This window comes from Astatotilapia calliptera, chromosome 20 (genome assembly GCF_900246225.1).
Source record: "Astatotilapia calliptera chromosome 20, fAstCal1.2, whole genome shotgun sequence".
NCBI lineage: Eukaryota > Metazoa > Chordata > Actinopteri > Cichliformes > Cichlidae > Astatotilapia > Astatotilapia calliptera.
In genome coordinates, this window is record NC_039321.1 from 18,003,927 (window position 1) to 18,292,284 (window position 288,358).

At 40.5% G+C, this 288,358-nt stretch overlaps 5 protein-coding genes and 1 pseudogene across 12 annotated transcripts in view; 4 read left to right on the top strand and 2 right to left on the bottom strand.

Annotated features, from left to right (window-relative positions):
- Positions 1–1,687: 1,687 nt before the first annotated feature.
- Positions 1,688–5,688, bottom strand: LOC113012984 (uncharacterized protein K02A2.6-like; annotated as a pseudogene).
- A 4,181-nt stretch (positions 5,689–9,869) lies between these two features.
- Positions 9,870–123,677, top strand: LOC113013066 (copine-9-like). The gene is made up of 20 exons (XM_026153657.1): positions 9,870–10,562; positions 13,583–13,623; positions 40,204–40,250; positions 47,765–47,868; positions 49,638–49,677; positions 55,895–55,974; positions 80,842–80,905; positions 90,081–90,184; positions 92,640–92,744; positions 95,243–95,284; positions 95,605–95,680; positions 97,902–97,955; positions 98,181–98,242; positions 98,676–98,722; positions 102,075–102,256; positions 103,903–104,030; positions 106,697–106,799; positions 107,375–107,432; positions 113,383–113,456; positions 120,717–123,677. The coding sequence occupies exons 1-20, from the start codon at positions 10,483–10,485 to the stop codon at positions 120,897–120,899; spliced, it is 1,674 nt and encodes a 557-aa protein (XP_026009442.1). The 5' UTR covers positions 9,870–10,482; the 3' UTR covers positions 120,900–123,677.
- A 5,035-nt stretch (positions 123,678–128,712) lies between these two features.
- LOC113012985 (protein ANTAGONIST OF LIKE HETEROCHROMATIN PROTEIN 1-like) lies at positions 128,713–130,689 on the top strand. Its single transcript, XM_026153477.1, has 3 exons — positions 128,713–128,721; positions 128,821–129,026; positions 129,565–130,689. Exons 1-3 carry the CDS (start codon positions 128,713–128,715, stop codon positions 130,460–130,462), a joined length of 1,113 nt encoding a protein of 370 aa, XP_026009262.1. The 3' UTR covers positions 130,463–130,689.
- Positions 130,690–143,056: 12,367 nt separating this feature from the next.
- Positions 143,057–155,366, top strand: LOC113013197 (Krueppel-like factor 15). The gene is made up of 3 exons (XM_026153913.1): positions 143,057–143,452; positions 145,223–146,792; positions 153,596–155,366. Exons 2-3 carry the CDS (start codon positions 145,309–145,311, stop codon positions 153,771–153,773), a joined length of 1,662 nt encoding a protein of 553 aa, XP_026009698.1. The 5' UTR covers positions 143,057–143,452; positions 145,223–145,308; the 3' UTR covers positions 153,774–155,366.
- Positions 155,367–241,897: 86,531 nt separating this feature from the next.
- LOC113013215 (solute carrier family 41 member 3) lies at positions 241,898–277,695 on the top strand. 5 transcript variants are annotated; one of them, XM_026153937.1, is made up of 11 exons: positions 241,898–242,080; positions 244,376–244,731; positions 259,046–259,153; positions 263,226–263,297; positions 263,614–263,758; positions 265,017–265,163; positions 266,956–267,100; positions 268,621–268,700; positions 273,252–273,386; positions 273,982–274,130; positions 277,399–277,695. In XM_026153937.1, exons 2-11 carry the CDS (start codon positions 244,420–244,422, stop codon positions 277,570–277,572), a joined length of 1,467 nt encoding a protein of 488 aa, XP_026009722.1. In that variant the 5' UTR covers positions 241,898–242,080; positions 244,376–244,419; the 3' UTR covers positions 277,573–277,695. The 5 variants fall into 5 exon arrangements, with proteins under 5 accessions (XP_026009722.1, XP_026009723.1, XP_026009720.1 ...); XM_026153938.1 differs by having other exon boundaries at positions 244,406–244,731; XM_026153935.1 differs by lacking the exon at positions 241,898–242,080 and adding an exon at positions 242,765–242,924.
- Positions 277,696–281,608: 3,913 nt separating this feature from the next.
- The window catches only part of LOC113013308 (carbohydrate sulfotransferase 11-like), a 20,370-nt gene continuing 13,620 nt past the window's right edge, over positions 281,609–288,358 (bottom strand). The window contains exons 2-4 of one of the 4 annotated variants that reach the window (XM_026154116.1): positions 285,746–285,822; positions 285,191–285,352; positions 281,609–285,069 (exon numbers count right to left, since the gene is read on the bottom strand). In XM_026154116.1, the coding sequence (XP_026009901.1) occupies positions 284,389–285,069; positions 285,191–285,352; positions 285,746–285,822 (920 nt within the window). In that variant the 3' untranslated portion in view covers positions 281,609–284,388. Of the gene's footprint in view, positions 285,070–285,190; positions 285,356–285,745; positions 285,826–288,358 lie in introns of all 4 variants that reach the window. The other 3 variants (XM_026154114.1, XM_026154115.1, XM_026154113.1) reach the window with 3 other exon arrangements.

The following is a 288,358-nucleotide window of genomic DNA, read 5'->3' on the forward strand; positions in this document are numbered from 1 at the left end:
AAATATGGCTCTTTGTTTTGCAAAAGAGGGGATGATGAGGTCACAGTAGGAAGCTTCAAAGAGTGTGTCATATTGCTTTCAGGAGAACTGAAATGGATAAATGATTAAGAAGCCCCTCTAGATTTAGAAGTGCAGAGATCTCATTAGAAGACGGTAGCTTGTTTCTTCTGTTACCCTAATTGGGCACGGGTGTATGTGCTCAACTTTTACCGGCTCCAGTGAATGCATGCTTTATATGATGCAACTGTACCCGTGAGTGCAGTTGTGAGAGAGGGACCCATACATTACATTAGATTAGTGCCCTTTATGCATCTCAGTCTTACTGAAGTGTAGCTTTTAATTTATTCATTCAATGGTGGCCTTGCTGATGTGTCTTGGGTCATTGTTTTGCTGCATAACCCAGGTACACTGGAGCATCAGGACATGAACTGATGGCCGGTCCAGTCTTTGTACCTGACCATTTTCAGAGGAATGTTTGTTCAGCCATTTAAGTCACAGTAATGTTTTGTCTTAGCTACAATTAATTATTAAAGCAAAGAAAGATGCCTAACTTGAGGGACCAGTTGTGTCTACACATAATAGACAACTTTGCAAAGAATTTCAAGTTGCTTCCGTAGGCATTCTATTACTAGCAGCGTGTTTCAAGAAGACATTTGTTCCCATTTCTTTAGTTGAAGATTCTTCAGTGAGATTCTGAAAGCTCTATTAGCTTAAAACTATATTTTACCACAGTGTGCAGTGTGTCCTTAGAAATTTGGGTTAACTGAACAAGTAGAGGACAAATGAAGACGTGTCAGACCTAAAAGACTGTAATAGATAAACAATATCTGAAAGTGATGTCAGCCAATGTCTGACACAAGACCTGAGAGATGCTTTTAGCCCTTCAGTTGATCCGTCTGCTCTTTGCCTGCTTCATCAGAAATGGTCTCAGTGGAAGAGTGGATGCTTTTACATTATATCTGTTGGGACAGAAGTTTCCTCTAACAGAGCCTGCTTATAAAGATTATTTACTCAAACTAATCACAAAAAAATTTAATTCCATCAACTTGACCTACTATTCCATAAATGCAGTTTTAAAAGTTACAGATTAATTACAAGTCATGAAAATCCAGCAAATATTTCATCTTTCTCAGGGTCTAGTGTTTGAAAAATAATTAAAGTTTGGGAATTATTTTTTTAATAAAGTGTTTCTTTTTTGTTTTCTTTTTTTTTTTACATTTTACAGGGCATATAGTCATAGAAATCTGTGTATGTAGAGTGAATGTTGGCACCATCACAACCAATTCAGAACTAAGAAAGCTGCTAACGAGTAGCACATGAGCGTTTGTTCTCTTTTTTTGCAAAAATGTTGTGCTTCATAACAGAGGTTCCAGCTGGGTCACCAATGGAAATTGTTATAACCTCAGGATAAAAATGCTCGGAAACTCAAGTGCCAGTTTTAGGACGTTTACTGACCACTTTTAGAAACAACCACAGCTAGTCGCACACATACAGGAAACTGTCCCACACATAACATTCTGGCAGGGAGAACCCTGAAAAACCTCTGAAGGTTCCGGGGTGCAACGCCCCCAAACATACATTAACAACAACACTGTCTGTAACACTTCCCCCCCCTTAAGCAAAAACCCACAACATAGCAATTATGCATAAGTACGAAAAGAGAGGGAGAATTCAACACCACATTATTTTAACAATTCAGTCTATCAGGAGGCTTGTGCTGCCTCTTTGACCTTCTCAGTCCTGCTGCTGGGTTCTCCAGGCTAGGAGCCTGCTGAGCTCCTGTGGTCGGGTTCGGCTCAGGTGACTTAGATTGCTCCACCAGCCCTTCTAGTGATACTGAAGAACCAATCCCGATCTCAGGGGCTGCTGACACAACTTCCCCTTCGGGTGAACCACTCTGAGGCCCCACAATGTCCACAGCCCTGTCTCCACCATGTGCGTGCGAACCACTCTGAGCCCTCTTCTCAGCTCCATCCGTGCGGGCTCTCACATGATCCTTGTGCCTGCGAACTTGTCTGCCATCCAACAACTCCCCCACAAAAGATACTGGCCCTGAACTGTGGTGAATGACGCCAGGCAGCCACCGTGAGCCACCCATAAAGTTTTTGATATACATACAGTCTCCCTGCTTGAAAACACAGCCTCTGCCATGTAGATCATGTCTCACCTTCTGCCCACCCTGTGACTGGGTGACTCTGGCTCCCACATCTGGGCGAAGAAGGTCCAGATGAGATCTGGGCTTCCTCCCCATCAGCAACTCCGCTGGGGACAAGCTTGTGGTTGTATGAGGCGTGATGCGATACTGAAACAGGAAAAGGCAGAGCCTCTTTTCTATGGAATGACCTGCCATTTTTTTAGACCGTTTTTCAGTGTCTCCACGGCGCGCTCCGCTAAGCCATTGGAGGCAGGGTGGTAGGGTGCTTTGCAGATATGTCGGATCCCATTTCTCTCCATAAATTCTTGGAAAACCCCACTTGTGAACGTGGGCCCATTGTCCGTGACCACTGCCTCAGGTAATCCACGTGTTGCAAAGATTCTCCGGAGTGTGTCTGTGACGACTGGGGCTGTGATGGTCGGCATTATGTGGGCATCCAGCCATTTTGAATGCGCATCCACCAACACCAGGAACATGTGGCCGAAAAAGGGGCCGGCAAAATCTAGATGAAGCCTGGACCATGGACGGCCAGGCCACTCCCATGGGTGGAGTGGGGCAGGTGGTGGCATTTTTTGGTTTGACTGACATTGAGAACAGGCTTTTACATTTTCTTTCAAGGCACTGTCCATTCCCGGCACCCACACGAATGACCTTGCCAGACTTTTCATTCGAGAAATCCCTGGATGAGCCTCATGCAACACTTCAATGATCTGTGACCGACCTGGAGGCGGAACAATGACTCGGGAGCCCCACAGGATGCAGCCATCTTGAACACTGAGCTCCTGCTGATGCTTGGCATACGGTTTGAGCTGATCCTGCTCCACTGTTGCTGGCCAGCCCTGCAACAGCCACTGTTTAACCTGAGATAACTCTGGATCCCATTCAGTCCATGCGTTGATGTTTTTAGCAGAGACTGGAGAGTTCACCAACCTGTCCAGCAAAAACACAGTTTCTGGGGGAAATTTCGACTGGTCGGGGACCTCCAGGAGGGGGAGGCGGCTGAAAGCATCTGCATTCGCATTTTCAGGTCCCGCCTTATAAACAATGCGATACTGGTATGCCGACAGTGTTAATGCCCAGCGCTGAACCCGGGCTGAAGCCATGGGTGGGATGCCTTTTGTTTCACTAAAGAGACTCAGGAGGGGCTTATGGTCTGTAACAACAGTAAATGGGCGGCCATACAGGTACTGATGAAATTGTTTCACAGCAAAAACTATTGCTAAGCCTTCCTTCTCAAGCTGTGAATAGCCCTTTTCTGCTGCTGTGAGTGTGCGTGACGCATATCCGACCGGTTTCTCTTCCCCCTCTTCCATGCGATGGGAAAGAACAGCTCCTATGCTATACGGGGAGGCATCACAGGACAGGACCACCTCCTTCTCCGGATCAAAATGCACCAGGAGCGGTGCCGATTGTAACAGTTCTTTTACCTGTCTGAAGGCCTTCTCCTGTGCTTGGGACCACCTCCACTGACTGTCTTTGTGCAGTAGCCCATACAGGGGAGCAAGCATGCTGGAGAGGTCAGGCAAAAACTTCCCATAATAGTTCACTAAGCCCAAGAATGATCTTAGTTCAGCTATATTCTTTGGACTCGGGGCTTCTTTTACTGCCCTCACTTTCTCTTCCAGTGGGGGCAGGCCCTGTGCAGAGATGCGATGACCCAGGTATGTCACACTGGGGGCTTGGAAAACACACTTACTGCGCTTCAAATGCAACCCAGCTTCTGAGAGCTTCTTCAAAACCTGCTCAAGGTTACACAGATGCTCCTCTTCTGTTTTACCTGTAACTAAAATGTCATCCAAGTAAACAGCACCAGGAACAACACCAGGAATGTTTTGCAGAAGATTGTCCATGGTGCGCTGAAAGATAGCCGGACTGGATGCAACGCCAAACACCAGGCGGTTGTACTTGAACAGCCCCTTGTGTGTGTTTATTGTCACATATTTCTTTGATTCCTCATCCAGCAGCAACTGCTGGTAAGCATGACTCATATCCAACTTTGTGAATGTCCGACCACCCGCCAGTGTGACAAACAGGTCATCCACTCGAGGCAGAGGGTAGGCGTTGAGCTGAGAGGCTTGGTTTACTGTCAGTTTGTAATCACCGCATATATGCACCCCTTTCAACACTGGTACAATCGGGGCTGCCCAGTCCGAGAACTCTATTGGCTCAATGACCCCTATCTGTTCTAGTCTCTCCAACTCTGCTTCCACCTTGGCCTTCATGGCGTATGGTACAGTGCGTGGTTTGAAAAAGCGTGGCCGGGCAAAAGGGTCCACACACAGCTTCACAGTGGTGCCCCGGAGAGTGCCCAATTCATTCTTGAACACATCTGCATACTTTCCCAGTAACTCTGCTATTACCGTTACATACCTGATTTCCCTCCAGTTCAGGCGGATCTTCTGCAGAAGGTCACGACCCAGCAGACTAGGCCCCTCCCCTTTCACGACCAGTAGTGTTGCTGCAGCTTCTTGACCCTGATATGCTGCATGCACCTCTATAGCACCAAGCAGGGGAATGCATTTACCCGTGTACTGTCTAAGGCTTATCTCAGTCGCTTGGAGAGCTGGTGCCCCGCCCAAGTGCCACAAGCTGTGGTAGGTGGCTTGGCTGATCACCGAAGCTGAAGCCCCTGTATTCACCTCCATTTGTAGCTCCTTCCCATTTACCTGGATAGTGGCATAGATGGGCTCCGCACAGCACTTATTAAAGCCAACCAGATTAAACATGTTGAAAACACACTCATCCTCCTCAGGCGCCATGCCCTGCAGGTGATGCGTGTTTAGTTTGTGTTTTGTCTTCCATTCCTTCTTTGATTTCTCCTTAGTGCCCCTGCATTTCTTGGCTAAGTGCCCCTTTTTCTTGCAGTTAAGGCAGGTACTGTCTTTGAAAACACAGTCCTTGGCAAAGTGTGCTCCCCCACACCGGTAACACTCCAAAAGCTCCCTCGGTTTGCCCCTCACACTCCGAGATACATGATGCACCTCGGTTGAGTGCATATTGTTGTTAGCTTTCCGAATGTCTTTAGTGTTATTAGCTGCCGTTTCTATTGCCTGAGCAATTTCCAAAGCTTTCTTAAAGTCCAGTGTGGGCTCCCCCAACAACTGACGCGTCATGCCATCATCATTTATACCACACACCAACCTGTCGCGGAGCATGTCATCCAGCACGCCTCCAAACTCACAGTGCTCCGATAGCTGTCTCAGCTCCGTCACATACGCAACCACCGAAACTCCCGGCTAGCGTGAATGAGTGTGGAATTTGAACCGCTGAACAATCACGGAGGGTTTCGGGCAGTGATGATTTTGCACCAATGTCACCAGTTCTTTGAAACTGAAGTCCCCGGGTTTCTGAGGCGTCGTCAGGTTACGTATCAACTTGTAGGTCCTCGCTCCACACGCACTGAGAAGAACTGACCTTTTTTTCTCTTTGTCCGAAATGTCGTTTGCCAAGAAAAAGTGTTCCAGCCTCTCGACATATTCAATCCAGTCGCCGTCTCCCTCGGCGAACTCCGTGAGCAATCCGATCGTAGCCATAGATGCGAAGTGGTAGTCCGACTGCAAAATCCGTAGCAAAAACTCAAAACTGTCCGCGTTCGGCTTTTATCCTCGTCGCCAAAAAGGTGTTATAACCTCAGGATAAAAATGCTCGGAAACTCAAGTGCCAGTTTTAGGATGTTTACTGACCACTTTTAGAAACAACCACAGCTAGTCGCACACATACAGCAAACTGTCCCACACATAACATTCCGGCAGGGAGAACCCTGAAAAACCTCTGAAGGTTCCGGGGTGCAACGCCCCCAAACATACATTAACAACAACACTGTCTATAACAGAAATCATCATTAAGATTGGCCCATCTACAGTAGACTTTTTGGCATCACACTTGGAAAATAACATCAATCTTTCAACCAACTTTCCTGGTAACTTTCTTTGAGAGCAGCAGGGTCTAATTTAAACCTTTACCATTTAAACCAGGGGTCCCCAATCCCAGTCCACGAGGGCCAGTGTCCCTGCAGGTTTTAGATGTTTCCTTGATCCATCACAGCTGATTTAAATGGCTAAATGACCTCCTCAACATGTCTTGAAGTTCTCCAGAGGCCTGGTAATGAACTAATCATGTGATTCAGGTGTGTTGACCCAGAGTGAGATCTAAAACCTGCAGGGACACTGGCCCTCATGGACTGGGATTGGGGACCCCTGATCGAAACTCTCATGTTCTTTTTGCTATTAAAGTGTGTGGAGTAATTAAGCCAAGATGTTAAGAACCATTTACAGGCTTTAGAAATTTCTTATGTATATGATTCCAAAGAGTCTGGCAAGGAATTTAAAAAAGAGATCTCTAAATTATTTGAAATACATCATACATAACAGTCAGCCCAGGAGCAGACTGTTTGATGTGAAAGAAGTCTCCAATAAACCCCAAATTTCATTACATCATCTGCAGGCAACTCTTGCAACAGCTGGTGTCAAAGGAGAGTGATTTCATGAATCTGAATAGCATGGGATCCGTATCCAAAAGTAGAAGAAAAAAAATCTCACATTCACTGCAGCTCTTGTTGGTGGAAATATTTCAGTTTGGGGTTACTTTGCTCCTTCGGGAACTGAGAAGCCTAAAGTCACTGATTTAACTATGGATTCCACATCATGCGCTTAGAAGGTAATGTAAGGCCATCTTTCTAAAATTTCATTTTGAACTAGGATAGGACTTTTCAGTAGGGTAACAAAATAAGTTAGCTTGCAAATCCACTAAGGAATGGCCTAGAAAGAAGAAATGGAGGATTATGGCGTGCTCTGGTGAAAAAAAAAAGCCTAGATTTTAAACCTTCTGAATTAATATTTTTCAGCAGAGGAAATTTTATATGGAACAAATTTAGGTCAAACATTTAGGCAAACCCAATGGCAGACTCTGGCACAGTTATACAAAATGCTTCCAAGAAGGATTTTCTGCTAAAGGGTAAGGGGTATCAGTTCCTGATGGTAAGACTATATTAGCTATAAGAGTTTGTATGTTCTCCCTGTGTCATGAATTCTGGATGAGAACCCCAAATGCAGACTATAATATAGGCAGGTGAAATGACACTTACAGCATACCTTAAATGAATAGCAGCTGTAACAGTCCAACTGAAAACAAGTTGAAAAGGGGAATAAAATTCAAGGAAGACATAACAGAACTGTCACAAAAGACTCTGTAAGGAAAAACTAAAACCAAAAATGACAAGAAACACTACAAACAGACAGTAAACAGTAAAAGCAGACTGGAAGCAGTTCAGGAGGACAAACAAATGCACTGACAAAGGACTGAGTGGGCTAATATGCACACTCACTGACGGATAATGGGAATCAGACACAGGTGGAAGGAATGACACAGCTTCACACAATCAGCAGAAGAGTGGAGGAACACAGGAAACACCTAACTACCAAAATAAAACAGGAAATGAAGAACAGTGACTGACAAAAACTGACAATGACTAAACTGAAAAGTAAATAAAACTAACTGAACCTCAGAATATAAACAAGGCAAAGACAAACAGAAAAAAAAATTAAACTGGAAAACACAGCTCAAACACCATGGCTATGAGCAAACTACGATTCATATAGAATTAGATAATTTGTGATAAGATAATTGGTGTTTAACCAGATAATTACTCTGGATGGCATTTCCTTGGCCTCAGGTAACACTGTGAGGAATCTTGGGGTCATTTCTAAACAGGATTTGTGCTTATTAAACTAATATGTCAGGCTACGTTCTTGGATTTGTGCTATATTTCTAAAATTAGATACATTGTGTCTAAATTATTAACAGCCTGTAGTTGATCCAAAATGCTGCAGTAAGAGTATTGACAGGGGCTAGAAAGAGCGACCATATTTCTCTCGCTTGGCTTCTCTTCATTGCCTCCCTGTTAAATCCAGAATTAATTCTACATTTTCACGCACAAACTCTTGAATAATCAGGCCCCATCTTATCTTAAAGACCTCATGTATACCTCGTATAACTCCATTAGAGCACTTCACTCACAGACTGCAGGCTTGTTGTGGTTCCTAGGATATTTGAAAGTAGAACGGGAGGCAGAGCCTTCAGCCTCCAGGCCCCTCCTCTGTTGAACCAGCTCCCAGTTTGGATTCAGGAGACAGACACTCTCTCTTAAAATTAGGTTAAAACTTTTCTTTTTGATAAAGCTTATAGTTAGGGTTGGATCAGGTGACCCTGAATTCTCCCTTAGTTCTGCTTCAGTAGGCCCAGGCTGCTGGGGACTTCCCATTAATGCTTCTTCACTCGCTTTTTTTCCACTCACTGTGTGTTTGCACACCACTTTGCATTTAATCGTTAGTGATTATTAATCTCTAGCTCTTGTCCACAGTGTCCTGTTTTGTCCTGTCTCCCACGCTTTATTCCCAACTGATCATGACAAATGGCTGCCCGTCCCTGAACCTGGTTGTGCTGGAGCTTTCTTCCTGTTAAAGCTGAGTTTTTTCTTCCCACTGTCCCAAGTGCTTGCTCATAGGGTGTTGTCTGATTAATGGGGTTTTCTCTGTATTATAATAGGGTCCTTACCATTCCATTATAAAGCACCTTATTGTGGATTTGGCACTATATAGATGAAACTGAATAGACTACATTGCATAATATGGCGAACTTGAACTTGAACTCTGAGTCGAAAACCCAGGACCACAATGCCCTGTACATTGCTTCGGGTGCTGTCACTTCCTTCCACCGTTCAAAGACAAAGAAATACCTGTAAATGGAAACTACTACTGGATGCTTTGAGTCATCGGGAAGACTATAATGCTATAAAAACACAAGCTACACTTTTTCCAAAGAAATATTAACCCACTACTGCACAGTGATGTCCTCAGCAAATGGAAAACTGTGTTTGTGTCTGTATGTGTCACTGCAGCCAAAAGGAAATGGTCAAAAAAGTACCAAAGAACAGCCCGATAAGGTGTGGGAGTCACTATTCACTGTGTGGAGTCACTTTTTTGTGACTTTGAATGTTATCACATATCGTATTTATGTGAACAACATAGACTTTAAATAATATCTGATAATGATGGTAAAAAAAAGATAGACACTTAGGCCTACTGTACCTGCACTCAGTAGATACACTGCTTCTGCCAACCAAAACATGCCTGTCCATTCTCTCACTACACTACAACAACCTAATATTCTCCTGTTACATCCCCCAGATTGGAAAGGCGAGGAGACGAACACAGGGTCACTCAGTAATATTCAAGATGACTAATACATGACCTTTTAACCAATCTCATAAATCATGAGTTGATCATTTATATAACAGGAATTCATGATACATTAATTCACATATTTAATCACCATGCAGTTGTTATTCTTACCTACATAAATAGCCCTAAAAAAAAGCATTTATGCATTCTATTTTTAGTGTACAGCTGACCCAAGAAAGACAAAAACGGAGCTTGCATCACCCTCTTGTTGCATAACATTTAATACAAACCATACACTTGTGTGGAAGAGGATTAGGGCCACTGGTTAAAAGCAAAAACAAACATACACACAGAAAAAGAAAAATAGAGGCATCTTGGATTTTTATAAATGAATTTTGAGGTATAAATTCAGACTTCAATCTCTTGAATCTTTTTTTTTTTTTTTTTTTTTTTTTTTTTTACAAAAGACGCTGCCCCCTCACCACCAACACACACACACACACACACACAGACACAGACACACATGCTTTCCTCAGTGGTCCAAGTCCTCGTCCATTGTTACATGTCGTCTTACACAACTTAAACGGATAATTTGGGTGCGTCTCTGGCGCCACAGAACAGAAAAGGCGTTACATTTTGTCACACGTGGAAATATTCTGCCCGCTGGTGACAGACAGGCAAAGGACGAGAGGAAAAGATCTGAGGAATTTTACTCACTTTAATTTATTTTAAAAGCATGTAAGCTCCAGAAAATATTTCACAAAGGAAGAGGACGATGAAAAGAGAGAGAGGGAGATAGAGAGGTGGAGACAGCACCTTGCTGTTGCCGGTGCCTCCGGTTGGCTGCGCTCTCCTCCCTCCTCTCTTCCTCAGCACCGGACAGATACCGGGAGCGCACGGTGAACGCACGAAGGATGAATGAACTTTAAATTTGCCTCACAACTTTCCCCCCCTCTCTCTCTCTCTCTACCTGACAGTTTCTCCCCCCTCCCCCGCCGCTCGCTGTTCCAGGAACGAAACCCCTAGAGAGGAATATCTCTACAATGGATTTACCGCAATCACGATCCAGTAGTGATTAAATAGATTTTTTCCCCTCTCACCCTCTTTTCCTTATTTCTTTGCGGATGCTCATTAGCTTCGTGAGTCGAGATGATGGCATCAATAGGGGAATTCGATCCTCTCAACACCAGAGTCCCCGCAACTAAAATAGAAGTTACCGTGTCCTGCAGGTAAGGGCAAACTCCCGTACACGTACTGTAGATGCTTTTCAGTTTAAACCCTGATCTAGAGTCTGTTATTTCACCCACTGTGGGTAAAATATGCTGAAAAATTAGTTCATCAGATGTGCGTGAGGAATGTTTTGTTCTTTCATGTAACACTGATGTTTTCTATCTATCTATCTATCTATCTATCTATCTATCTATCTATCTATCTATCTATCTATCTATCTATCTATCTATCTATCTATCTATCTATCTATCTATCGATGACCTTATGCTTTCAGATGCCCTTTGCTCTCATGGTTGCCTCCATATGTATTAAAGCGGTTTAAAAATCGTGGAAAATATTTTCATATGGCATCAAGTCTGGCCAGTGCCCTAGCGTGCCACTGATATTCATAGACATGCCTTGATGGTGAGCTGTGTGTTAGGCACAGTGCAATAGCACGTGCAGTTACAGAGTGTTAAAATGCTGCAAATAAATACACTGATAACAGCCGTTTAATTTGTCCTGTTTAATTTGTAACCCTGCAAGAGAACTTCTACAGCTGGATTTACAGTTTTACAGATGCCTTAGCTGAACAGTTGACTGAGTGACTAACAGACCAAGCGGAGAAGCTCATCCAGGGCTTTTCCAGACTGTCAGTCACCCTGCCTACCTGGGTCTGCTGACGGTCTTTCCAATTCACTCCTGAATAATGAATAGCTGTTGCTCCTGTGCTGTCCCTTCTAAGATCAGACAGATTTGAAGTGGCTAGACACCTGACAGCAGTGTGAGCTAAAGGTGAGCTCAGATGAAGAGATAAATGATAAAGTTCTTTGTGTTTTTTTGTTTGATTGTTTGTTTGTTTTTTACCTTGGGTTTGCACACTGAATGCATGACCTTATCTATGCCTTGAATTACTGAATTTCTGTTTGATACAATGACAAATGGAACAGCTGACCACTTAATATAAAGACTGGAAGCAGGAGGAAACAGTATGTCTAGCTCTGTTTAAAAGTTTAAAAACCAGCATAATGTGAGTTTCTGGGCACTGTGTGCAGGACAAAACATGAAGTAATACATCAGGGTATTAACCAGACTGAACAGACCTCTATATAACTCTCTTTAATGATGTTGGAGGTTCTGGTAAGCATGTAGAGACGGGCAACTGATTTTCTTTAGATGGGCAAAATTGCACTATTGCATTTCATTTTTATGATCCCTCTTCTCCCAAAGATAGAGTTATCCTGCACACTGTTTCTGGATTTTTTTTGAGCAACAGCTTGATATACTGATACATTTCAGTGAGAAATACTTTTTCTTTTTTTCAGACTGACACGAGACAACCCTTGGGGCTTTAAAGCATGTGAAATCTGAAGCCAAATCATGGCCTTAACCAAATAGTTTTGTTGACTAAACCTAACAAAAGTAGGGTTGAAATGATACAGTAGAAAGATCCATGTACACAAACCAAGGGAAATCTTTGGGATTACATCACACATAAGGCTTCTCTGAATATTAGTTTACTTGTGAATTAACCAGTGGAGTAATTAAATCAGTACTTTACAAATGTATGAATGTCATGACATGAACTTTTGTTAGAAATGATTATAAAGACTTTTACAGCTAATCTATGGAGTGTTTTACCCTCATAGAAGAAATACGAATGCACTATTTCACTCACTGTTTCTGCATTTTGGCTTAATTTCTGTTATTAAATAATAACATGGTGTAAAATGTCATGTTTTGTGGTTATTTGTCTAGTTTCAAGACTTGCTAAGGACCACATGATTTGCATTATTTGCTGATATGTGAGCAAAGGTGTGTGCTTTCCTTTTTTTTGGCTTTACACTTCATGGCTCAGAGTGGTTTTACATGATATACAATCACGCTGTTTGTGGATGTTGAAATGCAACCAAATCATAAATTCTGTGGACATACAATGAAAAGGCAGAATCATGTTACATAATGTTTTGGACTAGATTATGTGATAATATATGATTTGTCTGTTACTTTGGTTCATTTCTCAGGTGACAGTTGTCCAAATAAATATGTGAAGTCTTTCACTTGATTTTGTAATATGTGGACAACAGGAAGTACCTTCTTCATTCTGTTTGGTAACTTGTCATTACTGCCTACAAGTTGCACAACTGTTATTTTTATATACATCTTTCAGGTGTGACGCTAATGACAACCTGTCGCTAAAGAAAGCAGAAGGATTACCACAACAGACTCCCAGTATTAGTTTGTTCTTTTAGAGTACAACTGCACACAGTAGAAATATTCCGTTTCTGTATGTACTAGCACTTGTGTGAAGATTGAAGAAAAATACAGTTATTTTTCCTCACATTAGATGCAAATGTAAGCGCTCTTATTCCACAAAGTAACTGCAAAACCTTGTGCTCTTGAAATCATCATCTCAAGCGTATTCACTGTGATGCATAATAGCAGGTACCTTCAGAAAACTAACAGTCTGACACATCAAGTCATCACTGGCAGAGAAATATGTATGTATGACAAGACAGGAAAATTTAGAAGTCATTGTGGAAATGACTGGAAATCACCAGCCTGTTTCACACAGTACCAAAGGGTTTGAGTTTTTCATTTTTGTAGGACTCATTAATTGACATTAAAACTTTTTGACACATTAATGTAAAAACCTTTGGCGAGCTAGAGTCATGTAGTGTTTCTCTGCTCATGTTTTGGGAAATTAATCTTTGGTTCTGAAAGATATTTCACAAAATGTGCCAGAGTAACTGAGTCACCAGCTACCTATTTATCTTGCTGATCAGTCCTTCACTAATCATTCAGTGCTTTGTTTTTTAATTTTTTCTTTCATTTTGGCTTAGCGTTACTCAGAAAGGCTTCTCGTGATGTTTGTTTTCACAGAATAACTTGGGGAGCAGTTTAAATTTGCCCATGACCTAACTTTCAGGGTTTAGATGAAAACCTTTGTAAACATGCAGGAGAGTTAAGAACAAAAGAGATAAAAATAGGATGGAGCGAATGTTAATGAATGAATACATCTTTTTTATTGTTTCCACAGGAGTCTACTGGATGTGGACACATTCTCCAAGTCAGATCCTGGTATGTATGAACCATTTAGAGTCTGAAGTGCTGGTACTGATGATTAAGTTTAAATAAAACTGTTTGCTGGGGATGGATTTGGGTTATTTTTTTGTTAGTTTGTGTTACCTAAAATGAAGTTAAATACATTAAAAATAATAAAACAAATAAGGCACACCACAGATAAATGACTCATATTTAACTTATTTATTAGTACACAATACTGCAAGATGTAGTATTGATCTGAAACAAAGTAAATACAAGATCAGTATTGATAATACCAAGTACTGAAAGTACAGCTACCGGTACATTGTGTGCAGTGTAATGATTTATGAAGTGAATACATCTTCCGAATGCTAAATGTGAATACATTTTAATGAGCACCAAATGACTTTTTTACGTTCCACTGTTAATTAGTTTACACAACAAAACATAACTTTCACAGTTTTTCAACTTTTTAGTTTTTTTGAGACCTAAAACACATTTGCATGGAAAACAAATATCCATCTGTGCAGGGATCTTTATTTAAACAGTTTTTTCCATGAATTCATTTAAAAAAAAGATCTCATTTTATATAAAATACCTCATATTCAGAAAAAAACACTGCTGACATGAGGATAAAATGTTTATCAAGTTTACAGAATGACCCGTGTACGTGTGGACACAACCATGTTCTCAGTCACATTCAGGGTGACAGTCTGATTAAGGTGTTAGGCTTGTTAGTTTTGCTAGCAGTGTGCATGTGTCAGGTTCTTATTAGACCGGTGTGTGGATGCACATGTCTCTGTGTATGTAAACATGATCAGTCAGATCCAGCAGCTTTGACAGATCATACATTTTATATGGTACAAAATAGCCTCAGAGTTGTTAGACAGCTGGGGAAAATTGTGACAGAAAGTTTTGATAAAGGAGTTCATGCACTTACTTTCTCCTACTGTTCTCCCCATAATGCCATTGGCACGATAGCTGTTGGCCACAGTGGATTTGAATGCACCAGCCGGAGCTAAAAAGTTCAGAGAATACAAGTGTTGCATACAGATGTACCTTCAAACACTATTTTTGAGTGGTTTCCATCAAACCGCTACATTTCTAAACACCAAAATTGTCCATAATTACGCCTCCATGGCAGGATGTTTTCCACCCCCACTGCTGCACTCACACATCTTGATTTTACAAACCCATGTAGAAATTTAGGTGATATCTCAATTTTTTCCCTTTTTTGGGGAGTGGGGTGGGGGGTGGGGGATTGATTCTGAGCTGTCAATAGCCAAGCCATACTGAGAACATTTCACAGCCACTCACCTCCACAGCAGCAAGTCTGGCTGTCTCTCCACCACCTCGTGTTCATTTTATTTTCAAAGCACAAGTGATTAAAAAAAGGACTAAGACATGCTGGCCAAAAAATGGCAGTTAAAAGAAAACATGATTTTCAGAAAAGGAGAAATTAGCAATCTTCAGAGTGAAAGGAAGTCAACAGAAAAAGAGCATAACAGCTTGAGTTCAACAGGTTCACGTGTTGTAGTCAGTGAAATTAAATGCAATTGGTGAATTTAGATATCAGTTATCTCCACTAGAATAGACTAGAGAATACAATCATAGCAAAAAAAGTGTGAGCCATTGCATCTGATAATCTGACTGCTCTGTAATAGTTTTTTGGTGTTTCCCCTCATTTGCCCTCCTGGCACCAAAGCTTTTTGCAGTCTAAGTAGAGCAGTGTGGTAAGCTTGAGAGGCCACAGGGCTTAACTATCTCAGACAAGAAATGATACCTTAAGAAAGCCTAACAGTTGAGCTTTAAATGAGTTACTCAAATCACAGCTTGAGAGCACAGCTGTCCAACCACCGGTCTTCAGGCTTGGGCGATGATGACTGATCACAGATGTGAGGGCTGCCTGAGGAGCGACTGGGCTCCAACCAGTACAGACAGGGTGAAGTAGTGCGTGAGGTTCGTCTTCAGTCCAGCACACACAAGCAGATGTTGGAGAAGAGCTCTGAGCCGCCTGTTGCTACATGCACTGCAGCTGGAAGATGTAATTAGCGGAGATGCTATTATTAATCAACAAACAGAGGCAACAGGGAAGATTCAAGATTTAAAACTATTTAAAAAATAATATTTCAAGCAAAGAGTAGAGGTTGGATTTTATCATTAAGTCGCTTATTTTTTGTGCTCTCTCTCGGATCCACAGAAAATTGAACTTGCACAATAAACGTTTAACGTGCAGCATTAACAAAAAGTGCAAAGCTTATGTTAAAGACTTCCATAACTCTGATGTGCATCAGTAGTACAGTCTTTAGGAGGAGCTATTAGATGTGCAGAGTGTGCAAGATTAAAAGTCATGTTAAAGAGGATTAAAACTTTTGTTAACAAGGCAAATGTTCTTGATTCACTTCAGAAGAAATGCAAATCTTATGATGTACATCAATAGTAATTCTAAGAAGATTCAGTGCACTAATTAGGGGTATATGTAAACAGTATTGCATTTACTGCACTTATTGCTGATGTGAAAAGCAGCAGCTTGCTGTACATCAGCCCTTTAACCAAAATACCAATCAAAAACTGAGATACAGCTTGACATGAAAAAATGAAAAAAGGCCATTTAATATACAGTCAGTTATCATTATGAAATCAGATGATTCAATGTTGTTATGAACTGTTAATAATCATCTTTTAGATTACCTTAATATTATAAAATAACTATTGCTGTCAGAGTTAATCTTGTTAAAATGACGTTAACGCCATAACCGCATTAATGCAGCAAATCTCTGTTAGCGAGTTAGTGCAGATCGCCCCTTGCATGACCTGCATGGCGTCAACGCGTTAGTTCGTTTAGCTCTTAATGCGTTAGCGCCGTGCAGCCCCAGGCACAGGGCGATCCACGCTAACTCGCTAACGGAGATTTGCCGTGTTAATGCGGTTATGGCGTTAACGTCATTTTAACAAGATTAACTCTGACAGTACTAAAAATAACCTTTTTGTTTTGCAGGGACACATTTTCTTTTAGGTATTTTGATAAGGACATTTTATTTCACAATGTCAACTTTTATACTTCTTTTAAGCTAGCAAGCCCAATATGTGCTACCAAACTTAGCTTTTATGTTTACGGCTACTTAGCTAGTCAGCTAACTGTCTAAGCCAGTGTGTGGGTTAGTGTTATAAGCATTAGAGTTAGTGGTCTTTGCTTGATTTCTTTTTCTCCAATTATAAAGTTTAGGTGTAATATATGTAGATACCACAGTGGTTCCATACAGCTTCCAACCATGACATTCTTCTAAAATTACGCATACTTGCATGATAGAAAACCCACATGAATTTTCAGTTCATTTTCTAGCTCGAAGGTTTGTGACAAACAAATTTATTATTTTGATGTAAGAGATGGTAAATGCACTACCTGAAGAGCTTTACACAACATGACTCATTCACCCATTTACTTTTTTTCTGTGCTCAAGTGGATTTTACTTAATATTCACACACAGAGAAAAATACATCACATCTGTAAAATCAGTTTTCTTTAACTGAATAAAAACACATCAGCTAAATGTTTGATTGAAATTTAAAGCTTTTTTTTTTTTTTTTTTTTGCTTTCTCTTCACTGAAAGTTGGCCTAACTTAATATATCAGCTTTATCAGGACTCTCAGTCATCAGTTAGTTTTAGCTTGAAAGAAGAATTACTTAGTGTGATGCATCAGCAGCAACATATTCACCTCAATAATGCCACAGTCACATTAGGGAAAGCAGTGGTCAGAGACCATGACATGAACAAAATAATTTCAAACGTGTGGAATAAATTTGGGATTTCATTGCCTTTGAAATGGCTGCTTCACAGACAGGAACTTTGTCTGCAGCTTGTAGCAGTTTCTATCTTTAAAGTGACTTTGGTGTCAAGACGTTGATAAAACGGCCATAAGACGAATTAGTCTGCTATCGGGTTGCAATTGAATGGTGTCAAGGTAGCAATTACATGCATTCTGTTTGTGATAATAGGTCATTGAATGTGATAAATTTGCTAAAATTGCCTAATTACATTCAGAGTCGAGCCAGAACCTCATAGATTCCGCAAGTAGTGATGTAGTTTTTGCTGGACCGAGATTTGACTGCACAATGAATGAGGTGCTTCAAAGCCTCTTTTTTGTATAGGAAGATAACCAGAACACAAACAGTTGGCAACCATTTAAGTTGAGTCTTGTAGTGCAAAGAGATGCGTTTCAGAAAAGTTGTACTTGTACACATTGACTCAGATTAATTGTAATGTATTAGAAACCATATATAAATTAGACAGCAGTTATTTGCAAACCTTAATCAAGTCTGTCTGAGTGTGACTGCAAGCAGTGTAAGTCACACTGCAATTGTTTGGAGACAGGTTGCCTCCAATCACGTGACCTTAATATAGGTTGCCTTAATATGGTCGCCCAGTAGTTGCTGATGTGCACAGTCGACCTCTGAGTGAGAAGTTCGTTAGTACAACTGCTTGCATTTACGTAATACAAAAAATATAATCAATGCAATCACCAGGCATTTTTACTAGTCCCTTTTTTTCTTTATGTAACCATAAAATATTCTTGGCTCTTGACATTTTAGGTTTCATTTGAACATTTCCACATTTAGCTCTGAAACTAGATGAAATGTGTGGGTGCCCATATCCATAGTCTCTAAGAAGTGCATTATATCTTTAAAACACACATGCATGTTCAAATGATTAATAAGAATACCATTTTTAAAATATTTTTAAGGAAGCATTTCCCTCTGGCAACATAGACATCCACAGCTGCCAATTAGCACCTCCACATCTGGCTAAAGTCAAATGTATTTTTACTGCAGCAAGATTTTATCAGTCCTCAGCAGCTGAAATACCTTTCTTATTCTGTAATTATCAAGAGTGCCTGTGTTCCTTATGAATTTCTGTGATATAGTATATGTACTGTCTTAGTGGTCTTTCTGTGTTTATAGTGGCAGGAAGGTTTAGCATGGCTCACAGGAACTACATACTTTGATCTGTAATAGGAACCAATCATCTGGATATGTCTGCCATCCAGGAAATTCTGCTGGATAATCTTGCACGCCCAAGAATTTTGTGTGAATGGTGCACTTTTACAGTTCAATTCACAATTGTCAGAAGAAACGATAAAACGATTCCTGCTGTGTTAGCTAAGTTGTGAAATTGCTTGACTAAAAAGCTGCCTGTGAGTTCTGGCATCAGATAAGCCTGCAAATGCACAGTTTTCCTAGGTAATATTTCACTGGTACCTGGAAAAACACAGAACACCAGCGCCAACCTTTGCAACGCTAGAGTGCTGTGGTCTGAATGCTCTGTAACTCCCCCTCATCTAACAAGGTAGAAAAACAACTCCTCACTGCTTGCCAATCAATCCTACTTGGAGGAGATCATTGTCAAAGGAAGCAAAAATGACTGACAGGCTTAATAACCTCTTATTTGAAAACATGTTCTGTGATCTCCAGGAAATTGCAGCTACTGAACTGATCACAATCTAACAATACCTCCACCCTGTCATTCTCAATCCATTTTAATATGCAGAGAGCTGTTATACAGGCATGCATCTGTATACACTTGTCTACAGGTATTTTCGTAAGTCAGACCAGTTCACTGATTTAGTTTCTGTTGACAGATGCTCCCTGATGCATGCATCCGGGCTTTAAGACTGTAGAGAGTTAGCTGTTGGATGTTGGGCAGTTACAGGAATAAATGCTATGGCAGTAATAAGGCTGCAGCGTATGACAGGAAGGAAGCTTAAAAAAAGGACTAAAGAACGTGGCTGTGTAACAAGAGGATACCGGCCCGTTCAATCAATCAGACGTTCTTTTTCCACTTCACATGTGAATGTTTTAATCAAAGTATATTCACCCAATCAGGGCTGCGTGCACTGCATCATTGAAGCTTCTGTGATTGCTAAATATAGGAACTTTAGATGAGATAGCAAAAATAACACAATATGCAATCGGGTCAAAAAGAGCATCTTGGCCTCATAAAACTGCAGGCGATTTAATTACTTTTAATATCGTTCAGAGATAATTTAGTAGGTGGTACTCATTAAATGGGTCACTTCCACTTTCACGGAGGTGTGTGAGGAGTCAGGAAGATGTTTTTTAATACTGTTGTCCATTTTTCACCGCATAGCTTAACTTATTACAGTCATTTCACAGAAGATGAGACTGACTAAAGCAGGGCATACATTTACACAGACATCATAAACTGCTGTCTTCATCAAAAATGCATTAAAGTGCCTAAATTACTCAATTCAAGTAAGGCAATGATCAGTGAAAATTTAAATTGTTTGATCACTATAGCCCTCTTGGGTTTCATTAACATAATGGATGGATGAGGGAGAGATGCTTTCTGTTCCCCGGTGATTCAGCTCTGTGTTTCAGATCAGATTTTAAACCTTGCACAATTACAGGACTTATTTGAAGGTTGTGAAACTGACATAAATCCACTTAGAATTACCCCAGACTCACGAAAACCTGTTTTTAGTATCAAAGTAATCCAGTGTTAGTTCACTATGCTTCCAGACAGAGATCGATCATGTATCCATGTATCTGTATACACGCCACGTCTCATATTTTTACAAACAAGTCATCTGTATTTAAAAGATGGGCAGTCATAAACTTTGTGTTTTACTCAGTGTGACCTCAAATTAGTAAATACTTTCATAGTGAGACCATAACATCACTAGGGAAGTGTTTTCTCAGGTCATAGAACAAAACAGCTGAGGGCTGTTTCCCCACAGACACAATATAACTGTAAGCTTTGCAATCAGACGAGTCGCCCTCTACTGGCCATTAAAAAGGATATAGATTTAGCGACACTTCCACAGTATAGACAAGTTAAATACTGTTAGCTAGATAAACAATAATAATGCCAAAGGATTGTGCGACTGTTAGAAATCGTACGTACCATCTGTGTTCAAAATCAAATCCTAGCTATGTGTTAGGCAATGACTGCCTCTGTGTTTTGGAGCACTCTGTTTTTTATACAATTGTAAACTGAGTATTTTGCTAATTAATATTTATATAGAGATCTATATATTATGTATACTGTAAATACCATATATTCCATACCACTGGTTTTTTTGCACTATGACAGAAAGACAAGCCTCCTCCTCCTCATTTATGTACAAACTTGGAAACAAATGTAATAAAAAATGTTTCTAATAATATCAGTCACAACTTAGTCATTTATTTACATTCCACAATACCACAATAGTTTTGTTTAACTTACAGAGTGGCTTAAAAAGAACTAAAAGAGTTCTATAGTCTGGATTTTCAGGTTCATGGTTATTCACAGAAATGTTTGGGAACTGATGACATCCCTCATGATTTCAGTATTGAATTATTGTTGCAGCATAGGAAGGGTCTTTAGGATAAAATAAAATATGATACAAAAACTTGTCTGTTGAGGGAGATGTAATGATTCAATTTGATTACATTCAAATTCATTTCAAATACATTTAATTCATATGTGCCTGTTTAGGCTCATTTATCTGCTTTTTTAGTGTTTCTGTTTTCTCTTCATGCTCTCCTAAATGCATGCTCTGTCCTTTACATTAGATATTGTGATTGAGTTGTTTTTGAAAATGCAGCCCTATTAGATATGACTCAGTTTCACTGAAAAGTAGAAAGAGATTAAAATGGCAGGTAAAATTACGTTGTGACAGACCAGTTCACTTTTTACAGCTTTGTCTGTCAAAATGATGGACAATGAAATGCTACCTCTGGTGTTACCTTGTGTTAAAAGCTCTGTATTTGCTCACTTCTCTTCTCTCAGTGATTGACTTGGATAATGATATCCCTGCATCCTGGTCTGTGCTGGTCTTGGCTGAATGTAGTGACAAGGGGTTTCTGTTCAATGCCAGGGATACTGACATTGTACAGACCACCAGCCACTGTTGTCTTCTGTGTAAATACAGGCCTTTTGATGTTGCCGAGCTCACCGCAATAAACCAAGCTAGTGATGTGGTCTCTGCCAATATTCCCCCTACATTACTATGCAAAGGTCATGAGCCATGACTGGATCCCATTTCTTTAATTAACTCATTAGAAAAAGACAAAGATAACACAATTTGACTGGCATATGATGGTATTTTTGCATCAACAAGGTGATTCCCAAAGAGCTATTAGCTGAAAACTCAGGAAATCTTAGCATGGTGTGTGGTGTGTGCTCGAAGAAATTGAAGGAAACTGGACAAGTGAAAGACAACAGGAAGAAGTGGCATGTCTAAAAAATCTACACCGGATGAGCAAATTCTGAAAGTCATGTCCTCAAAAAAAAGAAATGATGTCACACTATTAAGCTATTAATAAGGTATTAGAAGGTGCTTAATTCATCATTTATGTATCTTTACATCATTACTGCTCCTTGGTATGCCATTTATAAATGCAAATATACTGTTATGACTATGATTCTGATTATTACTAGCAGTGATAGCTGTACATAGATAAACCATGTACAGCAGTGATGCACATGCACATGCTCATTATATTAATGCTGCTATCCTGTATATATTGTACATACTATTGTTTGAGTACTTACGATTGTTTTTTTTTGTACTTTTTATATTTTACATTTATATTTATTATTGAAACTTGCACCAAGGGAGTGGCACTCCAATTTCGTTGTACTCTGTACAATGACAATAAAGGCTATTCTATTCTATTGGTGTAACAGTAACAGATGGATAAACATATCTGTATTTATAAATGACATACTAAGGAAGAATAATGATGTATAAATGCTGAATTAAGCACTTGCTAATAGCTTACTAATGTTGAATAGTGTGACAGTATCATAAAGTTGAGTTGAGTTGATCTGCTTGAATTGATTCATCTACTATTTGACGAAGCCTCATCAGAAATGGTGTCAGTGGAAAGATGTCTCTCAAGACAGCATTCTTAAAACAAAAGAGTAAGAAAGGAAAGAAGGCTGAGGTATGACAAATTACACAAAAACAAAATATAAAGAAATTGGTGTCGTTTGAGACTTTTGTACGCTACAGTATTTTGGTAATAGATTTGTTATTTTGTCATAATGACCTCCAGATTTGACAAATTTAGTTAACCTCCTAGGGCCTGATGTCCACATATGTGGATGTCATATTTTGGGTTGTCTAGACCAAAATACTTAATTTTGCTCTACAAGGGCCTGATATCCACTTACAAGGACATTATACTGACACTGTTCTATCGACATTTAAAACAACTGTCCTCATATGTGGATCTCATTCTTCTCAGTAACAAAAATCCGGTAAAAAAAAAAAAAAAATCACGTAATTCTTTGTTTTTACATTCATCAGGTCCCAGTCAGCCCAAATAGCAAAGAGAAATTAAAAATGCATGCCATTGAAGAGTTTGGGTCTTAGGAGGTTAAAGATAATAGCCAGACTGGTCTGTGAAACCGTTTTTGAATGAATTGACTACAGTTACAGTCTGCAAAACAGTTTTTCAAAAAACATATTTTTCAAATTCGGGGATCAGTGATCAAAACAAATACGAAAGCACATGTCTGCATCTTTGGTTTAAAAATAGGCAGACCAAATTACAGATAGACCCCAGTGCTTCTGAACTTTGATGGCACTTCATATCAAGTGGTACTCGACGAAACCCAGTGATCCGGTTGTTGATATTCGCTATTTCAGTGCTGTAGTGAGTCTCTTTTTTCATACCTAGGTAGCTACAGCTTTGGACTTTGGTAATGATTGGATTTTTTTCTCAAGAACACAACAATAAATATGTGATCTCTTTTCTCCTGCATTCACATTCTGAGAATTTCAGCTGTTCTTGTCAACAGCTTTGAGCTAAGAGGTTGTGCTTGTTTGCGTCTGTCTGTCTGCGTATCTGTCTCCTGCTCATGAACTTGTCTGTCACAGCTTTCTACAAGAATGTGTTAGATGCCAAACACTCATCTCTTCAGGCACTTCTTCTTATCTAATTTATTGATGACTCAGCGTTTGTCCTTGGAGATGTTGTGTCACGTTGCCTGGTCGTTGTGTAAATTTAATTTGAGTTTCTCTTACTCCACCATCAAATTAGCTGATGCCTCTCTCTCACCGCCCACACAGGGATGGAGGATGTACTGTATACCTGCACTGTTCATGTGCTCATCTGTGTAAAGTACAGGACTGTTAAGTTGGCTTGCAAATAGCTTTTTTTCCCATTTAGATGGACATGAATAAACATGATGCTTTGAAACCAGTAGGCTAACCAGTAGGTTTTTACAAAGAATATATTGAAGATTTTGTTGTTCTTTTACTTTTGTGCTTAAATGTAAAGCGATTTAGGAAGACCAGGTGTTTGAATGTTTGCTTTCGGCCAAATGTGACACTGTGCACTATGATTATGCATCTTCAACCCTTCCAAAAAGGCCATACTTGTACAGTCTTTCTCTAATTGTACTGGTGTGAGCTTGTGTGTAGCTCTTTGGTTTTGTTGCAGTTTCCCTGATTGCATGGTCTGACCTTGAGGTGACTTTGCTGGGCATAGAGTGCTGTGAAGACTGTGGCACTGTGTTAACACACCTGAATGCTCCAGACTACAAATTGGCAAAGATTCAGTTTTTATGGAGGTGCTCACACATGCTGGTGATCAATTAATGAAGTGCATTTGACTAGCGGCACCTGGCTTCTACACTTTGCTCATCCTGACATGCTTTACACCACTGATGCCTGACCTTCGTTTTTGCATTTCATTAATGTGTTTACTTTCATATTTGTTGCAGGTCTTGAGCTGAGTCTATAGCAACCATTAAACCATTAAAAACTAATTTAGGTCAGAAAAAAAAATTGCAGGTATACATTTTGATTTGAAGGTTATCTTTAAGGTATCTTTAAGGTTTCTCTATTTTTCACCTATTCTAGTTCTATTGATCAATCATCTTTGAAAGGTTTTCATTTCCTAGAGGTAACCACTCCATTTCTTATTAAATCTATATCTATATACACGATGTTGCTGAAAGTATTTTCACATCTGTCTATACACTCATATAAACCTGAGTGACATCCCATTTTTAGGGTTTAATATGGTGTCTGCCCACCTTTTGCAGCTATAGCAGCCTCTTCTGGGAAGACCTTTCATAAGATTTAGGAGTGTATTTCACTTTCTTTTTTTTTCTTTTCTACCATTCTGTCAGATGTCATGTATGAGGTCAGACACTAATTTTGGAGCTTGCAGTCTCCACTCTAATTCATTCCAAATATGTTTGGAATGAATTGGTGATGTGGTGTAGAAGAACTTGACTGGCCTGCTCAGAGTCCTGACCTCAAACCCACACCACGATTCCCCCTCCGCCAATCTTTACACCTGGCACAATGCAGTAACACAACTACCGTTTTTCTGGTAACTGCCAAACCCAGACTCGTCCATCGGATTGCCGGATCGAGAAGCATGAGAACATGTTCTCTAGCGTCCACCACTGTTCTAGAGTCCAGTGGTGGTATGCTTTCCATCACTGCATCAGATGCTTTGCATTGTGCTTGGTGATGTGAGGCTTGGACACAGCTGTTCAGACATCCAAACCCATTCCAAGAAGCTCTGTGCACTGTTTTTTTTTTTTTTTTTTTTTGCCTGTCCCATTTGGTTCTTTAGCCATCAGAATTGTTGTCTGAAGACCAACAAGGATACCCAATGGATTTACTTTGCCAAATGGATCATCGTGGCATTACTGTATTGGTCCATTTGATCGACCTTTGTTTTTATTATTTATTATATTTTATTTTCAGATGTTACAGACGGGACAGACATGAGTGAGGGATAGGAAAGGGAGAGAGAAAAAGGAAGGAAAAGAAAAACAGAAGGAGAGAGGGACAGTGAGAAAGGGGGGGAGAAAAAAAAATCTCCTGGATCACCTGTTGAGAGAAGAAGAATAGAAAACAAGCAAAAAAACAAAACAAAGCAACATACTAAACATAACACCATCGCATTAATCTAGCTAAGTGTAAACAGCAGTAAATACTAAATATTCAATGTTGTTGTGCAGCACGCAGGACAGACAGCGCACAATGTGCTTTGAAGTAGCAGCCAAGAAAGGTGTAAGTCTACGAGCAGTGAACACCCGTGTGCATACCTGTGTGGATCAGCGCGCTTGTATTTAAATGGTTTCCATATGTAATGGTCTGCAAGATGATGTAGCAAGCCATAGCCCCGTCCCCCAGGGCATGAAGCAGGCATGGAGGAGATCCAGGCCCCAGACATCCAGAGGCCTCAGGGTGCGAGAGCCCAAGGAGGACCACTGGAGGGGCATCCGTGCCACCCTCATGGGAAGGGCTGAGATTCCCCAGACGAGGCGTCACCCAGGAGCCACTGAGCAGAAGCTAGAGGGGGCTGCACCGGCGTGCCCGCTGGCTCTGCCGGCAGCCAGCTGAGCCAGAGTGAACCGAGCCGCAGGCCCAGAGGCCAGAGGCCCGAGGGCCCACCACACCCCGGAGGAGGCCTGACCGAGCAACAGGCGCCAGGCCCCGCCAGGCCCCGCCAGGCCCCGCCAGGCCCCGCCAGGTAGGCTAACCAGTAGGTAGCCGCCAGGTAGCCACCGGGAGTGAACCGGTACATACCTGGGCGCCCAGCCCCGGACACCAAGAACCACCACCGACCCCTGAGGGCATCAGTCACCGGCAGGGAGTGTGGTGAGGGGAGATAGGCCTTGGAGGGCCTGGGAGTTCCCAGAGAGGTGGAGTCTAAGACCCGACCTGACATATAGACACAGAGAAACAGGCACACACAGACACAAACATGCATTCCCACCCTCATGCACACATATACAAACACTCAGAACTCACCCAACGTAAGGATTGACATAAATGGACATGTATACACAATCACACTCCCCAAACATACTCTATACCCCAGGTCCAGGTACCCTCGCCCCCAGAGGGGGAAACAGAACCCATACCCAAGAGATGTTACCCTTCCCCCCGGGGTGGAGGCAAGCAGACCATCCCAGGCTCCGCAGCAGCAGGGAGGCCAATCGGACAGCTAACATCTCCTCCCAGCCCCCCCGCCCCAATGGCTAGCAGAGAACGGGGGTGTGTGAAGACCCCATACCTCCCTCCTCCCGCTCATGTGTAGTGTTGCTGCGTGTTGTTCTAAAGTGCATTTAAAACAAGGGAGAGCATGGACGCCGTTAACGTGCCCACCCTCAAGGCCCTATATATATATGTGTGTGTTATGAGATTGTAAGTAATGTGGATGTCTAAGTTGTGAGATAAAATTGAGGCACAGGTCGCCGGAAGGGGAAAGAGGGGGGGGGGGGGGGGGATGTCTCCCCTGCACCCTTGTGACAAGGCCCTACCTGTGTGGGTGAATGTGGTGGAGCGGGAAGAGGGAGGTAGCCGGGGATGGGGAGGAAAAGGAGGGAGGGGAGGATGCCCCTCCCTAGGGCCAGCTCCCCTGCTGACCCCAGTAGGCACCCCCCGTCCTCTGGTACCCACCAAGGCAAGGGAGCCCAGGTCCATCCAGACCGGGGCCTACGGTAGCACTGCCAAGCCCCACAGGACCCGGGGCAGCCCACCCTACCCCACCGCAGAGGAAACTGTACCCACCCCAACATTCAATCGTCTCCCAGACTACACAAGACAACAGACACCCAGGTTAAGTTTATTCTCCACCTCTCCTATGTCTCTCCCCCACCTGCAGAGTGGACTCCTGCAACGATGGAACAATCTCCCTGCCAGTTGAAGAGCCCCCCAGTTAGGCCGATGCACAAGAGGCCCCCTGCGCCAGGGCTGAGCCCCCATGCACCCACCCGCTCACAACCTCGGTGACACACCGACGAGGACCGAAGCCCCCAAGGCCCAGCCAGAGCCCCAGCACGGAGGCAAAGCACCCCCGAACCCCAAACCCCCACGCCTGCCCCGGATCCACTCAGGGGCAGCCAGGCCACCAGGCCAGTAACCTACGTCCACCAGTACAGACCATCCTCCAGCCCCGCTGCATGCAGCCACGAGGAGAACAACCTCTAAGAGCGACCAGAGCCACTAACCAGGTTATGAACACAACCCCCGGGTTAAGCCCTCCAGGGATAACGTCTCTAGGGGTCCTCCAGGCGCCCTAAGCCCATCCCAACTCCATATGAACCACAGTAGCTAAGGCGGGACCAAACCACGACCCACTACCCCCGCTAGGTGATGGAGCCGATCAAAGGAGCCCAGAGGGATTGATCTAATGTGGTGGCAGAGGCTATATCGAGACTAATGTGCTCTATTAGAAGGTTTCTATATTGGCTAGAATTAAGATTATTTTTATTTTTCCAGTTCATGAGGACCGTTTTCTTGGCGATGCATAGGGCAGTAAAAACCATGTGGACTGTATTAGTTTCTGTAGTGACCTCATCCAGTTTTCCTAACAAGCATACTAAAGGGGAGGTTGGAATTTTACATTACATTCTCTGTGCACTGTTAATGAACTAATCTGAAGGCCACATGATGTTTGGAGATCTGTAGTGATTGACACTGCAGAAAGTTGACCCATTAACTCTGCTGTGATTTTATTTGGCTTATGACTTTCTTGGCTGAGATGCTGTTGATCCCAATCACTTCCACAATGTTATAATACTTCTAACAGTTCACTGTGGGATATTTAGTAGTCAGGAAAATTCACAACTGGATGGGTTGCACAGGTGGCATCCTATCACTGGAATTCACTGAGCTCCCATTCTTTCTAAAATGTTTGTAAAGCAGTCTGCATCCCTAGGTACTTGTTTGTATACACTAGGGCTGGGCCATATTATACCGTTCACGGTAATACCAGTGTAATTTTGGGCAACGATAGAAAAATGAAATATCGCGATAGAATATGAGTAAAACGCGCATGCGCAGTGCCTTTGGTTTCATATGCACACGTCGGAAAAAGCATGGCGGCGAAAGCAAATCGTTGAATGAATCGGATGAACCAGAATTGGTTTGTAAAAATGCTGCAACTTCAGTGGTGTGGAACTGGTTTAGCTTTTGTCCGTCAGACACACAACAAAGCACTATTTTTGGTAGAGCATGCTAGCGGGCCGTCATTATTACCATGTTTTTTTGGAAAATACGGCACACTTAAAATCAACCCTTTGATTTTTCTGAAAATCGACAGTGCCCCTTATAACCCCGTGTGCCTTATGTATGAATTCTGGTTGTGTTTACTGACCTCGAAACGATTTTATGTCGTACACGGCGCTCGAAAATCTGTCAAATGTTTTAGTACTACTTTGCTAAGCTACGAACCTGGACTGCTTGATGGATTGTCGGAGCATTACGGCTACCGTAGTCAGGAGCCTGGCGGAGTGATACGTACTGTGCTTCAACATAATATTACCGTATTGTGTGTGTATAACCTCTTTTTTAAGTGTTGTGGATATTATACATGGTTATGCTGAGGATATGTCGGCCAATTTCCACTGGAAATCCTGAAAAGATGAATTATGCAACGAATCTATGAATTATAAAACAAACATGAACTTAATTGTAAATTAAAATTTAAAGCAGACCTCTGGCACCTACAATACTTTTGACAATAAATCATATCAATGGCCATTGGATGGGTCAGGAAGTGTCGAGCTGGCTAGACCAGAAGACTCTTTGAGGGTCTTCTGATCTAGCCAGCTCCCCACTGGCTCTAGCCTCCTTTTAATCTCCAACTGGCTACTCCCAGTAATTCTTATTATAGAAAGCATCCACACATGCGGGTTTATGTACAAGTCTGTCTGTTAATAGATGTTAGTTTGCTTGCTAGATTGTACCATATTATGCTAAGTCACAGTAACAAAATTACAGATTTTTTTTTTTTACATGAAAACAGACAGACCAGTATAAAAAATGTAACCCTTTTTTTGTTTAAATCCCTCACTCATATTACTTGGTGTGAAAGCAGGTTGCACAGTCATGGAAACTGTTTGAGTTTGGGCCATATGCAAAAATCAAATCCGTCACTCAGCAGTATACTACACTACTATTTTCTCCACCAAGGAATGAAGTTATGTAAGTTCCTTTGAAAAGAACTCTGGCGTGCTGTGTACCAACCTGTCAGCCAGCGTTTTAAAGGAGGTGTCACTTTTTTAAAATGATGATAGATGTTTAATTTTGAAACATAACTCCTTTCATTATTAATATTACATGCTCTGCAATGCTGTTAGGCAGCTGGATATGCATTTTTTCAGCCTTGTCTCAACCAGATTTCAATGAATTCCAGGCATGCGTGACCCCGACCACACAGACTTTGCCCTTGGACAGATGCAAACAGGTCTTGTGCGTTTCAGAGAAAAATTTCTCTCCAAGTACGGCTCCCTGAAGAGATTAGGGGCTGGGAGAAATAGAAGAAATTTCAGTCTTTTAGTGAAATAGACAAATATATCTGTCTGATAGATTGCTGTGGTCCCGGATACAAAATAATGAAATTCATGAGATATTTTTCTTCTCATTCCCAATAACTTTGACTGTACCGCTTTGCTCTTTTGGGCACAGCACTGAAGTGACCTTTTAAACTTCAAAGAGCATAATTTACAACCTTAATTCCTATCCAGATGGGATATTTCACTGGTGGTGGAGCTCTATTACACAGAAAATTACTGATGACATCGGATTGCTACAACTTTGAAAGTTTACGAGAAGACACTTTAAAAGTAGAAGCAATCTCATTCAGCTGCTTCATGCTGTCATCCAGCAGCTCCCAAAGCTACTAGCTCAGGAATTATCTGACTCTTTTATTTCTATCCACCACCATCTAAACTGCTCTCAGGCTCCCATATGAAAACATCCCACTTCTCTTATGTAACATCATTTGCTGGTGGAGTACTGACAGTTTCCATCCACATGCATGGGTGTTTCGCTCCATTAAAATCTGTAGGAGAGGCAACCCCCCAGCTGACCGTCGGTCCAGGAGTATATAAAAGTAAAATCAATTATTGTATCAATTATGATTACTCTTTGTAGTCTCTCATTGCAAGTTGGTGAGTCATGTTTATCAAATTCATCACATTATATGGTATTTCTTTTGCATTCATTTAGCTGTAGCTGCTCGAGGATTGTGACTCATCAGCAGGTAGGAGTTAATGTTTTGTTGTAACACAGAAGGTGTGGTTATAGTTTGGAGAGCTTGTCCACGTCTCCTAAAGATCTCACCATTATATTCATTGTATATGGATGAGTTTATATATATATATATATATATATATATATATATATATATATATATATATATATATAAACACCCAGCACGCCCCTGCGGGCGGTTTATCCTTCAAGCTCGGGTCCTCTACCAGAGGCCTGGGAGCTTGAGGGTCCTGCGCAGTATCTTAGCTGTTCCCAGGACTGCGCTCTTCTGGACAGAGATCTCCGATGTTGTTCCCGGGATCTGCTGGAGCCACTCGCCTAGCTTGGGAGTCACCGCACCTAGTGCTCCGATTACCACGGGGACCACCGTTACCTTCACCCTCCACATCCTCTCGAGCTCTTCTCTGAGCCCTTGGTATTTCTCCAGCTTCTCGTGTTCCTTCTTCCTGATATTGCTGTCATTCGGAACCGCTACATCGATCACTACGGCCGTCTTCTTCTGTTTGTCTACCACCACTATGTCCGGTTGGTTAGCCACCACCATTTTGTCCGTCTGTATCTGGAAGTCCCACAGGATCTTAGCTCGGTCATTCTCCACCACCCTTGGGGGCATCTCCCATTTTGACCTCGGGACTTCCAGGTTATACTCGGCACAGATGTTCCTGTACACTATGCCGGCCACTTGGTTATGGCGTTCCATGTATGCCTTGCCTGCTAGCATCTTGCACCCTGCTGTTATGTGCTGGATTGTCTCTGGGGCATCTTTACACAGCCTGCACCTGGGGTCTTGCCTGGTGTGATAGACCCCAGCCTCTATGGATCTTGTGCTCAGAGCTTGTTCTTGTGCTGCCATGATTAGTGCCTCTGTGCTGTCTTTCAGTCCAGCTTTGTCCAGCCACTGGTAGGATTTCTGGATATCAGCCACCTCCTCTATCTGCCGGTGGTACATACCGTGCAGGGGCCTGTCCTTCCATGTATATATATATATATATATATATATATATTTTTTTTTTTAATATATATATATATATATATATATATATAAATATATTAAAAAAAAATATATATATATATATATATATTTTTATATATATATATATATATATATATATATATATAGAGAGAGAGAGAGAGAGAGAGAGAATGATATATATGTAAAATAAAACACCCAGCACGCCCCTGCGGGCGGTTTAACCTTCAAGCTCGGGTCCTCTACCAGAGGCCTGAGAGCTTGAGGGTCCTGCGCAGTATCTTAGCTGTTCCCAGGACTATGCTCTTCTGGACAGAGATCTCCGATGTTATTCCCGGGATCTGCTGGAGCCACTCGCCTATCTTGGGAGTCACCGCACCTAGTGCTCCGATTACCACAGGGACCACCGTTACCTTCACCCTCCACATCCTCTCGAGCTCTTCTCTGAGCCCTTGGTATTTCTCCAGCTTCTCGTTCACACAAGTACACACACACACACACACACACACACACACACACACACACACACACACACACACACACACATATATATATATATATATATATATATATATATATATATATATATATATATATATATATATATATTGTTTACACATTAACATGGGAAGTTTTCTTTCCTTCACTTGGTCAATTATATTTCAATAAAGGCTCAGTGGGGTGAGTAAATGCAAGGCCTGAGTCATACCTTGAAACTAAAGGTCACTGGTCTCTAATTACCCCCAAGGTCTCCTAATGAGTTCTGAGGAAAGAGTGAGCAGCCCCTGTTGATTCAGACATCGAGGGTCGTCCATTCCACACCCACAACATCCATTAACCACGACCTACCTGAAAAGAGCACTTTAAAAAAAAAAATCAGGAAGTATAAACAGAGCATTAGGCATGCTATTATTACAGGGTTTAGCTTTAGCTTTCCTAGTGAGTCTGGACATTCTTCATCTTCCAGGTCACTATAGCACATGGATCCATATATTTGATTTGATACTATTTCACGTGCAACACTCTCAGGGTTTTGTGTTTTGAACTGGAGACCTTTTGCATGTTATTTGAATTTGTTCAGCACTACACTATGAATATGTCCTTCATATTTATTATACACTGAGTGATAACTGAATGCTAAATAAATGACCATGATGCCTGATTCCAATAATCAGATGCTGTATGTAGCCATTCACTGAGCATCTAAACCTCACGCGTACACCAAGGGGACCTGTTATGCTTCTCCCTGTTACATGGCCAAAGTTCGAAATAATTAGGTCAGTGTATGTATAAGTAATTTCTTGTGTAAATGAAAACCTCAGGGATTAGACTAAATAATAATTTTAACTGTATTTTTTTCCGTTGTAAAATACATCAGTCAAAGAAGCTAAGGCTCACTGATGCATATGGAGAGCGAAGGCTGGCATGTGTGGTCCAATCAAATGGGCAACTACTGTAGGTGGATTTAGTGCAGTGGTGTCGAACTCCAGGCCTCGAGGGCCGGTGTCCTGCAGGTTTTTGATATCACCCTGGGTCAACACACCTTAATCAAATGATTAGTTCATTACCAGGCCTCTGGTGAACTACAAGACATGTTGAGGGGGTCATTTAGCCATTTAAATAGGCTGACACGTCTAAAACCTGCAGGACACTGGCCCTCGAAGCCTGGAGTTTGACACCTGTGATTTAGTGGATTGTAGTGGATGGGTTCAAGCTACAAACCTATCACGTAGTTTATCGGCCAGTTCTGATGAATCACATTTTCTTTTACAACATGTAAATGACCGGGTTTTTGTGTGTGGCTTAGCTGGAGAACACCTGGCACTGGGATGCAGTATGGGAAGAATGCAAGGCAGGGAAGGCAGTGTGATATTTTGGTCAGTGTTCTTTTGGGAAATGTAAGAAATGTTTACAAGCTACAGCCAGTCAGAAGAAAGCTGGTGTAAAGCTACATAAGAGGGAAGTAAAATGACTGATTTTAAGGCTCAGTAAAAGTTGTTCATAGGGATTATTAATTTGCAAATCATACAAAGCTACTCTATTAGAGTCCAAGAACAATGGCAAGGAACTTAACATCAGCACAATAAGTCCGGAAATGTAGCTAGAATGTGGTCACCTTAGCTGAACATAAAGTTTGTAAGGCTTAGTCTTATAAAATTTTTAAAAAAAAACAACACTTCCAACTGGACTGGAATCATGATGATAGACTTGATAAACTGGCAGCTTGTGCCACCGGCATCTGCCCATCTTTCTAATAATGACTTTGCATGTTGTCCTCAGTGGTTGATATTGATGAATGAAAGAATCAATGAGGTTCGAGAATTTAGTCTCCAAACATTAGCAGATCAGCAGATTTGTGAGGAAGTGCTGCTAACCTAGCTAACTCATATGACAGTCTTATAGGACAGTTTGTGTATCAGTGAAGGATTTTTGACAGCTGAGGTCTTAAACCTACTCCTTCTTTTCCTAGCTAAAATCTTACACTGCCTCACTGTGCTGGAATCAAATTTGCACTCCACTTCTCTTTGCCAAACAATCATCTATCCATCTCATCTCTCTGTCTTTATCTCCTCTGTTTTCCTACTCCCACCCAGCCTGTCTAATATTCTTACTCCACATTCCCTCCCTGTCCTCACCTTTTAGCTAGATTTCTATCAGTCACCCCTTTCTAGCGCCATCCCCCCACAGCCCTACATTCCATCTACCTGACCACTTTTCTCTTTCACCTCACAGTAAGCAGCTTGTATCCTCAGCCCGTAACTAAGTCTGTGGAATCTTATTTGTGTCTGCCTTCACTCTTATGAAATTCTCCTTCAGTGCAAATCTTGGAGGCAGGCAGCAAGAAATCCCCAGCAGACAAATAAAACCTTCACACAGGTGACTGTTGATGTAACTGTTGCTCAACCGAGAGTATGCTCTGGCATTTTCAGCTACTCTCAACATACTTGTGGGACAGACATGTTGATATTGAAGGGCAGGGTGTCCTGGAAGTTATCTGATGGGTATCTCTTTAAGAAATCTGTAGACAAAATAAAATGCACAGCAGTTTAGATGTGATGAAAATCAGTGCTGGAGGGTGCAGGACACATAGTGTAAATAGTTCAAGCCACTTCCCCTCATTCCCTTTGCTAAACATAATATTTGTAGCAGTTGTTAATAATACATCTACTGTTCCTGCTTCTGCTGATTTCTGCTGTTTTATTTAGAACTGTTCATTACATCAAAACAAAGGCCGAAACATGATTTCCCTCAAAGAAAGTAGCAAAGCTACTCATCATATAACAATGTGTAGTGCTGTAGGACTGTTGCACAAGTATCCTGTGTTTCCATATTTAGTGACAGTTTAGATAAGAAGACACTGAAATTGAAATGCAGACTGGGAATTGTTATCAGAGGGGAACAAGGAGCCACCTCACAAATTTGCTCTCATCTAGCTTGAAACCTGAGCTCTCCAAGTGAGCTCAAATGCACCTTTGATGTGCTGCAGAAAATATTCATGGAGGAAGAACCTAAGAAAATGACATGTAGGGTGTGCAGTGTGAGTGCCAAGCTCTAAATATTAAATCAGTCATATTAGTGTGCACTGCATCCTTTGCAGGTGCACAAAGTTTTTGGGATATTAAACATGTTAAGGCTCACAATAGCAATTGAATCATGATGAAAATTCTGGCAATATACTGTTAATATGACTTCAATGGCTAAAATTCAGTCACCTTGTTTTGTGTGAAATAGATGCGTGTTTGTTTAGGTAAATATGAGGCGTTTCTTTCAAAGTTCTCTGTGACATTCTCTGTTTTAGTGGTCTAAGTTTTCTCTGATCGTCCGACTCACATGGCAAATATATCCATAAATACATGCTGGTGCACCTGCACTGGCCATCAGTGTTTAAGATGTTGTTGTATTATCTTGTATAGCTGGAACCATATGATTTCTATGGTACATACAGCAGTAAAAAACTCTCAAACCCGGGTCTAGAATATGGAGTGAAATCTTCAGGATGAATTTCCCTACACGCTAAAAAAAAACAACAATCACATGATAAATAGCATTCTTCTTTATCCTCCTTTTTGACATAAACTTTTTTATATTCAGTATGATTCAAAACTGACTGAGTCCGTGAGGAAAGGCAGTCTGCAGCTTTTTTCCTATATATTTCTATGTAACTGGATACTGTAACTGTATCTGGAAATTTTTACAACCCTGCTGGCCGAGAAGGCCTGCAGTGCAGCAATATCTGAAAATGTTTTTGTCAGTGCTAGCTAGTAAACTGTGTTTATGTGGATGTGGATCTGTATGATCTGGCTCGTGTGGCTGAGCTATTTGATATTTACCTGAAAAAAAAAACTGGTAGTGAAGTAAAATGCTCTTTTCTCTTTTATCTGATTGGCTCTTTGTCTCTCCGTGACAGACACAAGGAGCCAAGATAAAAGCAAAGCAACATTGTTCTTTGGAAACCAGACTTCAAAACATCAAGTGGCCAAATGATCTGAAATCCTGGATTCATTTGCTTTAGAAGAATAGTAATGGTATAATAATCATTTGTGTGTTTGGACAAAAGATTCTGGTATGAATGTGTTAACATCCTAATATGCAGATTCCTGTTTGCTGGAGATATTCTATTTCTGTAGGATGACCTGTACACTGCTAAAATGTCCATTCAGATTAGAACTTGATATGATTTGTGCTCAATTCTGAATCATTCATGTTTAGTGTCCCCTGTGTGGCCAGCCTGCAGCCAGACTGTTGTCAGGAGTCATGGGAGGAGGGATATGGAATTGCCTTGTGATTTGGCCGCTGTGCAGTTGACCAGATGGGCTCCTTCCTTTGTCAGTCACTTTCCATAAAGCAGGCAATCAGTCAGGTTCTTCCGAGACGGACGACACTCAAATGGCTTTACCGGGGATTAGTATTTAGTATTTATTTATTTATTGTCATTGTCAAGAACAATGAAATTGCGTTTGGGGCTTCCATACAACCCAAAAAAAAGAAGAAAATAATAAATACCCCTTAAAACCCAAGTGTACATATTTAACCCAGTGTGACTCCAATGCAATAAGACAATCCTTAGCAATAATGTTCGTAGAAATTCAGACAAAGACCTGAGAAACATGACAAAATACAACAATGCAACCCATTCAATATTATTGTACTGTGAGATATGATATCAGATATGATAGTTATCTATTTAAGAAAGAGGGGGGGGGGGGGGGGGCAGGAGGGGGAAGAGAAAAAAGATATGATGCACCAATGCAGACCAGTTCATTGCTATTAAGAAGTTGGATATGGTTATTGTCCGTGAGAGGGGGGCAGAGAGTTCAGGAGCCTCACAGCCTGTGGATACAGGCTGTTGGCCAGTCTGGATGTTCTGGCCTGTATAGACCTGTACCTTCTCCCTGAGGGCAGCAGATGGAAAAGGTGGCGCGCAGGGTGATGTTGGTCCCGCAGGATACTGTGCACCCTCCTCAGACAGCGAGTGGGGAAGATATTACTGATCTCTGGCAGACTTGTTCCAATAATTCTGCCAGCTTCTTTCACCACCCGCTGGAGTGCTTGCTGATCGGCCTTGGTGCAGCTGGGGAACCACACTAGAAATCCATACGTCAGAACGCTGCTGATGGCACAGTTGTAGAAGTTCAACATCAGAGATCTGGGAATGTGTGCGCTCCGCAGTCTCCTCAGGTAGTAGAGGCGCTGTTGGGCCTTCCGTACAACTGAGTCTGTGCTGCTCTAACTCTGCAACCTTCGGGGAACATTAAGGTCCCAAGACTCTGATCTCGGTCAAAGCACCGTGCTCTCTCTCAAACATCATTATTGCAGTTAAGAGGTATGACTTTGAGACAAACAGATTGAACCCCTGATGTTCATTTGCCTTCAATTTTTTATTTTCTGTTATTCAATTGAGGGCTAATTCACTAACTGATTAACTTGGATTAATCAGATTTATAAACCTCATTTAAGCAGCAATATTCCTGCTAATAGTCAGACAAAGAAAAGATTGTTTTATTTTAAACCCTCTGCCCAAAACGCTTGCTGTCTGCTCTTCTTTCTGTCTTATCTCGCCTCTCTTAATTGCTCATTAGGAGGGAAAATGTGGTTTTAATCGTCTGTCGGTCCAGACAGTCTGAAGTTCATTAGAGCTAATGTCCAAACTTCACAGAGGCACAAAGTGGCTGATGGTTCCTGTCTAGACACAAACAGCAACACTTGGCCAATTATTAATACACCTCATAAGGGCCTTTCGTGAGTGTTACTTGTTAGCTTAGGCATGAACATGTTTGTGTTTGAGCTTAACATGATAAACATAATAAATCTGTGGGTTATAATTGGTCTGGCTCTGTGTTTTTGCATATTTATGCTGTTTTAAAGTAACTTTTGCCCTCAAAAGACAGACATAATGTTAAACAAAGCACCGCAGGACACGGTAAACATTACAGTAAAAATTGTAACCAGTTGGAGAACTTACTTAGGCCCATTTTATTTTAACAATTCAAGAATTTATACCGTAGTCACGAAAAAGCTAATTTGTAAAGGCTGTAATGCTCGTCTGTGAAGGAAAACAATTTGACTAATCAAGACATTTTTTTGAGACTTAATGAGTTACTGTAAAAATAAGCCAGATTACAGTGGCATTGCTATTTATTATTAAGTAAAGGTAAATTCTTTGCTTACAACAAAAAGTGTCATATTAAGTCTTTTAAAATAAACCCTTTCTGCCTTAGCCTTTCTAGGCTAAAACGCTTTAGCCATGCTAAGTTTAAAAAGGCGGTCTCTAAGGCTTTTGGTAAATGAACTATCCCAGCAATTACTGAATGCTGTGAAATTCTGGGTCCCCATAGAATGGATCAAAAAAACGTTGGTCATAGCATCACTGGGCGGCTGATATTTTTGTACTTTGTCCAATGAAAATAGCAGATACACAATCCACTTATAAATTGGAATATGCTTGGTGACTTAACACTTCCTCTATGAGATCAGCAAACTGTTTTGAGTGAAATATAACTCAACAACCTGTTGGTGAATTATAATCAAAATGTAATAAATCTGATGCATTTTTGTTCAAATCTTTATCAGAAATATTGTGGAAGAACTAAGTCAAGTATTAAACTGAAGTTAAACCTTTGTTGGTTTGGTCATTTGCGTTTGTAGACATGTAAAGACAAATACGCTGCTAATCAGTTTGGTCATTGCACTGTCCTCTGCTCAGAATGACTGTCTTTCTGTAATGTGTTTTATGAACAAACACAATGACAAATCTAATGACATCATGGTTATTATTATTATTATTATCCAAAGAAATACTAGGAAGCTAGACTGAGTAGACTGTGGTAACAGTTAGACCTTCATACCTGCTAAATGTCAGCATGTTAGTACTGTAATTGCGAGGCTTTCATAATTTAGCTCAGAGCACTGCATGGCAGGAGCAATGCATTAACAGAGCCAGTGCAGCTGTGGTGCTTCAGGTGCACTGTCACAGACTGTATATATAAAACATTTTAAACATTTTAAAGCCTAAATCTGTGTTTGCTGGTGCTTTACATTTTTCATGAAGCAAAGATTTGGCTTGAAGGAAAACAGGGGACAGGCTACTATGAACACTATGTGAAATATACGACTCACAATAAGTGATTATAAATGAGGGGTCATTTCCCCATACACTTTTGTTTACTTCTTTTTTTCAACTAAAAGAACTTCAGGATTGCAGTTGTTCATCTGATATTTATAGTTTCTGTTCATTATTAGATGTGAGCTTTGGAAGCGCTCACTGCTCACTACATAACCACTCCAGTTACATGCATATAAGTATCTTGCAGGGTTATAGCAAGAGGTAACATTTTCAGTTATGTCAGTAAAGACATAAAGATCAGAAAGATTTTAAAAACATGGATGAAAGGTTTCCGTGGAAACCTTTTTTGTTTACATGGAAGAATAGTATTTTTCATGTAATACATTACAGTATTTTAGCCAAGCCTGTTTGAACAAGGATATGCTAACATGCAACACTGAACACTAAGTACAGTTGAGGCTGATGAGATATCATTAAATTTGTATGTGTTTGCTCACAACTGATTCTGTTATTTTCTCTGAGAGGGGAGTTTGCAATGGCACTCTACCTATTTGGTCTTTAGATCCATGCCTTGTAGCACTTCTGCATTTTTTTTTGTAATATTCATGCATATTAATAGCCAGAGAGAGGCCTGGCTGAAGGTGGTGACAGCATATCTGTGAGGCAGAAAATGTAGAGAATGATTACTCCCTCACAGTTACGCAGCGAGATCAGGATGAAAAGTGTGAAAATGAGAGAAATGTACAATGAGTTGTTATTGTTCTAATGGACAGCTGTTTTATTAATAGAGTGTAAATATCACCACTGGATATTGAAAATTCCACATTTTTTAAATGGTCTTTCATTGTGTTTAAGAAGAAATTGTTTACTCTGCTTGCGGCTACATCAGATCTAACTGAAATATATGTGGATGTGAGTGTGTTGATATGTAGGTGGCAACATGCAGAAACCATTACACTAGTGACTGAGATTAAAAAGTGTGTTTTTTCTTTTCTTCATGCTTCCTTTTTGGCCTCTACTCCTCCACTTTCCCTTCCAGTTGTTGTGTTGTATCTGCAGGCTGTGGGAACCAAAGAATGGAGGGAGGTAAGTTAAGCAACCTTTCTATTGCCAATGACAATATCCAATATTTTTGTCTACATATCTGCCAGATTTTTTTATTTTTATTTTTTTTATAGGGAATGAAATAAATGAGTTGTCTTCAGTGTTAATGATTTTCAATCAGAACTTAAAATGGGGGTTATTAAGCTGAAGTCCAGAGGCAACTCACAAAAACCCCTGAGAACATTTTGTAGAAAATTGGAAGTGTGAGCCTCTTCACTTGCCCAGAAAGTGAAACCACATCTTGAACACCCGGGGGGGGGGGGGAAGCCCCACATATCAGACCCAAACTGGTGAATTTATGTTGGAGGTGATGGAATAAATAAATTAAAAGACTCATAATTTTATGATGTTGAATGAAATGGATTCTTGTCATGACTCAGGGCAGTGAGAGAAAGAAGGTCAGTTCTTTTTCCACCTCATCAAAAATGCACCATCTGCTCCCCTTGACATCTTGCTGTCTCATCCACTGTCACTGTTTTAAAGGCAAGGTCACGTGACATTCCATTGCTCATTAACATTTTGAATACATTTTGATCTGTTAGGTCCCTCACACAGTTCATGTCTCACATCTTGGCGCTACATTCCCTCATCTAGTTTGCCTACACGTTGCCTCTAGTCACTTTGTGTACTTTAGTCACACTATTTGGCTACCGTTGATCCCCTCATTTTAACGCACCTCACACCTTTGCTTTCCATGTGGTGGGGCTTAATCAAAAAGCACTGCATGAATTGCAGCACAATCAGCAGAGTAAATATCTCTCTGCCAGCCTTACATATTGACACCTCGAGGAGATAATTGCACATGGATGGAAACCTGGAAATCCTTTGTGTGCTTTTGACATCATTATGCATTATGTAAATAATCTATATGTCATTTGTAAGTGCAATTCATGCAGAAATTATTCATTAACGTTCAGTTACACTTACATGCAAACGTCCTGTGAGCATGATGGGTTTTTTTGTATTGTGTGACTGTTTTGTTTATTATGTGTGCGCAGTATAGAAACCTTGTCCATCAAAATAAGGTGCAATAAATTTGTATAATATTTCAAATGCACGCAGTAACCATGTGATGGGAAGGACTCAGCAAATGAAGAATCATCTTGACACTGTATCATCTTACTTATAGGCCATATTTGTTATGCAAAACAAAGCAATCAGAATCAGAATCAGAAAGGGTTTTATTGCCAAATGTTGAGCAGGTTTACAACATTAGAAAATTGCTGCGGTACTTAGTGCAAAACATTCTGTAAATAAACATAAAAATAAAAATTAAAAGTGCTAAGTAGATAGGTATATACATGAGTGCAGGTGGTGATCAGTGCCAAACATGGAATGATGCAGTGAACACAGCGTAGGGTCATGTGTTAGTGGTGGGAACAGTTATACGGTTATTGTTCATGTGTCCAACAGCAGAGGGGAAGAAACTGTTCTTATGGCGAGAGGTTCTGGTGCGAATGGACCGGAGCCTCCTGCCTGAGGGGAGCAGGTCAAACAGACTGTGTCCAGGGTGAGAAGGGTCAGCTGAGATCCGAGCTGCACGCCCCAGTGTCCTGGGGGTGTACAGGTCCTGCAGAGATGGGAGTCTGCAGCCAATCACCTTCTCAGCAGAGCGCACAACACGCTGCAGTCTCTGTTTGTCCCTGATAGTGGCTCCAGCGTACCACACGGTGATGGAGGAGGTGAGGATGGACTCGATGATTGCAGTGTAGAATTGCATCATCGTCCGTGTTGGCAGGTTGAATTTCTTCAGCTGCCTCAGGAAGAAACATCCTCTGCTGGGCTTTCTTTATGACAGAGATGATGGTGGGCTCCCACTTCAGGTCCTGGGTGATGGTGGTACCCAGGAAGCGGAATGAGTCCACAAAGATGATGAGGGTGTCAGTCAGGATGATGGGGGGCAGTGGGGCTGTGCGCTTCCTGAAGTCCACAGTAATCTCCACTGTCTTCTGGGCATTCAGCACCAGGTTGTTGTGGCTGCACCAGGACACCAGACGTTCAACCTCCCTCCTGTAGGCAGACTCATCCCCGTCCGAGATGAGTCCAATAACGGTGGTGTCATCTGCAAACTTGATTAGCTTGACAGACTGGTGGGTGGAGGTGCAGCAGTTGGTGTACAGGGAGAAGAGCAGAGGAGAAAGAACACAGCCCTGAGGTGCTGATGGTCCGGGAGTCCGAGACCGAGTCTGAGACATTCTTTCCCAGCCTCACATGTTGCTTCCTGTCCGTCAGGAAGTCAGTGATCCACCGGCAGATGGGATCAGGCACATTTATCTGGGAAAGCTTGCCTTGGAGATGGTCTGGAAGGATGGTGTTGAAGGCAGAGCTGAAGTCCACAAACAGGATCCTGGCATAGGTTCCTGGGGAGTCCAGATGCTGCAGGATGAAGTGTAGAGCCATGTTTATAGCATCGACGGAGGACGGAGGGCCAGAACCAAAACAAGCAAAAACAACGAAGTAACAAACCCTCACAGGTCACAGTCCCAAAGTCAAACCGTGCATCCCGCAGCGGTGCAAAAAAAAGAAAAAACCCCACAAAACAGTCTCAGGCGGACCATCACTACAACAAAAGAGTTCAAGTGGCCTACCTCTTGTCCCGTGATAGGAAAATATAAATATAAACATACACTAAAATACATGAGCCCTGGGTCCCTAGACCCAGGCCATGACAGTTTACTCATTTGTTTTATGATCACAAGCGGTTCAGTTTTCCTCTGTGAACAGCTATGATCCTCCACTTAAAGGTCAACAAATCAGCAGTAGTACCCCATAGATGACTGCAGACTACTCCGTCTCAGCTCTTTCTGTGTGATTACATGCCCTTAAGCCAGAAATGAAGGTAGAGCTACACTGGCAATGGAATTTTGTGGTGATACAAACTGTATTTCATCAAATCAGTGTTATAATTGCATTCACTGAGCAGACTAAACTCTAGGAAGCTATAGTAGGTTATTAAGCTGGTACTTTTATTTATCATCCTCCCCACAACAAAGGAATCTTATTGTCTTGTTAACGGACAGAAAGCATGTGGATTTTTTTTCTGTCTCTAATGAAAGTCTTTATAGAATTAAACCAAGGAAAATCACCAGAAAACAATCCTAAGAGTTAAACAAGTCCCAGATTGTGTTTCTGCAACTGTAATCATCTATATGTTCTCTTCCCATAAACCTTGTACAAGTTAATCTGTGTTTCATGTGTCCAAAGAACTTTTATTAGAACTGTGCAGATTCTTTTAGACGTTTCCTGCCGAGGTTTAATTTTGTCTTCTTGTTCTTGAGTGTAACCAGTGGTTTGCACCTTCTTGTAAACCTATATGTCCACTGATGATGTTGCCACCTGATGGTAGACTTTGACAGTGATACACCTGCCTCCTCAAAAGTTTTATGGATATGTCATGGACATTCATGGGTATGTCTAGATTTTGTGAATTAATTTTTTCTCACCATGGAAATAATTCTGGCATCATGCACTTCAATATTCTGTGTTTTTTACTATCATAGATTGATTTTGTTTTCTCAGCCTATCCCAAAAGGTTGATTCTGTTCATCTGGATGTTGCGTTTTCAGTGGGAGAAATGTTTCGTTACTGATCCAAGTGATTTCTTCAGTCTCAGCTGACTGCAGGCTTCCCCAACCTTATAAACAGTACATTTGCAGTAAATGTGGTTACCCCAGCTGGACATTTGTCAAAGCTGGGAAGGCACCTAAAGACAGCTCCAGCCGATCCAGGAGAGAAGGACAGCTGCTGCCTAAATGAAAACCTGTAGTGATCCTTTATGTGTCAGGAATATCGGAACGGTTGAATCGCATTCTCTCTAAACACCGCATATCTGTGGCTTTTAAACCATAAAACATGCTGCTCCAAAAATTGGTCCACCCCAAGGATCACACCACAAACAGAGTAACATAGTATACGCTGTTAAGTGCCAGGAGGATTGCCAGGATTTATACATCGGGGAAACCAAACAACCTCTGGCGAAGCGGATGACACAACACAGAAGAGCTACCACGTCAGGTCAGGACTCTGCAGTCTATTTACACCTACAGGGCAGTGGACACTCTTTCAATGATGAGGATGTACACATCCTGGACAGGGAGGAACGCTGGTTTGAGCGCGGAGTCAAGGAGGCCATTTACGTGAAAAGGGAAAGACCATCTCTGAATCGAGGAGGTGGCAGCACGGTGGTTAGCATTGTTGCCGCACAGCAAGAAGGTCCTGAGTTCAATTCCACCATCAGGCCGGGGTCTTTCAGTGTGGAGTTTGCATGTTCTCCCCGTGTTTGCGTGGGTTCTCTCCGGGTACTCCGGCTTCCTCCCACCGTCCAAAGACATGCAGCTTGTGGGGATAGGTTAATTGGATAATCCAAATTGCCACTAGGTGTGAATGTGAGTGTGAATGGTTGTCTGTCCCTATGTGTTAGCCCTGCGACAGACTGGCGACCTGTCCAGGGTGTACCCTGCCTCTCGCCCTATGACAGCTGGGATAGGCTCCAGCGCCCCCCGCGACCCTGAAAAGGATAAGCGGAAGCGAATGGATGGATGGATGAATCGAGGAGGGGGCCTAAGGGTACATCTTTCGCCATCTTGCAATCCTGTGATTGCAGCCCTTCCCCAGCTCTCTGTGAATGGTACTCATGGACATTGATCAGTGGGCTTTGATCAGTGGTCAAGATAATTTGCATAATTATGATGAGGGTGACCTCCCAGGCCATTGTTCCTTCAGTGGTGCTAGTTTCAGCTATTGCGCAAATGTACTGTTTATAAGGTTGGGGAAGCCTGGAGTCAGCTGAGACTGAAGAAATCACTCGGATGAGTGAGGAAACATTTCTCCGACTGAAAACGCAACGTCCAGATGAACAGAATCAACCTTTTGGGATTTACTTACCTGGATGATTGAGCATGCATCAGGGCACTTTTCTCAGCCTAATGATGGCCTCCTTCACTTCTACCAATGTCTTTGAGCCTCATATTATGAATTCCAGTGTACAGATACCAAATACAAACATTTTTATCTTCCATCTACGCTCATCTTTTTCAGATCTTTCTTCAGGCCTTTTTATCTTCTTTTTTTTTTTTTTGTAATACAACAAAAATTTAAGAAGTGAACTTCTAAAAGTGACTACAGTTAACAGGGGTTAACTAATTAATGGTTAATTAATGGTGAACATTTGCATTTTAATCCCATCTTGACTGTTTGATTTAAAATCCACGGTGGTGGCGTGCAGAGGCAAAAACAAAAAAAACAAAAAAAACAAAAAACTGCCACTGTCCAAAAACTTATGGACTGTGCTGGGCCAGGAGAGGTCTTCACTGTTTATTGTATATTAGCTAAACTTGGCAGCCACTGTGAAAATGAGTGCTAAACCCTAATTCATTTTCCACGTTTCATCGTTTGAAATATAATTGTTTCAGTGGTGATCAGTTGAAAAGTGTTTGCAGATGAGTCGGCATCTTGAAAATGAAAACATGGGTTCCCATGAAGTAATCATCTAGTTTGTCTGCAGTCTGCCCCCATTAAAATTACTAAACTCCATGAATTTTACCCACTTTTCAAGTTTCACTTTTTTTATTTGGCATTTCTGATTGAAATTAAACCAAACAAACAAAAACAAACATGGACACACTCTGTAGCCTGCTGTCAGCAATGCTACTGTACACTTTGACTAAATTCACTTGGTTGTTTGCATTAAAGGACACAGACACAGCAAGATTGCTATCCTACTACGGATTTCGGGGCGTTACTTCTGTTGATTCACTTGAAACATTTCTGTGTTCGTCTTTAATGAGAGTTTTTCTCACTTGCTTGAAGTGGGTGGGAGTTCATTCCCTGCAGCAATCAGGATTTTGCAACCTTTGAATCAAGATATGATGACAATTATGGGGTTGTTTTCTTAAGATGTCAAGCCTCTGCTCATTAAATTTGTTCAAAACACACCCACACAGTCCTGGTGAAGCAGATTAGCTTGATAGCTAGTTGAACTCCTACCTTTAAATCTGATTTCGGGTTATTTAATCATGACTATTCAATGCTACAGAAAAAGAACACTTTAAGTTGAAAGAACTTTTGGATTTGAAAGGCTTTAAGATCACATTTAAGATGGCAATTATCGCCTCTTCCTATAAGCTGTTTGAATTGTTGCTTGTATACATGTTAATTTGGGTTCTGAGTGCTAAATCCAAGATCAGTTTACTCTCGGGCAAATATGCATCCATGTTGTGCTAAGGAAGATACTATTGAATTACACCAATTACAATATATGTGGTAGTGCTGAATTCTTATTCTAATACCTGTCAAATATGCTTTCAGACATGTCTACTTACCAGGCTGAGAACTGCAGATTTCCAAGGAAACAAATCTCTTTAAACCCTCTGCAACAAATGGTTCAAAGATCCCTTATGCAGCTTTTGTATTACAGTCTCTATGAACTCCATTTAGCTTACCCAATAAACGTAAAAAACGCTCCCATAACAACATACACGGAAAACAAATTGAAGAGCAGGTCTTTCTTCTGTGCACCAATGTTGTTGTTATTTAACAGTTTTTTAGCCTTGAGTCAGTTTTTCTGTGACCCAGTGTATTTCTGACAGTGAATAAATGTTCCCTGGCAGTACTTTAGTGAAAAACAATAGATGAAAGGAGTGGAATGTTGATAAAAAGCATGTATGTGTAATAGGATTACATCTGTAACCAACTCATTTTACAGTCTTAGCTCCTATGCCGACGCTGCCTTTAAAACTCCTTACTTACCCAAGAATAAGAAAAAAAAATCACTGACAAAGCCATTCCTAACCTTTGCCCACAATGCTCTAACATCTATTAACCAATCATGTCAGAGTCAGATTATAAACCAAAGGCCTCCATCCCTGGAAATAGTAACACCGCAAGAAAATATCACGGGCTTTTCCCTGCGGGTCGATACGGCGGGTCAGTTCTGAGGTCTAATATAGTAACCTGCGAGCCCTTGGTAATGGATAGGCTGGGGACACGGTTGATAGCGCGGATTATGTGCGCTGGGCACTAAGGACATGAGTCGAGGTATTGTGGCTGTGGTGAGGCAGTGCTAAGATCAATAGCTCATTACACGGTGCTGTCAGGCCATGCCACAGCCCCGCGGCCGGCAGTCCACCGGGGGATTACTGGCGTGATTGTCAGTATGATGGAGAGACAGTCTGGCCCAGGAGAGAGGCTGGGACTGAGTCTCTGTGGGCTCGCAATGTGGAGAGCCTCCTCCAGAGTAACATTCTGATTTCTCTAGGGAAACGAGGTTCAGCAAAACACAATGCAGCTCAGTGTCATACTGAGTTTTGCAAAGGTGAATTTGTGTCTATGGATTCCAGTTCTGTGTATAAATTTATTAATGACTTGTTGCTAAACCTCATGAATTTTACTTGGTTGTATCTCTGGTGTATTTTTTCTTAAAACAAGTTTTATAGCATATATTAAAAAAAAAATCGATGCTACTGTTACCGCCAATTATCACTTCTTTTTTTCTGTAGTTTGGCAGGACAGAGGTTATCGATAACACTCGGAATCCTGATTTCGTCAGGAAGTTTGTCCTGGATTTCTTCTTTGAAGAGAAACAGAATCTAAGGTTTGATGTGTAAGTAGCCTGACTTTGCTTGCTCTTAATAAATCTAAAGTAATTTAAACATGAGCACACTGTGGAAAAACTGAAATGTGGAGGCAGAGATAATTAACCTAGTAATGCCTTTGATTACACTTCAATAATTTATTTTCTCTGTAGATCCTCAGTTTATTGACTTTACTAAGTAACAGACCAAAGTCAAACACTCGACTGTTCACAGAATAGTGAAGTGGTTAGCACTGTCACCTCACAGCAAGAACGTTATTGGTTTGAATCTGCTGGCCAGTCTTTCTGTGGTGAGGTCACATGGTCTCCCTGTACGTGTGGGTTTCAGTTTAACTGGTGGTTCAAAATTAGCTGTAGGTGTGAATGATTGTCAGGCCTCTGATGAACTGGCGGCCCAGCGACAGCTGGAATAGGCTACTTCCTCTTCCCCCAGCACTTTTCAGTATCATATACATGTACATATACCCATACTTAAGGGGCATCCACATGGAAAGAGACTAGCATTAACATAGAAACCAGAGACTATGAGATGCTAGCAGAAACAAAGTGGGTGCACATGTGGTCCCACTGTAAAGTTTTTTTTTTTTACTTTTAGGCAGGCAACTGAGTGGCAGCAAAGGATACTCAATGTTTGATCTGCCAGGGGGATGTAAATATGTTAAACTACTCTAATGCGTTTAAGCAGTGTATATTACTGCATTTCCATAGTTTATTAATTTATACTGCTTATTATTTACTTAAAAACAAATTGTTTGCTGATAAATACAATCACATTGATGTGATGCATTTCAGAGGAAAGATCCTAAAATATCATTAATGTTGTTATTCATTAATTTTGAAAAAATAAAAAAATGTGAGAATTCTTAAGAATTATTATTATTATTATTATTATTATTATTATTATTATTATTATTATTATTATTATTATTATTATTATTTATTTTGGTTTATTAAATATAATTTAGGTTATTGGAGATTATAAAATCATAGACTGTGTATAAAAGATGGATGTAGATGACATCAACTGGTTAGTGAAGTCCTGCTGTGAAGCTGAGGATATTTTAGTGTTGCCAGTGTTTAAGACCACATTTCACACTTTCACACTATGCAAACAAAAGCCTATTTTACCAAAGCGTCGCCCCCTGCTGGTAGCGATAAATAATGTTCGTTTAGGGTACATTCAGACCTGGAAGCATTATTCACATGCTTAAAAATGTCTTCCTGCTAGATAACCCAGAAGATAAAACTCTGCAATTGGTCCTATAATCAGACTTTTCTGCTGAGTTGCAAAGTCATGGCATCACAGTAATGTGGCTCATCACTACTGTGAAGAAAACAAGTAACAGAAAAATCATGCTTCTCTCCTCTGACCAGAGTTACTCTACTACACTTTTCAAAACTGTAATAAGCAGGGCAGTTGTGGAAGGTTTTGGACTAATTTGAAACAAATATTCAAGACCTATGTGTGGCTTTTTATCCAACTTTTGGACTATACTCTAACATTAAGTAAGCAGACTCTTTTTTTGTTATCACACCTGTTGGTTCCCATGTGAAAAGAAAAATCAGTTTAAGAGCTTATTACTCTGACTGTTCAAACCTGTGTGTTTCAACTCCAGGGTTAACATAATTTCTCTAAGTTAGAACTGCTGCTTTCTGAATAAACACCCTCATTGTTCCCAGACTAATAACAAGGAAGCCCATTTATGCACTTGTCCAAAATCTCCTCCAATATAAACTCACAAGTTCTTCCTCTTGTGCCATCTATTTGTTTCTCACAGGTACAATGTGGACTCCAGAAGCTGTAACATATCCAAACACGTAAGTACAGTATGTCAACCTCAAACGACAGTTTTGACTCAGAGCTGAAGGCTCCTGGCAGCATTCAAATGTATCATGTTATTCAGCATTACTCACGCTGTAAATGCTAATTTACAGTCAATGAGTGCAGCAGCTGACAATGAATCAGCATGAAGAAAATTCCTGTTTAATAAGTGGAATTCCATCTCATGACAATGTCTTTTATTCTTCTTCTTCCCCACTAAAATAAATCACACTGGAGAACAGAAGGTGAGTGGTTTCAGCTGAAGAGTGTTGGTCCCATGAGTCCTTGTATTATTATGTCCTTTATTCATTTTATTTTTTTTATGTTCCAGTATATTTCAGCATCCCCAGAAGAATCTTGTGATTTTTCTGTGTGTGTGTGTGTGTGTGTGTGTGTGTGTGTGTGTGTGTGTGTGTGTGAGTGTGATTCACTCCCTTTAATTTCATCATATTTTTTCTCCCATTCTTTCATCTCATTTCATCAAGGACAAACAGCAGCAGCTCCCACCTGGAAAGCCCCCCTCCCCGTAGTGTTGTTCCTCATTTTGTCTGTCTGCATTTTATCATTAACTCAGGTAAAAGCAACTTTCACAACTCCACTTCAAAGTGAAAGCAGCTGTCGTTGTTGTTCCAGGCACTATACTACAGCAGATTGTGCATGTCAGGGCATTTACAGGAGCTACACGCATACCCGCTTTGCAGGACTTGCACCTACACCTGCTCGCGCCCACACACCGCAAACATCAACGCTCTGCCCTCGTTGCTGTGCAGGAGTTTCATTATGTTGTGACATCGCCTCTTTTTTTAATGTTGCCATATGGTTTTCTCTGTAGTGGTTGGGAAGGTTGTAAACTTCCAAATCTGTTGTTGTCAATAAAAATGCTGAACGAAGGGGAAACCTTTATTTCTACTAATAGGACATTTGCCCCACACACAGTGTCGGCCCTTTTAAGAATAATCAATCGGTCAACAAGCAGCTGAATAATGCAGTCCTCCAGGACTTCCTGGGCTTGACCTAGTTGGAATAATGAATGCTTATGTAAATCATGGACTCAAACTCGGAAGTTAATGTTTAATTTAAAATGGCACTTCAGTAAGATGAGATTAAACTTTAATGGAACTTTAATAACTTTAATATCTTTGATAATATCCCTATTGATTTTATAGTCTTTCTCAACTGTTATAGAGCCCATTATCTTTAGTGTTAACCCTTTAACGTTAAAACACTGAAGAGCCAGAGGTGTCTAGTCAGATGTTTCATAGAGTTTAATGGGCTGGTTCCCTCGTTGCCAACTTTTATAACTCTAGTGGATAAAGTTGAGGAGCTGCAAAATGAAACGAGCATGTGCTGTCACAACCCAGGCCTACAGGACAGGGCAAGACTCGCAGTGATCCACATCATGAGTCCAAGCAAACGCCAAAATAAGTGATACCAGAGCAAAGGTGAAGCTAAAAGGGAGGCATGGGGTGGCGCTGATCCCCCAACATTGTGTTGTCACATATTGCAATGAGTACTGCCCTCCATTTAACAAAAATTATTCCAAAGGTGACAACAGCTTGTCCATCAGGGCCCCTCAGCTTTGGATTACAAATAGACGAGTCTCAGGAAATCTGTGACTTCATTGAAATCACTTGGACAAACCCATTTTTATAAATTTGCTTTTATCTAATGTCTATCTCGTTTGTCACTCTCATTTTAGACCTTAAATGCTATTGTGTGTATATGTTTTAACTGTTTTGTGTATGTTTGAATTTAATATCAATATATCCTATATCCCAATGTCTCTTTAACTTGGCTCCATTTTATTTCTAGAATAGAATAGAATAGAATAGAATACTTTTTATTTGTCAATTTCTTCAAATGTACTTGCCATACAAAGGAATTGAAATTACGTTTCACACTGTCCCATGCGTAGACATTGACAACAATAAGGTGCAGATGCACAACAAAAACAGCCCTAACAGTAAGGTAATAAATAGTAATATAATAATATAAATAGTGCTAAAAGAAATACTAAAAAAAAATATATAGCAGCAGGTGTGTGCAATTGCAATGCAAGTCAGGAATGTTTTCAGTTCTTGGTTCAGAGAGTGTTTCCTTGTTGGAGAGTGTGCGTGGGTGGGGGGGTGGGGGGGTGGGGGTAGAGTCCAATCTGTCTTCCTATACTTCTGCCAATCTGGTGATTCTGCTGGCTGGGAGCCGGGAGGGAAGAGAGTTCAGCAGTCTCACAGCCTGGTGGATGAAGCTGTTGGTGAGCCTGGTAGTGCGGGAGCGGAGACTTCTGTATCTCTTTCCAGAGGGCAGGAGGCTGAACAGACAGTGCGCGGGGTGGGTTGCATCGTTGACAATTGTGATGGCTTTGCGGGTGAGGCGAGTGGTGTAAATGTCTTGCAGGGAGGGGAGTGGTGCACCAACTATCCTCTCAGCTGTTCTCACAATGCGTTGTAGAGCTTTTCTGTTATAGTCAGTGCAGCTACCGCCCCACACAGTGATGCAGCTGGAGAGGATACTTTCAATAGTGCCTCTGTAGAATGTAGTCAGGATGGGTGGTGGAGCACTTGCCCGCTTGAGTTTGCGCAGGAAGTAGAGGCGCTGTTGTGCTTTCTTGGCCAGTGATTCTGTGTTGGTGGTCCAAGAGAGGTCCTCACTGATGTGCACCCCCAGGAACTTGGTGCTGCTCACCCTCTCCACCGCAGCGCCGTCGATGGTCAATGGGGGGTGACAGGTGTGGCCTCTCTGGAAGTTGACAATAATCTCCTTGGTCTTACTGACATTTAGCAGGAGGTTGTTGTCTCTGCACCACGTGGTCAGGAGCTCAACCTCTTTCCTGTAGTGGGTCTCATCGCCCTTGGTGATGAGCCCCACCAGCGTTGTGTCGTCCGCAAACTTCACAAGGTGGTTGGAGCTGTAGGTTGGTGTGCAGTCATGTGTCAACAGGGTGAAGAGCAGAGGACTGAGCACACAGCCTTGTGGAGCCCCCGTGCTCAGGGTGATGCTGTTTGAGACCTTGTTGCCCACACGCACCGCTTGAGGCCTCTGGCTGAGGAAATCCAGCAGCCAGTTGCAGAGGGAGGTGCTGAGGCCCAGTCTGTCCAGTTTACAGATGAGTTGTTGTGGTATTATGGTGTTGAATGCTGAGCTAAAGTCTATGAACAGCATTCTCACATATGAGTCTTTCTTGTCCAGATGAGTTAGGGCTGGGTGGAGGGCAGAGCAGATTGCATCCTCTGTGGATCGTTTCGCTCTGTATGCGAACTGGTGTGGGTCCAGGGTGGGAGGTAGGGTGGATTTGATGTGTGACATGACTAGTCGTTCAAAGCACTTCATAATAATGGGTGTCAGTGCCACGGGGCGGTAGTCATTGAAACAGGCTGGGGATGGTTTCTTTGGCACAGGTATGATGGTGGCAGTCTTGAAGCATGATGGGACAGTGGCTTGCCTCAGGGAGGTGTTAAAGATGTCTGTGAAGACATTCTTCAGCTCCTCTGCGCAGTCTTTCAGCACACTACCAGGGATGTTATCTGGTTTTTGTTTCTGGTTTCTGGTTATCTGGTTTTTGTTTCTGTCCTGGTTTTTGTATTTTACTCATACTTGCATGTCAAAACACCCCGTACTCTGTTTTTAAAGGCGTTTAAATGTCATATTGTGAGGAGGGAACCTGTGACCACCAGGACTGTTAGGAGGTGGTCAGAGGAGGCAATAGCGGAACTACAGGGCTGTTTCGAGGTGACCGACTGGGAAACACTCTGTGAGCCTCACGCCGAGGACATCAATGGGCTTACTGAGTGTATCACAGGCTACATAACTTTCTGCACCAACTCCATTGTTCCAGCTCAGACTGTTCATTGTTACCCAAATAACAAGCCGTGGGTGACTAAGGACATCAAAGCCCTCCTCAACAATAAGAAGAGGGCTTTCAGAGGGGGCAACAAAGAGGAGGTGAGGTCCAGGTGTTACTAAAGGACAAGATCAGAGAGGCTAAGGACAATTACAGGAGGAAGCTGGAGTGGAAACTCCAGCAGAACAGCATGAGAGAGGTGTGGAGGGGCATGAAGACCATCACTGGATTCAGGCCAACCAACAGCAGGGGAGCTGAGGGAGGTGAGAATAGAGCCGACGAGTTGAATCTGTTTTTCAATAGATTCGACACCACAGTGTCTGCTCCCACCCCCACAACCTCACCTGCAGTCAGCCTGGAATCCAGAGCCACACCACTGTGCCAGCCTCTCTCTTCACATGTTGCCTCCTGTGAGATTCCTGACACCCCTCCCCCACCCATCACCTTCACTCAATACCAGGTTGAGATGCAAATGAGGAGACTTCACTCAGGCAAGTCTGCTGGACCAGACGGAGTGAGTCCCCTTGTCCTCAAGGCCTGTGCCCCCCAGCTGTGTGGAGTCTTTCATAAACTGTTTATGCTGAGTCTGAGTCTGCAGAGGGTCCCGGTGATGTGGAAGACATCATGCCTCGTCCCTGTACCAAAGACGCCACGTCCCAGTGGCCCCCAGGATTACAGGCCCGTGGCACTGACCTCCCACATCATGAAGACCCTGGAAAGGCTCATCCTGGACCAGCTGCGACCCATAGTAAGACCACATCTGGATCCCCTTCAGTTCGCTTATCAGCCTCGTCTCGGAACAGAGGACGCCATCATCTACCTGCTCAATCGTGTCTACACCCATCTGGACCAGCTGGCGAGCACTGTGAGGGTCATGTTTTTTGACTTTTCCAGTGCTTTCAACACCATTAGGCCGACCCTCCTGGGTGATAAGTTAGCAGCGATGCAGGTGGATGCTTCTCTGGTGTCCTGGATTGTTGATTACCTGACAGGAAGACCACAATATGTACGTCTCCCACAGTGTGTGTCTGACAAGGTGATTAGCAACACAGGGGCACCACAGGGGACTGTCCTCTCCCCTTCCTCTTCACCCTCTACACCACAGACTTCAGCCACTGCACAGAGACCTGCCATCTTCAGAAGTTTTCTGATGACTCTGCGGTGGTTGGATGCATCAGCAGGGATGATGAGACAGAGTACCAGGCTGTGGTCGACTCCTTTGTCACGTGGTGTGAGCAGAATCATCTGCAGCTCAACGTGGCAAAGACCAAGGAACTGATCGTGGACTTCAGGAAGACCAGGAAACACTTGACCCCTGTTTCAATCCAGGGGGTCAGTGTTGACATTGTGGAGGACTATAAATACCTTGGAGTACACATTGACAATAAACTGGACTGGGCTAAAAACACCACAGCACTTTACAGGAAGGGCCAGAGTCGTCTCTATTTTTTGAGGCGACTGAGGTCCTTCAACATCTGCCAGAAAATGCTGAGGATTTTCTATGAGTCTGTGGTGGCCAGTGCGATCCTCTATGCTGTTGCATGCTGGGGGAGCAGGCTGAGGGTCGCAGATGCCAACAGACTTAATAAACTGATCCGTAAGGCCAGCAATGTTGTGGGGATGGAGCTGGACTCCCTCAAGGTGGTGTCGGAGAGGCGGATGCTGTCCAAGATAAAGACAATGTTGGATAACACCTCCCACCCACTCCATGACATGTTGGTCAGTCACAGGAGCTCGTTCAGTGAGAGACTGAGATTACCGAAAAGCACCACTGAACGACACAGGAAATCATTCCTGCCTGTGGCCATCTCCCTGTACAACGCATCCACTTAACACACTGTTTGCTGCTACAACTACACATGTTTCTTTTCCAACTATTTATCTATGAGTGACTTATGTATGTATGTATGTATATATATGTATATATTGTACTATTCTTAGTTAGTGTATTGTCTGTCTTGTCTTAATGTTGGTTTAAAATGGAGCACTGTAACAAAAAATAATTTCCCCCAGGGATCAATAAAGTATTCTGATTCTGATTCTGATTCTGATTCTGATATGAGTAATAGCAGTAGTATTAGTTTATCAAAAAACTATGTGTGAACGATTTCAGGGGAAAAAGAATCACAATACCCTTTTGGTGGGAAAAAGCCATTGTTGCACACAGTGCATCCCTGTATATGTAACTATGTTATTTAAAATAACATAATAATAACTATCCTGTAGGGTCTAAAGTTAACAATGGCTCCATTATAATTATCTGCAGGCATATATTTATATTTCTACTGTAGTGTATTTGAGCCTGTTTTGAGGCCTGGGTTATTGATTAGTACTGTCTTGCAATTAATTGTCTTCTTTCTACCCTTTCCCCCTCGAAGGACTTTCTGGGCCAGACCTTCTGCACACTCGGAGAAATTATCGGCTCCACAGGAGGAAGGCTGGAGAGGACCCTCTCGTAAGTCCCTCACACCCTTTCTATTGTCTCATTGTGAAATGACTTCCCTCCTTTTCTGTTTATTTATTTATTTTCTTTAAGCGGTGAATCATAAATAGAAATTATGCACATAAATAATTTCTTCAGCTGGGCAGAATGAAACGAGTCCCCCCTCCATCTTTTGTTTCATTTTTATCGATGGCTGCTGGGGAAAACAACATCTCACTGATGCAGTGTGCACAGACTCGCCTGGCTAAATAGCCTCATCTATTACAGCGTTAGATCAGAGTAAGCGAGACCAGGCAAGCCTGCTGTATCACTGCACTCTGAGCTGTTGCTCCTGAAGTAGTATTGAGTTTTACTGTGTTGAACGAAAGTGGGATGTGCAGTAGAAGTCAATATAACGTTGGATACAGATATACAGAATGCGCTCATATTTTCTGCCAGGCAGCATGTTGATAGTAGAAACCAATGCTTTTTTTTTCAGATAATAAAAGGTGGATTAGTGTGCACTCTTTGTGAGCTCAACCCCCCCTATTTTTTTCACACTGCATCCCTGCAGTGTTAGATAACACCCAGTGTTCTGAGGAGTGAACAAACTGCTGGGAGACAGAGAGAAATGTGAGGTCAGAGCAGTAACCGGCCAGATTTGAACCCATTTTATTGCAAGGACGAGGCATCTCGCTTTTTCTCTGCCTATACAGTTCAGAGTTCATCTTAAAGGGTGCAAGGAAACAATTCTTCTTCTCAGTGGCCCTCACAATAGCCCTTTGTGGAGCAGCACATAAATTAGAAGCTGGATTATATGAGCTCTGTGAGTGTCACTGCTGCTTTATTGTCTTAAATTTTGACTTAAATTTCCTTGATGTAAATGATCAGTGGACTCACTTTATGATAAACTGTCACTGACTGGGAATGATATACACGTGACTGGAGGTTAAATCCTGTGATGAAGGTAGTCACACTTGTCGAAGTTTGACAAAAGAAAATAACATTTTTAGACTCCACATTTCTCGCTCATTTTTCTCTGATCTACTACAGACTATAGATAAAAAAGTAGCCTTTTGGCTATCTCTGGCATGTTTATATTGATCTGTCCCTTTAAAATAGATACATTCAAAACTCAAAAACTTTGCTTTTCTTCAAAACATTGTAAGGTACTGACATGTACGCCACCAGGTAATAACCGCAATTTAAACCCATGCAATGAAACTAATCTGAGTTCAAAAAGTATCTGACTCAGAACTGTGCGATTCTGACTACACCTCACCTTGTAGCACTGATTCTAATGTGTTTAAAGTGTTTAAAGTGTGTTAAAAAATGGGACAGTTGCCCAGTCTCCAGAATCCAAAGGGATGTACTTAAGCCTTGTTTTATTCAACCAATAGTCCAAAGCTGGATTTAGTTTATGATAACATCAAACAGAAAAAAACATTGGAGGTTGGTACCACAGACTGTATATAACAGATGGATGCAGACATTGTGATATCAATCAAAAACTCAAGTTTGTCATTTTAACCAACAATTTATGAGATTTTTTTTTTTACCAAACATTACAATATTTGGGCAAGAGTGCAGAGGTGGGGAGTTGTCATCTAATGCTAGTGTTGGTTAGGGTTGGTTTCCCTAAACCATGAAATACTTTCTAGAAAAAGTGTTTATTGAACCTGCTGACAAATTTTAAAACAACAAATCTAAAACTGTTTTGTATCTATGAGTTTTAATTTGTATTATTTTTGCTATATCCACTATTGTTATGCATTATATAACAAAGTTTTACTTAAAAAATTATTAAATATTAATAATACATTTTGTTTTACAATTTTTGTGTGTGAAAACAATCACATGATGATGTAGAGCGCTTAAAAGTTCACAATAACTCATGAATCAGCCGAGAGATATAATCTCTCCAGCGTGTCCCCGGTCTGCCCCGGGGCCTCCTCCCGGTGGGGCATGCCCGGAACACCTCACTCAGGAGGCGCCCAGGAGGCATCCTTGTCAGATGCCCGAACTACGTCAGCTGGCTCCTTTCGATGTGGAGGAACAGTGGCTCTACTCTGAGCCCCTCCCAGATGGCTGAACTTCTCACCCTATCTCTAAGGGAGAGGCCAGGCACCCTTTGGAGGAAGCTCATTTCTGCTGCTTGTATCCGCGATTTTGTTCTTTCGGTCACTACCCACAGTTTGCGGCCATAGGTGAGGGTAGAGACGTAGATCGACCGGTAAATTGAGAGTTTCGCTTTTACACTCAGCGAAACTCTTCACCACGATGGACCGGTGCAGTGTCCGCATCACCAATCCGTCTGTCGATCTCCGGCTCCCTTCTCCCATCACTCACAAACAAGACCCCGAGATACTTGAACTCCTCCACTTGGGGCAGGAACTCATCCCTGACCCGGAGTGGGCACTCCACCCTTTTCCGGCTGAGAACCATGGCCTCAAATTTGGAGGTGCTGATCCTCATTCCGCTGCTTCACACTCGGCTGTGAACCGTTCCAGAACACAAAATGTTTAAAGGATAAATATTACACCAAAGAAACACTGAGATAATTCATAGGACCAATAAAAAAAAAAACTGTCTAGTGGTGGTACAAAAATCAGGGGCTTGTCATAATAAACAGAATCCACATTTTGGGACCATGAAACTTTCAAAAAAATGATGTTATGCTATCTAATTAATTATTAATGAAACGTAGATCAAAGATGACCAGACTAACGGTGGCCAGACTAACCTAACATTTTGACTAATTAGTGGTCTCTGTTTTTTAGCATGACAGATACAGAGACCACTGGAAGAAAGTGGACCTTTAATTAAGGAAAGGAAAGTAAACAATACCTACAAGTCAAATTCAAACATTTTTCATCTTCTCTGTAGAATTTCTTGTTGTTGTCTACGCTTGCCAGTTAGTTCTTTTGCACTCCCAAATGCCTCTTTGACGTTGCTCATGGTGGTTTAGCTCAACAAACAGCAACAGTTCAGCTTCTAAACAAATACAATTTCCAGTCTATTGATAGCAAGTCTGTGTGGGTTTGTCCTGACTGGAATGGTAGTACAGTGTGTGAATCACTGCTTCTGACTTTGGCTTGATGTGGTGAGTCAAGTCGGATAGAGGCTAGCTTATGTCCCCCTCAGCTGTCCCTTGCCAGAAGCCTTATTGACATGTTTTAGAAAGCTTATCATGCTCAGACAGACCAAACAATGCGCCTGCTATTGTCCACTTTCTGCCCAAATGCCATGGTACTGTGTGAGTGAGGGATGAAGAGGAAAAACAAAGAAAGTGGTGAAAGATATCTATATTTTCATTTTTGCTTCTTTGGAATGTAAAGTCGATGTGCTGCCAGTGCTTGAATAGCAGGCACGAATACAAAAAGGAGCCATTAGATGCGAGATTATAATAAAATACATTTAATTTTACTGCTTTTGATTTGTCTTCTCTTAACTATGGAACACGCACTCACCACCCCCTACTTTTCTTTTAAATGAAATTGGCTTTTAACGATGGGGACAATTACTCAAACTCATCACAAACCTGTCGGAAGTGCCATGCCATTAATCATCTTTTCACTGTATCCATTATTGCAATTCACCTTGAGGAGAGAAATTACAAAAGTGACATAAGTGAAAGGTTACATGCAATAAGACCCCTGACAGAGGAATTTTTATTAATGACTGATTCTGTGATTGATGGGGGATAACAGCACTTGGAGACAATCACTGGGGGATTTTCCAACACTATCCGACAACCGAAGGTATGATTGTGGAAGAATTCCTTTTTGTTCTCATGCCTTCAATGGGGTATATATTTTATAGCTTAGATTTTAATTGAATTGTATTAAATGTTCAGTAAAACTTGTAAATGTCAGCAAAGGAAAATCTTAAGACTGGATAAACATTTTAAACGATATAAGATCATCCCTCCACCCATCTATCCACTATGGCAACAAGCAGGAAAAGTCCAAACCTCATTTTCCTGGGCCACCTCCTCCAACTGTTCCAGAGAGGAAGCCTAGATCTTCTCAAGCCAGGCGAGAGATCATACCCCAGGGCCTGGTCCCATTAGGACCGCCTGAAACTGCGTTAACCATGTGAACTGGGCAGTCAAGGGCAGAGGCCCAAGAATCACTTGAGCGTGCTTCTGAAATTATGTTTCTTTTCTATTTAGTCTCTATAAGAGACTGCTGTTGTTTTTAAGAACTTGTGGCTTAAAGTGGAATACAGTGGTATGCCTTTGCCATGGTTATTGCATCTGTATTCACTACAGTACTGTATAGTATACTGTATTCACTTAGTGTTCTTTTTGCATCTTTGGGACGTTTTTTCTTCTTTTACCTTCTAGTTATTTCCATCAGATATAGGCGAGGGAGGGATTTGAAATTGCAGGTTCTTCCATTTTCATGGAGCAAAGGTTTCAGACTGGCTAAGATACAGAGCAGAATGCACTCTCTGCCACTGGAAAGACAAGTGTGTGAGCAATTTTTACAAAGGTTGTGGGGAAAACATATCTCTAGGGTTTGCATGGACTCCCCAGTTATGTATATATATTTCTCATAACTTGACATAATTTTTTTAATTTTCTTTAATTAATGCTTTTTAAAATTATAAATGTTTTGGGCTCCCAGCGGACCCCAATTAAATGCACCCAATTCTGCCTATTGCATGTTTAAGAACTGGAACTGTTTATTCAGTTAATGTTAACTATAGGCTCTAAATTAAAGTGTCATACAGCATCAATGGGATTAGGGGCACTCTGGCAGTCACTTTAAATTAGAAATACTTCATTCTACATTCATTCAGTCTACGTGGGGAACTTATCAGATGTCACTGAATCTACTTGTGACAGCTGGGCCATACCCTGGCCATGCCACACATGAAAAGGAGTGGTGCTACACTTCAAGCTCTAATCCAAGCAGCAGTAACCCTCCTGGGAGTGAGGGAAAACTCCACCTGCTGACTGTCTAATGCACAGCTGGAAATCTGCTTGAAAAAGGTGTTACCTTTGCTCCTAAATCACCGACAGGAATATTGAAACTTTTTGGCAGCATGCCCTGAGCACAGCATGAGGCAATATAATAATAATAATATAATAATAATGGATTGCATTTATATAGCGCTTTTCGAGACCCTCAAAGTGCTTTACAATTCCACTATTCATTCACTCTCACATTCACACACTGGTGGAGGCAGTAGGTGAAGTGTCTTGCCCAAGGACACAACGACCGAGACTATCTGAGCCGAGGCTCGAACCGGCAACTTTCCGATTACAAGATGAACTGCCAGTTCTTGAGCCACGATCTCCCTCAAATTGTGTGCTACAGTGTTATGTAGTGTGTGTTTAGCATTAGCCATTTTTAATTATTTCTTGTCCCTGAAGAGCTTGGTTCATATTGCCGGCAATAAATCAGAAGCGTTCCTGTGGGCGTGGGGTCTCTACCACCTTTGTCAAAAATTCTGTTAACATCTATGGACAGAATTTACAGACGCAGCTGAGGGGTGATCTCAGGATCTCATCTCTGCTTTTTGCAGATGATGTGGTTGTCTCTCGTTCTCACTCTCTCTTGTTAAAGTGTGATTTATGGTTCTGCAAATGATTGCATACAATATTTGGATTTTTCCGCTCAAAGAGGGCATGAAAGGGGTTTTCACCCACCCCACACACGCTCCCATGCAGTTCTCCAACATCCTGTCTCCTGGAAGCAGATGACATATGCAACATAACTGTTTTTAACACTTTTATTGTTTTTAGCACACAGTTTCACTTCAGCCCTTTGTATGTTATTACTCAGTCTTCTCTGTGGCTGGCTAACTGACCAACAACAATACAAGCAAGAGTGACCTACAGATTGATTTTACTGCATAAACTTTGCAAGCATAACTCTGTAAGCAGACAGACCATACTTGGACTCCCAGCGGACAATGAATGTGGTGCCTCTGCTGTACCATAATTCTGCTTAACCCTTCATCAGGCAGTAACCTCCAGCATGCCCGGAGGTGGTTTGCAGCTGAGCATGAAGCATCAGGAATGAGTATGGGCACCTCCAAGTCTGTCACCCTGCTTCTCAGCCAGAAAAGGTTGGAGTGCTCACTCTGGTTTTGTTCATAAGTAAGGTGAGAGCAGAGGCCAATGGCAGGTAGATTGGTGCCATGTCTTCTGTACAGATGTTATACCTGTATATTGCACTGAATAGAGACCTGGGTGTGAAAGTGAAGGTGGCAATTGACAGGTCACTCTAAGTTCCTGCCCTCACTTATTCCGAGCTATGGGTAGTGACTGAAAGAACAAGATTGCTAAAACAAGTGGCAGAAATAAGCTTCCTAGTTGCTTCCTGTGTGGATGCCCCTTAACACTAGAACTGCTGACATTCCAAACATAACACAATTAAAAACATACAAAACTCCCGAGTGCCTCAGGAATTGTTGTATGCCATCAACAATAGAGAAAAAGCTTGGTCCAATGGTACATCTGGTGCCACTCCAGGGGACTGCATGTCCTTTCTGCAATAAAGAAACATCTGCACCCACTTGATTAAGAAGGCTAAATCAAATTACTACCAGTCATTACGGTCCTCATGTGATTATGGAAATATCATCTTGTGAGAATATGAAAGGTCACGTCTCCTGCTGCAACTTATAGTAGAATGTGGTTACAATTCTAACAGCCTGACCAGCGCTCAGTGTTTCAACTGTCAGTTCTTAACCATTGTTTTTTATTTAGTAGAGAGAGTCACTAAAGCCTTGATCTTCTTCTATTTTCTTTGAGTTTGGTGACTGGTGTAAATTTCCATGGAACCTTAGAATAATTTTCCGCTAGTATTTACTTGGTTTGACTCGACTAACCTTGGGTTCTGTCATTTTACATTACAATCGAGTACCGCCTAATGTGCCTAGTACTGGTTATAGTGATGTGGAGGTCCAGCAATGTCATTTGCATGTGACACAAATGCCACAAAAACGGAGGATGTCAAGGCGATGATATACTGGCTCCTTGCTGTATGGCTTTTTTGCCATGTCCACACTAATATGTTTTCATATGAAAACACATCTTTTTCTCTGTGTTTTGGCCTTAAGTCTACACTGAGACTGTGTTTTCGATCAAGGAAAAGCGGATACATTTGAAAACACCGTTTTCACGTCGCAGTGTGGACAGCGTAACTGCAGGCTTTCGTAAATTGTGCTATACAAATAAATAAAATAAATGATGACGAAAATTATATGATGCAGTTCAGTGACCGATTGAACTAAGATAGCGGAGGGCATTATACTGCAGTTGTTTTGTTTGCTATCAATTTTGACAGCCCTATTAAAGATTAATATCGGTTTGTACATGCTTTAGATAGCTTCTCTTTAAATTCTTTAATTCTCACTCACTTTTGCAACTTTGTACTTTTGTGTTACTCGCAGCAACAACTTCACCTCATTGTTAGTCCATTTAAAAAACCTGGTGCTTTTCCTCAACATTTTGTTGCGACGTTTCAAAGAGCCGGACAGTAAATAAATGGCAGACAGAAATGACGCAGGTCGAATCATCTAACATTTCACGTACAGGAACGTAAGCGTTTTCAGTCGTTTCAGTTTGGATGAACAACTGTTCTGAAATGATTGAAAATGACAGCCAATCGATGGCATGCAGTCTGCTGACGTCACATTTTCAGGTTGCATCACATTGCTTGGAACCCTGGCCCGAGTAGGTACTAAAAAGGTACCTGGTATCAGATACTACTACCTAATGGAAAACTCTAAAAACCACCTTGAGCCATGCTGAGCCGACCCGAGTAGATACTAGTGTAAAAGAACCCTAAGTGTAACATTTAGATGAGACCTTTAATAGTAATTTAATTTCCAGCATAAACCTTTTCATCCTTGGACTCTGAGCTCCTCGGTTCATCTTCTGTCTTTAAGACTACCTCCTTTTTAAACCATCTTCCTTCAGATTGGTTGCTTTTTGTAAACATAATCCCAGCTGGATTATGTTGCCAATAGTAGAAATACAGTCTGAAGCCTAAGCTTCTAATCAGGGATTATTTGTACATACACTTAGCCACAGTTTTAAATATTAGGCTATGTTTAATATGAGCATCCACCACTGTAATATACAGTATATGTATATGTGTATGACAGCAAATAAGGAAAAGCATAATAGGTCCACTTTGAACAACTCACTAAATGTGGAGCCACAACAGTCTGGTTTTCCCCTGGGTCACAGCACAATAACAACTGCATTTTCACTAATTGGTAACATTTTTCCTCCACTGTGGATAAAAACAGTTCAGTGCTCCTTTTTTCAATGACCTCTCATAGGCATGTCATACCGTTGATCACTCAAGCCCTCTTAGCATCAGTAATGGATTTCCACAGGTCTTTATTTCTGGTCCATTACTGATTTCATTAAACAACTTTATTCATCTTGCTCAGTTCTTCGGTGCCCATTTCTTTGCAGATGGCACAATTTTATGTGCGCCACGCTCCAACTCATCTTCAGTTTGCTTTGATTGTTTTTCCTATTAAACACTAATTAAAGACAGGATTTCTTTCTTATTCAGAAAAGGCTAAGTACATGACATTCTCAACCTGCTCCAGTGACTGACTTTCAACATTCATATTTAGCAGTTAAATGATTATTAAAATTAAATAAGTAGTGGATTAGCAAAATTCCCACAATAACAGTGGTGTTACAGTATAGCACTCCTGCAATATCTGATACAACAGCATGATAATACCACTATAATGGTTACAAACAAGAATAATGCACATAATTGCTTCATGTCAGTGTTACTATGTGCACATTACAGCAATTCATCTTCAATTAGTTTTTCTGTGTTTCGGATTTGCATTCCCCCCAGCGTTTGCCAGTTTGTTTTTTACTACAATTTATTGTATACTTTACCCTTAGTCATTTGATAAATGCCAGTATTATGAGCCTTAAACTTTCAGAAGTTTGAGTAAAATTCATCTTTAGTGTCAGCATATTTTACTAAAAGTGTGGATATTTCATGCTAACATTGCTAATTCTATCACAGGAGGAAGCGTTATGATATATTGCTGGGGGAAATATTTTGTCACGCTCCATACTTCATATTTTCTTTGCTCTTTGTGTCTAATTTCAGCTTTCTTATTCAACATTATTATCCACACCATGAGATTGATTGGGTTTATGCTCTGTGAGGTATCCTATAACCTTAAACCCGAAACCCTGAAATCCTACACCAGTGGTGTCCAAACCCAGGCCTCGAGGGCTGGTGTCCTGCAGGTTTTAGATGTGTCCTTGATCATCATAGCAGATTTAAATGGCTAAATTCCCTCCTCAACATGTCTTGAAGTTCTCCAGAGGCCTGGTAATGAACTAATCATCTGATTCCGGTGTGTTGACCCAGCGTGATATCTAAAACCTGCAGGACACCGGCCCTCAAGGCCTGGAGTTGGCCAGGCCTGTCCTACACCATAGTATATGGTAGCATCTTCCTATGAATGTAACAACACTTTGCATCAACATTGTCCACAAAGACTGTGATTGTTTTGTTCACTATCAAAAGAGTTTAAATGGTTGTAAATGGTGGCAATGCATTTATACAGCTATGCCAAAGGTCCTACATAGTTCATCTATGTTTAACTTTAACTGTTTGTACTTGTGCTACGCTTTGCTTGGTGCAGCTGAAAACCACAAGCCACAGGAAATAATGGGCTTCAGGTGGCACCATTTAGGATGTTTTGCTAACTTTTGTATTAAAACCTTAATATTTTGAGTTGAAATATATCAGTACTAGCTAATTATTCATTAATAATAGTTTATAATGGGAAATGAATACCACATACAGTGGCTGACTTCTGCCCTTGTCATGTTTTAGTTGATTCTTAGTAATTAGGTTTTGTAATGCAGTTGAGATCTTGCATTTTAGAGCTTCTGTGGTCTCTACCACCCTCTCTAATAAAAATTATTACTTTTGGCTGCTAAGTTAACTAAAATTAGTTGCATACTGCAGAGTTAATCAAAACTTTTCTGTGCTGAGGGCAACTACAAAGCAGGTGGATAATGTGGGTTCATCACTATGCGTGACCCATTTTGCATTGTGCAAAGTTTTCAGTAACAGCAATCATAATATATTGTGACATGCATCGTATCAGTGTTGAACTATGCTTAACTGGACAGTGACAAATATCTAACCAAGGTTGGCATTTTATTTCCCATAATCCCAACAAATACTTTTAGTCTTTTTTATCTCGGTTGTTTTATGCCATGAATACAAAATCCTAAAATACCTGAGACAAAAATACCCGGTGGCCTCAATTCCCTTCAAAGACGAATGTTTTGAATTTTAAAAACTGCTTAAAACAACTAAAGCAACACAGCAAACATCCACACCTGTCAAATTATTCCCTAATGATCCCTTGAAACACCTCTTGTCCAATGCCTGCTCTACCTCAACACCACTCCCACACTACACCACAAGCCAGTCTTGACAGCGTGAAAGATTTAGTGAGAAAAAAATCTGAAAGGAACCAAAGGGAAATGGCAATACGAGAAGCATTTTGGGAAGAAAAGACTACCCTGGAAAAGGGGATATAAAACAGAAAGAGACCAGAGGAGCGCAATCACAATTCCTCCCATATGGTCAGTGTCTCTGATGGCTGCCTGCAGGGAATAGACAGGTGTCTGGAGCTTCTGATAGATCAGACACCACTAAAGCCCAGGGGGTGAAACGGGAAAGATGAAGGGGGAGAGGGAGTTGAAGAGGTGATAGAAAAGAGGTATGTGAAGGGTGACAGACAACTCAGTAGAGCGGGGAGACAGGTGGAAGGGAGGGAGAGAAGGGAATACAGCGAAAGGTAAAAAACAAATAAAATGGGTAGAGGCGACTGAAAAGGTGCAAGAGACAGAAAAGAAGAAATGAAGAGAGGGAAGAAATAATAAAGCTGGGATGGAGGAGTTGGGCTGGTAGAAAGAGCAAGATAGATGTAGGGCAGTGTAAATTTCCTTCGAGAGGCAGAAAGAGACAGAGTTGTGTTTACTTTCCAAACTGCAGAGTCCTCTCTATATGTGCTGTCATTTAGGAGATTCGCTGCACTTGTGGAGCAGGCTGGGAAACTACACACACACTAAGCTTGGACAAAGACAAATGCACAGTTGCTGTATATGAAAAGCATCAAATTGTACATAGGTTATTGATTTTTATTTTTGCTTTTTCTCCAATCGCTGTCATCAAACGCTCACGCAAATCCAGAACAACTCCAGGACATATATATGATTGTGGGAGCCTCCTTGTGTTGGTGGGTGTACATTTTTATAGGTCAACAGTTTTAGAAATGGGCTTCACGCTGCGTGGCGAACTAAGCACTCCTTTCCACTTACCTGTTTGTTGCCATGGTAACCGAGGGGGCTATTAGCCGAGGCGGTAAAAGTATAACAATGATCCAAAATACACCCTTTTGAACAAATAAATGGGGAGCTCAGCAGCATGTGTTATATGGACACCCATACAGCATGACCACATACTAGAGGTATTTTAAAACTGGAACTGATGTTAGTCAAGACCAGCATAACCCCACACACCCACATGCAATAACTAACATATGAATTCATCCGTATACGAAGCAGAAAAGTTATTTTTTTTTTTTACCATATCATCACCCTTCCTGGCTGACGAGCAAGAAAGCAAGCAGACAAATTACCCATTTGTGAACAAAATCAGAAAAAATGAGGTGGATCTATTAACAATCCCACACGCTGTCACCTGCCCAGATGTAGATTGATGAGGTGGATAGTGGACTAAATAAGCTGTCCAGAGGGACGGTTTAGCAGATGTGTTTAGGACAGCAAAACAGCCAGTGTCATGAAATTTCACCTTTTTTTTTTCTTTCTGCGAGACAGTGGTCAGTCTGTCGCTGCAGTGTGTCAGAGTTCATGGTGGGTAATTGGGGGCAGTTGGTGGGACGCCTTCTGCTCTGTGGCTGATGTCACGCAGGCAAAAGCCAACACATACACACATATACACGCAGTGCCACAAAGTTTTGGCAAAAAATACATTGTCAGGCAGACAAAATAACACATTTTCTGCTCTGTGTGTGGTAGCAAACAGTGACAGATTGCAGGCAGTATTATGTGATTGTTACTGAAATGCTGCTGGTGGAGAAGACATCTGCAGATTTCCTAATACTGCTGCACCACAGTGGAATACAGACAGGTGGGGATACATTGTTGGAAATTACTGAGAGTAAGGACAGGGCCCAGATTTGCTGATTAACACAGACTAGGTGTCTATTCCATTATTATTAATATGTACTAATCAGAGATTTGGTTGCATGCTGATGTCACCAGTCTATAGGCAAAATGCTTCTTAAACTTTACTACCTCGGGTAATTGAAAGTGAAAATTATTGGTTGGTTACTTGGTCAGTTCTAACACCAGAAACTCTTAACTGAAACCAGAAATCACTAAAATAAATTTTGTACCCTGATTTTGAACTAGACTGACCCAAATGGGGGTAGCAGATCATTTTCATCAGGTCATCTAATTCTCCTGGAGTTCTGCACATATGAATAGGAAGTCTGAAATACAATTGTCTAATCTGACCTCAGATTTGACCCTCCTTATAGGAGGAACTCTGTAATGCTACAAAGTAAAATAGACTTTTTAAAGTTTTTTAACAATATGCAGTTGAAGGAAATGTGACTCACAGAATTTGCAACATTGAGATGCATATATCCTTTAAAACCAGCATACATGATACTGGGTGATTAATAAAACTGACTTTTCTCCATGTGACTTCCCACCTATACCAAACAGCTTGACCTGGCCTGGTAGGCTGGGCTCTAAATAATGTAAATTCAAAGCAGTTTTACTATGCTACTATTCTTTTTATGTAATACTTCAAACTGATAAACTGATAAATGTATAAATATACAAGGTGGGCCATTTATATGGATACACCGTAATAACATGGGAATGGTTGGTGATATTAAAGTCCTGTTTGTGGCACATTAGTATATGTGAGGGGGCAAACTCCTCAAGATGGGTGGTGACCATGGTGGCCATTTAGAAGTCAGCCATCTTGGATACAACTTTTGTTTTTTCAATAGGAAGAGGGCCATGTGACACATCAAAGTTATTGGTAATTACACAAAACAATGGTGTGCTTGGTTTCAACGTAACTTTATTCTTTCATGAGTTATTTACAAGTTTCTGACCACTTATAAAATGTGTTTAGTGTGCTGCCCATTGTGTTGGATTGTCAATGCAACCCTCTTCTCCCACTCTTCACACACTGATAGCAACACCACAGGAGAAATGTCAGCACAGGCATCCAGTATCAGTAGTTTCAGGTGCTGCACATCTCGTATCTGCACACCATAGACAATTGCCTTCAGATGACCCCAAAGACAAAAGTCTAAGGGGGTCAGATCGAGAGACCAACTGGCCCACGATGACCAATCCACTTTCCAGGAAACTGTTCATCCAGTCCGTTCTCACTCCCGAGGCGTAACATGTCGACGTTTTGTCACGTCCCACGGCGTTCCTGAGGAACGCGAAAGGAGACCTTTGGCGTTCTTATGGTACGCGGCGGGTTATGGCTGGAATCCAGTGCAATGACGCTCCCACGGTAATAGACGTGCCAGCCCTGTATTCCAGCCCTAAACCTAACCTTATCCCTAGCCCTAACCATAAGCTTATTCCTGATGTTAACCAGGACTATAATGATGTTAAATAGTGTGTTTCTAAGCGATTTGAAGAAAAAGAGCGAACATGTGTAGATGGAGTCCAGACGGTTCTCATATTTCCTCTTTTTCCGAGGTCGTCATTTAGGAATGTGGTTGGTAGCCGAAAACGTAATATGTTGACGATTTGTCACCTAGCGTAAAATGTTACGCTTTGGGAGTGAGAACGTGTTGGTTCATCTAGGAATGCTCGGACCTGGCACCCATAATGTGGTGGTGCACCATCTTGCTTGAAAAACTCAGGGAACGTGCCAGCTTCAGAGCATAAAGAGGGAAACACATCATCATGTAGCAACATCATGTAGCAATTTCAAATATCCAGTGGCCTTGAGGTTTCCATTGATGAAGAATGGACCCACTATCGTTGTACCCCATATACCACACCAAACCATCACTTTTGTTGTTCCAACAGTCTTGGAGGGATCCATCCAATGGGGGTTAGTGTCAGACCAATAGCAGTGATATTGTTTGTTAACTTCACCATTCACATAAAAGTTTGCCTCATCACTGAACAAAATCTTCTGCGTCCTGTTCCAATTTTTGTTTTGCCCATTCTGCAAATTCTGTGCGCCAATCTGGGTCATCCTCATTGAGTGTCATGAACCGAAGTTCAGCGCACAAGCTGGACCCAGAAGCAGAGTCAACACACACAGGAGTACGAGAAAATAAACTTTATTTTAACTGAAGGTGTCCCGGGAGGGTAGAAGGAAAACACGCGTGAAACTAGAGATACCAAGGGACCGGGAGATGAGTCGCGCAGGAACGCCAAAAACGAGACTGTGGGAGGCTGCAACAGAAAAAGGAAAAGAATTATTGGGGCGCGGGGAAATAGCAGCATACGTGGGGGAAGAGTATGAGTCTTACGATGACAGCGGGGCTGTGGGAGCTGGAGGGAGGGGTGAGGGTCCGCAGGGGAGCTCCAGGAAAGTCGAGGTGGCGAGTACTGAAGGCGATTCCAGACGGGCAGGTGGACAGGCAGGTGGCTCAAAAAAACACGCCGAGTTGTTATCTGAGTGCACAGGACAGAATTAGCGCTAGTTCAGACAGATGAGTTTTCACAATCGCTTTCCCGCAGGTGTACGTTACCGCTGTGAGACGACTACGGACTGGTGTGGAGCAGCAGGCTGGGCTGGATCAAATAGTCCACCTGATGATCGCCTGGGATGGGGTGCAGGTGTGGAGTTAACAGCCACGCCCGTGGGCGTGGGCATCCCATCAGCACCTCGGACGCCGGGCCGCAGACCATGACATTGAGATGCTGCAGTAGCTGGAGTTTGTAAGGGTGCCATTTGTGAGTAGCTAATATCGAAGGGATGTTCGACTAATGCCACTCTCCAGTGACATGCGGAGAGTGCTACGCTCTGGGCTCTTGTTTCTTCATTAGTGACAATTTTTTTTGCGTCCACATTTTGGCAAATCCAACACTGAACCAGTTTCACGAAACTTAGCAAGCAGTTTGCTAACTGTAGCATGGGAGATGGGTGGTCTCGTAGGGTGTCTTGCATTGAAATCTGCTGCAATGACCCGGTTACTGCGTTCACCAGATATCAACACAATTTCGATCCGCTCCTCACGTGTTAACCTCTTCGACATGTCAATGGCTGTGAACTAAGAGAAACTTGTAAATAACTCATGAAAGAATAAAGTTACGTTGAAATCAAGCCCACCATTGTTTTTCTTGTGACATTACTAATAAGTTTGATGTGTCACATGGCCCTCTTCCTATTGAAAAAACAAAAGTTGGATCCAAAATGTCCGACTTCTGATTGGCCACCATGGTCACCACCCATCTTGAGGAGTTTGCCCCCTCACATATACTAATGTGCCACAAACAGGACTTTAATATCACCAACCATTCCCATGTTATTACGGTGTATCCATATAAATGGCCCACCCTGTATAATAAAAGATCATTTGAAAAAAAAATCTTAGAAGGCCAAAAGGCCAGGTTAACCTTAGCATGTTAGCATTATCAATGTCAGGATGCTAACATATGTAACTGTAGTTTAACAGACCCTAAAGTCATACAAAATGTGTTAAGTGCCTCCTAAAACATGTAGAAATGATGGGAATTCTATCAAAACTCATAAGCCTTGTTACCAGTTATATCGTGTAGGAAATACCTGTGACACAATTATGTAATGTGTAATGGTATCAACAGACCAATCCAAATTTAGTCTTAATTCAAGTGTGTCACAGGTCGAATATACATATTTTAACCTGTTAATATAAGTGTTAAGATGCTATAGTTTTAGTCCAGTTTTTATTTGCTAAACATTTGCCATGTACCCAGCAAAAGAGTCTACTTAAAATATCAATCTGAGCAACACTTCCCATTTTAATCTCTGTTTTGTATTTCTCTCTGTCTTCCTCATACACATAAACAAACACACACATCACCACCACCCCGTGGTTCTCATTCTACAGCGCCGTCACCTGCCATCTGGCATGGCGGTTCAGGCCTCATCTGGCCTCCTCTCCTGTGACAAGACAAAACACTTCAGCTGCTGCTCTTCTTCTCTAGACAATATTAACTTTATTAGGCTTGAAATGAAATGAATTCTCCCTACGCTCCAGATGTGACGGGGAAAAAAAACAGTGCCGACATCCGTTTTTGGTGTCGAAGTTGAAGCTCAGCAAACCAAATATCACCTATCACCTGTGACACATGCTGTGCGATTAGACATGTGGCAGAATTGTTTTTATAAGCTCTGACTTCTCATTGAAAAAAAAGAAATCTGCCGCACCATCACCGACAGATGAATCAACACAGATTTACAACCGTGTTATCTTCCAACTGGCAAGAATTAGTTGCTATTTTATCTTGTAAACCAGAGACATGTTTGTACATGGCTGTGTTTGAGCAGGCATAAATTCGTTCTGAGATAGTTTTATGCTTGCCAGCTTTGAGCATCTTGGCAAATAATGTGACAGTGTGCGATACGGACAACATGTCTAATCTGTTAGCAGCACCACTTGTTGAAACAACAAACAATTCCATGTAGGAATATGCAGCTTCCTACATGGAAGAGGCAGAGGTACACAAACTTAACGTTTGGCTCTTGTATTTAAACGTTTGTTTTTTATGTTTGTAATTCTTTGCTGAGGTTTGAAAGTCATACTAGAGCAAAAAAAAAAAGGAATAAAACCTATTTGCTTTTATTTTTTGAATGTAAATCCGTTAATGATGTTTGTACCTGTCCTCAGGAACCCTCCTGCTCTGTATCATTATTGCTGTAACTTTGCCGAGCAGCAGAGCAAAACGAACAGTAACAAATGAAACTCATAGAATAAGTTTAAACAGCACATTATTAACAACTCACAACATGTGGGTACATTGGAAATGTCTTGCCGGTCCTTATATGTAAACCCTCTGCTTTCCAATGTCTATTTTTGAAAACGCAACTGTTGTAAGCACAATGTAACTTCATCTCTGTGAAGCTTATCAGCCCCCCCCTTCACACTCTCGCTAGCAATAAGAACAATATACTTTGATAAGATTTTAAGATGTTTTTCAGCCTCATTAAGTTATTATTATTATTTGTTTTTTAGATTAAGCTCTCTACAACAGGCTGACTTCTTCAAAATCACCTTACTCTCTAATACACACAGCTGACCAATCAAATTAAAATTTGGATTCTCTGTTATGTAACTCTGTTACGCCCACTACACATGATATAGACTGACTTTAATCCATGCCAATTTGTATGGTGCTGTTTATTATTAATGATATGGAAATAAGGTGCAAAAGTACACAGACTGTATGATTCTGTATGCAGCTATAGAGTATATTATGGCAAAGCAAACACTGAAGTATGTGTTAAATGGGTTTGCTTCCATTACCATGACTGACTAGAGTCTCTGTGATGTAAATTCCATCAGTAAATTCAAGCATCCATGTGTCCTGGACATTTTTTGTGAGTCTTCAGCTGATAAGTTAAATTGCAAGGCACCAACTATCCGTACACTCAGTCAATGCACTTTAAGCACACTTCAGAGATGTACAGTGGCTTGCAAAAGTATTCGGCCCCCTTGAACTTTTCCACATTACAGCCACAAACATGAATCAATTTTATTGGAATTCCACGTGAAAGGCCAATACAAAGTGGTGTACACGTGAGAAGTGGAATGAAAATCATACATGATTCCAAACATTTTTTACAAATAAATAACTGCAAAGTAGGGTGTGCGTAATTATTCAGCCCCCTGAGTCAATACTTTGTAGAACCACCTTTTGCTGCAATTCCAGCTGCCAGTCTTTTAGGGTCTGTCTCTACCAGCTTTGCACATCTAGAGACTGAAATTCTTGCCCATTCTTCTTTGCAAAACAGCTCCAGCTCAGTCAGATTAGATGGACAGCGTTTGTGAACAGCAGTTTTCAGATCTTGCCACAGATTCTCGATTGGATTTAGAGCTGACTGGGCCGTTCTAACACATGGATATGTTTTGTTTTAAACCATTCCATTGTTGCCCTGGCTTTATGTTTAGGGTCGTTGTCCTGCTGGAAGTTGAACCTCTGCCCCAGTCTCAAGTCTTTTGCAGACTCCAAGGGTTTTCTTCCAAGATTGCCCTGTATTTGGCTCCATCCATCTTCCCATCAACTCTGACCAGCTTCCCTGTCCCTGCTGAAGAGAAGCACCCCCAGAGCATGATGCTGCCACCACCATATTTGACAGTGGGGATGGTGTGTTCAGAGTGATGTGCAGTGTTAGTTTTCTGCCACACAGCGTTTTGCATTTTGGCCAAAAAGTTCCATTTTGGTCTCATCTGACCAGAGCACCTTCTTCCACATGTTTGCTGTGTGCCCCACATGGCTTGTGGCAAACTGCAAACGGGACTTTTTATGGTTTGCTGTTAACAATGGCTTTCTTCTTGCCACTCTTCCATAAAGGCCAACTTTGTGCAGTGCACGACTAATAGTTGTCCTATGGACAGATTCCCCCACCTGAGCTGTAGATCTCTGCAGCTCGTCCAGAGTCACCATGGGCCTCTTGGCTGCATTTCTGATCAGCGCTCTCCTTGTTCGGCCTGTGAGTTTAGGTGGACGGCCTTGTCTTAGTAGGTTCACAGTTGTGCCATACTCCTTCCATTTCTGAATGATGGCTTGAACAGTGCTCCGTGGGATGTTCAAGGCTTGGGAAATCTTGTAGCCTAAGCCTGCTTTAAATTTCTCAATAACTTTATCCCTGACCTGTCTGGTGTGTTCTTTGGACTTCATGGTGTTGTTGCTCCCAATATTCTCTTAGACAACCTCTGAGGCCATCACAGAGCAGCTGTATTTGTACTGATATTAGATTACACACAGGTGCACTCTATTTAGTCATTAGCACTCATCAGGCAATGTCTATGGGCAACTGACTGCACTCAGACCAAGACCCTTTGCTCACACACCCCACTTTTCAGTTATTTATATGTAAAAAATGTTCGGAATCATGTATGATTTTCGTTCCACTTCTCACGTGTACACCACTTTGTGTTGGCCTTTCACGTGGAATTCCAATAAAATTGATTCATGTTTGTGGCTGTAATGTGACAAAATGTGGAAAAGTTCAAGGGGGCTGAATACTTCTGCAAGCCGCTGTAGGCCCATTATGGCTGCCTGTGTCGCAGGTGTTACGAGACGATTTTGAAATCACATGTTGTATCAATGAACATACAGTATATAGTATGATTCAAAAGTTGGAGACATGCTGCAACAAGCAAATCAGTAAAATCAACACAATCTGGTAATATTTAAGTAGAACGGAGGTTTTCTACACTAAGGCGTCCATGTTTGAAAATTCTATCTGGCCTGAATTATTGTAGGAAATTCTGTTTCAAAGAATAATGAAAAAACAAAAACCAAACCCACTCCTCTTTGCATGCCACTCTGTGTACTCTTAAATGGGCAAACATGATCCAGAGGTTAAAGGCGCTTCGTCAAGATCTATACTTGACATCTCTATATTAACAGCAGATGGGAACCTAGCCTGTTTTGTTGCCTTTGAGCTGTGCACTTCTTATGAAATAGCTCACAGCTGACTTACTCTGAGTGGGTGCCGTGGAAAACTGTAGAAATTCTAAATCAATACACATAAACTGGGGGTTGTTGTTATTTTGCAATCATGCACCTCAAGCTCGCAGCACTCCACACCATGCTGACGTCTTGCAAGTCTCTGTGGTATTGAATGCATCTCATGAAGAGAAACAAATCAGGTGAACACGTGTATAATCTCAGACAGATACGGAGAGCAGCACTGTTATTCTGGAGTTAGAGAGCTATTAAGGCTTGGACAGATACTCTAGAGTCCAGGCAGCTCTTGCATCTGGCGGGCTAGCTGGCGGGCGTACAGTTCGACACACTGCGTAGATAAATTCATAAATAATTCTCTCATTGTATAGCTGCTCACTACAGCTGGCAGGCAGAACAAGCTAGAGAATCCACCGACTTGAAAACTATGTCAGAACAGGCTCTGGGTTTACGAGCCAAGGCGAGAGCTTTCATCTATAAATCTTTAAATGAACTTGTGTCATATGATCACGTATTTTTCTCTTCTCACTTATCATCTCAGAGCGTTTTCTTTCAATAAGTCTGTGTCATCTGTGTCTCGATGTGGCTGTTATTCCACATTCTGCTTTATCGTCACACTGAACTGGGACACAACTGAAATATTCAGGGTGTCATGACCCTGTGCCTTCTCGGCTGACTCTGTATGGCTACAAGTGTTTTTGTTGTGCTGCATCTCCCTCTCTCCCCTTCCGCACACTGCGCTCTACCGGGGCGGAGTCTTGACGGCTCCAGCCCCTGGCTCGGACACCTGCAAACAATCATCTCACTCACTTCTTAAGGCAGCTGCTGGGAGTGCTTCCTCGCTGGATTATTGTGTAACACTCATTTCTCGCCAGCCTGAGGACCGCCGTTCGGTGACCTAAAGACCGGAGCCCGAGCTACCTGAGCTTCAGTGGATTGTGTATATAGCCGTTCCCTTCCCGTGCCTGTGTTCCCCGGAGACCCTCTTCCTGTGCCCCCTCACTTGTATATACCCGCACCTGGTGTCTACGTGTAATTAAATTGTGAACCTTAGTGACGGTCTGCCTCCGAGTCCCTCCTGAGCCTGACACAGGGTCAGTGGACAGCAGCTCATGGCTTTGGATTCAGGCCCTCGGTTTCCAACAAGTTGGATTTGGGCTCCAGTTTGGCACATGGCAGCAGATGAAAATGCATTAAAATCACAGTCCCGCCAAAAATAAATAAATAAATTGATACATAAATAAATGAAAGGCATCTAAAAATGGGATAATGACTTTTGATGAATATTGCAGAGACTGAGCACATTCATTCTTACTTTCACAACAAAACCATGATTCAAATTGAGCTGAAATGAATCACAAATCAAGGTTATAGCTGCGTCTTTAGCACCATTTATATTATTATGTAATGTTTTCTACACACATGAATAACATTTGTATGTCTCACAAAAGTGTGAATTGTGTGTGTGTGTGGAAAGGAAAAGGATTTGAAAAGGGTGTCTCGATATCAATGCAAACACCTTGTGACTGTGCCACCCAATTTAAATTCTCAAATTTTTCTAGTTCATTGTTTTTTCTTTTCTGCTTCAAGCTACACTCGACCACTGAATGAAACCAGGGCTGATGGAAAGTGAGAAAGTTCAGTCACAGAAACTACAAACTTACAACATAAAGTACTGAAAGCACTTGAAAGGCTGAAAAGTAAATGAAATATATGAAATATATGCAACCAGAAAAATCATTGTAGACTTGTGGGAAAAGATGGTTTGTAGAACTGGAACTTGCATGGCTACAGATATGTAGACGTTACATCCCAGTCCTCAAATTACAGTGTTTTTTGTCTCTTTGGTACAAAGTATAAACAAAACCAGGCCGTTCTTCTGTGCTTTGTTGCACAGATATTCTTTCTCCAAAAATATGTAATTTGCTCAAATGTACCTATTACCTACAACTACATATATACACTCACAGAGCATCTGTGCACCTGTTAATGTGTTCAGTTATTCAATCAACCAATCAAAGTGAAATCTAGAGCTTTCACTTAATGCTCAGATCAAATATCAGTGATTCTGACAGCAGCATTTACGGTGCTGCACAGAGTTTTTCTGAATCTTTGGAAAACCTTCTGCTAAGTTGCAGCTACCTTCACACTAAGGCTACATAAGGCTTTGCACAAACGTCATCTGTAACATATCCAAAGTTGGCTGAGTTTTCCTGCTCTGGGCCAAAATAAATAGAGCTCTGATGCAGTAGTGCAGTAGGTTTTCCATTATCATGAAGGTGCACACTGGAAAAGAATGTAGCCTGGTCTGATGAGTCTTTGTTTCTGCTGAGCGTGCAGATGGTCAGACTTTGGGCTAAACAGAATGAATCCATAAAACCTTCTTTGTCCAGGCCAGTCTCCCTGTGGTGGTGTGGAGAAATGTCATTTTGGTGCTCTCTGGGTCTCTATAATCAGACCGCCATAGTTTGACTGCTACTGTCGGTACTGACTGTGCACCAAAGTCTACCCAGAACAACATTTTAAAAGTGATTGTAATGATGTCCCTTTAGATTCTAACCCTAAGCATACATTTTGGTGAAAAGTCAAAGAGACAAACAATGAGGGAACACTTAATCAGAGTATAGCATCGAGTCAGTTAAACTTGATATTGATCTGCTCAGTTAAGTAGCAGAGGGGGTTGTTAATCAGTTTCAGCTGCTTTAGTGTTAATGAAATTAACAACTGCTGCACTGGAGGGACAACAATGAGACAAACCCCCAAAACAGTATTTCTTGATGCATGCTCAAGCATCCAGTTAAGTAAATCCCAAAAGGTTGATTCTGTTCATCTGGATGTAACGTTTTCAGTGGGAGAAACGTTTCGTCACACATCCAAGTGACTTCATCAGTCTCAGCTGACTGCAGGTTTCCCCAATCTTATAAACAGTGTAATTGCATAATGAATGAAACCAGGAACAATGGGCTGGGAGGGAAACATTTCAGTCGTTTTCAGTCGGAGAAACATTTCTCCGACTGAAAACGCTACATCCAGATGAACAGAATCAAACTTTTGGGGCCCCAAAACAGGAACGCTGTTACAGCTGGAGGTCTCACACATTTTTCCCTCCTTATCGTTCATGACAGTTTTTACTACACTACACGAGCTCAGTGATGCCCTGGTCCAGATCTATCCCAAGGACACCATCTATTGCCTCATTAGCAGCATGCCCCAATATTGCCAGGCACGCATAGAAGCATGTGGGGGCTAAGTGCTATTTTGAGTTGCAATGACATTTTGGCAAAATGGACTAGCTGGTTGCATCATTTGTGGCTCACACATTACCGGGTCTATATCAGTATAGATTTCCAGCATGATTTTTTTCCCCATTGAGATCTGACCTTTTTTCATAGTGTTCTGTTGATATTTTTGAGCAGTGTATTTTTTATATTTGCTAATTAGAATGATTATTTTCTTTGTTGCCTGATTTCCAAGACCTAATAGAGAAAATAATTTAATAAAGATAAAATAACAAATTCTGATTGCCTAGCATTATTGTTAGAGTTAAAGGTCACCGAGGAGGAATTAGACCTACCAGTGCATACCAATAATACGTCATTGAAACAGAACATTGTAGCGGGACAGCTGTTTCCAGGCTTACTGCGTCATTCTTGACAGTTCAATTTTACCTTGCTCCAAATACAAATTAAATGAATTTGGTTGTTTTGATAGTTACTGGCATTTCATCTCAGGGTGTAATATAATGTCATTTTTGCATCTCCCTGTTTTACAAACGTGTCCCTTTATACACCTGCTATGTCTATATCATCAGCTCAGATTTAACAGTCCTATTTTATAGACTGACAAAATCCACACCGGGTACCTGAACAGGTGGCACTTATTTAAAGATTTGTGAGCCAGGGGACTTTAGTTAAGGATCAGTTGGGATGTTTGTGTTTTGAAAAAGCTTCCTCTTATCAAAAGCCTGGGAATGACAGACCATCTCACCGTTGTCATAATCCAGTGCGTATAAATAAGACAGCACCTTTGACAAAGCTGTGTTAACATGATGTATGAATGAGAACAGGGTGAGATCGGTAAATTAAACCAGCCGATTCTTTCACAATGTCTTTTGTCTGGTCACAAAGAAATGTTAAGCTAAACTGATACAGAGTTACCAAAGGTAGCTTTGAGTTGTATGCTGTGAATTTAATTATGAGTCACAATCAACAGCCCCGCTCTTAGATGCATGTTGCTCAGATCTCGGATGTCAGAGCTTCCTGCCAGCACATGAAAGGACTGCATGTCAGAAACAAGCGCAGAGCAGGCTTCCGCTGTGTGCCGCTTCACCCTGGTAATGATGACAGTCAGTTTCTGAGACCGGGTACAAATGATAACCCATCCAATATGTGGCATATCAGGAATATCAAATGTATTAAAATGTGTGTGTGTCACTGCAGGCTACATGGTGGTTATAGGATGAGCATATTAGAGTTGAATTTACCCTGCACAAATTGACACAAAAATGGGTCTCTCATTTTTCTTTCAACTTAGACTTCCCAACTTCATGCGGACCCCAGCCAATTTTCTCTCTCCTCATTTTCAACTCTTTTAAAAATTATAATGAAACAGCAGTCAGGCTTGGCCCCCTTTGTGATCACAAAGTTACCCCTCATTTTTCTGCTCGTTTTCCCAGTCTGTTCCTCCGTTCTCTTTTTCTTCTTCTAAAGACATCCACTTTTTTCCTGTTATATCCTCTTTTGGAACGGTTCATTTGTCGGATAAGAAATACTGCAAACAGGTCATTCTCAAGGCTTCGCATTTAATTTAACATTAAAAGGAGGAAGGAGACAAAGGAACGGGATAAAAGAATCATTGCCATCTTTAACCTTGAACACGTTGTAGAAAAGAAAAGGGACAGATCAAGTGGATGGATTTGTTCACACGTATATTGCAAAAAATTTTGTTTCCAATACGCTACAGTTGTTAAAAAGTTTTTTTTCGTTGTAATTGCCTCTTATTTTTAGAAATGGCTTGCCCATCGGAAAGTAAGTCACTGTGTGAGCGTTTCTTTAACAGCAGTTTAAAGCTATGAATGACATCTGCTTGGCACTTGTATTATTTATGGCAGGCTACAATTACCCTCTTTTGCAATTTTTCCTTCTGTTTCTCGCTCCATCTATTTACGCTCTCAGCGGGATTCCTGGGAAGAAGTGTGGAGTCATTATCTTAACTGCAGAGGAGCTCAGTAACTGCAGGGTCAGTATACACACGTGCAATAACACATGCACACATACAACCCACATGTCACTGAACAATATTGCACTGTTAATTTTTGTGTTGTAGGAGTTTGCAGTCACATTAGTCTATTTAAGTTTTTTTATACAGGGAGTGCAGAATTATTAGGCAAGTTGTATTTTTGAGGAATAATTTTATTATTGAACAACAACCATGTTCTCAATGAACCCAAAAAACTCATTAATATCAAAGCTGAATGTTTTTGGAAGTAGATTTTAGTTTGTTTTTAGTTTTAGCTATTTTAGGGGGATATCTGTGTGTGCAGGTGACTATTACTGTGCATAATTATTAGGCAACTTAACAAAAAACAAATATATACCCATTTCAATTATTTATTTTTACCAGTGAAACCAATATAACATCTCCACATTCACAAATATACATTTCTGACATTCAAAAACAAAACAAAAACAAATCAGCAACCAATATAGCCACCTTTCTTTGCAAGGACACTCAAAAGCCTGCCATCCATGGATTCTGTCAGTGTTTTGATCTGTTCACCATCAACATTGCGTGCAGCAGCAACCACAGCCTCCCAGACACTGTTCAGAGAGGTGTACTGTTTTCCCTCCTTGTAAATCTCACATTTGATGATGGACCACAGGTTCTCAATGGGGTTCAGATCAGGTGAACAAGGAGGCCATGTCATTAGTTTTTCTTCTTTTATACCCTTTCTTGCCAGCCACGCTGTGGAGTACTTGGACGCGTGTGATGGAGCATTGTGCTGCATGAAAATCATGTTTTTCTTGAAGGATGCAGACTTCTTCCTGTACCACTGCTTGAAGAAGGTGTCTTCCAGAAACTGGCAGTAGGACTGGGAGTTGAGCTTAACTCCATCCTCAACCCGAAAAGGCCCCACAAGCTCATCTTTGATGATACCAGCCCAAACCAGTACTCCACCTCCACCTTGCTGGCGTCTGAGTCGGACTGGAGCTCGCTGCCAATCCAGCCACGGGCCCATCCATCTGGCCCATCAAGACTCACTCTCATTTCATCAGTCCATAAAATCTTAGAAAAATCAGTCTTGAGATATTTCTTGGCCCAGTCTTGACGTTTCAGCTTGTGTGTCTTGTTCAGTGGTGGTCGTCTTTCAGCCTTTCTTACCTTGGCCATGTCTCTGAGTATTGCACACCTTGTGCTTTTGGGCACTCCAGTGATGTTGCAGCTCTGAAATATGGCCAAACTGGTGGCAAGTGGCATCTTGGCAGCTGCACACTTGACTTTTCTCAGTTCATGGGCAGTTATTTTGCGCCTTGGTTTTTCCACACGCTTCTTGTGACCCTATTGACTATTTTGAATGAAACGCTTGATTGTTCGATGATCACGCTTCAGAAGCTTTGCAATTTTGAGACTGCTGCATCCCTCTGCAAGATATCTCACTATTTTTGACTTTTCTGAGCCTGTCAAGTCCTTCTTTTGACCCATTTTGCCAAAGGAAAGGATGTTGCCTAATAATTATGCACACCTGATATAGGGTGTTGATGTCATTAGACCACACCCCTTCTCATTACAGAGATGCACATCACCTAATATGCTTAATTGGTAGTAGGCTTTCGAGCCTATATAGCTTGGAGTAAGACAACATGCATGAAGAGGATGATGTGGACAAAATACTCATTTGCCTAATAATTCTGCACTCCCTGTATAGCACCAACTCACAATAACAATCACCTCAACATGTTTTATATCATAAGGTAAACAATAATAGACAGAAATCCTGCCTCGCCTGTGTCTTGTCAAGCCTCCATCACTGTGTCTGGAGTTTTGCCACTTCCTGTTTTATTTTTTAGTCTTTGTCTTGTGTGTATTATGCTTTAGTTTTGCTTACCTTGTGTCATCTTCCTTGAGTGTAGCCATCTATCTTTTTCCCCACCTTCATAGCTTCATAGCTTCTCGTTGTCCTGTGCATGTATTTATTGTTTTGTCTTCATTTGTTCTCATGTTGTGGACTCCATGGCTGTGTCCCAATTCAGGGTCTGCACGCTTGAAGTACGCATTTCAAGTGCGGTTACGTCACCGCCACGCGACGACGGCTGTCCCAATTCGAAGTGTACTTCAAATGCATACTCCAAATGCGCCGTCGATTTCCCCAAATATCAAGCGTAGTCCGGTGCACGCTTCGTGGTCCCATATATCCCACAATTCATAGCGCGGCGGTGGGTGTGGATAATTTTGCCGCAAAATACTGCAGAAGGGAGCGGCCGAAGAGGGTTTTTTTTTCTCCAAACTTTATTGAACTTATAAAACGAACAGTCAGTCATTCCAGTTCAGTTTGTACAGTAGACATACAAGGCAAATAAGAGTAATAATATACAGTACAATGAAATAAGAAGGATAAATAAATAAAGGATAAAAAGAAGAAAAAAGGGCGGGGGGAATGTGACAGACTTCATAACAACTTTGTACTTGAAAGTTGTGATAGCTCAATCGTTAAACATTTCTGAATGAATTTCAATCAATGATAAACCTTTTTTATTGGAAGTTAATTTAAGAGAGTTTAAGTAATGTTCAATTTCAATCAAAAACAAATTAAATGATGGGGTTGAGTTTTGAAATTTACATTTATGTATATGGAATTTCCCTAATAAGATGGAGCGGCCGAAGAGTACGAAAAGTACTGAATATGACGTCACTTATTTATGTTCAAATGTTTAATAATTAAAGTCAGTTATATATCCACAAACACAACAAGCTGAAAGTCAGTGATATATGTATATGTGTGTATACATATATGGATATATGTGTGTATATATATACATGTGTGTATACATATATGTGTGTATACATACAGTGGGGCAAAAAAGTATTTAGTCAGCCACCGATTGTGCAAGTTCCCCCACTCAAAATGATGACAGAGGTCAGTAATTTGCACCAGAGGTACACTTCAACTGTGAGAGACAGAATGTGAAAAACAAATCCATGAATTCACATGGTAGGATTTGTAAAGAATTTATTCGTAAATTAGGGTGGAAAATAAGTATTTGGTCACCTCAAACAAGCAAAATCTCTGGCTCTCACAGACCTGTAACGTCTTCTGTAAGAAGCTTTTCTGTCCCCCACTTGTTACCTGTATGAATGGCACCTGTTTGAACTCATCATCTGTATAAAAGACACCTGTCCACAGCCTCAAACAGTCAGACTCCAAACTCCGCCATGGCCAAGACCAAAGAGCTTTCGAAGGACAACAGGAAAAGTATTGTAGACCTGCACCAGACTGGGAAGAGTGAATCTACAATAGGCAAGCAGCTTGGTGTGAAAAAATCAACTGTGGGAGCAATCATCAGAAAATGGAAGACATACAAGACCACTGATAATCTCCCTCGATCTGGGGCTCCACGCAAGATCTCATCCCGTGGGGTCAAAATCAAATCAAATCAAATCAAATCACTTTTATTGTCACATCACATGTGCAGGTACATTGGTACAGCACATGTGAGTGAAATTCTTGTGTGCGAGCTTCACAAGCAACAGAGTTGTGCAAAATACAATAATGTAAACAAGCAAAATACAAGAATGGCTACATCTGAAACTAATAAATATATGTACAATATATAATAGTATATGCATTCCTGAATGTGTATACTAAATATTTTTCTACGTGTGTGTGTGTGTGTACACATATTTTACAAATTAAATAGAGTAAACAATAAATAAAATATATAAAGTAAAATATACAGAGTGAGACATGTGCAAAACAGTGGCATTACTGTACAGTATGGAGTGCATAATGTTGAAGTTCCAGTAGTGAAGCTGAGGTGTCTATGAAGTGTTCAGCAGTCTGATGGCCTGATGGAAAAAGCTGTCTCTCAGTCTGCTGGTACGGGACCGGATGCTGCAGAACCTCCTTCCTGATGGAAGCAGTCTGAACAGTTTATGGCTGGGGTGACTGGAGTCCTTGATGATCCTCCCCGCTTTCCTCAGGCACCGCTTCCTGTAGATGTCTTGGAGGGAGGGAAGCTCACCTCCAATTATCCGTTCAGAGCACCGCACTACTCGCTGGAGAGCTTTGCAGTTGTAGGCGGTGCTGTTGCCATACCAGGTGGTGATGCATCCAGTGAGGATGCTCTCAATGGCACAGTGATAGAAGGTCCTGAGGATGCGGGGGCTCATGCCGAATCTTTTCAGTCTCCTGAGAAAGAAGAGGCGCTGCTGCGCCTTCTTCACTGTTTTGTTTATGTGTACTGACCACGTAAGATCCTCAGCCAGATGTACACCAAGGAACCGGAAGCTGCTCACTCTCTCCACAGCAGCGCCGTTGATGGTGATGGGGGTGTGTACTTCTCTGCACCTCCGGAAGTCCACTATCAACTCCTTTGTCTTTGCGACGTTGAGGGTGAGATGGTTGTCTTGACACCAGTGGGTCAGGGCGCTGACCTCCTCCCTGTAGGCCGTCTCATCACTGTTGGTGATAAGACCCACCACTGTAGTGTCATTCGCAAACTTCACAATGATGTTGGAGTTGTTAGTGGCTGTGCAGTCGTAGGTGTAGAGTGAGTACAGGAGAGGGCTCAGTACACACCCCTGTGGAGCACCAGTGTTCAGTGTGACGGGGGATGAGGTGATGCTTCCCAGTCTGACCACTTGGCGTCTGTCAGACAGGAAGCTAAGGATCCAGTTGCAGAGGGAGCTGCTCAGTCCTAGATCCTGCAGTTTCCTGTCCAGCTTCGAGGGAACGATGGTATTGAATGCTGAGCTGTAATCTACAAACAGCATTCTCACATACGTGTCTCTCTTCTCCAGGTGTGACAGGGCAGTATGTAGTGTCAGGGCTATGGCATCATCAGTGGACCTGTTGTGGCGGTATGCAAACTGTAGAGGGTCCAGTGAGTCGGCTAGTGCAGAGCAGATGAAGTCCCTGACCAGCTTCTCGAAGCATTTGCTTACGATGGGGGTCAGGGCTACAGGTCGCCAGTCGTTCAATGAGGAGATGGTGGAGGATTTGGGTACAGGGACGATGGTGGCCATTTTGAAGCAGGCTGGGACTACAGACAGAGAGAGGGAAAGGTTGAAGATGTGCGTGAACATTCCAGCCAGCTGAGCGGCGCATGACTTGAGGACGCGGCCGGGAATCCCGTCCGGACCAGTAGCTTTGCGTGCGTTCACCTTCCTGAAGCACCTCCGCACATCCTCCTCAGACACAGTGTGCGCACTGACGTCATCCGCGGTGCGCACACTGTCCGGTCTCATGGTGTTCGCTGTGTCGAATCTAGCGTAGAATACGTTTAGATCCTCACACAAAGAGGCCGTGGTCTGCGGTGTGCTGGTTTTCCCTCTAAAGTCTGTGATCGTGTTTAGTCCCTGCCACATACTCCGAGGGTTGTCAAACTGTTCATGAGAACGGTGAGCAAAGATCCCAGAACCACAGGGGGGGACCTGGTGAATGACCTGCAGAGAGCTGTGACCAAAGTAACAAAGGTCACCATCAGTAACACACTACAACGGCAGGGAATCAAATCCCGCAGTGCCAGACGTGTTCCGCTGCTGAAGCCAGTGCATGTCCAGGCCCGTCTGAAGTTTGCCAGAGAGCACATGGATGATACAGCAGAGGATTGGGAGAATGTCATGTGGTCAGATGAAACCAAAGTAGAACTTTTTGGTATAAACTCAACTCGTTGTGTTTGGAGGAAGAAGAATACTGAGTTGCATCCCAAGAACACCATAGTATTTAGTCAGCCACCGATTGTGCAAGTTCCCCCACCTAAAATGATGACAGAGGTCAGTAATTTGCACCAGAGGTACACTTCAACTGTGAGAGACAGAATGTGAAAAAAAAATCCATGAATCCACATGGTAGGATTTGTAAAGAATTTATTCGTAAATCAGGGTGGAAAATAAGTATTTGGTCAATAACAAAAATACAACTCAATACTTTGTAACATAACCTTTGTTGGCAATAACAGAGGTCAAACGTTTACTATAGGTCTTTACCAGGTTTGCACACACAGTAGCTGGTATTTTGGCCCATTCCTCCATGCAGATCTTCTCGAGAGCAGTGATGTTTTGGGGCTGTCGCCGAGCAACACGGACTTTCAACTCCCGCCACAGATTTTCTATGGGGTTGAGGTCTGGAGACTGGCTAGGCCACTCCAGGACTTTCAAATGCTTCTTACAGAGCCACCCCTTTGTTGCCCGGGCGGTGTGTTTTGGATCATTGTCATGTTGGAAGACCCAGCCTCGTTTTATCTTCAAAGTTCTCACTGATGGAAGGAGATTTTGGCTCAAAATCTCACGATACATGGCCCCATTCATTCTGTCCTTAACACGGATCAGTCGTCCTGTCCCCTTGGCAGAAAAACAGCCCCATAGCATGATGTTTCCACCCCCATGCTTCACAGTAGGTATGGTGTTCTTGGGATGCAACTCAGTATTCTTCTTCCTCCAAACACGACGAGTTGAGTTTATACCAAAAAGTTCTACTTTGGTTTCATCTGACCACATGACATTCTCCCAATCCTCTGCTGTATCATCCATGTGCTCTCTGGCAAACTTCAGACGGGCCTGGACATGCACTGGCTTCAGCAGCGGAACACGTCTGGCACTGCGGGATTTGATTCCCTGCCGTTGTAGTGTGTTACTGATGGTGACCTTTGTTACTTTGGTCCCAGCTCTCTGCAGGTCATTCACCAGGTCCCCCCATGTGGTTCTGGGATCTTTGCTCACCGTTCTCATGATCATTTTGACCCCACGGGATGAGATCTTGAGTGGAGCCCCAGATCGGGGGAGATTATCAGTGGTCTTGTATGTCTTCCATTTTCTGATGATTGCTCCCACAGTTGATTTTTTCACACCAAGCTGCTTGCCTATTGTAGATTCACTCTTCCCAGTCTGGTGCAGGTCTACAATACTTTTCTTGGTGTCCTTCGAAAGCTCTTTGGTCTTGGCCATGGCGGAGTTTGGAGTCTGAGTGTTTGAGGCTGTGGACAGGTGTCTTTTATACAGATGATGAGTTCAAACAGGTGCCATTCATACAGGTAACGAGTGGGGGACAGAAAAGCTTCTTACAGAAGACGTTACAGGTCTGTGAGAGCCAGAGATTTTCCTTGTTTGAGGTGACCAAATACTTATTTTCCACCCTAATTTACGAATAAATTCTTTACAAATCCTACCATTTTTTTTTCACATTCTGTCTCTCACAGTTGAAGTGTACCTCTGGTGCAAATTACTGACCTCTGTCATCATTTTAAGTGGGGGAACTTGCACAATCGGTGGCTGACTAAATACTTTTTTGCCCCACTGTATATATATATGTATATATATATATATATATATCTTAATAATCTGACAATACTATAATGTTACCACACATTACCACAGTGAGATGACTTTAGTCTCATGAACAACATTAACTAATTGTTATTTACTAACTAATCTTAAATGACTTTTCAGTACAGAAATGAAGCCCAACAATAATGTTTTACGGTCCGGTGGTTTCAGCCTCAGATATGTCATGAGAGACATCATGACAGAGATGTCATGACAAAAATGAATGACCAACAAAACATTTTTCTCCTTCATTTCTGTCACACAAAGCTGTATGTAACGTGTCTCGCGGTTAGTATCATGGTTGCTAGGCAACCTGAACAGTGCGACGAAGCGTATACCGTCCCATTTCACAAGCCTCTCACTTCCACACTTCTCGTACTTATAGTGCGCGTACTTCAAGCATGCAGACCCTGAATTGGGACACAGCCCAGGTGTCTGTATTGGTTCCACAGTTCTCAGGAAATTCTCAGGAAGTTCTCAGGAAGTTCTCAGTTCACATCTAGTCAGAGTTTTGTATTCTGTTTTTGCTCCTAAGTTCTCAATAAAACAGTTTTTTTTTTTACCTTTTATTTTATTTACCTATTATTTCTGTATATTTCTGTCCTAACCTGCCTGTCGCACAGTGTATTATGACAACTGGGACATGTGGAGTCCCTCAGGATTCGATTTTCAGGCCACTGTTTTCATTCTGCAATCTTGACCACCTCATTAAGTACACCTGTTTAACTACCGTGTAAAGCAAATGTATAATCAGCTAATCACATCATCATCCCTGGTAATGAATGTTTGAGTTTGTCCACTAAATCACTTTAAATCCACCCACCTTTACACTGAGTTTTGTAAATAGAGTGCCAATAGCCATTTGATATTTTGCTGGCCACTCTTCTCCACAGTTCTCTAAATATATTTAAGATTAACTGTCAAGGTGGTTTCCTGCTATGAACTATGGGATTTTCTCCTTTATTTTTGCCAACTCCTTGCCACAGCAATATATTAACAGGCAGTCAGACGCTAACAGAATTTCGATGTGCGTGTTTGTGTGCTCCAGATAACATTATGTGAACAGGCTTATCTCGGAAATATTTACTATTGCTACTCTGGGACATATCGCCCCTGACAAGCCCCAAATGTTTTTCAGAAATTTTGAGAAGTGTGTGTGTGTGTGTGTGCAAGCTGACAACCCCTAGCTGCCAATGACAAGCTTCAGTTTCCCCTAATGCCTTACTTTAGGAGAAAATAGCTAAAAGGCCATTCTATCTATCTATCTATCTATCTATCTATCTATCTATCTATCTATCTATCTATCTATCTATCTATCTATCTATCTATCTATCTATCTATCTATCTATCTGTCTGTCTGTCTGTCTGTCTGTCTGTCTGTCTGTCTGTCTGTCTGTCTGTCTGTCTAACCAGAAGCAGAAATAATACTGCTCCTTACTAACTGCTATAACGGTGTATACATATTTATGAAGCATTCCCTCTGCTCCTGCTCGTAATATTGCAGCCATCCCATAATAAAATAAGTATCTTTTCCTAATAAAATTTGCAATTTTAATTTAAAAAAAATGGATTATAACCACTGTAATCTGTGCATGCATTCAGTTATTAAAGCATAAAAACTGTTGGTGTGCTGCTGGTTCAGATTCTGTTCCTATTTGCTTCAACATTATGCACGGATTTTTACCTCACCAGGTATTTTGTATTCTGTGCGAAGCTCTGTTTTGAAAACTATTGTGAGCACACACACACAAAGTCCCACAAAAACCTTCACCTTTGTGACCAAGAAAGGAGTTGTTGAAGGAAACAAAGTTGCTGACTTAAAAACTGTAATTGCTTCTGAATTATATTGACACCTGCACTTCCTCTCTGTCAGGATATTGCTACCATGCAGCTGTGTGCCAACAAGCTGGATAAAAAAGACTTTTTTGGCAAGTCTGACCCCTTCCTGGTTTTCTACCGCAGTAATGAGGATGGAACGTGAGTGTTGACATTTGGGGTGGGCTCAGACCTCAGGCACACACACACACACACACATCTCTCTCTCTCTCTCTCTCTCTCTCTCTCTCTGTCTCTCTCTACATATATATATACACACACACACACACACACACACATATATATATATATATATATATATATATATATATATATATATATATATATATATATATATATATGTATTAGGCGTGCAACGATACACAAAATTCACGGTTCGGTTCAGTTCGATACTTTGGTGTCACGGTTTGATATTTTTTCGATACAAAAAAATGTTCATGCCTTTTTAATTTGTCATTTATTAAAATTATAAATATATATTTTAACTCAAAAGTACAGTTTTTAAATTTAATGTTGCTGAAATAACAAAGTAATAAAAAAAATAATCTATCTGATCGAGAAATCACTCATCTTTGGAAAAGAGAGTTTATTACAGAGAAATGGCTCTTTCCAAAATAAAAGCTATACTATCCGCTTCTTCTGGGCTATATTCTCAGCAGCATATTAAACATATCAGGTCCCCATAAGGAGAATCATGTGCTAACGGCTGTCTAAATGACTCGGGTAAAGTTTGTAGCATGCGTGCTTGTTGTTTTTGTCTGCTTCCACTTGTTTTTGCACTAGGATGATGTCAGCATAAATGTGCAGTCATATTCATTGTGTTCCCACTAGTGTTGTCAGCGTTAATCTCGTTGAAATGACGTTAACGCCACAACACAGCAAATCTCCGTTAACGAGCTACCGCCGATCGCCCCGTGCGTGGGGCTGGACGGCCAACACGTTAACGAGCTAACTGCGCTAACACACTAGTTCCCACCAATGTAATTGAGCATTGCGTGGCACATCCAACATACTGTTTTACTTTTGTCCATGACGCGCTTACCTTCAGGGTCATACTTCACATGAAAACCAAAATACCACATCTGAATGAGGGTGGGGGAGGTTCAATTTGCCGTGTTGCAAGGAGAGCTTAACTTCTGTCTAGCTTGCCCTGCTCTCAGTGAATCTGCGTTCGACTACTCCGCCTAGGCTGCACTGTCGAGCGCAGATCCACTGAGCGCTCAACACAGACAGCATAAGGAAAGTTGATAAAATAAATAAAAAATTTTGTATTGTTCGATACATATGCGTACCGAACCAAAAGCACTGTATCGAACGGTTCAATATCGATACGAGTATCGTTGCACCCCTAATATGTATGTATGTATAGGGGTACAAATCTCTGATTAGCAAAAAAATCACATCCTATTTGAGATTGTAAAGTTTTAAATTCCAGGACATATTATTATTACGTATATACAACCTCAGTAATGAACAGTAATACATGGCATCTTATACCGTGATGTTATTCTTAACAATTCTACGCCAAAATCTCTGGCTCTATTCCACAGCATGACTTTTACCGTCTTCCTTCTCTCACCCCAACAGGTCATTACAGATGGCTGCCCCTCCCTTTCTTCCTGTTAAAAGGGAGTTTTTCCTTCCCACTGTCGCCATAGTGCTTGCTCATAGGGGGTCATGGGTTTTTTTCTGTATGTACTATTGTAGTGTCTGCCTTAAAATATAAAGTGCCATGAGGCAACTGTTGTTGTGATTTGGGGCTATATAAATAAAATTGAATTGAACTGAATTCAAAATATGGAAGTAGTGTGTAAAAAACTAACTACACCCTTAGTGTTTCCATAAGAATTAAGAGTCTAAGCCAGGTGGTGGCAACGTGGTTATGTGAGCATGAGCAACCATATAAAAGCAGAAGTTTTGTCATTTTGGAGCTCTGGAGTTTTCAAGTGTGTGTTAATGCACTGGTAAGGAGGAAAGACATCAGCAATGATCTGACATCATTTCATTTACAAAATTTAACACTCTTCAGCCTGTGGGGCTGCGAAATAATGACTGTTGCTCCAAACCGCTTCCAGTACTTATTCCCAAGTGGTGCTGTGTAGCAGAAAGCACTCAATAAGTGCTACTTTCAACTGTGAAACAGCACACAAACACATTATTAGTAAAAGAAAGGTTATGGAAGGTGTTCTGTGAAGGTGTTTCATATGAAGACCACATTTAATAATACCCATTGTCACATCTGGTTCACACACTTATTTTCCATACAAATCAACTTTGCTGCACGTACACTTCTGACTCGAGTTCCACCAGAAGTCACATTTGTTTAAGTTTTTAGATCGCTTCGACTGCTGTGCCTTGGAGAGATTTTTGTAGTAATAAAATAAAAAACAGGAAGGAGAAGAAAATAAAACTCTTCTGTTATATCCTCTGGATATTCTTAAGCAGACAGAAAAAATATAAAAGCTTACAATGCCTTTTGCTCAATTGCAGAGGAAGGAATGGGAGATTAGTGGGGGGATCTTCACTGGTACAAAAGGAGCAGTATAAATGTTCTTTCCCTTTTTGTTCCTCATGGCTGATTTTTTTTTGCTTGCAGGTTCACCATCTGCCACAAGACAGAGGTGATCAAGAACACACTGAACCCAGTGTGGCAGTCCTTCACCATTCCTGTTAGAGCTCTCTGCAATGGTGACTATGACAGGTCAGAAAACATGATCAAATTTAATATCGAGGTATTTTATGACTATTTAGAAACCTTCAGAGATCTTCCATGTTGTAAGCTATTTGTTTTCTCTGGGTAAAGTAAGAACAATCGGGCACAGATAGACTTTTAAGTGGATGACATCGCCTGTTGCTGGGGCGGTCAGAATAATGCCAGCAGTCGGTCGTGGTGTCCCAGGGACCAGCACTGGTGTTATTGAGACTGACCTAGTTTGAAGACAGCCCTGTGTTACATATTCAGTCATGCTGGACCATGCTGAGCATTTGTTAAGCCACTGACTACAGAAATGCACAGTGCCACCGTTGCTATAACAAGGACTCCTGTCATAAATCTGACAGATTTTTGTGAATTCATCACATTTTATATTTGAACCACTTTAAGCCGGTTGATTTATATATAACGTTTTGTGATGTTTATCAATATTTGAGACTTTCTAGCTTTATGTAATGCTACAGCTATTGCTGTAATGCTAATGCTACAGCTAATGCTATTGAGGAAAGGCTGGTTGGAGACCACAGCACAAACAAAATTGTTGTGATCATGTGCAACAAACTTTCAATCTTGTTGCCTTTAAAATATTTTTCTTCAAAGACAGAGAACAGATCTGAGACCATTTGCAGTCATTTGCAGTCTTCAAAGGGACTTTGCTTTGTTAGGACGGAGATAAAACTGGAATTAGATGGAGTCATTGGCTATCAGTCTTTTAACAATTTGTGACTTAATGGGGTGAAATTGGCAGTTACATGCCTGTTTGTGACAGTATGTCAAAAACACGGAAATTCACATTAAACAGTCCAGCCAGGACCTCATGCATTTAAAACAGAAATTCAAAATAGTTATATATTTATTGCAAGACTGCAATTTAAGTGCAACATATTAGTAACTGATTCTATAAACATTTCAACATCTGAAGAAAACCTGCAGAAAACAGTCATAGACGTAAATGAATGGTCGTAAAAGTGGGACTGTTCGTGACTACAAGGAAAACTCAAGAATCAACATTTCCACATTTAAAATCAGAGTGAAGAATTCCATATTACAACAAGTTGATAAGTTCAAATTATTTGGATTGCAAAGTCAAAAAAAGCTTTCTTTGACTTAGCAAAGATTTTAGATGATTGATAAATTTCCTTCAAGTCAAAGTGATTCCTTGATGACTATATACATATCTTCATGTATGGAAATGGAGCTGGGACAATAAATAAGAAAACTGTAGACACCATTAACTTCCTAAGACCCGAACTCTTTCATGGCATGCATTTTTAACTTCTCTTTGCTATTTGGACTGATTGGGACCTGATGAATGTAAAAACAAAGAATTACCTGATTTGTTTTACCTGATTTTTGTTTCTGAGAAAAATCAGATCCACATATGAGGACATTTGTTTTAAATTTCGATAGGACAGTGGAATGTCCTCGTAAGTGGATATCAGGCCCTTGTAGAGCAAAATTAAGTATTTTGGTCTAGACAACCCAAAATGTGATGTCCACATATGTGGATGCCAGGTCATAGGAGGTTAAGGCAGCAGAGAAGTGGTTCGTCAGCAGATGATGAGAATGTCATACATGGAAAGACTGACTATTGAAGAGCTTTTCAAAAAGAGCAAAGACCAGAAAATGTCTATGTAAAAATGTCAGAAAGCAAGATTCTTTGGACACATAATGAGAAGCGACTTTGACTATGACTTTGTACATGTGGAAAAATCTAAGGCAAGAGAAGCAAAGGCAGAAGAAGAGAAACCCAGACTGGAAAAAGAAAACCTCGAATATGTTCCTGCACTGTTTGACTGAAAGAGCACCTTGGAGGACCATGGCCACCAACACCATTCAGCAAGGCACTTACGAAGAATGACACAGGCACTTGCTTTTCTATAGGACTATAACAAGGATACAAAAGGTCGGCAACCAGTTGAGTTTCATTCATTGGTGCAGACTTACTGAGACAGTTTGAAATGTGTGAATAATCTGAGGTTATAAATGACACTGCTGTTGTTTGGAGACAGGGAGACCTGTGCAGTTACTTCATAATGGAAACCAACAACCTCTGGACGACCAGTTGGTCACCACAACTAGTTTTAATCATTCACTGAATGTGAAAAAAAAATCACTGCAATTTACTGGGAACTGACTATTTGTCCTAGTTGTGAAAAGGAGGGTGCCATAACAACCAACTGAATGGAAAATGTCATTGGCTCCATGCAGATCATAAATAAGCAGCTCTCTGCTAGCTGTGGTGCCAAACAACATGCAGCACATTTGGCTGTTCATGAAGCTGAGATGATGCTTCCAAGGTTATATGTGGAAATTTCTATTCATTTTTTCTCTGAAATCTGAAATTGAAATTGAAATCAGCTCTATCTGCTCCTGATATGATGGCGTAAAAAGTATTTTTTTATTCAATCAAACATAATTTGAGGTTCAAGTTTCTCACAAAAAACCCACGGCCTTCAAAAATAATATGTGCTTGTCTGTTTCAGAACTGTGAAGGTAGACGTCTATGACTGGGATCGAGATGGAAGGTAAGAGCATTCGCAGATAAGCACTCACTACACCTTCAGACACTGATCCCTCGTGTTAGAAGGGAGTGAAACGTCTTGTTTACAGTCTGTGAGACAAACTTGGTGGTGAAGAGCTTGAGGGGTTTTGACACAATGTGCTACAAAACTTATGCTGCAAGGACAGATAGGCCTGATTTGGAGATTAATAGGAACAATTCCATATTTGACAGTTATTAAGAAAGAAAAAAATATATAGCTCTGTAGCTCAGATGAAAAAAACGATTTATGTAAAAAACATTTTGTTCCTGCTTGCTTTTCTGTGTGGGTGCTGTCTGCTGTAGCCATGACTTCATCGGCGAGTTCACCACCAGTTACAGAGAGCTGTCTCGGGGGCAGAACCAGTTCAATGTCTATGAGGTGAGACACAACATGGAGATGGCTTGTTATTTCATACCACCGTCATCATATAAAGACCTCGCAAATCCAATTTAGGTGATTTTAATCTCTAACAACCTCGAACCCTCACAATGGCACAATTTTTTTCTAAACTGAAAGATTGGATTTCAAGTGATGAATGTAAAAACAAATAAAATGAAATAAAAAATGTAAAAGAATGAAGCTGAAGGTTATGAAACCTTCAGCTGAAAGGATAATTTCCGGAACATATAAACAGACAGGTAATTGAAAATACAAAGTCGTGTATTTTTACATACCTTGTTATGACTTTGGCATTGTCACAATAATATATGGATTTAGCATATGCAGTAATGATTTATTGTCCATAATTTAAAAAAAAGTTTTCACATTTATAAGGTTGCATTGTGCTAACTTTGTATTCCTACCTGAAAGAGAGAGCTTCCTAGCTAGTGGGTTAGCACTGATTCCCACTAAAGGACACTTTTCATATATACAGTATAACAAGTTCCATCACATTTGTACATTGATTTTAGAGTATCACAGAGAGGAGGGGGTTCAGCTAGCATAAACAGCACTGATTTCCAGAGTATGTAACAAGGACACGTACTACTGCACAACTGTGTTTTGTTTCTAGACTTCTAGATTACTGTAGGAGCTAGACTTCCTTATAGTTTTATGCTATTGAGCAAAGATTCTGTGGGGAATAAACGCACAGAGAATGTATCATCACATTTGCAAGGGCCACAATGCATTTGAAACACAAAAGAATTGGTATTTATAATATAATATGATCGTCACACAATGATACAGGTAGTTGCCTGAGGTAGAATCAAACCAGGGCCCTTATATTAGCCCTTTAACATATGAGTCCCTTTCTCAACAAACTGAACCATCTTGGTGGTCCATTGGAAGCTTTTTCACTCATTTTTAGTCCAGTCCTTTAATCCTTTAATCCTGCCTGACTATTTTCAAAGAAAGTTTTTTGTTTGTTTGTTAAGCTACTTAACACTGACCTATGAATCATTCAAGCACAAAAAATGCACCTGGGTCATTCCTAGTATTTAGTGCCATTTGAGTCTTCATGATAGAAGCAAGTGCACTACACTACAAACTCCCCTATTGCACAGCCTGACACATAGTATTTTTGCGCCAACAAGGTGATTCACAATGAGCTGTTAGTGAAAAATTGGCTGATATGCTATTTGTGGTATACCTCGACATGGTGTGCAGTGTGTCCTTAAAAATGTTGAGGAAGCTGGACAAAAGAAGAAGTGACGTACCTAAAAAAATATATCTGCATCACAAAGTCATGTCCTTAAGAAACAGGAAAAAAATCCAGCAAAGACTTAAGAGATACATCTGGCACGTCATAGATCCGTCTTCTCTTCACCAAATCCTCATCAGAAATGGTCTCAGTGGAAGGGTGGATGCCAGGAAACTAAGAAAGGGAAAAAGGGAGAAAGGGCTGAGGTATGCCAAGTTACACAAGAACTGGGCTGAAAATCAGTGGTAACACCATCCAAATTTAAAAGTTTCACTTCAAGTTGTTGTGAATATTCATGAAAGAGGTCAGTAGAGAGATGCAGCACTGAGTGTCTGTAGCTGACTGTAAAACACAGTGGAGACTCTGTGGCTCCTGTCAAAGGTGATGAAGTCCAGACAAGCAGATTTTAATCAGCCATGGGATGCACTGTTAACATTACACCAGTATACGCCATGAAATAAATAATATCAGTCATTACACACACACACACACACACACACACACACACACACACACACACACACACACACACACACACACTCACAAATAAAATAGAAACCAATAAATGTGTTGCATTATTTTGCTGGAAAAATCAACAAGCGCACACTGAACTGACAAATCTATTATTGCCCCCAGCTTATTCAAATCTCCTCAGTAAAGATGTACTTTGTTCCAGCCAAACAAATTAATAGTAATGTTGCAACATAATTACTGGAAAACCACGTGGTCTGAAGGAGAGAAAAAAACAGAAAGCTCTTTGATGAGCTTTATAGTGACGGACGTGCACACGGATGTTCTCTCAATTCTCTATACACACATCAGATCGATTTGTAGGCTGCCACCATTATCAGCAATCTGCTGAATTATTCATGTTCATTTTTGCACTTCATTTTAAGCTATAAGGTGGTTTTATGGAGGCACTCATCATCACTAATGTGCTCTTTCTGTCACGGGCAGGTTTTAAATCCCAAGAAGAAAGGCAAAAAAAAGAAATACATCAATTCTGGAACTGTGAGTGCACCCACGTCACCCATAACTGCCTGTCATTTCCTCTGTATTGCTATTTACTGATGTCTTATAGAATCATATAGTAGTATAGGTATCATCACCTCTTACATCTGCTTCTTTTCACTGGCTGGCCACCTGTTTAGTTTTTTTGCCTGGCCCTGGTCCCTCTCCCACCGTCCTGTTCTGTTTATCGCTCTGTATGCGTTTTGGTATGTGTGTGTTTGCCAGGTAACACTGCTGTCCTTCAAAGTGGAGTCTGAGTATACCTTTGTGGATTTCATCCGAGGAGGGTGAGTAGAATAATAATTAGCCCGCGCTCACAGTGAGTGTCAACAGCCACCATTTTGAGGGTTTGTGTCTTTGTGCCAGTATCTCTCAAGATTATGTTTCCCAAAAGCATCATGCTGAGCACCACACTGAGCTCATATTGGCTTTGAAAGGGTGAAGCTTTGAGGAAGTCGGTGTTTGCAAATCTTATTTGTAAATAACTAATTTATTCAGTTCATTCACTTTTAATTAGCAGCTCTATTTGTTTTATCTAATTAGCGCTTCAAGATGGTGAAGGGAATATTGTCCTTCCATTCTAATTAGCTAGTTACCGAGACCGAGTTACAGCTTGTCGTGTTGGTAGAGTTGTGTGTTCGAAGGGTTTGTAGAGTGTTTGTCAAGTGGGCTAAAGTGCGTGTTACTCTTTCATGTTTCTTTTTATTTTATTTACCACAGAACACAACTCAATTTCACTGTGGCGATAGACTTCACCGCGTCTAATGGTAAGTCACTGCCTCACAACCATTTTGCTTTATTGTGATGTGTGCACATATTACTTTTTTTTGACCTACCAAAAAAATTTAATACAATGTTTGTGCCATTCTTTGGTTTTCCCAGGAAAATACTCCTCTGCACTTACACCTATTAAGTAGCACCTATTAGCATGCTAGCAAGCAAAACTAATGTAGGGTACATGGTATGAACTTATTCTTAATATTTTGGTTTTGCCCTTGTTGGTATGCTCAAAAGCTCATGTGAGCATTTGCAAAGCAATACTTCACAGTATGTTGTGACTACAGTCTGTTTTGCTTTGGTTATGATGTGCTGCTAATCTGTAGTTTGGCGCAGGTCAGCTGTTTCTACTGGATTCGATTCCTTACGTTAACCAAATCTAATCACCCACTCAATTTAGCTTCCTAACTGCAAATATTACTGCATAATAGCATTGTTATTGTTTTTTAATAATAATATGAACTTACTTATATTGTATGGTATTACCTTCACCTCCAGCACTACTCCCAGGAACCTTGGAGTCCGTTTTGGCTAGGACATGTCCTTTAACTTCCATATTTAACAAAGAACTATGACTGCCTTCTTTTATCTGCACAATATCGTCAAAATGAGAAGCATTCTGTCTTAAACAGATGCTAAGAAAGCATTTGGTACTCTAGGTGGGACAACGCGCACTCTCTGAGTACAGACTTGCGATTCCTGGAGTTTCCAGAAGTCGAGTGGAAACAGCTTCCAGTTTGGGTTTAGGAGACAGCAATAAGGCTTTAAACTGTACTTGTTAATCAAGTTTATAGTGAGGGCTGGATCAGGTGACCGTTAACCATCCCTTAATGGTCCTGCTGCTACAGGCTAAAGCTGAATGGAGGCTTCCCACAATCCAGTAAGCATCCATTCCCCCTCCATTCACTATCCATACACTTATATATATTACCTTTGCATGTCTTAAACTTGTTTTTGTCCTGTTTGTGCTCTTTATGCTTCTCTTTCCCTTCCTCCCCATCACTTGTGGCAGATGGCTAACCCTCCATAAGTCTTCTGACAGAGGTCTTCCTTCCCACTGTCATTAAGTGCTGTCCTATAGGGGCTCATGTTATCAAAATATAAAACTATTACCGGTGTTGGGGAGTAACAGAATACGTGTACCGCTGTTACGTGTTTAAAATACAAAATATGAGTAACTGTATTCCGTTACAGTTGCCGTTTAAAAAGGTGGTACTCAGAATACAGTTACTTTCTTGAAATACAGGGATTACACGGCGGTCTTTTCCTGTTTCATATGTTAGGCTGTCCCCTCTCTATTTTTGGTAATTCCACGCCGGTGGAAACCCAAACAAAACATACATTAAGAGGCTCTAATGCTCAACCTTGCGGCCCATGTCACCTCTACTTGCACAATGAGGTGACGAAATATTTTTTTAAATTATTGTTCAAAAAATGATTTAATATGAAGGCAATAGGCAGAGTGTTACAGGCATAGCCCTAAAGAATTTAGCCTCGTGGGCAGTATAGTCCAGTTGTAAGTAAGCTATTAAGACTCGACTGTACACTGTGTTCGTGTTTTCCTCCAAAACAATAAGTTCAGTTGGAGCAGCCTTTCAACGCCTCTCTCTGTCTCTCGCTAGCAAAGTTGACCCAGACAACAAAGTAAAGCTAGTTTTCGGCTATGAGCCCCACACGGAACCCGTCAGAGGTCCCTTTACTACGGTTCGCAGCCGCGGACCTGTTTTATATACCTACTGTTACTCATTTATGTTAAGATTATATTAATATTATATTAATATTAATATTATATTAAGATTTAAAAATCTAGTTGGTATTGGTATGGCGAGTAACCTTCAGTAATAGTAATAAATCACACAGCAATAGTACATTCATGTAGTTATAAAAAGCTTGATAACATATTAAGTCATCCAAAGTATTCAGAATATGTTACTGTCATTGAGTAACGTAACTGAATACGTTACAAAATACATTTTGGGGCATGTATTCTGTAATCTGTAGTGGAATACATTATAAAAGTAACCTTCCGAACACTCACTATTACTTTTAATCAAACTATGTAGTCCCTCGCAATTGATCTGCCAAGTTTGAGGTAGATCAGATGGACAGGTAAAAAGATGAGAAGAACAGACAAACAGACATACGTGGATTTATTTGTGACGATGTTAAAAAGCATTTTTACACTGTCTGTTCTTTTGGTGTGAGCATTGTGGAGATTCCCATGCTTCAATCAAAAATATATTCTACTCCAGGTGCTCTTGACAAAACTGTACAAGCTTAAAACAGTTTAGTTTAAAAGCATTAAGCTGGAAGTGGTGGTAAATGTGCAAATCAGCTGTATTTAACAGAAGTCTGGATTCAGCACGAAGCTTGATTGGCTCTTGCTGGGGAAATGATATATGAGAAATGTGCCTTTATGCTACTTAATTAGCATGCTATTCAGTTATATCACCTCGTGTTTTCTCCTAACTGCAGTCTCCTCTGTCTGAAACTGTGCTTTCTGCTGTTAGACACAGCAAAGGTATTTCTTTCCCTAATATAATTTGACCCTTCACCTTTCATTGGCAGGTATACTCAACTTCTTGATGGTGGGTGCTGGATAGATTGTTACATTAAGGCTCTTATTTTCACATGATGGAACGTGCAGTCAACCGTGCAACGTGCACAGGGAATGGTGAATGTGTCTGGTATTTTCATGGCCAGAGGTGCACCTGCAGCGCAGTTGGGAGCTTGATGGGATTAGGGGGAATACATTATCAGTGGGTGTGTGGGGAGCAGGCATCTGTCGTGGATAATCAAATCACCCCCCCATACCCCTCCCCTTCATCCCCTTTAAAAGCAGGGCACTCTTTTTAGAATGGAAGAGAGAGTCCAAACCACCTTATCCCAAGGGGGCAAAGAGAGAGCTGTCTTTTAGTCACATTCTGCGATCTTTATATGTGTGCAATAATTACAGCGCTAGCAATACCAATGCATTTTCTTAAGACATTTAGCATGATTGCATAAACTCCTTAATTCCCCATACAAAATCCTGTTTCCGTGAGTCTTTGATTTTCCAGAGATAAAAAGTGTCTTCTTTCCCTGCAACTATCAGATTTTACTGGTACACCCACAAGTCTTTACATAATTCATCACAGCCATAGCCTGTCTCTGTTTGCTGCATCGGGAAAACCTGAAAGAAGGAGATGAAACATATGGTATTTTCTTGGCATTGATCATCTCATAGTTTTCCACTGGTGATTTAGTGTTGCTTGTATTTTGCAGATGAAAACAAACCAGAGAGAAGGAGGCACTGTTCACTTCACATTGTGCTCTGTGTGCATGTGTGTTTCCTCTTCTAAGGTAACCCATCCCAGCCCACCTCCCTCCATTATATGAGTCCGTACCAAATGAATGCATATGCCATGGCACTGAAAGCAGTGGGAGAAATTATCCAGGACTACGACAGCGATAAGCTCTTTCCTGCCTATGGCTTCGGTGCTAAGCTGCCCCCCGATGGCAAAATCTCCCACGCGTTCCCGCTGGTAAGAAACACACGCACAGTTTAAATGTAGAAGGCAAATATGCACAGTTCATCTGTGGCAGGGTGTGCTGGACTAGAAGATGCGGCCGTGACACCAGCTGTTTGTACAAGTTGAGAAGTTGGCTCATCTGCCTGCCAGCAGGAATCTCTCAGGATCCGCTCCACTTCCTCCCGGCTCCCTCCCGAGGGGACAAACCAATAAAAAATCAGTGGCTATGAAGCTGAAGTATACCTGTGCTGTGAAAGTATTGATTGCTGCGGTCTTACAGAAGTGCTTCAACAGACAGGACAACTGCAGGATTTTTTTTTTTAAAAATAGGAAAACTTCTTAGAAATAACTACTACTTAAAAAAAATGCATTCATTTTTCTTTGATTCTATTGTTTTCTTTCTGTAACAATGTTTTTTGCATTTAACTGATCTCACTTCTTATGATCCAGAGTGTTTTAGCTCTTTCAGTTTGAAGACCACAAGGGCAACAGTCCTTTCCATTAAAAAATGTTTTTTTTCCCCCAAAGACACTGCAGTGAATGCAATCACCGCATATAAAAAGTTGGCAAGGGGAATCTGGCTGATCAAAGTGATTTAACATTTGGCATTTTTATCCATATGCCTTTCGTCACGCTGGTTAAAACTGGTTAATAACGGGAACAGAGACGTGACAGTTTCCCATCTGTTTCCAACCATGCATTTTTGGATCATATGTCAAAAAACTAAAAGAACAACTGAAGTTCTTGGACCTTGTAACCACTGAAACAGCAGCGTGCTGGTGATGTTTACATATATGCCAGGATGGGAGAAAAGTGCAGATTGTTGTATGTATTATTTACTATGTTACTGGTTGGAATGTTCCTGTGTAATATTACTGTTTGGAAGGAAAAGGACAAGAAAGTAGTTAGCATTTAAACATTTACAAAAAATGATGAGAGCGGATTAGCTAACATTTGCTAGCTCTTTAACACTGGTCCATCTGCTGTTGGTTTCAGGGTGATTATAGTTAGTGTTGTGAAGTAGTAGTGACAAAGGAGTAGTATTTTGATGTCCACATAACATGTAACTCATCTCCAGTGTTAGTTAAAATATTCCATCACTGATAAAAAGGGTGAATGTGCAGAATATAACACGCAGTGCCATGACTCCAGTTTCACAAGTCTCAGGCATCAAATCTGGTAAAAAATGACTTGCAGGTAGTAAAAAAAAAAAAAAAAGAAGTTTCTTTTGTCCTTCTGGTTTCTTTAAAAATGTGACATGATGTGGAAACTTTGAATAGAAAATATCTATCTGTGCTCATGTTTCATGTTGATGAATGCTTCAAGGACAGAGTGCATTTCCTAACATTTGTATGTGTTTTTGAAACCTTTAAAACTGGATACTTGCTGCTTGTGCCGGAGCTGGGCAGCTATGTGAGAAAGTAGCCAGTTTTTTAGTTTAAAGAGTGAAACTGACTCAGGTTGTAAATGTGTGTACTCTCTTTTTAAATGAGCTTCATCACCCAGTGATGAATCTAATCAGATTATAATCAGTTAAATGTAGATAGATTTGATTTTATCAAAGCTGACAGCAGCATATCCAGCCTGTGTACAATATTTAATATACACTATATGTGCACTGCATACTTCATAAGGGCAATGTCTGCTGTTTGTTGCAGAATGGTGACAATGATAATCCAAACTGTGTGGGCATCGAGGGAGTCCTGGAGACTTATTTTCAGAGCCTGAGGGCGGTGCAGCTGTATGGACCTACTAACTTTGCACCTGTTATCAACAAAGTAGCAAAGTAAGTTTGAAGATTTGATTTTGATTTTTTGATTTGATTTTGATTTTATTGATTAGCATTCAAATTCAAATCTCAGTGAAAACAGTGGAAAAAAAAAACAAGATGGATGTATGCGGTAAAATATTATATTTTTAAGTAGTAGGTGTGCGTAGTTACATCAAATTAGTTTTTAATAACTGTAAATCCTGGAGAAAGCTATGAATTTGAGTAGCATTAAGATTATATATATATGTGCAATGCTGTTTGTGAAAGTTTGGAGGTCAGAAGTTTAGACAGGAGACAGCTGTGATGAGGAGTTAAATATCATTTTTTTATACAGGGATATATAATAATTAAAAAAATCTTTATAATCTCTTATATTAAGCTGCAAAAAACAGTAAGTCTAGGCTCCTGGGCTTTGTAGCTCTATGGACACCTATTTGGTTCATCGCATGTATAATTTGCGCAGCATGGCATTTTTTAAAGTTGAAATGAGCAGGGGAATTAAGAAAATCTGGTATTCTGATGTCCTCAGTAAGTACCAGTACTGATCAATCTGATGTTTGTACATCATCCTGGTGTTATCTGAAATCTGATGAAGGCAATAACAGTGGAGTCAAAGACTAAACAAATGACAAAAAAACATATTGTCACTTTGTATCAATATTTTTTATGACTTTGACACTTAAACACATTCAAAAAGTAAAAGCACTGGAGACACAGGAAATGTGTAAATCTTTTTTTTTTAGTATTTCAGAATTTCAAGGTTAAGATTCTTTGTGCAAATAGCCGTTATATATATCCTGCATCGTTATTTCTGAAGTGGTTCCTAGATGTGTTACAAAAAAACGGGAAAGAAAAAGATTTTGCTGCCATAGTAAATTGCATGTTTTTGCTCTGGTTGTTCGAGCAGAACAGAATGTTGGACGTTAAAACTTACGTGCACTGAATGATCAGTTGTCATTTATATATCCCACCCTGTGTTGGAATGCCACCTGCCAAGCAGCAGAAGGCATTAAAGTGGTGCTAAGAGAGTATAAATAAAAAACTCACATACTCACAAAATCATCCTAGCAGTATGCTACAATCCCATTTATTAACACCACACCCACACACAATTACACACAAAGGCACAGAAACACTGACTGACACAGATTTATACTGTTTTCATCAACACAAAACAGGGAAGTCAGTGGTGATAGATTCTTCCCTCTAACAGTAAATTCACAAGCAGCAGGTAAAAAACACACGCAGACACATCCAGCTTGAAACTCATTTGACTTCATATCGAGTTAAAGTTGATCTTTAGCGATGTGAGTACATACTCTTGTTTTGTTATCATTCCCCATGATGGACAGGGAATGAAGAGCAGTGGAAAAATGAGAAGCGTGGTTGCAGGATTTTATCTTTGGGGTGCTTGTTATTATTAAAAGGTTTCTGGCTCAGGGTGTGAGTGGATGGGTCGCTATGCTGGGTGAAAGATATGAAGTCCACTTTTTATTGCAGTAACTATATATAGTTTAAGTCTGTATTGTGTTATAGCAAGGCAGGATTGTGTAAGAGAAATAGTAGTCATTGTCAAGCATATTTTGCTAACATTATCCACCATAAACATCGGTCATATTAGGTATCGGCAAAACTTTAGCATTTATTTATTTTTTTGTTATTAAAAAAAGTTATTTATTAGTGTATCCCTTTGTAAGCGCTACAGAGCCTAGTCCCACATTAGCATCTACTTTAACATAAATAAAGTAGAGATTAAAATAGAAGCTAAAATGCCTTATTTCACACAGAGGATGAATTGAGGCTCAGGATAATATAAATTAATCTTTTTTCTGTTTCTCAGCTGGTAGAGCAGGTCAGCTACTAACTGGAAGGTTGATGGTTCGATCACAGTGTGCTCCAGTCTTTATGGAAAGTATCCCTGGGAAAGGACCCCCATGTTTCTCTCCATTGCATCCATCGGAGTATGAATGTGTGAGGAAAGAGGATGTTAGATAGGAAGCACTTAGAAACAGCGTAGAATGGGTGTATATACAAGTTGTGTAAAGCGCTTTGAGTGCTCAGATAGAAAAGTGCTAAATCAGTCCAAACCAGTTCATTTACCATCTACAACAGAAAGTAGAAAACGGGCCATTTAAGTGGTCTTTGTGTCCAGGCAAGCTGTTTGAAACTTTCAAATCTATTATCAGTTCAAAATGTGTAAAAAGAAATTTCTGAAGCTGACATTTTCAAGTTTAGTGTAATTCATGATTTCAATTCAAAAGAATTTATATTTTGCATTTATATTTTGAAACTGCAGTTTCCTATGGGACTAAGGCAAGCATGTATCCAACAGCAATAGTCAACATGGCAGTAATTTAAAGAATGGATGACACGTTTTATGACAGAACGATCACTTTCACTCTGGTACTTTATAATTGTCTGTTTTTGCATTTGACTATTTGATTATTATTTATTAATGTTCTACAGGAGCATTAATAATTCTATATAAGCTCTCAATAAATTTTGTTTTGTCTTTTTTGACAAAGCTTGAATCAGTCTCGTCTGCAGCTCATTGCCCCGAAAACAGACAGGCCTTCTTATGTTTTCTTTGCACAGATTATTAGCTTTAACCTGTGTATTTCTATGTGTGTGTCTATGTGTGTGCGTGGGTGTCCGTGTGTCTGTCTATGCACATTCCCCAGCTGTGCAGCAGAGATTACAGATGGCTCTCAGTACTTTGTCCTGTTGATGATCACAGATGGAGTGATATCTGACATGGTCCAGACCAAAGAGGCTGTGGTCAATGTGAGTAAACAAACACCACATGTATACAACTCCCTTGCATGCATGTGTTAAAAATTAAAGCTGCAGGCGTACTGATGAATAACAGCCCTCTGTGACCCCACTGACTCTCCTGCATGTGGGGTGAAGATAATGTTTTTACATTGTTTGGATAAAAACGATTAGCATTCTTTGGTAAGAGCCTCTAAGTGAAGCTTTTCTTGAACAGAGGGGAGTTTTTTTCATCTTTATTGACGTAGTGTTTGAAGAGGTCAGTAATTTCAGTAACCCATCAAATTAATTTTTAAGCAGTGTTTGGTTGGGTTCTGAGGTTTCTCAAAGCACACAGTGTAGAGCATTAAAAGCAAGCTCTCTGTTATTGTCTTCATCCTAATTACCCATCACGCAGTGCAAAGTAAATTTCTCAGGTCATTACTTTAAATCACAAAATGTAGGCTGCTGCATCAGGTTAATAGCCTCACCCAAAACAAGATAAAACGTTTAACAAGTGTGAATCAACATTTAATTTCCTGCTTCTCACCCGTGGCTTTAAAAATCTAATGAGTTAATGTGGATCATCTTTCCTTTTGTCTGAACAGGCGGCATCACTCCCTCTTTCCATTATCATCGTAGGTGTTGGGCCGGCTGAGTTTGATGGTAAGTGTTTGGGTATACTAACAGGGTCTATTATTTATTTTATGGCTAAATGTGAAGGTGGAAAAAAAGGCCTATCCTGCCTCTTTCCATGTCACAGTAGATGATTTTCCATCCATGTTTTTATGCACATTTTCAATTTGCCCATAAAAATTGCAAAGAAGTTTTTTTGCCTCATAGAGGTGGATGAATGCTCACTCATTATGTGACAGATGACCAGCCCCTCAGCAGCTGAGCCCTGGTAATTTGCTGCATGTCGTTCCCCCTCTCCTCTTCCTCAACAGTTCCTGTCTGTCTTTACTATAAGATGCCTGAAAAAAGAAGCAAAACCCAACCAGTTATAAGCCTTTGACTGAAATCTGTATCAACCTGTCTCTTTGCTCCTCACCTATCTTTTTGTGCGATTGCTTCAGACTCACCATAAAAGCCCCATGACATTTGAGAGATTGTGAAAAAATGAGAGGCAGCCAGCAAGCTCTACCTACCGACCAATATTTCATAGGTTTTTTTGTTGTTTTTTTGGAGGGTTACTTGTTAGATAATGTGACAAAGGACTTCAGTTACTCTATCGTTTCTTTTGGACAGCATTTTCTTGAGAAAGCTGTTTAGCCTCCTGTGCGTCCCAAATCTCAGTGCTAACCTCGTTACGCTCATACACTAATTTGCAAATTTTGCATTGTCATGTTTTTAAGACCTACTGTTAATAATGCCATCATCTGCATCAACTGGTAATCAGCTACATCATCAGTGGCCTCGCCACTGTGTGGAACGTTACATAACATAATCCTCATGTGAAAGAAATAGCACTCGCGATAGCCACAGCAGCTTTATTCAACATGTTTGATAGAGCTGTCTTTACTCCATGCACTCTATGTGCTGCTATTGTTTTGAGCATTTCTTACAGATAATGGCATAACAGTCATTGTTTTGGTCTGCTGAATGATACGATGCCTGGTAGTACACACAAGACTCCATTCTGTAGGTATCTGAAGAGATTAGAAGAGCTGTTCGTGATGCAAGACCTGCACCTATGAAATCACATCGTCTTTTAAAAGTCTTTCACCCAGTCTTTTTTGTTATCCTGCTAATTCTAGTGGTGGTGCTGTTTCTTCTCAGCCTCATATGCACACATCCCGAAAGCACCAGCACACTCACTAACACATACATAATGTATGGGATCATGGCTGTTGAAACACTGGGGAGTTAGACCTCAACAGTTCCTCTTCTACATCTCTCCAGTAGCTATTACTGTGTGTCATGTGTCTGTGTCTCTATTTCTGGTCTCCTCTCTGCTGTAGTGTAACTTTGAAAAAGAAAAAGCATATGTACAGTTATACAAAGATTTAACCTATTATTCTCAGTCTGTGTATAGATTTAGGCAGTTCTCAAGTCGTCTCTCTCTAACTCTTGCATTAGTGAAAGTAATGATTGTCCAATATTAGTTAGCTCCAAGTCCAACATGATAAGCTCAGTTTTACTAGTGATACTAGAGCAATTCTGCATTTCAATGCAGGATTCAAAAGAGAACTACAAATCAAGCTTTGGTCTCATTTATAATGAGCTAAAGAGACCTTACCTTCACAGACCTGAGCTTGAAGATAAGGTACTGGCAGCCCTCATTTTCTGGCACATTTGCTGCTACAGCAACAGGAAATAACTCTTTCTCTACCTTCTCTCTCTTGGAAAAATACTTTTTTACCCTCAGCTACAAAAGACAATGCACAGTGTTTTTCTTCCTCTCTCTTTTTTATGATGCACCCATAGCAGCTTGTGTTCAGTAGAGCTGCAGCTTGAATGATGTATGCTTGTAAATTGTATGTGGGTGTATAAATAGACATTGAAATACATCTGAATCAAACACTTAGGGGTTAGAAGTCACTCAGATACAGATTTCTTTTAAGCGTGTTACCACTGCAAGCAGCATTCTATTGGACAATCTGGAGCGCCTCAAAAGGACGCGGAAGGGTACCTTTAGCATTACTATGAGACACCTTGGGCCGTGACAAATCGTAGGTATGTTAGGCGTTGGGAAATAAAATGCTCTGTATTTTTGCTGGTGTCAAATGTCAAAACAGGTCAAATTTGACCAGAACACTAGGTAAGGATCAAATCTCTAATTATATTTAATTATATTTAACAGTGTTTTGTGTGCGTGCCCTATGAGCGTCTCCACAAAACAAGCAAAATAAAAATAAAAAAAAACCCCACTAATAACACTAGATTAGGTTTTCTTGAAACAAAACAACAAAAAAGTCAGACTTTGTAATGTCAGCCTCCATTTTTTCAGTTTTTCTGTTTATATGTAATGTCAAAAACAAAGTATCCAATAGTGAGAAAATAATATTTACCTTTGGCTTTACTCCAAAGAAGGCATTTGTTGAGGTAAACGTTAATATTTATCACCAAAATGCACATAAAAAACAGAGTAGGAAAAGTTGATTGAGTCACTGAGATTTTGTTTATTTTGTTTGAGCACGTGTTTGTATGTGTACATATGTGCGCATGTGTATGCAGTGTATAAATGTGTATGCAAATGTATATATAGCTGAGCAAGATCTTCCCACAAGCACCGTGCACAGAATAAATCTGAACTCCAAACACATTTAATAAAATTCAACGAGCCTGACTTTGGAAAGGCACAAAGATGTGGTGCTTTATCTGACAAACAGCACTTGAATTTTGCTTGTCTTGATGGAACTCGAACAGGAAAAGCAGCTGTGTCATAATTGGTTCTTTATGTACACCAGCTCTTTCTGCCCCCTCCTGAGAAAATAGCTGAGGAAAGTCAATGGACTCAAGTGTGCAAGCAGCTTACAGCCCACAAATCAATGAATGACTTTTCAGTGGGAACTGTTTGCGTGTGTGAGTGTGTTACTGCTCGACAGGGTGTGACAACATAAAGTCTCCTCATTATGTTGGACGGCCCATTATTTTCTACTTGTTTAAGGAATCAAATGCTGGGATTGGTGGTGAAAGTACTCAGGCGTGCTGGGAGGTCGCGAGGTCAAACTGATTTAATAGAACCTCAGAGTGTGGATGTGCTAGCTGCTGCACACGCTATGAAGACGGTGTTATTTGGCTGCACAATGACAACCACTTAGCAACTAGAAATGTTGATATCAAGTTCTTAATTGTAATACAGTGAATATTTTCTTGGTTTGTTCTTATTTATATAGAGACAACATCACTATAGTTTCTGTTATATTCCCTTAAAAGAAAGTAAGGAGGACATAGATGGTTAATGTTTACCATGCTTTGGTAGCTGTAGCTCCAGAGGTAGAGCAGGTTATCTACTAATTGTAAGGCTGCTAATTTGACTCCTTGCTGCTCCAGTCTGCATGCTAAATATCCTTGAGTGAGACACTAACCCCAGGTTGTTCTCTGATCCATCCATTGCAGTGAATGTGTGTGAATGTTAGATAGAAGAAACTTAAACATAGAAAAAAGTGAATGTGTGAATGAGACACGTTGTGTAAAGTTCTTTGATTGCTCAGGTAAAGTATAAATGCACTATATAAGACCCAGCACTTTTACCATTTATCATGCTACTTCCAGGTCCTGATTTTCATGTCATTGGCTGAGATCTTAGTCCTGCAGTGGATGGTAGCCTGTATAGGTTGACTGAAGTTGCACTTCAAGGCCTTTGGCCATTTTGGTTGTCAAAGCACGATGTGTTAATGAGTGTGTGCCTTTAGCCTTTGCTTTGCTTGCCAGTTTTTGTCAAGTTTCTTATGTTTCTCTTTCTGTTTTGTTCATCCTGATTGAACCTGATTCATCTTTTGTTTCTGTGCCTTCGGTTACAGTGAACAGAAAACGCTTTTAAAGGAGAGCTGCCATTTTCTGTTGATATTCTCCTGTTTTTCATTGGTTTATAGGGAGGTTTCTGATGCCTAAGTCAATCAATTAATCAAGGTTTTATTTTAAGTTAGTGTTTGCTGTGTTGCTTTGACTGTCCCTGAAATCTTTCTAGTAATATTACACCCAAACCTATCTGGAAATGCAACAACAACAGCGACTCTCTGTCTAATGTGCGTTTTATATCATTGTAGCACAACCAGTTTTGATGTTTCCATTATTTTTAGTTACGTCATTAATGGATTGGCCTGAACTTTGTTATTTTGGCTGTCAAGTCCCTTCTGCAGTTATCCCAATAGGTTAATAATTATTCTCCAATCCACAATGTGGCTCCAAGAGTTTCTTCAGGCTCCTGGTAGACACGTAATACATTGAACTTTTCTCCTCCAATGCCCTCCTTTCACTTACATGTGTTTTCATTGCATGTCAATATTTTTTGCCTGCTAAGTGGTTGCAGCAGATGGTTTGATTGTGGTGGAAGTCTTTTCCTGTTTAGAGGGATTTCTATGCTCCCAACAAGAGCCGTTCAAAAGGGACTGTCTAATCACTGGCATTCTCTGTTATTGGCACCTTTACACAATTGTTGAACTGTCAGTATAGAAATAAAACTCAACTGAAATTGAATTGAATGAAAGGATATCATAAAGCAATTCTCAAGCACAGGCTTAGTTTTGCTTCAAAGTCTAACAGTGACATCGAGGGGATGTTTAAAAAGGGCATCCAGCAGGCGGTGAGGTTATGTCTCCGATACTGGCACAGCGTCCATTTGGAAACAATTTTAAAATCAGAATTATGTATTTTTAAAAAATGGTCAGCCAAGGATCTTTCATTGTTTGCCAGGAGGTTTTGCCCCCTATTACCTAAGATTCTGTATAAATGTATTTGCATCCTCAAGTTGTGCGTAGCGACCTTACCTTTTTGTCTTGGTCAGATAGAAGATATGGAGTTTTATGCAGGTGCTATTTTTCATTGCCTTTAAAAGTCGCACCTCCAGCCTGGCGCAAAGTAGGTAGCACTTTATAATAAGGCTCATGACTAAGGGTATAAGCCCCCATATTCTTTATGTTGATATTCATGATTGATTTTCTATTATTCAGTTGGGCCTTTTTTTATTTATGCTATACTTAAAAATACTTACAGTCTCATTTCCTGTAAAAATATCCAGACGTTGGGCTAAGTTAAGTCACTCCATAATACAACCTGTATCCTGACACATTTTGTTTCCCATTAAATGACCAGGAAATGATGCTGTACTTACAGTTACAGCATAGTTTAGTAGATGTACAGCAAAGAGAGAGGTGGCAAAGGAAAAGGCTTAAACTGGGTTCTATTGATTGGCTCAGCAGAGACATTGAAAGCATGTGCAGGAAGCTAGAGTGATTAAGGATGCAGAAGGAAATTTGCTAACAAGTGAAGAAAGTGTGTTGAAAAGATGGAAGGAGTGTTTTAAGGAGCACTGACTGAAGAAAATGAGAGCGAGGAGGATGGATGGAGGACAGCGAGCCTTTGTGGATCTAAAGAAAACGTATGATAGGGTGCCAACAAAAAGAACCTATGCAATATTTAATATGACTTACGTACTACTTAAATGTGTTTACTGTATTTGTAAGTACTCATCTTTTGTGTAAAACATGACTTGTCACCCCTTATTCTAGTGACTTTAGGCATGCTTGTAAATTACATGCATACATATGATAATGTTGTAATTTCATATAAAACACATTACAATTCCATTTAATTACTGGGGAATTACGCCCTTAGTCATGGGCTGTACTGTAAAGTTTTTCCAAATTTCCTTCTGTGTTTGCTTGTAATTGAACTTGCCTTCTAAACACTGCTCTGTATTCTTAAGCTACTCAGTCCCGCTCTTGAGTGGCTGGAATTAGTTTCAGTTATTATTTTCATTTCCATATTTGGCTCGAGGTTTTTGCTATATAAAATATTCTAACAGTTCTGCGCTGAGTACCCGTTCTTAGCCTCTGTGCTTTGTTCTGCTTCAGCAATTATACAGTGAAATACAAAAGAACGTGTTGTGCCTTCTTTATATTCTCCCCCTTTGGTTGAGTCATGTACGCTCTGCCTCTTTCTCTCCTTTTAGCTATGGAGGAGCTGGATGGAGATGAGGTGAGAGTATCCTCAAGAGGGCGTCTTGCTGAGAGAGACATTGTTCAGGTACGCCTCGAAATTCGGTTAAGTCCTCGGGTTAGTCTTGAGCATGTTTTATGTCCCCCGGTGGAGGACGGCTTGCATTTATAGCACACACTCAGACACTCACTGGGGACTGCCTCATACAGTATGCAGTATCCATATGTATTACACAAGTTTACTGTATAACAATGCCGACGTTTCTCATCCATGCCTTTTGCTTATCACTGATCAGTCAGTGCAAAACCTTGACTAAAAACAACATTTGGTAACCTTTAACAGATAGATTACAAAGCTTAAAGGCATTACTGTAATTTTTACTGTTTCTCATCAGCTATGGTACATTTCATCACACAGACTAATGTCATAAGGATCAATTATAAATGTAATTTTGCTAATGACTGGTTTATATTAATATATATATCAATCATTCTTTTTCACTGTAAAAAAATTTGCAACATTTAAATTATCTTGTAATTCACCATTTATTAACAGTGGTTATTCTAAACTCTCAATTTAAACATTAAAAAGTGACTTAAAGCCATAAAAGGTCCTTTCTTTTCTGTCAATCAAATTTTCATAACAACAACTAATACCTCAGGACACTTTATATTGTAAGTTAAAGATGCTACAATGAGACAAAAAATAGAGGACAGGGAGGCTCAGTGTTCAAATGAAGAAGCACAGGAAAATAGCAAATAAAAATTGGGATAGTTAGTGAGATGAAGAAAGGGTAGAAGGTAGATGTACAGCAAAGAGAGAAGTGGCAAAGGAAAAGGCTTAAACTGGGTTCTATTGATTGGCTCGGCAGAGACATTGAAAGGATGTGCAGGAAGCTAGAGTGATTAAGGATACGGAAGGAAATTTGCTAACAAGTGAAGAAAGTGTGTTGAAAAGATGGAAGGAGTGTTTTAAGGAGCATGACTGAAGAAAATGAGAGCGAGGAGGATGGATGGAGGACAGCGAGTAAGTCTTTGTGGATCTAAAGAAGACGTATGATAGGGTGCTGACAAAAGAACGGTGGAAGTCAGGAGTGGCAGAGAAGTGTGTTACAGTGAGCCAGTGGTGAGGTGTGCAGTAAGACTGACACATGGGGTAAACCTAAAGGGTGCAGCAAAAAGAAGGAAGAAATAAAGAAATACATGAACATTTCAATCAATGTCATGTATGAAAATGATGTTAAAATGACGTTCATGAAGTGGTGATATTAATATATGTGTTGATGTGTTAAATAGTCGCAACTTATAAAAGGCATGTGCCTCAGTATTAAATCTGTTTGGATATTTACTTATGTAAAGCAAAAGGATCAAGCGTTCCGGGTGTGTGACTCAGGGTTTTTCAGTTGTTTGTGAGTTCATAGTTTGTGTTCATTTTAAGAAAGGTTTTATATTCTTGCTTTATAGTCTGCTGTTAGCGATCTGATCAATTGTTTCTTTCTACTTGTGATTTTGTTATTCTGTGCTTTAGTCCTTTGCCCAGATTTTGTTGACTATAGCTCCATTTTGTGATCCTGGTCGTGTTCTCGTGTCTGCTGTCTGGTCTCTTTGACCTCTCCCTCTGTAGTTCGCCTTGTCTCAGTGATTTTTAACTTTTTAACTGTTTTAGTTTTTTCTGTTATGTCTGCACATAACAGAAAAATATCATAGAACCCGTGTTAAACTATATCTTTAGACACTTTGTTACTGGCAGGCTGTTGGAAGAATAGCATAGACAGTATAACAGATGGACGTAGCTACAGTGATGCCTCCCGTTATTTTCTGAACTCCTTTGAAACCCTGTAAAGAATTTTTCTGGTCTTAGTTCCAAGAACTAACAAGATACACGTCTGACTTTGGAACCGCTTGCTCACTGAACAACAGCTGTTTTTTTTTCTTATTTGATAAGTCTTAGCGGTGTTAAGGTAGGGTTAACACCGCTAAGACGTTACAAAACAAATGAGAAAATGAATTACTAAGAAATGAATTCAAAAGCAAAGTGTTTATAGGGGTCGGGAGAGAAATACTTTTTTTCCTTTTTTTATAGGACCAGAAGTCTTTTTGCAACCACAGCTCTCGCCACCTGGTGGCCTTTTGCTAGAATGCAGGTGTAGGGCACAATGGCTTAGTTTTCTGAACAGGAAGCTGCATCTATATTTTTACTGTCTATGCAAAGAAAAATATTATTAGTTCCCATTTCTGTAGTTGAATCTCTGAGAGATGCCAAAGATAACAGTTTGAGAGACAAGGTCATTTCCTGAAGAGCTATTAGCCAGAAAATTGGCATATCTCAGCATGGTGTGCAATGTGTCCTGTAAAAATCTTTTTGAAAACTAGACACGTGGAGGACAAAAAAGATGTGATAGGTCTAAAAATTGTCAACAGTAGATGAATGGTATCTTAAAGTCATGTGCTTGAGAAACAGCAGAGACCTGACACAGGACGTGAGAGATGCATCTGGCCTTTCAGCTGATCCATCTGTTGTTCACTGAAGCCTCATCAGAAATGGGCACAGGGGAAGGGTGGCTGTCAAGAAGCCATTCTTAAGGAATGGAAACAGTGAGAAAAGGCTGAGGTAGGCCAGATTACACAAGAGCTGGACTGAAAATCAGAAGCAACAGGTTTGGCTTAAATCATCTTCAATATGAGGTTAAGAGACAGGTAATCCAATTAGTTTCTACAGCCATCTGTAAAACACGGCTTACCTAAGAGAGACTGTATTGTAGAATAAAGGTGGTCATACCGAATACTAATATTAATAAGATTTTTCGGACACCAAGATTTTTTACTTTATAAATGCATGAACGTTTATATTTATTTATGCAAAAGGTTGCTGAAAAGATCCTCATCTTTCAAAAGACACACTTATAACATTCCCAATTCCAAACTCAACAAGAGAGAGCGGCGCTTTCTGAAACTTATTTAGCTGAGAGTATGGTGAAGAATAAGCGGTGATCCCACTGAAGAATGGTCTGGCAACACTAAACAGTTATTTTAGACAGCCTTTTAGAGATATGAGAACATAAATGGGTAAATACAAGGGCCTCTGATAACAATGTACTGTTGAAGTTCCGGATAACAGTGAAGAAGAGTCAGCAAAGGGTAAGATGATAAATGAGCACTTAAAGAGATATATGTATGGCGTCTAAAAGCCGAGAGGAAAAAAAGGCAATCATGTTTAGAAATACTAAATATTACTTCAAAGTTGGTCTTGCTTTTTATTGTTCCATGTGATTTAGCATTAATTTCAACATTGTCACATTTTATGGCAATAAAACACACATCCTAATCTTGTTTGAGCCAGCACAGAGACAATAGCTATTTTGTAAGTTTATAAAGAAGGAAGGAAGAGCTGTATGACTCTAATGGCTCATTCAGTTGATGCTCCTCAGCAGTGCAGTGCATAGATATGTGCATATGTATCACAAGTTAAAATCAATGAACTGTGTCATAAAGGCAAGTGATAATTGAAGTTTCTCCTTCAAGTATATTGTGAGAAAACAAAAAGAAATGTAAGTTGACTCTCCTGAAAATCTCCATTAGGGTCTGACAAACACAGCATCACCCTGAAATTAATACCAGCCATAGGTAGCCAACACCTGTGGTGGATTGTAAAACCCATATAAACTAACAAATCAGGAAGATCGTAATACTTGAGGAAAGGAAACACTATGAACCTATAGAAACAGCACTTAAGTTTATCGTGAGTCTTAATTAAGATGTTCAAGAAGTGGCCCAGCGTGTCTGATTCTGCCTCTTCAAAGTTATATTTTACAAATGTAAAATGTCACAGTAGCTTCCAACTGCTCGGAAACCAAGTAAACAAATTAATCACAGGCTATTATAGAAATAGCAGGGAGTCCATCTCATTTTTCAATTCTGGATTTTTAGCGGTCTGAATCGTGACAGTAAAAGATGTTTCTCGTTAGGCACCGCTTCAAGGGCAGCTGCTTTTATGGAAGCAGGGCTCTGTGTCCCACTTGATTGCAATGGACCGCCACAGGATACTTTCAATTTTTTTTTCATAATCCGTCTTAAATCTGCTTTTTTGCTCTTCGTAGAACATAGGTGAAAGTGCTGCAGTCAAGCCAAGAGCTTCATTTTATGTCTTTCTGTTGAGCACATCCACAAATCTTCACACACTTTACTGCAGCTATTTTTAACTTCTCACCGTAAAGCATTGCACTAATGAAAAACAAAATTGACCCCTCACAAGGTTAATAGCCATATAATTTATGCGCTTGTTCTAAAGCTGTTTTTGTATAGCTTATATTGTCTTTGAGTCTGTTTTACTTGCAGCAGTAATCACATTTGCATGCACACAGTAATCCTTTGATTGCCTTTAACCTTATTACCACAATAATTCAATCAGGATTGTTACACTTAGCAGGAAAAATATTCACTCACTCTACATTTCACGCTTTTTTGTTGTTATTGATTCAATATGTGTACTGCCATCACTGAGCACCCGTGTGTATACCTGTGAGCATGAGCGCGCTTGTATTTAAAAGGTTCTTTCATGTAATGATCTACTAGTGGGTGTGGACAGCCAAAGCCCCGTCCTCCTGGGCATGAAGCAGGTATGGAGGAGACAGTTATTTCTCTAGCTTCACATACTGAATAGGGTAGTAGAGTCATCGGCGCAACTTTGTGCTGAACTTTGGGGGGGTCAAGATCTCTGTCTAAATAAATAAATAAATCTGGGTAAATTCCTAGATGATTAAACATGCTACTATTTTGCTGGTAATAACTGAAATGAGTAAAGAAAATGAACAGCCTATTAATGCAAGATAATTCATAATTTTATTGGGGGGGGGGGGGGGTTATATTGGTTGGGTATGATTATTGGGTGGGGGTCATAACCCCCCTGGAAATTAAGCCCCTGAGTAGAGTAGGGCTCCATGGCGCAAACTAGCCTTCATTCATGTAGTGTTTTATGTCCACTTAAAAGTCACATTGGCAACATAACCAGGGAAAATCTCAGACAAAAAAAAAAAAAGAATATTAGGCTACCTTTTGTCGAATCTCCAGCGTTATAGTTTCATTCTGCAACTCGAATATGTTTCTTTCAATTCCATACTCTGTTTGAAACAATCATTTTACCTTCCCTCCATTTAGCTTTATTCTGATTGGGTGGTCCTCGTAAACAAAATGTTTCAACACACTTTGGTGCTTACAGCTATGGCTGTGCACCTGAGATGCTCGCGTACATGATGTACATCATGATGCTAAATACAGCTATTTGTGTTAATAATGCTAAAAGTTAAAAGAAAGAAAGTAAAAAAGTAGCTCTTTGAAAGATATCTTTTTTTCTTCTTCTTTTTTCTTCTTTTCTTTTTCTTTTTTTTTTTTTTGTTACCAGCTATTGTAGAAAACTAACTAAAATTTCTATTGAGAGCTCCAGCAGATTTTCCTTCTGTTCGGACTGTAATCAGCTGACCTGAGCTGCTGCTGCCCTCAGCCACTTTTCCAGCTGAGTTAAAGTGGCTGAGGCAGAGTGTAATGTTAGCATGTTGGTTATGTCCAGCTTTCACATACAGTCTATAACAGTTCTCCATGTCAGCACCACAACCACACCCTGATTTGAAAGAAGTCAGTAGGTTGAGCTAATACGAAGTATCTTGGGGAGTCCTGTTTCTTTTTCAGAACATTTAATGTGTGAAAAAAGTCAAATAAATTGTGGTTGAAGCCATGAAAGCACAAAAAATGGCACAAATTTAAGATAATGAATGTAGAAAAACAGCAAGTGAGCCATATGGCAGTTGGGGAAAAACACAGAAAGAGAGCAAGAGAGATTTCTATGGCCATATTAATCATTGCAACATCCTCTGCATGTATTTTCTACTTTTAAAGTACTTTAAAGTATGCTGCTGAAATCATTATCTAATAAAAGCTGTAACCGATGAGACAGCGTCTGAGAGGATTCACTGTGAAGGGGGCAAAGGTTTCCCTCATGCTCACAGTGGTCCTTAAGTAAGGCTTCGGAGGCATGAACAGCTTTAAAATCCATCACTGATGCAACCAAAGCGCTGTCTTACTTGGTATCATTATTTTCCCCTCCCTTGTCACGCAGCACCTGGTGCCAAATATCACATGACAAATGCACAAAATGCAAGTGGTATGTCTTCAGGAGACAGATGAAGCCAGCTGTGTTTCCATTTTTCATGTCTGAAAAGATCTCTGCAAACATTAAGATGACAGAGAACTTCTGAAAGTTTTGTCTTTTGGACAAGACCTCCAGTGAATGGCTACATTAACCTCCTGATGTGGAATTGGGCAAAAAACATAATACCCAAATCAAGCACTCTTTCTCATTATTTAACAAATGTGGCGTCACCTGTTTGTCAAATGTGAAATTAGAAGCTGGTTTATCAGTTTTTTTGTTAAAAAAGGACATGATCCACATTGTTTGAAATCAGAATGGACAATGAATCTTGAAAACTCTGCAGCCAGCCATGAAAAGCCTACAAATGCAGCTTCCTAGATATGCTAAGAGGTATTCTTTGATACCTTAGCTGCTGTCTCATGCAATAGACTTTAGGAGTTAATAAGTACTGTATCTCAGAGCTGCTGTTTCCACATATGCTGCTATATTTTATCCTAATGACACCGAGGTCCAGGGCTGATGGTCCATGTCTTTTTATTCCCAGGTAGTGATGTTTTGCCCAGCATGATTGTAATGCTGTAATACCATGTATTGTCCTGCGTGGGAATAATTCTATCCGAGAAGGTTTGATTCTACCTTTTACATGGCATGAAATGGCCAGTTAGAAGATCCACATATTACTTTGTACCCCCAGAGACCCTATACCCATCATCACTGGCCTCCCTGCATCATTGCTAGTGTGGCGGTGATGCAAACATGGCATCCAAGGTCTTGAGCCCACTGTTTCTCCTTGTGAGAGTTGGTCAGATGGAACCTTTTGCACAACTGCCAGGCTTGGGAGCATCCAGCATCCACTTGAGGATTTTGGTACTCCGGAGACACCGTCAGTTTTGAATATCAGTGGCTTTTTATAGCTGCCTTTCAGTGTTATTTGTCTAAGGGAAACTTTCCTTAATGAGCCTTTATCTAACTGAATTCATCCGTACTCTGAGTCACTCGCTAATCTTTTCACGGTTTGATGATTTCTTCAGTTTATGTGAGATATTGGCAGTTTTCATCACTCTCGCAAAACATTGCACTATTCCAGGCTTTTTAATCTTTTGGGAGATCTTCAGAAAAAAAAGATTTTTATGTTGTCTATACTGGTATGCTACTTTTTTATCTGTACTAAATAAACAGGATGTATATAATGATTTCTGCTTTTAGTTCGTTCCATTCAGAGACTACATTGACAGATCTGGCAACCAGGTCCTCAGCATGGCTCGACTAGCGAAGGACGTCCTTGCCGAGATCCCCGACCAGCTGCTGTCTTTCATGAAGAGCCGAGGAATCGAACCGCGACCAGCCCTGTCCTCCTCCCCACTACCGCAGCTGCACAGACACATCTGACCCCCGACACAGTCTCTGCCTTTCTTGGTTCTGCTTCTCCCTCCTTGCTTACCTCGGCTCACGTCCCTCACTCTTGTTTTTCACTTTAAAAACAATAGTGAGAGAAAAATCGACCCGTCACTCACCCTTCTTCCTCTCTCATCACCCGTGGGGATAAACAGGCACATCGTAGCTACACAGCGGGTGTCATCCCTGACCCGCCCACTGCTGTAGCTCTAAATCGCCCTCTTATTGCTTTCATTTACTGTTTGCAACTGAACCGTGACCATTCCTCCCCTCTGATACCAGACCGTTCAGAGCCTGGCTTTTTTTGTTTGTTTGTTCTTAATTGTCTGATTCCCCTCTCCAGACACATTTGGAACAAAAGGTTTTGCTGTTGGTCTTCGGCCAGTGTTGCCACTCATCACATTTGGCAGGAGTGCTGAAGCTAAATAAATTCAAATTTCTTGATGAGGAATAGACTCCAGCTCGTATCAGGTGCTGTGGGGTTACTTCGACTGATTCTTTGCAGTGACCGATCACAACAATAAAATCTATTTTCACCCAGCCGTTTTATGATCTCTTATTGTTGCTGAGCCAAATCTGAAACTGTAATCGAGAATGCAAACTACTTTAGTATAATCCATTCAGAGAAAATAGAGTCCTTGGGTTTCTCCTTTTTAAGGTAGGAAATAAGTGTTGTTAGAGCTAATATGGGGAATCCACACACATGTGGCCTGTCACAGACTTAGACACACACTCGCCTCTGTCAGACATGCCACACCCACACTCTCTTTGCCCAGCATGGGCCGAGGCTGGGTGCAGATTCCCCTCCTGCTGTTAGAGAAATGCCAGACTCTCCGGCTGCCCTGCAGAGAGGAGGAAGAGGGAGGAAGGAAGGAAGGAAGGAAGGAAGGAGAAATTGTAGGTGGGAGTAAAGGGAACCGAGGGGAGGAATGGGTAAGAGAATGAGCAGAGAAAGAAAAAAAAAGTGAGGAGAAAAGAGATGCACAAAGAAGCGAGGAAGAACAAAGCATCGGGAGATCTGTTTTGTTTGAAGGGAAAGAACAATGAGGCAGATGTGAGCTCGGTTGGAGACAGCAGCAGAGAAGGCTGTAGCTCAGTGCCATCTTTAGTTGGAGAAGCCTTTGTATGCATATTTACAAGGTGTGGAACAATCTCAATGAGGGATAAACGCACATTCTATGAAAAGCAATATACCTGACTTCCAGTGTAATGTTTGCCCTATGCATGTCCCTTCCTCTCCCCTGCCATGACTTGACATTTTATTCCCCAGAAGACTGGAGCTGTGTGCAAAGTTGGCAAAGCCTGCCACCTAGTGTTCACCCCTTGTATAGCAGGGTATCTTTATTATGCATGACTACTGTACATTTCTATACTAACTCAAACAGTACCCACGCATGAACAGATGCAGCTCATCTTACTATCTTAATTCAAGACAGGCATTCCAACAAACAACAGAGGCCCGTGTAAAGAACTACAAGCATCTTTGTGAAACGTGTCACTCTTCAGAGTTAATGTCAAGTGTGACAATCGTGGTTTATATGGGATGTTTTATTTGCTGTGTGACCATATAGACTTTTTCTAAAATAATCCGTTTCAACGTCATGTTTATTGCATGTCGGGGAAGCAGAAGTGTTGCAGTGTTTAGATAATTGTCATCACTCAAAGTGATTGTCCAAAATAATCTGTACTGTACATTTTCATTTGCAGATTTTGGAACTAACTTGTATGCCTTGTGTCCTGCAGAAACATGTGAAATTACATGTATTTTTGATATTTTGGCAGGGTCATGAAAAACAGAAATGCAAAGACTCTGCGAGATGCCAGTGGTATTAGAACGTTTTCTGAACTTATTTAAAGCCCTGCTGTGATTTTTGTCTATCCCCTACTGTTGTCCTATGGCTGTATGAACTTAAAGGCAACCTATTATGCTTATTTCTAACTTCATATTTTTATTCAAGTACTCTACTAAAGTTGCTTTGCATGAGTCACAGCTCAAACATAATCCTTATTTATCTTATACTGGGGCTTGGTGCAGCGCATCAGTTCGTAACCTGTCTAAACCAAGCTGTTTTATGCATTTCCGCTGATTGGCTACCCAACATAAAAATCTGACTTAAACAGCAGATTGGTGGAGCTTTGTGCTTGCTGACTGCGCTGTGGCTCTCGGTTGACCGTATCAGTGATATCTGCTCTGTGAGACATCATACAGAGCCATGGTTAGAAAAAACAAACTGAAAAGAGAGTTTTCAAAGCAGCTTGTACCCTGAGTTTTAGCTTGCAGGGATAACTGACACCTACCCTGAGCTCATTAGCTGAACCTTTGGTCATGTGAGTATAAGGAAAAGCATAATAGGTGCCCTTTAAAAAAACAAAACAAGATGGTTAAAGTTTTATTGTATATAAATGTTCTTTTTGCTTACAGTAAAGCTTCAAGAAACTTTTACATCTGTATTTCAAACAGCTAAATTGTATGTTGACATTTTTTAGAATGTCCATATAAGGGGAATGTAGATGTTTGACCTAGAAACCCTTAACTGTTCTGACAAATATCTTGTCGTGTTTCAATATGAAGTTTGACTATGTCTGTGTTTACGCATATCACCTGAAGGTGATGATCTACAGTACAATATATCCAAACATAAAGCAACACACTCTTGCTGGTTGTATGTTGTATGTAGTAATTCATTCAGCAGCACTATAGAGATCACTCAGAATGAGTTCCAGCTTTAAATTGTTGGTTCATTAAAAAGATTAAAGAGCTTTAATACATAATGGGGGTGCATTTGCTTCATTACCGATTTGGATTCATTGCCCTATATCTGTTTTCATCTTGTTGTGAAAATAAATACAGTACTTAACAGAGCTCCTCAGTGAATCGCCACCTTATCACAGTGGAGGGTTTGGGTGGCTCAGTGATCCCATGTTTGGCTATGTTGTTTCACAGGGCAAATTTCCCTGGGTAAGGGGCCACAAAAAAGAAAAAGAAGAAAATCCAGCGACCAGTTTAGCTTTCCCAGGATAGGGCTACTGGGGCCCCACCCTGCAACCAGGCCCAGGGAAGAAGCACCTAGTGGCTGGGCCTTGGCGTGTATCCTTGTATCCTCACTGGTTCACTGTCTATACGTTGGGGTTTGCTTAAGTGGATCAGAGGGCTGCATGCGCCTTCAGGTCAGGAAATAGGTCCTGACTGTCATTTGCACTAAATTCACTTGGTGTGGTGCTAGAGGGTGCCCTAACTGGTCACTCCATTTTCCTAGTGGGAGACTTTAACGCTCACTTGGCCAAAACCAGTGATACCTTGAGGTGTCTGGCTGGAAGAAATGGCATGCCTGATACAAACCGTCTCGAAAACCTGCAACTGAATCTCAGTTTCAGGAACATTTTTGTGAACTACAAAGTCTTACCTGCTGTGCATTCAAAAATGTTCTTTGAAGTCTCTGAACTTTTTCTAGCACATCCTGCCATTATGTCTTTTCTACTATTAGTGACAAATTGTCAGTGTAGACAGAACTGAATCGTTTTGACCCGCCCACCGCCAAAAATCAGAAAAAATCTTTTTTAATTAAAATTCTAATACGTTCACTGTGTATTTGACCAGCTTTGCTAACATGTATCTATGTGTTACATAAGTAATTTAATTAATATTACAAATTTAGGTTTAGTTTTGGGTGCCCAGAGCAAGTACTGACTATTACCACTCATTTGTGGTAAGAATAATTTAGAAACCCAGTGGATGACTTGGGAATCCAGTGGTTTTAAGATACAGATAACAGATGTCCAATTCAAGGCTTCCAGTTTTATCGAACAGTTTCTTTGAAAAAACAGATGATTTTTAAAAAGCTAAATTATTGTCAGAAAAACAGCATTCTTGCAGACACAGTTAAACTGATTTGTCAGTAGAACTGGGTCTACAAAGCAGAAAGCGTCTGGTGCCAAAGCCCCTTTCCTTTGAGAATATACAAATATCTGTTTTGAGAGATTATGGTAAATTTGTCTAAAGTGGAAATGAGAGAATAACAGAAGAAAAAAACCTTACTGTTCAAATTACTCTCAAGTATCCACAGTGCCAACACTATTCAGTTGTAATTTTGATGTAAACCTAAAAGTCTTTAAGTGTTTATTCTGAGTAATTGAACTTTCAGTATTGAAGCTTCGAGGAGTCTCTCCACAGCAGGTCTGACAACATTATTTCCATCATAGTTCTTCAGGTCTTCATTAAAAAACATTTAAAAAAGGTAGATAAATATTTTCCTCTGATATCCTGATTTTGAAACAGTTACTGTGTTTGTTTCATAAAAGACTTGGTCTGGCAAATCTGTTGGATCCTTTCAGTTTAATTTACCAGACAAACAGGTCTGTGGACGATAGTGATGGGTCGTTCGCGAACGAAATGGCTCTTAGAGCCGACTCTTTGACGTGAACGACGCGAGCCGGCTCCTTATCGCGAGCCGTCACGTGGGTTTTTTTTTTCTTTCTCTCAGCCTCTCTCTCGCACTTTTTTTCCGCTTCACTCTGCATGTGAGCCTTGTGCTTTACGCTGGGCAGAGGGGGGAGGGGCGGTAGTTACACTCAGTAGCACAGGAACAGAGCCAGAGAGAGAGAAAGAGAGGCAGGGACAACAACATTAGAAAGGTATAGTAATCATCCACAACTATTTTCGGTTGCAGATGATAAAGGATTGAGAAAGTTTATTCATGCAGGTCCATATGACAGAGAATATGCATGTTCTTTTAGTTTTCATATTATAATTTATATTTAATTGTGTTGTGGTTTGCAGTGTTTTGTGTTCTTTTCACTTTAAATTTGTGAAAGGAAAAAGCTGAAAATTTAAATAGTTAAAAGTTGAAATGTGAATAGTTGATTTTTGTATTATATGATTTATTTATTACATTTTATGTGGAGTGAATAAATAAAAGTATATTTACGGTGGCCCCTAGAGACAAAGCACATACAAACTTCAAATCACGTACGAACTCTGAAGCATGTACAAACTCCAAAACACGTAAGAAACACGTACAAACTCCAAAACACGTAAAAACTCCAAAACACGTAAAAACATGTACAAACTCCGAAGCACGTAAAAACTCAGAAGCATATAAAAACTCAGAAGCACATACAAACTCAAAACACGTACAAAAGACAACAGAAGTGCTCCAGGATGCTGGGCGCAGTGTTGAGCCTTTGTTATCTTGTGGCTACACAAGCCAGCAAGTACCAACGACCGGATTTGGTGTGTGGTAATAACAGGTAAATGAACTTTTTTTTAAATTATTTGAATATATATATGAGTGCCTGTGTATAAATACACAAATACACACATGCTTTCAATTGTGTAATTTAAGTGATCTAGTAGCTCTGCTTTGGAAGTTCAGTTAATGCTAGAAATGTGTTTTGGAGTTTGTACGTGTTTTGTCTCTAGGGGCCACCGCATATATTTATATATAAACATATATAAATAAAACCACTTGTTTTTACGTTAGTAATTCCTTTTGTGCATAATTTTATATTATTGTTAATAATAAATTAATTAAAGCAACAAAACAACCTGAAGAGCCGGTTCGGAGCCGAAAGAGCCGGGTCTTTTTAGTGAGCCGAACCGAAAGAGCCGGATCTCTAAAAAGAGCCGGAAATCCCATCACTAGTGGACGATGCAATCAAAATCAGATTACATCATATTTGCCAAACCTAGACTTCCTGAAAGCTACGCAAAGACACCATTTATCATCATCATCATCATCATCATTTATTTATTTATATAGCACTTTAAAAACACACCTGGTAGACCAAAGTGCTGTACAATACTAATATGCACATAGTAATAAAACCAGACATAGCAATAAAGTTAAAAAACAATAAAAAAATATCAGTTACCCACAGAGTTAAAAGCCAGGGAATAAAAATAGGTTTTTAATAAAGACTTAAAAACTGGCACTGATGTAGCCTGTCTAATATGGAGAGGAAGGTTATTCCAAAGCATTGGCGTGGCAACAAAGAACGCTCGGTCTCCTCTAAGTTTCAGCCGTGACTTTGGGACCGAAAGCAGCAACTGCTCAGCTGACCGAAGGGAACGAGTGGGGACGTGGGGCTTCAACAAGTCAGACAAATAGACAGGTGCCAGACCATTTAGAGATTTAAAAGCCAATAAAAGGACTTTAAAACGGATCCTGAATTCAATTGGAAGCCAGTGTAAAGAGGCCAAAATCGGAGTGATGTGATCAAATTTTCTTCTGCCAGTTAAAAATCGTGCCGCAGCATTTTGCACTAATTGCAAGCGTGAGAAAGTGCCCTGCCCAACCCCTGTTAAAAGAGAATTACAATAATCTAAACGTGAGGTAATAAAGGCATGAATAACACTTTCCAAGTCACGCTTGGAAAGAAAGGGCTTAACCCTTTAAGACCTACCATAGAACCAAGTTCGCCAGAGCTTATATTATATTTTTACATGCTGTGGAGCCATTTTTGGGAGCATTTCAAGTTGCTATACATCAATACAACCATTATAGCCCAAACTTTAATAATATGTCTGCATTAAGTGCATAGTAATTACATAAATTGCAAAAAAGTGCAATAAACTACAAAAAAATTGAAAATCGTTTTTGTTTTTTTAACATATATTTCTAGTTAGAGAAATTTAAGAGGCTTATCCCTCAAAACTGTAAATACAAAAAAGTTACACAAACTAGTTTCCCACCACAGGAAATTTAGTTTGAGTGTCTTCATAGTTTTATTTTTGAAATACACCAATTTTTATATACTGCAGGAAAAACGAAAATAAATATTATAGTGCAAATTTGCAAAATAACAGCATATGCATCAAAATAAACTATTTCCAGCAGTGCAATATGAGTCCTAAGCATCCCAGAAACGACACAGAAAGTCATAAAGTCAAACATAACTTTTTAAAACACATAACAAGTAAAACACAAGCTCATAAGGCCCCGATCGTAAAAAACTACATTTCCGCAAAATGACGTCACTTCCGGTTTCGGGCAGGTCATGCGGTCATGTGATAGTTCGCGCTGATGGACGTAGGAAGTGTTACAAACAGCTGATGGATCGGCGAAGCGTGTTTCTGGAATATCATGTTTTTGTTGCTGCAAGTGATTTTTATGCAGTTTTTGCAAAGCTATATGTGGAAGGAAACTGTGACCTAGGACAAGCTGATGGCATAAGATGTAAGTACAACTCCTCCAGTTTCATATGCAAAAAAAATTATTGCGCTAGCTTACTTGGTTGCAGAGCTACCGGGATTTAAAAATAGTTACGCAAAACAGAGCGTGCCCGCTCCGATCGGCTGTAAAGGGTTAACCTTTGATAAACGTCTGAGGTGATAAAATGCTGATTTTACCACCCCGTTTACATGGTCATCAAAGGTGAGTGCAGAATCAATTTTAACTCCGAGATTTGTGATCGAACTCTTTAGTTGGGAAGTCAAAGCTGCAAGATCAACATCCAGAGTATGAGAAGAACGATTTGGGCCAAATAAAATTGCTTCTGTCTTCCGATCATTAAAATTTAAAAAGTTTTTTGCCATCCATGCTTTGACATCAGTAAGGCAGTCAAGCAGAGGTCCAGTTGGAAGACTATCAGCATGACTTACCGTGTGTTCACACCGAACGCGATGGGCGCGTGAAAAAACGCCAAAACGCCCCTAACTTGACGCCTGCACATTCGCGACCTCTACGCGTGTCCAAGAAAAATCGCTCGCGCCCCAAAATATCATATTTTCACGCGCGTGAACCGGAAATGTGGGAGGGATGTGGGAGGGATGTGGGAGGAAGTTGTGCTAGACCGGTATCTTTGAAAGATGGCAGCTGTCGAGCTAGCGCTTGAAGAGAGAGTCTCCCTTCTTTATTTACTGTGGAGAGCAGAGCAGCGGCGTAAGAGACGTCCTCGCCGTACCTGGGTCCATCAGGTCCTCGAGACGCGTGATCAGTTTGGTGAGTTTCACCATTTGCTACAGGAGCTGCGCCTGGATGACGGCAGATTCCAGCGATATCATCGCCTGTCACTCGGCCAGTTTGAGGACCTGCTTTCCCGCGTCGGTCCCAGAATTGCCCGCCTAGACACCAATTACAGGCGCTCAATTCCACCAGCAGAGCGCCTGTCCATCTGCCTGAGGTTAGTAAAAGTGTTTAATACGGTAGTCCTGTAATGATACCTGCGCTAATATATGCTAAACCATCCATTTATACACTGCTAACATGGATGTGCTATGCTAAGAGTGAATGCTCTCGGTGTTTACCGATAGCAAACTGGTACGACACGACTTCACAATATTTGTAGTGATACACTGACGGTCTCATCAGGTCCCGATTTAATTCGATTTATGCTGTTATCAGTGTTTGAATGATAGCATGGCTGTGGTGTCATAGGTATGCTCTCGGTGTTTGCTGATATCAAACTTGTACTAGGACCAATGTGGGTTAACCTTTGTAGTGATACTCACTCCTTTTCACATCTAGACCTGGTTTAATTCTGGGATAGTTGAATATTTGTTTAAAATCACGGCAGATTGTTCCAGATTATACCAAATATATATCATGTAATTATCCTTATATTTACAAAATTTTCTATGCAAGATTCATGTTTTGTAATTTCTATAATGTATTTTGTAACTGAAGTACACATAATACTCATTTTGAACACTGTTGTCCAGGTTCCTTGCCACCGGGGACTCCTTCAGGACCATCGCGTTCAGTTTTCGAGTCGGTGTGTCCACGGTGAGCCAGATCATCCCCCAGGTAGCGACGGCCATCTGGGACTGTCTAGTGGACGATTTCATGGCTGTGCCTTCAACTCAAGACTGGCGGTCCATTGCAGAGGGATTCCAGGAGCGCTGGAACTTCCCTCTCTGCTGTGGAGCTCTGGATGGGAAGCACGTCCAGACGAAGGCACCCCCCAACTCAGGATCCATGTTCCACAACTACAAGGGAACTTTTTCCATTGTTCTCCTTGCGGTTGTGGATGCAGAGCATCGCTTCCGCGTCATTGATGTTGGGGGGTACGGGAGGACCAGCGACGGTGGTATCCTGGCCAACTCCACCTTTGGTCAGGCTCTTCGGGCTGGGACTCTCCATCTGCCTCCAGACCAGCCTCTACCTGGTGGAGAACACCGTGGAGCCCAGCCCCACGTCTTTGTGGCTGATGAAGCGTTCCCGCTGCGGCGTGAGCTCATGAGACCTTTCCCTGGACGCCTCCTCCCTTTACAGAAGAGGGTCTTTAATTATCGCCTTTCCAGGGCCAGGATGATAGTGGAGGGTGCCTTCGGTATCCTCTCCTCACAGTGGAGGTTGTATCGGCGCGCCATGGAGCTCCGTCCTGAAATTGCCGAGAAGTGTGTGAAGGCAACGTGTGTTCTCCACAACTTTCTGCGCTGTGTGGACGAGAGAGGGGCACCTGCTGTGGGAGGTGTGGCGCCTGCTGTGGTGGAGCCGTTGCAAGGCCTGGGTCGTGTGGCAGCAAACAACTCCTCCAGAGAGGCTGTCCTGGTGAGGGAGAAGTTCATGGCTCACTTCTCGGCAGAGGGAGCTGTGTCTTGGCAACCAAAGGAGTAGCCTGTTTGAAGTCTGAACGACTTCCCCACAACGGCTCTTTTAAGAGCCACCCACAAACCTCTAAAGAGTGTTCCTGTCTTTTTAACATTTTCTTAATGAATGGAGCTCTACTCCAAAATAAACTAACCTCTTTTTACTCTGCAACTTGTCTTCACTATGTTCCTATATACAGTGTGGTGCAAAAGTTTGGGCAACCTTATTATTAGTGTCTGTGAAGGTTCACAGTCATTATTTTCCTGTATGAATCGCTGTTACAGTAAAAAATGTTACTTACATATATCATATAGGAGACACACACATTGATATACACTACATATTTATGTTATTCCTCTTTTTTTGTGTTGCCAATTTATGCACCTGCTTCATTTAGTTTAAAGTTATTGCACTTTCTGTAAATCCAGTGAACTGCATTTCACTTCTCAAATATCACTGTGTGTCTCCTATATGATGTATTTAACTGACAATTTTTATTGTGACAACCAACGATTTGTACAGGAAAATAATTACTTTTCACAATGTTGCCCAAACTTATGCATCCCACTGTATTAGTATGTTTTGTTATTGGTGTAATATGAAATAAATTCTACTTTTGTCAAGTCCGGTGCCAATATTTGCTGTGTAGTAGAACAAAGACATTTGTCAGTATAAATGTTTATTTGATAAAATATATAAATTCAGTAACAAAAGGATAAATATATGACATCAACTATTTACAGACAGACAGGAATAAAATATACAAATTCAGTAACAAAAGGACATAAATAACATAAATATATGAGATCTAACTATTTACAGAGAGACAGGGATAAAAAGGACCCAGCTTGGAGTGGAAGAGCCTCAGGGAGAAGGAGGAGAAACATAAGAACATTGTTTCTGCCCTGGAGAGCTGCTGCCTCATCAGTAAACTACTGATCATTAGGGTCCAATGTTTCCAAATTTAGCACAGCTGTGCTGTTTTCAAAAACTGATTTATAAATTTGGAATTTCACGAATTCTCGTGTCTGAGGCGGCATAATAGGTAGCATCGTATAATTCTGGATGATTTGCCACAGCACTGATTAGTTTCTCCTCCATTTTGAATGCAGAATGAATGGCTTTGGCTGGATCTGCCCCTTTGAACTAGGTAACAGCCACGTCACCAGGCTCCTGATTGGTTGTCGCGGCGCGATTTTACGCTGGAGTTCAGATTTTTCCAACTCGAGCGGGGGAGGCGAAACGCGCGTATGCACAAAATGCAACACATAAACTCACGCGCGTGGATTTTTTCGCGAGTCAAACGCCTGAAACGCCCTACACTCACGCGCGTTTCTGGCGTTTTTGCGTTTTCGCAACGCCAAAACGCTTCCGAATTTTCGCGGGGGCCGCAATCGCGGGTCAGCGCGCCTTTCCATTGACTTTACATGTAAACCTGACGCTCCGCCTGCCTCTATCGCGTTCGGTGTGAACACACCGTAAAAGGTAAGTAGAGCTGGCAGTCATCTGCGTATAGATGGAATGGCACTTCATGCTTTCAGAAAATCGCGCCAAGAGGCAAGAGGTACAATGAAAACAATAACGGCCCAAGAATAGATCCCTGTGGCACACCCCAAAGCAGAGGGGCCACAGAGCCGACCCCAACTTAACACAAAAGGTCCTATTTAAAAGATAGGACTTTAACCACAAAAGTGCCGAACCAGAAATTCCCACACAGTGCTGTAAGCGGGAGATCAGCAAATCGTGGTCCACAGTGTCAAATGCAGCTGTCATGTCCAACAAGACCAGCACTGCATATTTACCACGGTCTGTCGCTATCAGGATGTCATTCATAACTTTTACGAGGGCTGTCTCCGTGCTGTGGAATGGCTTAAAGCCGGATTGAAAGATTTCTGACAATTTAGATTCATTCAAGTAGTCCATCAACTGAGTATAAACAACCCTTTCCAGAATCTTACTAAGAAAGGGAAGCTTAGAGATGGGTCTAAAATTTGATATGACTGAACTGTCTAAGCCTGGTTTCTTTAAAGGATGTATGACTGCATGCTTAAATTCCCTAGGTACTTGACCAGACAAAAGACTAGTATTAATAATGTTCAGAATATGTGGTCCGATGATAGGAAATACCTTTTTAAGAAAACGGGGAGGAACAACGTCATTTGGAGAGCCACACGGTTTAGCATTCAACACAAGTTTCTCTAAATCAGATAAAACAATTGGTAGAAAAGCAGAGAACAGACTTGAGCAAGAACCATGCATGGCTGGGTCAGCAATAGGTAGAGTCGGAGGTCTCAAACTAGCAACCTTTTCCACAAAATAATTAAGAAACTTATTGCACATAACTGCAGAAGAGTGCAAAAGAACATAGCCTTCTGGATTAAGTACAGAATTTATAGTGTTATATAGAACACGAGGGTTATGCGAGCTGGTAGCAATAAGTTGAGAAAAATAGGAGTGCTTGGCAGCCTTTACTGCTCTCTGATAGACTTTCCAGCTAGTCTTAAGAGCTTCCATAGAGATGCACAGCCTATCTTTTTTCCACCGTCTTTCACATCTTCTACATTCTTTTCTAGCGGCTCTGGTAAAATCAGTTAGCCAAGGACTAGCCTTTGGCTTGCATTGTCTGAATATAAAAGGAGCGACAGCGTCGAGGATTTATGGACTTTAATTCAGCTTTCTATCAAATCATCTCTGAAACTCTTGCCATTGCAATCACCCTGTTTGTCCTCTCCATATCAACCCTGGAAGCTCTCACAAACAGTGTGTGCATCAATACTGAAATAAAGATACTTTTCATCTTAACTCTTTAGTTACCCTTTATGACTGATTTAAAGTTTAGGTAGGTAATACACATTTAAAACAAAACAGACTTTTTGGTATAACTATTCTACATTTGCAAACTGAAAATGGCTACTTGAAATAACTTTAAAAAAAAACTTTGTATTGTATGTCCCCCTCTGGAAATCGACTATGATGCTTTGTACTCTGTACAATTTTTAGTTTACAGACTTTGAAATTTAAACCTATTATTATATTATATTATTATAGATAAAGCTACCCAGCAGCATATATAAGTAATTAAAATAATCTCAAGATGCAACATTAACAATGAATACATATTAATAAATCAGTTAATACAATCCAGCAATATAATGTATTTGAGTACCTGCAGTTTAGGTACATATTTTAGTTCCAGTTTGAAAGAATCATACAGTGTTTGATCCCAGGTTACCCAGATGCACCATTCTTTGAACTATGACAACAGTGGACCCGTTGGTGCCAGATATGCTGTGACGGCCAATTGAACACAATCACCCAAAGAGACAGAGGAGTAACTCTGACTGGATGTAAAGGTGTTTCTAAAAGAGGTGTTTTGAAGCAGGCCAGAGTCAAGGAAAGTAAGAGTTCATTCAGACAGACTGAAAACAGGTCAGGAAATTACCTCTGAGCAAAGTGTAATGTTACTGCAGATAAACTGCTTTTCATGTAGCAGTCACCCAAACATCTTTTCATTTTCAGTAATCCAAAGCACCTCAGTGTGCTACACTTCTGGACAACAAGCAGATCCTGATGTCATTACAACGCTCTTCTTTCCCCCCCCTCCTTTCTAAACATAATATTTTATGAGTATGTGGAAAGAAACAAGGAACAACATCTGGCAAAAACGTGTGTTTTTAAAGGGACTTGAACAAACCTGGTTTTGTGGGACTTTGGGTAATAGGTCAGAGAGGCTTAGCTCAGGGAAACTTTGGGTAAATATAAATGAAGCTTTCAAGCCCTGAGAGAAAAAAAAAGCAAGAAACTGGAGGCACACGTGAAATTTTCAGGAAGCTGCTTTAGGGCTACCGGGGTTGGGCAGACTACGGTCAGAATGTGCGTAACACTTTTCAAGAAAATTGCTTTAATTACTGGTTAAAGACAAAAGCAGTAGAGTTTTTGAGTTTGATCCAGAGTGGTTTGCTTAAATGTTAACTATAGGACCAAGGTAGGGTACAGCTCAGCAAGACTTTAAGAATACTTATGAGATTCTACGATGTCTGCGCCCAATTCAAAGTGTCAGAATCCATCATATAAGCTGCAAATTAAAGCAGAGTAAATAATCAAAGAGAGAAGAAATAAATCGTGTCAGGTTTTAAAAGACTCCATAAAAGCACCAGTAGTATTACCTATAACAACAATGCAGCCTTTCTGTTTTTCCACTTACCTCACCACCAAGCTGCTTTATAAAACAGCTTTTTTGTTGTTGCCATGCTGTCATAGCCGAGAGGTGCTGCAGATGAAGGTAAAAACCAAAGAGAAATAAAGAGCAAGCTGGCAAAATCTCATGCTGCGTAAATGCACGTAATGTGTCTCTTGAGGGGATGACTCAAATACCTTTAAAGAAACACTTTGAAATTTAATCAGATGATAATTTGAACACTACTCTCATACGAAGTCAGTTAGCATAGTTTGTAAACCTATGCTAACCGGCTATGCTGGACCAGTGTTTATGCTAACTGGGTTGAACCGTATTGGCAAGAAGAGCTAGCTCTCCTCCTATAAGCACTTCAAAATTTATTAAATAGATAAATAGTGATAACTAATAGACTTTTGTTATTTAATCCATACAAAAATTGGGAAAATCTTTAGGACATAACTATATCTAACTGAGAGATCTCCAGTCAGATATAGTTTTCTACCCAACTTTTACGTTGACCTTTTGGTTGTGCTTTATTTCTGATGAGTCAAAGAGATATGTCAATGCTTCACTACAGTTTCTCCTTTGTGAAGAAACAATCTTTGAATGTGGATTTTGTTACTTAGCCAGACTAGCTGTTTGTTGTTTACGCTAATCTAAGCCAACCAGTTGTACCTACCGTAATTGTACTTACCAAGTATGCATTTTGTGTATTATATAAAATGTAAACTCATCTGTAATTTAAAGGTCTATATTTTAATGATCTGCATGAACTTTTTCACACTAAGGAAAAAGGATCCAGCTTAGCCTGGGGCTTCTGAGGCAACCTGCTATAATGTGAACTGCTATTTTGGATCAAATTATCCACTAAATCCCTGGTATATTTTGTATATTATGTTAACAGCATACTTGGAAGACACTGCTTGCTACATATTGCATTTATTCTCATTACAGTCAGTTCTGTTAAATCCAATCAAAATTGATGATCTCAGTGCAAGATGTCCAAAAGTACCTGACAATACTTCTCTTCCTCATCATATAATCTTTGCATCTTTTCCCATCACTGGATTCTGTGAATAGGCTGAGACATAATTTAAAGCTATTAAATCATGATTTGGCCACTACATACTGAAGCTAACCATTTTTTAGATCAGAAGAGACTGACGAAGAAGAGGAATACATAATACCCCTGTTTTGGACTTTGAATAAAGGCAATGCTTTGTTCTCTGTGTCTGTAAACGGTTTGGATTAGGACTACAGATGCAAGACTTGGAGGCATAATATTCTCAGCGGAGCATGGCAATAGCCATGAGAGCAGCGTTAAACACTGCAGCCTCTGTCCTGGAAAAACAGTATCTGGGAGCTGAGGAGTCTTGGAAAACAATGTTGCAGATGACTTTATTTAGTACCTTTTAGAGTATAGCACATCCCACAAGCAAAATGTCAGACCTTTAAGGTAAAGCCCCAAAGATTTTCATTGTCGGCCAGATTTGTGACACCATTTATGCTCAGTGTTAACCTTTCAGATCCACTTTAAATGCATCTGAAAAATAACCAGTTGACGTCTTCCTCCATGGTATCAAGTCCAAGCTCTTTCTTTTATGAAAATACGACCTGTACCATTTCTTAAAGATTGATGATCATTGCACATTTCACTGAAGAGGCCGTAAAGTTCTACTATGACAACAATGAATCTAATATTTGCTTGTGCTTCCATCCATCCATCCATTCTTTACTGCTTATCCTTTTCAGGGTCGCGGGGGGCTGGGGCCTATCCCAGCTGTCTTAGGGCGAGAGGCAGGGTACACTCTGGACAGGTCGTCAGTCTGTCGCAGGGCCAACACGTAGACAACCATTTGCACTCGCATTCAACACTCACATTCACAGCTTTGGGCAATTTAGAGTTTCCAATTAACTTATCCCCACTAAGTGCATGTCTTTGGACTGTAGGAGAAAGCCGGAGTACCCCGGGAGAACCAACGCAAACACGGGGAGAACATGCAAACTTCACACAGAAAGACCCCAATCGGCCCCAATCACTTGTTTTTTTTATTCGGTGTATGTGTCTTTAGGCTTCAGCAGTTAAAGAGTTAAAAAAAATTAATTTGTGTACAAATAAAGCACAAAGGTCAATTCTTGTGTGTCTATGTGTGCATTAAAACATTAAAATATCTCAGCTGCTACCAGAAACTATGACAGCAGTGTTGCTGTCGTTGACTAAATATTGGTTTTCCTTCTTCCACTCCTGATGATGACGATGGTGACTCTCTGTTATCTACAGGTTTGTGCAATCCCATTTATTCCTATCCTTTACACCGCCACAAAATGTTCTTGTGTCTTTTTTTCTGGTCTTCTTCAAAAGGGGAATAATCAAACTACTGCTCATAAAACAGGAAAGTAAACTGCTGTTTTAAAGTTAGAATGCAGTACCATTAATGGAAAAGCCTAAATCATACTTGTCTATTGAATCAAATAAAAAATGAAAGCAATATTATAAGCACTTGATCTACTCTGTCACTATACTGTATAAAACATCAGGAAATTCAACAGAATGGAGACATAAATCTCACAGCAGGCATTTTGCATAACGCGATGCCATGAATGTGCTTGGGTCTGGTATACCGTCTTTCTTCCACATTAACAGCATGTATTTATTAAACACCCACTCACATAGCAAGATAACGGCTTTCCATTAGCTCCTGAAATGGGATACTTGATTTCAAAAATAAGGCTTATATGACTATAAGACTATAATATGACTAAACTGTTTGTGCAACAGCCTGTTAGAGGCTTCAGGAAACAAACTGTTAGTAAAATGAGCTCTAATGAGTGAAAAAAATAAGAGCTAACTGAGGGTATACGTATATACGGCCAATGTTTCACATAATTCCCTCCTGTAAACAAATGTGTGTAGGCAAACGTAGGCAGATAAAAGATTGACCCGTGACGTCTGTTGACGACAGAATTGGTTGACGACCTTGAAAGGTGGGTTATGCACTCTGTCCCGATCATGTTTTGATTGGTTAAACAAATAACAAAGGAAGAAGAGCAAACATCAGCAGGATGTATGGACCCTGGGGGATTTAGGTCAGACTGTCTTTCTTTTTTTGTGATCTTAGAATGAAAGTACAGAAGCTAATATGATGACATAAATGTTTTAAAAAATGTAAATTATATGACAAAGCTATAATGTCACAGTCTTCTTTAATAATCTATACAAAGTAAATTTTTTGATGTCATCATGTCACATGCCAAGACTCCTACTACACTGTGCATAGGATTACACATACTGTATATGTATCCTGCTGTTTGAAAATGGAAACATTAACAAGGTCACTTAATGTTTAAAAAGTCTCATTTTAATGTCCCTAGGGCACCTTCCTCTATGGATACATTGTAAGAGGACACATTAAGAAGAACTGGACATGGCTTTCAAAGAAGGCTCTGACATCAGCCAAAACTAAATTAGTATTGCCACTCACATTTGTTTTGGGCACAGTGCTCTGGTGGGATTTTATATTCCATCTGGACTACAAATCCTCCAGGAAGAGACAGGATGTGTCTGTGGTAAGTAGCAAGAAATAAATGGTTGGCTAACTCTGACATTCCTTACCTCCAGTCTTGACACTTGTCAGCCAACATGTGTTGTATGTTTGCAATAAACTAAATGGTCTAGTGAATAGGCCCTAACTGACAGCTATGCGTACAATTAACTATCTTTAACCTTGTGAGGACTAAGTCATCCATGGTGATGACTTTAACCCTAATCCTTTGCTATCAGAATATTAAATTTTTAAATGCCAGATCTTAGCAGGAATCTGGAAGCTAAGAAATAATCATTCTACCTGTAGCTGACATAGATTAAAAATTGTCTACTTTAAAAACAAAAAGGTTCTGCTTGACTTTCACAAAAAAATAAGGTTAAGGTTAATGTTTGAAAGTAGTGTTAGGGTCAATTCCAACCACAGTGTGTTAAAAAAAAATCAGCATACAAAGCAGTTTGTTTGCCAAGTATCTGTATGGCTTTGAGTGAGAGTCAGTACGAGGCATAAGGCAAAGCAGTTAATCCATCAAATAGGATGAGACTTGCCAGGTTAACTAAAAGCCAACTAAGCTGTCTAAGAAGTGCATTAGAGTCGAGAAGGGTGTTTGTACCAGTGTGACTGTTTGTGTTGGTGGTAGCAGCATGACTGGATGGGAGTTGGAAGAGCTGAGGTTCTTTGCAGTTTTATTAAAGCCCCATTGCACAATTCTCAGAAGGCATCTTTGTTCCCAAATACACTTTTTAAAAAACAAATATGAGTTTTTTAGTATTGTTAGTATCTCAAGAGAGCGTCTAATAATAGAAGTGAGTGCGTCTATACTTCTATTACTCACATTGCGGGGACATGATTATATGCTTATATTGAGGGACCCACGCACGCTCAAAAGTATGTAAATCTGGTTAAGGTTTATGTAAGGTTCAGGCTAGACAAAGTTTAGAGTAAAGGCTAAGTTTACAAGAGTAGTAGTTTTTCAGTTTTTCAGTGTGTGTGTGTTTGTGAAGGGTCAGCTGCTCCTGAAAACTGTTCTTGGAAGTGTATTCCCAACATTTCCAAAAACAAAACAGGTCACAGTTGAATTAATTGTGTGTGTGTGTGTGTGTGTGTGTGTGTGTGTGCGTGCGTGCGTGCGTGTGTGTGTGTGTGTGAAGGGAAATAAACCTGTTCAGATCACACAGTGGACTGTTTACATGGCAGGATTAAACTCTCCAGGGGTCTGCTGGTCAGCTGGTGGTGCTAAATCCAGTTACAGCATGAGCACCCAACCCATGATAACACTTTAGAAAGGGTACAAACACTGTATCTAACATATGCATTTAGCAATCATATCAAAGATCCAACTGATACCCACCTAAGACCAAAGTCTCAAACTGTTTACATTTACATGTGAGTACTTGTGATTTTTATTTTGTGTTCTTCCATATGCAAGAAACTTGTCATACAAAGGAAGTATTTATCTATCTCCCAGCCAGTGGTTCTTCGGCGAGAATGCCAGCTCTTTTGAGGGTATTGCCTGTGATCAAAGAAGCACACATTTTACCCATTTCAGTTTTTGGCAGATTGCTAGCGTTACCAGAGGAAATAAATCAATTTGATTAATTAAGTCCATCTGGGGCTTACATAATATGCATATGTGTAGGTGTTTGTGAGTTTGAATGGAGCAGCCGAAACCAATTAGTATGTGGGGCAAAGAAAAGAACCTCTGTAGGCTTCATGTGACTGTTGCAATGAGTAACTGCTCTGAGCTCTGCATTTCCTCAAATACTAGCAGCACTACAGTTCTTGCAGTACAATTTCCAGCAAAATTTTGCTTGAAAAATATCTTGGGACCTGCAGTTAATCACAAACTCCAGTAACTTCTAGCTCATGAAGATACCAGGGCTTCCTGACATTTTTAACAAGCTGTCTATTGATATGAGCAAAGATGTAATCTACATGAGGAAACAGTCTTTACAGGGTGCAGTGTACAGACTTTGTCCTTCATCTCCTTGTTTTTTCTTCTTTCATTACAGGAATTCTCTCTGACTCAGGTATGTGTCAACTGAGAGAGGCTGAAACTCTGGTAAATGAGCCATGGTCCATTCAATTAGCAGGGAAAGAATGTTTAAACTCAAACTGTGATCCCGGTCAGCCTCACGTTAGGTATTTACTGTATCCAGCAGCAGTGGTAGGAAACAGAATACCTTTCAATGAACAGATTCTCGTGTTTCAGAGCAAAAAACTACTAATAACAGGCCCGATTCCACTCAAGTGTCCCATTAAGTCAATAATGTGAAAGTGAAGCAGCTAAATGGAATTGAATAATCATTCATGACATCATTTATAATTACACTTCACTGCTTTGGTGCTGTTGTGGCAATAATTGTAGTAACAGCAGCATCAGTAGTTGCAGCAGTAAAAACACTACAACAACTTTCATGCTGATAGATGTAGCCTGGTAGTAGAATTAGTAAGTATAAGCAAAAGCAGTAATAGCAGCACCGGTAGTTGTATTTGTGAAAACAGCCATAAGAACAGTAATCCCAGTTGTCCCAATCTGGGGGTGTTCTTTGATGGCAGCTTCTTCCAGCTCAGGGCACTTGCAAAGCTTAAGAATGTTTTGTCGCCTGCTGCAGGAAAGTAATTCATGCATTTATTACACCAGGCTTGACTACTGGATTAGTCTGTATTTAGGTATCAGCCAGGCTCTGCTCTCTCGTCATCACCTTGTTCAGAATGCTGCAGCCCGACTCTTGACAGGCACACGCAAACATGACCATATTACCCCGGTGTTGGCTCATTGGCTTCCAGTACATTCTAGAATTGATTTTAAGATTTTATTTCTTGCTTTTAAGTCTCTAAATGGATTAGCTCTCTCTTACCTCTCTGATCTTTTAGCTAAACATACTCCAAACAGAACTCTAAGGTCAGCTGATAACGTTCTTCTGATCGTTCCTAGAAGCAGACTAAAACACAGAGGAGACTGGGCCTTTGCAATTGTTGTGCCTAAACCTCAGAACAGTTTGCCTCTTCAAATGAGGACCTCTCCAACACTCAGCATTTTTAAAACCCGCCTGAAGATGCATCTTTACTTGCTAGCTTTTAATTGTGACGGAGTTGTTTAGCTTCTTGTCTTATCTTCTATTTGTGTTTGTTTATTTATTATTTACTTTTTCTCTTTGTACAGCACTTTGGTCAACCTGTGTTGTTTGCTTATGAATAAATAGATTGATTGGTTGATTGATTCATTGATTGGTCCCTGTGCTGCTGTACCATTTGAAGTAACAAAGGCAATAATAGCAGTGTTAGCAGTAGAAATACAGCAAAGACAAAGGTGTAGCATTAGCATCGCCAAGGAGTATTGAACCTGTATCCTCTCTATGGCCAGTGAGGAAAACTTCTCTGATAAATCTGCATTTATACAGAAGTCTATCAGCAAACAAGCTGACCACTCACTATCATCTCAGTCAACTTTTTTTTTATGGCTTTATGATCTAAATTGACCACTCCAACCTCATCTTTACCATTGGCTACCATTACTGGAGGCTGTAACATTAGTAATGACATTAGCAATGAAAGCCTTCTTCTTATACGGGCTATCTGCTTCCATCTCATCCTGTTCCTAGCATCCTCTTCTATCTCACCAACCCTCTGTAGTCATAATATTAGTAATGAGAATAGCAGTCTAGCGATGGTACGAGGCATAGTTCAGGTAGTAGCAATCATAATTATACTAGTTCCAATATTAGTAGTCATAGTAGCTTAAAAGCAGTGCTAGTTGTCACACTAGTAACAGCAGCAGTAATAATGGTTCAGATCAGTTCTATTCAGTTGTGTTTATGTCGCACCAAATCACAACAGTAAAAACTCTACAACAGCAACAACAATAATAATAATAATAATAATAATAAATATGACAAACATATGATATTTATATGATGTCAGCCTAACTTTAATAATTGTACTGCACTGTATTGTTTCTAATGATTTCCTGCACTGAGACTGTAGATGCAAATTAGCTCCATGGCAAACTCTAATTCAACAGTTGTGTTGCACCTGGTGCCTAGGAAACAAACTAGAACATTTAACTAAACAATAACAATTTTGTACTAGAACAAAATAGCAGTGCCACGAGTGTCAGTAGCAGTTTCAGCAGCAGCAGTGGCACTGGAAGTGCTCAACGGGAGTCATGCACACAACGAACCTCCTCAGTGTGGCATTGTGTGTGTGTTTTTATACATCATAATAGCCAGTGACTGTGCTGCATGCAAGTACACACTGAAACACTTCTAATGTTTACAAGCAGGCTGAAAGTGGATCATTTATCCAAACACTGAACGGTAATCTAACCTACGCAGGCAAATCAAATTAGGCTGTAGCCAGTAAAGTTCCTTCAGCCCTGTGGAGGTGTTTATATGAGGTCTGCTCAGCTGGAGTGAAAGCAAAACTTCTCTTACTGATGTCATTAGGCAGCATGTAAACACGCTCACTTGCCTGCTCAATAGCTCCCTCATTCACTCAGTCACTTGGCCACTTATCCAGACATGGTCATCTGTAAAAAGCGAAAATCTCAGCTTGCTTTCTAGGCAGCAGCTGCTGATGCTTTTCCCTTCAGGAAAATTGGGCTGTTACTTTTTAGCAGCTTTAATACCCTAATTTATGATTTATCATGTGTCAGCCTCAAACACAGTCTCTATGGTAATGTCGTGTAAAAGCTATTTATTTCTACACAATAAGTGATACAGGAAAGAAAATACATGCAGCTCTGACTGAGAATATTATAGACACTTCTTGTTGCAGGGTTTCAGTGAACACACATGGCACACTCCCTGGAAGGGCAATGGAAATATTACCAGTTGCCAAATGCAAATGAAGCACATCAACACAATGTTGAAAATGACTTGCGCCTTCAATAGCCTCAAGAGCAGTTGCTAAGATATGAAAGTGATTTTATGATCGAGCCTCATTGGCACACATGTTCTCTCTTTCCTTTACTCACACTTTCTTTCCACTGACGCCAAGCCCTAGGGCCGGCCTCCCGTCATCGAAGGCCAATTACCGTGCGCCGAGCAGACGAGCCTTCGTGAGCCCTGATTTCACTGGTATAACATGCCGAACTTCGATCACGTGACGGTTAAACGAACCAACGACTACTCTAGAGAGAGAGGGAGAGAGATCTTGTGAGAGCTGTATGAGAGAGAGAGTGTGCGAAGACAGTGCGGTGGAGTTCTATTGCCATTACGCACTATTACGCACGGACTTCCAGGAGAGAAGCGCTCAGCTTTAAAGGAGCGGGGTTTGGATTGCTTGCATATACAGGTGAGTGTGTTGGCGATTTGCTAAAAGATACTTGTTTATATGTGACTGTGTGTCTTCTGTTGATCCGTGTTGTGTGCAGTGAAGCGTGGCTCTGATGAAAGACATGCATGCACGCAAAGCTGTTACCGGATGATACGTAGAAATATTTAGCGAATTGGCGCAGTATTACAAAAAAAGAAAAAAAAGTAATCCCGTGCCTGTGATCGGAGGAGCTGTCAGCCTGCAGCGTTAAACATGCCGTGAATTCCGAAGTAACCTCCACACCTAACTAAGCACGCAGCATGGTTAAGAGCAGGAGAGCACCATGCTGTCAAAATTCTTGTTTGATGTTTAATGGCTGCAGGGTTACTCTAGGGCAGATCGTTTAGACGTGGCCAAACCTATCTCTTCCAAACCCCTTTTTCTCCCCCCTCCCATAAGGTATCACGTAGAAGCAGCAGCTGCAGAACACCAGACCCTCAATGTCATATGATGTTACCTTGTTCTGGCCTGAGATCATACATTAGATAAAAGTTCGTGTGTGTGTGTGTGTGTGTGTGTGTGTGTGCATAACAAAAACATTTTTTTGTTTTATTTTTTTTCTTAGGATCTCTGCACTTGAAAACTTTTTAAAAAATTTTTTTATTCTTTTACAGAAGAGGGCGCACTATCATTTTGTCTCTAGTCCCGTTTTCATGCAGCCTTTTGAGGTTTTAAAGGGGGATTTCAGAGTTGCGTTTAATCATCATAAGCCACTCACTGCATGTAAGTGGATTTGTGTCTAGTGTTTTTTTTTTTTTTTTTTAATCCACGTAAATGTAGATGTGGTGCATTGTTTTTCTGGCATAAAAATAGGCACTAAATCCCTCACTCTTCCTGCAGTGGCACCGATTGACTCCAAAACTGCAGAAAGCTTTTGGGCTCTAGCTTTACATTACACAGGAAATCATTCCTGCCCGTGGCCATCTCCCTATACAACTCATCCACTTAACACACTGTATACTGCAATAGCTACACCCTTTTGCACACGCTCTTCCTCTTATTCAGCTATTTATCAATAAGTGACTTATATGTATATAAGTCATGTATATATTATATATATTGTGTCTATTTCTTACTTAGTGCATTGTCTGTCTTGTTAATGTTTATACTGGAGCACTGTAACCAAAATAATTTCCCCTAGGGATCAATAAAGTATTCTGATTCTGATTTAATGTCGAATATCTGCCGTATTGAAAATCTTATTGATACAAAATTTCAATTGGTGTCCTCTTTGAGACAAAACCTCTGCAAAGGACCACAGGTAGAAAAACACATTTAATGACCATATGGCTTTAATGTTAGAAGAAACCGGAAACCCAAACTCCACATGGTCAACTTGAAGTCTGAACCAGCAGCTGCAGCATCCACGCTCCCGCACACATGCACAGTCTTTAAATTCCACTTCTTTCACACATGATTGACTTTCCTTTTGAAGTGCCATCAGCTGCAAACCTCTTGAACAGGCAGCAGGTAGAAACCACAAAGAATAGGAGATCATTCTCAGTCTGTTAGTGCTGGTTTACTTATTTGTTATTTTTTCTTGTTAAAAAATTAACCTCATAGACAACATTGCTGTGTTTGTGTCACGCTGGAACTTTTTAGGATTAACCATCACCCAGGAACACAAGCCTGTTAAAAGTTCCATTTCATTAAAATTGAACACAGTCTGAGCAGCTGCCACTAGATGAGGATTGTGGAGAATCTCTTTCAATTTCATACCTAATAAACGTAATCATTTGTGTTTTGTAGGAACAAGAAACACGCTTGAACGTTCACAACAGCCCGATCTTCAGAGCAGAGAGAAGCAAAGCCAGCTGCTATTCATCCGCACAGGAATGGTTGATCACTTACCATTTGGTGAGGAGACCTTCCTGTATTACACCGGCTCCCCAAAGTCTGACTATAGCTGCCTCTATTGCCACACTAATGGTGGCATCATGGTGACTGACGCGTGTACCTACCACCACCACCACCACCTGTACCAAGGAGTGACTCTCTCGTCCTCTCCTCGGCTCTCTGAGGACGACCTCAGTGACTCCTCCAGCCCTCGTTCGTCCCTCTGCTCCAGTCCCGAGTCCTCGTCCCCAGTGTCACGACATGTCCTAAGCTCCAGCTACAAAAGCAGGAGCAGCAGGAGCAGTGGGAGCTGCAGCTCCTCGGGAGGAGAGAGTCAAGACAGCCTGCTAGACCTCCTGCTGTCTCAGGCCTCCCACACCACCTCATTAAGTTCTAACACCAGCAACAGCAGCAACACTCTTTCATCCTCTCTGTGCCTGTCCTCTCCACCTTCCTCCACATCTTCTTCTCCTACTGTTCCCATTTTACCTACGGGGCTGGCTTGGGAGCAACAGCTGAGTGTTCTGCAGCAGCAGGCCAAAGAGGATTCTTACGAGTTCCCAGTCTTCCTCGATGAGTTGCAGGATCCTGCGGCATTCCTGTTTCAGCCCACTCTAGAGGAGATTGAGGAGTTCCTAGAGGAAAACATGGTTGTGGCAGTAGAAAAAGAAGAGGAAAGGTGCGATGAGATGATGTCCCCAACATCAGAGGATGTAGATGCAGAAAATTCAAGGACATTAGCAGGAGAACTAGTGTCACAGAACTCGGATCAAACTGTGCCTGTGGCTCATTCTCCATTCTCCTCCCACACAGAGACCAAACATGCACCATGTGCATCAGATATGGACAGCTCATCATCATCGGTAGATGCTAGCTGTGTAACTAGCTCTGCCACCAGCCATGCAGAAGGGATCAAACAGGAGGAGTCTGGATCACTGCCTTCCTCATCCGAAAGTTCCAGCTCTGCTTCTCATGTGCCTGTCATCCTACAAATCCAGCCTATACAGATCAAACAAGAACCAAACTCCAGCGCCATTTCAGAATCTGACACACAGAATCCTGAGAAATCCCAGTCCCAACAAACCCTGGCCCCAACTGACATCAAAATAGCTCAGCTCCTGGTTAACATTCAGGGGCAGACTTTTGCCTTAGTGCCTCAGCTGCTTTCTTCAGCTAACGTCGCGAGCTCAAGCAAAGCCGGGATCACCACTTCGTCCAAATTTGTCCGGATCGCGCCGGTGCCCATCGCAGCTAAACCCACAGGGCTTGTGGAAGGTGGGTTAGGTGGCAGTTCGGCTACAGGGGTGCTTTCTGGAGGTCAGAGGTACCAGAAGAATGCAGTCGCAGACCTTATTAAGATGCACAAGTGCTCTTTTCCTGGCTGTAATAAGATGTACTCCAAGAGCAGCCACCTTAAAGCCCATCTGAGGAGGCATACGGGGGAGAAGCCATTTGCCTGCACATGGCCTGGCTGTGGATGGAGGTGAGTGGGACCAAATGTTTTTATAGTAAAGCTGGTATGACTTCAAATGAAGTGAAGAGCAAGCCAGCTTCACATGACACACATTCAATTGCTTTAGCCTCTTATAACATCCACCAGGTAACCAGCAACCCACCTAGGGTTAAGAGTAGGGAGTGAGTTAGGTCATGCCCCCCCCCCCCCTTTAAAGAATTTTCATCTATTTGGATCACCCAAATGGAAAAGAAATCATGTAACGTCAAAATGAATGTATTAAAGTTCATTTGTAAAATTTCCTATTTAGCATGTGGTTAACCAGTTACATGGTGGATACTAAGAGGTTTAATGTTGCATATAAATCCGTATCTACACTACAGAGATTACAATAACCAGGATTATCGACTTCCACTCTATAGGATACTTGAATACTGTGTACAGACTTTAATGAGGTACCACAGTGCTACACATTAATGTGTCATGTAATGAAGAATACTCTACTGTCAGGTTAATACTGATAAGAAGTGATACTCTAGGAAATGTAATCCATCGAGTGCAGCAGCATTAAGCTGTCTTATTGTCCTTTTTGACTTCTGAAATATGCTAGAAGGGTTTTTTTGCTTCTTGGAGGAAGAGCAAATTGTTCCACATCCTTTATCTGTCTTTGAGGCATCTTTGATGTCCCCACGTCATCTGAAAGAACCAAAGATATCATTTTACAAGAGAGTGAAAACTTTAACAAGGGTATAAATGTATGTTAAATGCACAGAGAGAGGATTCAGGAACCTCTGTTTGATTAGTTTATGGATGGGAGTGAACGGAGGAATGGGTCATTGTCAGGGAAGCTGCACTCAAGGCTTTTTTAGAAGGTTACAATTTGTTCTTTTCTACATGTTGGTTGTATCCCGGCTATCTGTGTGTTTTTCTACCGTGGTAAAATTGCAGATTAGATAGAGTGCCTTTTGAAGCTGTCTGCATGCAGACTTTGTCCCCTGTTAGTTATTCCATTTGTTTGCTCACTGTCTGCAACCACTTTACTCCTGTTCTCGCAGCAGAGCATTAGTGCAGAATCAAGTTTAAAGTTATCAGTGTAGGATACAAGGTAAAAGTCTAATTTGCTGCAAACTGAGTAGCTTTTCCATGTTTAAATCATGGACTAGATTTGAATAAGAAATCCTTACTTGAACTCTTTGATCTTTGGTGCAGTGGTCATTTATTTCAGTCGTTGCCCAAGAGTGTGCATATAGAGCCTTATAGACAAAGGCCAGCCTACATTAGGGCAAGCATTGGTAACATTAAAATAACTCTGCTAAGGATTTGAAGTAAAGGGTAGATTTAAATTTAGGTTAAAGTTAGAGTGAAAAGGTTAATGTGTTTTTGTCATGGAGTGATATGTTGGATATGGTGGTCCAGCTCAGCAGTTGTCCGGTGCAGAGTTACACCTGCAATCAGCACACACTGTGAGGAGGCCGTGCTACAACTATAACCATTAAAAAAACATGTCAGACATTTTTTAACAACATTATGGATGGACAAACATCCAGGTATTTCTATATCAAGTTATTGTGATCTGTCACTTGTTATGTATGTAATGATCTCTTTTTTGGAGTCTAAGACATACTTTTTCCATGTTTTCCATGAGAAATAAAGTGCTATAGGCACTTGTCCTTTGGTAACCTGTATCATTCCATCAAGCTTGCTGATGAAGGACAGATGAGATGAGTGATACGACTCTCATGTCTTGGCTTTATAGGGAGGTTTTAAGGCATCCAGGGGAAACTTGATGAGGTCACTGGACCCGAGCACTCACTGGAAAGCAACAGTTACAGCTTGTGGATGTTAGTTTTCTGCTTTTTCCTCAGACCAAACAGATGAGATCAAAAGCACTTTTATTAGTAATCTTGAAAAGGTGCACTTGGCTAGCTCTGCCCTCCTTTTCAAATTTTAATGCTAAGCTAAGCTAACTTCTGATCTGAAGCCCAAAATGAATTTGTATCGAGCTTTGTTTTGCTGCATTGCTGTGTTATTGTTATCAGTGGCAGACATATGGACGTAATGCATGTAATCAGTTTGCAGATCACTTGAAACTGGGGATACCAACGTGTTAGTTTTGTAGTTCAAGTAATCGGTTATTTAGTTACTCTTTACAATAATCAATGTGATGCTGTTAAAAATTTCTTCACATTTTTGCTCCTTGTGACTAAAAAGAAAATCTCAGGAATGTTTCCAATCATACTGTTGATTCAGTGAGCGTGATCAGGTGCTAAGACAGCTGAGTGCATGTTAAAGTAGGACATGCAAGCTAAGCACTCACCACGACTATGCTAGTGGCAGTGAGGTCCACCGAAGAGGAGAAAGATGCAGGTGCTACAGCTCAGAAACCAGCTAGGTGTTAGATGGAGTTCTCATTTCAGGGAAATTAATGAGCTTGTTATGTGGTGGAGAAAACTCTGCTGATACTTATTTAAACTTTAGATCTTTTTGTTTGGATTACGAGTGTATTTTGACAGAGTGTGGCAACATTAGCCATGTTTTTCGATTGGTCAGGTGTAATGGTGCACTCGCTTTCATTTATGACTGGATTTAATCTGTATTGTCAGGAAATGCAAACACTGAGTACTACATGTTTCTTTAAGTGATCCTAAATGTTCTTTCAAAACTTCATCTCCAACGTCTTTACGTGACAGCAGCAGCAATTTACTATATTATAAAGTTACCTCTTCCACACTCCTCTCCCTCTGAGTCAGGAAATGGACGTGAAGTAAGAAGTCAGGCTCCCTGTACCCTCTGTAACCTTAGAGTAGATCCATGTGTTGGCTCCTCTGAAGTAGACAGGAGAGGTATTTCATTGGCTGGATTCCCACATATAACTCAGTCAACATTATATTCCTTCCTTTGCCAAATGGTTTTCCTTTTTAAAGCTTTTTGGAATTTTTTTCCCCTCTTGTGACCATCTGGTCACATGTAAACACTTAAATTAGCACATACATACAAGCAACACACGCACACACACCCATACACGCACACAAACATGGAGCATTTTCATCTCCGGCCTGCACTGAGGCTCTCATGTGAGGATTGTGTTGAGAATCTGGGCTGGAACCCAAAGTTTGCTGTAAAAACACTCCAGCGTGTGCGTGCTCGGCATCTGTCATCAGGGCTGTGGCTTGTTGTCTTTGTCAGCTGATGCATTCATCATTACAACAAAACAATGTTGGGTGGTGACGGGGCTGTCACAGTCAAACTTAGCCTCAGATTTGGACACTTAGAGCTCAAAAGAGAGACAAAGGGAAAGGAAGAGAGGGTGCTTAGTTTATGATCCATCACTCACGAAGGGTTGTTGATCTGGCGGGGACCACAGTGGATGGAAAGTTGCTGCTATTCAGCTAGATAAAAAGATAATATCTATTTTGCAAAAATCCTTCAGAAGAGTTTCATGGCCTTTGTGTTGGTTAACATGTAGTAGGCATACCTATACCTATATATATGCCAGCATCTGTGTTACTGTTTGTTACCGCCACACCTTTTAGGCTGTTTTCTTTGAATGCTGCTTTGGCGGAAGATCTAAGTTCAGGGACAAGTTAGAACAAGACCTGCGTGTGTTTCCCACAGGGCCCACGCTGTTATGTATACTATGTGTTGTGCAGCTCCACGCCAAGCTGCCCCAAGGACTTGAGGCACAAAAGCCACAATCCTCAGTGAAAAGCACAAACTCACGTAATCAAGAAAATTGCCCCTAATCCCAACCTGTAGCACTTATGAACTCGCTGAACTCACTGAGCTTGAGGACACTCTCTCTCTCTGTCCACAATCTGTGACATGTAAGCTGAGAAAAAGTGACATTGCTAAAATTGTAGACAAAGAACTATAGCAAGAATGGGCATGAGGTGGCGAGAGAGAGAAGGTGGGGTGACAAAAGAGAACAGGCGTTACGCCAAAGAACATACATGTGAGGAGAGTGAGGTTGAGTAATTGCATAACTCCTGCATGAATGTTCTCTTGAAAGATCTTTCTGGCTACAGTACATTATGCTATAGTTCTTATAGGCTCAGCCCAAATTTAGTCGTAGAGTACACATGTATGGGTTCTACCATGCCCAAGCTTGTAGCTGATATAGTAATGCTTTAGGGTTTAATGCTTGCATTCACATCATCCAGCAATTACCAAGAGTGTAGTCGCATAAAGAAGAGAACGTAAAGACATGGATCAGTATTTATTTCTGTTTACTTGACATGTTCTTGAGGTAGGGAGAACTAGGTTAAAAAAATCCCACTAATCCCTTCAACACAAAGGTAAAAGACTTCAGTAGACAGTCTATCACAAAATTAATGTTATTCAAGGCTCCAATAAGCCATAACTGTCTGTTAACAAAACTGAATGACTGTGTGAAATGTAAAGAGGTACATGAGGGTGTCAAATGAAAAGAAACCTGTCATAGAAGTTTCCATTGGCTCGTTATCCAAACTACAACTCTTTCCTTATTTTGCTCTGCTGTGTCTTCTACTGTAGTTGTGCAACAAACAGATGAGCTTGTTAGCTTTATAAAATGGCATTTTATAACTGCATTCAGGGCTACAAAGAGATGAGCAAATCATCCCTAGCTGTAGTATATACTGTAGTAAACATTGTGTTTGTGTAAGAGAGCTAGAAAGACACCTTTCATTTGCCTCTTTTCTGTCGCTCAGTTAACTTTTCAAACAGCCTGCAACAAAAAGTGTTTTTCACACATTTGGAGAGCTTTGCAACTTGATATCAGTAACTGCGTTTTGTTTTACCTAAAGGTCCTTTGTAACATGGTTAGACAATAACTGGTGAATGTCATAACTTTTAGTGTCAGCCCCATGTGCTGCCCCCAACAGACCATAAAGCAAATAGTTATATGGTGCGGTTTTACTGAATACAGTCACAAAAAAGAAAGTACACCCCAGTATTCACTAGCGTGCACAAACACCTTTAACAGCAATGTATGATAATGTGTGACTTCATCATTATTATTGTTACTGTGGGGGAATCTGGTCTGACTCTTCGTTGCTTCAGTCCATTGAGGTTTGCAGGCGTTCGTTCATGCACAGCTCTCTTAAGGTCAGCATGTCAGTCATGTTGAGATCCACACATGACTGGGCCATTGTAGCACCTTGATTCTTTTCCTTTACAACAAAAGGATCATTGTCCTGATCCATGATCCAGTTTAGGCCAAGCTTTAGCTGTCAGACTGATGGCCTTACATTTGACTCTGGAATACTAGAAGTCCAAACCTCCGGCTCGGCAGTTGGTATGAGCTGTGTTTGCTGAAATGTTGTTTTTCTAGTTGTTTGGTTGCATTTTTTGCATTTTTTTCCAGACACGGTGATGTGCATTATGGCCTGACATCTCCACTGTGGTTTCATCTGTGCAAAGGATATTGTTTCAAAAGTCTTGTGGTTTACTCAAATGCAGCTTTATAGAGAAAAGGCTTTCTCCTGGCAACCTTTCCAATTGTAGTGTCATGAAGTTTAACATTAAACATGCTAACCAAGGCCTGTAAAGTCTGAGCTGTAGCTTTTAGGCTTTTTGCAGGTACTCTGAGCACTGGATGATCTGACCTTGCAGTGAATTTGCTGGGAAGTCCATTCCTGGGAAGATTGGCACCTGTCCTGAATGTTTTCACTTGTGACCAGTCTTTCTCTTTTTAGAGTGGTAGGATTCAGATTGTTTGGAAAATGGCCACAAATGGCCAACACTTTCTAGATTCACTGGCAGCAACAGATGCTTTTTTAAAGATCATTGCAGACAGGTTAGCTAAAACATTTCTCGCTATTGTGTCACCTTGGCACCTGCCTCCTACTTACCATCTTAAAGTCTCTGAAAGCTGTAAGGGTGTATCTGGCAAATATTCTACCTGCTCAGGACAAACATGTTAGCATTGCCACCTTTGAGCATATTGGCTCATTGTGTCTCACATAATAGCTATTATGGCTGCAGACTCTTTTGTTACACTGGGGACTGATTATCTGTACTTTCTGGAGTATTATATGAGATTATGTGGGACTTGCAATAGAGAAAGAGCTCCATATCAACAACATGAGTCGTCTTGTTTTGTTTTAAGATTCTTGCTGTCTCAGATGCCACTGCTTAGCTTTGTAAGCTCTGTCATTTACCTTCTTTTTATGACTGGCCTATTAAAATGATGAATAGGCCAGTTGTGTAATACATGTCTACAGTGGAAATGGTTTGAAATAACTGTGAGTGACATCTTTACATCTCTGAATTATCGCCTTCATGTCTACAGCCTGCCTCTGCTCCTGGAAATGTGCTAGAAAATCAATCTGTGTTGCAGATTGTTCAAATCTTAACAGCTTTACTAATATATACGGAACCAAATCAAGGTATAAAGGCACTGCTCTGTCATCCACTTAACCCTTCACTGACTTGATACCCAAGCTGGCCGAAGCCCATAGAAACCACAGCGGAGCAGGCCAGGAATAGACTGGGTTTGGATTTACAGTGCTCATGTGTTAAGCTAAATATGGGATGGCTCTTTAACTTCAAGTCGCAGGGCAATACTCACATCTATCAGATTACCCTGAAATAAAAAAGGCTGGCATGGCTTTTATATCATTTGGCAGCTTAAAGCGTGACTACATTAGTTTGTTTTTAGTTTGTTTTTAATATATATATATATATATATATATATATAACAATAGCTGTGTACAAACGGATCACATTACTGATAGTAATAATAAAATGGAACATTTGGAAGCACTAATGGGAAATTATTATAGCCAAATGTTTTTAATGTACAGTAAAATTTGATTAATTTGTTAACCACATGCTGGGGTTCCTTCCAACAGGTTTTCTCGATCGGACGAGCTATCCCGACACCGCCGCTCCCACTCAGGAGTGAAACCATACCAGTGTATAGTCTGTGAGAAGAAGTTTGCTCGCAGTGATCACCTGTCGAAACACCTCAAAGTCCACCGCTTTCCACGAAGCAGCAGGACAGGACGCTCTGCAAATGGACCCCTTTGACCCTGCTCTGGCAGCCTGACAGATATGAGGGAAGGGGAGGGAATGTGACGAAAGACAGAGGAGGGTGGTGGGGTGATAGTCCAGATGCCCTTTAAAGGAGTTTGCGCCGGACTCCTTTTTGCCCAAGTGTGTTTATGTTCAAATACGTGTGCGTGACGTACACTCATGGTACTGTGATAATTTATTGGGTGACGAGGAAAAGACTGTAACGAACTAAAACAGAAAACTGTTACTTGACAAAGCACCCTCACAGGTGGAATAAGCTTCTTGTATATTACAACTTTATTCTCAGATATTTTAGCTAACCTAATTTGGAGAAAGATCTGCTATTTTTTACATGTTGGGGTGTGTGTTATTGCTATGTTCAATCAAAAGCCTTATATCAATAAAAGGTATAACACTGGTGGGTTGGCTACTATTTAAAACTAGGGATGCTATAGCGACTAATTTGCTAGTTGTTTAAACAAAAAAAAAAGGAATCAGATTAGCTGACTTGTCTAAAAGGTAGAAAACAATGAAAACTTAATGGACGAGGTTAAACATTGGCTGTATCTAAGAGCTATGTGAAACTTTCAATCGCGTTCCTCCGTGATCAGATTGCATTTTAAATGTCTCTGACATGTGTGGAATTCTGAGCTGTATGTAATGTTGCACACAGATACAATGATTAGTTTGCCATTAGCTTGCATGCTAGCACAGGTGACATACAACCATTCATTTTCTGCGTCAAAATACTGCTGAACCAAGCTGGTTAGTGGTAATCTGCTTACTTTCCATCTTGCTACCAGGTGTACCAGTCTGTGTAACTGACTAATATTTCTGGTGCTGACTAGCAATAGCAGTAGGATTTAAACATCTAGTTGACTAGTCACATGCATCCCTGTTTAAAACCTCCACTTTTTATACTCTTCCTGGAGCCAAATGTTTTGAAAAGTAATACTAGCAAAAACTTACTGCTTAATGGCTTGAATTTCATTTGTTGCATAGCAACAAGGGCTTACTGGGCATACTATTAGGAAGTAATGGGGACTATTAAGGTCTTGGTTTAATTCTTTCTCAGTAGATAAAAAGATACACCAACATTCCATTAGCTTTGAATAAGTCTCTTTGTTGCCTTAGAGTCTGTTTCGACCTCAAACACAAGAACAAAGCTCAAGTTGATGTTGAATTACTGCTCACCAACAAATATCATGTAATTTGCACTGATACACATGACATTTTTGGTTGTCTGCCCATACTGAGAATTCTGAGAATTTTGTGTTATCTTAATGCGGTCTGACTCTTTTTGATTCATCTTGTCAAAAAATTACTTATCGTAATAATTGTAAATTTAATGGCCTTTATTGGATCAAAGCTGATGACCCTAAAGCCAAGCTTTAAAACGCTGTCTTTGTTCATCTCATGAAATGTCACAACTTCTGTTTAATGATTTTGTTATACCATATCAGTTATTACTTAATGTGACTTTCTTTACTTTATGTCACTGCTGTCATATGATACAAGATGGTAAATCTGCTGGCATCAATGTGAATCTTTTGTCTTGCCCCAGATTTTTTGAACATCTGAAATTAAATGAAATCGTTACCTGTCAAATTGAGTTTGTCTATTTGGTAGCCAGTTATTAAGGCTAGCACCAAGGACACCAAAGTAAAAAGATTAAAGATAAGCTATGTTGTTTTTGCTAAAGAACTGGCCAATGCTGTCACATGTTGCAATGACAGGATCACAGTACATATGAAAATTATAAGTACCTTCAATCGTTTATCATAGTGCATAGCGTAAATGATGTACAATTACAAAACAGTAACTAGCATTATAAAATGTTAGCTAACATCAGCTAGTGTTAGCTAACTTGTATTAGCTAATAGTGACCAACTGCAACAGAGGCAAAATACCCAAGTACGTATTGCATTTTTAAAATCAGTGCTTTATCACTGAAGACTTAATTTGTAAGAGAATAAATTGTTAATTAATTAATGTATGAAATATTTTGGATCTTGCTTAAAGAGGCATCAAATAGATATTGTCCTACTTTTCTCCACAGATTAAAACTTAAAAGAGCTCAGTTAACTTTCCATTGAGAGTGGAAAATTAGTGTCATTGCAACATCAAATGCCACATCTAAAGGGAAATCTTCATGAGTAAGTTTTCTTACTTTGGTTGTGCCCAAACATGAATTTACAGCACATTTTTCAGAATATATACCATTTTCAAAAGCATTCAAGAAACACTATTGCTGGTCTTGAACATATCAATTCTTCTAAAAGAGGTATTGTACTGTAAGGAAGCAGTGACTGTTAAGCTTTTTTTTCATATCTCACTTAACTGAGTAGATTGCTTTAATCTCTTATTCTGAATTTCCTTTGAATTAAACCAAATATCATAGGAGGAGCTCAGAGGAAATTTCTGTGCCATAAAGTTGAGAATTATTTGACAAAATTCACAGATTTGAAACAGATTTAAAATGCGGTTTTAAGAAAGACTTTTGTGGTTTTAGAAATTAATGATTTGCTGAAACCTGCAGTGATTGTCAAACCCTTTGTAGTCTTTGGTTTGCCACCAGTGACGCTATATAAAGGAAGTATGTTAACTCAGTCAGCCATTCCTTCCATGCAATTAGAAGAAACACTTTTCTGAAAGAGTGTCGTACGTGATCCCGTGAATGTATGTAAATACTTTATATTCATCTAAAAGAGAATTGAAATATTCTTCTAGTGATTTCTGTGATTGTGAAAGATTTTTAAAACTGTAAAGAAAGTGTACATAACATGATAATTCAAATATATTGTTTTAAAATTAGTTGACTTAGTGTTTGTGAGGTCTGTACACAACACATACAATATACTTATTACATGTTTCATGATGCATTCTTTGTAAGAAGTCAAAAAAATGCATATCAGCAACAGTTTATTTACATGCACTTGGCTTAACATTGAAAATAAAACAAATTGAAATTACACCTGAGTTGGAAATAAAATTGTCCGTGTGTTATGAAACACTGAAGTCATTTTCAGATGTGTTCTGTACATACCTACAACAAAAAAGCTAAAAATGTTATTTTTTGCTTTTGTTCTACAATGTAAAACATTTACAATAAAAAAACAAACAAACACGACTTGCTTTTACTGTTTAAACAGCCAATAAGTGTTTCATTAGATTTTTTTAATATATTGCTTTCCTGATGTTTTTGCTGAGAGACTTTCAGTCACATGATACAGTAAAAAATGTCAGATTTGGGCCACATTATTTGGGAATGACAAAATGAATTTATTTCTGACTGCATGTGTGCATTTATTTTAAGTGCTTTTAAGAGTAAAGAGTAAAAAGTGTTGACACTATCAATATCTATAGTTGTTGTTTAGTTATAAGATTGATATAGTCTCTAGCTAAGGTTTGCTTATGCCATCTAATATTAGCTGTAAGTGATTGGCTTTACCAAACCTAGGCTTGCTGACTTGAGTGAGTTAATTAATTAATTAAATGTCACTGTAGTAAATTACTACTACAATGTCAGAATACAGCAAGATAACTACTTCTAATAGATAGAGCATAATAGACCAATTAAGCATGAGTTAGATTTACAAGAGTGTATAAGTAATCATCTTTAAATGCCCCAGGAATCAAACTACCAATTAATATATAATCTGGTCTTCCTCCTAAGCTACAGTTAACCCTGTTAAATATATCTCATACTTAAAAAGGACAAAGTGTTGCATATTAACAGAAATATTCTGTATATATTGGACAGACCTTGAAAACTCAGTCAAACATGTCTGGCTCTGAACAAACGCACAAAACCACATACATCCAAAAATAGCCAGTGCCCTATATTTGTCTCATACTTTCTTGTGCACATTTCTGTACAATGGTTACACTACAGTACTGATGTATAGAACTTAGATCAACTGTTTTGGTTCCGAATCATTGCGCTCTTCAATTTTTTGTTTTACTGACAACAGGTGATTCACATATAAAAACCTGTGCTAATGTGCCCAAAACCAAATGATAGGTACAGACAGTGAGCTAAGTGTTAAATAAGTGTGAAGTATCTAGCAACTACAAAGCTAATAATTTACAGCGTTATGTTTGCCAAAGTCCATATAAATAAGCAATAGATCGTATGTAACAGATGTATGCATTTTATTTTTTATGCAGATGTGATCTTTACATTCTTTAATTGATTAAGGTGCTTAAGATGCATTTTGCATCACTAATGTTTTGACACAAATACATTTGACTGACAGTTTCTGGCTGTTAATCACCATTTCAGCAATGTAAAATTTGACTGCTTTTGACTGGAGTTATTATGTGTGTGAAATGAGATTTTGTCCCGCTGGCCTCACTGGTTAATCAATCAATCAATCAATCAATCAATCAATCAATCAAGGCTTTATTCGCCACGTGCAGGTTGCCCTGCAGTGAAATAGGACCCCCCCGACCTTACACACACAACACAGACATCACATGGGGATACAGGTCGGAGATCGGTAGCGTTACAGAAAACAAACACTGAAATGTACATTACAATGGGAAAGTACAAGAGGAAAAAAAGAGACCTCTCCTCATGCTGGGCTCCTGGGAGGACAGCATGAGAACAGGAAGCAAAAAAACTCCTATGCACAAAAAAGCACATAAATGTCCACAGCACAACATTATGGAACACGTGACAAGCCACAGGTTCGGGTGAGGGGTGAGGAGTAATCCGAAGCAAACACAGCAGCCATCCTGCCCAGCGCTACCATTCCAGCGCGGGCTCAGACCCGCCGTGTTCCCAGGAGGGAACAAGCATCAAAGGCGTTTGGAAAGGGAAGGGGGATGAGTTTGTGCATCAGTGTATATGTATGTGTGTGCGTGTCCAGAGTTCAGCTGAGACAGTGTCCTTCGCCCTGCTAGGCTAAGTAAACAGTCTTCCAGCCAACCCAGGTGGCCTTGCATGAAATGGGAAGGAACAGACTAAACACAGTCGTTATCAGGGTGTTTTTGTTCAGCTCCAGCCTTTGCGACCGCAGCTGGCGCCGAAAGGGTATCCGCATGAAGTGATGGTGCTTTTTACTTTAGTGCGAACAGCTCATATAAATTTCAAAGCAGTTCTAACAGTCCAACACTGGTCTCTCAATCTCCCGTTGGAGAGCCGTAAGCTTCTCCATGATGTTATCAAACTTGCGCTCTGTGATATTGTCATTCTTGTGCTCAAAGAGCCGATTCTGAGAACTCACGACCACAGTGAGCCTCCCCAACATGTCATCCAATTTGCGCTCAGAGATGTTATTCCGAGTGAGCCCTTCTGAGATGTAATCAACATTGCGCTCAGAGGTCTTATTCTGAGTATTCACGGCAGCCGTAAGCCTCTCCAAGATCTTATCCGTGCAACACTCAATGATCCCATTTTGAGAAACTCATGCCTCGTCCCATCGTTTCAGTCCCAGCGTGCAGCCTTGTGGGGGTTTGAACAGCCAGTTCCGCTTTCTTAATTCTTCGATAAGTCGGGGCCAAGCCAGCTCCGATCAGCAAGAACCCTGTTACCATGGTTCCGAATAGGTAGATATCTTCAGCACTCAGGCTCACCCAAGCCCAAACTTCTCGTTGAGAAAGGGGTGTCAATTGCATTTAGGGACCAGTTGATCAAATCCATAATTCCTCTTTTAGGTTTTAGAGAACAGACTGTGAAAGAGTGTTCCAGGGAAAAGTAATACAAAAAACACGAGACTAGACAAGGACATAAGAGGCTAAGCAGGGAAGCTAAGGGAGAGGAGGAGAGGAGAAAAGTGCAACCGCCTCCGTCAAGAGCAAGAGCAGTTATGGTTATGGTTATCTATATCAAATTAGCAGGCTAATGTCATAATAAAATGTGTTCTGTTTGCACCTTTTTGCTCAGAACATTGTTGAGCTGCTGTGAAGCTCAAATATTATACTCTATTTCCTTTTTTTTTTTTACCTCTGTACACGTCTCTCCCTTACTGTCTGGAAAGTGCGAGACTGCTACAAGTCTTTTTTGTTTTCAAAAGTCAAAATAGAATCCCACATAGCCAGGATAAAATTCACAAACGTTTAATGACATGCCTTAACATCGTTTCAAGTGCTATATAAGGGTAACTTATTCACATATATAGTTTATAGACATGTTTTTTAACCACATGTAGCTCAGAAAGAGAGATCCAAGAAAGAAAAAAAAGAGAAGCTTCCCGGAAAGTTGCGTAAAAAACCTAAAGCTGGGAGACGTGAGGTATGTCAGTTTAAGATTTGTACCACATGGCAAATTTTCATGGAAATTATACCCCCATCCACTGCTGTTATAGCCAGAGCCTTTCCTTTACTCCCTACCACATAACCCCCCCTGTTTTTCACAACACTTTATAGAATAGATGTTTTCTGGCATGTTTGCTGAGTCACTGTGTAAAAGCGGAGATATAGGTGCTAAAAAAAAGGTAGCAAAACAAGCTGTGTCTGTGTCTTGTCTGTTCTAGATATAGATCGCGTTGATTTATGAGCTAGCGCAGTCTCTGAGGCATTCTGGGATGCAGCAGGAGGATTTAATTCAACACATCTGGAGCTGAACTAGACCCTGGCTGCTCGTCTGAGATTTAGCACTGAGGCTCCTTTTTCTGTTGATGGCTCCAACATTTTTCTGAAAGAAGAGAAAAAAATTGAAGGTTAGTTAAGTTACTGCATGTCAGGTATACTGAACCATATACAGCTAAGGCTGATTGCTTTAAAATGTTACTCTGAGCATGTAACTAAAGAAAAAGATGAATACGGTGTATGGTATTAAAACAGCACATACAAGCAGAGTAAAAACACACAGCTGCACTCGATTGTGGACTCTGAGAATTTGGATTTCTTACATTTACTGAATGTAGCTTTCTTCAAGGGTTCCCCATTATTAACTCGTTTTAGACACAAATCACTTCAGAGCTCAGATGAGCAAAGGAAGGAACTTAAACGAGTGAGTTTACAAAGAAAGCGGACCAGGCAGTCAGTGAAGATGACCAAGGCTCATCCCATATGAAATCAATCAAATCTGGAAAATATTTCCACATGATTCCTCTCAGCATAAGCTTTTAGGCGCAATAAATTTACTACAGCTAATTAAGCCATGTCGAATTTGAAAGAATACTAATGAAAATCCATTAATAAAAGAACATTTGCCTAGTTAAAGACCCTCAAATATTCTAAATTATATGAGTCCACATGTGTGAGTTGAAATGTTGTGCTTTGTCATTCTTTTTTTCCCACAGGACTTAGCCACATGAAAATTTCAGGGCTGAAAATCAAATTTAAGCACAATTTCTAAAGAGCAACAGGAATGCAGCCTTGTGGTTGAGTCCCTTTCATAAAACCTTATAGCCCAGATTAACCCTTTGAACCTCAGACCGCCTTTAGGTTTCCATTTCCTTCAATTACAGGCTTATGCATGTCATATATTGTTATTATCCGCACAAGCTGGACTACTTGGAAATTCATATTTTAGTTTTCCAGCTGCTATCAATATGCATGAGATGCTCTGAGTAAAGTCAACAAACGTACAAATAAATTATTCACAGATTGGCTCACTGCATTTTCCATTATGGTACTTTCATTTGTGATTCATGTGTACAGTTAGCACCATATACACAACATGTGTAGTCTCTGAGTTAGCTGAGGGGCACACATTAACTACTTCCACTCCTGTTTGTGTTGTAGTCATGGAAGTACCAACAAAGTGAAGAAAAACTACATTTGATGTTGCATGATCTGAATGAGTGTCCTCTTTATGGCTGGTGTGGTTTGTTTATTGGGCTGTTCTGGTCCAGTACAGCAGACAATTGGTAGTAGAGGGTTGTCAGCTCATCTAGTGGTCTGGTCTAGTCTATGAGCAAGCTAGTCCATGTACTCAGTCCATTAAATTATTTCCACTTTGCTATCTGTTAGTTTGCATATTCAGCACCCCCATCATCCACTCAGTCATGCACTGCATCCAGTGCCGATCATGCTGACCGACTTGTCCCCTATGTTTCATTATATGTCACTTTTAATAAATTACATGTGTTTACAGTAAATTTCCTGCAAGGGCACATTCCTCGATCCAGATTATGGAAAAATAACATGACAACAAGAGCTGTGTGCTCTTATTGTCATCACACAGAGCCAACAGTAGAAAAACTGTTTGACTCATAAGGGTTGCTTGTACATAGTTGACCTGATTTTTATAACCTTTGGCCATGTTTAATGAATTGGACATGCATAAACCATTTGAACAATATTTATGTGGTAGCAAATAAAATAATATTGTCTTAAATATGTCAGTCAAATCTACATTGTTGACCTTTTGCAAATTATTACAGCTTAGTTTACAGTGAAACATTTATCACTGGTGTTGGAACTGGTTTGGCGATCATTTGTTTTGGTGACATCTTTGTTACTGGGACACCTTTTGGCATGGGCCATGCGGCAGTGCATTATCGGGCACGTCCCAAATAGAAAGAGATTCAAACTAAACCACAGGTAAAGATTAAATAGTGCCTCTGGATGGTTTAAGTCTGCAGTCCACAACCTTTTTTGTGCCACGGGCCGGTTTATGTCTGACGGCCTTTAAGGTGTCGCGGATAAGTACAAAAAAATAAAACCAGTACCAAAAAAAAAAGAAGATTTATTCATAACACAGGGGAAAAGACCCAGGAAAACTGAGTTAACGATAAAAACGATTAAAAAAATAATGATAAAAACCCTGAAAACCATAAATTTCACACCCGAGCTTCAACTTTCACGGCCCGGTACCAAATGGGTCTTTGGCCCGGGGGTTGGGGACCACTGGTTTAAGTGATCAGCTGACTGAACAATGGTTTACACTCATCCTAAAACTGAATATGTGGCTGGTGCATCTGGTTGCTGAATACTCAGCTATCTCTGCTTAGACAGTGTAAAAACCCAACCAGGAGAGCTGACACAACAGCCAATATTTCACTAGCATCCATCATGGCCTGAGACGCACAACTGTAATAACCAACCGTCTGGCAAATGCTGCTGCTAGGTTTCTCACAGGCACCTGAAAAGGAGATCATATTACATCTTTTAGCTTCTCCTCATTGGTTGCCAGTGAGGCTTAGAATTAAAGTGGATCCTCCTGTTTGGTGTTGCTCCTTCTTACATCTCTAATGTCTTACACCCCTACTTGGCTTCCAAGTCAGCTGATCGGACTCTTTTGACTGTGCCCCACTCTAGATTTATACTCAGACGAGATGTGAATTCTCTGTCACCGCCCTCACAGTCTAACTTGAGTTTTCTTTTTTTTAAACTAGACTTAAAATTAGCTTTTATCTGATCTATTCTTTTGTTTACTGTTATCAATTCTGTCTTCTGAACAGCACCTTTGTCATAGTGAGTTGTTTTTAAATGCACTTTATAAATACATTTCAGTTGAATTGAGTTAAATTGTACAAGCTAAGCCAGATTTATGGTCCAGCAGAGGTAGTCCTGCAGTGAGTTCTGTTGCCAGATAGGTTCAGTGTTCCAAGTATGTAGTAAAACCAGTTTTTAAGCCACTCTCGCAAGTGTTTTTGGTCAGTTAGCCAGTTGGATCTAAATACTGATAGTATCAATACAGATGGTGGTACTGGCATCAGATCAGCACTAGCACTATAGTTCCCCTAAGTTCGGTATGTAGCTCACTGAATTGTGTTAAAGAATGCTTCTGGAAATGGTTTTTAGTCTTTATGTTGAATATTACCTCTATTTTATTGACCCAAAGTGCTTTAGAGATCCAGGCACTCCAAAAGCAAAAACCCAAAATACATGGAAAGCTGAAAAGTGTGTTTTGGTGTGTTAGATAATTATTGTGGAATGTGATCACAATACAGTAGTGGTCATCTAAATGTGTTTAAATTGTGAACTCTGCTGTCACTCACTGTTCTATTGTGGCCCACTTGCCAACCAATCAGCAGATGCTTACATCATCCACATGCAGCAATGGGAAGTCAGGATCTTGGAGGACTCAATGGGAGCACGTCTGTGGTCAGTGAAAACTCCTCTCCCAGATCTCTGTCCGACCGTAATTGTGTTTGCAGACAGACACGTTTGCCTGATCATAAATCCTTCGTTAGCTGTAACAGTATCTTGGGATGGAATCATGGCTTTGTATTCTGCCCCCTCGTGGACGGAAATTGATGCTGCATTAATGTCTAATAAATTTTTTACATTTATATTTTTAATAATTGAAGTAAGGATGAAAATGTAATAATAACTTAGCATTGTGTTTAATTTTTTGGTAAGCATCAGTTGATTAAAATAAAGAATATTTTACAGTATAAATGCATTCATCAAAAAAAAAGTTTGCCAGCGATTGTGTGTTTGTGTCACACTGTCTCATCATGTTGAGGGAGCTTGTGAAATAGATACTGTACACACATCTGAAGGTCAGAGGCAAGTTACCCCACAGCAAACTACAGCCCATGTGCTGATTTGACATGTGGGATCAGATGATAACTGTTATGCAACTGTGTACGACTCTGCCAAGTTCAGGCCCAGTGTATGGACTAAATAAAACACTAATAAAACAGAGCAGCACGTGTCACATGCATGTTGCAATATCAGTGAAATCTGATTCTCATCAAACTGTACGTGTCTTCATTCATGGCAACAGTGGAGACTCACTTGCAGGTTGCGTTTCTTAGTGTCGTAGTGGATTTATTTAAGAGCCTTTAGAAGTTGTGCTAACTTTCTCTTGATTTCCTGATCACGGTGAATTATTGTGTTTGTGTTGGATCTTTTTGATCATGTAGAACATTCTTTGTGATGCAGCTGTCCAGTTTGGAACAAATTATTTCTCCACGCCCTTACTCCTCATTTCCTTGACAGTAGTATGCTCAAAACTGTAGCTTTGCATGCGATGTTACACATATTTAGTCATGCTGAAGTGCTAGTATGGTGCTATATCAGTCAGTCCAACACTTTGATCCAAACTGAAGCATATCAACAACTTTTGAATGGTTTAATGGAAAGTCATGGTCCAGCCAACTCATTTTTGATGTAAATCCAATAATTATCTAATGGCTCAGTCACAGTAGAGAAAAAAATAGGATAGCAATCAGTGGTTTCTCATTGATTGTGCTGAATTGTTTTGCTGTTGGAGACTGCAAATAGCTGTGTCACCTGACAGCCTCTTTCAATCACAAGGCGGTTGCACAGGTTGCCTGGTGGAAGGCATTCTCTCTCCAAACAGTTGGGGTTTAACTCAGACTGCTCGCACTTGGAATGGCACTGATGAGGGAAACTCATCTGCATCAGTCATGAGTCTCTTTGCATTACAGGACTTGACATAACATTTTGCAGTCAAACTGCTAAATGCATGAGGTTCTGGCTGGACTCTGAAAGTAAGTAGTTAATGTGATCTTAGTTCTGTTTAATTGGTGAAAACACACAACAGCACACATACAAACACAAAATGACCCTAAATGGATCCCAAAGTACCAGCAGTTTATTGCACTATTCTACAACAATGGGAGAAGTACAGTCAGTACGTACTGACGTGTACACTTTGTAGAAAAGAGGTACACACAGACAGGTCACTAAGTGTGTGACAGATGCACACATATGCAGGAGTGGAGAATCTTTTACATGTTAATAGTAATTTGGTTATTCATAGGGTACAAAGAAAACCCCCACAGGACACAAAATACCATCCTAAGTATTGAAGCAAGCAGCAGTCAGGAATCTGAGTGCTTTTTTAAATCACAACTGACTTCAGGTCTGCCATTCCCTTTTCATGAAGAAGATGACTATGTGTATATGTGCCCAGGTATTGCTGGCATTTATACAGATCATCCTAACACAGCAGTCAGCACCTCGTCACTATCTTTTACACCAAAGGAAAGATTTACTGCACACGGGTTTGACTCCGGTGGTAATACACACCCTTTTATTCACATATTTTGGACTCTAATTTGAGGTAAGTCATTTCAGCATGGAGCCTGACATGGCTTATCAAGAATTATGGGTTTGTTTGTGTACATAATGATCAAAAACATACCACTGTGTTAAAGCACTGCACTTCATGCAGTAAAGACATGGAAATTTCCTGAGGGTAGAGTGTTCCAATTATTTTCAGGAGCCACACAAACATAAGGAATCCATGAATGTTTCAAAGAAAACAACATTTCATGTCCAGCAGTAGCATCAACGCCATTGTGCCCTTTGTGCAGCAATATCTCGGTCACACTGCTACCTATAAATCAACAACACGTGTCTTTATGGCTCGATGGTGCTAGAGATGAAATAATGCTTTTGAGAATCATTACTACACTTTAGCATCAAAGCATTCTAGTTAAAGCACTCTTTTGTTTGTTTAACCTTTATTTAAATCATAATTTAGCTTTATTGTTCCTGGAGAAAACATAAAACTGCACTAATAAGGACCTTGGCTGAATCCATGAGTCTCTTTCTGTAAGATAAGGCTGTGAGCACTAACCACTGAGGTACTGTCCTACTTGACTTCCATCAGGAGAACCAGGACATTTTTTTGTGACCTGAGGGTCCTCATGCCCTGTGTTGCTATAATATGACTGCTCAGCACTCAAGTTGAGCAGTGATATTGCAGCAAACAAGCGTGAGTTGGCAGTCCTGTCAGAAACCACACATCGGGCAGGGTTCTCAGGTCTCTATCACAGCTGTAGATGATACGCTCATGCTGCACTGTTCATGGGCAGTTTGGTCTCACAACAGTTTATGAAACACCAAGTTCTTCTTTTAAATGTGAGTGAACAGGAATTTGTTAGTAATTGATTGCAATAACAAATATATCTCATGTCCAACCAACTGTTTTCTTTACAAAAAGCAGGGAGTTGTCAACATAGCAACCAAGAAAACCAAGTTTTAAAAGATATGACAACCACTGGATTTTAACCCAAGCCATGCGAAGTGTCTAAACCTAACCTGGTAGTTTTTAATGTTTAAACCTAATCACAGTAAAATTTTGTAGTTGTTAAGAACATATTTTAAAATCATGCAAATGATGTATGACAAAAGCAGTGACATGTATGATATGAACCTGGGTCTCTGGTGTTGGAGTCAAGATGGCCTGCCTCTCCTCTACAACATTTTACGTGCCTTTTATTGAGTAATAATAATAAAAGGTAATAATAATAATGATAAGTGTATGACAGCATCCAGGTTTGCGCTTATGCTATGCTTTGATTCATACTCCTAGATGTGAGGTGCATCCATAGCTTTGGCTAAACCCAAGGATCTGTTAGGTCCCATTAGTCCCACATTATTTGCATCTGTATTCTGATTACTTTCTTCCCTGGTGGACGTAGTGGATACATTTCAGCTGTACAAGTGCCACTATACATACAAGTGACATACTGGGATCAATTCAATTTAATTCCATTTTTTTATACAGCGCCAATTCACAACTGCAGTCACACAATACAATTTGACAGCCTACAATAATATATACAGAGAAAAACCTAACAATCATATGACCCCCTATGAGCAAGCACTTTGGCGACATTAGGAAGGAAAAAACTCCCTTTTAACAGGAAGAAACCTCCGGCAGAACCAGGCTCAGGGAGGGTCGGCTATCTGTCGCAACCGGTTGGGGCGAGAGAATGAAGACATCATGTGACATCATGATAATAACATGTGTAGAATGTTAAATAAACCTTTTTGACTCTGATGAAGGCCACAAGCCGAAACATGTTGCTCAGTCAATAAAGTTGTTCCTCTTCCTCTTAAGTGTTGCTGGAGTCCCTGCATTGTGATTTTTTTCATCCTCTCCACGCACCTTGGAAGCACGTGAAGTTGTGCCAGAAAAATGTTTGCTGTGAAATAAACCTTTTTGTACAGGTTTTGTAGCGTTATGGATACAGAGGGGAAACACACATATGGCATTTGAGTATGAGTGATAAAATATTCTCATTTAAAATAGTGTCCAAAAAGTCCATACTAAATGATATTATCAAAGTGATATTATTGCTCATAATACTAATATTGAGAAACTCTGTTAATGTTAGCCTGCAGTGAGTGACATGGCATGGAGTGAAGTTCCCAGCATGAATTATTATTTCCATCCAGCTCTGAGTGTCTGTGCCTAATTTACATAGAAAGGGAGGAGAGGATGTTATCTTTTTCCTCAGATCTCATTTTCATTTTCTTTCTTCTCATCATGCTGTAATTCTCTGGGCTTGACAAAGAAGTTTAAAAAAATGAAAAAAAAAAGTCTGTGCAAACGCTTGTTTTGTCCTGCTGATCCAACACAGAAGTAGCTGAACATTGACACCACTTTCTTCTCAGAGTTGACCGACACCCACAGACTGGAAGAGAAGTGAAGTCAATGAAATTTCATTGAAAAGTAGTAGAACAGAAGTGCAAAAGGAGTGGGCTGTCACTGGCATTCAACATGGTTGGCAAACCAAGGAGCTCGCACACATCCGTTTGGCCTTTTTTTCTTTTTAGGATTATATGTGTTTGGATGTATATAATATATGTTGTAAACCTTTCAGGAAGCGTCATCGGCAAAGATCAACCCCGATCTACTAGATGGTAAACTAGTAGCATCAAATCAAAGCATAAAAATTAGCATCATATTGTGTAGAGACAGTGGTACACTGTCTCTACACAATATGATGCTAATTTTTAGAGACAATACCTGTCACAATCTCTTTATATTTTATTCTCCTTCTTTTTCCTATCTGTCAACATCAGCATATGTTTTATATTGTGGGCATTTGTAGTGACTCAGAGTGAAGGCAGAGTAGAGGGGAGAAACCAGCCATTTTTCCCTCTGCCCTTCCTTTCCTATGTCTCTCTTTGCCAGTTTGTTCTGCTCCATTAAAATCACCACTTGCTGTCAAAGAGTTGGGCAAAGGGCCAAAAAGGCCAGGGGCTCATGAGGTTGGGATTGGAGCGTGACAGCCAGACCCAGGCGAAAGACTTTCAAAGCATTTTTAACTGGTGTTGCATATTATGGTGGCATCACTGCTGAGCATAAATTGTAGTTTCGAAAGCTAACACAAAGCTATTTATCCGCTTGGCAACTGGGAAAAGAAAATATGAAAATCTTTGGAAAGGAAATTTATGAATTTCTAAATAAATATTGCACATATCAGAAAATAATTAGTGAAAACATGTGAACGACTGGAAATGATGTAGGGCCAGCGAGCAAATTTTCCTCATTTCTGTGTTTAGGATTATTTGGGAGGGCCAGAAGTCATGGTAAATGGTAAATGGCAAATGGCCTGTATTTATATAGCGCTTTTCTAGTCCCTAAGGACCCCAAAGCACTTTACATATCCAGTCATCCACCCATTCACTCACACATTCACACACTGGTGATGGTAAGCTACATTGTAGCCACAGCCACCCTGAGGCGCACTGACAGAGGCGAGGCTGCCGGACACTGGCGCCACCAGGCCCTCTGACCACCACCAGTAGGCAACGGGTGAAGTGTCTTGCCCAAGGACACAACGACCGAGGCTGTCCGAGCTGGGGCTCGAACCGGCAACCTTCCGATTACAAGGCGAACTCCCAACTCTTGAGCCACGATCGCCCCATCATGGTCTGATGACTCACTGGAGCCATACCTAGCACCACTTAGACCCTTCCTCTAACGCTATCTTTAGCCTCAGTGGTTCTCCAGCTGGATGATAAACACACTTACAGTTACATCAGCCAGCAGTTAGCTGGCTAGCTATACCTTAATCTCTCAGATACAGAAATATCATAATTCGGAGACTCATTTGATTTTTGTTACTTTACTTTTCAAACAAATATAAGATGGAAAATAGGTGTTATACAAATATTTGTTCAAGATAACAAGATTCACAAATAATCTGTTGCCTCCACATTTATCTGCTCATCCTACCAACGTCTTTGCACCGTCACTGGTGGTGCATGCCAAACAATGACTGTAAGTGCTTCTGCCTGTATTCATAGAAAAGTTGGTTAGTTTATTACTTTATAACTGAAATTAAAGAGGTGAGTCTAATGTAATTTTGTATGGCATAGCCTAGAAACATTTAGGCATGGTTAAAGCTGTTTCAGCAGTCAGACCTCAGGTCTTTAAGGCATAATATGAGGAGTTTAATCCTCTGATTTCTAAGCCACCAGAGTTAATATGATATGATAGGGAACTATAAATGATGAATTATGTGTGACATTATTAAAGTGCTAAAATAAACGCAAACAGTAATGACAAAGTTAAAATAATTTGGATTTTTATAAATTATATTGGTAACTGAACTTGAAGAAAGAATGGAAATATGACACTATTCTTGCACTAAGAAAAATGTCTACTGTAAAAATAATTGAAATAATGTTTAAATAATTTTGGATACATATAAATATTTTCTATGGTAAGGGTGGGGGTGGGGGCAGTCATTTAAATAAGTAATGGCCTTCTTTGATACCCCACTGCCTCGTTGTCTCAACTTGCACCCACATTCTAGGAATGAGCTTTGACTGTGTATCGATTTTAAACAAATAAACACTAAAATTAATTGTTGAGCCTTATAGTAGGTGAGTACAGTAGGACTGAGACATGCATTAATTGCTCATTTTAATTGAACAGTTGTCTGGAATTTGAGTTCAGTTTAGCTAATGTCTCTATTTCAGTGTCATTGTTGGACACGCCAGTATGGCAGTGAGCCATGTGCATACCATGACCCTGATACCAAAGCAACTAAATGCATCAGAAAGCCATCAATCTATATATACTAATTTACATGTGTGCTTTTCCTACCGCGACATGTCAAAATGTCTGCAGTGAAAAAGCCTTATTATGCAGCCAGAGTGGGTTGAGTGGGTACTGTTGACGTTTTGACACTTTTTTTTTTCCTGCCATTAATGCTGGCCGCAGTTGGAATCCACTGTACCTGCTGTGAATAAAGCCAGTACCAGCTGCTGTTTTCTGTGAAAGAGACATCTATAAACTTTAAAAAGCCACCTTTTTAAGCTCACAGGGGGTGAACGCTGGATATTTAAGACACAGAATATCTTCAACAAGCAGTTGTGAGGATAATACACTTTAAGGTTTTTCTCCAATGATTGGGATGAACGGCAGAGTGACAGAGAACGATGGTTAAGGATTTATACATTGTTGAGGAACACTTTGGATCATATACATAAGGAGAATGGGCTGACTACAGAAAATTATTGTGAACGGATTAAATTAGCCGTGATCATCCTTCACTGTCAGTCGTTTTGTACACAGCTGGTGTAATGTTGATTTACATAAACCCGGCTGTTGATTTGAGACTCTGAACAAATGTATTCTGTCAAAAATGATTAATAGATCATTTTTTAGTGGCTAAACAAAGACTGTGCTTCTACTTATTTAGAGAATACACATTTGTTTATTAGTTTATTAATGTTTTCAAACCATCAGATTTTCTCTTTATTTCTGGCTGTCTGGGAGGTTGAAACCTTTGATTTCAGGTTATTTTATGCGATCAAAAGTATTACTCCTAGTAAAGGAGTAGTTAAAGGGACTTTTAAGGAGACTGGTGTGCTGGTCACAAAATCATTATCTGTGAGCACTGTACTATCCACTGTGGGGGAAAAATGCATAGCAGTGCCAATGTGAGGTCTGGTTTCTTCATGTGTTTGTCTAATGAGTCATATCCCCTGAAGGAAGGCCGTGATGACCACAATCTATCCTTGACAGCATCTGCAAAGACACTCACTCTGTCTCAAAGCAGTGTGGGTCAGTGTTTGTGCACTAGCGTGGGTGGGGTATGTGCTGTACAATGTGTTTTGCTAGTGTGCCATCAGGCCTGTATAGTACTATCAGCTCTTGTGTAACATTACAAAAAGCATTACTGTCACCATTGGAGCAAAAATCACCGCCAGTCTGAACCCCATTACAAACATTACGCATGTGTTTGCAGTAATTAAGCTGCAATTGGCACTTTAGCACTGACACTTTTTAATGTGTTTTTAATCCAGTGTGATATTTACAATGTCTCTCTGCTGCGTTTCCATTTATTCCATTTATTCATACACTGCCTCTTTGGAACAAACGGCCAAGTATTACAGAGCAGTTCACAGAGGCACCCCTGGGGTTTCAAAAAACAGAAGTTCCAAAAGTTTTGACGTGTTTCAAATGTTTTGACGTGCCAGTGTGGGATACGTGACAAAAAAGTAATTGTGGGTTAAAAGTCGAAAGCACTAATGCTCAGTCTGGCAACCTGGTTCAGTGCGAGTGTAGTGTATCCTGTTTTTATTTACAGAAGAAAAAAAACAAAACCGTGGGGAAGGTGTTAAGATGTTGGATGGGCATTTTTGACTAATTCTCAATTCCAGAGGTTGCTTACTGAAAGTTCTTCATCAAACTTTATAAGTAACATAATTTTACAAAGTGGAATGTATGGGTTAGGTTAATTTCCCATAGGTGTGAATGTGAGGGCGAGTGGTTGTCTGTGTCTATGTGTTAGCCTTGCGGCAGACTGGCAACCTGTCCAGGGTGCACCCTGCCTCTCGGCCCAAGACAGCTGGGATAGGCTCCAGTCCTCCCCATAACCCTGAAAAGGATAAGCCGAAGAGAATGGATGGGAATGTATGTAAGACGGCTCACTTTAAATTGTCTATAATGAATTTTATAATGTGTGGATTTGTAAAACCATCCAATATTTCTACCAATAAGACTGTTCCATTGCTGTAACCCCTGGAAATATCGCCATATTACAACCCTAATTCCAAAAAAGAAGGGACGCTGTGTTAAATGTATATACAAACAGAAGGCAATCATTTAAAAATCCCATAACTTTTCGTTCACAGTAAATGATAGTAAATATATCAAATATTTAAACTGAAAAAATGTACTATTTTAAGAAATAGCTTATTTCAGCTTATTCTCAGCAATACTTCCCCAAAAGGTTTAGACGGGAGTAACAAAAGGATGAAAAAGTAGGTAGTACTAAAAAGAAATAGCTGGAGGAACAACTACTCAGGTTAACTGATAACAGATCAGTAACATGACTGGGTATTAAAAGAATTAGCATTTCTCAGAATTAAAGATGGGAAGCAGTTGACAAATCTCCCCCAAAAAACTTGGTCTACAAATTGTGGAACAATTTTCAGACATTTTTTGTAAAATGCAAAATTGTGAAGACTTTATATCTCAAACACAGTATCATGAAACAATTCTGAAAAAATCTCTGTGTAAGGGACAAGGATGAATATCAATAATGGATGCCTCCGCAGGCAATGCTCTAAGAACAGGCATAACACTTCCAGAAAACACTGTCCGTGAACACAGTTTATTCTGCTAAACACAAATGCAGGTTATAAGGCTCTGTCCTGAGAAGACGAAGCCAAGTCATGTGAACATGAACCCGAAACCTCACTCTTCACCAGGCCAAAGCTCAATCAAAATGCTATGGGGTAGACTTCCACATCTGGAAAGGCACCATTAATGCTGAAAAGTATATCCAGCTTTTATATTTGTTCAGTTCCAGATGAAGTCTTTTTCAGGGAAGGCCTCACATATTTCTGCATGAAAATGCTAAACAACTTACTGCATTTACAGTTTTTTCTGATTGCTTAAGCACATTTTTTGTAACTATTGGCTAATTTTGCAAAACTCTTCACACAAATAAGAAAACCTGTCACCCAATAATCAAAACATTGTAGTTCTCTTGCAAAAGCAAACACAGCTAGATTAACTCTTCACACCTTCGTAAAAATGGTGTTTCCGTATCAAACAGTACACACAAGCCATCATCTACTAAGCACACAATGCGCCAACTGCACACTGATGGTATGAATACAAAACACATCTGGCTTTTGCTTTCTCTGTGCACAAGGTAGGCTATGTCAGTTTGAGCTCATACTTCTGTCATAGATCCATAAGCATAGAGGGATCCAAACTTCAAGTACTGGTGTTTATTCACACACATCAAAACAAACACAAGTGTTTATTTCCAAGTATAGGATTATTTGCAATCGCCATAATGACTATATGGGTTACTTGGTCTGCAGTGAACATGCTTCCTCTGCCTCCAGCATCTGGTCATCTAGCAATTCTGTAAAGTAACAATTTCAGTATTTTTACATCAATGGTATTGGTGTGTTTCTCATTGGCATATGGCAGTGCTACAAATCTTTGTGCGAAGTGACTGTACTAACCGATTCTCATTTCAAGATGTCCTTATGGTACTTGCTACAGTGTAGCGGCTCGAGTTAGGCTGGACCCGTTGGCCAGCTACCCTCAGGGTCATTACACGGTTGATTACATGGTCCACTATTGTAGCTCTGATGTCATCAGCAATTCTATTTCTTACTCTTCCTTCCCTTCCTCTCCCCCCCTCCTCATCTTCCTCTCCCCCCTCCTCGTCTTCCTCTTGCTCCTCCTTGTCCTTGTCGTCCTCTTCATCCTACTTCTTCACCTCCACGTCCTCTTCCTCGGCCTCCTCTACTTCTCACTCTTTCTGCTCCCTCCATTGTACTCCGCACACACAGCTTACCTGTATTATAGTGCTTAGGCTGATTGCAAAGTGAACTAATTATCTAAAAAAGTTTTCACATGTGAAAGTGTGCCAGACAGTTGGCAAATTAGTGTTAATGATAGCCATACATGTGTATACTTTTGCTAGGAGTGTGTTGGAAATTTGGTAATTGAGTGTTGTGCAGTGAATTGTGCCTACAGTTTTGCAAAGTGTGTGTTACAAAATTGCAAACTGAGTGCAAAGCAGTTTTTGTGCTTTTAGTTTTGCAAATTCAGTGAGTGGTTTTGCTATAAGTCTGAATAGTTTTAGAGATTGTGCTACAGGAATCACAGTTAGGGTTTAAGCATTCAGAAAAAACTGTATTACAACAGCATGGCTCCCCCAGTAGACGAATCCAGGTGCTGAACTGATCTGCCTCCAGTCCAGACTTTTCACCAACTGCAAACATTTGGCAGACCATGAAACAAAAAAAATAAAATAAAACACAAGACCCAAGACTACTGAGCCAACAGAATCCTGTAAGAGAAGAATGGTAAAGAGTATTCCTCCCCCCCCCCCCCCCCCTCTCTCACCATCTCTTCTCCCCTTTGGTTTTCTTTCTCTCCCTCTCTTTCTTTCATTCTCTCTCCCTGTCCTATCCCCCAGTCATGTCTGTCCCGTTTGTAGCAACTGAAAATAAAATAAATTCATAATTATAATAAAGGTCAATCAAATGGACCAATATGGCAAGGCCATGATGATCCACTTGGTAAAATAAATCCGCTTGGCATCTTTCTTGGCCTTAAGACAACAATTCTGATGGCTAAAGATCCAAACGGGACACAAAAAAAGAAAAAAGAAAAAAAGAGTATTCCTTTGCCTAAAGTACACAACTGGTCTCAGTTCCCAGACATTTATGGACTGTTGTTAAAAGAAGAGGTTGTGTCACACAGTGGTAAACATTCCCCTGTCCTGGTGTTTTTGAGACATGTTGCTGTCAAATTTAAAAAGCACTTTTTTTCTCAGTTTAAACACAGAATATTCTATTCTATTGTTAATAAAATATGACTCTAGGAGACTTGAAAATTATGAAAGTCTATTCTGTTTTTATTTACATTTCAGACAGCATCCCAACTTTTTGGAATTAGGGTTGTAGATATTTCCATGTCTTGCAATTATGCTGAATGCAGTGTAAAATTATTTTTAGCTAGTGCATCCAGTCTGCACTGACTCAGGATCTGGCAGCTCTAGCTTAGGCTCAGGATACACAGAGGTCACCAGCTGAGCCTGCAGAAACTCCCAAATACTCTCTGGGTAAGCACCAGGCGGAACAACAGTCAATAAATTTCAAATCTCAAGTTGAGTAGCCACAAGTGATACAATCTGTGATTCAATTCAATTTTATTTGTATAGCGCCTCTTACAGTAATACAAATGAAACCCCAAATATCAGACAACCACTCTATAAGCAAGCACCTGGCGACAGTGGGAAAGAAAAACTTCTCTTTAACAGGGAAAAAAACCTCTGGCAGAACCAGGGAGTGCAGCCATCTGCTGTGAGCGGTTGGGGGTGATGGGGTGAAATCAGGACTAAAGACGCACTTGTTCGAGTTTGCCAACTCATGTTTTCATAATTCTAAAACAAATGACATAGTCTCAATACGGTTACACCCATAAATGGAACACACAGTTTTATGATCTGCCGGCTCAGAAACAAAAAAATGCACAAATTAATTATTTGTGGCAATTTCAGACTGAAGTGATGCAGTGAGTAGCAAGTTTGTTTGTGAAGTGGCTTCTTCTAGCAAAAGATGAAGACACGGGATTAGTTCAAGGTTACTCGAGGCAAAAGTCGGATACACCCAGTCTCAGCAGACACACGCAGAGCGCAATGGCAGGAGCATCGTTTCCTCCTGGAAGTGAGCAGGCAAAAAAAAGGCTACAGTCCTCACCTTCTAAAGAGGCTGGGCTTGACATGACCACCGACGGACCGGGCAGTTGGAGGCTGGCAGCAGAGAGTTCATGAGTCCCAGAGCCAAGTCTAACAGGGCAGATGCCAGCTTGTCTGAGATAATCGAGATCACTGGCAGTTGACCCTAAATCTGTGCCATATTTCAAAAAACATACAGGAAACTGTATTTGAAAGTCCATTTTTAAAATGCTGGATCAAAGACTCAGGACCATGACATATGATCGTGAACCAGAGTATGGCCAATAATACACAGATGTTTTTATAATCATCGTGACCATAATGTTTCCTCAACATTGCAGACAGTTGAGTAGTTCGGTTGGAGCTGCCCTTTTTACATCATTCATCAATAAACCTTAACGTGACCAAAAACTGAGATGAGAAAAATCTGTTGCATATTCAAATATTTTCAGGAATGTTAATAAAGGTTTCATGTTGGAGGGGTGTGTGTTCTTGTATACCTGTAAGAACATAAAACAAGCGTAGAGTTTGTTCTGGCAATCCAACACATCAGGCTACAATCCGATCTTTAAGTCTGACGTCATTAACCGTGTCTGAGCCCAAACTCAGCTGCAGGTCCATAAGTCAAACGATCACTGCGGCATCACTGAGAGTTAAAAAAACTGTCCAAATCCTTTCATCTTTAATAAAATGATCAGTGTGGCCGCTCTACCAGGTTTAACAATTAAGTTTAACATCCAGGCATCCATTAAAACAGAATTCATGAAATTTAACGGAGATAGAAGTTAGCAGGAAGTTAGCTCACTAGTTTCCATCTAAATATAATATACCATGTTCTGACTGAGAGATTTCTGAAATATCCGACATAAATGGAGACAGGAAACTAAACAGCAGTGATGTTTGTAGGGTTACTGAAGTTTGGCTAGCTGGTATATAATGATGTGCTACGTGATCGCTAGCGACACAGCTATGTTAGCATAATGTAAACAGTGAAACTAAGTTTTTTCTACTCGATAAAAGTTAACGTGACGGTTAGAGACAAATGCAGTCACATGGATGGAGGATGCTGTAAGCGGACCAAACTTCAGCCAGGAGAACAACTGAGATAATCTGCTGCATGGTCTGGGCTGTAGTAACATTGTAAGGGTTTAAAAACTTAGCTTTAAAATGGATAGCGGTAATAAGGCCAACAGTGATCACTGACTGTTTTTAGATTAAATAGAACAAGAGACAAAGCATTAAAAAAGGTTAAAAACACAGCAGCCTTATTAAACACAGAGTAGTTTGGACCCAGAATCAGAATTTATCACGTCATCACTTAAAGACCAGATACCAGCAAGATCAACTAATATCAATGCAACCCACATCAGTTGACGGGCTCAGCTGATACCTTTCTGCAAGTCCAATTGGTTATCTTATTTGAGGTGTGCTATTTAAGCAGCTTTAGTCTGTCCACAGTTGCTGCACATCTGCAAACGGTCTAGAAAGCCACCTTCCTTCATGTTGTATCTGACGCGTACCATATCATGTCATGTCATATCTACTGTCTGCTCTGCGCATGGTCTTGCTGCCAAACTCCCTGTCTCCAAATTTTGTTTATGCACGAGAAATGTACATGCCATCAAATATAAGTAACTGCAGATGGAAGCATCACCTCTACTGTAACTTTGAACTCCTAAGAAACAAATACTGTTTCTTTCTTTACATTCAAGGAAAAAAAATTATTATTTTTTATTTGGTATCTGTGCCGGTTCTCATAGTCCCAAGAGGGATTTCTTTGTGTCTTTGTGTAATTAGATTAAGTTAAGTGATGTCATTCCACAATGTAATATAAAAATGTTATACGGAGACCAAAAGGGAAAGCCTTATCGCTCTCTTAAACCCTTTGGAGGAACAAATAAGAATGTTTTGGAAAGCAGAATTCGGCCTGAGGGCCATTGATTGAAAAGCCTAATTAAACCAATGACGCACGAAAACGAATCTGAGGTAAGATGTGAGCTGTAGCCTGGAGCTGCTTGCCAGAGGTCATTAAAAGCCTTTAAATTTGGATTTCCAAAAAAGAGAGAGACACTTTTTGTGTATTTTAGTCAAAGCCACAAAAATAAACATTAACCATACTGAATGTTTTCTCTGGATTCAATGATTCTAGCATTTTCAAAATGTCATTGCTGTTAATGCACCAGTACAGCAGACCCCCTCCGGTCGTTCCAACATTCGGAACTGACAGACTGCATCCATTAAGTTTATTTTAACACTTCATGCAGCGACTTGCCATGTGGGGTGGAGGTGGAGGCGGGGGGTGATATGAGTTTCCCTGTCAGGCTGTTATTTTGTATTTCTCACTCAACTCCTTCCTTGAATCCGTTTGAGGGAAGACTCTCCAAACATCTGCCCTATTGTACCTAGAGTCATCACATTGGCGCTAGGACAGGAGGCTGTGCTCGTCTTTAAAGGTGTTCAGATGCTACTTCATAGGAAGTAATTTGTTTAGACCATGCTGAAGTCATTAATGGGCACATCTGATAGTAACTATCAATTCCCAGGAAAAGCACTGAGGAAAAGTCAAAATGTTCATTTTTCCCTTTCCAACATTGAGTCCAGCAGTTTTACTTTTTTCTTTCTTTCGTCTTTTATCTCTTGTGTAAAATTGAGGCTCTTATTAAATTATTATTTTGGCAAACACTGATTTGACTACATATCTGACAGATAAAGAAGGAGATGGAGGAAATAAATACATAACTTCTTGTTTATTGTTTGTTTTTTAGCCACAGCAGGTAACTTGACATATGTGCGTCTCTCTTCCCAGTTTCAAACCAGAAATATTTCACTGGTTAGGCAAATGACTATGGAGCAACTTTTTTTTTTTTTTTAAATATAGTGAAAATAATGAGGTCTTGACAGCCAGGAAAGAACAAGGAAGAGAAACAAAAGCATTTGCTTGCTGCTGATTAATGTCAAACATTTGTTTCTTTGCTCTTGCCCCCCCCCCCCCCCCCCCCTCTGTTTTTAAAAGATGTTTATAATTACCCACAAACGTTAACATGCCAGGGTAACAATACAAATACACGAACTGAACTCAAACAACATGTTATAGCATAAAATGGTCATATACCCATTCATTATTCATAAAAGAGAAGTACACAGGCAACTGCATATTATTTAATTAGCTTAATGGGCTAAAGTCCTGTTCAAATCCTTAGCATCCACCAGAGCTATAGCAGTAGGCTTACATCCACCCCAATTTTAATGCAAGAACTATAAGGACAAAGTCACTGGACATGATTTGAAAAGTTTGATTTACCAATTAATGGAAGTGTGTTTGTTTAGCTTGTGATTACCAGGACACCAGTGTGCTTGTTTGAATGTGAATGCTGCAATCAAGTGAAGACAGTGGCTGAAGACCATAGCATGTCCACTATTATTGCATTATTGATATTGAGCAACAAGATAGTGTTAAAATGGCAATAAGAGGGAGTCAGTCTGCTATCAGTTTGTAAGTCTGTTGGGTCAAGTCGGCAGTTAAACAGAAACTCTCATGATTCCAGCTACAACCTCCCAGTTATAAAACATACATTTCTCCACAAATAGAGACGTGATCACAATCTGTCTGCATTTAGAGATTAGATTGTGCACTGCAAAACTCAAAATCCTACGTATCTAATTATTAATCTAGTATTTGTCTTATTTGTTCTCAAAATAATCTTGTCATATTTAAAATAAGACACACTCAGCTACAGAGTAACATTTCAGTAAGATATAGGGACTTGTTTTTAGACAGTGCATCTTGAAACTGGAGAATTTTCACTTGTTCCATTGGCAGATTTTTTTTACTTAATACAAGATATTTTTGCTTGAAATAAGTGAAAAATCTGCCAGTGGAATAAGTGAAAATTCTCCAGTTTCAAGATGCACGACAATTATTTTGACAACAAATAAGGTTTAATAAAAAGAAGATGTCCCAAGTCTTGGGAACAAAAACAATGACTTAGATGAGCATTCCCAAACAACACGCATTTTTACCTACAACATGGTAGGTGATTTAGACCTCACAGGGTTACTGAAAAACACAATATTAAAGTTTGACAGTTCATACCTGCAGTGTGTCAAACAGCTAGAAGTCACAATTGGAGCCGTGACCCCCCCTTTGCCTTGACACACACAATCTCTGTCTTATGTAATCATGTATATGTCAAGATTACGTGATGTGTATGTGCAGTGTGGCTTATTTCCACACTTGGGAGCCATATAAAAAGCAATCCATTCGCCGCCCTCCCACCCTTGTCACCTTTTATCACACGTTATTTATGGCTGCATAGAAACTCTGCGGCTACATTATACTTATTTACGCTCACTCTACCAGCACTTTGAGAAAAGAAGCCATGAATTAGAGGCCGACACACACTCTCACACACCAGGCACAGGGAAGTGTTGTAAAAAAAAGAAAAAAGAGAGAGCAGGGGAAACACAACACACTTGTGCTCTCACTCCCATTTGCCCTCAGGTCTTGTGAATGTAAGGAATTCACAGCGAGGGGTGGAGGGGAAAAAAAGCTGTTTGCTAGTGCTGCGTCTGCTGTTGTGCAGATGGAGAGATGTGCTATGCAAAGTCACACACACACACACACACACACACACACGCACACACACACACATGCAGCTGGCAGGAGGCTTTTGAACCAAACACATACACAGTGCGCATACACACTGGATTCATCAGTGCACACAAACGCAGATGAAACACAAAAATAAGTGTTTGCAAATAATGCCCAAATATGCAGAAGCACACACACACAAAGCCACATACAAAGCGGGAGGCCTCGCAAATAAAACCTTAGATGCTTCTCATCCAGCATGTTCTAACACAAACTAACTGCCGTAAGGCAACACAGTCAGGTCACGTTTTCAAACTTTCTTTAATAATAATGATTTTAATAATTTACCTGGAAGCAATTATTTGCATGGTTTAGGAACGGGAATGATTACATCCTCTTGTCTTTTGTCATAATTTGCCATTTTCCCTGTGATTTGTGCAAACCAACTTTGTTGTTAGATCGGTTTTAAGTTGGGTGTGTGACGTAAGGGGTGATTCAAAGACAGGACTTGAATGCCATCCAAGGACAGGGAACAGGGCTGTTTCTTAGAGCCGGATTACCAGCTAGGCAAAGCTGGGTAAGCTATCCAATGGTTCCACATCATGGACCCAGAAAGTGATTTTTTAGACTGAGATCATTTGAGTAACTGTAAATTCATTAAAACTTTGCATACAGTGGAAAAGAAAGTCTTTTCTGCCAGCCCCTCTATTTTGTGGCTCTGGTTTAGTGTAGGGCTGAATTGGTGACAAAGGGCAGCCCTGGCAGAGCCCATCATCAAGTTTTTTCCCCACATGCTTAGTTTCATTTTCACCTGTTTATTACTTTCAGTTTTACTTGCTGGTGAGGGTTAGACATTTAAGGATTGGGAAATGATTGTGGTTTAGGTTTAAAAGCACTGCATACTGGCAACCCTTGAAGTTAAAAAATAATGAGTTGGGAATGACAATCTAATCACACTAACGCCATAACCCAGAGCATCACCCACTGCTGCCATAAAGCACCAATGGACCATTCTATAGTAACATTTGTGGGTTCACCTACATTAAAGAACTCATATGGTTGAAATGTGAATTCTTATGGTGCTACTGACTAGTCTTTCCTAAAAGAAAACCTCTAGTGTCCAACTTGACGTAACACTTCAAAATCCTCCCTGTGTAGTTCCCATACACTTGCAACACTATACACCAAAGCATGTCACCAATGTTGTTTTGACTGTTCCATGACGTCTTTACGGGGAGTCAGTGTGAAGAAATGTAGTATAAGAAGTTGATCATAAAATGTAATCAGGAGAGATTTAAATTCCACCACAGAAGCTCTTCTGTACCTGACCTCTGATATCCTTTTGGAGGGGGAGTTAATCAGAGAAGATAATTGCCCCACAGGGGTCAATAAAGTACAACAAACTCAGGGGTTTTGGGTAGCTTTTCCCCTCAAGTTCCTGTCGTACTTGTTTCCATGAGTGCTGGCTTGTGTTCACTGAACCCAAGTGTGGTGGAAAGTTAAGTGAGAACACAAGCGTCTTTCACAGAACACCTTGGGAAGTTTACTTTTCATGCATGTTTGTGTGTTTTCGCGACAAAGAGAGGGAGCTGTTGTGGGCGAGAGAGCTCTCAGTAGGCAGTTTGCAATAATGTATACAGACACACTTTCACTTGTGTAAAAAGAAGGAAGCACATTAACCTTAGTTGCATCTGACTTTACTCTACTGACCTAGTGAAGATAAGGAAATGTTAACATCAACAACAGGAAAAGTATGTTTTCACTGAGACTTCAGATATGCCAGCACTCGAAGTTGCAAAAGATGAAAATGCACAGTATGTGACTCAAGAACTGAGCAGCAGAACTCTTTATCCTGCAATCAGTGGGGATCCAAGAAATAAAACAAATGGAAACTCTGCTAAATCGTTTGCTGCTATGCAATGTAATGTTTTGGCTCCAAATATTGCCTGTGGGCAGCAGCATGAGGCTAATTGAGCAGTTTAATGTGGACTGTCTTACATCACTGATGCTGTCTCTTTCTCTCTTTGTGAAAACATTGTAAAAACCACTTTTGATGATTTTCATGTCTTAACATGAAAGCAAGGATTCGTCTCTGTGGACTGAGAAAAATACACAGCGAGCGCTGCCGCTGTCTCAAGCCTGACTGAATATTTAGTTGTTGTTTTAATTCAGTAACTAGTACCAGGGTAGTGCAATTGCTGCCAAAGCAGAACACACTTTTACAGGTGAGTAGTTCTTATTTGTGGGAAACGCGTGAAACCTCCTGGGGAAAAAACAACACATGAAGAATGAGTCACACTGATCCCAACACATGCCAACATTTTGTTATTATCAAATCAGCATCAACAGCACAGGATTTCAGAAAGTGGCTTTCTGGGGGAGGTTTCACTGGTCACAGTGCACTACCCTGGATACAGCAGAGGTCACAAAACCTTTATTTTAGGTATGATGCTACTCAGTCATGTAATGATTATGTGAATTTTAAGTACCTGGTTCATTTACTTATTTATTTTACCATGAAATAGTTTAAGCTACAGACTGTACAAAACTATCCTATAATTTCTACACTGCATAACAACTATTACTATCTTTTTTAAATGGCCAGATGCTGAATCCAAAAGTTCATCCACTTAATAATTTTCTCAAAGATTCAACAAAGTTGCAACAGTATCTGTAATCTAATAATAACTGGAAAAAAATTTTAGCGAATGAGAACAGATTTCAGGCAGGCTGACATCTATCTTGTGAAACTTTTCATCTTTTCATGGTGCAAAAAAACCTAAAAAACAAAGATCCCCCTTTTTTATGACATATTTATACAAAAACATATAATTAGTTAAAGAACATTTAAATGATAAAAACGGAGACATTTCATGCCTGAACCTAGTTAACATTCAACATTTGAACGCTTTCTTCCACAGTGTGTTTCTTGAACGTAAGCAACCAAAGACAGATCTGTAAGAAAACTCTTGCGGTTGGTTGCGCCCCATAATTGAGGTGTTTATTGGTAGTTATTTGCCCTAAAATGTAGGAGAACTATTTGAAATTACAATAATGGAGGTCATTATTGGGATCTCACATTCTGTCTCAGTCCCATTAGCAACCACCGGCTGGCTAAGCATACACATACAGTAGTAATCTAAATATACAGATACAGTAGTATATTCAAGCCCTTACACTCAAATACACACACACACACACACACACGGGGACTGTGACAGGTAAATGAACACTACCACGAGTACTAAGGAAGATAAAGTTATTTTCTCATTTCCTTTCCTTCACTCCACCCATGTGTATACCATCCTGTCAGGAATCTGTGACATTACTCAAATACTTCTTTAAACATTTAAATGGTGAGATGAAAATACTCCTGTTTAGTACTTTGTGAACGTTCACATTCATTTATCTATTTTCAAGTGCTAATAAGGGGTTGGTCTGCAACTGCAGCTATTTCTGCAAAGCAGCCCAAACAAGTTCTTCAGCTCTTCCGTCAAGATCTTGGAGCACTCATAGGGTACACGAGTTGTTAAATGCTCATCACTCTTTTCTCTGTTATTTACAAATTAAATATCTTTAAAGACAGAGAATAACGAAGGCCTGAACTTTACTTGGTAAGTGACAAAGCAAAGCTCTCTTCTTTGATGATGAAGCCCAGAGTAAGGTAACTGCTGTTTGGTAAGGATGAGATCCAATGACTTGGCCAATCTAAGCTGAAAATTATTCATTATTTTTAATATAACATTTTTTTTTCATTTATTCTTCTTTATTTTTTAAACAAGTTTACATACTTTTTAAAAAAGCAAAGCTAACTTATCACATTTTACAGTGTACTGTTTGCACTGGCTGCGTTCCTGAAAGGGAAAGATTGTCAGACCACAGATTCTACCCAGGTACATTGAGTACCATTTGCAAAATGCAATGTAAATACACTCAGTTCTATTCACAGACTTGCTGTAGTATAAATAAGTTGGCAGAACATTTGGTATATGCACATATTAAGAAATAAAATTAAAGAATCTCAAAGCAGCTTCGGCCTAGACTAATCACTGGCTAAATCTGGCAAAATGATGAGCCGAGGGATTTCAGTGTATGTTGTTTTTAACTTGAAGCCCAAGATTCCTTTCTCTTACTAGGTGTCAACTTGTAAGCTGCACAGGCTCAACAATACCATATGGCTGCTGAAATCATGTTACTGTCATCAAGAGTGTTTCTGTGAAGCAGATAATCTGTGGATGTGAACTGAGACGTGAAGAAACCCATTCCTGTATTATCTTAAATTACATATGACTGATGAAAAATGAATGCATATCAAAACGGAGTGTTTTATGCAATTCGGTGACTACATTAGTGTCAATATGTGTTAAAACATGTTAACAAATTGTTTAGTTTAGCACATTCTAACAACTTCTCTAGTAAAATATGCAAGGCAAGGCAAGTTTATTTGTATAGCACAATTCAACAACAAGGTGATTCAAAGTGCTTTACAGAGACATTAGAAACAAAAACAAATAAAAAAGCATGATTTAAAATTGATTAAAACAAGCAAACAAACAAACTAATTAACAAACAAACAAAACAGTATATAAAATCAAAACAGATAAAATCAGTAGTTAAATGTAAGTTTTGAAATTTAATCTTAAAAGTGTGGATTTGGTGCTATGCAGTGTTTTATAAGCAATGTGAATAATCCAACAGACTAACCGCGTGAGATTACGCGACATGTTACGCCTCGGGAGTGAGAACGCTCTGGTCAGTAACATCTTGGAAACCTCTTGGCAACCACCTGTTGCTAGGGACATAAGGTGTGTGTGTGATTCTCTACCAGCTGGCAAAAAAATCTCCTTATGATTACTTTAGCTATTGTTGTGATTTTGTAGTTTGAATGACGTGTTTAGTGACATGTCTACAACAACACTGTGTAGCTATTCTCCGAACTTTAGCAAAACTGTGACAGAAACCAGAAATGGAGACCATTTGCCTTCAAAGCAAAACTTGCTGAGGTACAACGCAAACTTTAAACATGAACTGTTTCCATTTTCAGTTTGCATCGCAGTTTATCAAGTTGTACAATTGCTCGGCTAATAGTTAGTATTTGCAGACGAACATGAAAAACAACAGGCAACCATGGCAATCTGTTAACAACTAAAAGCAGTCACTAGGAAGTTTGGTGCAGCACTTTCTCTGCAACCAATTTGAACAAGCAAGAACTAGCAGCTTCCAGGAACTACTCCCAACTATTTGGGGAATACGTTTCCCTAGCAATCGGTGGTTGTATCTCTGTGGAATGTATGGTGGCTAGTTTATACATTTATGCATTTACAATATGGTGGCTACAGTATGTGTTTGTGTGAGTGTGTGTTTGTGACTGGCAGGCTCAGCTGTGTTTCCACCAGGTTAGCGACACTGTAATTCAGCCAGGAACAGAGCAGTACTCGTGCCATTCGAGGACAGATAGAGCCAATTACTGAAGAAACAAAGAACACACTTTCACATTTCCACATGATAGGCTGCCAACATACACAGTGGCCATATTAATCATATTTAATGTGCTACAGGAAATTTCCCATCACGCGAATGTGTGTGATCTTTCATCAGTTTGCACCCCACAACCCTACTTGTCCCAGCTAATTTTAACCAACCTCACTGGTTGCCCCAGAAAGTCGCTGTGAGAAGTTTGTCTTTAAAAAGCTGTCTTTTACTTTATTACTTTACTTTGCCTTTTCCCACAATGCCTTTTGCATTGGCCTCTGTTTTCTTTTCTTTTAGGTCACACACTGATGCAGTTGTGAAGTTGACCACTACGGTTTCGCTCCACAAGTACTTGTGGTGGATGTCTGGGATATTGCATCTCATCTGATGTGAGTTTGTTCTGTCCTTCATGTGGCACCGCTTCACAGCGTTGTTTCAGAAACACAGAGTTTTATTTTGAAATCTTGGAATAATTTTCTTCCTTCCTGCAATCCTCATCTGCTTCATGGAGCTTGACGGGTTTTCCATTAAATATAGAAATAATGGTTATTTTAAGCAAGACTGAATGGAGAGATGCTACTGGGACACTTTGTGAGTGTGATCAGTAGAGGTGAATGGAGCAATCCAAATATCAATATTATCGATGCCAACACTGACAGTTTCAGATCGATACGAGCCAATAGGATCGATATTTGATTCCTGTCCACCAAGTTCAGTATGTAGTTTAATGAATTGTGTTTAATAACTTGTTTTGTGATTGTTGTTTTTTTGAAAACCCCACTATGAAAAATGTCTGAACCTTTTTGTTTTGACTGTTACGACTAGTTTATTTATAGCCTATAGCACTGACACAAATGTGCTTTAAAGACAAACACATTTACATTCCAGGTCTCCAAGAAACACAGTTTCAAAACACGCTCAGAAAGCTGTGCTTTTGATGTATTAACTAATTATTGTAGAAGGTAAAATCACTGTGATTTATTGGTCAATAAAATTTGCAAATGAATAACGATTCATCTCATAAATCATGACACGCTGCTCTCTACATAACCCTCCCTTTTATAGATTAAAAGCATCTGTATCATTAATACTGGCCCTGTATTTACTTGTTATGTGTAATGTAAATGTAATGGTTAACATTGTACTTACATGGAAATTTACATGCACACTTTAACAAATATCTAGTCAAATTACTTAAAGTCAGCATTTTGTGCATAAATACTTTTTTGAGTGTGTGGCCATCACTTTAATGTAGCCACTGGTAATCAAAACAAGTCATCCAAATCTATATGGAGTTTCTCATTTGTTCACATGAAAAGATTAGTCTATTCATCATTAAGTCGATGCATTCACAAAGAAAACTTTTGTTTGCTTCAAAGACTTCTATCTCATTGCAAAAATGCCATCTTTAGCTCATTTTTTGGCAATTATTATATTGATCAAAGATTTAATCTATTGATCAATATATCAATCAGTGTTCAAAACAGTCAGAACAGAACAGAAGTTATTCAAATATGTGCAGAGCAAACGTTTTACTATAAATTGTAACGTAGATGTTAGCTGAGTAAATGCTCTATAACTAAACTCAAAAACAACAACAGGCAAATACCACAGCAGAATAACTACTGTGCACATACCTGCAAGTCAGTGCATTCAAGCACACACAAGTGCTTCCTTCCACTGGTCATATACTGACTCATAGCACATGACGGGAATAAAAATTAATGTGAGACATGAAAATGTAAAATTAAAGAGATAACTAAAGTAATAACATAAAATGAAGCAGATGAATGATGAATGAATTGCTTTGTGAAAAACCAAAAGCCATGCTCACTCTTTCAATCAAACTGCTCTACTGGCAAAAGACCTCCCAAAAGCTCACATACTCTACCGGATTTGGAAACATTTCCTGTGTTCAAGTTTGTGGAAACAGTTCTCTTCGGGGATAATTGAGCTATTATTGTTGGCCTCTCTGAATTTTGGATACATACAGTGGGTCCAAAGTCAGAGACCACTAATGATGATATGTCTATTTTGCATATGTTTTGAATTTCACAGACATTTTTTCATTACAAATGATAATATCGCCTTAGCAATTTTGAGAAACAAGAAAAATGCAGATAAGCAGATATTTTTGGAAAGTATTTGATTGTTTCTTTTAGCTTTAATGACAGCTTGCACTCAAGCTGTGTGAACAAAACTGTACAAAACCTGAGCAAGCTTTGATGTCTAAATGATGATGGAGTGACTGAGAGAAGAATGTGCTTAGACTGCATCTTCCTGTTGTAGTCCAGCAAAGTTGATTTCTGTTTGGGCTTATTGTTTTGCTTTACCACCGAGATACAGGCCACTGGGTGAAGTATATCTCTGAAGGACAGAGCCTTATCACTCTTTGGTCAAGGAGAAGAGATTACTTCAGGGTAATCAAAACACTCCTATCTTTGATCTCGTTGTCTCATTACATGATTTTCACACATGAACTTTGTGAATGTTCACATTTTTGGGAGAATCCGGATGTTGTCTTGTCTCTCACAACAGGAAACAGGAACCACTGGAAATAATGTGGTGTTAGGTGAGGGAGCTGTCTCACTAAGAGGTCAGTGCACTGGAACATTAGCAGCACTCCTTCCTGGCATCTGTTTGCATCAGAGCTCTTCTAAGGCAATGACAAAAAAGGTGGTAGAAGTATAGGTTCCTGGGGAATATTATACACACTGCTTGGCTCCATGACCCACTCTGTAGGAACCTACATAGGAAAAAGAAAAGACTGAAATTTTTTTTTTAGACTGACACCTAAGAATGTTATCTGGATCTGTGCACACTAAAAAATGTCAATTTTATAACCTAATTTGGGCAATTCTCTCTCTCTCTATGACTGGTGGTTCTATAGATGAGGTACTTTCATTACAATGATCATTAAAACTTGTTAACTTAGGTCGACCCCTGAGGTGATAATGAGACAGCTGCCAAAGAAGGACTTTGGTACAAAGCTTTAGTCTAACCATGGATTTGACACAGACAAAGTCCCCTTTGTTTACACTGATTTCTGAAAATGTATCCATATTGGGCCCAGGCATGAGTATCATTCGAATCCTGCTTCAGTGGAAGGAAATATAAGCTTTTGTACAAAGAATTAGGTTGGTTAATGCCACAAATGATTCTTTTTTTTTTTTTTTTTTTTTTTTTTCGCCTGTCCCATTTGGTTCTTTAGCCGTCAGAATTGTTGTCTGAAGACCAACAAGGATACCCAATGGATTTACTTTGCCAAATGGATCATCGTGGCATTGCCGTATTGGTCCATTTGGTCGATCTTTGTTTTTATTATTTATTATATTTTATTTTCAGATGTTACAGACGGGACAGACATGAGTGAGAGATAGGAAAGGGAGAAAGAAAGAGGAAGGAAAGGAAAAACAGAAGGGGAGAGGGACAGTGAGAAAGGGGGGAGAAAAAAAATAAAAAATCTCCTGGATCACCTGTTGAGAGAAGAATAGAAAACAAGCAAAAAAAAGACAAAAAAAAAGAAACAAAGCAACATACTAAACACAACACCATCGCATTAATCTAGCTAAGTGTAAACAGCAGTAAATACTAAATATTCAATGTTGTTGTGCAGCACGCAGGACAGATGTGCTTCGAGGTAGCAGCCAAGAAAGGTGTAATTTGGGTCTACGAGCAGTGAACACCCGTGTGCATACCTGTGTGGCTCAGCGCGCTTGTATTCCAAAGGTTTCTCCATGTAACGATCTGCTAGGGAGTGTGTGGGGGCCACAGCCCCGTCCTCCAGGGTGTGAAGCAGGTATGGAGGAGATCAAAACTCCAGACATCCAGAGGCCCCCAGAACACAAGAAACCAAGGAAGACCAACAGAGGGGCAGCCGCGCCACTGTTCCAGTAAGAGCTGAGGAGAGTCCCAGATGAGGGTTCACTCAGCAGCCGCGGAGCAGAAGCCAGGGGGAGTTGCAGTGACGCGCCCGTGAGCTCCGCCGGCCGCCAGCTGTGCCTGAGTGACCGAGCCCCAGGCCGAGAGGCCGGGGGCACCCCACCCCCGAAGGGGCCCGAGCGAGCCCCAGGCTCCAGGCCCCGATAAGCGGCCGCCAAGGAGTGAGCCGGTGTGTACCTGGACGCCCACCCCCAGACACAAAGAACCACCAACGCACCGACACCTGAGGGAGTCCGCCACCGGCAGGGGAAGTGGTGGTGGGTGGAGATAGGCCTCCAAACCTTGGAGGGCCTGAGGTGTCCCCAGAGGTGGCGTCTGATACCCAACCTGACATATAGACACAGACATACAGGCACACACAGACACAAACATCCATTCCCCCCCTCATGCTCTCATATGCACTCACTCCACACTCAACCAACGTGGAGACAGACATAAAGAGACGCTGTACACACGATCACACTCCCCAAGCGTACTCTACAAACCGGGTCTAGGTACCCTTGCCCCTGGAGGGGGGAACTGCACCCAGACCCAGGTGGTGTTACCCTTTTCCCTGCGGTGGGGAGAGGCAGACCACCCCGACTCCGTAGCAGCAGGGAGGCCCCACACTCCAGACCGCAGTCGGACGGCCAACTCCACCTAGCCCTCCCGCTCCAGCAGGCCGCAGAGAATGGGGGTGGGAGAAGACTCCAAACCTCCCTCCACCCGCTCATTGTAGTGTTGATGCATGTGTGTTCTAAGGTGCAATTAAAACCCAGGAGGGCATGGAGCTACCTGCCAAGGAGCAGCAGGTAAGCGCATAGTCCCTCCTGATAGCCCTCAGTGTCTAAGTGTATTTAAAATTGAGAGGTGGGCAACGACGCCAGGGGTGAGGTGTACACCCTGATGGTAATTTGGACTCCGTGATTGTGCCCACCCCCAAGATCCTATATGTATTTGTAATGAGAGAGTGTGAATAATGTGAATGTCTAAGTTGTGGGATAAAATTGAGGCAGAGGCAGCCAGAAGGGGACAGAGGGGGGGGGGGTAGCCTCCTCTGCACCCTGGTGACATACCCCTACTCCAAGGCCCTGCATGTGTGGGTGGTTGTGGTGGAGCGGGAAGAGAGAGGCAGTGGGAGATGGGGAGGGAAGGAAGGGAGGGGCAGGTAACCCCTCCCTGGGGCCAGCTCCCCCGCTGACCCCAGTAGGCACTCCCACACTCCGCGACCCGCCAGGGAAAGGGGGCCCAGGCCCATCCAGACCGGGGCCCAGTGCAGCAGCGCCACAGAGAAAACTGCACCCACCCCACCATCCACTCATCTTCCAGACTACATAAGACAGTAAACGCCCAGGCTGAGATCTTCCTCCACCTCTCCTGTATCTCCCCCTCCTGCAGAGAGAGTTCCTGAAGAGAGGAAAGCTCCTGCAAGATGTGACCATCTCCCCTACCAGTTGAAGAGCCCCCCAGGCGGTTCGACGCACCGGCGGCACCCTGCTCCAGGGCCGGGCCCCCATGCACCCACCCGCCCACAACCCCGGCAACACACCAACCAGGATCCAAGCCCCCGAGGCCCGGCCCGGGCCCCAGCCCAGAGACGGAGTGCCCCCAGAACCTCACGCCCATCCCGGACCCACCCAGGGCCAGCCAGGCTACCAGGTCAGTAACCCACGTCCGTCAGCACAGACCCTCCCCTAGCCCCGCTGCACGCAGCCGCGAGGAAACAGTCACCTGAGAGCCAACAGAGCCCCTAACCGGACATGACCGCTACCCCGGGTTGAGCCCCCCAAGGAAGATGCCTCCGGGGAACCCCCCGACGCCCTAAGCCTGTCCCTACCCCCACACCAATCACAACAGTGAAGGTGGGACCAAATTATGACCCCCCACCCCCACTAGGTGATGGAGCTGATAAAAGGAGTCCAGAGCAATTGATCTGATGTGGTGGCAGAGGCTGTATCAAAACTAATGTAATCTAATAGATAATTTCTATATTGGTTAGAATTAAGATTATTTTTATTTTTCCAGTTCATGAGGACTGTTTTCTTGGCTATGCATAGGGCAGTGAAAACCATATGGGCGATATTCTTTTCTGAAGTGACATTATCTAAGCTGCCCAGTAGACACACTAAGGGGGAGGTTGGAATGTTACAGTTCAGACACTTTGATAAATCTTCACATATCTCGCGCCAAAACTTTTGCACTGGTGGACAGAACCAAAGAGCATGGATGTAATTGTCTGGTGTATTGCCTTGACAGTGTGAGCAGTTGTTGGAAGATGTAAAGCCCATCTTGAACATCCGATGACCTGTATAGTGCACTCTATGTAGTATTTTGTATTGTATTAATTGCAGACTGGGATTTTTAATTAATTTAAAGGTTTTTAAGCAAATCTGAGACCAGAAGTTTTGGTCTAAGCTGACTGATAAATCTGCTTCCCACTTTGCAATAGGAAGGGATATTGATTCATCTAATTTAGAAAGTGTTCTGTATATTTTAGATAATAATTTGGGGGATTTAAGAGTAAGAAAATGTGCCGCACTTAGTGGTGTTTGTAATTCAACTTGACTGAGGTTAAATTTCTTTTTTACTATGGATTTAATTTGTTGATATTCTAAAAATCTTGTCTTGTTGATCCCATATTGTGCAACTAGTCTGTCAAATGGAATAAATTCTGTTCCCTCTAATATATGTTCTAAGTATTTAATTCCTTTACAACTCCATTCTGGGAAATTAATCATATTATTGTTTTGTAATATGTCAGGGTTGTTCCAGATAGGTGTACGTTTGCATGGGATTAATGAAGACTCCGTTATTTTTAGAAACTCCCACCATGCTGTCAGAGAAAAGCTGATGTTGATACTTTTAAAGCATTCATGTCTTTTGATGTTTGAGCTAATAAATGGTAGGTCTGAAATCTCTAGATCCTTGCATAGTGCCTGTTCAACATCTAGCCAGGGCTCAACTAAGAAGGTATGTTTTAACCATTCTGAGATGAACTGAAGCCTGTTGGCTAAGAAGTATTGGTGAAAATTAGGCAGATCTAATCCTCCTCTATCCTTGGTTCTTTGTAGCGTTTTTAAGCTGATACGCGGGGGTTTATGTTTCCAAAGGAATTTGGAAATATATGAATCCAGAGATCTGAACCAATCTTGTGATGGTTTGTTAGGGATCATCAAAAATAAGTAATTTATTTTTGGCAAGATCATCATTTTTATAGTGGCGACCCTTCCCATGAGTGATATGGGTAAAGATTTCCATCTAGTCAGATCGCCTTCTACTTTCTTTAGAAGTGGGATGTGGTTTAATTTGATTCTTAACACTGACTGCTGACATAGAATTAGTGCCAAGTGTATACTGTTTCAGAATCCTCAAACTATGTGATTATTTCGAGGTTTACAAGAAAATATAACAGACATCGTATTTGGCCTCATAATTGTGGATACATGTAGCCATATTTCCACTGCAGGACATCAGGGCAACCACGAAGTGGCACAAATGTTTACAGGAAGGGCTCTAATTCTGGTGAATCTGTTGAATCACCTCTCAGTGTGGATTCGGGAGACAGACACCCTTAAGATTAGGCTTAAAACTTTCCTTTTTTATTTACCATATAATCAGAGCTGGATGAGGCGACCCTGAATCCTCCCTTATTTAAACTGTAAGGGGCCTAAGCTTCTGCGAACCCCCCATGATGCACTTAGCATCTCTTCTTCACTCACCTTCTTTCACTCTGTTTGTTTATCACTCTGCTTTTAATCATTAATTATTATTAATCCCTTCCACGGTGTGGCTTTGGTTCTGTGTTCTTCTTCTCTCCTCCAGTATCTGCCAGAGGTTTCCTCCTGTTAAAGGGGAATTTTTCCTTCCCACTGTCACTAATTGTTTGCTCATAAATAGGTCATCTGATTGATGGGGCGCTCTCTGTATTACTGAAGGGTTTTTACAATAAATTGGAGGCAACTATTGTTGTGATTTGGTGCTATATAATTAAAACTGAATTGAACAGTTCTATATTTCTATGTTCCCCTATGTTCTTATGTACTTCATTCAGTGTTTCAAATACATTTCTATTTGTCTCTAACAGAAAGATGAACATTGTTTACTGAGACAATGGGGCATGTACTATTGTGTACACAGCATGCAGCTGAGGACAATTTGGCTTAGTATGAGATCCCTTTTAAACACAGTGTAATTGTTGCAGAGCAGATTAAGATGAATGACACAGTAAACATCCAGAGACACCGAAGAACAGTTTGCACACGAAGTTTGCGGCTTTGGTTCTGTTATCAAAGATTTTATTACAGCTGGAGACTGCAGGCTTTACTGTAAAACTTTGAAGCATGCTAAACAAAATAGCGGTTAGTTTTATATACTATGTACTTTGCAGCCCACATGTGCTCAGAGTAATGCTATGCATAAACGTGCCCCAAGAAAAGGAGGAAGAAAGTGGTGGAACCATGCCAGCAAAATATTTATTGGCACCACAATTAGCTTCAGTGTGGCGTTCTTATTTGGCTGCATACTGTACTTACACACCTACACACTGTACACAACATTACTAATATTATCAAACCCAAATGCTTACAACAAACAAGCTCATTGTGTGAAAACAAAGCAGTATAGCTTGGATTTGTAGCAATATGACAATCTGTGTGTGTGTGTGTGTGTGTGTGTGTGTGTGTGTGTCTGTGCATATGAAGGTCCAGTTCTCATTGAGTGTGTCGCCAATATCGCCGTGCCCTATAAGTCCCAAACAGAATTTGCTCACTCGTCTGTTCTTCGGGTTAATAGATGACTTCGTGGGTTTACAACACATGGCCTCCCAGGTTGATTTTCATAGACTGAATTTGATTCAGTTGGTCAAACATTTCCACCGTGCAGTTAAAAGGGCTGAAGGTGGCTGAATGATGATGGGAAGTTTATAGGTGATGTGCCAGTATTGTGAGTAATCACATTACATTTTTTCAGTAATGCAGTAACGTGTTACTGCTCTACATTCAGTACTTACAAGTACAATTATGTCATCACTTGTGTTACAAATGTTCTTCAGTTATCTGCATGCTAGACACAAAGAAAAAAACATCAAAAAAATAAAACACTTGCGCTACAGTCAGTTGATTTTAGCTCAAATGCGGGAGAAGGAAAATGTTGGAACGGTCCACTTTGATATAAGTTCATCATATAACCTAAGAAAATAATGTGTGGTTAATTAGATAGCTTTAACTTTGCTATGATGGTTTAATTAAACGTTTAATTCTCTCTCTCTCTATGACTGGTGGTTCTATAGATGAGGTACTTTCATTACAATGATCATTAAAACTTGTTAACTTAGGTCGACCCCTGAGGTGATAATGAGACAGCTGCCAAAGAAGGACTTTGGTACAAAGCTTTAGTCTAACCATGGATTTGACACAGACAAAGTCCCCTTTGTTTACACTGACTTCTGAAAATGTATCCATATTGGGCCCAGGCATGAGTATCATTCGAATCCTGCTTCAGTGGAAGGAAATATAAGCTTTTGTACAAAGAATTAGGTTGGTTAATGCCACAAATGATTCTTTTTTTTTTTTTTTTTTTTTTTTTCGCCTGTCCCATTTGGTTCTTTAGCCGTCAGAATTGTTGTCTGAAGACCAACAAGGATACCCAATGGATTTACTTTGCCAAATGGATCATCGTGGCATTGCCGTATTGGTCCATTTGGTCGATCTTTGTTTTTATTATTTATTATATTTTATTTTCAGATGTTACAGACGGGACAGACATGAGTGAGAGATAGGAAAGGGAGAAAGAAAGAGGAAGGAAAGGAAAAACAGAAGGGGAGAGGGACAGTGAGAAAGGGGGGGAGAAAAAAAATAAAAATCTCCTGGATCACCTGTTGAGAGAAGAATAGAAAACAAGCAAAAAAAAGACAAAAAAAAAGAAACAAAGCAACATACTAAACACAACACCATCGCATTAATCTAGCTAAGTGTAAACAGCAGTAAATACTAAATATTCAATGTTGTTGTGCAGCACGCAGGACAGATGTGCTTCGAGGTAGCAGCCAAGAAAGGTGTAATTTGGGTCTACGAGCAGTGAACACCCGTGTGCATACCTGTGTGGATCAGCGCGCTTGTATTCCAAAGGTTTCTCCATGTAACGATCTGCTAGGGAGTGTGGGGGGGGCCACAGCCCCGTCCTCGAGGGTGTGATATTAAACGAAGTACTTCCAAATTGGATAGCTAATTTACTAGATCATCTCTGGAAGTTTGAAAGAATTTGATGTGTTCATTGACTTGCAGCATTGGGCCTGTAAAATAGCTTGCAATATGTCTGGTTTAGCAGGAAAGCTAGTATTAGCTAAGATTAGTCAGAAAAACAAACAGCGCCATCTCATATTTCATCCACAAAACCAAACAATACCTCTATGAATCAAATTCTCACCTTATGTTGAATATGAGCTTGATCATATTTTTATTTGGTCATTCGGCTTAGTCAGTGAAAACTGGCTTTCTTCTGGCTAATTTTGGCTAACCCTGAGGATAAAACTTGTCAATAACAAGTCATCAATAAACACATCCTCGATAATCCTCTATTCTGACATTTAAAATGAGCAAAACTTCCAAAATGGACTTAATGTTTTATTCAAAAATTTTAAAAAGGGACTGAGATTAAACTCATTAAGAAACTGTTTACTAATATTATTTTCCCATAGACATCTATATGGTAAATGGTAAATGGCCTGTATTTATATAGCGCTTTTACTAGTCCCTAAGGACCCCAAAGCGCTTTACATATCCAGTCATCCACCCATTCACGCACACATTCACACACTGGTGATGGCAAGCTACATTGTAGCCACAGCCACCCTGGGGCGCACTGACAGAGGCGAGGCTGCCGGACACTGGCGCCACCGGGCCCTCTGACCACCACCAGTAGGCAACGGGTGAAGTGTCTTGCCCAAGGACACAACGACCGAGACTGTCCAAGCCGGGGCTCGAACCGGCAACCTTCCGATTACAAGGCAAACTCCCAACTCTTGAGCCACGATCGCCACGAGTCTTTTTGCAAACACAGCTATTAAAAAGAACACAAAGAACACAACACGTCTGCCTTTTGTACTAGCTATGCTTGACTCCCAGTGTAGCAGATAGCAGATAGCTAGATAAAGTTAGCTTCCTTGCTTATTAATGTAATCCTTAATGTTGTTCTATTTTTGGAGGGGGGGTTGTGATGGATTCAAGAAGCTGTGTGAAGCCAAGTACTTAGCTGGGGTTTAAAATGCTAGCGTTAGCAAGCATTGGCTGTTGCTCATTGTTGATATTGGTAGCTAAAGACAGAAACAGGCAAGACACTCAGAAGCATCCATATTAGTGGCAACGGAAAGGGTCGGGCAAAGTTTCAGTTTTTTAGTCACATTGCAATGCATTCGCATATTTGCAATAAAGAAAAAAACCATAATGCATAAAAAGTGGCATTGACTGCATTTAGCTTCACCACCTCTATGAACATTCATCTCTCTAAAGCAGCCAATAAAGCAAAATTTACATCCTTAAGAACAGTTGTCAACAACTTTGTAGTTTCATTAAATGTTTTTATCTTGTTGGATTTGGATCTTGAACTAAATCACTGCACGAAACAACAAACATAAAAATGTAACTTAAATCAAAGTGCTGACTGAGACTGAGAAAGCTATCACCTCCTTGTTCTAAACACAGTATGGGCTCAGTTGCAACAGCACAAAAACCCAGCAATTCCAGTAATTAAAAAGAAAGAAGCAGTAAATTACATCCTGAAATTCTGCCATGATGGCAACACATTTTTTTCCTCCTTTTTCATACAGAGATCCTGCCATTATTATACAATATACATTCAGCATCTGGTTTCCATTTGCATCGTGTGGAGAAGATGGTGATTGCAGTTCTTGTCAGCGAAACTTTTTCCTGCCTTTGTTTCTCTATGGTTTCTATTCAGTCCCATACAGCAGGATAAAGTTTGTGTGCTTGTGTGAGCCTATGAACAATACTGTACTGCCTGATTCCTCTGTTGGCATCCACCGCAGAGAAAAAGAAGCCACAGCAGAGAAGAAGGAAACTGTGGATAGTTAATTCAGCAGAGAACAAAAGATGCTTTCATCATTCGATTTCTCAGCTTTTCTGTCTCCATCTGCTGATCTGTGCTGCGTCTGTCATATAAACGCATGCTTGGATGCACGTTTATTTATGCAATCGTTTTTCACAGCCTGAAGACAAATGATGGAAAACAAATTTAAAAACCCCCCCACAGAATTAGAAAAGAAAGGGGAATCAAAGACAAACTAAATGTAGAGTAAAATACCTGTGTACAGTTATTTTACCTGGGTTCTAGACAAAGTGGGAAAAGGAGATCACAGCCCAACAGATGATCCCTTCTGCAGAGCCCTGGATTATGTGGGCAGCCGATTTCAGCAGTCACCAGTATCTGTTACAGCTTAGCAGATGTGCTTTGTGGTTACTGTATAATACAAACACACACCACATACACATAGCTTAGATGCATGAGCAAAAATGCAGAAGTGTACTACTTCAGCGCTGAAGCTACTCCTGCATTCATGGGTTATGGATTATTGTCATTTAGGAGCCATCTTTGAGCATTTATATTTATATGTGATCAGAACTGATATGGTGACAAGAAGAACTGCAGTATTGTATAAATCAGGAGTAGCAGAGGAGCATGTTAGCATGGTGCAAGACATGTATAAAGACAGCATGTATGAGGTGTGCAGTCTGAGTGACTGACTGCTTCAAGGTGGGATTGGATCAGAGATCTGCTCTGACCCCCTTCTTGTTTGCTGTGGTGATGGACAGGCTGACAGATGAGGTCAGGCAGTAGTCTCTGTGGACTATGATGTTCCAAGACGACAGTGTAATCTATGTAGAATAGGGAGCAGGTGGAGGTATTCTTGAAAAAGGAGGTATGGAAATCAGTAGAGGCTAGACAGATTACATGTGTGGGAAAGGGAGCTGGGGTCTGAAAGCTGAAGGATCCACAAGTAGGCCAGCAGTGTCTGCGACCAAAGTACTCTATTGGGGTGATACTTTTTTTTAGTTCCAGTACAGTCCCTTTTAGGGCATTGTAACAGTAATGAAGTGCAATAGTCCAGCCTAGAAGGAATAAGTGCATGAAAGAGTTTTTCAGCGTCACACTAAGACAGGATTTTTCTCATTTTAGAGATATTGCAAGAAATCAGTCCTACTTATTTAATATCCATGATGAGGGACATATTCCAATCAGAAATGACTCCAAGATTCCTCAGAGTGTTACAGGAGGCCAAGGTAATGCCATCCAGAGGAAGTTTCTAGTTAGACATTAGATTTTTAAAGCCAAGTATAGTTTCCTCAGTTTTAAGAAATCAAACATCTAAAAGAAGAACATTCACATGCAGTCCCCAAAATGTACCAGTGCAAAATAAGTTTTTATAGACTGAAAACTCTGATACCATTTTGTTTCTAGAGAAGCTTAGTAGGATTTCCCCTTTTTTATGCAAAACAATTGTTGCTTAGATGTCATGCACATGCAACATTCTTCTTTTAATAAATGAAGTGCCACATTTGTGAAATAAATTAGGCTGTAAAAAGCACTCAAATGTCACACCAGAGCCTAAAGTTTTGGTTCATAATGAGCTTAGGACTTTTCCAGTCTTACTAATAACTCAAAGTGCTTTAAACTACCATTTTAACCACACGTGCATACAGCACCTTCTTCTAAACACTTAAAGCTCTTTATCCACCACCAGTTTAGAATAAACTGTTCACCTAACATGTCTTTGGACTGTGGTCTGTGGGAGGAAGCAGAGTACTCAGATGAAACCCGTGCACACAAGGAGATCATGCAAAACGAACACAGGAAAGGCCCCAGTTGGGCTTCAAACCACAAACCTTCTTGGTGTGAAGTGACAGCGCTAACCACTGTCTCTCTGTCCCACATGAGGTATAAAAAAAAGAACGTTTGTTATGTAGTAAGATTGCAATCATTTTTAATTTAACCAGAAACCGTGGTCAAGTCAGCTGGCTTGAGTGAAAAGCTCTGACTATGATGCTTTCTGTCTTTACCGCTCTCATTATGTTCAATGTTTGGAAGCTTTTACTGCTCGTATGGCGACATAGCGTGTTCTCGCCAACTCCATTAATGTTACTACACTTCATCTCTCTCTGTCAGCGCCACCCCACACACAGCCAAGTTTGTGTGTGAGGACTTCTTTCTTCAGCTCTGTGGAAAGACAGAAAAGAGAGAAAGAAATGAGATGTTAGTGTGGCTGTAAATAACAATATTACGACTTGCACTCAGCTGAAAAGAGACGAGTGCAGAAGATGAACATGAAAACATTTTATTCCTTATTATTCATTTACATCCTGTTGTCATTATTGTGTTAAACACCATTCAGGGAATTGATTCTTCCCAGTAGGGGCTAAGCAAGCAGGGGGGTAACCATCATTATCTGTGGTGTTTATTCTCTATATTTGATACCTGCATTCAACAAAGGAGTAGCAGTTGGAACTGGAACACCAGATTATGTGTCTGACTGGCAGACTTAAGAATCACATCTGCTGAACAGACAACATCTTTCTTTCGTGCACATTATCCACTCTTACGCCACACAATCTCTCTTTTTAAGAACTAAAACTTTGTATCTAAGCTAAACTTTGTAACTCAGTAACTGAAACCAAGAGATATGTTTGTGGCACATATTCTTTGTAGCATTTAACAAAACCCAAGAAGTGAACCCCTGGATCCAACCCAACAATTTTATATGTACTGTCACCAAATAATCAAGGCAGCAACTATGCATCTTACAGTTTTTCCTCAAATGCTAAAACACATTTCACAAACATTTCCACCATGTTCCCCAATGTCTAAACACAACCACACCTTCCCACTGCAAAACTCAAACTGTAACACCAAAAGAGCAGCTCGAAGCTTTCGAAAATGTAAACACTATATACATCATTACACACTACAACAAAACTGAAAACACAATGCTCAATTTGTGAAAATCCTTTGTTTCATAACTGCCAATGCATATTTTTAGAAACTATACAGTAACGGATCGTCGTAGATCTCAGCAGAAGATTAGGCATTTAGATTTGAGAATTTCATATGAGTAGTATAAATCTATAGAAAATCCTGCATGTACGTACACTACTGTAACACAACTCAATGCAAAAACAGAATCTATTGCACACAACAGTAATCTTGAAAACATGATCAGGGTGTGAAGTTTTTTTATTTACGTTATTCACACCACACACACACACACACCACAATCACTGTGCGGCATCATATCGCTGAGCTGCATTGGGCCACATCACCTCATCCACATCGCAGGTTATATTGTCTCTTACCAGGCACCGCGGGAAAAACGCCCTGGAATGGCGAATCCATCCTTGGAAGGCCTCCGCTGGGATTTCAACACAGGCCAGCTCCATTGCCCTTAGGAGGTTCTCTCTTGTGTATGGTTGTCTGTCATAAACCTTCCATCTCCACGATGAGAAGAACTCCTCTATAGGGTTCAGGAAAGGGGAGTAGGGTGGCAGACAGATGTTTAAAAAGTGGTCACTGTTGGTGGTGAACCACTCTCTGATTTGGTTTGTTCTGTGGAAGCGGACATTGTCCCAAATGATCACATAAATGTGATGTGCGGGCCCAGGATGGTGTTGTTGGCGGTCCAGGAGGATGTCTTTTAGCCCCTCTAGGAAGGTGAGGAGACGTTGGGTGTTGTAAGACCCAAGACAGCATGCCGGTGGACAAGCCCCTCCGAACCCATGGCACAAAGGGTAATATTACCCCCCCATTGGCCAGGGACCTCAGTGATGGCTCTTTGGCCAATGATGTTATGGCCTCTTTGCCTTCGTTTCTGCAGGTTGAAGCCAGCCTCATCCAGGAAGAGGTACTCATGAGGTCTGGCCATCGCGTCCAACTGTAATATCCTCTGTGAAAATGTGAAAGCGCACAGGTGTTCAGAACAACAGTCAATCAGGTAGCACAGTATTGTCCAGAAGTAATGTAGGCCACTGAGCAACACAGTATGTCCACTAACTGTACTGTGAACATGGATGTATACCTACTTGCACATACTCGTAACGTAGGTCTTTGTGTCGCGCAGAGTTGTGCTCAAAGGGAACCCTATAGACCCATCTCATCCGCGTCGCCAGAGAACTCGGTCTATTGTGGCCAAGCTGACATCGTCAATGCTCTCAAAGTTGACATTATCGGCAATGACTTTGTCTCTGATCTCCTGGAGTCTGATGAGGTTGTTCCCACGAACCATATCCACAATGAGGGTTTCTTTTGTCGCTGTAAATATGGCAACCCTCCCACCTCTATGTGGCGTTCTTTCAACTCTAAAGAAAGAAACGTGTTGTCAATTGACATGTGTTACAATACAGTCACCACTAGGGATGGCTATCAATACCGGTTCTTGTTGAGGAACCGGTTCCCATTTTTGCAAACGATTCCCTTATCGATTCCAGTCTCCCCGAATGATGTCACCACGTTGCGGAGCATCATTTACCCGGCAGGAAACACGGAGCCTAAGCGGCTCAAACGCTCAAAAGTTTGATTATACTTTACGAGAACGGATGACAACAGGGCAACTTGCAATACTTGCAAAGTAGATATTTAATTTAAGGGAGGAAACACTACGAATATGCAAAAGCATTTGCTCACAAAACTCGCGATGACCTTAAATGAATGTCGTGTTTTTAATTCCGCTCCGGTCTCATGAATCTCAACCCAGCAGCAGCAGTAACGTTTGCACGTCCTCTCCCGTTAATGTGGCAGGTAAACAGTGCATATTATTTTAGCGCTATCTGCTTTATTACAAAACCTGCCATTACTGTGCATTTAGGTGACCATGATGAGAGAGACAGACAGAGTCTGGCTCAGATGCTGGCAGTTCTCGCTGCAGTCTACCGGTAGCGTCTCCTTTCAGGCCAGGATAGACGAATGTCACAGAGCAGTGACTGAGTTTGTGGTAAAAGGCTGCCACAGCAGATGCCCCCGATTTTCGGTAAGTGAATGTGTTTAATTGTAGGCAGGGACATTACTGGATATTCTTGTGTAATTGCCACAGAACAATTTATATTATACTTTGTTATTGCTACAGAAGAATATTTATTTTATTATTTTACATTTACAATTTTTTTTCCTGGGGACCCTGTGACACCCCATTGAAGAGCCGTAGCCTGGATCTCTCAAGATCTCACTGTTGGGTTTGTAAGGCCATGCTACTCCTAAATTTCTACCTTGTTCAGATATAAAACAAAGTTCTAAGCTATTCGACCTTAGTGTTCTCCTTTTTTTTTTAAAAAAAAAAGAATCGACAAAGAATCGAATCGTTAAACAGAATCGAAAATGGAATCGGAGTCGTGAAAATCTTATCAATACCCATCCCTAGTCACCACTGATTTGAAACCAATAGACTGCTTTCACAGGTTTGTAAAACTGTATTGTGACAAAGAAAGCAATCGAGTACAATACCTGTTGTGTTGTCTGAATGCCCTGATAATGGTGGCCACAGTGAACCTACTCAGGTTTGGACGGACTCTTAGTCCTGCTTCAGCCATTGTCATGCCATGGACAATGACATGGTCAATGACTGTTGCTCGCATCTCGTCCGTAATGATGGTGCGAGGTTGTCTTGCTCTCCCTCCTGGACCTTCTCCTCTCCCATGTTGGCCTCCTCCTCTTCCTCGTTGGCCTGCTCCTCTTCCTCCTCTCCTTTGAACTCCTCTTCCTCGCTGGCCTGCTCCTCTTCTTCCAGGGCCAGCTCTTCTCCCTCCTCTGCATCGACTTCCTCTTCCCCGACTCTGCCTTCATCCATTGTGTTTGTTTGGAATCTTCAGCATACTGTGCACTCTGAACTTGCTTTTATACATGTGGTCACAGCATTAGCAACAGGTGTCTTCAATTTTGAGTCGTTGTGTGTACTGATGATGCCAGGTGTGTTCATTGTGTTCAAATATTGCTGACTGTGGCAAGCATGTTGCATAACATGAGCTTTCATTTGGGAATATGAGCAGAGTTCTTTTGCAACTTGTGTTTTAGCAAGGAAAGATGTGATTAGATTTATGACAACGGAGGATTGTGTTCTGTGAATTGTCTTCATGTGACATGTGTTTATGATATTGGTAAATGATGGCTAGGTTTAGTAAATGTGTTTAGACAACTGGTCATTTGGTTTAGAGGATTGGCTTTTGTGTTTTAGCATTTGAGAAAAACTGTAATTGCAGTAAATGCAACATGTCGATGTGAAAATGTGTGAAACTGGTCCTGCCTTTTGTTGCTTTTCCTCAACAAATGAGATTGTTTCTGCCATCTGTTTACATAACTGAAGCCTCAATCTGTGTCCAGTTATTCATATCAACATATCAACACTTGTTTGTCGAGACACGGTCTACCCAGAATGCTCCACGTTTCTAAAAGCAGTCCGTTGGTTACTTTCCTTTTGTGCCCACGAGAATGTGAGTTTATGTTTCACTAGCTGGGCTTTCATCAATCATTCATCAGCTCTGTGTTTTGTTACTGACAACATAACTGCAACATCATGGCAGAGAGAAGACGAGAGAACAGAGAGGCAGAGAGAAAAAGAGTATTTTTTCCCCTTTTCTTTTTTTCCTTTGCAGCCACCATATCATTTGTACTGGAATCTGAAAATTGGACCTCTGAACATCTTCAACTCCCCTGGAGAGTCAACGGGCTAGTATTGTGGCTGGGGAGGAATGACTTGAGGAACGAGGAGGCTAAACAAACACAGAAAAAAAATGGCAGAGAAAAAAAACAACATCCTCAGACTGAATGCTTATAAAGAAGAGCTTTGATAAAACTGCTGATGAAAGGCTTTCATAATACTAGCTATTGCTTCTTTTTTCTTCTGTGTTTTGCTGCATCTTTCTCATTCTTCTTGTTTAAATTTCAGATGGAAACATCCTGGACAATGATTGTATCTGCAGAATGTCCTGCAGATTGCAAGGAGGAGGAATTCAATAAGAAATTAAACTGAAGATTATCAGTATTTTTCTGCAGGCTATTCAGTACAATTGCATCTATAACGCAACATAAACCATGCATAATGAAGAGTTGTTTTTATATATTTTTATATTAGGACACACAATCACAGACAACAACTTAACTTCTTGAAATTAAAGGCATCATTGGTGACACCCTTACCCCCTTCTCCAAATCCAAATCCACCCATCCTCTTCCACTCAGATCTCCTTCTCCTCAGCCACTTTCCAGCTTATCTGGGGGAAGACCAAGCCATTCCCCCAGGCCAGCCAAGAGATCTAATCTTTCCAGCAAGTCCTGATCATTTCCCTGAACCACCTCAACTGACTCCTTTTAATGTGGAGGAGCAACAGCTTTACTCTGAGCCTCTCTCAAATGACTGAACTCATGCTCTCTCTAAAAGAAGAGGCCAACCACCCTTTAAAAAAGGCTAATTTCCACTGCTTGTAGCCACAATCGCATTCATAATGTAATGGTTGTTTTAAACAAAACAGTTTTAGGTATAAACAGACTCTTACAACCTCAAGTATTGACAGCGTTTCCGCTTTCAACGCTGTCCCAATAATTATTTTTTACTGTTAATTATTATTGCCATCATTTACAAAAGCATGTTGTAAACAATCATGTTGTATGTAAAAAGACTTAAAATTTGCTTTTGTGGGCATAAATCATCAGGAAAGTGTTTGCTGTGGTCATACATTTCAGTGAGAGGTAGGGAGGTTGTACAGAAGCATAAAAAAAAAGTTTTCACACCATGTAACTGTTTCTAGACTAATTAAGAAGCTAAGTAGCAGCCAGATAATGCTAATCAAATGTACTTGATCAGCTAATCAGAGGGTGCCTGTACAAAAGCAGAGGTTTTGCCATTTTTCTGGTCTGGAGCATTAAGCTGTGTGTCAGAGATGGTCAGAGAATGCAAAAAAACCCTAGACTGTGTTGGCCCCAGTTAGCACGTTACGTGTTAAAGCTCGTGTTAACTAAAACATTAAAACTTCATCTTCATCTCAGTCCAAAGTTTTCATATTTTGCGTTCAGTTTTTTTAACACAAAGTTGTCAGGGAAAAATAAATAAATAATAAATAAATATTTTTTTTATTTATATAGCACCTTTCAAGACAGAATCCCAAAGTGCTGCACATAAGATTCCAAGTCATAAAAAGATTTAAATAGAGAAAATAAAACAGGCAAAAAATTAACCAAAAGCAGTTTTAAAAAGGTGAGTTTTGAGTTGTTTTTTAAAAACAGCTACTGAGTTCACAGTTCTTAATGCTTGGGGGAGAGAGTTCCACAGTCTAGGGGCCACAGTGGCAAAAGCTCTATCACCCTTAGTCCTCCTCTTAGTATTTTTTATAGCAAGTAAGCCCTGATCAGATGACCTCAAAGACCTGCTAGGAACATAGGGCTGTAGCAGATCAAAGTCAGGACAGCTTTCTTTTATACAGTTGATGCTCCTGCTATTAATCTACTTTTAAAAATAGTATCCAATAAATGCATGGTTTTCACACTTGTTAAAAAAGAAAAGAACACATACAGTATAATGACCAAATAAAGTGAATGTTTTCAGCAAGTAACAGGCTTGGAATTGAGACACTTGTTTGAAACAGATATTGAGGGACAGGCTGACACAATGGTCAATAAAGTTAAAATCAAAATGATATTGTACATGATTCAAGGTAAATTCAGAAACATGAAGTATAATTTAAATCAGTTTTGTCACAGTGATGTATTATTGTAGGAACAGCTGTAAGCATTTTTTGTTGTTGTTTCAGGGTTTGATAGCCCTGAGGTTTGCTACTTGTTTGCTTTACTTGTTTAGTTTATTGTAAAATACAACATTTGTCAAATGCCCTGCAGTGTCTGTTTCCTCAGTTTTGCAAGAAACAGTACATAAATTGCTCACTTGTTTCACTATGATATTTTGTGTCAGTGGGATGCCCTGCTGTGCATTTCAGATTTTCTTTCAGCAGAACCTTCTCTCGGGAACATTTTCAAACATATCTTATTGTACATTTCTGATTGCCTCCAATCTCTGAGGCTCGCCGTTGAAGGCACCCTGCAGGGCATGGCTGAGGGTGTCTGGGACCAAGTGGTTTACCACAGCTGAATCCTGCCAGGCCACTGTAATGTTAAAACAACCACTGCATTCCTTACCCCGCAGTACAAGCACTGAGCCAGGCTTGGAAAGTTACCAACCTGGGGCCTGTGATTTCCCAAAAGCTTCTTGGAGCTCAAATAACAGTAGTCTAGCTATGAAACAAATAGATAAAGATCATCTTTGAGTGAAGAGGACTTAGTGAACTTAAAGATGGTTCAGAAAATGTTGCAGTATCGTAACTTTGCCAGCCACAAGATTGAGATATAAAGCACAGCTCTGACAGATGAATGTGATTTTGTATTGGCTCATCATGTCATTTTGACATGACACATTCTACACGCACATCCAAAGGAGTCTTTTACCAGTGCTGAAAGTAAGAAGATATAGATGGCCAAGTCAAGTAATTATCACATTAGAGCCTTCTTCAACCCTATGTTTAGCCAGTCATTTATCCTAACTGTCCAAATTAGACTTTGCATCAATATTGAAACAAAATAGCAAATTAAATATTCAAATTAATTGAATTGAATATCACATAGTAATAAATAATGAACAAAAAAAAAACCTCAGTAATAGCACATGTACTGATGTAAATATCAGAGCCAGATGCAAAAAAAAAAAAAAATGGGTAGATTCATGATCACAACTTGTCTTTGTTGTCATATTGATAAATCTCCAGATTTCTGGATGCAAGTACCTGAGTCCTGGGGAAACCTGACACTGTGCCTCCTCAGCTGAACTGTTTTGACATACTCTTAAGTGAAGTGAAGTAACACAGCTTGGTAATGAAAGATTTAAACACCCACATTGTCAGTAAAACCCACATTCCAGCCTAAAGCACAGCATGACTGAGGAGGCCACTGACCCCACCAGGGCTGAGAGGCTGATGGAGTGTAACATCTATTGAGATAATTTTGGGTCATATCGACTGGTGCAAATCATGGAATGGGAAGGACCCCCTCCTAAACTCATTCATCAGCTTGCACAACTAGATTTAAAGCATGATCTCACTTGAAAATTGCAAAACAATTAGAAATGTGTTGAGGAGATTCTGCACTCACACTCGGTGGACATATGCAGACTATGCATATGTGGTTGGGATATTCATTACATTTGATTGGCTTTTGCAGTACTTTTCAATGTAAATGTAACATGTTTTTTCCTGCGTGTATTTGTGAAATTATAGTGTGTGAGTGCAGCACAACCTTATATTTTCCCTCTCTGTCCTGGTTTATTTCTTTTATGAATCAGCAGAGTGAAGCAACCAAATGTCCCTTTTCTCTCCAAAACATAGGTCTGTTCACTACAACCGTGGTGAACATATGTGCTTTAAATGGTAGGGTTAGACAGATTACAGAGACGTAGCTTTTGTTTTGCCTTTATGCTCCTCTTTTCCATCTTCTCTTTCCCCTTATGCCCCCCTCCAGCTTTGCCAGAGGTCTCTTCCACTGGTGCCAAATTATATTTCTATTACGAAATTACAATTTTACCTTGAAGAAAAGTTTATTTTTGCTTGTATATGCCATCAGTTACACTTAGAATGAAATGAGTATGCCATCAGTACATCTCTAACTAGCTCTATAGAATTTTAATTGGCTGCCTTGTCATAATTAAAAACATTTCAAACAGAGAGAATGTCAAACTGTCGTATAAAGCCACAGAGGATACCGAATCAGAGTTACAGATTTCTCTAACCCTTAAAAACTATAGTGTAAAGACACCTGGATTTTCAGCATAAATCATACAGTGTGGACATATGCATCAAAAACCTAGAATAATAATCATAAATGCCCTTTTCACTTTCAAAATAAACTCAGGCTTTGAAATTTATTATGATTACTACGCATGCAGTTGTGAGGAGATTATTTTTTTCTGCAGGATGTTGCTCAAGATGATTGGATCAGCACTGGAAAACATGTGTGACTGGTAATACTGTTTGCAATATGTGATATATAATATGCTTGCTATGCAAATTGTTTCTTTACAAAGGTGTGATGCAAAATTACTATTCAAACGAGGCCAAAATGTCCAAGCCAACAGGGAACTTTAAACGGAGCTCTTTATAAAAGCAGTATATGGCTTTCAGAGGGGCACCTATGCCGGTATGTTAAAAAAACACAAATATAACACACTGACTGGCAAAGAAAAACATTTGGCTGGCTGAAAAACCTGTGTATGCGAGTGTGATCGCCATCATACAAGTTACTCATTAACCTGAGATTTGAACCAGTGACCGCCCTGGTCAGTCACATTTCCAGCACACTGTGCCAGCCCTTTCAGTTCAGCGCCCAGCTGACTAACAAACTCAAGTCGATTCATTATTAGCGCTGCTGGCAGCTGCTCTGAAACACACAGAACCTGGAAACTAAATATCTCAACCTGAAGCTGTTTTACGTATATAGGCGCATTTATAAGCCACCGGTGGAGCTTTTACTGTAGCTTTTCTATTCTGCTTTGAGTCATATGTTCTGTAGAAAGTCATTTATTTTCCTGTAGTGAAAAAGGTCTTTGTCAGGCCAGCGCTGGGTTCTTACTTAATATATTTCTGCTCATTTTTATCTTCATGCAGTGCTATACAAACACTTATAATTGCATGTATTTGATTTGCATACAGCATGATTTGCAAACACATGATCCAAACGAATTACCTTGGATTTTACATGAGGCCAGTCTTAGACTTGTAATTGGGCTTAACTTCCTGTATGTTGTCCAAATCAGATACTGCAAGTTTGGCATTACACACACAGTCAGAAACCTGGCAGACACATAGTGAAACTTTGTGTCGGCTGCAAGGCGGGCACAAATTCAGCTTCAGATGTCAGTTTAGGGCTTCTTCTCTTTCACACAAAGTATCTTTCAGGTTAAAAAAGAAGGGACTTTTTCGTATAAACCTTACACATAAACAGGGTCAGTCATCTTTTGCTTACTTTAAATCATCTTGCGTTTCCTGTCAACTGTATATGCCCTATGTTAGCCAAGCCCTTTGGACTGAGCCCATTCAGCAGGTTAATCTTCTCTATTATGTAATTGCAGTAGCATGTGCTGCTAAGCGTTTGTTTAAATTGGATGGTCTTTCAGTGATTTTACTAAAACAGATAAGCAATCTCATCACTTATCCTACTCACACACAGCCTGCTTCTTTGATAGAGAGGTCCGACTAACAACCCACTCAGACCTTGCAGGCAAAACAAGTCAGATAACCTGTGTCAGCCGGAGTGGTGGCCTCATAATCTACTTCTAAATGTTTGTCAAGCGTAGATCCTCATTAATATCTTTAAACACATCAAGCAAGTCAATGAATATAAATACCTCGGGCATCGACTAATGCCATTGCAGCTAGCGTAGGCCATTTGTGCACAACATGTCCTTTGACGTCAGGGCCCTGATACACTGGGTCATGCCATTAGTCAGACAAGTGTGTCACTCCAAACTTTTTCCAGAGTTCCTGTTGTGAAGTGGCACATTTCAAACCAAACACCTGTGAACCCAGTAGTTCCAGCCATCCATGCATCCATTTTCTACTATTTATCCATGTTTAGGTCATGAGGGCGGCAGTCTGAGCAAAGAAGACCAGACTTTCCTCACCCTGGCTACCTCTTCCAGCTTGTCTGGACAGACGCCGAGTCAATCCCAAGGCAATTCCCAAAGGCCTATCCCAAGGCCTCGTCCAGATAGGACATGCCTGAAACACCTCATCTAGGATGCGTCCAGGACGATGAATGTGGAGGAGCAGCGACTTCATTCCCTCTCGTATAACTAAGCTCTTCACACTATCTTTATGGTAGAGCTCAGCCCCCTTTAAAGGAAATTACTTTCCGCAACATGTATCCACGACCTCATTACCATGATCATAGGTGAAGGTAGGGATGTAGACTGACAGGTAAATCAACGGCTCCATTTTAATATTCAGTTCTCTCTTCACCACAACTGATTCGTACAGCGTCCACATCAATCATATATCACCTAAACCTAACCAATAGTTTCACCTGCATAAATCTACCCAGCTAGTGGCAGCAAAGACAACACGAACATCCCAACAGTACATGATTCAGAGTATCCTGGCAAGGCCACCCCTCAACATCCTCCATGGACTTAAAGCTTCTTTTTGATGTAGGTCTCAGTCTTGTTAGCGCCGAATAAAGTGACCAGTTGTTGTTTTTTTGGGATATGGCTATTTAAAAGAGCAAGGAGCAACCATGCTCACTCTGCTGCCCTGCCTGCCACCAGTTTATTTAGGTGCTCCAAGCCACAGACACTTATTTTACTTTACTGCTTGTCCATTTTTAAGAAAGGTGCACAGCAAAGGATCCAAAATTGTTTCTGAGCATGCATGAAAAATGCTTGGGCCATCACCAAAAAGCAGGCCTGGAGCACATCATGCATTCCGGGCAAGAGCAAAAAGGTTGTCAAGTGGCTGAAAGAGATGGTCACTCAGCCAGAAATCCTGGACTTAAGAGCCAGTGTCAGCAAATACCTCCTCTGCTGTCAATACATTTCATTAAATTTGTTTCAACTTTCTAACAACACATGTAGGAATTTTCTATGTTATAATGAAAGAACAACTGACACCATGAGTGTGTTCATGCATGATGATGATGATAATTACCTTGAATGATGGACCTTAAGTAAAGCAAGGTTTCCGGATTCAGGCAAATATGAATTATTATGCTTTTTTATACCGGCGAACCGAGGTACTATTACAACCTGAAAAATATTTAGCCTCAAACTGTTAACTGCCATAATTCCCATATGATGTGGGCATGGCATTCATTAGGTAAAGTGTTTGACCTTCTTTACAGAAAAGGTTAAATTCTCAGAGTAGAAACAAAAGTAATGAATGAGTTCTAGAACTCATATTGTGCACATGAGCTTAACCCTTTAAGACCTACCATAGAACCAAGTCCACCAGAGCTTACTTTATATTTTTACATGCTGTAGTACCATTTTGGGGAGCATTTCTAGTTGCTATATATCAATAAAACTATTATAGCCCAAATTTTAATAATATGTATTATAAGTCCATAGTAACTACATAAATTGCAAGAAAGTGCAATAAACTACAAAAAGATTTAAAATCGTTTTTGTTTTTTTAACATATATTTCTACTATCCCTCAAAACTTTAAAAAACAAAAAAGTTGCAAAAAATAGTTTACAACAACAGGAAATTTATTTTGAGTGTCTTCATAGTTTTATTTTTGAGATACACCAATTTTTATATACTGCAGAAAAAACAAAAATAAATCCTATAATGCAATTTCGCAAAGAAAACAGCATGTGCATCAAAATAAACTATTTAAAGCAGTGCAATTTGAGTTCTAAGTATCCCAGAAACTATTCAGAAAAGCATGAAGTCAAACATGACTTTTGAAAACACCAGTATAGGCTTATAAGGCCTATCAGTAAAAAACTACATTTTCCGCGAAAATGACGTCACTTCCGGTTTCAGGCAGGTAATGGCGGACATGCAATAGTTCGCGCTGACGTCTATTTCAATGTAGGAAGTGGCCATTTACCATAAACAGCTGATCGGATTGGCAAAGCGTGTTTCTGGAGTATTATGTTTTTGTTGCTGCAAGTGCTTTTTATGCAATTTTTGCAAAACTATGTGTGGAAGGAAACCGTGACCTAGCACAAGCTGATGGCATAAGATGTAAGTAGAACATCTCTGGTTTCATGTGCAAAAAAAAATTTTGCGCTAGCTTACGTGGTTGCAGCTCTACCGGGATTTAAAAATAGTTACGCAAAATGGAGCGTGCCTGCTCTGACCGGCTTTAAAGGCTTAATGTTACAAAGCAAATGCACAAAGTTTGATTCTGTTCATCTGGACGTAGCGTTTTCAGTGGGAGAAACATTTTGTCACTCATCCAAGTGACTTCCTCAGTCTTAGCTGACTGCAGGTTTCCCCAATATATAAAAAGCAAATGCTTTAAAAGATAAGCTAGTTCTATTAAGACTAAACCTTTTTAATATTAACAGATCAAGTACCTGAATACCTCCGCCTACCGTGCTACGACTTGTTGGTTTGGCTAACTGCACTTAGCAGCTAGCATCACACCTAGCATTGCAAATAGCACTCGTATCATTGGAACATTTAAACACTTATACCACGCTACAAGGAACACAACATAAGTAAAACAATACAACACATTTTCATAGCTCCCGGTTGTTTTGGGGTTATATTTCCAAAGTTTCTGAGCTTAACTGGATAGTAAAATACATTCTCTAAACTTAACAGGAAGCTAAAGTATGTAACTCACCAGGATTTTCTAAAACAAATAACTTAACAGATGTTACTTTCTTTGTGGTCAAAGTTTGGGGCCTTATTAGTATTGATATTTAAAAGCAATTTGGTTTTATCAACTGGCTTGTAGCACTGCATACCATGATACTTTTGTCTTGCTCTGACACACACTCAACCATCATTACCGGGAAAGATCTCACAGGAAGAGACAGACAGCACTTCCTGTGCATGGGATGTTAGGTTGTCTTTAAAAATAAGTGGCATTGTAGCTTAGCTATGTAGCTTACAAAGAAGACAAATACAAACACACACACACATGCACTGTTAGATGTACATAGAATTTTGTTGTTAAGAGTTTAGTTAAGTTTGTCTCATCTGTACATTCCTGTACACTTCTTTTTGCAACTAGAGGAGTTGCCCCCCTGCTGGCTACTAAGCCACTCCCAGTTTGGTTTCACTTTTCAGATCCATAAGCACCAATACACTCAGTGTCCCTAAACAGGTAAAAGTTTCTTTTTAGAAACATTTGCTGCTGCAGATTAATTTTATATAAAGCCATTTCTAGAAGACAGAGCAGATTGCGCAATGACAATTCTGATCCTTTGAGTTTTCAGGATTACTTCAGCATTGTTGCAAAAGGCATAATTCACTATTGCTTAAAAAGATTTTCACCAAATGTTGCATGTAAGACGAGATTTAAAATCACCTCCAGACAGAGCAATCACTTGATGTTGGCAAACGCAGTACACGCAATAAGTGTCATATTAAAGAGGTCTGCAAAGCACTTGTTTATCATTCCAGAACATACTGAATTAAGAGTTTCAACCCTATCTACAAGCTCATTTACATGACTTTTTGGAAGCCACACAGAGGGGGTTTTATGTCTGGCTTTATATGGCTTTTTTACTGGGAGCGGCTGCTTTCAATAATGAAGCCTGGGATAGGTTCTGTTAGAAAACAGTACCTCTCCTGAGATATCTGCTTCCTCTTTTACATAACAATATACAGAAACTGCTTAAGACTTGAGGGTAGGTCATCAAAGACAAAAGAGAAAGGGAGAAACGCACACACACGCATGCACACACACACGCACACACACACACACACACACACACACACACACACATGCCTGCACACAGAACTTTATGAGTGTGCCTAAGTTCTGTCTTCAAGACAGAGCTTTTAAACACTACCACATGCGAAAGAGACACTGTGTTTTTGTGTGTGCTTATGCAACCATATGCATCACAGTTGCCTCTGTTTTTGGCAACATGTGTGTTTTTGTATTTATGCTCACTTATCTGAGTGTGTCTGAGAGTAAGAGAAAGCGGGAGGGGACAGAGAGTTGACTGTTTTATTATTCACTCTTAATGCCTCACACCAATTATAAGAGTGATTAGACTGTACTTGGCAGAAAACCACCAGGCTCTGCCCCGCCTGTTTAAAGTCAATAAGGAGCCCAGCCAGAGGAGTTAGTGTTGATTAACTCAAGTCACTTACACATTCAGGATGACGCTTATTACAATGCACAATAGTTCTGCGGGACAATTATGTAACAAGATGCATGGCCAGTCAGAAAATGTGTTTTCCAGAAACTGTCATCCTCGTCCAACATTTCCTGGTTAGCATTACAATTTCTCCTGCGGTCTGACTATTCCTTGCACTTTTGTGCGCATGTGTGCGTGTGTGCGTGCGTGCATATGTGTGTGTGTGTGTGTGTGTGTGTGTCCTGTAAATTTCTGTTATGTGAATGTCAGACTAGTCTTGGACATTTCCAAGAGAAACCATTCATTTAATAAACCGATCCCACATCACGCTCCAGAACCACAATGAGAAAATCACATCCAGCACATCTCGCAGGCCCGTTTTGTCCCGCAGTTTGATACAGAATCTTTTATGGGAATGAGGTTTCTATATGTTGGGGAGTGTGTGTTTGCATATTTATATGTGAGGGGTTTTTGTTTCTCTCAAGTGCTGAGTTTGACACTTAAACAAGCTTCCATTAAAAACACGAGGGCTAATATTGCAAGAAGGGCTCAGCATTATTGTAGAGCCAGTTTTGCTCCTGGAATGTATTTTTAAAACACTATCAATATATAAGTGTCCAAAAGTATTAACAAGCAAAACTGACTTAGAGAAGAACCTTACATTGAATTAGTTTCTTTGCTCTGCACTTAATCACATAGGCTCGTGTGATTCTAATCTGGTTATTTTTCCAACCGAGCTCATACTGTGCAGAAAAACAGCTCATTCAAAATTAGCATGCATGGATTGGATTGCCCAACAAAAATAGTCCCCTGAGGAGGTATTTTTGACATCTGTCACTCGTACTTCCCAAAGAAGAGACGGATTTCCACTCTGTCAGCTGCTGCTGACTGAGACAATGGCCGTAAATGGAGGTGAAAAACAGAGGGGAAGATTTGAATGCCTCTTTCCACTTCTTCTTGCAATTTCTTTTAAATACTTATTCCCATTAACCTAACTCAGTTCGTGTCTAATGTGGTTACTGATAGTCAGCAGTGTACAGTAATGATTTTTCTTCACCCACTTCAAATTTTATCAGCCCATTTGAATAAGACTCACAACTCATTATGAGTCATTATCAAGACTGATATGTATGAATATCATCCACCCGTCCATCCATGCATTTCTTTAACTTTCAGAGTAGCAGCAAAGGCTGCAGCATATACCAGCTATCAAGTCATGATTTAAAATCAGTTAATCTAACATCAGTTTGTTTATTTGTCATTACTTTGTATTTCTTTATTTCCTTATTCACACTGAGCTGATGCCAATCAATAAATACGAAAGATCTTATTGATCATTGAGTTTTGGGGTTTGAAGCTCAACACTCTGAGGTTTAAGTCATCACTGGTGCCTTACCCTATCATTTAGAGAAATATGAAGTTTTTGGAAAAGTATGTAAATACTTTTTGATCTTTGTCAGTAAGAATGATTATTTTCTTTTCACTGTTCCCTGACAAGACTTGGAATGACTGGATATGTTTGTGGACTCCATTGTGGACAGGGATAGCTGGAGACACTACAACCCAATTATCATTTCTGTTATGCTCTTTTGAAGTCCACCTCTTGGGTTCATGAAAAACAGATCAGTATGCGGACATCCACGTGGATCCTCACACTCACTATCTGATGATGAAATTTACATCACATGGGCCCAAGTGTACCTTGGTAGAGTCCCGGCCTTAGACCTCAGAGAGCTAACCCACTGCACCTCTGCCAGCATGCTACTGCACATCCAGCTAGTTCTTTATTCTGACAGTTTCTAGCAGTGAAACCTCAAGGCTGTAAGCAGCTGCTAACCTTCGTAAATCTAGTTAGCTGAACTGAAAATTGAGCTTTTTAGTCCATGGTAGCAAGTGGTAAACCGACCGCAACACAAGGAGACATCCAGCTGCGGTGAAGAAGAACATATAAAAAATGTTAGCAACTGTAACTTTTATCATGCCTTTAATGTTGGCATGGGTCCAAACCTAACCAAGCAGGCAAATTCAAAAGATGGGTCTTGAACTCATGATTCAGAACTGAGGTGAATATGGACTGGAATATCCCACCTGACTCTACTATGTGAACTTGTTTCTGTTTCTGTTCAGAGAAGAATGACCAGCATTGGATGAGGTGATGAAGTAGGTAAAGGATGCTATCTAACTGCAATAATTATAATTTTAGGCTGAAATCTAATCCGTTGTTGACCCAAAGAGACATAAATGTTCTAGGATAAAACTATGATATGATTAATTTTAATATGAATGTTCTAAGTAAAACTCCTTGGGAGCATCTCCTGCGTCTTAGCTGCAGTGGGGGCAAACACTTTTTCACACAGGGCTTTGTAGGTTTGGCTTTTTTTTAGTGGTACCCCCATTCCTTGACTCTGCACCATGGATATGTTTCCAGAGGCAAACCTGATGACAAGTCATTTGAATAAAACTTATTGATCTGGTTCCCACGCCAAAAATAAGCAGTTTTAATAAAACCGTGATATGGGTGCGTCTCTGATCTGAGCTACAGTTGAAAATGTTTTAATCCACTGAACAGACCTGGTTCAGGTGAAATTGATGTTTTGGATTCATGCTGAGGAACAGCCTGAGGACCTGCTGGCTTTAGTCCTGAGAGGTTTCACTCTCACACACACGAGAAAATGCTGCTTGAGAAACACAAGGTGGTTCAGTGGCATTCTTTTGCATCATTTTGTGTATTCACATGGAGTCAAACAAGCTGATTCCCAAACAGAAACAGCCGACATGGGCAGAAAACCCTCATCAAGGCCTGCGTTTTCACACCCAAAGCAAAGCCACGCACACACACAAAAAAGATACAGCTGTAAACACCACTTATTTCTCAGTGGTGAACCCTTTGACCCACATTATTTCCCGGTAGTCTGTGTATGTATGCATATTCGAGTACACTGGTGCAGCCCAGTGGCCGTAATCCTTAAGGACAATCAATCCTGTGCAACGAACTGGTTTTGAGTACAGTACACGTTGTGCTCAGTCAACAGCTAGTAAACTGACATACTAGCTCGCTTTTTTTTCTAAGAAAGGGCATCAGCACTTAAACTTGTAACCAAGATAAACATTTCTCACAGATTGCCTCAGATAAGTTTGATTTGAGTATGCGATTATGTAACATTGCATCAGCTGTTATTTTTAGAGGTCATTTAACTAAATATAAAAGACCTTTTACCCAATTTTCCAATTAGAATGATCAAATAAAGCAGCTTCTGAAAACATTTCTGCCTTAATCTTGTGTCGCGACTGGTTGGTTTCGGATGAAGATGTAGGAAGGAATCGATTTATGTCCCAGATTAGTCGTAGCCCGATGCAGGAGAGAAGAAAAACTTTATGGGCAGCTGATGTGGAAGTGATTTCAGATTGAATATGGAGAAAAGAACTACTACAAATGCATGCAGCAGTATTAGAGCACAGGAAGTATTGGTAATTAAATATGGTTATGACATTCCAGCAACAGAAAAACACTAAATGATGCACAGCTGTTGTACTCTGTTATTTAGTTAAGCCATGGTGACACCAGTCACGGAGGGCTGCTTGTTGTTTTTTTTGCCTCTGCCCTGTTTTACAGCCTTCCATGCTTTCTGGCCTGCTTCCCTTTGGCCTGCTTCCTTCACAGCAGGCCACTGGATCTGTTAGCAAAATCAAAGACTCTCATAACAGCACTGCTGCTTGTTATCAAGCTCTCTGACTTGTCACATGCCACTAAACCCACAACAAAAACAAGAGTAAAAATTGGATTAGATCTTCTCTAATATAACTGGTGGAATGCCAAATAGTTTTGTAATATTAAAATAATCTTTTATGAAATTTCAGTTTACTTTAGTACAAAATACTGACAATTTAATAACTTTAAAAATGTCTCCAAAAATAGCAGCTAGATAGAAAAATAAAATCATGTTCACTTATTTTCCTCCCTTTGCTCAGCTGCATAGTTAACTAAACCTCTGAAATTAGCTCTAACTTAATAAAATAAATATCAGTTTCATTAAATGAAATTACTACAAAACAAAAAAAGAGACACAACTTGGGGACACTTGAGTTCATACACTGACAGGTAGTGGCAGATGTTACACTGTTTTTGGATAAGGGTTTTTTGAATTACTAACTACACTAATGACTTGTTTCATGCTCTGACTAAAATGTATCCTTTTCAGTTTCAGTAATGTGTTTTATTCCTACAGAGAGCACCACAAAGTCACCTTAAATAGTAAAAGTATTGTATTAAAAAGAAAGCTGTATAGTAGGCTGCCAGCCATATCTTTAAATAAATTGGTCTGCCATGTTGTTCCCTTTGAACAGGTTTTGTACTTCCTAACATAATGATAATAATATATATAGTTTTTTGGATTCCTTTATTTATCTGTATAAAGGCCAGGAATAATACCGTAGTCTTCACTTTGATTGTAGTAGTTAATCTGTGACCAGAGTCAATATTTTGACTGACGATGGAAAAGTTCAAAACAGCCCAGTGAGCAAAGTTGTGAACCCAAGATTCACTGAAGATCAATAATGTTTAAAATACAAGGATTTACTGACACTACCTTTACTTACGTATACCTGTCTTACATGCCTGTTTCGTTAAATACGTAACACAGATAAGATATTTGCGAACAAGCAAAAGAAGCAAAACATAAACGTTTAAAATTAGAAATTGTGGAATTTGTAAAGGTGTCATTTATATTTGGCCCAAACCAAAGACATGATGTGACACTATCATATTCTGTTGTTTTGTTGTTTAACTGTTGTTGTTTATATTGGGTTTATCTTTTGAGTGAGGTGCCTTTTTTTTTTTTTTTTGCTTGAACGATGCAGAGGTCAATGTTAAGTGGCTTTACAAAAAAAAACAAAAACCAAAAAAACCAAAAATCCCAAAACATTATTCTAAAAATGATCAGGACTGGAAATGAGTCAAAAGCAGCTGATGTCCAAATCATCCTTTGAAAGCCCAGCAAATGATTGCTCAACTCTGGCTTCTTGGAAGCAACACATGAAGAAATGAGCTGAAGACTTTTTGCCCAGCACTGTACTACAGTCCCAAGTGGCAGTCCTTAAGGGATGAAATATAAGCCAATGTAGAAATATCACAAAACTGCAGTTCCTGAGATGTCCACTAGTGGCTGGCTATTACTCATTCACAGCAGAAATTGACAAAATATGCACATAACCTGGCGCAAAAACAAAATATGACTCTGTGACTTAATCCTGCAGCTGTACTCAGAACAAATTTCGAATTAAGCCTATGTTGTTTTGGCCTGTATTTGTATAGCGCTTTACTAGTCCCTAAGGACCCCAAAGCGCTTTACACATTCAGTCATCCACCTATTCACACACACATTCACACACTGGTGATGGCACAGCCACAGCCGCCCTGGGACGCACTGACAGAGGCGAGGCTGCCGGACACTGGCACCACCAGGCCCTCTGACCACCACCAGTAGGCAATGGGCCCAAGGACACAACGACTGAGACTGTCCGAGCCAGGGCTCGAACCGGCAACCTTCCGATTACAAGGTGAACTCCCAACTCTTGAGCCACAATCGCCCCAGATCTCATCTCATTTAACAGAACATTGAACAATGCATGCATTATCTGTGTTTTAATGTGTCAAAAACCAACATGATGAGAATGAGGTGATGCACTTTGGAGCTTGTATGTTGCAAATCTCACGAACCTGTACCACATGAACAGTGAAGTCAGCTGTAGCCTCAAAATGTGGGTACAACTAAAAATGACTTCCAGGAATGAGACAGAATCTGGCAAATCTAGACTAAAACGCTTGTGGTTCAAACTGACGACACTTTCTCGAAAACCATAACAAACATTAACGCCAACAGATAGAGCTGTGGGATAAGAGCAATAATGACTGCGGTAGAAGCATTGGTAATAGCTGGAGCAGCAATGATGGCGCCACAGGGTGACATGTGAGCAACATGATCTGGTGTTTCTGCACCTGTGTCCTCATGGCACAGTTCGACAACTGGTGGAGCCACTAAGATTTAATGTGACAGCATGTGGAAATAAATCTGACACACACATCACGGCACATAATGATCTCACGAGAAACGAGGTTTGAATGCAATATGCTCTTTATTACAAGTAATGATACAATATAATTAGACAGTATTGTGAACCGACATTTAGAAAGGAGATGTTGACAGAAAAAAACTCCAATTTAATTATTTAATTCTTTTGAGACATTTTTACGCAATTGTTGGGTCTGTGTTTCCACAAACCCCGCTAATTCTAGAGGCTTATTCATCATGAAGAAAACAAGACAGTCGATCGATCGATTATTTGCGCAAGGGAGGCCTCGTCTGTGTCCACCACGAAAATGACCCCCAGATCTGACCTCCTCCTGCTACCTTTTATTGAGAGACAGTTCACACAAAACACGTCAGAACAAAGCCACGCCCCCTTGGTTCTAAGACAAAGCATTTTATGTATATGTGTGAACTTCTGTAAGAATGTGTGTGTGTGTGTGTGTGTGTGTGTGTGTGTGTGTGTGTGTGTGTGTGTGTGTGTGTGTGTGTGTGTGTGTGTGTTAGACCTCCTGCTGACCAAAGGGTCGTAAACGCAGGAAGCCTACATCAAAAGAAGCAGATCCTCCAGATAGGATGTATCTGCAATAAAACATTACAGCCCCCCACCAGAACCTCGAGAATCTGGGGGGAAGGACAGTGGAGTTTCATCAGTTAAAACACTGTACAAATGGTAAACATAAAAATGACAAACATCTAACAATTCAACTCTAACAGCAATACTAAAATATAAAAGTCCAATGCAAGATTTATCGACCATTAATTTGTGCAAGAAGAGAAACAAGCAGCACCTCCTGCTCTCATGTTCAGAATAGGAAAGTGCTGGAAAAACTGAATAAGAGGTGTGGAAAGGTGCAGAAAGGAAGCACAGCAGAGCAGAGAGCCAGTACAAACAGACTGTGTGTACACAGTAAACTGATAATCTATGCTTTGATTATGACGTTCGGTTTATGAAACAGAGGGCCCCCAGGCACTGGCAAGAAAAAAGGCCCACCACTGTTCCATCTTTGTCGTTATTTTGCATCCTTTCTTCAGCATGTCGGGAATTCTCTGGAAACTTTTTGGTCATTTTTGCCTTGTTTTTGTATTTTCTTTCTTTCAAGTTTTTCCTTTCGAGTTTTTAGCATCAATTATTGTTTCAAGCATGCGTGTTTGTTCCTCTATCTGACAGATCTAACAGAATTGCTAAAAATGTTTTGAGTGAAATAAGAAATTCACAATCATTAAAATTTGCCTAAGATCCACCAAGGTCTTTAAGGTCAACCTAAAAATGTCAAATTTCTTCTAACCTTCAGACTCAATAGGTCAATATTGATCTGATGGTCAATGTCATAAAAAGGCTATGAAGAAGTATTTACATTATTTAAAATGACAATGGGTTTTATAGTTGATTACTTTTATTATGACTTAATTATGGTACAGTAATGGATTATAACCATTTTGGTAAATAGGAACTGGAATACATGTACAATATTCCTGAATAAGTCTTTTTAATAAGCATTTAAACCAATTTTACTAAACAATAAATTAAATCCTTCACATGTATTATATCTACATACATAACAAAATAATAATAATTCATAATTATTCTCATTATAATGTCAAGTATATTAAAATTTGTTTTTACTGCACTACAAACTTCTTAAAATATGAAAAGAACAAAGAAAATAAAATTAATATATAAATATCTATAATACAATACTCTTCAATTAAAAGTAAATACTGCCCAAAGAATGCTTGCTGTCTGAAGCTGTTTTATGTCTCTATGAAATCTCGGTTTAGGGGGGTTTATTTATTATGACCCCCCTATGAGCAAGCACTGTGGTGACAGCGGGAAGGAAAAACTCCCTTTTAACAGGAAGAAACCTCCAGCAGAACCAGGCACAGGGAGGGGCGGGGCCATCTGCTGCGACCGGTTGGGGTGAGAGAAGGAAGGATAAAAGAGATGCTGTGGAACTGAGCCAGAGAGTAATGTCATTCTGCAGTTTACAAGTGTCTTCACAGCTGTAGCACTGAGCTTCTCTTTCTTCGCTGCCACAGCAGAAAGCCCCACGCCAGGTGGTGATGTCATCAACACCGCCATTCTGAAAAGGTCAAATATTTTGCATGGACCCTCTCACGTGATCATTAAACAGATTTTAAAACCACAGGAAAAAGAAATATAAAGAACCTTCTTTTGTAATTTTTCAGGTAAATTTTGGTTGAATTTGTTCCAACTTTATTTTGTTTTCCTTTTTGCAGTCAGTCACTTGACTTTGAAGCAAAGAATTACAGCAAACCCTTTGACCCCTTGGGTTTGCGCTCAGCAGGCTCATATAGTAACCCTCATGCCACTTCACTACTTCCCGTCAGGCTAGACCTGTAGACTGACCCCACTCACATAACCATAGCTAACCCCAACACTTTGTGCACAAAAGTCTTTGATCCCAGTGCTTGAACCCGACAACTTCCACATCCATAAACTCTTTGCTCTTGAAGGGAGTAGATTAGTAAATGAGAGTTGTCAACTGACAGTTGCAAAGGTTGGGCCATGTCTGTTTAAATAACATATAGTTGTGTGAAAAACTAGAATCACTGCATTATAAGAAACATTCTTTTATTTATTTTTTATTTCTTTACTTTAGATATAGTGGATATAGGTATCACTCAATAAAAATAATTTTTGGTATGTTTTTATTTTTATTTTTATTTTTTGTAGTTGTCTGACCTGTTTATGACATCATAAACATGCTGAAATTTGATCATAGCTTGTAACTATGTAACTAACAAATACTTTTTTGTTTAAAAAAAGATCATTCATTGTTATTCACTGTATGAAAAAGTTCTGCAGGGAAAAAAAATTTTGGTGTTGCATAAATAGGCTGTCATTGTGCAATAAGCAATGTACACTTCAGCAGGATTATGCAAAAAGTCGCACTGTAGACACTCGACGGCAACATGATGCAGATGCCTACTGCACAAGCATATACATACAGAAGATACCCCTAGGCATACAGGGTGGGACTATACAGTATGTCTGTTATATCCTGCCAATGATTACCAAGTGAGCCATGTGGCAACTGTATCTGAAGAAGAATGTGGAAGCAAGAATGATTCATTACAGTACCTCAGTGACAACAGTTTTATTTTCATATATATATCCAATCCACACATGAAAGAAATTAAACTGTGCAATAATGACAAATGACAGTATTTAGTAAGTAAATAGTATTGATTACATGAAGGAAGGGATGCATAAAAAGGCACAGAAAGTCATGACACCAGCTGAAATCTATCAGTAATTAGAAAACAATCCTCCAACTTAGTGCAAATTAATATCAGCTGGTTCAGTCCCAACTGATTGCCTGTAAAAAGGTGCTTCGTTACAAAGGTGTCGCACTAGAAACATCCCATGATGGGTGAAGCAGTGAGCTCTCTCAAGACCTTCACAATCTTATTGTTGTAAACGTACTGATGGCAGTGGTTACAGAAGGATTTCGAAACTACTGAAGCACAGTGAGAACTGCTGGGGTCATAATGCAAAAGTGGAAAGAACATAATTTCACCATAAACCGACCACGACCAAGATTTAATACATAGGACGGAAAAAATTGATCAGAAGAGTTGTCCAAGAGCTACAGAAAGACCTGGAATCTGCAGGTACAATAGTTTCAAAGAAAACATCAACTAATGGACTTACTCACCATGGCCTGTATGCACGCTCACCACTCAAGAGTCCATTGCTGAAGAAAAATCATGCTGAAGTTTGCTGATCGACATTTAGAAAAGCTTGTGAAATAATGCGAGATTATAGTCTGACAAGATGAGACCAAAACTGAACTCTTTGGATAAGATAACACACACTATATTTTGAGGTAAAAAGGGCGTGCATATCAGTCAAAAAACATCATACCAACAGTGAAGTTTGGAGTTGGGAACATCATGGTGTGGGGCTGGCACACTTCATAGCATTGAAGGAAGGATGAATGGAAAAATATATTGAGAGATTCTTGATAAAAAATCTGCTGCCATCTACCAGGATGATGAAGATGAAATGAGGCAGGATGTTTTTTAACAAAACAATGATCCCAAACACACAGCCAAGGAAACTCTCAGCTGTTTACAGAGAAAGAAAGAAAAAAGCTAGAATGGCCCAGCCAATCAGCTGACCAGAATCCAGGATTTGAGTGGTAGAATGGGACAAAATCACAATGCATGTGACTAGTTGTTTTTTTTTTATTCAGAAGGCATAATACTTGCCTTTATGCCAGGTATTACAGTTTTTTCTGAATGCTTAAACCCTAACTGTGATACCTGTAGCACAATCTCTAAAACTATTCAGACTTATAGCAAAAACTGCTTTGCACTCAGTTTGCAATTTTGTAACACACACTTTGCAAAACTGTAGGCACAATTCACTGCACAACACTCAATTACCAAATTTCCAACACACTCCTAGCAAAAGTATACACATGTATGGCTATCATTAACACTAATTTGCCAACTGTCTGGCACACTTTCACATGTGAAAACTTTTTTAGATAATTAGTTCACTTTGCAATCAGCCTAAGCACTATAATCCAGGTAAGCTGTGTGTGCGGAGTACAATGGAGGGAGCAGAAAGAGTGAGAAGTAGAGGAGGCCGAGGAAGAGGACGTGGAGGTGAAGAAGTAGGATGAAGAGGACGACAAGGACAAGGAGGAGCAAGAGGAAGACGAGGAGGGGGGAGAGGAAGATGAGGTGGGGGGAGAGGAAGGGTAGGAAGAGTAAGAAATAGAATTGCTGATGACATCAGAGCTACAATAGTGGACCATGTAATCTTTCAATTTCAACATTATTTAAATTCAATTTTACTTTAATATTACTTTTACTACCTCCAAATAACATAAATTTAGTTTTACTTTCATTCAATGATAGTTTATTAAATACAAACCATCTATTTAACTTCATGAGTTCTGCTTCCACTGTTTTCAGTAATTTCTTTATGTCATTTCCAGAGAAAAATAAGTTTGTATCATCAGCAAACATCACATATTTTAAAGTATCACTGGCTGTACAAATATCATTTATATAAAGTAAAAATAACTTGCGTCCCAAAACAGATCCTTGTGGAACTCCACAAGTTACTTTTCTAAGTTTAGATTTCATGTTATTAATACTCACATATTGGAACCTATTATTCAAGTAACTATTTAACCAAAATTGTACAACACCTCTTAAACCATACCTTTCACATTTCTGTAAAAGTAAAGGATGATCTATCGTATCAAAGGCTTTACGTAAATCAATGAACACACCTATTCCAAACTGTTTTTCGTCCACAGCCGTTGCAATATTTTCAATAAATTCCCATCACAGTTAGAGATGTTGAACGATTTCTTCTGAACCCATACTGATGATCATTTAATAAATCATATTTATCAATAAAAGAATCTAGTTCGTTTGCAAATTTTTCAAAAATCTTCGAAAATTGAGGCAGTAAAGGTCTATAATTTGACACAATCTGTTTATCACCGGTTTTATATAATGGGATCACTTTGGCAATTTTCATTTTGTCTGGAAAAATTCCAGTTTGAAATGATTTGTTACAAATATATACAAGTATAAAGAATAAATTGTTGGAAGTCCAGAAAGCACTAGAAGAGGAGAGCTTTGAAGCGATTGGAAGCAAAAAAGAAGCAAAAACACGATGCTAAAAAAAAGAAAAAACCTAAAAGAGATGAGGAGGGCAAAAAAGCAGGATAAGAAAGCTAAGAACAAAGAGCAGCTTTGTGTCCCAGCAACACAAAGTTTGAGGTTCATCTCTACTTTTTCTTCTTCTCTATCATTCACCTACTCCAACTTTTAACGGTTTCTGCTTTCTCCCTCCTTTCATCCTCCCATTTCCATCTCTGCCCCATCCCTGCACTCCTTCACTCCTAAGTTATAGTAGATGTGAAAACTTCCTTACTTCATTTTCCCTTCTGATGCAGCTGAGACAAAACTTTCTGCAGAGAAGACAAAAAGTATAATAAAAAAAAAGGTGCTGGTTTAGCTCAGTGCGTTGAGCAGGTGGCCACATGCTATAGGGCTGAGCACAGCCGGCCTGGGTTCAAGTCTGATCCATGGCCCTTTGCCGTATGTCAGGGGTGTCAAACTGAAATACACAGTGGGCCAAAATTCAAAACTGGATCAAAGTTGCGGGCTAACATTAATATTCATTGAAAAAAAAATCTTCCTCCAAATATAACAAGGAATCTTTTCCTATGGACTCAAACAAGTTTTGCTGAAAAACTGAGTATGGAACAAGCAAAGCTTAATACTAAACAATATATATAACTTATATAAACAGATATTTAACTTAATGTTGCACACATGCAAAATCGAAATTCCAATTAAATAACACATCAGTGGAATTAATTTCTTAAATAAAAATTGTATTTGCAGCCTTCTGAATTAAATTTTATCATTTTATCATTTATCAGATTTTCATCATATTCTCCCACCTGTCCAGAAAGCTTGTTTTCTGCCTTTCTTTTTGCCATTTTGGGATAGGTAGCATGGCAGTATTTGCATGGTTGCTATGACTATGGTCAACAGAGGAGAGGGTGCTAATGGGTCCTGTCATGACTGACGCGCAAAACACCAACAGAGCATTCTGGGAATTGTAGTATTAGCAGTACATGAACTGTATAACACCAGCAGGCCAGCTCTAATAGTAATTTTGTATGGCTTCGCGGGCCCAATGTAATTGGGCCACGGGCCAAATTTGGCCCTCGGGCCAGATTTTGACACCTATGCCATATGTCTTCCCTCTGCTTTTCTGTCGTTTCTTCACTGTTCACAACAAAAACAGAGAGAAGAAACATCTGCAGAGAGCGTCAGCACCACATTGTGGAATTTCCATACATGGAAAATGACTCACAAAGAAATGTTTTCTTGTATGGTCAAGAGTGCGAACATCCAGTGAACCTTTATATAATGCCTTAATACAAGTATTAGAAAATAAGCAAATACATTTATCACATCCTAGTGGGTCTACATGTTGCCATTATTGCATTATTTGACAACACAGTGATGAGTACAAACACCTCAAGTCTGAGATTCTCTGGTATCTCAGTCTCTATTATTGACATGAAAGACTCATTTTTGTAGCTTTTTCCAACTAAACACAGCCCCTTGCTAATAGGTTATATTGGCTACAGTATCTATATATATGTATCCAAAATGTCTGAGAGTTGTTTTCCACGTTTGGGCTGAATCATCAACTTGTTTGACTTTAGTTAAGATAGATAGCATAAACCTAGAGTTCATCGTCTCTGGGTTCAAATTCAGAACTGGTGAGGTCACGATCAGAAACTCTAGCTCATGGAGTTTTACACAGTGTCCAAATACAAACTAAAAACATATACACACACACACACACACACACACACACACACACACACACACACACAAATAAGACCAAAGTCCTCTTAGAAACAAATCTCACCACTCAGCAGCCATCTCAAAACACCTTAAGGCACTTATTTGGGAGCTATTGTGCAAAAATTGTAAATTATCACCAAAAGATAGATAGAAGAAGAAATAATCAAACACTATTATTGACAGAGAACAGAGCAAAAGCAGCCATCATTCAAAGAAGAGCTTTGAATCTCCTTGAACAAGTCTGGAGAACGATTGCTGAAGATTACTTAAATTAGAAAGAGTTCAGGCTGTGTTAAAGAATAAAGGTGGTCATACCAAATATTCACTTTCAAGCTTCTTAGAATTGTACAAGTATATACCTTATATTTCAAAAATCACTGCCCCATTTTCCAATTTGTCTAGCAAAATATTAAAAAAATGAGGGGTGGCACTGAGACTTTTGCACAGTGCTGTATGTTCCTAAAATCTTTTCAGTAATATAACAGACTGACTGTGGGGTAAAAATGGGACATGGTACATCTTTATTGATACCAGTATCATCATTAATTCTGCTCATTAATCCTGTTGAATAAAAAAAAGCCTACGCAGTACTTTACTACTGCTAATGCTAATCTAATACTAATAATTACAGAAAATTACTTATTTTCTCAAGATTATTTTATCTTTTCCTTCCTTTCCACAGAGAACACTCACACAGATTTAGGTTAGAAATATTAGTTGACACAAGAGAACAGTAATGTGCGTGAGTGTGAAAAGAGATGGTGATAGAGTGTATGCAGTGGGAGTTTCACAAGGCCAACAGCTGCCCGTGTGACCAGCGACAGGTGCTCCAAGATACATCAGAGGTGCACCAGAGAATATAAGTCAGTCAAAACGAGATGTCTTTTGTGACAGTTTCACCTACACTGACTGCCTGCTTTAGATATAGTCTTACTCTCCAGCTGCAGCTAATATCTTCATCTTCCATTATAGTTAAAGGATATTAGGCATTAGCATTAAAAACCATTTAGCCCAACTTAAGCCAGATAGACAGCTGAAAAACAAGTATGCCAACAAGAAAGGCAGGACAGAACACAGTCTGCTGACTGACTAAAGGACTGATAGTGTGGCTGGCAACAGAGGATAGGGTCATTTATTTATAGCAACATTACGAATTTCCATGATAGTTTCCACCACACAGTCCAGGGACCCTGGAAGCACATAGCTATCTATCAACCACTGTGCATATCGTCGCACGGGTACCAAAGCACTTCTGTCGGCAGCAGCTTATAAAACACTGCATGAACCTGAATCACACATTAGTCATTCCTTTTAGTTTTCCTTGTAGATGATATCACTAGTGCAGTCAAGAGGGTTTGCATACGTATATATGGGGTACAACACTCATTATCCGCTCATGTTACAATGTCAGCATGCTTCTGGGGAATATAACAATGTATGTAATTATCATGGTGAAATCAGCTGCTCTCTCACCAACACACTAATGGCAAATGCTGAACTATCATTCACTTGGTACAAAAATCAGATGTAGCATAGAGTATGGTATGTAAAAAGCTGCTTTGAAACATTGCAGTCTATGATGTGGTGCTGGCATGCTTTGTAATGCTTCCACCTTTGGCAAGAATATTGTGGTTTTAGTCTGTAATATTAGCCAAACTACAAAAACTAACATTTCTATAATAAGTAGGGGTGTTGCTATATAATGGTAGCACTGGTGTAGAATCATTAATTTTTGGGGGACAGGCACAATAATTGGGTAGCAAACTCACAATCATAAGGCAAAACGTCAAAAGGCATTCTTAGCAAAGATTTAGTATTAAAATCTTAATTATTTATCCACTTTCTCTTTTAAATAACTCTTTATATTTTCCATGATACTACTTTGATCATAAGTCAAAGAAAAATGCAACACCAAACATTTCTAATATTTAGCGATGCTAAAACACATTTAGCTAGGCTGGCTAAAAGCCTAGCTAGCCAGAGTAGCAAGAGCAATCTTAATCAGATCAGAATCAGAATCAGAAACTTTATTGTCATTGTCATGAGAACAACGAAATTAAGAATGGTCCCCGATCATTGCATCATCCCTAGCAATATCAAAATATAAATAAAACAATAAAATTCAATAAATAAAATAGATAGAATACTTAAAATACTAATAAGATATAACAGTAAAACATTCACATACATTCCCACACACATGCTTCAGACCGTGCATAGATTAACACAAGAGTGGCGTGATGGACATTTTTTTGTAGTATTCAGATGTGTTATTGCAGTTGGATAACAGCTGTGTTTGAGTCTATTAGTCCTTGCTCTGATTGCCCTGTACCGTCTGCCTGAGGGCAACAGTTCGAACAGGGAGTGGCCAGGATGTGAGGTGTCTTTTATGATGTTTTGGGCCTTTTTAAAACAGTGGGCGTTGTGTAGAACTTCCAGTGTGGGGAGAGGGCAGCCAGTGATCTTTTGGGCGGTGTTAATGATCCCTTGGAGTGCTTTCCTCTGAGCCCCTGTGCAGCTAGTGTACCAGATGCATATGCAGTAAGTTAGAACACTCTCAATGGTGGCTCTGTAGAAGGACACCAGCAGTCTCTGTGTGATGTTATTCCTCCTGAGAATTCTCAGGAAGTACAGTCTCTGTTGGGCCTTTTTCAGCAGCTCGGAGGTGTTCACACTCCAGGAAAGGTTCTCCTCTATATTGACTCCCAGGAAGCGGAAGCTTGCCACCCTTTCTACACAGTCCCCATTTATGAATAGTGGTTGGATCTCTGCCTTTTTCCTTCTGAAGTCTATTATGAGTTCTTTGGTTTTTGAAGTGTTGAGGAGGAGGTTATTGGCCTTACACCATGACGTCAGCTGCTCCACCTCGTCTCTGTACGTAGACTCGTCTCCCTTGGAAATGAGCCCCACCACTGTGGTGTCATCTGCAAATTTCACAAAGATGTTGCTGTGGTGGCAAGGAGTGCAGTCGTGTGTGTAGAGAGAGTAGAGCAGTGGACTGAGCACACAGCCCTGGGGTGAGCCAGTGCTGAGACTCAGGGCTGAGGATGTGTGATGGCCAACTCTGACTCTCTGTCTACGGCCCGAGAGGAAGCTATTGATCCACATGCAGGTGCTGTATGGAAGCCCCAGGTCTTGTAGCTTGGCCACCAGTTTGTGTGGAAGGATGGTGTTAAAAGCTGAGCAGTAATCCACGAAGAGCATCCGCACATAGCTACCATGCTCTTCCAGGTGAGTTAATGCAGCATGGAGTGCTGTGGCTACAGCGTCTTCCGTGGATCGGTTTGCTCTGTAGGCAAACTGGTGTGGATCCAGGCTGCGGGGCAGGGCTGCTGTGATGTGTCTGCGGACCAGCTTCTCAAAGCATTTCATTACCACTGGGGTGAGTGCCACCAGTCTGTAGTCATTCAGGCCGGTGATGTGGGGCTTCTTAGGCAAGGGGACTATGGTGGAGGACTTCAGGCAGAGTGGGACAGTCGCCTGTGCGAGGGATTTGTTGAAAATCCTGGTGAAGATCCCAGCCAGCTGTCCTGCACAATCCCTCAATATTCGACCTGGCACACCATCAGGACCCGCCGCCTTCCTCGGGTTAACAGCCTGCAGCATGCGCCTCACCTCGTGCTCTTCCAGGGTGAGGGTGGTGCTGCTATGGGTGGCGTGTTGCTGCTGTGGCTCCAATACCTCCGGTACCCTGGTCTCAAAGCGGGCAAAGAAGATATTCAGCTCCTCTGCCAGCTCCAGGTCACCGTCCGCAGCTCCGAGATTGATCTTATAGTTGGTTAGGTGCTGGATGCCTTGCCACACCTGCCGGCTGGTATTACTCTTCAAATGGTCCTCGATCCTCCTCCTATAGTCCCCCTTTGCCTCTCTGATGCCTCTCTTCAGGTTGGATCGGGCTGTGGTGTAGTAATCCCTGTTGCCAGACCTGAACGCAATGTTCCTCTCCTTCAGCAGCTGCCTGACCTCCCGGGTCATCCAGGGCTTTTGGTTGGGATAAGCCTGGATCCGTTTGACTGCTGTAACAGTGTCTATGCAGTGTTTTATATAGCAGAGGACACCGTCTGTGAACATTTCCAAGTCCTGATGTTCAAAGATATCCCAGTTAGTCTTGTCAAAACAGTCCTGCAGCTGCTGAGAGGCACCCTCTGGCCATATGGTAATATTCTTTGTGATGGTAAGAGCAGTTTTCTTGAGGGGGGCATATGCAGGGATTAGAAACAGTGACAAGTGGTCAGACTGACCCAGATGTGGCAAAGGTCTGGCCCTGTAGCCCATTTTGATGTTGGAATAAACTTTGTCCAGAATCTTGTCACCCCTAGTGGCACACTTGACGTGCTGGTGGAATTTGGGGATTGCTCTTTTTAAGTCTGCGTGATTGAAGTCCCCTGCTACGATATGTACAGCATCAGGGTAAGTGCTCTGTTTATTATTGATGTTTGTATGCAGGAGTGCGATCGCAGAGTTAGCATTAGCATCTGGTGGTATGTAAACAGCTGTTATTATGACAACGGTGAACTCCCTAGGTAGGTAGATGGGCCTGCATTTAACAGTCAGATATTCAATGTCCGGTGAACAGTGACGGTCTATTATCACTGTGTTGGTACACCAGCTGTTGTTCACATACATACAGAGCCCCCCTCCTTTGCGCTTACCGGAGTCCACTGTTCGGTCATGTCGCTGTATGGTATAGCCTGCTAGCTCAATAGCAGAGTCTGGAATGGATTGATGTAGCCAGGATTCAGTGATAAGAAGGATGCATGAGTCTTTGATGAAGTTATTCGCTGCTATTTGCAATCTCAATTCGTCCAACTTGTTCGCGAGGGATCTCTGTCAGCACGTCTGTGACTCTGGTTAAATGGCTTTTTCTTATTGATTGTTTGTTTGGTATTGTGTATTAAGCTAATAAAGTAATCAACTGAAGAAATATTTGATAAATATGTGCATTTATTTACAGCCCTGTGAAAAACTAAGCACACCCTTAATGGAGGTTTTGGCAGTTGGCTGGTCTGTGACACAATGTCATAATCTCCCAAACAAATTCCCCCCAAGGTCAGACTGTGCAATGCTCAGCTAAACTGCAAAAAAAAAGAAGCAAAAGCTTCATCTGAGACTCTACAGACCTCAGTTAGCACGTCACATTTCTATGACAGTACAGTTAGAAAAAAGCTGAACAACTACTGATGCTTATTTGTCCTAAAAGAGCACAGCACAGCTTAGATTTGCAATGTTACATCTGAACAAACCAGATGATTTCTGAAACAATTTCCTTTTTATAGACCAAATGTGGAAATGTTTGGCTATAAACAAACCCCCAAACAAAACAAAAAGCATATCAGCAAAAATGTTTCATGCCAACTGTCATGCAAAGTGGTGATGGCTTCTACAGTCACAAGACACGTGCACCTTACAGCCATTCTGATGACACAATTCCTCCTTACATCAACATATTAAACACTTAGAAATTAGCCCATCTGTGTGACAGTTAGACGTTGGTCTAAAGTGAGTCACTGAACTGGACAATGATCCCAAACACACTACACATCAATAGCATTGTGGCTGAAAAAGAAAATAATCAAGGTACTGCAGTGGCTCAATCATAGCCCAGACCTCAACCTGATTGAAATGCTGAGGTGGGACCTTAAGAGAGCTGGATCTAAATGAATGCCCGCAAACTACAATGAACTGAAGAAATGTGAAAGACTGATAAAGTCATAATAATTACTTTAACTCACTGAAGTACATACTGTATACCTCCTGAGCTAACTCTGCGTCCTCATCAAAGGCCAAAACACAGATGCCTTTCCAAGAAGTACAAAGGTATATGACCATTTTCGGTGTGCATTATAGATTTTCTCTAGTTTCATCCCACAGTGAGTGGCTGTAGGTTTTCTAGACTCAGATGGTAGAGTGGGTCATCTAACAATCAGAAGGGCAGGGGATAAATTCTCAATCGTCCAGTCTGCATGATGAAGTGTCTTTGGGCAAGATACTGAACCCAGAGTTTCCCCCTGTGCATCCATCAGACTGCGAGTGTGTGTGTAAATGTTATGAAAAGTGCTTAAGCATAGATAAAAACACAGTATGATTGCATGCGAATGGATGAATGAGACTTGCAGTAAAAAGTCGTCTCAGTTTAAAAAAGGTACACCATTTACTGTAGTTCTGACACTTGTATGTTAGGATAATGTGAGATTCAAAGTTGGCTCTAGCCTCAGATTTTGGATAGATAAAGCTGTCTGAGTGGTAAGCAAGTCTAGACAAGTGCTAAACTAATGCCAATGAATGAATACCAATACAACACCTCAAGATCTCTAGCGATTCATTTTATTGACATTACTTTAAAGTGAAAACAGTCACCAGTTTTTAAAAGTGCTCTCTGCAAAGGGTACCCTCTAAAGGGTTAAACTGCATTACTCCAGCGACAATCCATTGTATCCCTGAAGGTGCAGTAAATATTATTTCTGAAAGAGTTTAATAAATGCATCTTTGTATGTGACTGTACTGTATGTGCATGAAGGTGTTAATGAGGTGCTGAAAATGCCAGGGCTCACACAGCCCTAATGATCTGAAGCCAAAGAACACCACAAACCATGTGCTGTACACATTAAAAAAGCACAAAAGGCAGAACATATGCACGTGCACGGCGAATCTCGGCCATTTCTGGTTTTGATTATAGTTAATATGAGTTGAAAATAAACACTGAGCAACTGGAAACCATATTTCTATAACCTCCAGGGGCTTTCCACCTCTGAAAAGGGACATAAAGGAATCCATAACTACAACATGGATCATATTACTATAAACTTAAATAAGACCTGGACTTAAAGGCTGTTAGAGACAGATCATCCTAACAGACCACCATGTATTTGATACCACCAAAATCCACTGCACCTGAATGCTTTTTTTTCTTTCTTTTTTTTCTCAGCATTTTGGAAAATTACTCTTCGTTCTTGTCAACTTTAATAAGTGGAACATTTTTACAAGCCTGCTTTGTTTTGATTGCATCAGTTGAGCAGGCCTAAAGAGAACAGAGTTTTTATAGAAACAAAGTCTCTCTGCTGGGGTCGGGTTTTAGGTTCAGCATAATTTTGCAAGTGGGTGAGAAATCTGCAAGGTAGCTGCCTATTTTAGAAAGTTCTAAAAGTTCTAATGATGTGAACAAAACCTTTTGCTGTTTTGTTTCTCATTAATCCATGCTGCCACCTAGTGGTTATATTGAGGACTCCAACTTAAACTAAATAGTATAAGTTCCTTTAAAAAAAAACATGAAAAACTGTTTACTGTATACTAAGGATGGTGTGTTCGGTTCTTTGGGTGTCAGTCCATCTATAGCCAATGTTTTATTATGTATAATGTCAGAAGGAAGATCTGGTAATGGAGTTAACTACGTAACTGAACTTTCACCACATGGTCACATATTTAATACTTTGTCAAATATTCCCTCAGACCTTTCCTGCAGACATCTTCAGCTCTTGGGTATTGTAAAGTCTGTCTGCTTTTAATCTGCACTGAATTATGAAATGTCATCCAGTGAGATTTTATGCCTCGGGCTGAAAACACAGACAGAAACCTCCTGTACACTTCTGAATTCGGTCTGCTACTTCGTTCAGCAGCGAAATCATCAATAACTGCCAGTTCCATTGGTAGCCACTTTGACAAATGAGGTCATGAGCTGTTTCTTTTTCTTTTTTTCATCCACACTTTCTTTTTTTCCATCTCTTGATTGAGGCTGATTTTTGTTTCGCCAGTCCATAGAAATTTGTTTCAAAACTGGTTTCTTCTTTCAAGTTTTTGTGAATCTTTGCCTGGTTTTCTTCCCCATAAGACATAAGAGATTGGATCTTGAAGGCAATCAAGATCAAGATGACAGACAATTCTTCCGAATATTGAATTATCCTTAAAATGTCTAAAACCTCAACTGTGGCAAGTATAGACAAAGAATTTCCATAATGTAAAGCTCAGGGCAAAAGTATTGCACTATGTTGCATTTAATCATTAGTTATTGTTAATGTCTGGTTCTCTTCCATAGTGTGTCTTTTATCCTGTCCTGTTCACCCCTCACCCCAACCCCCATGAACCGAGTGGCCACTGTGACAAAACTGCAACAGTCTTCTACAGATATACTAGAGCCTGCCAGAAAGAGTCAGCGGCGCTTCATCAGTGAGGCCTGTATGGGACTAGACAGAAGAAGAATCTAAAGGAACAATGCTGCCCACTTAGAGTTTGCCAGGCAGCACTGAAAGAACTATGAGATCATGTGGAGACAAAAAAGTATACCCATGTCTTAAGAATGAAAATGCAAGCATTATGTCTGACAAACACCAGACACTGCTATCCACCCAGCTAATGTGCAACCTGAGACAGGGTGGATGACAGTGAACCAAAGAGAGCAGCCAGTACAACGTTGGAATACTTTCAGAAGAGGTCTCTGGCTGCCCTTAACTGTTCCAGCCAAAAAGAACTGAAGATGGCAGTTTTTGGATGGCTGACGTCCAACTTGACCGAAATGGATCTGCCAATAATAATGGCCAGGTGTGCAAAGCTTATATTTTATCCAAGAAAACTCAAAGCTGTAATTGTTGTGAAGGGACTTGTTCTGAATTATAGCTATTTGAAAATTACAAGTCTCAGATTTATTGTTGTATTAATTAAAGCAAACCAGTTACAGATTTATCAACAACATATTACAGTTTTTTACAGACGCTAGGACACATTTCTCAATACTTAGGTCACTTTTGCAAAACTCCTCACACAGTGAGCACAACAGAAGTCTATGTGGGCTAAACTGAGGATCAGTTATCATTGTTTTGGCACAAAATGCATTCAATGACTACATCTCTCAAATTTCATGAATTATTTTCTCACTCAGACACAACAACTGCCAAAAATCTTTGTACGTACAGGACATTTTGAATGTGCTTACATACTGTTTTCAAAACTGTTAAACTTATGGCCAAAACAATAACACAATGCAAAACTTAAAAAGACAGCAAAATTCAACAGCAATATTTTATTGAAACATATTTTACAGTTCCTTCTGAATGCTTAAACCCTAACTGTGATTCCTGTAGCACAATCTCTAAAACTATTCAGACTTATAGCAAAACCACTCACTGAGTTTGCAAAACTAAAAGCACAAAAACTGCTTTGCACTCAGTTTGCAATTTTGTAACACACACTTTGCAAAACTGTAGGCACAATTCACTGCACAACACTCAATTACCAAATTTCCAACACACTCCTAGCAAAAGCATACACATGTATGGCTATCATTAACACTAATTTGCCAACTGTCTGGCACACTTTCACATGTGAAAACTTTTTTAGATAATTCGTTCACTTTGCAATCAGCCTAAGCACTATAATACAGGTAAGCTGTGTGTGCGGAGTACAATGGAGGGAGCAGAAAGAGTGAGAAGTAGAGGAGGCCGAGGAAGAGGACGTGGAGGTGAAGAAGTAGGATGAAGAGGACGACAAGGACAAGGAGGAGCAAGAGGAAGACGAGGAGGAGGGAGAGGAAGATGAGGTGGGGGGAGAGGAAGGGTAGGAAGAGTAAGAAATAGAATTGCTGATGACATCAGAGCTACAATAGTGGACCATGTAATCAACCGTGGAATGACCCTGAGGGTAGCTGGCCAACGGGTCCAGCCTAACTCGAGCCGCTACACTGTAGCAAGCATCATAAGGACATCTTGAAATGAGAATCGGTTAGTACAGTCACTTTGCACAAAGATTTGTAGCACTGCCATATGCCAATGAGAAACACACCAACACCACTGATGTAAAAATACTGAAATTGTTACTTTACAGAATTGCTAGATGACCAGATGCTGGGGCAGAGGAAGCATGTTCACTGCAGACCAAGTAACCCATAGTCATTATGGCGATTGCAAATAATCCTACACTTGGAAATAAACACTTGTGTTTGTTTTGATGTGTGTGAATAAACACCAGTACTTGAAGTTTGGATCCCTCTATGCTTATGGATCTATGACAGAAGTATGAGCTCAAACTGACATAGCCTACCTTGTGCACAGAGAAAGCAAAAGCCAGATGTGTTTTGTATTCATACCATCAGTGTGCAGTTGGCGCATTGTGTGCTTAGTAGATGATGGCTTGTGTGTACTGTTTGATACGGAAACACCATTTTTACGAAGGTGTGAAGAGTTAATCTAGCTGTGTTTGCTTTTGCAAGAGAACTACAATGTTTTGATTATTGGGTGACAGGTTTTCTTATTTGTGTGAAGAGTTTTGCAAAATTAGCCAATAGTTACAAAAAATGTGCTTAAGCAATCAGAAAAAACTGTAAATCTAAAAATGCAGTTTACAGTTTTTTACAGACGCTAGGACACATTTCTCAATACTTAGGTCACGTTTGCAAAACTCCTCACACAGTGAGCACAACAGAAGTCTATGTGGGCTAAACTGAGGACCAGTTATCATTGTTTTGGCACAAAATGCATCCAATGACTACATCTCTCAAATTACATGAATCATCTTCTCACTCAGACACAACAACTGCCAAAAACCTTTGTACGTACAGGACATTTTGCATGTGCTTACATACTGTTTTCAAAACTGTTAAACTCATGGTCAAAACAATAACACAATGCAAAACTTGAAAAGACAGCAAAATCCAACGGCAATATTTTATTGAAACATATTTTAAATCTAACAATGCAGTTTAACCAGCCACAGCTGATTCTCATTGTAGATGAACATCTACACAGTTGTTACTCCTTCAATTTTTCAACTCCTTCAATTCTGGCATGCCAGAAGATTCTTTCCTAGGTGTATTGCTCTAGATGACATAAGATGTGATGTGGATGAGAACCTGTGGCCAAATGGAGAAGACCGAGTAGATTAGCATTACTATTGTATGTGTATCAGTGGATGGTGTGTATACGAATTCTTGTATTTTGGGATTACTTAGTGAAAAAAAATAAAAATACATAAACATAAATACATGATGTCTGATTCATTCCAGTAACATATATTGAAATTATAAACAGAGATGTGTCCTTGTTTTACACAGGAAAACACTGTGTAATGCTACATGTTGTTAGTGTTTTTTAGGTCATTGTTTTGTGGGTGACAAAGTGTGTTTGTCGGCTGTCAACCTTTGCTAGTGTTCTGGAGGAATGTTTTTATTTGAGACCTGAATGAAGTGTTTTGGTAGTTGTAGTGCATTTTGAATGTGGAATGAACTGCTTTGCCAAGCTGTGGGTCAGTTAGGAGAATTGTGTGAAGAGTTTTGCAAAAGTGACCTAAGTATTGAGAAATGTGTCCTAGCGTCTGTAAAAAACTGTAACCAGCCACAGCTGATTCACATTGTAGATGAACATCTACACAGGTGTTACTCCTTCAATTTTTCAACTCCTTCAATTCTGCCATGCCAGAAGATTCTTGTGTATTGCCCTAGATGACATAAGATGTGATGTGGATGAGAACCTGTGGCCAAATGGAGAAGACCGAGTAGATTAGCATTACTATTGTATGTGTATCAGTGGATGGTGTGTATACAAATTCTTGTATTTTGGGATTACTTAGTGCAAAAAAATAAAAATACATAAACAAATATTAACGAATTCTGCATGATGTCTGATTCATTCCAGTAACATATATTGAAATTATAAACAGAGATGTGTCCTTGTTTTACACAAGAAAACACTGTGTAATGCTACATGTTGTTAGTGTTTTTTAGGTCATTGTTTTGTGGGTGACAAAGTGTGTTTGTCGGCTATCAACCTTTGCTAGTGTTCTGGAAGAATGAGTTTATTTGAGACCTGAATAAAGTGTTTTGGTAGTTGTAGTGCATTTTGAATGTGAAATGAACTGCTTTGCCAAGCTGAAGGTCAGTTAGGAGAATTGTGTGAAGAGTTTTGCAAAAGTGGCCTAAGTATTGTGAAATGTGTCCTAGCGGCTGTAAAAAACTGTAAAGTGGAAAATAGAAAAGTCACAGTAATGTAGTGTACTTTAAACAGAATGTACCCAGTCTAATACATTCACCGATCAGGCATAGCATTATGACCACTCACAGGTGAATAACACTGATCATCTTTTCATGATGGCACCTGTTAGCAGGTGGGATATATTATGGAGCAAGTGAGCATTTTGTCCTCAAAGTTGATGAGTTAGAAGCAGGAAAAATGAGCAACAGTGAGATTGACAAGGGACAAATTGTGATGGCTAAATGACTGGGTCAGAACATCCCCAAAGCAAAAGCAGCTCTTGTGAGCTGATCTGCACTGGTCAGTATCTATCAAAAGTGGTTCAAGGAAGGAACAGTGGTGAATCAGTGACAGGGTCATATGCAGCCAGGGCTCACTGATGCATGCAGTGAGTGAAGGCTGGCTCATACGGTCTGACCCAACAGATGAGCTACTGTAGCTCAAATTGTCAAAACAAATTACTGCTGTTCCTGATAGACATGTGTCAGAATACACAGGGCATCACAGATTGTTGTGTATGGGGCTGCATAGCTGCAGACCGAACAGGGTGTGCATCATGACCCCTGTCCAATGACCAAAGCACCAACAATGGACACAATGGACAGGAGCAATGGAAGAAGGTGGGCTAGTCTGATGAATCACATTTCTTTCACATCAGCGTGGATGAATCTTTGGCTGTGATGTCTATTTTATTTATAACCTATAGCACATTTAAACAACAGAAGAGCTCAAAGTGCTAGGGATAGGGATAGGCACATTTATATTTCAGGTCTCCAAGAAGAAGTTTCAAAATGGATGAAAAGCTAAAAGGTGTGTTTTGTTGTGATAACTAATCATTATTACTGTTGAAATCACAATGATCGAGTGGTCATTCAATTATATTCACAATTTGCAAATCACAGATGATTCGTCTCATACTGTAAGCCATGACACACTGCTATACCCTACATAAGTTGTCTTTATCTGGTATCAGATCGATACCAAAAACACAGGACTATTAGACACTGACCCCTAAGGCATTACCCAGCATGCCATCACATAACCATAAAAAACTGCTGCATGCCCATGGCATGGTGTCATATTGCAAGCAACAGTAAAGAAATAACCAGGCTCTTCAGTTTAAAACATAAGTTAGTGAAGAGGGGGCGACCTAATAGTATTAAATAGTGTCTTTTAAACATGTATGATGTTTGATTGTAATGAATGGTTATAGTTCCTACACAAGCTCATAAAAACCTCAGTGAGGTGTGTGTGTGTGTGTGTGTGTGTGTGTGTGTGTGTGTGTGTGTGTGTGTGTGTGTGTGTGTGTGGTGTGTGTGGGCACGACCCCACAAATCCCTTATGAGGGCTTCTCTAACTGTGAGGTTGCAAACGTTATTCTTTCTGTGAATGGAAAAGAGAAAATGCTGTATAGATGCCAGCCAGCCGGACAGAGATGGAAAGAGACAGGAGGAGGGGGTGAGGGGGGGTCATCCTTATCTGCTAATGCCATGAAATTCAAGACGGTGCCCCCCAGCTCGTACCCTGCACAAACACGCACGCGCAGAGCTCAGCGCACAGACACACATAGAAAAAAGCAAATGCACGAGAGAGGAACATACACATATCCTAATTTAGACAGGCATTTCCATTCAAGCACATACACACAGCATAGCAAGGGCACACACGGTTATTCTCGGGAGCTTATTGCTTTCCCCGCAAACCTTCACGAGTACTGGCTGGAGACAAAGGTAAGGACGATAAATCAAATCTAATATGGAAACTAACATACACTAGGCTTAATGTGGCTCTGTGGCCTTAGAGAGCACGCTGTCCAAGCAGAACTTTATGAATTTATGTTCAATGAGAGTGTGTCGTGATCAGTACAGACTCTAGAAATGGTAACACGTATTGGTTTGCTCTGTGCTCTGCTATAATTAAATGTCTCGCTGGTGATTCCACTGGTGTTTCCCCCCATGCCTTCAAAGATTTTCATATTGTCGTCTATAAACTACCAGGGAGTTTGAGACAGAGAGGTTTTCTGACTTTGACATTAGTCTGATATCAGACACATATCAACTTATTAAATCATAAGTTAAGTCACAGCCGGGATGATCTGGAGGTCTAAGCGCCAGGCAAACCGCCACATAAACTGATATAAAACATTTTTCTCTGGTCTTTGAAATTAAGAAACTAAAAATAAATCTTTTCCTCAGCCCAAACGCTTTTCAAAAATAGTTTCTACAGCTGTATCATTATATATTATAATATTTAAACATCCTCACAGTCATAAAACTGTGAATTTCATTATTACAAACAGCAGCTGCTCGCGCGCTACACGCGAGGGGGCGGGGCTACACTCTTACGCAGTATTTTTTTTCTCGCTTTTACTCTTTAGTTTATCCAATCAGAAAGCACCTGGTTGTGTAACCGTGGTTACCGGTACAGATGTATTATGGGATATGCACATGGCAGCGTCCAAGTGAGGGAATGCATGTCAACAGAAGGATTCTGCGCTGTATGTTCGGCGTGGTTTCGGGACCTGCAGATGAATTCAGGCGCTTTGGGAGGTTTCCGGGACTCCGTGTCGAGCATGTTTGTATTACTAATGTTTGAGTTTTGCTTTTTTAAAAGAAGACAAACGTTTCCCTTTCTGTGCAGTCTTGTACGTTTACTCATGATAGCACTTTGTGATTTGAGACCACGTATCACACACCAGCTACTCGTCGGTCCCGAGTTTGAACTGATGATTTTAAAAACTCTCAATTAGTAATTAGTGTCATAATGAAATTTCCTGAATAAAACAGTTGAGTGAAGAGTTAAAAGAAACGATGACAGCTATTCACTCTAAAGTTTGATACTCCAAGTAAAACTAATTTATGAAATTATTGTAAACCACAGTATGATGAGAAATGAGAAACAGTGCCAACTTATCAACATAAAGGTTTTTATTAAAGCTGGTATATTAGCAGTGCATTACTGACTACCCTAGTGGTTGCTACAGATTGTTTAATACAGCTGTCAGCTCAGTTATTTGTTTAAAAGATATAAATAATAAAAATAAAAGATATTCATGGATTAAGAAAAGAAGGGGCTGTTTATTTATAGTATTTACAGTTCTCTGTTGTGCCCTTGTGTTTAATATGTTGATTAGCTTTCCTGAAAACAGAGCATCAGTCTATCAGAAAGAGTGGAAGCTTTAACCTATTGTCTATATAGTGTCAATTCACTGCAACAGTTGCCTCTGTGAGCTGTATATATAATGATAATGACTCTACAATATTAGAAAGCGCCCAAAATCAGAGGCTCCCTTATACGCAGCACTTTGCGATGGCGGGAAGGAAGAATTCCATTTTAACAGGAAGTGACCTCTCGCTGAACCAGGCTCAGCCTTATGTTACGCTCAGTTGAAAGCTGAGGGGAAACAGAAGGCAAATAAAAGGAAGAGCAGAGTTTAGCTGTGATATAACCACGGCAGACCGGCAACATATTTCTGCTTTTCAGCATTAACTTTATTTACACAATCGGTCGCTGTTTACAAACACACACGGCTGAAACTTTCCAGCTGCCAGCCGAACACTAACAACAAAACTGGAATCCAGGACCCAGCACACTTTTAACCGTATGCCCTGCAGGTGCGTTTGCCTCCCCTGCAGCGGCACCGCCGACCACGCCCCGCCGCATTAGTTTAACAGTGGTGGGAATGTGTAGAGCTTACATTTCTTGCTGTTCTATACACTTTATCCAAACTATATGGTGCTTTTCTCCCTTTGTGCAACTATATATGTTACTTCAGCATGCTTTCCAAATAGAGCTAGATATAACAAAGTGAAGGATCACCAATAGAAACTGTTGTCTCCTTCCATGGCAAAATATGAGAGCTAATCCTCTGTTCAGCTGATGGAAAGCATATTTGATTTGATTGGCACATCATCCTGGTGGAGTGGATGAATTCAAAAGATTGGACGCAGTTATCTCTACATTTTTAGATGGTAAAGCTGTGCCAAACTAGACCCTTACTGTCCCTATCTATTCTGTGTTCCCAGATTAAACTAACACAACCCTACTTGTCACAGCCACTGCTGTCACCATGCCTGGGGAGGATAAACCACCACAACAGGCCCGCCAGAGGAAAAAGACCAAGAAGTCCCGCTCCAAGGGAAAGAGTCCCACTGGGAGTCCTAGTGCCAGCTTGGCAAGCACTTTAGACGGGCAAGATGAGTTCATCTTCCCCCCAGTCGTGCAACCTCCACCTAAAAAGTCTACGGAGGAGAGGAAGAAAGTGCCTGTTGCCAAAGTAGAGGAAGAGACATCCATAGCCATCTGTCTTCAGGTGGTTTTTCCCTACCTGCTAGCTGGAATGGGCATGGTGATGGCTGGCATGGTGCTGGACATTGTACAGGTAAGGTCCTTAGGGTAGCTTGGAGAGTGATATCACATATTTAGAGTGGAAAAGCATGAAGTATGTTAACATAATAGTGGATATTGGGGCCTACTAGCTGACAGGTAAACCTTCAGGCTGCTCATTTGAATCCCTCATCAGATGCTGGCATCACCGCTCTCCAAGATTATTTTTTTCGGGGATGGTGTACAAAAACTATGATTAGATTTACCCCAGTGTAAATGTAGCAGCTATGTCAAAGGATACAATTATTAGACCCTCTTTAAACCCCCAGAATAAAACCTGACCATTTTTTTTTCTTAGTGCCTAAAACACAGGTATAGTGGTGTCAAAAAGTGTTTGCCTCCTTCCTGATTTCCTAGTGTTCTGTATATTTGTCACACTTGAATGTTTCAGATCATCAAACACATTTTAATGTTAGACCACGATAACTCGAGTAAATACAAAATGCAGTTTTTTTTAATGCTGATTTCACTGATTAAGGGAGAAAAGTTACCCAAAACTACCTGGTCCTGTTAAAATGGCCCCTTTTGTTAAATCATAAATTAACTGTGATTAACCACACTTTTTGGAAAGCTGAGTTCAGTTTCACTAAGCACACTTGGGCTTGATTACTGGACGTTAGTGGTGCAACAGATCACGGTTGATCCGTAATCCGAACCGATCCCACTCCACGGCTCAGCACGCACGTGATCCGAAGATTCGAAAAAGAAGAAAAAAAAAAAAGCGATAGTTATGGTCAGCGCTAGCGGTCCAAGTGGCGGAGCAGAGGAGTTTGCGGTACTTAAGCAGCCCTTTGCTGCCCAATCTGACCGGGCTAAAGCTATTACAAAAGCTATTGGGGTGTTTAGCTGCAGACAGGAGGCCGTATTCCATTGTGCTAAACAAGGGGTTTAAACTATGATGAACGTGCTTGAGCCACGCTATGATATCCCGTTGCGCGACCACTTTAGTGGAAAAATCGTTCCAAGCATGTATGAGCAGGAGAAGATTAAAGTTATGGCTGAACTGTCCCAGGCATCTTCTGTTGCCCCAACTACTACAAATGGGTGTAGCGACGGAAAGCTATGTGACCGTGACTGCTCATCATATCACAGCGGAGTGCGATATAAGGAGCAGTATGTATTATTGTAGGGTCTACCTTACAATATAAAGCACCTTGAGGCAACTGTTTTTGTGATTTGGCGCTTTATAAATAAAATTGAATTGAGTGGTAGATACAAAGACTGTACTGCCCTATATTGAACCATAAATTTTTTTGAATAATTGCGTGGAATGAGTCTTGAGTTGAATGTTTTTAACAGGCAAAAAATACTTCAATAAGTGAATAAGTAAATGTTAAATTTTTGTCTTTTTCTTTTTTTGCTGATCTGAAAATTGATCCGATCCGTGACTTAAAACCGTGATCCGATCCGAACCTTGAGATTTTTGATCCGTTGCACCACTACTGGACGTCCTGTTGAATGAAAAAATTACTTAAATAGAAACCGTCTGACAAAGTGAAGCAGGTTAAAAGACCTTAAAAAGGAACACATCATAGCACATTTCTAAGGTTTTGGGACTCCAGTGAACCACGGCGAGAGCCATTATACATAAATGGTGAAAACATGGAACAGTGGTGAAGCTTCCCAGGAGTGACTGGCTGACCAAAATGAGATAAGAGCACATCGCCGACTCATCCTGGGTGTTACAAAAGGATCCAGAAGAACATTAAAGAACTGCAGGCTTCACAGATCTAAGTTAACAGAGTATTAAACTTTTAAGTGTGACAAAATAGGAAATCGTGAAGGGGGAAAACATCAAAATTTGTCTCCCTTCATTTTACATATAAAGTACTTCATAAGTAAGTGTTTATTGTACAGGGAAGTTATTTTCACATTGTCTGACATGTAATGTACAACAGAATATTAAGGCGTCTCTTAGCAGACAGTAAATCTATGCACACAGTGGCAGGCTGTTTTCCGGTAAGGAAAGATCTCTGACAGATTTAAGAGCTAGGAGACCAGAGGCACAGCAAAACACGTCAGTAATGACCCAGATGGTTACTCTCTCACGTCAAACGTGTTAACGTAAGGAGAGAGAGCGTCACAATAATGAAAAACTGGACAGTACACAGAGACTTTATGGTATTGAATAAATAACAACATGAGCGACATAGTGACTCATCTGCACCGGTTAGAACAGGTTGTTCGTCTAAGTGTGTATTTTTGTTTGTTTTTGTTACAGGTGGTGGGACTGTGTGTATGCTTCTGTGTACTTGTTACCTTGAAATAGTCTTCTGGCTCAGAGCAATAAAGCCATCTTCTTCTGACTTAAGTATCTCTGATCATGTTAACATGGTGTACACTGGGCCAGTAATGTCAGAAGTTATAAACTGACTGGATGGGCAAAATAGCCTTTTGAGTGAGTTGAATGCACCCCAGGGCATAGCTGCTGCTGTCCCTGGTGAATATGTTGATACTATTACATCTTCAGTAGCATGTAACACTGTAGATCAATAGTTAAGAGATAGCAGCCGGTGTGTGGGCTAATATTATTACATGTTGTATGTGCATCAAACATAATGTCCTACCCAAATGTATGAGATCCACGTTGCACAATGTGATTTGCAGTGAACTTAGAAGACTACTATAACTTAATAGTACCCCTCTTTATAGTTACAGTGTATAAAATCTTTCTGCGCTAGATATCAGTGTATTGCAGTTCTGTTTTCTTACCTCTCCCAATTCAAGTGCATAATCCTTGCTACATTGGCTCCTGTAGGACAAACATGTTTTAGTTAGCTAAGAGAGATCAAAACATTCCACTATGTTCAAAAACCTAACATCATGTTTTAGGGTACATTATATCATAACTGCCACGACTACACAACAGCTTATGCCTATAATCGAGATTTTTCCTTTCTGTGGAAGGCAATCAGACCTCTGTTTATCTCAGCTGTCAATGCTGGGTGAGAAGCATCCATGTGTAGCTGTAAAACTGTAAAAGGAGTTCAATACAGGCGAGTCAGTCAGTAAAGCTCACCTCTGACTGATGACAGCCATACTAAGGTGAGCTGTTGAAGATATCCTGATAGATAGTTTTAGTTTGTGCTAGTGAATCTAACGTGGATTTAACATTGTTAGACTCGTACAGTTAGGGAATAAACGTTCGTAGAATGTGAGAATGTAATCAAAATGTTTATCAGAGGAAAAGTGTGATTTTTATGACACTTGAATCTAACATTAGCTGGCATAATGTTACCTTAAAATCAGCTGTTGTTGTTCACCCGGCTCGTTGTCAACTCTCCAGAGACAGGAAAGTCGCATGTCTGATCTACTGGCAATATGTCACTGCAACAGTATTGGGAATAAATAAGCATGTTTATGCAAGTTTTCATGTCTTAGAGTGTGAGTTCTGTTTAGGAGATTAATCTTGAGGTGAGGAGGAAGAGGATGAAGATTTATTTAGTTGCAAGTGGTGTTATCTCTTTGATGAAGGGGGTCCATTCTCAGATGATAAAACAAGTTCTCTTCTAGTCCCCATTTGGCATACTACATACATGGCCTGTCTCTACCATTTATGTAAAACACCATTAGTTGGAAGAAAATGATGACTTCCAGAAACTGCAAACTCACTCCTATATATTATTAATAGATTCATTACATGTTTATGAGAATGCAGTTTATTTGAAAATGTAGTTACACACTGCTGTACATGTACATAGACTATAGGATACTTTTTTTTTTCTATTAAATGACCTCAAAAATTTGTGACTATACCTTTAACCTTCCCATCAGTTCTTAATTAAATGTCAGTAATATCCTTGGTCAAAATACCTCAAGAATATAACTGACTGATGGCTCTGTTTTCTACACAATGGTATAGAATCATACTGTAGGATACAGTATAGGAATATAAGGTGGGAATAGTGAGATAGTACATTTAATAATGAGTTTGAGCTAGTCGTGTCTGTCCTGTGCCAGGTGTCCCTGGCTTATAGTCTGCAGCCATCTGAGCTGAGGGAAATCAGACACACTGCTGTCTGCTCTATGATGAGCTGGTCTCTCTCTTCCCCTCTGTCCTCCACTGATAAGCATACGTCTGTCCTCATATGGCTACTTCCCTTTACTCCATCTGTAGCTCATCAGTATTTCTTCCCACTCTGCAGTCTACAGTATCAGTTTCCCTCCTGCATCAGATGGAAGATTAGTCATGAGCTTGGCTGGGAGCTGTGTCTCAAAGCACAGCGGACGCACAAGGACGTGGAGAGTAGCCGATCTAAAATGCCGATAAAGACAGCAACACTACACTATCAGCAAAAACGATTGTTACTGTGGCCTGTGATGGTAGCTATTGTCTAAACAATCACATCCTGTTGGCCTGTCTTTCAATTACATCCAACATGCAATTTGTTGGGGTCTTGTTCACAACTGACGGGAGAGGGGAATGGGTGACTGACAGATGGATTGGTGCTGCGCCTGCAGTGATGTCTGTCGCTGTAAAGAGAGAACGAGGCGTAAAAGCGAAGCTCCTGATTGTCTGGCTGATCTACGTCCCCACTCTCACCTATGAGGGAACAAGCAGTGGAAATGAGCGTTCTCCAAAGGGTGGCTGGCCTCTCTCTTAGAGATGGGGTGAGGAGTTCGGCCGTCCGAGAGGAGCTCAGAGTAGAGCCGCTGCTCCTCCACATCGAAAGGAGCCAGTTGAAGTGGTTCGGGCTTCTACAAGGATGCGTCCTATATGCCTCCTCGGTAAGGTGTTCTGGCCTGGTCCCACTGGGAGGAGGCCCTAGGGCCAAGACACATTGAAAAGATTATATCTCTTGGCTGGCGTAGGAATGCCTTGACGTTGCCCCAGATAACCTGGAGGAGGTGGTCAGGGAGAGGGAGGTCTACCGCCACGACCCGGCCCTGGATAAGCGGAAGAAGATGAATAGATGGATGGACAGACGAAGGCAGTGCCATTTGTGTCAGCTTCTCTTTGTTCTGTTGGTTGGCTTCCAAATTAGAGCTCTATAAAAGCTCGCTCCATAAAATGTGAAATTAGATCGTCCATACATTAGACTATTGCAAACATGCAATATTTGACTTCTTTAAATTACAGTTATGGTGGTTAAATGAGACTTAAATGTTAGTTGGACAGGCTCCCAGAAACTGTTATAGTTATAAATTCTTTGAATACTTGAAGCAAACAAATGGGCCAGTGATGCATCAATCGTGTTGATATCTAGCAGCATTTAGGCTAAGAGTTTACCATTAGCAGTCATTACAAGTCTTACCCAGTGTCCCCTGCTGTGTAAGTGCAAGTGTCTTTTATCTTCACTGAAACACTGAAACCCATCCCACTGCTGTTTTAGTTTTCACTGTAATTCAAAGGGCTGGACCGAAAATAAATGAAACGGCAGCCAATGTCTGAAGGAAAACTTTGAAAGACCTTCACAAAGCCTGGAGAACTATTGCTTAAGACGACCTTAAAAAATAAGTGTTTGGCTCCTTGGAAGCAAAATATAAAGAAATGGGGCTCAAGACTTTTGCAAAGTAATGTACATCCTGTAAGAAGAATTATAAGCTTTTTACATTTTTGCTGCTAATCAGTTGCCTTGCTTGTCAAATCAACCTCAGCAGTTTCCAGAAGAAACACATCAGTGTTATTACACAATGACGAAGTGATCTGAGACTATAGCGACTGCAATTTATTTAATTCTATTTAGCCAATCCAAAACCTTATTTCTTGTATTCAAATGATGTAATCTTATTTTTAATGTGGCACTTTATAGATTTTACATGTAAAGTTTTTTTTACATGTCATTAATTAATATATTGTGTATGAAAACATTTTCTTTTCTTTTTTTGTGAACAGTATGCATTGAGAGGAATGATTTTTAGTTTAAGACCTGAAAGATGCCTGGAAATCAGTAGTTGTACAGTATGTTTGTTTGCTCTTAAATACGGTGTTCCAAAACGATTATAGCAGCTAGAACAGAGGTAAAAGTGGAAGGAAAAGATGGAGGGAAAGAATGAGTCACGATACAGAGATATGGAAACGACTGAAAGAGGGATGTGAAATGCAGCAAGACTGTTCGACGTAGAACGATGGATGCCATACGCGGGAGGGAGGGAGGATAAGAGGCAGACACGCAGCAAAAAATAGCTTAGAGGGAGAGTGCGTGGCAGAAAGCCGGTCGTTTCTCTCGTGAGTTTGCACAGGGCAGACAGCCCTGCCTCTTTCTGTGCTACGTCACAGCAGAGCTGAGTGAGCAGGACTACCCTGATGCTGAAAGGAGGAGAGGAACACTTTAGTCTGCTCAAGTGGTACTGTGTGCTGCATCTCATCTGTGGATCTCCTATTGACATCACAGAGCTCACCTCGCCAAATAAGAGATTAGGCTCGTATATCAAAGATATAAAGTCTTCCTCCTGCTTCTAAACTCTCAAGACCTTTTGGACTGTTCTTCATCTTTTTGCTCCTGTCACTCATTCAGCTGTCACTCCGAGCTCTGGGTTCACAAGATACAGCTGTGCCTTTTACACTGGAGGTCAAGTAGATTTAAAGCTGGATCTTATCAACTGAGGACTCCAACAAACAAGAAACTCAACCAGAGGATTTATTTGATTCTAGAGTTGTTCAGGACAACTGGAGGACCACTGAATAGCTCAGCATTAATTTACTGGCATAAACCAGTCTTATTTTTAATGTTAGTTTTTGCAGGTTGCCGGGTAACCTTAAGACTTTGACTGCAGATGTGGATCATCTGTGCTTGTGGAACATTTTGACTGATGAATCAGAAATCGTGTTAATGATTGTTTTCCCCAGAGGTGCCGGCAAATGGATACCTCATCACTGCTGACTCACCATTGGTCCAAAGATGCCATGCTCCAGCTCCCTCAAGTTGGAGTTAAAGCTTTTAAAAGTGATTCTGCCTGGGAAAACATCATTGATTGGAAGGAATGAAAACATGACGAATGTCTCGCTTGCTTGAATAGATATCGGATCTCCAGTTTGGTTCAAAGGGATGCTGAATGTTTATCTTGTGTACTGCCAAGAATGATGCAAGAAGTAGCTGTCATCTTTGGGTCATCCCTTGAGAGCAGAACATATATATGCTCCCAAATGCTGCCTCTCATTTCTTCAGGAAGAGCCTTAGGAACTGCTTGAAACATTTCCCCTGTTTTAAACCAAGGACAAACTCATTGATTATTTTCATCTTTGGTATTTCACTTCCTTACTTTATTTTGACCCCTCAGACCTTTTTTATTTTTAATCAGAGTTTTTTTTTTCCTTTGGAATGAAGTTACACTTACCATGGGATAACTAAACATCAAACTAAGTGCTTTGATTAATCTCCTGTACAACATGGTTGTGACTCGTCTGGAGTTGGAGCTACGCTACCAAGGCAAGAAGTTACGTGGCGTGACCTGGAAGCTGACTCGATCAGAACATGGTTTCCTACCAGAGAGCTCTTGGCTCATTGGGGCGCAGGTTATCGTACCATACCTCATATCAGGACTTGGAATGGTCTCCGCGGGTATCGTTATGGACCTTATACAAGTAATTATCCAAGAATAATGTGAATAGATGTGTAGAGTTGGGTACCATCGGAAGTATTTTGATTATCGTGTCATGATTGTTGCTCAAGGGCACCACCTTCACGTCATACTTCCCTCTTTCTATAAAGAGGTGATCTTTCGTAGGTTAACCTGAAAGTGGTGTTGTATTGGAGTAGGTGGAATAACTTTTGAATATCAAAGAGATCAAAGAATATTTGAGCAAGCTCCCTACTTCACTAATTTCGATTCCCAGTGCTGAAAAACAAGCAGTGAAATTTGAGACCCAGTCCTGTTAATGGATGTTTGGGAGAAATGGACTGACCTCACTTATAGATTCTGATTGTGGGATGTTGTGGAAAGGTGGGTGGGTATTTGCATACCGAGTACAGACACGTATTGACAGCTGTTGCTATGAAGAATAGATAAACGGTCTAGTCGGAGAAAAAGACCTTTTTGTTTTCCTGCCCCTCAGGTATTCACAAGCTTGAATTAGTTCAGACTAATGCTGGCCTTAGTTAAATATAAGATATTTGTCTCAGCTACCTTTTTTGTGACTTGACCTGCTTTCTGAACTCAGTCCGTGTTGTTGAGAGCCTTAAAAGAAAAACCCTGAACTGGTTAAACAAGAAATGCGTGTGTTGTGATTGCACATGTGTGCACAGCTCTGCCGGTTCACTGTTGACAGTGCTTTTTTCTGATTAACAGATGGAGTCTTGTGTTACATCCACCTTTCTGAGCTTTCTAAATCAGATTTAGACCAGAGAGAGAGACGAGAGCCTTGGGATTGCATTGAACAGTTAATTCAATAAGTGGTTTGGAGATGAGAGAGAGAAAAAGAAGGCCAGAGAGGGAGATGACTTTGTATATACACTGCATCTCCCTTGAAATTGTCACAAAGTTCTTTACTTAAAAAGGTAAAAACAAAAGTAAAGGGCTTATGTCATCCAGGTCATAGTAATTTAATGATGAGAGGTGAAACATCTTCAAGAAACTTAAAGAAGGCCAGTCACTTTTCTTTCCAAGCTCCTTAAAAGTAAAAAACCTTGTCACAGTTGAAGTGTTCCTCATCCATTGCTTTGAAGCTGATGGGTAGTAGTTCTGGTTACCTAGGTAACCCTCCAGTGTATTCACTGCCCTGTCATATGTCCATCCCTGGTATTCTGTACTGTTATGGGAATTCCCCTCAGTCATTCTATGTTCAGACTTGGAACGTACCAACTTTGCATCACCAGCATTTTGCAGCATAAATAAAGAATGGTTCAGGGTCACCTGATCCAGACACATAACTGGTATGGCAGTCCATTCTCCCTGCAGCACGGACTACACTGCCCATGAGGCTACATTCTTTAGGGCGATGCCTGTAACACTCTGCCTATTGCCTTCATATTAAATATTTTTTTAATAATATTTTTTTTAAATATTCCTTCACGTCATTATGCGGGCTGCAAGTAGGGGTGACATGGGCCATGAGATTGACACACAGGCATTAGAACCTCTTAATTGGTGTTTTGTTTGGGTTTCCACCGGCGTGGAATTACCAAAAATAGAAAGAGCATAGTCTAACATATGAAACAGGAAAAGACCGCCGTGTAATCCATTCATTTCAACAAATAATAATAATAATAATAATAATAATACATTTTATTTGAGGGCGCCTTTCAAAAACCCAAGGTCACCTTACAAAAGAACAACATTAATAAAAGAAGCAATAGTCATAAAATAAGTTAAAATTGCAAAGCAGAACTTGACAACAGGTAAAATCAGCACCAAAGCGAATAAGCCAGTTTGAACAGATGTGTTTTGAGCTGTGACTTAAATGCGGGAAGAGAGTCCATATTTCTTATGGCTGGAGGAAGAGAGTTCCAGAGCCGAGGAGCAGAGCGACTGAAGGCTCTGTTCCCCATAGTGGTAAGACGTGCGGACGGAACAGTAAGATGAATAGCAGATGAGGATCGGAGAGGGCGGGAAACACTGGTGATATGGAGCAGGTCACACAAATAGGAAGGAGCAGATTTATGGATATACTTGTACGTGAGAAGTACGATTTTAAAGTTTATCCTGGCTTCTATGGGCAACCAGTGAAGCTGCTGAAGAACTGGGGTAATATGAGCTCTTGACGGAGTTCGAGTTATGACACGAGCTGCAGAATTTTGAAGAAGTTGGAGTTTGTGAAGGGACCTTTTAGGGAGACCAAATAAGAGGGAATTGCAGTAATCAATGCGGGACGTAATAAGACTATGGACAAGGATGGCAGCAGCATGGGAAGGCAAGGCAAGGCAAGGCAAGGCAAATTTATTTGTATAGCACAATTCAACAACAAGGTGATTCAAAGTGCTTTACAGAGACATTAGAAACAAAAACAAATAAAAAGCATGATTTAAAATTGATTAAAACAAGCAAACAAACAAACTAACTAAACACACACATTTCACACCTGTTCGCGCGATCTGAACCCTTATCGTAAGGGGAGCTACCAGTCCTTCTGTGGACGAGCTACTTTCTATTTTAAATTCCCTGAATTTAAAATACTCTCTAGACCCAGTCTAGACCCAGTTGGGGAGCTACCCAGAGCTCTAATCCCACACCTGTTCGCGCGATCTGAGCCCTTATTGTAAGGGGAGCTACCAGTCCTTCTGTGGACAAGCTACTTTCTATTTTAAATTCCCTGAATTTAAGGGAAGTAAGGAAGGGGCGGAGTTGGTTAATATTACGTAAGTGGAAGTATGCAGACCGGGTTATGTAATTAATGTGGGACTGGAATGAGAGAGTATTATCAAGTATGACACCCAAACTCTTAACCTGAGGGAAGGGAAGGGTGGGGGAACGTTCAATGTTAATGGGAAAACTTGGGATTTGGTTAAGATAGAGGCTGTGCCAATGAGTAAAACTTCAGTTTTATTACTTAGTTTAAGAAAATTGGAGGAGAACCAGGATCTAATCTCGATAAGACAGTTTGAGAGGGAGGGAGGTGGGAGGGATGAATTGGGGTTAGAAGAAATGTAGAGCTGGGTGTCATCGGCATAACAGTGAAAATGTATATTATATTTTCGGAATATATGACCAAGATGGAGCATGTAAATAATGAATAAAAGGGGCCCTAATACTGAACCCTGGGGCACACCAGCAGAAACAGGATGGAGACTTGAAGAATGGAATTTAAATTGGATAAACTGAGTGCGGTCTGAGAGATAGGAGGTGAACTAGGCAAGGGGGGTATGACTAATGCCAATGGATGCTAACCGGTTCAGGAGAATATTGTGAGAAATGGTATCAAACACCGCACTAAGATCAAGAAGGATGAGGATGGATAGGAGACCAGAATCAGCCGCCATCAGAAGGTCATTAGTAATCCTTAACAAAGCTGTTTCTGTGAAATGATTGGGGCGTAAACCAGATTGAAATTGTTCATAGAGATTATGGTTATTGAGGTGTAAGTGAAGCTGAAAGGCAACAACTTTTTCAAGAATTTTTGAAATAAAGGGGAGATTTGATATAGGGCGAAGATTATCAAAGTTATTGGGGTCTGCACCAGGCTTTTTGAGAGTTGGAATAACAGAAGCCTTTTTCAGTGATTCAGGAACGATTCCAGTGTTCAGGGAGGAATGGATAATACTGGTTATGAGAGGAGCTAACGAGGGAAGACAGGCTTTAACTAACAGAGTGGGAAGAGGGTCAAGGTGACTGGTGGATGATTTAGATTTTATAATAAGATTAGATACATCAGATTACAAAGTAACTGTAATCTGAATACCACCTTTTTAAACAGTAACTGTAATGTAATAGAGTTACTCATATTTTGTATTTTAAATACGTAACGCCGGTACATGTATTCCATTACTCCCCAACACTGCAGATAGTTCATAATAATACCCCCAGAAATACATGTGCAACAGAATCGGTCACAAAAAAACCCACACCTGAGCTTCCTCCTTTTTGTCACTGCGGGCTCTTTAAAAATACAGACTGTACTTTTTAAAATGTCACTATTGTTTTTAAAACCCAGTTTGTCATTAATGGTCACAGTGGTGAGGGGACCAGAAAAACTATAGAGTACAACATTAATAACAAAACATGAGCAACCAGACTTTTAATGTAATGAAGCAAACTTAACACATTACAAATCCCCAGCAAATATTTGGCTTGAGACCTGGCTTGTAATTGGCTAAAAGAAGTGTATTTGTTACACAGAGATACTGTTAGTAAAGGAAAAACCAGTTATTATTAAAGACCGAGCATAAAATACTGAATTCTTCTTGAGTGTAAAATTTTCTGAAAATATCATTTTTGTGTGTCTGAAGTACCTGAATCAGTCAGCGACAGCACCAACATTAGAAAGTCCCTGGAAGTCTACAGTAGCACTGAGCTGGCTTATGTTGGCTTTTGTCCCATCACACTCGCACTCACAGTCAAGCAGCAGTATTATAGCAGAAGTGGGACATGTCCCAAGATAGCCTCTGTGTATGACAGACGTCAGCCAGATTTAGCAATCCAGAACCTGAGAGGAATTGGTATGAATAGAGATGCACTCACACCAGCACACACACTCCTCTACCATTGACAAGACTGACATTCAGTTCTCTTATTCCCTTGTTTGGATCCATTCACCTTCATCACCTGTTCACTATTGTTTAAATAGGTCAGGAGGCAGAAATGATCCAATTGGTTGCAAACACTAGAGAGTGCAGAATATTTAAAAGAGCAATAGTTAGCACGTTCATAATGGTTAAAAAACATTTTAAAATGTGTTCGGGTCGTTCTTGTATGTGACAAACCACTGGCTCTGGTTAACTAAGCTAGCTAACTGGCACACAGTAATCAGTAACTGATGGGTTAATTAATATTTGTGTTCCAGGTGTTGGAAACAGGAGAGATAATGAATTACTGCTCATCAATATGTAGCTCCATTTGTAGGGTTCAGAACATCATGGAAATGATTCATAACCTTTAAGAATGGAAAGGGCATGGTATTTAGATTGACCTGTACCGAAATGACAAAGTGTGAAGAAGGCATGTCATAAACATACTTCATCACTTATGAAACAAGTCAGAGGCAGTGATGGACATGCATAACTTCCAGTGGAACTGGGTTTCTGACATTTGATATGACAGCCAGAGAATTCAGAGGAATATAAAAAAAAAAAAAAAGCTCTGCTAGAACAGGGTCAGTCAAATAAAGGTTAAATTCATTCTTATATTAAGTCTTGTCACTGCGCTTTCTTTGTAAATACTGACAACACATATCAAAATCCTGCAATAATAAACCTAATAGGCACTAGGTTATTACTCACAAATCCCGAAACCCCAACATTCAGACGACCCCTTTGATCAAGTACTTGGCAACAGCAGGAAAGAAAAACTCCCTTTTAACAGAAAGAAAACTCTGGCAGAACCAGGCTCAGGGAGGGGCAGACCTCTGCTGGTACCTGTTGGGAGTGAGGAGAAAGAGAAGAGGATAAAGGAAAGAATAGAAAGATATAAGCTATATAAGCATTTTCTAAAAGGAAGGTTTGAAGCCTAATCTTAAAAGTAGAGTAGGTGTCTGTCTCCTGAATCCAAACGAGGAGCTAGTTCCACAGAATCGAGGCCTGAAAGCTGAAATCTCTGCTCTCAGACTGCAGGTTTACTTTTGGTTCTCAGAGTTTCTAAAAGTAGAATTGGAGGAAAAGTGCTGTATTAGAATATTGTGGTACTATAAGTTATTTAAGATGTGATGGGGACCGATTGGTTTGGATGTTGCGTCTGAGAAGAAAGAATTAAAATAAACTTCTGGATATTTTTTGTGCTTATTGTGCTCTGTCCTTTGAACCCAGTCCTCTGTAAAAGCCTCGTACCACAGAGAGACAACCATTCAAGCTTAATCATACTCCTTGCTGCCAATTTAGAATCTGTTGGCTCCATGTAACTCTGAATTCAAGTTGACTTTAGGCTCTGCAAGGTTTATTATAGGAATGCGATCCCCACTATATATATATGAGCTAAAGATTTATAGTTTCATGGTTCCCACACTGTGGCTCCGAGTACATCTGAAGTTTAAAAGCAAGAAAGAGAAATTCTATAACTTCTCTGTTTTCTTCAACATGCCATCCAGGATCAGCTGAGTCAGCTAGTTAAGAAGCTCATGTAGGTGGTTGTACACCTGCATAGGTTATTTCTCCCCTCTGACGGGAGCTATATTTGTTGCAGAAATTAATCTTTTGAAGTTCACACAAGGATGTATTTGCTATAAAACAATAGAGTCTTCTCTGAGCACAAGCTGTTTTTTTAAACATGCTAGCAATAAATAATATATTATATCTAGCTCCTGTTATATTATATTTTATAATTGACTACGTCACCTATTTAACAAAACGTCTTATCAAACTTTTACTGACCTACTTTGTCAGTCCCCTCCACTCTTCCTTCCTTCCCTCCCTACGTGGCTGTCACATCTTCACATCATTCTGCTCTTTGTAGCTGTGTTCTTGTATAATCGCATTTATTTAAAGATCTAAACCATCATGAGGCGGACTCTGTGAACTGCACGTGTTCTAAACCCAGTGAAGCTGCACGGTATGGCGTGGCGGCGAATGCTCAAAGGAGTGGAAACAGAAAGTAGGCTACTGGGTTAGTCTAGAATATCTGATTGTCTTTCGTAATTCCATAAAGAAGTTTAATCAGGTGCAGTTGTTTTTATAATGGGAATATGTCAGGCATAATTAGTAGGAATGTTTGCTTTGGTTTTGTATTTTTTGCACTGCTCTGTAATTGTTTATTCAGTATCTCATTACACAATGTGTGTGTTCCAGCACTGGGAGGTGTTTAAGGTGATCACAGAAGTTTTCATCCTGGTTCCAGCTCTGGTTGGACTCAAAGGAAACCTGGAGATGACCTTGGCTGCTCGCCTCTCTACCGCTGTAAGAAAGTCTAAGGGTTATGTTATAAATTATCTTATGTTATCTGTGGTATGAGCATAAATCGAATTGAACATTTAACCTCATAATCCCCTCATCCTCTAGCTCAGAGTAGCTCCTCAGAAATACAATGCCTCTATAACATCTACAGTGGCTTGCAAAAGTATTCGGCCCCCTTGAACTTTCCCACATTTTGTCACATTACAGCCAAAAACATGAATCAATTTTATTGGAATTCCAAGTGAAAGACCAACACAAAGTGGTGTACACGTGAGAAGTGGAATGAAAATCATACATGATTCCAAACATTTTTTACAAATAAATAACTGCAAAGCGGGGTGTGCGTAATTATTCAGCCCCCTGAGTCAATACTTTGTAGAACCACCTTTTGCTGAAATTACAGCTGCCAGTCTTTTAGGGTCTGTCTCTACCAGCTTTGCACATCTAGAGACTGAAATTCTTGCCCATTCTTCTTTGCAAAACAGCTCCAGCTCAGTCAGATTAGATGGACAGCGTTTATGAACAGCAGTTTTCAGATCTTGCCACAGATTCTCGATTGGATTTAGATCTGACTGGGCCGTTCTAACACATGGATATGTTTTGTTTTAAACCATTCCATTGTTGCCCTGGCTTTATGTTTAGGGTCGTTGTCCTGCTGGAAGGTGAACCTCTGCCCCAGTCTCAAGTCTTTTGCAGACTCCAAGAGGTTTTCTTCCAAGACTGCCCTGTATTTGGCTCCATCCATCTTCCCATCAACTCTGACCAGCTTCCCTGTCCCTGCTGAAGAGAAGCACCCCCAGAGCATGATGCACCATATTTGACAGTGGGGATGGTGTGTTCAGAGTGATGTGCAGTGTTAGTTTTCTGCCACACAGCGTTTTGCATTTTGGCCAAAAAGTTCCATTTTGGTCTCATCTGACCAGAGCACCTTCTTCCACATGTTTGCTGTGTCCCCCACATGACTTGTGGCAAACTGCAAACGGGACTTTTTATGGTTTGCTGTTAACAATGGCTTTCTTCTTGCCACTTCCATAAAGGCCAACTTTGTGCAGTGCACGACTAATAGTTGTCCTATGGACAGATTCCGCCAACTGAGCTGTAGATCTCTGCAGCTCGTCCAGAGTCACCATGGGCCTCTTGGCTGCATGTCTGATCAGCGCTCTCCTTGTTCGGCCTGTGAGTTTAGGTGGACGGCATTGTCTTGGTAGGTTCACAGTTGTGCCATACTCCTTCCATTTCTGAATGATGGCTTGAACAGTGCTCCGTGGGATGTTCAAGGCTTGGGAAATCTTGTAGCCTAAGCCTGCTTTAAATTTCTCAATAACTTTATCCCTGACCTGTCTGGTGTCGAGAATCTGTGGCAAGATCTGACAACTGCTGTTCACAAACGCTGTCCATCTAATCTGACTGAGCTGGAGCTGTTTTGCAAAGAAGAATGGGCAAGGATTTCAGTCTCTAGATGTGCAAAGCTGGTAGAGACAGACCCTAAAAGACTGGCAGCTGTAATTGCAGCAAAAGGTGGTTCTACAAAGTATTGACTCAGGGGGCTGAATAATTACGCACACCCCACTTTGCAGTTATTTATTTGTAAAAAATGTTCGGAATCATGTATGATTTTCATTCCACTTCTCACGTGTCCACCACTTTGTGTTGGCCTTTCACGTGGAATTCCAATAAAATTGATTCATGTTTGTGGCTGTAATGTGACAAAATGTGGAAAAGTTCAAAGAGGGCCGAATACTTTTGCAAGCCACTGTATATGATTCACCTCAGTATCATAATAAACGAGCATTTCTGAGATTTAGGTAGTGGTGTAAGCTTCAGAAGATGAGCAGAACATTTATTATCAAAATATGTTGTGAATGGTGCCTTTGGAACCATGTAGCTTCTCCCCTAAACTTCTGTGAGACTTCTGTGCCAACAAATGGTACTAATAAAGTGAAGCATAGAAATGTTAGTGCAGTGTGAATGCTGACAGTTGAGTGATTTGAGGTGAATTTTTATGATTGCTGAATCTTTGGTGAAAAAACTGTTGAATGAGCGGAAATACACATAATCATTCACCCGAAAGCCAAAGTGCAGAACTGCTGAAAGCTGTTCACACAGAAGAAGTTTCAAGGTTGGAAAGTAGCTGAATAGCTTTTAAATGTACATTAGAAAAAGAGGTTGAAAAAATCTGAATGGATATTGAAAGCTCATATTCTTTTAAATCCCTTGAAAAAAAAAGACTCATTTTAAATGTCTCAACTGAAGAACCGCAAATGAAAAACTAGAATATTTGAAGAATATCTGCTGTGTGTGTGTGTGTGTGCGTGTGGTAATGGTGTTGAATTGTGTTTAAAGAAAGATTCGGATCTCAGTACTGTGAATGCTTAATCAGCAGTCACACTAATGAGCTAGCCACAGGAGGAAGTAGATGCCAAATCCAAACAAAGAATCCTTATAACTTATAGATGTTTCCACCCAAAGTCCAGCGCCCTAAGGCTTTACGAACAACGATGAGAGAGAGAGTCAGAGCCATAATCCAGAACATGTTAGATGAGCTGCTACAAGAAAGCTTCAAGCAGCTAAAGACAGAAGTTGGTGAGGTAAAGGAGGAGGAACCATCATGAATGACCCTGCCTAGGATGCACCATGGCTAACATTAAAAAGTCCTATCAATGGCTAGAAAAGGCTATCTTAAAGGACAGCACAGAACAAGTCCCAAGGACCAGATCCATTGAGGCAGGAGTCACACACACAGCTGGACCCAAGTTCCAGATTGTGCAATGTGGACCCAGAGACATCCAACACACAATAGAAGGTTGTAGCCAATTGTAGTGTAGTGATTGGGACAGTGTACAGAAATAATTGTACCATAAATGAAATAAAAGTCCCCAACTCCTGATGGGAGACACCACCAAAGGTGGTTGAGAACAATATGAGTAAGGTCATGTTGGACTTTTGAGTTCTGGATGGACCAGCAGCTCCTGGCGAACGAGATGGATATAGTGATGCTTGACAAGCAGCAGAAGACGGCAGTTGTGATAAATGTGGCAATCCCAGCACACAGCAACAATAGAGGAGTAGAGGGGCTGAAGGAGTTACTGGGGCAGACGTAGAGGGTAAAGTCGAAAGTGGTCCCAGTGGTAATAGGAGCATTAGGAGCTGTAACCCCCCAAACTGGAAGAGTGCTTCCATCAGATTCTTTGCACAACTCAGAGGTTTCTGTCTAGAATAGTGCAGTCCTAGGAACAACGAGACACTGCACAGGACCCTCAAACTCCCAGGCCTCTGGTGGAGAGGCTTTAGAACTGGGGTGTCCAACTCCAGGCCTCAACAGCCGGTGTCCTGCAGGTTTTAGATGTGTCTTTGACCCAACACAGCTGATTTAAATGGCTAAATTACCTCCTCAACATGTCTTGAAGTTCACGAGAGGCCTGGTAATGAGGCCTGGCAGGGTTTAATAAGAATATTTTCTTCTTCCTGCTCCTTTTCACACATGGTTGTAGTGCTTTGTTGATAGAAAGTGTGGTTGGTTTGTTTGATCTGTTTTACCAAGTGTGAAATAAATAAATAAATGAAATGAAATAAAATGAAAACCTGCAGGACAGCGGCCCTTGAGGCCTGGAGTTGGACACCCTTGCTTTAGAAACACACACTTACCAATAGGGCTACGATGGATACATTGGATGATGATATTAAAACATCTACCTTTTCATATTATACTCTATCATTTATGTCATGCTGTTGCAAAACACACTGTTTACTGCAAGATATTTTTCATTGCCTATGAAATTATGCCGCAAATTGGTCTCTGCCAGTCACCAAAAACTACAAGCCTCTTCTGCCATCAACGCAAGTATCATGTGAAAGAGTATGGAGAGAGTTTATGAATAAGAAGCAAAAAGTTGTCAGGTGCTAACAATAAACCACAAACCCAAACGTTAGAACAGGCTGCCATGTATATATATATATATATATATATATATATATATATATATATATCTTAACAAAAAACTTTCTTCTTTCAGACCTGTGTTATTTGAGTGAGAGCCTTTGCCTCAACATATGAATCATGACTCCATGTTTGCAGGCTAACACAGGCCAAATGGATGACCCTGATAAACAATGGACCATGGTGTGCAGCAATCTGGCACTTATTCAGGTAAGGTATGCCGGGGAGAAATTTACACCCAAAATATGAAAAGAGTAAATAATGGGCTGGACTGTCACTGTTCAGAAGTTCAGGACTCCTGTCTTCAGTTTGCTCTCTGCATTGTGTTTAAGTACAAACTCACTCCACTTCAGTTTTTTAGGCTAAACGATTCCTGAAGCCATTTTTTGGAGAAAAATGTGCCAAAAAATATTCACTCATAAAAATTGCTGCTTCCAACATCTGTCCGTCAGTGTTCTGAATGTTAAATTCACTATCCTACTTTAGCCGGGGCCTGACGCTGCTGTGCTCTGTCCTGTTTCGGCAGGTCCAGGCCACAGTGGTAGGATTCCTCGCCGCAGTGGCAGCAATTTGTTTAGGGGCGATTTCCAGAGGAGGCATTGAACTGGAACAAGCAGCTGTCCTGTGCGCCAGCAGTATCACCACCGCCTTTGTAGCTGCTCTGTCTTTAGGTAAGTAAGCTGCGGGGATGTTCTTTATTTGGAAATTCGAATAACAGTCAGTTATTCTAGCATATAGTCACCCAAGCATACAGTTTCGTTTAGGGGTCAGGGGTCAAATCGGAAGCTGTAACTAGAAGAACCAGATGAAGCATTCACTCCAGAGTACCAGCTGTACTCACATTCTTCATGATGTTATGATAGTCAAACTAGACACATAAAAAAGGCACCATCAGTACCTCCTGACAGAGGAACTTTCTGATTGGATGTAAGATACATAGTTCTAAATAGCTCTATATAGCTTTATTATCACTTTGACCTTCAGATCAATCTGTTGAACTTGAGGTCAGAGGTCAAATGTGTCATGATATTTTAATCTTTATACAGGACTTTCTATATGTGGGCAATACACACCACACGTGTAATAATCATAGTTTCTATGCTATAAGGCTTTTTGCCAATTTTCAACCAATAAATAAAGTTGACTTTGAAGACCTCGGTGGATTTAATAGGTTGTTAACATGACCCCACTCCACACTCCCACAAGATTTTCTCAGAATTCACAAAAAACTTTTCAAGCTGTCATGTTGACAGACAGAACGACACACACCCATGCAGATGCTACCGTTTTTAAGGTCTTAATTTAAGCTGCTAGGTGTGAATGTGATTCGTTGTAACTATAACAAACAATACGTAACAGTTTGACAGTTATACAAGCTAATGTTATTATTCTGACAGTGTTTTAGGGTGGCTTCTCATTGTTGTGAAACAAATTTCAATCAAACAGCTTTCATCTGTGTGCCTGTCCTTATATTACCCGTCTCAGCATGCACTCCCCGAATAATCCATAGTTCATGCTCACCTTAAGTGTTCTGGTGTTAAGCAGGACTGATGCGTGAAGGAACAAAACTGTCCTTGTTTCATTTTCTGCTCTGCAGGGGAAACCTCGTCACTGTCTCTCTCTACACTGTCATTTCAGTTTCTCTGTAATTCGTTTTTTTACTCATACCCTTTTGTTTTTCTTTTCTCTTTCCAGGCCAGCTATCACTCTGTGAGACAGGTTGGCGTGTTGACAGTTGTCTTTGTTGATATAGAAAAACGAACAAATTCCAGCTAAAAGCTTCCGTCAGCATTCTGTTGTCTCACAAACATGATGAAAGAAGCTGAATTGGCTCTTTCTTTCTACAGTTGTGTTTTCCCCGTATGTTGATTGAAAGTGTAAGCGTCTCACGTCTTTTGTGTTTCTGTCCCTTCACACTCTGTTGTGCAGGCCTGGTGATGATTGGAGTCATCATCGGCTCGAGGAAAGTGGGAATCAACCCTGACAATGTGGCCACTCCCATTGCTGCGAGTCTGGGGGATTTGATCACCCTGTCCCTGCTGGCTGGGGTCAGCAGCGCGCTCTATGAGTATAAAGGTGAGGAAAAAGCCGAGATGTCAGTAGCAACTATATGATCTCAAGCTCACTGGGTTTCACTAAAGTTCCTGGCTTTTTTTTACTTTTAACTGTGCGTATTTTTCCTTATATTCACAAACCTATGGCTGGATTAAAAATTTCATTTTTCACACAGCTTAGAATTGACCTTTGGAGTATGTCCAGATCAGCATCCAGAATTTACAAAAAAATTAAATAATAATAATAAAATTAGTTTCTAATATTACAGATCACTAGCACTGCTATTGTTAATGTCTGTGTGTGTTTGTTTGGATGTGATGTCCTAGGTGTCGCCCTCTGGTGATCTGTGAAGTATTTGGTTTGTGGCTGTTCGCCTCCTTAGCTCTACCCACTTGTTCTCCTTCATGACCCAGCCTTTGTGCTTGATCTGTTTTGGTTGCATGTTTTCTTTTTTTTCTTTTTTTGTTAATAAATGACATCTCTCAGAAAGTAAATGGGTGTTGTGTTACAAGCCACGGCCTTAACACAGTTTATTGTTTGAGATAACGGTTGTGGCCCCGGAGCTGCGTAGCACGGTGCTTCAAACGAGGCAACACAGGCTTTTTAAATTCATCCCATTGGTGCTGCTACTAAAAATCTTAGATGAGGTGAAATCTTGGACAAGGTCAGAGGTCAGTTTTTCTGATAGTCTTGTGAGTGTAATAACTGAAGAAGGAAATCGCCTAGGTTTTCAAATTTATACCATAGATGCCCTCGGCTGGGAGGCTGAGGGGTAGCACTGGTGGCTGCCAGTGACAAGTGAAAAACAAGTGATACAGGGTATTTTGGTGCCCTTGAAATTTGGAAGGAAAGATTTAACTGACTTTTTTCTGCCAGAAGATGGCAGCAAAAGGCAGATTTTTCCACACACACTGTGAGAATGCACTGTGTATACACAACACACACTGTAGTGTGTGTGCACTGTGTATCAAAATGACACCCTGAGACATTTTGATACACAAAAAAAGGGTGATTATAGATGTGTTCCTCTGCATCTAGTTATTTGGCATATGTGATGTAAATGTACATATGTGTGAAAACCCCGGAGCAACCCTCCCAAGGGTTTAAAAGTTTTATTTAATCTATTCTAATCTAATAACTTCAATCTCAGCCAAACCGATTTACTCAGGAACAAATAAAAACACTGAAATAAGTCAAACAATAACATTTTTAGGTTATCTAAGTGAGTTATATATCATGTTTAACCTGAGTAGCGAAAGACCGCGGGGGTTTGAAAACGATGTGCTGGGAGTTCGCTGTTCTCGTCGGTTCAGATATTTAAAGTTTACACAGCTACATTCTCGCCTGAAAATATGCTAAAAGTTTATATTGTGACCCAGAAAGTTTTAAATATTACTCTTATTACTCTAAGTAGCTGCCGCCATTGTTGGAAACTGGAATTGGCTGGGCCGCGCTATGAATTCTGGGATATGGTTTTTCAATTCTGTTGTCCGGGTGGAAAATCAGGAGAAATTCGAGAGAGTGGTGGCTCAAGGAGATTTTCGGGAGGAGCATTGAAATTCGGGATTCTCCCGGAAAAATTGAGAGGGTTGTCATGTATGTGTACAGGGGGGATAAAATGCCAGTATCATTTACATCACAGACTTACTGTATATGTAGTATAAAACTGTAAAGCCTTTAATGTTGTGTTGAATAACATTTTTCATACCCATGCAGACATGCCCATAACTGACTGGATTTGTCTCCTTTTTTTCTTTCTTTCTTTGGAGACCTTCAGTATAATGTCTTTGTCTCTCTGTCTCTCTTTTTTTAGACATATGGTACCTGTCACCTATGGTGTGTCTGGTCTTTCTCTGTCTCATCCCGGTCTGGGTGTTGGTGGCCCGACAAAGCCCTCAGATCAGAGAGGTTCTCCGTTCAGGATGGCAGCCCGTAATAGTGGCCATGTCCATTAGCAGGTAGACACTCAAACACTTAATCTAGAATAATAATAAACAGCACTTTATATGTGAATAGATTTGTTTTTTGTGTGTTTATGGCTCTTGCACATATACAGGCCTATTAAAAAGTATTTTTTATGACGTATGAAGTCTACTCTTACTTCTCCTATAAGAATTAACAGGCTGCTGCTTAGCCCTATAAAGTGTGAGCAACTTTATAGAGATCTGGATCATTCATGTGTCAAAGTGGAAAGACATTAACAATCATCTGAGAGGAGCTATTGTTGCTGCCCATCAATCTGGGAAATACTATAAGGTCATTTCCACAGCAATTTGATGTCCATCACTTAACTGCCAATCTTCCCAGAAGTGGAGTGAAGAAGCTGCAAGACCTCAACAAGCAACACATCTTGTCCTGATCTAAAGAAACAGCTGAGCAACAAAATCAATGACATATATCCAGTGGCAGTCTGGAAAGGGTTACAAAGCCATTTCTAAGACTTTGGGACTTTGACAGAATGAAGGTGACTGTGAGAGCCATTGTCCACAAATGGAGGACACTTGGACCAGTGGTGAACTTTCACAGGAGTGGCTGACCTACCAAAGCTAGTGCAATAGACCAACGTCTCATCACGGAGATCACAAAATAACCCGGAACAATATCTAAAGAACCGCTGGTCTTAGTTTAGGTCAGAATTCATGACTCAACAATAAAAAAGACGCTTGACAAAAAGTTCCAGGGAGAAAACCACTGCTGACAAGCATGAGCACAAAGGCTCATCTCACATTTGCCATAAACCATCTTGATGATCGCTGAGACTTTTGGAAAAATATACGTTTTGGAAAGTTTGAGTCCCGTTACGATTGGCATAAAACTAACAAAGCATTTAATTAAAAAGAACGGTATACCAAGTGTAGTGTGACGGTCTGGGATTGCTTTGCTGCTTCAGGATTCGGATGACTGAAGCAGCAAAGCAATCCCATGATGGAACCATGAATTCTGCTCTCTACCAGAAAATCCCGAAGAAGAATGTCTGGCCATCAGTTTGTGCCCTGAAGCTCAAGGGCACTCAAATTATACAGCAGGACAATGATCTAAATCACACCAGCAACTCCACTTCGGAATGGCTTAAAAGGACAAAATGAAGGTTTTGGAGTGGTCTAGTGACACAAATCCTAAAAGCAAAAGAAGAGAGAGCCAAAATTCCTCCACAACGATGGGAACGAGTCACTGCCAGTTATCACAAATGCTTCCTTGTAGTTCTCACCGCCAATGGTGGCACAGCTGCTTATTAGAATTAGTGGCTGTTACTTTTGTCTGTAGGGCAGGTAGGTTTGGAGAGCTTTTCATTTAAAAACAGCATCTGTGTTGACTGGGGTTACGTTGGTCTAATAACATTGGTTTGATGATGTGAACTCTGTAAGTGTGACAAATATGGACCAAAACTAAGAAATCATGCATCACGCTGTATGTACAGCATATGAGTACATAGGTTGTATTGCTGTGTTGTGATTGCCTTTGTGTTTGTGCTGTCCAGCTTTGGAGGCCTTATACTGGACAAGACAGTGAGTGATCCCAACTTCGAGGGTATGGCTATCTTCACTCCTGTCATTAATGGTAAGCAGGTCTCTAAAATGAAACGGTGCCACATGTAATTACTTGAACATGTCTGTACAAATGCCTGTGCGGTAGTTGATGACAGTGAGTTTCTGTGTGTCAGCCAGCTCAAAGTTGTAGGAAGTTGAGATCTGTGTCACATGGGTATAGTAATAAAATTTGAAAAAGTGCTGCAGTTAAATCAAATGAGCTTAAAATTTAATGTCAAACTCTCATTTGATTTAGAAATAGTGATAGCTGCTCATGTTCGGGTTTGTTGTGCATGAGCACCACAGTAAGCACAGATTTAACAGCACAGTCCACCTCTCGGGGCACGGCTGAAATATTTCATTTTACCAGGATTTGAGTGCATCTAAAATCCCCATCCAAATACTTTGACTTGATCAAAGGATTTTTCTTTATTGATTTCCTTCCAAGAAAACTGTAAACGCTACTATTTTGTGTGTTTAACAGCTCTGACGTCTGACATTAAAAAGCTGTAAACACGGAAGAAAAATATAAATGTGGTCGGTGGATGACCCATCCAGACTGACTGGATATCAGTGTTCAGTGTTTTTCTACATAATCCTATTTAATTTGAAAACTGAAGCCATATTTCTCATAATATTAAAATCTTGTCTAAACACAGGAAGCAGGACAAGAACTTTGCTGAAGTAAAATTTTGAATTTGGCAACAATTTTGTTTATATTCACCGCCAAAGCACTAAGAACATATTATGTAATACCAATTGGGGGCATTCAGAACAGTCTAAATTACCATGCATGATGACCTCTCCTCAAGTACTTGAGCCTTTTTTTTCCAAGTGGATGTTAATTGCCATTGTGAAATGAACTGAAACCAGCTGCTAGCGGGAAACCAGTCTAAAATCATATGTGATGCTTCGGAAAATGTTCAGCCCTAATGTTAAAGTACACATGATTTGAAGTTAATGGGCTAAAACCTGAAGAACTGCCAAAATGTCCTGTAAATGAAGCCTTAAAACCACTGGAACATTTGAGAAGAACCAACTTTTTCCTTATGCACCAGAGCCGTGATGTAAGGGCATCAAACTGCTTTCGTGCATCTTTTGGAAACTCAATTTCTATGTTTTATTTTGCTTAATCAGAGTTCTTCTTTTACCAAAATATAATCACTTGTACCTAAAATGCAATATTTTGTGATTTAAAAATGGAAAAGAGTGAAGAATAAATCTAGTTTCTCACCTATTTGACCAACTATTGAAAGCGAAGCAGCCAAACAGGGATATGGTTCTAAATTATAGACTGCAGATAAAAGATGGACCTAGCCAGCATGACATCAACTACTGGTTTGTGGACGACTGTTTTAAAGTTTGAAGTTTGGTTTCTTGACTCTAGTTTTTTTTTTATATTTGGAAAAGGGCTTAGCATGTAGGGCTGTGCAATATGAACAAAATCTCATATCCCAATATAAGACATCTATCGTCCGATAACGATATAAATCACAAAAATGTAACATTTTCTGTAAATTCTGTGAATCTCGGGCAGCTCGACTTGCGGGAAGTGTTTCCAGCTGCGCGTCATGTAGCTGGAATCGAGTGTTTTAACAGATGCATGAAACTATACAATTTTAGACATAAGTTGTAACAGCCGCCGTTTTCTTTGTGAGTATTTATTACACGGCGTGCTGCGGGGAAAAGCCTGTTCTAACGTTTGAGTCTAAGGTTTATTTTTTAGCACCTGGCGGCTCTTTTTTACTTCTCATCCGTAAATAATCTGCTCTTTCAGTTTATTTTGAAAAGTCTCAACAGGATCTTGAGCTTTATTGTGAAAGGTTTACGTGAAACATAAACAAGCAGACACGCGATGGTGTTACCGTCGTTGTTGCTAACCACAACGCATAAAAACAGGCGCTTGTCTGTCCGTAGTGTGGTTATATTAAAAGAGAAAAAGAGAACTTTAAGAAATTAATATAGCCACTACAGTGACCATCAAAACAATGAAAAAATATTACCGTAAACAGTTTATTTTCCGACACCACGAAACAAACGATAGCGTAAAATGAAACGATAGACGTTTTTATATCGTCACCCGATATATATCGTTATATCGAACAGCCCTACTAGCATGCTAGGTCATCAGCTAACCATTTGGGAAGACCTAGCAGGCACTTGGTACCGTATAACTGCCTACAGTATAAATATTGTTTGTTTTATTTTGTTTTTTTATACCTAGCTATAAACATATTATTTCTGCTTTAAAATCAACCATTTTAACATCAGTGTTGGAGCTTGCCATAACTGGACAGGAACTACAGTTTCTTCATTCCCATATTGTTTGACTTAATACTATTATCTTACAATAAAATAAAATAAATGCTCTTTTGATGGGACTATTAGCTTCTACTTAGGTCGTTTACTTTTGAGGATGCTGACTTTATCTACATCACCTTTGCTGTTGTGTCAAATAAGAAGAGAATAAGAAGAACCAACTGTCAGAGTAGCTACAATCACAAACAAAACAGCCACAGACAAAATTTGAAAAGGTCGAGCGTTGCAACAGCAGCTAAGTAGACTTGGCAAACTATTTGTGGTTGATTCGATTGTGCCATTATAATGATGCAAATACATGAGTAATAAGATGCAGCAAGTCAAGCTACTCTTTTAGAGGCAAGCATAAAAAACAAACAAAAATTTAAAAATGAAGCTAAAAACTGCAGTTCATCTAGTGGCCACTTGGTGTTGGTTCCCAAAGCCAATCGGTTCCCATAGTACCCATGTGTCCAACTTACCAGCATTAAAAAGCATCCCAAAAATCATTAGAAAATCTCCTCAGGTCAATAAAAAAACAGGATTTACAGTACAGGAATGTCCAGCTTCTGAAATGTATGTTTCTTTAAGATGTTAATACTTGGTTGGGAGCTCCATCACCACAAATTACTGCATAAATGTAGCGTGGCACGGAGGCAGTCAGCATGTGGAACTGCTGAGGTGTTATTTTGACAGCAGCCTTCAGCTCTGCCTGCGTGTTTTTCATCTTCCTCTTCACAATACCTTCAAGATTCTTTTAGAGTTTAGGTGAGGTGAGTTGGCAGGACAGTATTAACATGGTCAGTGAACCATTTGGTAGCAGTTTTAACACTGTTCATCCTCTCCTGGAGGATGTGAATGATCGTCATCCGGGTAACCATTAAATCAGAAGTTTGCCAAATGATTGCGGCTGTATGTGCTAAACAAGGGTGAGAGATGTAAGGTGTTTATGCTGTTTGAATAGTAATTTATTGACATACTTAAATCTGAGATACTGGATTCCTGCTTTTCATGAGCTATTAAAAGAAAAAGGTGAAATATTTCTGTTTATGTGCACTGAATCTGTAAAATATACATTTTTTGAGACGCAGTAGTACAGTGTGTACCATAAACCTGTCAAATAAACATAAGGACGAGCAGAGAGATCGTCACACTGTGCTTATAGAGACCTGATCGTCATCTTTAATGTGTGTCAAACTTATGCCTTAATGAAAACTGCATCATGACATAGAGAAGAGGAAGCAAAAAAGAAGCAGCCCTAAGGCCGAGTGGTTTGGCTGTGAGGTGATGCGTGCAGAGAGCCGATGAGTATAGGAGAGAAGTCAATGTAAACCACTAATGATGCACAGCCAGTGTGCTGGCACAGCTCATAGGGCCTTGAATAACCACAGATCCTCCCTGTCACTGTTTCTCATTTTGATTCTGCCCATCCTCTGGCTGTTTCATAATTCGTACGCTCTTTGCGCCACGCTTATAATTTCTAAATTTCCCATCTGGTTTAAATTTCCTATTCTGGCTTGCAAAATATAACCAGCATTATGTTTTCCTCACAAAACACCCCTCTCCCTATCCTAATGGCAACTGTGCCTCTCTTTTTTTTTTTGTTTGGTTTTGTTTTTTGTGGGGCTAAGTACTTGGAAGGGTGCTTGACATAACCGAGTTGTCACAGATATCACTGTCAACACCAGATGAAAATGGACTGTGAAAAGCAGCGGGATCTGCAAAAGCTGTCCTTGATTGTGTCGAAATGCGACTTTGAAGAGGCGAACAAATTCGTTTCACCCAGCATCTTATCTTCCAGTTTGATTGTGTAACCCACCTGGAGCACATTAGAAATCAGAAAATGGCTCATCAAACAGTTCATGCTCAACCAGTATTGACACAATATTTATGCCAGAATTTGTCCCATTCTGATTTTTACCGACAGTTTTATTTGTGTGGCGTTCCACGTGCATGTGCGACTAGTCTCCACACTTTGCAGTGCTCTTTTGTACTCATCTCTCTTATGTTTCAGTTACTGTGACTCGAGTGGTCAGGCTTTAGCGTTGCTCTGGCTCGCGTCTCTCTGCAGACCCTGTCCGGATCACAGCTGTGCCAAGAGTGTGTCATTATTTGGCCTAATTTGTGTGCCGGCAGCAATAAATGAGATTAAGCGTCACTAAAGCTGTGTTTACTGTTCTTTGTGGGAGAGAACTTTGGTAACCACCCTGTAGTTTCTCTTGCTTTGTTTACGTCATCTTTGACTCAGCTCGTTCATCCTCTTGCCTTCTCTTCCCATGCATAGGAGTGGGTGGCAACTTGGTAGCCATCCAGGCCAGCAGGATCTCTACCTATCTGCACTTTTGGAGCATCCCAGGGGTGCTACCCTACAAGATGAGGCAGCACTGGCCCAATCCCTGCATCACCTTCTTCTCCTCAGGTAATGCTGCCATGCGGTGGAAGCTCTCTAAACCAGAAATTTAAACGATTTAAGGAAACTGACTTTAAATGTCCTAACAGGCATTGGTAAAAAACAAATTCTACTAATGAGGGGCTGGAATCAAGCATTCTAGACACAGAATCAGCCCACCCCAACCTGCCTGAACCCCAGGAAGAGCCAGCCTCTTCACGAAATCCAAACCCAAGAGCTACAGCCCCAGGGCCACCCAACAGGCCCCGCCACACCATAGTTTTAAACTCACTGTCTCACCACCATCATCGTCATTTTCAGCCAGAGACAAACGGCCAGCTCGTGTGAATGTGGGGCTTGATCTATTAGCTGACTGCAAATAAGACTTCCAATAATGCTGATGTCAATCAGAGTCTGCAGAATGTGTAAAAAGTCAGCTGTTGATGTCAGATTAACTATAAGTGGTGACAATATTGACAATGTGGAGCTTGTAAAATAACTCATATTATGTTACATCATACAATCACAGTAAAGTTTAGACTAGAAGTTGGAGTCAAAAGATTGGTGATACAGATCAGTGGTTGATAACAAAAGGCACTATTTTCTTACATTTTCTGTCTCCCAGGGGTCAACTCAAAGTCAGCACGGGTGCTGTTGATGCTCGTTATACCCGGTCACCTGGTCTTCCTTTACGCCATCTCTCTGCTACAAGGAGAGGAGGCACCTATCACCATAGCCTTCACTGTCTGCTACCTGTGTGCTGCTCTGATACAGGTACACTGATTCAGCCCCATGCCACATACACTGTAAGAAATCATTTGGGTTTTCCTGTTGATGGTAGCCAAGACTGAGCGGTTTCTCATGAACTCGTTGGCTCTCAGCTGACCCTCAAGTTTCCAATGACAGTCTGACAGAGACTGTGAAAACCAGTCATCAGAAGGTACATTATAGACTTAGACTTTGTACAGTCTGATCAAAATGGCCGCAACCACCTGTTACCAAAGTGTGAAATGACCTGTACCAGGTGTGTGTTTGAGCAGCTCACTGGGATAAAGAGTTGCTCCAGGATAGAGCAGAAAGTCCAGCGCAATCCCCAGCATAACATCATCTATCTTGTGTTTGGAAAGTCTGTGTTACTGAACAGAATTCTGTGTTTTGTCCTTTGATACCAAGTCAATAATAGTTTGGCACTCTCGGTAATCTCCTGGAGGTTCCAGATGTCAGATTTCCTAACAGCCCAAGCCCAGAAAAGTTGATTCCATTTCTAGGAAGCTTCATAGGACACTGCCACGGATCACAGATTTTTCAGCTGATAATCAAATACTTAATACAATCAATATAGACCATGTAACCATTTAACCATCACTTTTAGATATACATTCTAATCATCTGCTCCAACTATTCATCCACTAGGTTTAATTTTTTCCTCTCCAACAGCTGTTTGTTCTTTCTTTCTTTTTTATAAACAACTGTTAGAAAGCTGTTTACTTTTAGTTGTTTTAAACCACTTATCTTATTTATTTAAAGTCAGCTCTACTTCTACCACTTTAGGCATTAGTCACACCGGCCTAGAGACCGGTTGAAAACCCCGTCGCTCCCTCAGGTCAGTTTCAGGGGAAAATGCACGTTCTCCCACTGACTGGTGCGTGATCACCTGAGGTTGCTGGTTCAAATCTGTCTCAGAGAGTGTGGTGCACCAAATGTCCTGTTGCTTACTTTGGTCACTAGCACATTGCTGCGGTCGCCCAGTGTGCATGCTTGTAAATGCCGCACATGTTTAGATGCCAGACAGTTGGTAACTAATCACAGAATGATACTGAAACTTAAAGTGTGCCACAAACTGGAAACAGAGAGCATTCACTATCAAAGTTAGAGCTGCGTCTTACAGTTTCTTCTGAATGCTTAAACCCTAACTGTGATTCCTGTAGCACAATCTCTAAAACTATTCAGACTTATAGCAAAACCACTCACTGAGTTTGCAAAACTAAAAGCACAAAAACTGCTTTGCACTCAGTTTGCAATTTTGTAACACACACTTTGCAAAACTGTAGGCACAATTCACTGCACAACACTCAATTACCAAATTTCCAACACACTCCTAGCAAAAGTATACACATGTATGGCTATCATTAACACTAATTTGCCAACTGTCTGGCACACTTTCACATGTGAAAACTTTTTTAGATAATTCGTTCACTTTGCAATCAGCCTAAGCACTATAATACAGGTAAGCTGTGTGTGCGGAGTACAATGGAGGGAGCAGAAAGAGTGAGAAGTAGAGGAGGCCGAGGAAGAGGACGTGGAGGTGAAGAAGTAGGATGAAGAGGACGACAAGGACAAGGAGGAGCAAGAGGAAGACGAGGAGGGGGGAGAGGAAGATGAGGAGGGGGGAGAGGAAGGGTAGGAAGAGTAAGAAATAGAATTGCTGATGACATCAGAGCTACAATAGTGGACCATGTAATCAACCGTGGAATGACCCTGAGGGTAGCTGGCCAACAGGTCCAGCCTAACTTGAGCCGCTACACTGTAGCAAGCACCATAAGGACATCTTGAAATGAGAATCGGTTAGTACAGTCACTTCGCACAAAGATTTGTAGCACTGCCATATGCCAATGAGAAACACACCAATACCACTGATGTAAAAATACTGAAATTGTTACTTTACAGAATTGCTAGATGACCAGATGCTGGGGACAGAGGAAGCATGTTCACTGCAGACCAAGTAACCCATATAGTCATTATGGCGATTGCAAATAATCCTATACTTGGAAATAAACACTTGTGTTTGTTTTGATGTGTGTGAATAAACACCAGTACTTGAAGTTTGGATCCCTCTATGCTTATGGATCTATGACAGAAGTATGAGCTCAAACTGACATAGCCTACCTTGTGCACAGAGAAAGCAAAAGCCAGATGTGTTTTGTATTCATACCATCAGTGTGCAGTTGGCACATTGTGTGCTTAGTAGATGATGGCTTGTGTGTACTGTTTGATACGGAAACACCATTTTTACGAAGGTGTGAAGGGTTAATCTAGCTGTGTTTGCTTTTGCAAGAGAACTACAATGTTTTGATTATTGGGTGACAGGTTTTCTTATTTGTGTGAAGAGTTTTGCAAAATTAGCCAATAGTTACAAAAAATGTGCTTACGCAATCAGAAAAAACTGTAAGCTGCATCTGAACTAGAAGCAAAGCGCCAAACAGAGACCACAGATGGAGAATGACATTGGGCAACTAAAAGGAACTACGCATGACATAAGCGTTAGTGATGGGAAGTGATCAGGACCTGGGATACACTTTTCACAAGTTCCAGGGAAGCACTGATTGGCATATAACTTGATAGTAAATGGTTTAGAGGACCACCTAGGCAACTGGATCACTAACTGATTATTCAGTTACTTTCTGTTCCAGCAGTTGATGATGTGCAGTTAAAAATCTCATTTAATTACCTCAAACCATTTTTTTTTTGTCCAACAGCTTGAGCTAACATTTAATACTTGAACCATTGTTTATTCTCTTAATCTTAATAATGTTACAGTTACTATTTAAATCATTTGCTTTACTATTCGCTGACATTTCCTCATTTCAACCATTGTTTTAGGGACAGATTTAACCATACTTTAACTATTAGCCATTTTTACAACTTTCCCTTAACCTTTAGAAAAGTCTAAGAAAAGCCTCTGGACTTCTTTAAATTCTTCAAGAAGCTTTTCTTTCCAAGCTCCTTAGACTGACCTGGATGACTGAGAACCTTCACAGACAACCTTTAGAAAACTATTCAAATTCCCCATCATTTTATTTTCAGTTGCTAAATATTACTATACTGTTACAACAGGTCTTTCAGTTTCGACAGTTGGGCCATTACATTCACCAACTTCATTCCTTTAGCCATACTTTCAACCGCCCATCTTTTCCTTTTAGCTGTTTAAATCATGTATATCATTAGATTATTTGTCCATTACTGGCAGCTAATAGTTAGAAAAGAAGCTAACTTTACAAGTACTCATTTTGACACTCACAGCCCAGTTGTCTTCTCTCTTCAGGTGGCTATCCTCCTTTATGTTGCTGACCTAATTGTCCGTTTGATGTGGAGACGGAGTCTGGACCCTGACAACTTCTCCATCCCGTACCTGACTGCCCTGGGAGACCTGCTCGGCACTGGTTTCCTGGCTCTCTGTTTCCGCTGCGTGTCAGTGGTTCAAAGCCTGGGTCTATAAACTGATTTTTTTTTCCATTAAGAACTGAACTCTTAGCCTGCCACCATCGTATTGAACCCGATTTTTGTTACATTAACAAAAATGCTTTTGATTGGACAATAAAGCATTTTTGGATCTTTCCCACTGCGCCTGAGAAATCCGTATTTGTCACAATTCAAACCTTTACACTGATGGGAGGTACAGCACTGGTGACATCCACCCATTTACATCCATTCATCTGGATAGGTTATTCTGCTTGGACACATCCACTTTAAGCCTAGCAACCAATCAATTTTTTTTTTTTTTTGCCTAGCCAAAATGATGTCCTTCATTTTGAATTAATGTTGACTATGATTCCTCTGTTTCTTGGTCCTTATGTGGTTACCCTGCGTGGAATATGTAGCAACTTATCATAGTGGCATGACAGCAAGGTTTTGTTTTGTCTTTTTAAATCTAAGGGATAGAACAGACTTAAAGCAGCCCGTCTTTGGGTGCACTGCACTATGCATTGACTTTGGAGGATGGAGAAGATGATATATGTCACCGTATAAATGACATATGTCATACACTAACTCAGCAGTCCCCAACCCCCGGGCCACCGACTGGAATCGTTCGGTACGGGCCACGTGAGTTGAGGCTCAGGTGTGAAATGTATCGTTAACTCAGTGTCCCTGGGTCTTTTCCCATGTTTTAATTGTGAGACTTATTTTCAAAGAAATATTTATGCGTTACCATAGTGACCAGAGAGCATTAAGGGGCAGAGAAGAGGATGTTACTCTCAATGTTGTTGGCCCATTTCAGAAGGATGCTGCTAATAAAGTTACACAATTACACAGTGAATTCGCGTTTATTATTATACTTACAAAATACCACGGTTTTTGTCTTGGTCATATTATTTTATTTTGTTGTATTTATCCGCGACACCTTAAAGGCCGATCCGTGAAAACCTTGTCTGACACTAAACGGGTCCGTGGCACCAAAAAGGTTGGGGACTGCTGCACTAACTGGAATATAAAATAATGGGGAATGTTCTCATGATAATCTATCATCTTATCTATCTATCATAATCCACAGAATGTACTTTATAAGGATTCTAACAATCAAAATAGACACCAGTCTTTGTGCAGATTTATAATGTTGAGATACTGAGACAGATGGACGGACAGAAATAATAACTGTTAAATGTTTGACATCTGTAAATCTTTTTTTTCTCTTGTCCACGATGCACAGCGCTCTCCTGAATATCTAATGTTCAGATTATGTAGAGCTTCTTGTTGGACATTCACTAGATAAATGTACAGTATCATTAGCGTGCACATTAGGTCAATAAGCTAATGATTACGAGAAAGGAGATTGTTGTTCAGATTTCACATCATACTAGAAATTGTTAAAAATGTGTTTCTAAACACTGAAGTGTGAAAATGTGTGTGCACCTCTCACCTTGTGCGTCACGATCTCAATGTTCAGAAAGCATTCTGCAATATTTTGATAGTTGTGAACTTTGTGCTGCCACTTGATGATTTTAAAAAAACCAGACAGCTGCCTCTGGAATTCTCTCACTACTTGATATTACATCCCTTTAATGGAGGGTCAACAAAGCCTTACTATTCATAGTGATTTTTTTCAGAACCAGAAGACCTCATCATTACAGCAGTGAGTGCATACTTATTTTGTCTGTTATGGAAAGTCTTTGCACATATTGGACTTTAAGGTTTTAGCTCAGCTCTTGACCAAATCCAAAACTTACCTTTAACCCCAGTTCTTGGTCATAGTCTGTCTTGATATCCTTGATTTTCTTTGTCTTGTCTTAAAACCCCAAAATAGCAGAGTTCAGAAATATCCCACTCTTGTGGACACGTTTAATCCACGCTGGTATAATTTGCATCTGGTGTCACATTCTGCCTGTGTTCACTGTGCCCTTTTTTAATTCACGTAACAGTTAAATTCATGTTTAAGCTGCTTTATATTCAGACTTTGCACATTCAAATGTTCAATAAAACATAAAAGATAGAATCGGTAAAAGTTCATGACAGCATTTGGGTGACTAAATCAGACTGGCCCAAACTATGTCCTTGTCTTTCTGTTTGAGTTTACATGATGTTTCAAAATAACACTGAAACACGAATGTGTGTGTACATGCACTCATTAAACACAAGGAGAGTTTCTCATTTTTCACGTGCATGCACTTTTCGAGTAAACCTCAGACATAAATGTGTTTCTGTCAACAACCTGTCTTCTCAGTGAACATTTATGTGAGGTACTGCAGTGTTAATAGGTCTTTGCTAAAAGCTTTTATTGTAACACTGTTAAGCACTAGGTGCATAAGAACAATAGACGTGTACTACTTGAATTCCAGGTTAGTCATCTGAGATTAGTGTATTAACTGTGATACTGTGAGATTTTAGACCACAGCTAAGATTGTGTTGTACCAGCACACAAGTGAGTCGTAACCAGTGTGGGTGAAGGGGCTGGATGATATAATTTAAAATTTGTCATTCGCATAACGATTAAGGTTAATATGACAGTTTTAGGAAATTAGTTCTTTAGACTATTATGTTTGTTTGACTGTGGATTGTCTGCTGTTTGAATTTTTGACAGTGATCCAAATTAGACGCACATTTAATTTAAAACTGTTAAAAGGAAAAGTTTAGTGTTTTAATAAATTATTATTTTCAACTGCCATTTCTAAAAATGTAAAAGAGTAAAATATTTGGATAAGAAGGCCAATAAATGGATGTTGCTGGTAAAGCCAGAGTTGTTGTAGTAGTCCCCCCGCTTCATTCATGTTCACATGGACGACATATAAAATGATGTTCTTGTAGTCTACCATAGGTGGCGTGATGTCTGCCAGGTTATAACAAATTAGAGGGTATTTGCATTGGGCCTCACTTGAGGGTCACCTTGTAACTACAAAATGCTCTGATCCAAAGTGGAGTCTCGCATACCTGCAGACCACTACACCAAATGGTTTAAAGAGAACAATCACAGATAAAAACATGGGAACATTACTTGAGCATTTAATTTGGTAATTTTATAAACATGGACCCAAGTTCTAGTGATGGCGATAACTTGTTCACAGTGCTGCCTTTTATCCCAGTTAAATGCTTAAACTGTAAAATGGAAAAAAATAACTATTTATCTATGTCAAAGGCAATCACCGTAATATGAATTTTAAATAGTGAAACACTCTGTACCTTAAAACTAGCATAACTTTATGCTTGTATAGCTCCCTATTGAGCTATACTTATATGTATAGCTCAATAGAGCTATATGTGTAAGGTATAGAATAAGTGGCTTAGGTAAGCTAGCACCTGCTAATTACAGCTAAACCTTTAAAGTGAAGCAATGGTAGCAGTTTAGCTAATTGTTAAAGATAGCTAAATACTTGTTTGCTTTAAACTTTAGAGTGACAACTATTTATCTTAGCACTAACATAACCTAAGGACCTAGTCACACAGTCTGCAACCATCTGGCAACAACCAAACATGTATTCTCTGATCAGTTGTGAATTGCTGTGAGAACTCACTGTGAGGTTGCTTGCTCAGCTCATTTCATACGGGCCTAGAGACCAGGGCAGCGTGCATTCGACTGGCAACTGGTTTCTCTGTATTGTGTGCAGTCACTAGCATGAAAATGATTGCAGAAAGATATATGGTACTGCACCAAAAACCTCCTTGAAATTGCTTTAGTCACGAGCAGATTGCTGCGGTCTTCAGCAAATTGTCCAGAAGATGCTGACTTTTAAAAACTATTCGACAGGTGGTAGTGAAACTGGGAAGACAGGGTTGTCCACTAGTCTCTAGGCTTGTGTGAGTGAGGCCTAAAAATCTACAAGTTATAAACAATGAAAACGAACATTAACTGCTAATATAATATACCTGCTAGCTATTAGCTCAACTTAGCTCACTGCTAAATGGCTTTTAATTGAGAGTGGTCAGTCTTTGCATCTAGCTTTTTGCAAGAAAGCAAACCTGTATTTTATTCATTTCTTTTTTAGTGTATCATCCAGCCCTATTGGACAGTATGGAGTGCAACTGGAACAAAAACATCTGACTGCAAACTTGCACTGTGTTTTATTAGTAGTCTGAAGTTGCCTTGAAAGCAAAAATGTCAACCATGTTGTAACTAAAATCTCATCTACAAGCATCTCAATCTGTATTTAAATGTTGCAACAGTTCTTTGTCTTTTCCTTTACCTTTGTCAGAGCTTGTACTGTACTTCAGTGTTGACACTGCCACGTTATGACGTTAGGGCCTTTTTAAAGCGCCTTTATTTTCTAATCTTGCTGTGTTCAGTTCTTCAAGCTTCCATACCTACACTGTGCTGTCTTATGTGTCTGGAGATTAAAGCAAAATTGTTGGTGAGTGTTAATGTGACTTTGTGGCTATGAACAGTTCTATTTTAATAAAAAACTAACAGACTAATTTCCGATTGTCTGTGGCATTATCATACAAATAAGAAAAAAAAAAAAAAGTCCTGCTACTCCAGCATGTGTATGGTTTTTAAAGTTTGGGGCAGTTTTACTATTCCTACTGCTGAAAGTGTAAAGAATGCACGAACAGTGATTTTTGCACGAGTTGCAAAAAAACCACACAAAATATAGTTTCTGCACAGCTGTGTTCAAATGGCGTTCAACTATAGGACAACTGTCATAATAATAAAGCAGACACACACAGCGCTGTCATTGTGGGTTTATATTTTTTTTAAAACTTCAAGGTAACCAGTCATTCACTATCACATCAGCAAGTGCACTTCAGTTATCAGATTCACAGCTTGGTGTCACAAGTGCATGAGAGATTCTTTCAGATTGTGCTCTGTTTGCCGTTTCACAATGACTCACCATGACAAAGATCTGACTCAAAGAACATTTCTACAGAAAATGGTTTTCTTTGGCTAGCTGTGTCCCACACAGCAGCGTCAGGGCATCTGAGATGAAAACTTAGCAGATTCTAAATTAAAAGGTGAAACATACATTTTGTGCAGTAGATCATAAAACAGAAGAAAAAAATAAAGTGTGTAATCAGGTTTTGCCAAGTTGCAGCTTCTTACAAATTACGACTTAAATTACAAACTGCTATGCAGGAAAGCATTGGAAAGGAACACCCTGTAATCCATGGCTGGAATAGAAAAATAAAATATGGCACAAAATTAAGGCTTGAATAAAGACAACTTTTAACACGTACTAATATTGCACTTTTCAAAGCGTAATTACAGGAAAATAATAAAGGTTGGCACGTGTCTGACTAAATTAAACATACTTTATAAAAGAAACAGAAGGATGTGCAGATAAGAATAAACAGCCAAAGCTTCAGTGTACACTGAGCAAACTGTGGGTGTGTTTTTTATGGAAACGTTCGCATCTGTTGTTTTGAGATCATGTCTCAAATATCTACAAAGACTAAGTAATCCCAGCTCTTAATCTTGATAAACTGTAGCACTGAGATATTCAGATTATTGTAAGGAATCAAAGCACTGTTTGGTTTGATTTCAGTTTATTCGTCTAAGAGAGATCCAAATCTCTTATCTTGTGCCCAATTATTGTTGGTTAAAGGCACCTTGAAATGCCTTTGGGAGTTATTTTTAAAGCATAATCTAATCTTCCTATAATTTAAGTGGACGCTGGGATATAAAAAGATATGTATGGGTATACAAACTGTCTCTCACTTATAGTGCTTGCAAGGAAATATCTGAGGTAATATGAATTTTAAACAAGTTATTTTTATCTTTGGCAAATATTTCAAGTCCATCTTAAATGCATATTTTGTCTTCAAAGAGTTAATGAAGGTCAAACAGTGTATTGATCATATTTACTGAACGAGGCCTGTTCGGTGACCGTAGTTGGATTAAACCTTGGTGTGCTTGCCTACAGCCCAACAAGGGGAGCTCTGACCAGGGCTAGTCCTGGGCTGGACGCAGCCCTGACCACAGCTATGTGGTTGTTTGTTCAGCCTACCTGCTCAGAGCTAAATACAGGCACATGATAGATGAGGGACGGCAACACACTTTTACTGGAATGAGGGAGCGTCTACGACTGGAAATCACTCTGGGATCTGTGGGAGCCGGTGTGAACGAGAGCTGCGAGATTTGTGCAGTTTTAAAGCAGGAGGCTGATGTGGTACGCTCTGACGGTTTCCTGGTATAGCATCGGTTAATATGCAAAAGCTGACATGGCAAAAAGATATTGACTCTGAAAGGGAAAAGCTTTTTGTTCTTTAAGAAAAGAAAATCATTTCCTCTGGGAAAAAAAAAATGAGCCCGACATCCTTGCTCTCCAAAACAATAAATACTGACATAAATAAAAGCCTTCCTAAGAGACGGCAACACTGTGCTCAGTTTCACAGTCAGCACATTTACCTGTGAGAAGAGAACCTGCTCTTCTCAAGTTTCATTTCTGGCTCACTACCTCTCAGAAGATGCAAAAACAAAGAAAAGAAATCTGTAGCGAGAGCTGCAGAAAAATGCTGATGAGGCACATTTCACCAGCTCTACAACACTCAAACTAAAGTCAAAGCAAGGCTTGCTAATTTTGATGAAGCAAAACTTTGGCAAGAAATTGCAACAAACACAAAAAGGATCTGTTTGTAAAGAGATGATGTGTCACCTGCAGTCTGCTGTGCTAAAGACAAACTCCATCCTCACTCAGTAGATCACAGCACACACACCATCTGTCTTCTTAGGCAGTTTTTAGTTTCACTTACTGAAACCAGAAAATCCAGTCACTCTCCACAGCCGTTAACTGTTTTCCTTGGAGAGTCCCAGTGTCAAGTCTCTGCTTGTGGTGGACCACTCCGAGGCAGGGAGCGACACAAAAGTGCCTGAAAGGACAAGTGATGCTCATCAAGTCCTGAGATACTCTGGTGTGGAGTAGTTGAAGAGCATGAAGTCCATGCGATACAGATTGAACAGTTTTTTCTGAAAGAAAGGACTGATGTGCTTAAAGTAACGCCCCGCCATGTGGCCGTCTGTCCTGGTCGTCTTGCCGGACGTTGGAAATTGAAGCATCCCCTCCACTCCGGCCAATCTGAGCACGGCCTGAGCATCGGGCTCCAGAGTCTCGTATTTCCCCACCACGTCGTAGTGGATCAGGCAGGGGTGGCAGAGGGAGTGCACCCGCTCCCAGTGCTCGTTGAAAGGTTCCTCCCGTTGCGTCCGAGGGTCCACAAGATACTGGACAAACTCAGGGAAAGTCACATCATCTCCTTTCTCGAGGGCTTCCGGCTTGGCGTTGGGCCTGTGCCGGCGGATGATTTTAGTTCCGTAGCGTTTGTGGAAGGCAGTGTTGTACCTGCGCGTGAATTTGTTTCTGTAGGCTGACACCAGCCGCTCAAAGGGCTCCCGCACAAAGATGAACTTGAGGTAGCTGCGAAGGCGCTGGTTGATCTCCGCGACCGAGAACTCCGAAAGCGTGCGGAGGTTACCTGCGACGTGGGCCTCATTAGCGGGGATGGCGAGGGGGTCGGTGTAGCGGCCGTCGCTGGTGAGGACCATGAGGACACGCTTCCAGTTAGTGCAGGCTACCTGCAAGTCAGAAAAGGAAACACCTGTGAAATAAAAACATGCACCTGTCTCCCTCTATCATCATCCAATCCGCTCACATTCTCTCAAACCTCTTTCATTTCATCTGTACGTGCTTACCAACCTTGGGTACATAGCAGTAAATAAGGCCATGCATGTCGTCAACAATGAGGTGTTTGAGATCCTCGGGCGAGAGCACGCGGCGCTTCCTCGTGTGGCTCAGACATGCCTGCTCCAGCAGCTCCCTGCGGCCTTGGAGGGACTTGTGAGCTGCCAACAGCTCCAGCTGCTTGTGATGAGGACGATGCAGAGAGAGAAAAAGAGGCACAAACAACTTTCAACAAAAGCCTTTTAAAAACTGCTGAAGGCCAGCTGTCAGTACAGAGTTTAACTCCTTCAAGGATTTTTGAATGTTTGAATGTTAATAAGCAGCTTGATACAAATTTAAAGTGATTTAACTAAATGCAGCATCTCGTCAGAGACTGGAAGCCTGAGCCTAAGTGTTCATTTTGCATTATGTTTAATACTACAGTGTGTTAAGTACTGAGCTTTAGATGTTGCAGTTGGTACAGTCTGTACAGTGAAAGTGAAACTTGCTACCTACTAGCTGTAGCCCTCAAGTCACACTATGTGTGTGCGATTGTGTGTGTGGTGGGACAATATGTGCCATTGTTCTCACCTGGTCTCCATTATAAAGTGTCTGCAGCGGACTTGTCCTGCTTTTCCCTGGTCTGGTGACAGCCTTCAAACCAGCTTCTGCTTTTAAACAACAAACATGTTTTACTAAAATGGACACTGAAACCTCTGAGACGTGAAGTGGACAAAACTGATCATCTCGCTGATCACATACTCCAGAGTGTCTCTGCTCCCAGGTCTGAAAAGTGACAGTAATTCAGTGGTGCCTTAAACCTGCACTAAATAATATTCAGCATTGGGGAAACTCATTTGGGTGCAAAACAAAGAATGACTGTGTAGAAGTGTATGTGGAAACAACCTGTGAAAGCTCTCGTTTGGGTGATCTGAGTAAAGTATTTCCTGACTGAATTTTAATGGAGGACGTTCATTTCTGCCTCTGCAGAGTCACAAAGGAGAACAAAGCAGTGAGCGCTTCAAAGCATTAACGGCTATGAGTACTGAAAAGTGCATTAATGTTGCTTAACACTCCCCAAGGCTGTGGTCTCCCCTAGCTCCACCACGCAACAAAAATTGTCCAAATAAGCAATGAAGCCTAGAAAAAATGCCAAAGCCTTTGATTATAAACTCCAAACTCACCATACACCGCTCTGATAAATGCACTGGAACAAACCCAATCCATGAAGGTCCTGCCCCATAAACCACAGGACCCGCTCTGCACCACAGGACACCTCCAGAGGTCCTGCATTCATTCTGATGGATCAGAGTTGTTCTGCAGCAAGTCTGCTGCATGGTGTGTCATATATCCACAACCACTGATTTAAGTGTAACCACTTCACTGTTATTTTTTCAAAATTCAGTCTGCATGTAGGTGACTAATGAGAAACAGCATCTCATATATTTGCACAAGTTTAAATTTCGCTGTAAAGATGTCCAAATGGAGTTACGGACAGAGCCAACTTTCCACCCATCTGCTGGTCCCGTTCAGTCATGATGTGATCTCCCACCATTCATTTATACTGTAGATTCTATAAAACTCCAACACCTACATTATTAACACATCTCTTTTAGCCTCTCTTTGCTTTAAGAAGACCTTTACCTGCTCACAAACACACACAACAGTTAGCTGTGGACGCGAATGGTGTTAGGCTGACCTGGACGATCTGCGAGAGTCTAGATACTTGTGCCCTTCCTCCTTCTTCAGCCTCTGTAAACACATCTGTCTTCTTCTTCCATTCCTCTATGCCACCCTCCACCCCCCCTCCCTGCAAACACAGTGTTAGTGTTTAGGTCTGCAGCTAATGGCACTAAAGTGAGAACAGAAATTTGTTTTGCACATATGGCTAAATGATGCAGAGGGCTGCTTTATATCAGGCACAACGCCAGAGTAAGACAGAGGTAAGTAGATGTGGGAAGTGTGCTTTATGCAGTTTAGCATTTTGGGGGGAGGGGTGTCTCCATACCATCATATGGAAAGAATATTAACCAGCAAGGTGAATGGCTAGGCTGTAAGTATGGAATCCAGATGGAGACGGAGGCCATTTCCCTCCTACTGTGTCTCTTCTTTTCTACTGAACTACATCAAACAAATAAAATTGAACCCCTGCTGTTCTGAAATGTTTAAAAACCCATCAGCTGTGCATTCTGGTCTGACAAAAACACTGTCACATGTTCCAGATTGACACGAAGCTGTAAATCATAACTGCTTCCTTCCATTTTGAGGAAGAAGCAAACACAAAAAGGAGAACAAATGGTGACAGAGCAAATGTGTAATGTGCACTCACACAACAAGAAGACGGCGTATCTCAGCTCAAGGCAGGCAGAGGCTGTGGAGACACAACCTCTGCCTGGGCCACAGCCTCTCTGCGTGAGCTCACATGAACCATCAAAATCCTCCACTTCCTCTGGGTAATCTGTGCCACATCATCAGCAACACGCACAGATAGACATCAAGTCTTCCTGGACTCACTGGATACATAACGAAAATCCACACCAGGCCAAAAGAAAGAACATGTCATTTCTGATATGATTTTGTCTAAACCAGTAAAGATGTTTTTTGTCAGCACTCAGGCTAAAAGTCACACTAACTGCAAAGTGGCATCCTGTAGATGTGAAACACTAAGGCTTTAAAATAAGACAGCAACTTCGAGAGATTTATAATTAAAATACATAAGGCATGTGAGCCCTCAGTCTACAGCACAGGTCCACGATTATTAAGGAGATAAGCCTTCAGCAAACCCAGGACACTTCCTCAGGAAGCTGGAAAGTAGGTCAAGAGACACTTGTGGAGGGTTTGTTAATAGTTTACTGTCTGTTTTGAGCATAAACGCTACATGGACATGAAATGTTTGGGTTTTCTATCCATGCCAAAGTCACGAGGAAAGCTCAGGAAATGGCAAATATAGGCCACAATCCAATGTCAACAACTGGATCATCAGCTCCACTCAATACATGACACAAGTGTCTGAGGAGATGCACTCAGTGAGACTGAAAGCAGGGAAAGGGGAAACTAGCATGGCCATAAATGGCAGTAGTATGCAATAGGCACTCTCAAGCCTACACTCTGTTGCTGACACAGACACAGTCACTGTCTGATGATGAAATTTATATCACACAAGCCCAAGTGGACTCGTGGATGTGGAAACTAAAAACCCACTTC

Excerpts from the sequence above, each read along its gene's own strand:
- LOC113013066 (XM_026153657.1), top strand. The coding sequence starts at position 10,483 with ATGATGGCATCAATAGGGGAATTCGATCCTCTCAACACCAGAGTCCCC. Across the intron at positions 95,285-95,604 it reads GACTGGGATCGAGATGGAAG|CCATGACTTCATCGGCGAGT; the intron begins GTAAGAGCATTC and ends TGTCTGCTGTAG. Across the intron at positions 106,800-107,374 it reads CCAAAGAGGCTGTGGTCAAT|GCGGCATCACTCCCTCTTTC; the intron begins GTGAGTAAACAA and ends TTGTCTGAACAG.
- LOC113012985 (XM_026153477.1), top strand. Across the intron at positions 129,027-129,564 it reads CGCCTGTCCATCTGCCTGAG|GTTCCTTGCCACCGGGGACT; the intron begins GTTAGTAAAAGT and ends ACTGTTGTCCAG.
- LOC113013197 (XM_026153913.1), top strand. The coding sequence starts at position 145,309 with ATGGTTGATCACTTACCATTTGGTGAGGAGACCTTCCTGTATTACACC. Across the intron at positions 146,793-153,595 it reads TGGCCTGGCTGTGGATGGAG|GTTTTCTCGATCGGACGAGC; the intron begins GTGAGTGGGACC and ends TCCTTCCAACAG.
- LOC113013215 (XM_026153937.1), top strand. The coding sequence starts at position 244,420 with ATGCCTGGGGAGGATAAACCACCACAACAGGCCCGCCAGAGGAAAAAG. Across the intron at positions 259,154-263,225 it reads CTGCTCGCCTCTCTACCGCT|GCTAACACAGGCCAAATGGA; the intron begins GTAAGAAAGTCT and ends CCATGTTTGCAG. Across the intron at positions 267,101-268,620 it reads GTGGCCATGTCCATTAGCAG|CTTTGGAGGCCTTATACTGG; the intron begins GTAGACACTCAA and ends TGTGCTGTCCAG.